The 255024-nt window shown below is 51.1% G+C and overlaps 93 protein-coding genes, 1 non-coding gene and 1 pseudogene across 95 annotated transcripts in view; 45 read left to right on the top strand and 50 right to left on the bottom strand.

Moving 5' to 3' along the window:
• Positions 1 to 347, bottom strand: part of M431DRAFT_194632 (hypothetical protein) — a 659-nt gene extending 312 nt beyond the window's left edge. Inside the window, exon 1 of the mRNA XM_024913247.1 lies at positions 1 to 347. This exon is cut by the window's left edge and continues 312 nt beyond it. Coding sequence (XP_024780401.1) covers positions 1 to 247 — 247 coding nt within the window. The 5' untranslated portion in view covers positions 248 to 347.
• Positions 348 to 5107: 4760 nt separating this feature from the next.
• M431DRAFT_72525 (hypothetical protein) lies at positions 5108 to 5860 on the bottom strand (the record flags this gene model as incomplete). Its single annotated transcript, XM_024922038.1, has 2 exons — positions 5108 to 5221; positions 5303 to 5860. The coding sequence occupies 2 exons, from the start codon at positions 5858 to 5860 to the stop codon at positions 5108 to 5110; spliced, it is 672 nt and encodes a 223-aa protein (XP_024780400.1).
• Positions 5861 to 8935: 3075 nt separating this feature from the next.
• On the top strand, positions 8936 to 10459 carry M431DRAFT_72248 (hypothetical protein; the record flags this gene model as incomplete). Its single annotated transcript, XM_024922003.1, has 2 exons — positions 8936 to 9213; positions 9274 to 10459. 2 exons carry the CDS (start codon positions 8936 to 8938, stop codon positions 10457 to 10459), a joined length of 1464 nt encoding a protein of 487 aa, XP_024780399.1.
• Positions 10460 to 11044: 585 nt separating this feature from the next.
• On the bottom strand, positions 11045 to 12972 carry M431DRAFT_71547 (hypothetical protein; the record flags this gene model as incomplete). The annotated part of the gene is made up of 3 exons (XM_024921914.1): positions 11045 to 11398; positions 11809 to 12448; positions 12836 to 12972. Coding segments are annotated over 3 exons (1131 nt in total), but the record flags the coding sequence as incomplete, so codon positions are not given.
• Positions 12973 to 14806: 1834 nt separating this feature from the next.
• Positions 14807 to 15300, bottom strand: M431DRAFT_502872 (hypothetical protein). Its single transcript, XM_024918227.1, has one exon. It carries the CDS (start codon positions 15075 to 15077, stop codon positions 14832 to 14834), a length of 246 nt encoding a protein of 81 aa, XP_024780397.1. The 5' UTR covers positions 15078 to 15300; the 3' UTR covers positions 14807 to 14831.
• A 658-nt stretch (positions 15301 to 15958) lies between these two features.
• On the top strand, positions 15959 to 17024 carry M431DRAFT_194495 (hypothetical protein). Its single transcript, XM_024913242.1, has 2 exons — positions 15959 to 16529; positions 16585 to 17024. Exons 1-2 carry the CDS (start codon positions 16237 to 16239, stop codon positions 16919 to 16921), a joined length of 630 nt encoding a protein of 209 aa, XP_024780396.1. The 5' UTR covers positions 15959 to 16236; the 3' UTR covers positions 16922 to 17024.
• A 121-nt stretch (positions 17025 to 17145) lies between these two features.
• Positions 17146 to 18252, top strand: M431DRAFT_71826 (hypothetical protein; the record flags this gene model as incomplete). Its single annotated transcript, XM_024921955.1, has 3 exons — positions 17146 to 17472; positions 17569 to 18078; positions 18181 to 18252. 3 exons carry the CDS (start codon positions 17146 to 17148, stop codon positions 18250 to 18252), a joined length of 909 nt encoding a protein of 302 aa, XP_024780395.1.
• Positions 18253 to 18887: 635 nt separating this feature from the next.
• Positions 18888 to 20037, bottom strand: M431DRAFT_502869 (hypothetical protein). The gene has a single exon (XM_024918226.1). It carries the CDS (start codon positions 19832 to 19834, stop codon positions 19121 to 19123), a length of 714 nt encoding a protein of 237 aa, XP_024780394.1. The 5' UTR covers positions 19835 to 20037; the 3' UTR covers positions 18888 to 19120.
• A 1088-nt stretch (positions 20038 to 21125) lies between these two features.
• M431DRAFT_72180 (hypothetical protein) lies at positions 21126 to 23260 on the top strand (the record flags this gene model as incomplete). The annotated part of the gene is made up of 3 exons (XM_024921992.1): positions 21126 to 21255; positions 21347 to 23148; positions 23219 to 23260. The coding sequence occupies 3 exons, from the start codon at positions 21126 to 21128 to the stop codon at positions 23258 to 23260; spliced, it is 1974 nt and encodes a 657-aa protein (XP_024780393.1).
• A 786-nt stretch (positions 23261 to 24046) lies between these two features.
• M431DRAFT_489487 (hypothetical protein) lies at positions 24047 to 26134 on the bottom strand (the record flags this gene model as incomplete). The annotated part of the gene is made up of 8 exons (XM_024916686.1): positions 24047 to 24238; positions 24347 to 24501; positions 24568 to 25107; positions 25202 to 25547; positions 25626 to 25653; positions 25746 to 25805; positions 25883 to 25907; positions 26089 to 26134. 8 exons carry the CDS (start codon positions 26132 to 26134, stop codon positions 24047 to 24049), a joined length of 1392 nt encoding a protein of 463 aa, XP_024780392.1.
• A 1329-nt stretch (positions 26135 to 27463) lies between these two features.
• M431DRAFT_526774 (hypothetical protein) lies at positions 27464 to 28704 on the bottom strand. The gene is made up of 2 exons (XM_024920693.1): positions 28077 to 28704; positions 27464 to 28009 (listed from the first exon to the last, which is right to left on the bottom strand). The coding sequence occupies exons 1-2, from the start codon at positions 28590 to 28592 to the stop codon at positions 27800 to 27802; spliced, it is 726 nt and encodes a 241-aa protein (XP_024780391.1). The 5' UTR covers positions 28593 to 28704; the 3' UTR covers positions 27464 to 27799.
• Positions 28705 to 30792: 2088 nt separating this feature from the next.
• M431DRAFT_194238 (hypothetical protein) lies at positions 30793 to 31236 on the bottom strand. Its single transcript, XM_024913237.1, has one exon. The coding sequence runs from the start codon at positions 31149 to 31151 to the stop codon at positions 30816 to 30818; it is 336 nt and encodes a 111-aa protein (XP_024780390.1). The 5' UTR covers positions 31152 to 31236; the 3' UTR covers positions 30793 to 30815.
• Positions 31237 to 32665: 1429 nt separating this feature from the next.
• On the bottom strand, positions 32666 to 33336 carry M431DRAFT_194251 (hypothetical protein). Its single transcript, XM_024913238.1, has one exon. The coding sequence runs from the start codon at positions 33175 to 33177 to the stop codon at positions 32830 to 32832; it is 348 nt and encodes a 115-aa protein (XP_024780389.1). The 5' UTR covers positions 33178 to 33336; the 3' UTR covers positions 32666 to 32829.
• Positions 33337 to 33808: 472 nt separating this feature from the next.
• On the bottom strand, positions 33809 to 34516 carry M431DRAFT_194267 (hypothetical protein). Its single transcript, XM_024913239.1, has one exon. It carries the CDS (start codon positions 34396 to 34398, stop codon positions 33919 to 33921), a length of 480 nt encoding a protein of 159 aa, XP_024780388.1. The 5' UTR covers positions 34399 to 34516; the 3' UTR covers positions 33809 to 33918.
• A 398-nt stretch (positions 34517 to 34914) lies between these two features.
• M431DRAFT_477151 (hypothetical protein) lies at positions 34915 to 35815 on the bottom strand (the record flags this gene model as incomplete). The annotated part of the gene is made up of 4 exons (XM_024915541.1): positions 34915 to 35099; positions 35157 to 35398; positions 35534 to 35606; positions 35641 to 35815. The coding sequence occupies 4 exons, from the start codon at positions 35813 to 35815 to the stop codon at positions 34915 to 34917; spliced, it is 675 nt and encodes a 224-aa protein (XP_024780387.1).
• Positions 35816 to 36553: 738 nt separating this feature from the next.
• On the bottom strand, positions 36554 to 37147 carry M431DRAFT_717 (hypothetical protein; the record flags this gene model as incomplete). The annotated part of the gene is made up of 2 exons (XM_024921942.1): positions 36554 to 36815; positions 36891 to 37147. 2 exons carry the CDS (start codon positions 37145 to 37147, stop codon positions 36554 to 36556), a joined length of 519 nt encoding a protein of 172 aa, XP_024780386.1.
• Positions 37148 to 38875: 1728 nt separating this feature from the next.
• Positions 38876 to 39676, top strand: M431DRAFT_515146 (hypothetical protein). Its single transcript, XM_024920266.1, has 4 exons — positions 38876 to 38987; positions 39222 to 39297; positions 39369 to 39449; positions 39491 to 39676. The coding sequence occupies exons 1-4, from the start codon at positions 38942 to 38944 to the stop codon at positions 39594 to 39596; spliced, it is 309 nt and encodes a 102-aa protein (XP_024780385.1). The 5' UTR covers positions 38876 to 38941; the 3' UTR covers positions 39597 to 39676.
• Positions 39677 to 42040: 2364 nt separating this feature from the next.
• On the top strand, positions 42041 to 43456 carry M431DRAFT_71280 (hypothetical protein; the record flags this gene model as incomplete). The annotated part of the gene is made up of 3 exons (XM_024921880.1): positions 42041 to 42749; positions 42832 to 43371; positions 43428 to 43456. 3 exons carry the CDS (start codon positions 42041 to 42043, stop codon positions 43454 to 43456), a joined length of 1278 nt encoding a protein of 425 aa, XP_024780384.1.
• A 1041-nt stretch (positions 43457 to 44497) lies between these two features.
• On the bottom strand, positions 44498 to 45146 carry M431DRAFT_502858 (hypothetical protein). The gene is made up of 2 exons (XM_024918225.1): positions 44918 to 45146; positions 44498 to 44838 (listed from the first exon to the last, which is right to left on the bottom strand). Exons 1-2 carry the CDS (start codon positions 44923 to 44925, stop codon positions 44649 to 44651), a joined length of 198 nt encoding a protein of 65 aa, XP_024780383.1. The 5' UTR covers positions 44926 to 45146; the 3' UTR covers positions 44498 to 44648.
• A 4044-nt stretch (positions 45147 to 49190) lies between these two features.
• Positions 49191 to 51714, top strand: M431DRAFT_715 (hypothetical protein; the record flags this gene model as incomplete). Its single annotated transcript, XM_024921906.1, has 2 exons — positions 49191 to 49431; positions 49541 to 51714. The coding sequence occupies 2 exons, from the start codon at positions 49191 to 49193 to the stop codon at positions 51712 to 51714; spliced, it is 2415 nt and encodes an 804-aa protein (XP_024780382.1).
• A 1061-nt stretch (positions 51715 to 52775) lies between these two features.
• M431DRAFT_489476 (hypothetical protein) lies at positions 52776 to 53207 on the top strand (the record flags this gene model as incomplete). Its single annotated transcript, XM_024916685.1, has 1 exon — positions 52776 to 53207. One exon carries the CDS (start codon positions 52776 to 52778, stop codon positions 53205 to 53207), a length of 432 nt encoding a protein of 143 aa, XP_024780381.1.
• A 138-nt stretch (positions 53208 to 53345) lies between these two features.
• M431DRAFT_489475 (hypothetical protein) lies at positions 53346 to 55715 on the top strand (the record flags this gene model as incomplete). Its single annotated transcript, XM_024916684.1, has 3 exons — positions 53346 to 53607; positions 53692 to 55594; positions 55670 to 55715. 3 exons carry the CDS (start codon positions 53346 to 53348, stop codon positions 55713 to 55715), a joined length of 2211 nt encoding a protein of 736 aa, XP_024780380.1.
• Positions 55716 to 56454: 739 nt separating this feature from the next.
• M431DRAFT_489474 (hypothetical protein) lies at positions 56455 to 62895 on the bottom strand (the record flags this gene model as incomplete). Its single annotated transcript, XM_024916683.1, has 7 exons — positions 56455 to 56542; positions 56623 to 56951; positions 57021 to 57808; positions 57877 to 58603; positions 61179 to 61420; positions 61581 to 62349; positions 62542 to 62895. The coding sequence occupies 7 exons, from the start codon at positions 62893 to 62895 to the stop codon at positions 56455 to 56457; spliced, it is 3297 nt and encodes a 1098-aa protein (XP_024780379.1).
• A 678-nt stretch (positions 62896 to 63573) lies between these two features.
• M431DRAFT_193985 (hypothetical protein) lies at positions 63574 to 65928 on the top strand. The gene is made up of 3 exons (XM_024913233.1): positions 63574 to 63872; positions 63941 to 65477; positions 65559 to 65928. The coding sequence occupies exons 1-3, from the start codon at positions 63667 to 63669 to the stop codon at positions 65901 to 65903; spliced, it is 2088 nt and encodes a 695-aa protein (XP_024780378.1). The 5' UTR covers positions 63574 to 63666; the 3' UTR covers positions 65904 to 65928.
• A 462-nt stretch (positions 65929 to 66390) lies between these two features.
• M431DRAFT_489472 (hypothetical protein) lies at positions 66391 to 69658 on the bottom strand (the record flags this gene model as incomplete). Its single annotated transcript, XM_024916682.1, has 9 exons — positions 66391 to 67842; positions 67910 to 68012; positions 68069 to 68392; positions 68448 to 68547; positions 68604 to 68723; positions 68778 to 68801; positions 68868 to 69129; positions 69190 to 69374; positions 69445 to 69658. The coding sequence occupies 9 exons, from the start codon at positions 69656 to 69658 to the stop codon at positions 66391 to 66393; spliced, it is 2784 nt and encodes a 927-aa protein (XP_024780377.1).
• Positions 69659 to 69709: 51 nt separating this feature from the next.
• On the top strand, positions 69710 to 70157 carry M431DRAFT_193978 (hypothetical protein). Its single transcript, XM_024913232.1, has one exon. The coding sequence runs from the start codon at positions 69849 to 69851 to the stop codon at positions 70074 to 70076; it is 228 nt and encodes a 75-aa protein (XP_024780376.1). The 5' UTR covers positions 69710 to 69848; the 3' UTR covers positions 70077 to 70157.
• Positions 70158 to 71873: 1716 nt separating this feature from the next.
• M431DRAFT_193972 (hypothetical protein) lies at positions 71874 to 72326 on the bottom strand. Its single transcript, XM_024913231.1, has one exon. It carries the CDS (start codon positions 72276 to 72278, stop codon positions 72012 to 72014), a length of 267 nt encoding a protein of 88 aa, XP_024780375.1. The 5' UTR covers positions 72279 to 72326; the 3' UTR covers positions 71874 to 72011.
• A 574-nt stretch (positions 72327 to 72900) lies between these two features.
• Positions 72901 to 73538, bottom strand: M431DRAFT_537700 (annotated as a pseudogene; the record flags this gene model as incomplete). The annotated part of the gene is made up of 1 exon: positions 72901 to 73538. A coding segment is annotated over one exon (517 nt), but the record flags the coding sequence as incomplete, so codon positions are not given.
• Positions 73539 to 77007: 3469 nt separating this feature from the next.
• On the top strand, positions 77008 to 77641 carry M431DRAFT_72179 (hypothetical protein; the record flags this gene model as incomplete). The annotated part of the gene is made up of 2 exons (XM_024921991.1): positions 77008 to 77421; positions 77495 to 77641. 2 exons carry the CDS (start codon positions 77008 to 77010, stop codon positions 77639 to 77641), a joined length of 561 nt encoding a protein of 186 aa, XP_024780374.1.
• A 791-nt stretch (positions 77642 to 78432) lies between these two features.
• M431DRAFT_104414 (hypothetical protein) lies at positions 78433 to 80140 on the top strand (the record flags this gene model as incomplete). The annotated part of the gene is made up of 5 exons (XM_024911547.1): positions 78433 to 79012; positions 79070 to 79152; positions 79234 to 79327; positions 79386 to 79425; positions 79486 to 80140. Exons 1-5 carry the CDS (start codon positions 78916 to 78918, stop codon positions 80138 to 80140), a joined length of 969 nt encoding a protein of 322 aa, XP_024780373.1. The 5' UTR covers positions 78433 to 78915.
• A 268-nt stretch (positions 80141 to 80408) lies between these two features.
• Positions 80409 to 81658, bottom strand: M431DRAFT_72725 (hypothetical protein; the record flags this gene model as incomplete). The annotated part of the gene is made up of 3 exons (XM_024922060.1): positions 80409 to 80594; positions 80666 to 81216; positions 81280 to 81658. The coding sequence occupies 3 exons, from the start codon at positions 81656 to 81658 to the stop codon at positions 80409 to 80411; spliced, it is 1116 nt and encodes a 371-aa protein (XP_024780372.1).
• Positions 81659 to 82176: 518 nt separating this feature from the next.
• Positions 82177 to 82958, top strand: M431DRAFT_104410 (hypothetical protein; the record flags this gene model as incomplete). The annotated part of the gene is made up of 3 exons (XM_024911546.1): positions 82177 to 82218; positions 82296 to 82407; positions 82482 to 82958. The coding sequence occupies 3 exons, from the start codon at positions 82177 to 82179 to the stop codon at positions 82739 to 82741; spliced, it is 414 nt and encodes a 137-aa protein (XP_024780371.1). The 3' UTR covers positions 82742 to 82958.
• Positions 82959 to 83078: 120 nt separating this feature from the next.
• On the bottom strand, positions 83079 to 84338 carry M431DRAFT_502847 (hypothetical protein). Its single transcript, XM_024918224.1, has 4 exons — positions 84072 to 84338; positions 83989 to 84017; positions 83477 to 83938; positions 83079 to 83396 (listed from the first exon to the last, which is right to left on the bottom strand). The coding sequence occupies exons 1-4, from the start codon at positions 84116 to 84118 to the stop codon at positions 83233 to 83235; spliced, it is 702 nt and encodes a 233-aa protein (XP_024780370.1). The 5' UTR covers positions 84119 to 84338; the 3' UTR covers positions 83079 to 83232.
• A 647-nt stretch (positions 84339 to 84985) lies between these two features.
• M431DRAFT_502846 (hypothetical protein) lies at positions 84986 to 88286 on the top strand. Its single transcript, XM_024918223.1, has one exon. The coding sequence runs from the start codon at positions 85221 to 85223 to the stop codon at positions 87819 to 87821; it is 2601 nt and encodes an 866-aa protein (XP_024780369.1). The 5' UTR covers positions 84986 to 85220; the 3' UTR covers positions 87822 to 88286.
• Positions 88287 to 88785: 499 nt separating this feature from the next.
• M431DRAFT_193831 (hypothetical protein) lies at positions 88786 to 89433 on the bottom strand. Its single transcript, XM_024913230.1, has 2 exons — positions 89347 to 89433; positions 88786 to 89195 (listed from the first exon to the last, which is right to left on the bottom strand). Exon 2 carries the CDS (start codon positions 89085 to 89087, stop codon positions 88902 to 88904), a length of 186 nt encoding a protein of 61 aa, XP_024780368.1. The 5' UTR covers positions 89088 to 89195; positions 89347 to 89433; the 3' UTR covers positions 88786 to 88901.
• A 578-nt stretch (positions 89434 to 90011) lies between these two features.
• On the top strand, positions 90012 to 90680 carry M431DRAFT_193804 (hypothetical protein). Its single transcript, XM_024913229.1, has one exon. The coding sequence runs from the start codon at positions 90093 to 90095 to the stop codon at positions 90456 to 90458; it is 366 nt and encodes a 121-aa protein (XP_024780367.1). The 5' UTR covers positions 90012 to 90092; the 3' UTR covers positions 90459 to 90680.
• Positions 90681 to 90902: 222 nt separating this feature from the next.
• M431DRAFT_489463 (hypothetical protein) lies at positions 90903 to 91160 on the bottom strand (the record flags this gene model as incomplete). Its single annotated transcript, XM_024916681.1, has 1 exon — positions 90903 to 91160. The coding sequence occupies one exon, from the start codon at positions 91158 to 91160 to the stop codon at positions 90903 to 90905; it is 258 nt and encodes an 85-aa protein (XP_024780366.1).
• Positions 91161 to 92983: 1823 nt separating this feature from the next.
• On the top strand, positions 92984 to 96223 carry M431DRAFT_73493 (hypothetical protein; the record flags this gene model as incomplete). Its single annotated transcript, XM_024922132.1, has 6 exons — positions 92984 to 93475; positions 93546 to 93815; positions 93877 to 94651; positions 94713 to 94955; positions 95018 to 95139; positions 95201 to 96223. 6 exons carry the CDS (start codon positions 92984 to 92986, stop codon positions 96221 to 96223), a joined length of 2925 nt encoding a protein of 974 aa, XP_024780365.1.
• A 1107-nt stretch (positions 96224 to 97330) lies between these two features.
• M431DRAFT_515129 (hypothetical protein) lies at positions 97331 to 99374 on the bottom strand (the record flags this gene model as incomplete). Its single annotated transcript, XM_024920265.1, has 2 exons — positions 99119 to 99374; positions 97331 to 99052 (listed from the first exon to the last, which is right to left on the bottom strand). The coding sequence occupies exons 1-2, from the start codon at positions 99341 to 99343 to the stop codon at positions 97331 to 97333; spliced, it is 1947 nt and encodes a 648-aa protein (XP_024780364.1). The 5' UTR covers positions 99344 to 99374.
• Positions 99375 to 99688: 314 nt separating this feature from the next.
• M431DRAFT_131619 (hypothetical protein) lies at positions 99689 to 101369 on the top strand (the record flags this gene model as incomplete). The annotated part of the gene is made up of 1 exon (XM_024912470.1): positions 99689 to 101369. A coding segment is annotated over exon 1 (1677 nt), but the record flags the coding sequence as incomplete, so codon positions are not given.
• Positions 101370 to 101721: 352 nt separating this feature from the next.
• M431DRAFT_489459 (hypothetical protein) lies at positions 101722 to 102658 on the bottom strand (the record flags this gene model as incomplete). Its single annotated transcript, XM_024916680.1, has 2 exons — positions 101722 to 102371; positions 102439 to 102658. The coding sequence occupies 2 exons, from the start codon at positions 102656 to 102658 to the stop codon at positions 101722 to 101724; spliced, it is 870 nt and encodes a 289-aa protein (XP_024780362.1).
• Positions 102659 to 103154: 496 nt separating this feature from the next.
• M431DRAFT_698 (hypothetical protein) lies at positions 103155 to 106159 on the top strand (the record flags this gene model as incomplete). Its single annotated transcript, XM_024921796.1, has 2 exons — positions 103155 to 103275; positions 103359 to 106159. 2 exons carry the CDS (start codon positions 103155 to 103157, stop codon positions 106157 to 106159), a joined length of 2922 nt encoding a protein of 973 aa, XP_024780361.1.
• Positions 106160 to 106412: 253 nt separating this feature from the next.
• Positions 106413 to 108327, top strand: M431DRAFT_502837 (hypothetical protein). Its single transcript, XM_024918222.1, has 4 exons — positions 106413 to 106578; positions 106647 to 106753; positions 106815 to 107742; positions 107829 to 108327. The coding sequence occupies exons 1-4, from the start codon at positions 106488 to 106490 to the stop codon at positions 107951 to 107953; spliced, it is 1251 nt and encodes a 416-aa protein (XP_024780360.1). The 5' UTR covers positions 106413 to 106487; the 3' UTR covers positions 107954 to 108327.
• A 463-nt stretch (positions 108328 to 108790) lies between these two features.
• Positions 108791 to 109781, top strand: M431DRAFT_71600 (hypothetical protein; the record flags this gene model as incomplete). Its single annotated transcript, XM_024921926.1, has 2 exons — positions 108791 to 109063; positions 109122 to 109781. 2 exons carry the CDS (start codon positions 108791 to 108793, stop codon positions 109779 to 109781), a joined length of 933 nt encoding a protein of 310 aa, XP_024780359.1.
• Positions 109782 to 112239: 2458 nt separating this feature from the next.
• On the bottom strand, positions 112240 to 112695 carry M431DRAFT_489455 (hypothetical protein; the record flags this gene model as incomplete). The annotated part of the gene is made up of 1 exon (XM_024916679.1): positions 112240 to 112695. The coding sequence occupies one exon, from the start codon at positions 112693 to 112695 to the stop codon at positions 112240 to 112242; it is 456 nt and encodes a 151-aa protein (XP_024780358.1).
• Positions 112696 to 113437: 742 nt separating this feature from the next.
• On the bottom strand, positions 113438 to 114047 carry M431DRAFT_502834 (hypothetical protein). The gene is made up of 2 exons (XM_024918221.1): positions 114005 to 114047; positions 113438 to 113934 (listed from the first exon to the last, which is right to left on the bottom strand). Exon 2 carries the CDS (start codon positions 113910 to 113912, stop codon positions 113595 to 113597), a length of 318 nt encoding a protein of 105 aa, XP_024780357.1. The 5' UTR covers positions 113913 to 113934; positions 114005 to 114047; the 3' UTR covers positions 113438 to 113594.
• A 2389-nt stretch (positions 114048 to 116436) lies between these two features.
• Positions 116437 to 120076, top strand: M431DRAFT_73676 (hypothetical protein; the record flags this gene model as incomplete). Its single annotated transcript, XM_024922146.1, has 3 exons — positions 116437 to 116506; positions 116581 to 116651; positions 116753 to 120076. 3 exons carry the CDS (start codon positions 116437 to 116439, stop codon positions 120074 to 120076), a joined length of 3465 nt encoding a protein of 1154 aa, XP_024780356.1.
• Positions 120077 to 120481: 405 nt separating this feature from the next.
• M431DRAFT_193473 (hypothetical protein) lies at positions 120482 to 122288 on the bottom strand. The gene is made up of 4 exons (XM_024913226.1): positions 122093 to 122288; positions 121800 to 121880; positions 121334 to 121635; positions 120482 to 121273 (listed from the first exon to the last, which is right to left on the bottom strand). Exons 1-4 carry the CDS (start codon positions 122127 to 122129, stop codon positions 120887 to 120889), a joined length of 807 nt encoding a protein of 268 aa, XP_024780355.1. The 5' UTR covers positions 122130 to 122288; the 3' UTR covers positions 120482 to 120886.
• On the top strand, positions 122178 to 122747 carry M431DRAFT_502828 (hypothetical protein). The gene has a single exon (XM_024918220.1). It carries the CDS (start codon positions 122499 to 122501, stop codon positions 122736 to 122738), a length of 240 nt encoding a protein of 79 aa, XP_024780354.1. The 5' UTR covers positions 122178 to 122498; the 3' UTR covers positions 122739 to 122747.
• A 2397-nt stretch (positions 122748 to 125144) lies between these two features.
• M431DRAFT_489448 (hypothetical protein) lies at positions 125145 to 127209 on the bottom strand (the record flags this gene model as incomplete). The annotated part of the gene is made up of 8 exons (XM_024916678.1): positions 125145 to 125317; positions 125390 to 125581; positions 125640 to 125759; positions 125819 to 125945; positions 126002 to 126385; positions 126445 to 126503; positions 126805 to 126898; positions 126961 to 127209. The coding sequence occupies 8 exons, from the start codon at positions 127207 to 127209 to the stop codon at positions 125145 to 125147; spliced, it is 1398 nt and encodes a 465-aa protein (XP_024780353.1).
• Positions 127210 to 127548: 339 nt separating this feature from the next.
• M431DRAFT_193135 (hypothetical protein) lies at positions 127549 to 129045 on the bottom strand. The gene is made up of 3 exons (XM_024913225.1): positions 128859 to 129045; positions 128345 to 128666; positions 127549 to 128268 (listed from the first exon to the last, which is right to left on the bottom strand). The coding sequence occupies exons 1-3, from the start codon at positions 128911 to 128913 to the stop codon at positions 127671 to 127673; spliced, it is 975 nt and encodes a 324-aa protein (XP_024780352.1). The 5' UTR covers positions 128914 to 129045; the 3' UTR covers positions 127549 to 127670.
• Positions 129046 to 130247: 1202 nt separating this feature from the next.
• Positions 130248 to 133372, bottom strand: M431DRAFT_489446 (hypothetical protein; the record flags this gene model as incomplete). The annotated part of the gene is made up of 4 exons (XM_024916677.1): positions 130248 to 130310; positions 130345 to 132190; positions 132333 to 132940; positions 133028 to 133372. The coding sequence occupies 4 exons, from the start codon at positions 133370 to 133372 to the stop codon at positions 130248 to 130250; spliced, it is 2862 nt and encodes a 953-aa protein (XP_024780351.1).
• A 2803-nt stretch (positions 133373 to 136175) lies between these two features.
• Positions 136176 to 137579, bottom strand: M431DRAFT_502816 (hypothetical protein). The gene has a single exon (XM_024918219.1). The coding sequence runs from the start codon at positions 137525 to 137527 to the stop codon at positions 136316 to 136318; it is 1212 nt and encodes a 403-aa protein (XP_024780350.1). The 5' UTR covers positions 137528 to 137579; the 3' UTR covers positions 136176 to 136315.
• An 835-nt stretch (positions 137580 to 138414) lies between these two features.
• Positions 138415 to 139934, top strand: M431DRAFT_70864 (hypothetical protein; the record flags this gene model as incomplete). Its single annotated transcript, XM_024921829.1, has 3 exons — positions 138415 to 138903; positions 138971 to 139165; positions 139227 to 139934. The coding sequence occupies 3 exons, from the start codon at positions 138415 to 138417 to the stop codon at positions 139932 to 139934; spliced, it is 1392 nt and encodes a 463-aa protein (XP_024780349.1).
• A 230-nt stretch (positions 139935 to 140164) lies between these two features.
• Positions 140165 to 140701, top strand: M431DRAFT_193068 (hypothetical protein). Its single transcript, XM_024913224.1, has one exon. It carries the CDS (start codon positions 140231 to 140233, stop codon positions 140594 to 140596), a length of 366 nt encoding a protein of 121 aa, XP_024780348.1. The 5' UTR covers positions 140165 to 140230; the 3' UTR covers positions 140597 to 140701.
• Positions 140702 to 142788: 2087 nt separating this feature from the next.
• On the top strand, positions 142789 to 146743 carry M431DRAFT_70788 (hypothetical protein; the record flags this gene model as incomplete). Its single annotated transcript, XM_024921821.1, has 5 exons — positions 142789 to 143203; positions 143311 to 144604; positions 144673 to 144744; positions 144812 to 144880; positions 144940 to 146743. 5 exons carry the CDS (start codon positions 142789 to 142791, stop codon positions 146741 to 146743), a joined length of 3654 nt encoding a protein of 1217 aa, XP_024780347.1.
• Positions 146744 to 147357: 614 nt separating this feature from the next.
• Positions 147358 to 148627, bottom strand: M431DRAFT_502812 (hypothetical protein). The gene has a single exon (XM_024918218.1). It carries the CDS (start codon positions 148509 to 148511, stop codon positions 147789 to 147791), a length of 723 nt encoding a protein of 240 aa, XP_024780346.1. The 5' UTR covers positions 148512 to 148627; the 3' UTR covers positions 147358 to 147788.
• Positions 148628 to 149340: 713 nt separating this feature from the next.
• Positions 149341 to 150456, top strand: M431DRAFT_502811 (hypothetical protein). The gene is made up of 3 exons (XM_024918217.1): positions 149341 to 149503; positions 149724 to 149882; positions 150042 to 150456. Exons 1-3 carry the CDS (start codon positions 149483 to 149485, stop codon positions 150327 to 150329), a joined length of 468 nt encoding a protein of 155 aa, XP_024780345.1. The 5' UTR covers positions 149341 to 149482; the 3' UTR covers positions 150330 to 150456.
• On the top strand, positions 150457 to 151222 carry M431DRAFT_192940 (hypothetical protein). Its single transcript, XM_024913222.1, has one exon. It carries the CDS (start codon positions 150584 to 150586, stop codon positions 150968 to 150970), a length of 387 nt encoding a protein of 128 aa, XP_024780344.1. The 5' UTR covers positions 150457 to 150583; the 3' UTR covers positions 150971 to 151222.
• Positions 151223 to 151408: 186 nt separating this feature from the next.
• On the bottom strand, positions 151409 to 153711 carry M431DRAFT_73419 (hypothetical protein; the record flags this gene model as incomplete). The annotated part of the gene is made up of 5 exons (XM_024922124.1): positions 151409 to 151437; positions 151511 to 151705; positions 152262 to 152317; positions 152713 to 153353; positions 153502 to 153711. 5 exons carry the CDS (start codon positions 153709 to 153711, stop codon positions 151409 to 151411), a joined length of 1131 nt encoding a protein of 376 aa, XP_024780343.1.
• A 1007-nt stretch (positions 153712 to 154718) lies between these two features.
• On the bottom strand, positions 154719 to 155440 carry M431DRAFT_502809 (hypothetical protein). The gene is made up of 2 exons (XM_024918216.1): positions 155044 to 155440; positions 154719 to 154982 (listed from the first exon to the last, which is right to left on the bottom strand). Exons 1-2 carry the CDS (start codon positions 155338 to 155340, stop codon positions 154818 to 154820), a joined length of 462 nt encoding a protein of 153 aa, XP_024780342.1. The 5' UTR covers positions 155341 to 155440; the 3' UTR covers positions 154719 to 154817.
• Positions 155441 to 155735: 295 nt separating this feature from the next.
• On the top strand, positions 155736 to 158923 carry M431DRAFT_515108 (hypothetical protein). The gene is made up of 2 exons (XM_024920264.1): positions 155736 to 155841; positions 155899 to 158923. Exons 1-2 carry the CDS (start codon positions 155794 to 155796, stop codon positions 158707 to 158709), a joined length of 2859 nt encoding a protein of 952 aa, XP_024780341.1. The 5' UTR covers positions 155736 to 155793; the 3' UTR covers positions 158710 to 158923.
• Positions 158924 to 160532: 1609 nt separating this feature from the next.
• Positions 160533 to 161555, bottom strand: M431DRAFT_502806 (hypothetical protein). Its single transcript, XM_024918215.1, has 2 exons — positions 161321 to 161555; positions 160533 to 161240 (listed from the first exon to the last, which is right to left on the bottom strand). The coding sequence occupies exons 1-2, from the start codon at positions 161339 to 161341 to the stop codon at positions 161025 to 161027; spliced, it is 237 nt and encodes a 78-aa protein (XP_024780340.1). The 5' UTR covers positions 161342 to 161555; the 3' UTR covers positions 160533 to 161024.
• A 1968-nt stretch (positions 161556 to 163523) lies between these two features.
• On the bottom strand, positions 163524 to 165287 carry M431DRAFT_489436 (hypothetical protein; the record flags this gene model as incomplete). The annotated part of the gene is made up of 3 exons (XM_024916676.1): positions 163524 to 163923; positions 163995 to 164623; positions 164706 to 165287. 3 exons carry the CDS (start codon positions 165285 to 165287, stop codon positions 163524 to 163526), a joined length of 1611 nt encoding a protein of 536 aa, XP_024780339.1.
• A 1031-nt stretch (positions 165288 to 166318) lies between these two features.
• On the top strand, positions 166319 to 167474 carry M431DRAFT_679 (hypothetical protein; the record flags this gene model as incomplete). Its single annotated transcript, XM_024921747.1, has 2 exons — positions 166319 to 166723; positions 166824 to 167474. The coding sequence occupies 2 exons, from the start codon at positions 166319 to 166321 to the stop codon at positions 167472 to 167474; spliced, it is 1056 nt and encodes a 351-aa protein (XP_024780338.1).
• Positions 167475 to 170107: 2633 nt separating this feature from the next.
• M431DRAFT_678 (hypothetical protein) lies at positions 170108 to 172282 on the bottom strand (the record flags this gene model as incomplete). The annotated part of the gene is made up of 2 exons (XM_024921746.1): positions 170108 to 171828; positions 171895 to 172282. The coding sequence occupies 2 exons, from the start codon at positions 172280 to 172282 to the stop codon at positions 170108 to 170110; spliced, it is 2109 nt and encodes a 702-aa protein (XP_024780337.1).
• A 3442-nt stretch (positions 172283 to 175724) lies between these two features.
• M431DRAFT_192628 (hypothetical protein) lies at positions 175725 to 176285 on the top strand. The gene has a single exon (XM_024913219.1). It carries the CDS (start codon positions 175772 to 175774, stop codon positions 176123 to 176125), a length of 354 nt encoding a protein of 117 aa, XP_024780336.1. The 5' UTR covers positions 175725 to 175771; the 3' UTR covers positions 176126 to 176285.
• A 4780-nt stretch (positions 176286 to 181065) lies between these two features.
• Positions 181066 to 183243, bottom strand: M431DRAFT_677 (hypothetical protein; the record flags this gene model as incomplete). The annotated part of the gene is made up of 5 exons (XM_024921740.1): positions 181066 to 181114; positions 181177 to 181434; positions 181504 to 181864; positions 181932 to 182342; positions 183021 to 183243. 5 exons carry the CDS (start codon positions 183241 to 183243, stop codon positions 181066 to 181068), a joined length of 1302 nt encoding a protein of 433 aa, XP_024780335.1.
• Positions 183244 to 183846: 603 nt separating this feature from the next.
• Positions 183847 to 184443, top strand: M431DRAFT_73160 (hypothetical protein; the record flags this gene model as incomplete). Its single annotated transcript, XM_024922104.1, has 1 exon — positions 183847 to 184443. One exon carries the CDS (start codon positions 183847 to 183849, stop codon positions 184441 to 184443), a length of 597 nt encoding a protein of 198 aa, XP_024780334.1.
• Positions 184444 to 186941: 2498 nt separating this feature from the next.
• M431DRAFT_502798 (hypothetical protein) lies at positions 186942 to 187722 on the bottom strand. Its single transcript, XM_024918213.1, has 3 exons — positions 187518 to 187722; positions 187272 to 187393; positions 186942 to 187178 (listed from the first exon to the last, which is right to left on the bottom strand). The coding sequence occupies exons 1-3, from the start codon at positions 187605 to 187607 to the stop codon at positions 187121 to 187123; spliced, it is 270 nt and encodes an 89-aa protein (XP_024780333.1). The 5' UTR covers positions 187608 to 187722; the 3' UTR covers positions 186942 to 187120.
• A 188-nt stretch (positions 187723 to 187910) lies between these two features.
• M431DRAFT_192499 (hypothetical protein) lies at positions 187911 to 188174 on the top strand. The gene has a single exon (XM_024913218.1). It carries the CDS (start codon positions 187938 to 187940, stop codon positions 188145 to 188147), a length of 210 nt encoding a protein of 69 aa, XP_024780332.1. The 5' UTR covers positions 187911 to 187937; the 3' UTR covers positions 188148 to 188174.
• A 951-nt stretch (positions 188175 to 189125) lies between these two features.
• On the bottom strand, positions 189126 to 191620 carry M431DRAFT_71601 (hypothetical protein; the record flags this gene model as incomplete). Its single annotated transcript, XM_024921927.1, has 4 exons — positions 189126 to 190785; positions 190851 to 191283; positions 191360 to 191400; positions 191469 to 191620. The coding sequence occupies 4 exons, from the start codon at positions 191618 to 191620 to the stop codon at positions 189126 to 189128; spliced, it is 2286 nt and encodes a 761-aa protein (XP_024780331.1).
• Positions 191621 to 200370: 8750 nt separating this feature from the next.
• M431DRAFT_192435 (hypothetical protein) lies at positions 200371 to 200846 on the bottom strand. The gene has a single exon (XM_024913217.1). It carries the CDS (start codon positions 200750 to 200752, stop codon positions 200450 to 200452), a length of 303 nt encoding a protein of 100 aa, XP_024780330.1. The 5' UTR covers positions 200753 to 200846; the 3' UTR covers positions 200371 to 200449.
• Positions 200847 to 200939: 93 nt separating this feature from the next.
• On the top strand, positions 200940 to 201895 carry M431DRAFT_674 (hypothetical protein; the record flags this gene model as incomplete). Its single annotated transcript, XM_024921731.1, has 3 exons — positions 200940 to 201137; positions 201223 to 201497; positions 201559 to 201895. 3 exons carry the CDS (start codon positions 200940 to 200942, stop codon positions 201893 to 201895), a joined length of 810 nt encoding a protein of 269 aa, XP_024780329.1.
• Positions 201896 to 204786: 2891 nt separating this feature from the next.
• On the top strand, positions 204787 to 207438 carry M431DRAFT_477106 (hypothetical protein; the record flags this gene model as incomplete). The annotated part of the gene is made up of 4 exons (XM_024915540.1): positions 204787 to 205038; positions 205151 to 205444; positions 205506 to 206403; positions 206486 to 207438. 4 exons carry the CDS (start codon positions 204787 to 204789, stop codon positions 207436 to 207438), a joined length of 2397 nt encoding a protein of 798 aa, XP_024780328.1.
• Positions 207439 to 208347: 909 nt separating this feature from the next.
• Positions 208348 to 209160, top strand: M431DRAFT_489421 (hypothetical protein; the record flags this gene model as incomplete). The annotated part of the gene is made up of 4 exons (XM_024916675.1): positions 208348 to 208351; positions 208515 to 208577; positions 208815 to 208886; positions 209006 to 209160. The coding sequence occupies 4 exons, from the start codon at positions 208348 to 208350 to the stop codon at positions 209158 to 209160; spliced, it is 294 nt and encodes a 97-aa protein (XP_024780327.1).
• A 683-nt stretch (positions 209161 to 209843) lies between these two features.
• Positions 209844 to 210777, bottom strand: M431DRAFT_489420 (hypothetical protein; the record flags this gene model as incomplete). The annotated part of the gene is made up of 3 exons (XM_024916674.1): positions 209844 to 210116; positions 210196 to 210483; positions 210541 to 210777. 3 exons carry the CDS (start codon positions 210775 to 210777, stop codon positions 209844 to 209846), a joined length of 798 nt encoding a protein of 265 aa, XP_024780326.1.
• Positions 210778 to 210986: 209 nt separating this feature from the next.
• M431DRAFT_502786 (hypothetical protein) lies at positions 210987 to 214101 on the bottom strand. Its single transcript, XM_024918212.1, has 3 exons — positions 213878 to 214101; positions 213646 to 213822; positions 210987 to 213545 (listed from the first exon to the last, which is right to left on the bottom strand). Exons 1-3 carry the CDS (start codon positions 214052 to 214054, stop codon positions 211356 to 211358), a joined length of 2544 nt encoding a protein of 847 aa, XP_024780325.1. The 5' UTR covers positions 214055 to 214101; the 3' UTR covers positions 210987 to 211355.
• Positions 214102 to 214519: 418 nt separating this feature from the next.
• On the bottom strand, positions 214520 to 217750 carry M431DRAFT_502784 (hypothetical protein). Its single transcript, XM_024918211.1, has 3 exons — positions 217183 to 217750; positions 216336 to 217101; positions 214520 to 216249 (listed from the first exon to the last, which is right to left on the bottom strand). The coding sequence occupies exons 1-3, from the start codon at positions 217331 to 217333 to the stop codon at positions 214845 to 214847; spliced, it is 2322 nt and encodes a 773-aa protein (XP_024780324.1). The 5' UTR covers positions 217334 to 217750; the 3' UTR covers positions 214520 to 214844.
• A 1194-nt stretch (positions 217751 to 218944) lies between these two features.
• M431DRAFT_192237 (hypothetical protein) lies at positions 218945 to 220021 on the top strand. Its single transcript, XM_024913214.1, has 2 exons — positions 218945 to 219202; positions 219361 to 220021. Exons 1-2 carry the CDS (start codon positions 219084 to 219086, stop codon positions 219794 to 219796), a joined length of 555 nt encoding a protein of 184 aa, XP_024780323.1. The 5' UTR covers positions 218945 to 219083; the 3' UTR covers positions 219797 to 220021.
• Positions 220022 to 220200: 179 nt separating this feature from the next.
• M431DRAFT_72928 (hypothetical protein) lies at positions 220201 to 222568 on the bottom strand (the record flags this gene model as incomplete). The annotated part of the gene is made up of 2 exons (XM_024922085.1): positions 220201 to 220328; positions 220393 to 222568. The coding sequence occupies 2 exons, from the start codon at positions 222566 to 222568 to the stop codon at positions 220201 to 220203; spliced, it is 2304 nt and encodes a 767-aa protein (XP_024780322.1).
• Positions 222569 to 225617: 3049 nt separating this feature from the next.
• Positions 225618 to 225714, top strand: M431DRAFT_t14. The gene has a single exon. It is a non-coding gene; the product is annotated as a tRNA-Phe (tRNA).
• A 1001-nt stretch (positions 225715 to 226715) lies between these two features.
• Positions 226716 to 227256, top strand: M431DRAFT_71517 (hypothetical protein; the record flags this gene model as incomplete). Its single annotated transcript, XM_024921911.1, has 3 exons — positions 226716 to 226768; positions 226874 to 227058; positions 227129 to 227256. The coding sequence occupies 3 exons, from the start codon at positions 226716 to 226718 to the stop codon at positions 227254 to 227256; spliced, it is 366 nt and encodes a 121-aa protein (XP_024780321.1).
• Positions 227257 to 231200: 3944 nt separating this feature from the next.
• M431DRAFT_192079 (hypothetical protein) lies at positions 231201 to 232441 on the bottom strand. The gene has a single exon (XM_024913212.1). The coding sequence runs from the start codon at positions 232094 to 232096 to the stop codon at positions 231401 to 231403; it is 696 nt and encodes a 231-aa protein (XP_024780320.1). The 5' UTR covers positions 232097 to 232441; the 3' UTR covers positions 231201 to 231400.
• On the bottom strand, positions 232192 to 233094 carry M431DRAFT_192148 (hypothetical protein). The gene has a single exon (XM_024913213.1). The coding sequence runs from the start codon at positions 232778 to 232780 to the stop codon at positions 232286 to 232288; it is 495 nt and encodes a 164-aa protein (XP_024780319.1). The 5' UTR covers positions 232781 to 233094; the 3' UTR covers positions 232192 to 232285.
• M431DRAFT_489411 (hypothetical protein) lies at positions 232786 to 235369 on the top strand (the record flags this gene model as incomplete). The annotated part of the gene is made up of 4 exons (XM_024916673.1): positions 232786 to 233046; positions 233115 to 233272; positions 233334 to 235090; positions 235161 to 235369. The coding sequence occupies 4 exons, from the start codon at positions 232786 to 232788 to the stop codon at positions 235367 to 235369; spliced, it is 2385 nt and encodes a 794-aa protein (XP_024780318.1).
• Positions 235370 to 236201: 832 nt separating this feature from the next.
• Positions 236202 to 237333, top strand: M431DRAFT_502777 (hypothetical protein). The gene is made up of 3 exons (XM_024918210.1): positions 236202 to 236471; positions 236698 to 236871; positions 236974 to 237333. Exons 1-3 carry the CDS (start codon positions 236420 to 236422, stop codon positions 237201 to 237203), a joined length of 456 nt encoding a protein of 151 aa, XP_024780317.1. The 5' UTR covers positions 236202 to 236419; the 3' UTR covers positions 237204 to 237333.
• Positions 237334 to 237731: 398 nt separating this feature from the next.
• M431DRAFT_477098 (hypothetical protein) lies at positions 237732 to 239151 on the bottom strand (the record flags this gene model as incomplete). The annotated part of the gene is made up of 3 exons (XM_024915539.1): positions 237732 to 238561; positions 238633 to 238907; positions 238988 to 239151. The coding sequence occupies 3 exons, from the start codon at positions 239149 to 239151 to the stop codon at positions 237732 to 237734; spliced, it is 1269 nt and encodes a 422-aa protein (XP_024780316.1).
• Positions 239152 to 239445: 294 nt separating this feature from the next.
• Positions 239446 to 240858, top strand: M431DRAFT_191987 (hypothetical protein). The gene is made up of 4 exons (XM_024913211.1): positions 239446 to 239628; positions 239900 to 240043; positions 240255 to 240407; positions 240432 to 240858. The coding sequence occupies exons 1-4, from the start codon at positions 239578 to 239580 to the stop codon at positions 240540 to 240542; spliced, it is 459 nt and encodes a 152-aa protein (XP_024780315.1). The 5' UTR covers positions 239446 to 239577; the 3' UTR covers positions 240543 to 240858.
• A 267-nt stretch (positions 240859 to 241125) lies between these two features.
• Positions 241126 to 241867, bottom strand: M431DRAFT_477096 (hypothetical protein; the record flags this gene model as incomplete). The annotated part of the gene is made up of 3 exons (XM_024915538.1): positions 241126 to 241299; positions 241450 to 241652; positions 241744 to 241867. The coding sequence occupies 3 exons, from the start codon at positions 241865 to 241867 to the stop codon at positions 241126 to 241128; spliced, it is 501 nt and encodes a 166-aa protein (XP_024780314.1).
• A 2375-nt stretch (positions 241868 to 244242) lies between these two features.
• On the top strand, positions 244243 to 246429 carry M431DRAFT_661 (hypothetical protein; the record flags this gene model as incomplete). The annotated part of the gene is made up of 5 exons (XM_024921700.1): positions 244243 to 244722; positions 244804 to 245206; positions 245287 to 245505; positions 245565 to 245963; positions 246026 to 246429. The coding sequence occupies 5 exons, from the start codon at positions 244243 to 244245 to the stop codon at positions 246427 to 246429; spliced, it is 1905 nt and encodes a 634-aa protein (XP_024780313.1).
• An 857-nt stretch (positions 246430 to 247286) lies between these two features.
• Positions 247287 to 250823, top strand: M431DRAFT_489404 (hypothetical protein; the record flags this gene model as incomplete). Its single annotated transcript, XM_024916672.1, has 2 exons — positions 247287 to 249834; positions 249904 to 250823. The coding sequence occupies 2 exons, from the start codon at positions 247287 to 247289 to the stop codon at positions 250821 to 250823; spliced, it is 3468 nt and encodes a 1155-aa protein (XP_024780312.1).
• Positions 250714 to 252271, bottom strand: M431DRAFT_526721 (hypothetical protein). The gene is made up of 4 exons (XM_024920692.1): positions 251668 to 252271; positions 251525 to 251601; positions 251244 to 251452; positions 250714 to 251155 (listed from the first exon to the last, which is right to left on the bottom strand). The coding sequence occupies exons 1-4, from the start codon at positions 252024 to 252026 to the stop codon at positions 251084 to 251086; spliced, it is 717 nt and encodes a 238-aa protein (XP_024780311.1). The 5' UTR covers positions 252027 to 252271; the 3' UTR covers positions 250714 to 251083.
• A 167-nt stretch (positions 252272 to 252438) lies between these two features.
• Positions 252439 to 253505, top strand: M431DRAFT_502770 (hypothetical protein). The gene has a single exon (XM_024918209.1). The coding sequence runs from the start codon at positions 252568 to 252570 to the stop codon at positions 253117 to 253119; it is 552 nt and encodes a 183-aa protein (XP_024780310.1). The 5' UTR covers positions 252439 to 252567; the 3' UTR covers positions 253120 to 253505.
• Positions 253506 to 253976: 471 nt separating this feature from the next.
• Positions 253977 to 255024, bottom strand: part of M431DRAFT_71596 (hypothetical protein) — a gene marked incomplete at both ends in the record, with an annotated part of 1527 nt that continues 479 nt past the window's right edge. Inside the window, 2 exons of the mRNA XM_024921924.1 lie at positions 253977 to 254821; positions 254886 to 255024. The exon at positions 254886 to 255024 is cut by the window's right edge and continues 144 nt beyond it. Of these exons, the coding sequence (XP_024780309.1) occupies positions 253977 to 254821; positions 254886 to 255024 (984 nt within the window). The remainder of the gene's footprint in view (positions 254822 to 254885) is intronic.

Here is a 255024-nt window from a genome sequence, read left to right as displayed (position 1 = left end):
AAACTCCGGGATACCGAGAGAAGTGAAGAAGAAGAAGAAAAAAAAACTTGTAAAAAAATAGCACATATAAGGGAAAATTGAAGAGGTGGAAGGCAGAAAGGAAGAGATAAGAGAAGCAAGGAAGGAGATCAGAAACGGAAAGAAAGAGAAGGAGAGCAAGCGCACATGCAAGTGGTAATAGGTGGCGTTTTTTTTTTTCTTTCTTCTCCTTTGCGAGTTGCTTCGAAACAAATACCTGGAAGAGCATGAGTAGCACTAAGGCATCTCGAGATCTGTGACAAGGTGTTGAGGGTGTGGCGGAGAAGGGGGGAGGGGTGGAGCAAAAAAGACGAGAAAATGGAATGCTGGCGGTCGCTCAAGCCAGGGCAGGCACTCCCCGCCAACTTACCCGGATTTCCTTTCCTGGAGCCAACTACCACCTGTGACCTGACCTTGGGGTAGCTCTTGATGCCTCGAGTTAGGGTTGAAGGTATCGGACACGCAGGGGACACAGCTGAGGATACCAACTCTGCACTACAAGGTATATCCTTCAGCATCAACAGCAAAACATACCAGATGTATCCAGCAGTAGGATTTGGAGGGGGTAAGACCAGAAGTGCTATTGGTAGGTAGAAACTCAGGCAGAAATACTGAACCTGACAAGTACAGGCGAGTCAGTCAGTCACTTTACCCCAACGTTGGCCCTACCTCTTGTACACACACTCAAGGTGGTGAGCTGCTGCTAGCAGAGAGTTAGCTGGCAAGCAACAATCTCGAGATTCATCCAGCAGAGCGTATGTATTGATACATTATACTTGACTTACCGCTGAGTCGGCAGGTAGTGGCACCAGTAGACACAAACACTGACTTGTTCTGTATTAGAGCAGCCGGAGCCAGACGGATAACATGATGCGCAGACACAAGAGGAGCCAGGTTGTACCTAGTGTAGTACTTGGGTGCTTCACACTGTCGGCAGATTTCAAAGGAAGTACCTTTCCTTCCGATCGAGACCTCGCCGGGAGAGACCAATCAATACCTCGTGTCGGGGTCGGACCGGCGACCAGGTGCAGCCCTCTGTCTCTGTCTCGCCGCGGGAGTTTGCAGAAAGGCAGCAGCGCAGAGAGGGAGGGGGGATAGGTGTTGATCGCAAGGAGAACACGAATGTGCTGGGGTACCGGGATGTCAAAGACGCCAAGCTGAGCGGATGGAACCGTGCTGTTGGTTGATACAGATTCCAGGGAGGCGGACGGGTTTATGGACCGAAATCAGCTATTCAACGACGCGCCTGGCTTGGAAATTGGTTTCAAGGGCAGATGCTCGGTCGAAGCAGACAAGGAAAACGAGGTACCGAATAAGTAGAGGTATAAGTTCTCAAGAGGCTGGGGTGGTTGCTCTTTTCCTTTCCCCCCTCCTTTATCTCCTTGCTTTATCTGCTCAGGTGGGTGGTATCACCAACAGTATTGGTCATCCAGACCTGCAGGAGAGAAAAAAAAGGGAATGCAATAACTTTTTCAGGTTTCTCAGCCCAGGAACGAGTGAGAAGGACTGTTCTATATAACGCAAGGGATAGCGTACCTTTTTGCTTCTCATGGCAGATGAAAGAAGGGCTCTCCTGCTGGTCTTTCAACTCCCGCCGGTGATCAGCCCGGCATTAGCCCAGATGGCTAAGTATGCATGTTAGACACCCCAACTTCTTTTTATGCGATGTCAACTTTACCCATGCGCAGTCGACTCCAGCTGCTCCTCATGGTGTTGAATCCATCGCGGGCACAGGCCAGCGTGTGAACAAGCACGAGACACTGCTTCAGGGCTGACGGCGCCGTCGTGGATAGGCACCCATTGTCCAGTACCAAGCCGTTTATTCTAAACGCAGCCCTAGGAGGACCAGTTTGCATTTCTCTATTGTCATGGCAGCAGTTTGCCTCAAGTGTAAGTAGGCGACTGGATCGATTGTCCCGCCCATATCAAAAACGTGCGCACATGAACCATCATGGAAGTTCTTTTGAGTCACGAGAGAAAAGTCACAACCAAAATTGGTTGAGCAAGTAAGAAGGGGTGACGGTTAAAGTAAGGGTGGAAGTAAAGGTGAGTGAGATACAAGGTAGAGCAAAAGAAAATAACCGTCGCTGATCCCCTTTGGTAAGCAGACTAGGATACAGCAGACGATAGGATGTGATTGATACCATTCCGGAGCATTCAGCAATGGGCTTCTTTCTAAAGCATTCTGACATGTCGATATCACAGCATCACAGCATCAAGCAATGTTTAGAGACGTGAATTGGACCATTTGGTGTATTCGACCACAGGGCTGCGCCATCCGAAAGGCCGCACTACCAAGTCAATAACGCTGATCCCGATGCTGGTGGTAGCTGAGCCAAGTTTCCGGTGGCTTGCTCAGGGAACGAGGAGATCTGCCTGGCCGTTCCGCAATACCCTGTTCCTGGCCGGGTCTCGCCAGGCTCGCCATGCTATGGCTTGCATTTGCCAAACCTCCAAAATCGCCCTAATGCGGCAGGCTTCCCCTAGTACTCAGCTAAGCTTCTCACCGGTCCAACAAGCGCTGCCAAGCCTTTTTCGATGCCGGCCGTGATGCAGCGAAAGGCGCCATAGCAGCAAGTTGCGTCGCACAGCCAGGCTCAGTAACCTCGGGTGTCGTTTGATGGTGCAAATGTTTGTCCGCGCCAGCCCGACGACAATTACCGCTCAGACATTTTGACTGTGTTGTCGGTGGATCTTGAATATTACCTAATAAAGCTACTGACTGTGACCTCGCGGGTTGCGGGAGCGGCTGGTCCGTAACGTGTTGAAGCTGAGTGGAGACTCGGGAACCCGGGAGCGAGACGGGCAGGACAAGACAAGACGGATAGGCAGAGACAAGGCACATACCAGGCGTCTCGGTCTCTTTTTACGCAGCATGTCTGGGTACAGCTCTGTCCATTGTTCGGAGTGCCAACACCCCTATACCATGCTTTATAGAGGGTGCTCGACCAGCATCTTGGACAAACCTCACTTCGCCATCACCGGCGTCACTTTTGGCGTTGTCTTTGGCAATTTCAGGAACATGATCCACTCGCCGCCATCCACCGGGCTGCAAACCTAACTAGTATTATTATCTGGCTTACGAAACAACATGACTCTAGATCATGCACTTTATGGTTGATCCGCCGCCGCTTATGTTGGTCGAATTATGTCTCTGTGGTACACAAACTTGTCGCCACGTGCTACCTAGAGTCTCTTGACTCATAATCACCATGGCATGACCCGTTACCGCTTTTCCCTCGTAAATGAGACCAGCGGTAGCGGCAGCACTACAAGTACGACTGATTTGCAGCTCATTATCGTCGTGATGGATGGACAGGATACGCCATGTCTCGTCACGGCTTCCTGCGTCATCTCCAGCGCCACAAACCTCATGCGAAAAGTATCTGTACCCAACAGGCGTGGAGCATAATGAGCTATAAGCCAACAGACATAGACGCATTTCCTCCACACGCAAGGTCGTTACCATATCTGCGGAGCCATTGTTGGGTAGACACTTGTCCGCAGCAGCGGTTCAAGATCAGAGCCACAAAACAGTCTGGGCGATACTAGCTTCGTGGAGAGAATGAGGCCAGACTCTTACTCCCCCTTTCTCCAACATATCCATCTAGACCGACCCAGAACATGTCTGAGACGGCTGCTTCCGCAAAGCCGTTGTTCCCTGCCATGACCATAAGCTCCCTCGCTCCATCCTTTGTGCGCGGCAACACATGCAACGGCAGGGGACCGGGGCCCGACCAGATCTGCTGTCGTGGTCTAAATCTCTGTAGAACCTCGCCGCTGTGTCGGGAGCGGGTGAGAGATATTTCATGTCACCACGCGTCAGAAATGGACCATTGTTGCTCTGTGGATCTGGCCCAAAAAGCGCGACACATGTTACGCCGTGTCCTGGCTCGCCAGTGAGGGCCGCCGCTGGCTATGCAAACACCCTCGCTCGCTGTCCGTCTTGTCCTCTACCGCCTCGACTTGTTGTGTCTTACCAAGGATGCGGGTGTGATGGATCCTCCATCCCCGGCGGGAATGTGGGTGAATCGATCGTCCCATGCTTTGTGGATATAAGCTCTGGCCTTGCTTTCGGGCCATCAACTCATGTCTTTTGAAAATCTGGCCTATACGCCATAGCTGCACTATCGCCGTCTTTATTGCAGTTGAGTTGCCCGTAGATCCAGAATCCCGGGTGTTCACTCAACCATAGCCCCTTACAACTGAATGACAACGAGGATGCATACCTATTTGCAGGTGAGTCAGGACCATGGTTCTTATTGCCTCACTACCTTGACCATGCCATGGCCCCCAAAATACGGTTGGAAACCTAGGTCGAGCTCGCGCCGGGCAGTGTAATATTAAACAAAATCCGTCCCTCCCGTCGGCGGCTAGCCATGGCGATTTGCTCCTGTAAGGACTCACATCTCGCATCGTTTTCCCACAATAGCTCTGATTCTAGGTGCAAGTTACGGTGAGCAGAGAGGTGAGACAGATGGGCAGGCAAAATGTCTGGACCCAAGGTCACTTTGAACTACCTAATCCCCTTTCTTTCCCCGCCTCCTGGAAGTCTTTCAGCATACACCAATTGCTATCTGCCCATCTACATCGTCAGATTCTCGACCTAGTATAGTGTTCTACGCTTATTGTTTATGGTATATTGACCTCGGAGGAAGATGTTTGTGGGCAATAAAGGAGAATCTCCGGCCTTTACAGATGACTTTGGATGGCTCCACATTACATATCCAGCGACGTCTTCTAGAAGCTGGCTTCGGGAGGCTGATGACAAGCTTAATGTTTGATCAATGAACTATGCCGCTTTCTGTCTAGAATTGCATCGTAAGTCAAGATGCTTTCCACTTCCAGTTTGCCCTAGCATGTATAGAGTATAACTCGATCTGCGATTATGTAACTAGAGTCAATCTTGTCGAACGATATGCAATTTCCCGTTGTTTTCCGAATAACCACCATTCCCTCCTGAGGTTTTAAGTCATAAGTCATATGCCAAAGGGCATTGTAGCCAATTTAAGTCAGAACAGAGATAGCCACCAACAAAATGAAATCCTTCTTCGTGTATTTATCCCAATCCCTTTTTACCGAAAATCCACTACTGCTCTATTTGCAGTAGTTTGCATTCCCTATGCGGTGGCAGATTGTAGTCTGTCGTGCCGGTGGAGGTGTTCTCGATGTTATCAGACGCCTCAGTAAATGTCCAAGTAATCTATACAGGGTTAATTTAGTTCGTCAGCACAGTATTCGCCAATAACCGCTCTTCATATATGGTGTTGCAATGCGCACTCACTTTTTTCGAATACGAAATTTTGCAGTACTGCAAATAGTCGCAATTTGCAACATTCTTCCATTCCTCCTCGTCTGGATCCACCTGGTCGCTTCCATGCGGTACTACTCTGGTTGTAATATCAACAATGTAACGGACTATTTCACTCGGAATTAACGGATGCCTTCCCTCTCTTGAGCGGAAAATCACCCGAGTCAATTGGCCATCAGACTCTTTATAGATGGTCTTGGCGTATTTGGTCAGAGACTCGTCCCAACAACCGATTGTCTCGATAGAGCCGTCGCCGTGGAGGATCCACAGGCCGCCGAAGCGCCACATGTGGTTATTATCATAGTCTCGAGCATCCCTCAGTAGAACGCGTAGATGCTTGATGTCGTACAGTTGAGCACTACTCACGACTGCAAAGTTCCTAAACCCGAATCGTCGCAAGATCTTTGGGGCTTCTGGTAGGACGAGGTGCTGCCCCGACGAGGAAGTCGGTGACTTATGGGATCCGACGACGCCCTCTTTGGGCGTACAATGAGCTCCAATGGTTCTGAAGCAGTTATACGATATTGCCATCTGGTCCACAATGAGGCCCGCAACTGTGCATTTCCCATTCAAGTGATCGGGTATCAAGGACACCCATTGAATAGTTGGATCTGTGAGCGACCCAGCAGGGCCGAAATATGCGATCCGATTGAGATTCGTTTTAAACTAATGTATCAAGTCAATGTCATGGGTCAACGCTACTCTATCGTTGAGAGTGTGAGAAAAGGATCTTACCAGCAGAAACGGGCCACATCGGTAATCTCTTTCCCCGGTTGTTATCAAGCCTAGCGTTATTATTTCTTCTCCTGGCTTGAAATAGAAAGACCGTGATACGCCTTTCCTTAGTGGGACTGACACCCAGCGAGGGGTGGTTTTCCCATGAACCACGATGCAGCTGGTGCCGAGGTCGAACAAATACACAGTGATTGCTACGACAGGTTGGCCATCAAGATGTAACGGCAAATATCTACACATCGGTAGTCCTGGGAAAACGCTGGGTCGCACGCTGGGTAGATCTGTGTAAAAATGAGAAATAAAGGACACGCCACCCTGAAGCAGTCTCGAGGAAGCATCCCACAAGACATTGAGCGGCGCGTCTTTCCTCGACGCGTGAAGCAGAAGTTCAGCAAAGCGACCAACAAGATCTTGTTGGCCCTGATATACGTATATGGATGGATCAGAAAACGGCAATCAAAAGTAAATACACCCCACACGATTGAGAGAATCACTTACACTTCTCGGAAACCCGACGTTTTCGCGAGTGAAATCAATTGGCTTACAACGCCATCCTTTTCTAGCATCCCCAAGCCAAGGAGTAACTAGATTGGTGTCCATGTGAAATCTGACGGCCGTTATGCCGTACATTCCAAGAATAAACTCCATCTTGCGAATGGAATTCAAGCTGAGCTCGATGCACTGCTTGTTCGGTGTAGGTTGATGGTTTTGGCTATAGGAGGTCTCGATACCCCACAGGTAGGAACGTCCAAACACGCTGGTGATCGAGGCACAAATGTGAATCTTGTCAACATGATCAACACGGACGAAATCCTGCAGCGGAGGTTGATTGAGAAGCACTGGTACAAGAAGAGAACGGCCAACGGTAAATGTATGGAGAGCCGTCATTAATGAGAACACAACATTGTTTCCATTCTCATGGAGATATTTCAAAATATGGCTTTGCAATTCGAGGGGCAGGTTGCAGCATCTCGAGAGACAAGATCCCAAGTCTGTATTCTCAGTGTCGACAATGCCGCTCTGGATGGTGCTCAGAAACGAGGCGAGATGGGTCGGAGGCTCTTCTCCCCAGCAATCTCTGGGTAAAATTTCCTGCGTTTGAATGGCCAGATCATAGAGTTCCTCGTGGATGGGGCCCCTTCGTAGCGATTCGATGGCTTTAACACAGAGCTGATGGGCAAAGAAGAAGGGCCGGTGCTTGATGTTCGGGCGCTCACGAACAATGGTAATCGATGCCTCGCCACCTTTATGCCGTACCAAAACATTCGTCCCGATGATTGGGTATTTTTCTTTCAGGGTCGTCTTGATGGCAACGACCAAGGGCCCATTAGTCGAGTCAGCGGCTAGGTCAAATACTATGACATCTTGTAAGCAATGGCAGCTGTTTATATATCCCAATACGACTCACAGCCGACTATATCCTTCTCCCAATCCTTGGCGTTTATCCTAAAGACGTTGATGCCGGGGTAATACGGCAATGCAACTCGACAGAGGACACAATGCGCCTCGGCGAGATAGATGAACACGTTGTGTGCCATGGCTCAGTGTATGAGATGCCCCCAAGTTGAGGGCCTGAATCCCCTCTGTTTGGGTGCCCGAGATGAAGCAGGACGAGACAAGGCTCGCTTGGAGAGGTGAAACAGCACGTCTTATATAAGGTACGACTAATACCTGTACTCGAGAGGGGTACATGTACATGCAGTGCCCTAGATGAATCCATTGGATGTCCAGGCACCCTACTATGCCTGTACCCTGCCACCTCAGAGGGCGGTGGGCAGACGGAGACACCTGATCTGATTTGCCCACGGCGATGTTTGCTTTTTGTTTATCAGCTACTAGAGCCGGTGGGCGTTTACGCGGCTGCATGTGCATAAAGTAATTGACCGTCCAAGTGAGAACGGAGAGGCAATATACGTGCCTTGCATGCTTTAGTTAGTCCTGGTGATACGTGGCTCTGCATGTCTCCCTCTCTTTGCCTCAGGCTCCGCGTTTCTTTCGGTGATGGCTGCCGGCCACTTTTACGAGTACGATACAATACTAAGACAGGGCTGCACTGTGTCGGCTTCCCATCACCATGCCAAGACTAATACGCCTAGGTGCATGAGACCGGGTTGGAACTGCGGCTAGGTACTCATACAAGTGTTCTAACAATATCCTTCTCTCTCAATGAAGTGTTTGCTCTGGCAGCCACCCAAGACATTGAGGCTGAGACAATCCCAGCCCCCCAATGCAAGGCGACCCGGGTCAATCCCCGCGCAGTCCGCGACCTAGTATGCCGTAGCGAAGCGCGCTGAAAAGATTGCCCATGTCTTCCTTGCCAGTGTTCCCAAAAAAAGAAAAGAAAGGGAAAAAATCCATCTTATAGCACGAAAACAAAGACAGTAAGATGCTGTCACTTGGCTCCATAGTAGGTCTAGGTGCTGTTCCAAAGCTGGGGGTGAGCGAGTGGGGAACACTATTGCCGGGGATTTTAGTTCCAAGTTGTCTCCCGGATCCTCAGAACCAAAGCCGACATTGACTCGGACAGGCAAGCAGAGAATTGCCTCCCAACGATGCCTATGACGCTACCATCCAAAGGGTTCGTAATCGTGGGTCTATCAGACGCGTGATTTGACAATAGTTTGGCAAATAGTATAGAACATAACACAAATGTATTTCGCAGTAGGATCACGGATCTGTTATAGCACTGACCCACCCGCTGAGGCCATTGTCTGGGCGAACCCCATACTTGAGAGCTTATCCTTATCGATAAACGATCAAGAGCAGAAAAAAAAAAAAGTTCAGAGCTACTCCAGTGTGCTGAAGCGCATTTCCATCGGCGCCCATCTCATCCACAGAACAAGAGAAAAGTGTTCCTATTGAGACGACAAAATGTTCGCCGTCCCCGGTTGGTCAGTCTCTTCCGATGCGCTCAAGGCCGAAAAGCCCGCAGTCGCAGCCAGCAGCGGCTCTGCCAAGAAGCGCAAGAGGACCACCAGAGACGAGCCAGTGACGGCTGCCAACGTCGCCGATCTGTATGAGACAGTCGTCGAGGGGAAGAAGCCCAGTGGCGACAAGCCCGCGCAGGATTCAAAACGCCAAAAGAAGTCTTCCGACGACAAGACCAAGGCCGGCGGCGAGAAGTCGGCGGCCGAGGCTAATGATGCAAAGTCACAACAGCAGGCAAAAGATAAGAAGGGCAAGAAGAGCAAGAAGGAGAAGAAGGAGAGTGCAAACCCAAACCACGTAAAACTGCCAAAGAACAAAGAAAGGGGAAACCGGTCGGAATCCCAAGACGAAACCACAGCAGCAGCAGCAGCAGTCGAATCCCCCAAACCCGAACCCAAAGCCAAAGCCGAGCCCGCAGCAGTTCTACCTCCAGCACCACCCAAGTTGACGCCTCTACAAGCCTCAATGAGGGAGAAGCTGGTTTCTGCACGATTCCGCCACCTCAACGAGACGCTCTACACGCGGCCCTCGGAAGAAGCCTTCAAGCTGTTCCAAGAGTCCCCCGAGATGTTTGACGAGTACCACGAAGGCTTCCGCCGCCAAGTCAAGGTGTGGCCCGAAAACCCAGTCGACAGCTTCCTGCAGGACATTCGCACAAGGGCCAAGATAAGGAAGGCCGGCAAGGGCAGGCCCAATGCCCCGCAACTTCAGCTCATCGCCAGCCCTCTGCCCAGGACCGGCGACACATGCACCATTGCCGACCTGGGATGTGGCGATGCCCGGCTGGCCGAGTCGCTCCAGAAGGACAAGAACAAGCTGCACATCGACGTCAAGAGCTTCGACCTCCAGAGCCCCAGCCCTCTGGTCACAAAGGCCGACATCGCCAACATTCCCCTGGAGGACGGCTCCGTCAACGTCGCAATCTTCTGCCTCGCCCTCATGGGCACCAACTGGCTCGACTTTGTTGAAGAGGCCTACCGCCTGCTCCACTGGAAGGGCGAGCTCTGGGTCGCCGAAATCAAGAGCCGCTTCGGCCCTGTGCGCAACAAGCACGCCCCCGTCACCCACAGCGTCGGCAACAGGCGCAAGCAGCCCTCCAAGAAGGAGGTGCAGGCCAAGGAGGCCGAGGCCGCTGGCCGCTTCGAAAAGGACCTCGCCGTCGAGGTGGATGGCCAGGACGACCAGCGCCGTGAGACGGATGTGTCGGCCTTTGTCGAGGCCCTAAGAAAGCGTGGCTTCGTCCTGCAGGGAGATGGCCGCGAGGCTGTCGACTTGTCCAATAGGATGTTTGTTACCATGCGCTTCATCAAGGGTGCAGCTCCTACCAAGGGCAAGGGTGTCAAACCGGACGACGCTGGCCCAAAGAAAAAGAAAATGTTTGGTCGCATGCAGGACGAGGATGCAGAGGATCAGGGTGGCGAAACTGAGGGAGCTATCCTCAAACCTTGCGTGTACAAGATTCGATGATTGTTTATATGAGAAGTATATACAGGTTGGCCAGTCAAGGGAAATTTGTCCTTTTTTCTTTTTCTTTTTTCCCTTTTCCCTTTTTTCGTTCTAGTTTGTCATTTTGATGTGACATTTCTACAAGTTGTAAAATGACGTGAAGGATTAGACAGGAGTGCGGATATATCATAGTGAATCAGGGCAAATACAGGTAATGCGTTTCGGCTTGTTGAGCAGCTTCTACTCCGCATCTCTTCGTATTCTGTATTTTTTTTTTTCTTCTTTACTCTCTCTATTACATCCATCGCAACGGGCTCTCCAAACGCCTCTAGCTGTTGCATAATCTCCTAGTAATCATCTTCATCCAATGGTCCTGAGGAGTTCTCCACTTGTCGCCTTGTTGAAAGAAATAACAACAAGGATGATTTTGTTTTCTTTTTGGTAAAATTAAAAGCAAAAGCAAAGGAATGAAGAAAAGAAAAAAGAAAACCTCCCCATAGTTAAAATCCCAGATGTTATGTAACTCTCGCCTGAAAGACACCCTACCCTGGCCGTGGGGTTAATGCTGGTTGATTTAGTTTTCATGCTCTCATTAGGTATAGTAGTTTAAAAGAAGATCAAGCTAGCCGCCATATCCACGTTATCCTCGGCAGCTTGGAGAGCCTGGATTGCCTGTTCCCTGGTAGCCCCCATGGCCATAAGACTGTCAACGTGGGCTGGTGTTACACCGGCAGATGGTGCTGCTGGCTGCTGTGGCGCCGCTTGTGCCTGGGTCTGTGGTGGCGGCGCGCCGGGTGTAGCCTGTGAAGGGGTTTGCGAAGGGGCCTCTTGAGCAGGCATGACAGCTCCGGATCTCTGGCCAATGGCAGTCCCTGCCGGTCCGGGAATCGTAGGCTCCTGGACAATGGCCTCTTCCTCCTTCGGAATCTCGGCTTCTCCCAGAAACGAGATTTCCTGGCCCTGGATGATAAGCTTGTCACTAGCAAGATCAATATGGGCCTGATATCTCTTGAGCATATCCAGGCCGAGCAGCAACTCGACGGACTTTCCCTCCATGACAGTAAAGCTGCAGGGCAGAAATAGGTTTCCAATCTTAATCTGGGCAGAGTGAACTCGGCCAATGATGGTAGCCGTTCCGACGCCTCGAGCAACGCCGGCGAATCTTTTGTCGACCAAGCGCATGATGCCGCAGGCCTCGGCGCACGACGGCGACATGATGGTTGCCTGCGCTCCCGAGTCTACGAGAGCCTTTACCTTGTGGCCGTTGACCTCCACATTTGCGTACAGCAAGTGAACGCGGCCAAACACTGGTACAGGCAGTTAGTAAACGTGGCAGAGTCAGCCCCCGCATCTCACAGGGGTCATGGGACGTCATCGTACATACCTTCGGGGTTGTGCTCCATGGCGTTTTGCAGATTCTCCATGACTCTCTCCTGGCGGATCATCTCCTCAATCCTCCTCTGGTTCTCAACGTTGAAGGGGTCTTCGTTGAGTCTTTCAATCTCGCGCTGCCGCATCTCTCGCTCTCTCCGCTCCCTGTCCTGGCTGTCTAGGAATATTCTTCGAAATCGCGCGGGGTCCTCGATGGCCGCGGCGAGCTCTGGGTGTTGCCTGGATAGCTGCTGTCTGACGGCGGGGTCGCCGAGAATCTGCAGGCGAAGCATCTCCGTGTCGTTTTCAGCTCCGGCGGCGGCAGTGGCGGCGCTTTGTTGTTGGCGAGCCGCTGCTGGAGGTCGCCCTGCTGCCTCCGGAGGCACCGTGCTGCCTCGCATATCTCGGACATGGACAGCCAGCATGTCGCCATCGCCGATTTGTAGCTGCTCCATGGTTTTGGCATCGTCTGAGATGAGTCGACCGTTGTGGTAGATGTGTTGCGAAGTAGGGGGGATGCCGGCCTCGGACTGGACAGACTCGCGCAGGGTAGAAACGGTCATATCGGGAAAGACTTCGAGAGTCACCAGGCTGTCCTGGTCTCCTCCATGAGGATTGAAGACGTTGAGCGTGATGCGCCTGGCAAGTAAATCCACGTTAGCCTCCTCCCCGTCAGCTCCATTTAGGACAAGACGAGACATACATGTTGGGATATTGATGTGGGCGTTTAGCACACGGTGAATGGGAATGTGGAAGAGAATGCGGACGAGAGTGATATCGAGAGGAAATGGCCGGATCTGGAGTGAGATGGAATGGAATCTCAAGGAAGACCGGGGAATTATGGGAATGGACAAGTTTAGTCAGAGTAAGAGTAAGAGATGGCCGTCAGTACCAGCAGAAGAAGAAGAAGCTGCTGGGATAGATGGCAAAGCGATTGCTGGCCCTTGGCGTAAAGAGGCAGAGGCAGTGGCAGTAAGTGTCAGCGTCAGTGGAAGAATGATGATGGACGCCCGTCCACAGACAAACACGCGAGCACGGCTTCGGCTTGTAATGCGACCAACGCTCGGATAGCTGGGGCTCTTCGTTTGTTGGCAGCGGATAGATTCAATGGAGATGACGGGAGGACTAGGGAGGGGCTGTGAGATGACTGCTAGCCTGAGCTGGAGGGGCAAAAAAGCTAGGTTGCATGTTGGCAAGCTCCTGTTTTGGGCGTCATGACTCCTCAAACCAGGCAAGCCTGGCGGTGACGACAGCGAATAGCAGCTTCTGGGCGGATTACAGCGGGCAGGTGTGCTGTTTGGAGGGGCCGTGGCGGGATATTGATGTGTACGTACTTGTTCCTGCCTATTGCTTATTGCCCGCCTACCGAGGAGGATTCCACTAATACAGAAGACAGAATACGGTTGAGGGCATTTTAGGTGATCTTTTAGGGTTCTAGCGCCTGCCCATTTCGGGCCTAGGATCAATTAGGATCAATTAGGATTCGGGCAGATCCAGTTGCTGTTTTGAGCACTCTAAGCGCAGTGAGCACATGGAACCCGGTGATTTCATCTCCATCAGCTGCACTTTCTGGGACTCATCAATTAAGCTCCTACTGCATTCATTTCTCCATGTAGCAGGTAGATGATGCAAGGGTCCATCTATATGATTTTTTTCGATTGCACTGACGGGCCACAGTTACATGCTTGCCCTGGTATTCAAAGGATCAGGGAGTGGAGCTGGGGGAATCATACAGGAATCCGTCCAGTTTGACGATTGTATCACTGCTGCCTCTACCTTCCTGGTAGAGCAAAATCATTAGCTATTGTACCTGCTATATCTATCGTCTCACTCGATATCATCAAATTCGACCTATAATGGCCTAGTAGTTTGGGTACCTACCTAAGTTGGTCTGATCTGTGTTTTCACGCACGTCTGTGAGACCTAACAGGTAGGTAGGCTATATCAAGCTACGTTCATCAAGAGGAAATCTCAGTATTTGACATCTGCCATATTATGCGTATATCTCTTCATGAGCTTAATTTATGATGCTTCTATGGCAGGTATATTTTATTCCTGTAATCACCAAACTTTCTGAGCGCGCTCCATCCGTTGATGCTTTTGCTCCAGAATGTCAATCAGAAGGAGCTTATTCCTGCTGCCTGGTACCCTCCCTTGCTACAACTGTGTCTGGTTGACATCTTACAGCATTCAATTTCTTTTTACAACATACATATTACAATAGTAATCTATTACTCTGTCTGAATAAGCCAACTGTACTCAAAAATAAGGATGAAAAAGGAGTTGCGATTAGGCACCTCATGAATATAGGGTAGGACATCAGAGACACCACTTTCCCACACAGATTTGGAGACAGCATCATGAACCCACCATCTAGCAGTGTACGTATTCTGTGCTTCCTTTCGCTTTTGCTGTAAACGAATACGTTATGAACAATTCCCTTTTAGCCGCCATGCCAGGAAATTAAAAGTCTCTCGACTGGGCGCGTACGAGCCTGGTAAAGATTATATGTAGGTACCTGTACCTTAGTGGTGCCGTCCATGTATGTGTATCTGTACAAATCTTGTACCAGGGCCGCCTTCCACCTCCCACTTCCCACCTGACTTCGCAAGCATCACGTCTAGTACTCAAACCTGCCACCAACAATATCCTGACAAGTTCCGTTTCTCCCTGCGTCTGTCTCGTCTCTGCCCGGATTCTCAGCTTCCCGGCCCCTCTCACGCCAAGAAGCCGCATTTTCCATCTGCCTTCGCCAATAACGACCGGCAGAGCTTCACCGGTGCGGGGACATGCATCATGTCTCGCGGTCTGTCTCTGCCGTCATGAACCGCCCTTCAAGAACTGCACCTGACGGCCCCATCACCCGCAAGAGCACCGTTGGGAATCCCATCGAAGCCCAGTGAATCTCTTGGACACGTCTCTGGCCCACCTCTTTGCCGGTACGAGTGCTGCTGTTTCCGGGGATGGCAGAACTTGCATGCCGCATCACTAGTTCACTATCTGTGCGCAGAGCTGCATCAGGTCAGCCAGTCGCACTGCGAGCGCGAGCCTCGGCGTTCATCTTTGCCAGCGAGGATGGGACAGGCCAAGTACGGGCGAAGCAGGTCTTTACCCCGTCCTCGTGCGGCACTTGCAAAAACTGATCCTGAAGCCCCCTTGCCGCCAGAACCATCTCCCCATGTCTAGTGTTCATCCTTCGAAGCATACTAAACGAGCATAATCCAACCAAGATTCCACCCAAATCATAACCTAGATAGATGCTAATCATTAGTTTTCTCCTCGCCAACTACGGGACCTCTCTTTCCACCCTCGCCAACGCACATGTATCTGTCTGGGCTGGCCAGATTCATGGCGTGACTCTCCGCACTTCTCTCTAACAAGCGCCATTGCTAACACGCGTGTGACTTGGAATGGGCCCTTTTCTGCAAACCTCATACGCAGCCTGCCTCTTATGCTTTTTTCTTTTCTTTTTTTGTCAGCGCTATTCAGACCCCTGGCTAGTCGACTAATACCTACCAGGTCCGTTATATTAACATCCAACCCTTTCCTGATTGCTGAGTGGCATATCACATGCGGGGAGAATTGTACTTGAAATGTAAGACACACAGCCGCTCAATGTGCCATCAGGTCTGTCCCGCTGCTCTAGAATACGACGTGGACAGTTGCATTTCATCACAACCTGGCCGGCGGCTTGCGCGGGACGCTGCAAGGAATCAAGTACGATTCCATATCCTGTCTCCTCAGCCTCATACATCACGGCCGGTGAGTACAATGTGCCAAAACCAGCCTCTCTTTTTTTTCTATCTTCTTTCCCGCAAATTGTGTCCTCAAATTGGGGGCGTATACGCATACCCGTGCTCTGTGCTCTCATGAGTTAAGAGACATTTTCACGAGCAGTATCCTGAGGCACAATTTCCATATGGATATATCACCGGTAGGCCACCATGGCGCTGTGTGTGATGACATGGAAAGCCTCCCTACTTATGAGCTGATGGCTTGGGAGCTACAAGTGGTTACCGCTTGTTTTCGCATTCAGAATACTCACCCCCCGTGTGTCTTCCGAAACTGCTCGTTCCGAGTAGGATGCGATATGATTGGCAACGTGATATGTTTCCCCGCCCGGCAATGCCCCCCTACTCAAACTTTGACTCGAATGGGCGGTCTTGAAAAGCCTCCCTCACCTCATACGGTGGTATTCGTCTCATGAACAGGCGGATGCGGGAGCAAAGTTGCACACCCAACTCATATTGGTGAACACGTGTGTTAGTTGGTATCCACCATGTGAAGCCGGCTTCTAATCCATCACTCGGGGGGGCTTGCATCTTTCTCCGGAGGGCTGCGGGTAGGGCTGCCACTCTACTCTGTACCCTTGAATGGACTGAGTCTGGTAGGGCCATTTTGTGACCAGAGATATTGAATGACAATGAATGAACCAACTGGTCACATTTGCCCTCGCCAGCTCGGCCTGGCTCGTCGCAGCCAGACCAGGGGCTCTCATTGTCCATTATCCGAACAAATGCTTGCCAACCCACTCAGCTGAACGAGAAATGTTCCTTGGATCCATACTCCGGACACTTGCTTCTGATAGTGCGGACACTAGATCGACCGGAACCTCAGGGGTGAAGAGGCGAATGTGGCAGTGGATTGGCGATTCTTCTACCATTTGCCCAATCTGCCTACTTGTTTCAACTCCCCTGTCCAGGTCCAAGAACGCCCACAGGTAGAATACTGTACTACGAAGTACTACCTTATGCATCTTATTGACTAGCACAAAGCACCTTACAACATCGCAGCAGACGACCTCATCGACTCTGGTTTTATTTCTGTTTTAGTCAAACTCAAGGGCGGAATTTCCACGATGGTGAGTATGGACTGCGAGTATTTTTATCGTTTGCAAATCCTGTCTCAAATGACAGGCATCCGTGGAGTATTGGCCTGGCCAGCTGTGTCAAGCCACCTGCAGCCGCGGCTTATCAAGAACAAATTATTGTTTTGCATCTGAGACTTTGGTTGCTTTTCCCTCTGATTTTCGGAGGGGCACTTTGCTATGGTGACCTTCTATTCGTCTTTGCGTCATGTATGTCTTCAGCCGTAACTAGTCGCCAAGGATAAAAATAATCACACCCTCGCATGGCCACCAAGACTCTTTGCCGTTTCTATTCGGTCTCCCCATTTCTTATTAAACATCTATTTCCCCATCAATCGTCACCAACCTAGCCAGCCAACCCCCTCAGTTTCAACTCAAGGCAATTTGTTGCAGTGAAAGAGGAAGGAGAGGACGCGGGAGAAGAAGACGAAGAAGAAGATATAAGAAGAAAATGAAGATGCAGAAGGACATGGCAGTTACTAACTCTAGTGAGGCGGTTCCAACAACTTGCATCGCCTCCCCAGCGGGTTGTCTGATCCCCATCCCATTTCTGCCAGTTATCGCCAACGATACGGTTGATATAGACGATGAGGAGATGGAAGTCGACACAATAGGGTTTGACAGGATCGCTCAATTCTACTTTTATGGCGTTTGTCGATCAGAGGAGTTCTTGAGCGCATTCCCCTTTTGTTTTAACCCCAAGCTTGCCTTTTTGAAACCTCAGCATGTTGTCACGGCCATCGAACTGGAACAGGTTGCTTTTCAACATTCTGTAAGAGGATTCTGTAGCCCACTGGTTAGTTCCCTTCTCACCGTTCCTTTCTCTAAGCGTTTCTTGGAGATAGGTAGAGACAAGTTTTCTCTTAAAGCAGAGTACTGAAACAGTGAACAGGTCGAATATCGCGTCAGGTTTTCTTACAACCTTAGTTTCGGTCTATTCAACATCTGTGACATGACCGAGCGGAAAGACTGGTGGATGGTGACCAAAGTACGAGGGTGGAACATTGATGGCTGCCCTGAAGACGTCAGGAGGCTCATGTTCGTCCATATCATCGCAACCTTAGGGTGCAGCCCTGTGGTGACCGACGAGGACATGGACTATCCCAAGAACTGGTTGAAAATGCTCCATGGCGACGAAAGCTCTCCGAGCGAGCTTGTTGGCCACCGGCCCGATGGCCGGACAGTATGTATTCATTCGATAGCCGTCTGCCCTCGCCTCCAAGGCCTGGGCCTTGGCACTGCTACTTTGAAGTCATACGTTCAGCGTCTGAACAGCGCAGGTCTTGCGGACCGTGTCGCTCTTATTTGTCGCAAATCCGAGACCAGGTTCTTCCAGAAATGCGGCTTCAGGAATATTGGTAGAAGCGATACCAAGACTCTCCCTGGCGAATTCTATAACATGGTACGTTGCTCCTCTACCTCTATGCAGTCTATACTTGCTCTGTATTCATTTCAAGAACTTATTGGTAGTTTATGCGTACCCCGTACTAACTCGAAGCTGCAGGTTTTCGACCTACCCGGCCGCAAAGATTTCATTGATTGGAATCAAATCGAGAAGGATGCCCAACAGTACTGAGCTTTCCTAGTGTAACTGCATCCTTTCGTGGCGCAATACGGCATTTCTTTTCTTAAGCGTCTCTTTTGTCTTGGGTGGCAATCTGCGGCATCTTTTTGGGATATGATAAAAGCATACTACATTCTATGCTTATGACATGGTAATGGGTAATGACATGGCTTGGACTAGAGGGAAAATACGGTCAACAATGACAAAGATATAGACCAAGGAAAAGGGAAGCATCGGGAAATCGAGAGCATAAATAAAGCTCATCAAAATTCAAGAGAAGCGAAGAAAAATGAAGACGAGGTAGTGAAAAGAGAAGATGAGGGGAGAGGGGGAAACTGAATACAGAAGCAAGATGAGTGCAAAACGACTCGAAAAGTGCCAACGATTCAGCAACAGCCGCCATTGCGCAGAAGGTGGATGCTGTCTCTTGACAGATGCGCTGTTGTAAGTGCCATTAAGCAATCAATCACTCCTTTATATGTATGATATGGTGTTGACTTTGGCTTATAGAAGAGAGGTGATGATAGAACATTTACGGAGCAGTATTCTGCAAATCTAAGGAGAAAACTCATGAGCATTTAAAAGGAGGAATAACTAAAATGAATCTATAAAAGTATTAATATTAAAAATTAAAATAAAATAACTACCCCTAATATGGATACTGAGTCCTACAAATTCTACGTAGACTAGCTAGCTGCTACTATGGTTTACGATGAAATGTAGATGTAAGAGGAATATTGTAATGAAGCGTTTCCTTTTTCGCTCTTTTTGCTCCTTTTTTCCTTTCTCAACATCTACCTGGGCAGCGAAGAATCAGATTTACTACTACGTAAGTGATGTTTGCCCGCCTACTTGCTCAACACCAATGAGCTTGGTAACTTTAGTCAGTTGCCTTGTACTTGGCCCGGTACTCCTCCGTGTTCTTGATATCCTCGGGGGTAGCGAAACCCTTCATTCCATCGATAATGTCATCCAGGGTGAGGATGGCAAAGATGGGGATGCCATACTCCTTCCTCAGCTCGCCAATGGCACTGGGGCCAGGCTTGGAGTCGTCGCCGTCGGCAGAAGGAAGCTTCTCCATGCGGTCCAGAGCAACGACAATGCCGGCGACGATGCCGCCCTCCTTGGTGATCTTCTCAATGGCGTCCCGCTTGGCAGTGCCAGCGGTGATGACATCGTCGACGATAAGAACTTTCTTGCCCTTGAGAGGGGCGCCGACAATGTTGCCGCCCTCGCCGTGGTCCTTGGCCTCCTTGCGGTCAAACGAGTACGAGATGCGGTCCAGGTTCTGGGGGGCCAGCTCGCCGAGCTTGATGCTGATGGCGGAGCACAGAGGGATGCCCTTGTAGGCGGGGCCAAAGACGATGTCAAAGTCGAGGCCGGATTCCTCCTGCGCCTGGATAATGGTCTTTGCAAAGGCAGAGGAGATTGCGCCGGCGAGGCGCGCAGTGTGGAACTCGCCCGCGTTGAAGAAGTAGGGCGATATTCTCTTGGACTTGAGCTCGAAGCTGCCAAACTTGAGGACGCCGCCGTCAATGGCGGATTTCAAGAAGTCCTGCTTGTACGCAGGGAGCTGGGAGGTAGAAGAGGCCATGTTGTCGAAGCGCACGTGAGGTGGATATTTACAAGGTGAAAAGAGCAACAAAGACGCAAGAAGTAATGGTTGGTGACCTGGAGCTGTATAAGCTTTTGTCACTGACCAGCGGAGAGAAATGACACTCGTCAGGAAATTATTGATTTATTTACCTTGATTAGGATTTGTGACACCACAGAAAACAGCAGGCAAATACAGAACTCAGTAATTTGCTCCTCTTGTTGAAAGAGGAGGAGGAGAAGGAAAAGAGGAAGAAGATCTCAAAAAGTTGGCGGGGCACGAGATAAGAGGGAAAAAAAGTTTACCTGCTAGGGCGATCTGTCTCAATTCGCACTGTACAACTCATCCTATATCTCAAGGTAGAAATAAAATCGAGACTGCCTTGTGCTGGCTAGAATTTGAATACCAATGCGAGTACACCTTTATATAGACTAAAGATAGCTTAACAGTACTTTTGGATAGTCTCTTTGTGTATCAAGCGCTTGAATCTGGTATGTTAAAGTTTCATTGCGAGGATTTGGTCACTTAAGTCTACTGCATTATAATCTACTCAGGTAGAGTAGTAGCCAAGGGGCCCACGTTTATCCTCTGTCCTAGTCGATATATAATAAATAATACGAGGATCTTTAAGGCAATATAAATTTTGCCATGGCAAGAGAAGACTGACACCAAGTTGAGTATAAAGAGATCTGGCGAAGTAGATGAAGCAACGTAGAACTTGGTCACTTTTCTGGCTCGTTCTACTACTTGGCAGTTCACTGTCTCCGTCAATAATATGCGTGGGCAATTGGAGTAAACCGCAGTGAATATAGTGCATTCGAATTATATGGTAAGTTTTAGCCTAGTAATCTATATATACATTAATTTATATATATATCCTTACTTGTCTTATGAGGGCTATGTGAAGGAACTTACGCCCTTCATTCAATGGACATTTCGCAAGATCCTACACTGTGCTTCCCTCAGCTCTTCTCCCCACAGCACAGTGGGGTCCCCAAAGCCATGTACCCTCGCCTATAAATTTGTATGCAGCGATACCTTAGATCCATGTTGCACATGTTTGCCCCTCCAAAAGTACCTGCGCGGCTTATCGATAAGACTTTTTCCGCAGAGGCTCCGCCCACAGCGAAGAAAAAAAAATTCACCGCCTAGCCTAGACCCGGCATTTCGCTAACCTCGAAAGTCCTCCCAATCTTTGGGGTATCCAGAAAAAAAAAAAAAAAGCGACGAGGACATCTCAAAGCTGTAGTCTTCACCACAAACAGCGTTCCTCGATCAAAAATTGCCCACCATGAAGACCACGTGGAAGGACATTCCCCCGGTTCCTACTCAGCAGGAGTTCCTGGACATTGTGCTGAGCAGGACCCAGCGCAAGTTGCCTACCCAGATCCGCGCCGGCTTCAAAATCAGCAGAATCCGAGGTATGTCGCATAACAACAATCATTAAGCATCTGTCCAATACCATTTGCGATGCATGCCAGTATGGTGAATGGCTCGCTTACACATAATTAGCCTTCTACACACGAAAGGTCAAGTTCACACAGGAGACCTTTTCCGACAAGTTCGCCTCCATCCTCGACAGCTTTCCTCGCCTTCAGGACATCCACCCGTTCCACAAGGATCTGCTCAACACCCTCTACGATGCGGACCACTTCAAGATCGCCCTTGGTCAAATGTCCACTGCCAAGCACTTGGTCGAGACCATCTCTCGAGACTACGTTCGTCTCTTGAAATACGCACAGTCGCTCTACCAGTGCAAGCAGCTCAAGAGGGCCGCCCTTGGTCGCATGGCCACTCTGGTCAAGCGATTGAAAGACCCTCTTCTGTACCTGGACCAAGTTCGCCAGCATCTTGGCCGTCTGCCCGCCATCGACCCCAACACCAGGACCCTGCTCATCTGCGGTTACCCCAATGTTGGCAAGTCCAGCTTCCTCCGAAGCATCACCCGCGCCGATGTGGATGTCCAGCCCTATGCTTTCACCACCAAGAGTCTGTTTGTCGGTCACTTTGATTACAAGTATCTGCGATTCCAGGCCATTGATACTCCTGGTATCCTCGACCACCCTCTGGAGGAGATGAACACTATCGAAATGCAGAGTATTACGGCTATTGCTCACTTGAGATCCGCCATCATGTACTTCATGGATCTGTCCGAGCAGTGTGGTTACTCAGTTCAGGCTCAGATTCAGCTCTTCCGAAGCATCAAGCCCCTCTTCTCCAACAAGCTCGTTTTCCTTGTCGTCAACAAGATTGACATCACTCGACCCGAAGATTTGTCGCCAGAGCTCCAGGCTGAATTGCAGACCATCCTCAAAGCTGGTGAGGTTGAGATGCTTCAACTCTCCTGCAATACCCTAGAGGGCGTGCAGGAAGTCAAGAACGCTGCCTGCGAGCGTCTGCTTGCCGAGCGTGTCAACCAGAAGCTCAAGGCCGGTACCACGAGCAGCGGAGCCATCGGAGGCCGTCTGGCCGAGGTCATGGCCCGTATCCACGTTGCCCAGCCTATGGGTGGCGTGGCTCCCGAGACTTTCATTCCCGAGGCCGCCAAGAACAAGAAGAAGTTTGAAAAGGACGACCCTGACCGACCCAGGCTGGCCAAGGACGTCGAGGTGGAGAACGGCGGCGCTGGTGTCTACAACGTTGACATGCGCGCCGACTGGATGCTCAAGAATCCCGAGTGGAAGTACGACAAGATGCCCGAAATCTTTGAAGGAAAGAACGTCTACGACTACGTTGATCCTGATATCGAGGCCAAGTTGGCCGCCTTGGAAGAGGAGGAGGAGAGGCTCGAGCAGGAAGGATTCTACGAGTCAGACGAAGACATTGAGGACGATGAGGAGGCCGAGATTATGCGCAAGGCTGAGCTCATCCGAGAGAAGCAGCAGCTCATCCGAAACGAGGCCCGCATGAAGAAGAGACTCAAGAACCAGGCCATCATCCCCCGCAAGTTCGTCAAGAAGCCCCTCTCGGAGATGGAAGACGCCCTGGACACTCTGGGTGTGGACACCACAGAGATCGCAGAGCGAGCCCGCTCCACTGCCATCCGCACCCGTGGCCGCTCATTATCACGCCTTGGCACCGCGGACGCCGACTCCATGGACGTCGACACTCCCAAGACGGATCGCCAGCGTCTGCGCTCTCTGAGCAGACCCGCCAGCAGACACCCCGCCAACCGCAGAGAAGAGGGTGTTGCGGACGTGGCCACGAGATCAAAGGCCGAGCGGATTGCCAAGCTCAACCAGAAGAGGATGAACAGAATGGCCCGACAGGGAGAGGCCGACAGACACACTTCTGCATCTCTGACAAAACACTTGGTAAGTGATGAGCGCCACCAAATTCAACCTGTATCTATTCATTTTACTAATCGTTCTTTTTCTACAACAGGTTGCCGGAAAGCGTGGTATTGGCAAGACCAACAGACGTTAAGCCATTTGAAAAACTTTGGGAGGAGAGGCTATTTTCACACCCAATTTTCTTTCACATTATTGCTGGCATCTTTTTGTGTGTTTTTTATTTCGGCTTCTTGTGTTTAATTTCCAGTGTTTCAACCTTTTCGATACGAGGGAAAACACTATTTGCTCAGGAGTTGGGCGTTCTGGAAGGGTGTTTACAATCCAGAAAGAAAGTTGAGTGAGCGAGAGAAGGGCAGAGTGTGAAAGTTGGGAGAGGAGCATATACAGACTTTTCTTTTCATTGTTTGGCTTTTCATATAAAGGAAAGATATTCAGAAATGATGTACCTTTCGAGGAAGAGGATCCTCAGGCAGTCAGTTGGAGTAGTAGCTAGCAAACGGTATTAGTCGCCTACGACAACGATTCATCATGATGAGAGAGAGAAAGTGGAAAAAATCAGATTATAATGGCTTTCGAATTTGAATTAAAAGTACAAATATACTGCTTTGATAAAGGTCCCTATATGATGTGATGAGAAGCATCTTATATATGATAAGATTTCCCCCGTTCTTTGGTTTTTTTTTTTTCTCTTCTGTTTCTCGATACTTGTCCTTTGCCACCAATGTTGATTGATGTACTAAAAAATGATAAAAAAGTAGGTTTGTTTTTCATCATTAATTATTGACATTTACCGAACCAAGAAAACAGAAGAAAACATGGTCGCTCTTCGCAAGTTTTAGAAGGGGAGAAGTATCAACTCCAAAGATCTCGATAGCATGATTTAACAGACAAAAAGATTTGCAACCACTAATTTCGCTTCTTACTCTTCCGCAACGGTGATGCCCTCCCTCAGACCTTCAACCTTGAGCTCCTCGCCGGTGGCGCGGCGGTAAATGTCTTTGACGTCATCTGTCGTTGTCTCAAAGTGGCTGGTGGCGTCGTAGCTCTTGGAGATGAAGATGTTGTCCTTGGTGCCGTCCTCAAGAGGCTCATAGATGGGGATAGGAGGACCCTGTTTTTGAAAGCAAGTCAGCATTCCGGAAACTTGGCCGAGGTATGGGTTGGAATTGGTGGAATAGTTGGGTCTTTGCCGCTGGGCAGAGGTGAAATAGCAACTTACCATGAACTGCTCCTCAATAGCTCCGAGGCGCTCAAGACCGGGCTGGAGCTCGAGGTGGTGGTTCGCAGCAGTCTCGGAGATGGTAGAGACAATGGCGATCCAGTAGCCCTTGGGGCAGACGTTGTGGGCAGATGAAACACAGGCGATGTAGATATCTGTACAGAAAATCGTCAGCATTGGTTTCCATTCAAGGGGGGCTGCTTTCAAAAGTCAATCCTTACCGTTCTTTCGGCCGACCTGGGACTGGGGAATGATGAGCTGGGCAGAGTCGCTGTCGTTGGTTCCAGCAAGAGGGTGCTTGAGAATGCAGATGGCTCTCAGGACATGGCCGACAACCTTGGCCTTGCTGGGGAAGTATGAGGGGTCACCAAGGATCAGCTTGGCCTTGGTCTCAAACTTCATCTCCTCGACTCCGGTCATGGTGGCCTTGATGCCAACAGCCTTGTCGCCATCGTACAGGACCTCATCAATGTTGGTGTTGAGCATGTAAGTACCGCCGTAGATGGCAGACAGACGAGCGAAACCCTGGGGGAGCTCGCCAAGGCCGTACAGGGGGTAGATGTATGGGGACTTTCCATATCGAGCTACGGAGTTTCCGTACAGGCGGATACGCTCAATGGCCTCAGGAGCCTGGCCAACGGCAGTGATGTAGTCATCAGTGAGGTACAGGGCCATGGCGTGGCCAATGAAGTCCTTGGTGGCGTCCTCAAGGCCGAACTTGTCATAGACATCCTTCATGGTGCAGGTGTTGAAGTCGAGGCCTATCAAGGTGGAAGAAATACAAGATTAGTCACCAATCGATCAATGACATCCCCAAACGGGAGATCTCGCATCAAGAAAAGGGGGGCGGCTAACCTTTGTGAGTGGCAGGGTCCTGGAGATCGAAAGTGCCAATCCACTCAATGAAGGACTTCATGCGGCGCTTCTCAAAGATGCCCATGAGGGGCGACTTGAGGGCCTCACCAGCATCTGAGGGGACCTTGGCAACGGTGGCCTTGGCGGAAGAACCCTGCTGGACGTAGCTGCCAGCAACCTGCTTGAACTCCAGGTATCGGGTAACATCGGTGGAGACGAGAATGTTGGTCAGCTCGCCGGATGACATGAGGAACTTGGGGACAAGGTCGATGTTCCAGTCATTGAGGCGGCCATACTTCTTCCAGGGCTCCTCGCCGTCCTTGAAGTTGCCGTACTTCTTGAAGAGCTATGGGCGGGGGCGTTAGATGCGCTGTACAGATGCAAGGCAAGCAAGGTATTGCGAATCGGGGGAATGGCAATTTACCGTCTCGATGTTTACGGAGGCAGCCTCTCTATTGTAGCAAATCGTAGTCAGTGATCCGTGCTCTCAATGGCGGTGATGCCACGTCGACGTAGCAGAGGCCAGGGGACAGAAAAAACATACCCTCCGTAGTGGTCATTGCGGTCAATGTGGAGGACCTTGCGGCCCTTAACACTCAGGACACTTCAAGACAGATATGATGTCAGTACAAGTGGCCTTGGATGCTGGGGTTTTTGGTTCCATTATCGTCGTCCGCTTACCCAGAAAGGATACACTCGGTCAGGCCTGATCAAAAAAAGGGGTCAAGTCAGCAAGGAACCAAGCTCATGGACAACGTAGCTAGCCAGCAGGCAACGAGAAGAGCTTGCTGGCGATGCCAGAGCTCATTCCGTGACGATGCGGATGCCCAGAGCTGAAGCTGGAAGCTCCAGGCCAGCAAAAGCAAGCCAAGGCAGCAAACACGTACCGGTGCCCAAGACGATGACATCGTACTCCTTTGCAATCTCCTCCATGGTTGTGGGTATAATAGACGAGCTTGGTGATTAGCGTGTAAAGAGGAAGATTCGGTCCGACGAGATAGCCAGCAGGCAAGAAAGAGCAGGAAGAGAAGAAGAGAAAAAAAGGTTGTCGGGGAGAGGAGAAAGCTTTTGAAGAGTTGCAAAGCTTTTGGTTCTAATACGGAGAGTCCAGCCTAGAGGGGTTGAAAGTGGCGGGGTTTTGGTTTGGCTTTGGTTTGGGAGCAAATCAATCGGTGAGGTGCGGAGACGAAGCGTCGAGCTGTTCTGGGCAAGGCGGCTCCACCGTTCAAATCATCAGCACGCTGGATTCCGACTAGGGGGGAGGCAGAATTACAGTAGAATTAGCATTACTGTAATTTCTATTCTTATTTCTCTGCCGTCCTGTCTCTTCATTTTCCTTTTTTTCATGCTAATCACAATGACTGAGCAGCTGCTTCATTCGTTACTCGAAATGACGCACCGCTCGCCAAGTTGGTCATTCATTATATTACAAGCTGCCCGTTGAAATCACAATCACAGTACAGTCATCTGTTCCTCTCTGGAAATTGCCCCGCCGTCGTAATACCTACCGTCTCCAAATCTCCAGCTCCCCTGATCTGATCCAAATGCTACTACCGGATGATTACCCCGTACGAGTACGACTAGCAGCATGTCTCACAAGAGCAGCAGCAGTGCCGGATCTTGCATCCAACAGGCACGGCGAGATGCAATTGGTCAAGTGACAATGGAAAAGAGGATGAGAAGAAAATAGTATATATTATCAAAAGAAAAGAGAGAGAAAAGAGAAAGAGAAAGAGAAATAAAGCTCCCTCATCAACCCACCATCCCGTCTCCGTTTCATAAGGCGGTGTCTCCCTCTCACTCTCTCACTCACTCATTCGCTCTTCTCTCATATCCATCCATCCCCTGGGGCCCATCCAAAGAGTAGACCAGCTCTCCACAATTCGTACCAAGCTAACAGCTGGCCATCTCCGAGTACATCCATTCACCGCTGCTCCGGGCTATGCGGCATAGGTAGCATCTCCAGATACTCAGTTAGCGCAGGATCGTGCTCGTATGTACCACTACATTACTCCAAGTCTAACCAGCTCATCAATAAAACGGTCACGGAACCCCCAAAAACCCCTGGTCAACGGCTGAATGAAACGGTCACGCACAGAGTAGCATCAGTACCAGCGCTGCAAAAAGCCAAAATGAAGAACGGGGTTAGCGAAAGTATTGAAAAAAAAAAAAGAAGAAAGGGGAGAAAATAGGGGGGGGGCCTTTCTAATGAGGCGAGCCTCGTCTCATTTCGTCTCTTTTCCGCCGCAACGCCCGAAGGACCTGGCCGGGCTGAAAATGAAAAATGAAATTGATTCGACTCTAGCCTCGTTGCGTTCATCAAAGTCATCCCGATAATCGGTATACGAGTATTATATCGTACCAGTAGTAATATACATGCCAATTGCTTCATCGTCGGATATAGGTACACAGATTCCCCATACTTAATACTACACGCGGCCGGGCCAGAATACCTCCCCGTGATATCATGCTGGCCGTCGTCGAACCGTCCCCCTTAACCTCGCTGACCTTTTTCTTTCCTTTTTTTCTTCTTCTAAGATTGACCTCGGTATTCTCTTCGTTAGTTTTGATCGTCCATCTCCTAGCCTCGCCTGGCTTCTACCTTGTAGGCTCCTTCAACTCCTTGTCTGCTTCTTCCACAGCAGGAACATCATCGTATCCCTCTTCATATGCAGACGGTGTGTACACCTGACCCTCTCCTCCCTCCAAGTTGATCTCGGGGTCCGACCTGGCAACCTCGACGGCATCCTGCCAAGTATAGAATCGCTCTGTAAGAGCATGCTTGATCGCCCTCATCGTCTTCGTAACCTGTCACACGACACCCATTAGTATAAACAGAATCATAAATCCCAAGCTCACAAGGCTAGCGGCTCACCTCTTCATCCCGTGAATCAATCTCCCGCTCTCCAAACCCAAGCTTCCCCCTCAACAGCTCCGCCCTCGCCGTAGCAAGCATGTTCCTCTCCTTACAGCACTTCCACCACAGAGCATGTAAATCTTCCCACGACTTCCGCCGCAGCTCCTCCACCTCCCACGCTCGCCCATGCTCCTCCGTCTCTTTGGGCGTCAGCAGGAGCTTCCCCGGCGCGGGGAAGAACCCCCACAGTCCGTGGCTCTCGTCGACCTCGATCTTGGGCTTGAACTCGACGGGCTTCGGCAGCGGCATGTTGGACATGGACAGCGGCTCTCGCGGGCCCGATCCGTAGAGGCTGCTGACGCCTCGTCGCTTGTTGCTATCCTTTGTCTTGCGCTTGCATTGCGGCGCCGTCGTAGAGAAACTTGCTACCTGCAGGAAAAGGCTTGATGACGGGCTTTTCTGCAGAGACAGCCACAGCCTTGAGGCGCAGCCTGATGAGGCTCGAAGCGCATTGGGCGCTGCTGCAATTGACATTGTGGCGACGGGATAGAGAGAAAAAGACTGAACGTCAAATCATCAATCCATCAGCATCATTCGCTTAGATCTTCAGACGAGGCACAAAATTTGGGAAATCGGCTGGTGTATCTCGCTATCCCATTGGCCAGCCTGGTGCACTTTGTGCCCCGCCTTGTGGTTGAATTTGACTGCTTAGTCATCAGTGTGGAGCCACAATAATCTGCGTAGAGAGCAACTTGGGCAACAACCCACGACTATTTAGATATGAGACGAATGAACTAGTACCCTGCGGTTCTTGGTATATGCCGGTTTATGGTTATCAATTCTCATTTATAAATACTCGTATCTCTTATAGGTTATTCATGGGTCCTTGAAGCCCATCCAAAGATCTGGAGCGCAGGTGCTAATGGTGCTGTAAACGGCAGAAACCGACATATCAACCAATATTGCCGTCTCATGCAACCCAGGTAGCCGTATGCAAATAATGAGCACACGACATAAACCTCAATTCCTTCTTCTCAAACTCGCCCAACAGCTCCTCATACTATTTGCTACTGCATAGTCCATCTCAACGACATATGAGTTCAGTGCCTAAAAATAACACCCTGCTCCAGGTTACCCCGTACATTAACTAATGCTCACTTCATATCCTGCCGCCCGAGGTGCTTTAGGACAGCCACAAGATTGAAACATGCATATTCAGCTGCATGAGGGGGTGGAGGCATCAATTTTTTTTTTTTTCAATGATAGGAATCATATCTCAGAAGTTAATGCTATTTAGGATTTAACTGTTTCCTAGCGGAAAGCAAGCAAACAAGCAAGGTTCTGGTATTTTTCGATAGTTTCTCCTTCATTCGGCCCAGATGACCCCAATGTACTGTACTTGCACAGGATAAACGACGCCACAACAAAAAGGCCAGCGAAGCAACACGGCACGAAAGCATTCAGGGCAATCAACTTGCCACTATGCATTTGTCTCATGACGGCAATACTCCAGGGGCAGGCCAGGCAAACAAGTGTTTGAGCCAAGATATTCTCCGGAAGCCGCTCCCCGTCTCTGCGCTAGCAAGGCAAGGAGGCCAGCAGCAACACTACAAGCAATTGCAAACCAGTAGCACGAGTACCAGCATACCAAGTATGATCCTACCTGCACAAGCATGTGTCCATATCATCCCTTGTCCGGGTGGCCATCGTACGTGTCTGCGATTGGTGATGCCTGCAGGGACATGCAGCAATACCCCTCCAATATTCAGACACGCACGGAGTACAGTGTCGACCGTCTCCTCGAATCACATCCCATGCGCTCACCGACAGTGCCTTGTGCAGGAACAATTTCACAAAGACACGGCTGAGACTTCTCATCATCCACGTTCCGTGACATCACGGGCAGAAGGCTTGCAAAGTCACAAGGCAATTTTCTGACCAACATGCAATGAAACCCTACCGAGAGGTATGGTTGATAACGCCCCTCTCACGCCACCAGACGAGTCCTCCCGGGCCAATAATGCCGACCGAGCTTGTCTCATCTTGCGACCCAACGTAGGTACAAGCAGTCCATGTCTTTGTTTACAGACAAACTCATAGTCGAACATGTCTCGAGTCGACCGGACACTATACCCCGGCCCTGGTCACCGGTCGTATGGGATGTCCCTGCAGGAAAACGCAACAAAAAGGCAAAGATCCAATAACCAAGGCTCAGCCATCATGCGTCGTGCAAGCATCCAGTCCGTGTTACTGCATACTGGAAGCAAGGAGGCCGAGAGAGAGAACCCGAGACCTTAAAGAGAGCCCGAAGCAATGCACCTTGCCGGCCTCCATTGAGACACCTTATTTGCTTAGGTCCAAGGACACGGATGCGTGCACTGACATGACATGATGTGAAAAGAGACATGGCGACGCCTCCGAGCTGCCCAGGCACTGGCCGGCCGGCTTCCCGCGATGCATGGCGTACGGCAGCCGCATTCACCGGGATCCTCCTTTAACCAAACAACTGATCCACGCACATACTCGGGCCCGGTTGTCTTGAATCCGACTGGTGCACGTATCACTGAGGCGTTCGTATATCAAGACAGAAGGAGCAGGGGGAGACTGAACGAGGAAACAGAGAGAGGAGAGAGAAAACAAGACACCCGGAAAGCGTTGGAACCCTTCCGGGGCCAGGAGGAGCACAGCAAACACAGCCCGCCGTACCCTTGAAATGTGCGCCAACACATGTTGAATCCGTCATTGTTTGCTCATCACTCAAAAGCAGCGCCATGTCAGCCAAGCCAGGGCAATGATGCAGTTGTACGAGTACGAAGCACCGGCAGGACGCAATGTAAAGACGTGGAGTGCGGTGGCATAGCATTGGCCTCGGCGCGTGGATCGATGCCGGCTATCGGTTTCACGTAGCATTGGGGTCCGTGTCGGGGCAGCTCTGGCCCGGGGAGAGACTGTATACGGAATGCGGAGTGCTGGCAACACTACAAGCAGTAATGTGGACATGCCCGCTACCTGCCTGGGTCTCCCCATTTTTGTTGTCTTCCGGCTCTGGAAGAGTGCCGTATATTGGCACTTGTGTGCCGGATAAGCTTGCATACTGGGCGTCTCCCCTTCCTTTTTCCTTCTGTCTTGTTTCCCCTTTCACACAAGTCCCCATTCAGCCCATATGGAGTACATGGCGCAAGGTCAGCGGACTGTCCCGCAACGAGGGAAGCTGAGACTCGTACTAGCATCGGGAAGTATACCAAGTGCCGGGGTGGAGTAGTTCTATATAAAGGCAATTCGTACGGGCTTCTTGTAGTATATCCGTGCAACGGCTTTGAGACTTTCGGCCCCATGTTCCCTAGGTAAATAACGCCTATCTGTGCCACAGGTATAAATGGCACACCCAACAAACACCAAAAAAAGAAAGAAAGAGAGCAATATTGCAGGGGCTCTGAAGCACCGGGAGACAGTTAAGCTGGTATTCCAACACATCTCCGTAAGGATGACGTGTCTCACATCAATTTTGCCATGAATTTGACGCCAACGTGACAGAATAGTAGAGGTCACGCAAAATCCAGATAGCTGACTCAAGGCGTCCCTATTTGAGGTAGCGCAGAACGGCGTGGCAGAGGAGTTTTCATTCCGCCCTGGGTGGCTACCAGTAGTGCTTTGATTCACAAATATTCTTTTTTTTCTTTTCCCTGCATGTGGCTGGCGGTGTCCAGAAGGGTTCCGCTTTTCATTGAGAAGACGAGGTTGCAAGTAAATTACCCGTACAAGCAGTTGTTATAAAGCCATTGTAGCACCTTGTTGGTAGAGCGGAATAAAAAGAAGGAACTTCCCGCCGTGCAGTCAAAGCATTGGGGATCAAAGCTGAAGCGCGTATGAGTAGTATTCCGAGTCGAGACAAGTTACTCTTTCGGACAAATGAATGACGCCCCTTTGGCGACGTGTCTCAGCCATGTATTGCCAATGCATCGGTACCTAGCGACTACAAGCATGTCTCCATTTCGCCGCAGCTGCCGCTCCATGAGGTATCTGATCCAGCGTGGGGGTCTTTTTCATAGAAAGGCCACTTGGCGGTACTAAGTGATTCCTGCAAACCCGACTGGCCAGAATAGGTGCTGTGAGGGGTCGGACAAGCTGCCCCCCTTTCTCCTTCGTACCACAAGTCCTTCGCACGTACGGAGAACCTGGCAGTACCTTGGGCATGAAGCGGTCCGCTTCTCGGTGGCATGGCAAGTAAGGTACCCATGTACTGGTTGGTGCAAAGCCCTCTTCATCCATGGGGGTGCCAGCTTGGGGGCGTTGAGTGGTCCGAATGCCCAGCCATCCATCTCGGTCCAAGAACAGCAACGCACCAAATACGAATGCAAGCCCTATCCTCTTCTTGGTGCCTGATTTGCATAACTGAATGCCAAGGGTTTGACGTGACGTTTGGGCCATATTCGCACCAGTCATCTGGTGGTCATCCTGGCCCTAGAGAAGCTGCTCTTGTGACCCCACGGAAGTAGTGCAATACATAAGAATAGCACACGGTGAGATGACACGAGAGGTAGCCGCTCGGTGCCATCTCCTAGGCAGCAGGATTAAGGAAGAAGATACCCCCTCTCCCCCTTCTGGTTTCCTTCGTTGAGAATACTAGGGCAACAAGTGTTCTGTACCAGTATCGCTAGTACCGCCACTACACGCCTGTATGTATATTCCCGCTTTCGCCGGCGCTAGTAGGTTCATTGTTGGTAAACGCACAAAGTCTTGTTCCATACAAGGGGACCGCGGCTTGCGCTTTTCACTGCGTGTTAGGTAATCTGAATGGCCTAGCAATAGCCTGATATGTCGGTTCCATTCGGCAAACTTCTGAGAAATCCTGGTTCCACTCGGCGCTTGTGCTAGCAAACCAAAGCATGGATGCCGGAGCTAGATGGACATGGGACCCAGGCGAAGAACTTCGAGTGCTGAATCGGAGTTTAGGCCCGTCGGCAAAAATGGGGAAGGTGTAGTCGTAATATGCCATTGTATCGTGTACTCGTACATGGTCCTGGCAACTTGGACGAGCATGCAGTACAGGACAACCAACTGATCCTAACAACCACACCATGACACTCTGCGTGCGATGCAACATGCTCGAATGGCTCATGGAGAGGTCGTAAATCCATCGTCAGGTGACATGTTCGATTCTTAAACAATACGTTTCTTGTTTCCCGTTCCTTTTCTCCCAAAAGCTCTTGCTGGTTCACTGTCATCAGTGCTTGTACTAGTGACGCGTGGCTCGTCGTCTCTGCTGTACTCTACTTCGCACGCAAGAATGCGGGCGCAGAGTTTCAACTGTGGCCAGCCACTCTCCTTCTTTGAGTGCTTTATTCGTGGTCAGCATCATGGTATGGCGTGAGGTTGTGAGAATAATCTGCCATGTTTGCCTCGCGCGTCTTAGGTAGTGTGTATACCTACAGTAAGACTAGACTCCGCGAGGAGCCTTTTTCCCGTTCAGCACTCCAAATGGTTGCATGGCGGAAGTCTCCTCATTCATTGCAATGTTCGCGAGGCCACTCCCACGTGGAAGCCCGCCAATAGTGGCCCATTTGGGGCTTCTGCAGACACCACCTGGGCTTGAGAACTTTGGCTTGTTCTGCCCGCTAGTGGCAGCACTTATTAGAGGCATCGTGAGCTGGTGAGCGTCTTGTTGTTGCTAGCCTCGACTAGCCTCTTGTCACCGCCCTTCGTTTGCACGCCTAGCCGCTGGCTGGATTTATTTTGTCGGGCAATGTAGGGAGTACAAGAGCATGATTCTCGTCACAGTGGCTGGGCTAGCAATATATTCCGTACGGAGCACATTTCGCATTAGGATGGGCCAAGCATCCAAGCTCTGGAAAAGTTCGCGCTAACACGCCAGATACCCCTGCAATTTCGGGGTTATTTGGCGGGCCTGGATGCTAGGAGTGACGTCGAAGCGACCAAGATGGTCTCCTGCACGCCAAAAACTGCGAGGATCGAATGGCAGTGACTTGGTTGGGGCTAGTTCCATTCCGGACTCCGTCGCAGCCGGCGGGAAATTGGGGAGTGGACTTGTATATCTTGATGTGCGGTAAAGAAACTCGGCAACAATGGAGACGCCCTCCCGCCAGCCAGGGGTATGAGGTAGATGGTACTTTATATCAAGAGGGAAATCCGTCACCAACCCAACCAGACGTTGCTCTGAGAGGCAGTGATGGTAGCACTCGGAGGCCTGTCGTCGTGCAAATGACCACACTGGGAAATGAAGTGAAATGAGAGATGAGCTGAATCCAGCGCGGCGCATGTGCGAATGCTGTACTGTGCCGCGTCCGTTGCGTTTCCTCCGCTGGTCCGTTGCGGTCGTCATCGCAGCGATTCATGCTTGGCAGCACGCCTAGGCCACTGCGTATTCATGTAGTTGGGATTCTCATATTGACAGAATTGAGCTATCAAGGTGCCAAGAGGCGCACAAATACGAAGCCCTGGATGGACAGTCTATGCGCAAGGCCTCGAACCATGTTGAGAGGCGCACATGAGTGGTACTGGCAAACGCGTTGGCAATACCATGCCTAAAATAAACAGCCGCCGGTGTCCGCCTGTTGCATGGGAAGCACGAAGGTCTACTCGGTCGCACGCGCGTGGTATATCGGCCCAATCTTACTATGGAGTCCAACATGGTGCATGTTCAGGGCGCATGTGCTGGTAGCATATCGTCAACGGACGGGGAGAAAAGTACGGAGGACGTCCGCTGTGGTTCTCCTCGGATGCGGGCGTTGGTAGGCCACCAGCGTCCTAAATCTTGATCCCAACGGATCTGGCAACGCAGTGGAAATGGGGCCGATGGAGAAGTTCGGAACGGGCAGCCAACATGTCAACTATCCACTCATGCCACCAGTCCCGCTGCATCGCCAGGAACGTTGGCCCCAATGCCGAAGTAAGTGTGCGGACAGAATGGATACCAGCGGCCACCGTGGTCCTTTCCAGCGTTACACAAAGGCCCTATTCGTGCGTTCAATTCTGCCACGATCGATCGGGTGGTCCCAGAAGGTTGGAATCCAGGTTGGCGTGCTAGGGCGCAAGAAGAAAAAAAGGCGAGCAAAATGAATAAAAGAGCATCCCACCCACCAACTTTAGCAAACAGCGCAACAGCGCATTGTCGATTTGCTGATTTGTCGACAATGCGATTGTCACAGACAATATGTCTCGGATTCTCAAAAGAACCAACCACACACATGGCGGTAAATAGTATGTCATTCGGGTTCCCAATTTGAGCAGTTCCGGTTTGGAACAAAACACAAACGACAGGGATTTCCAGTGATTGATGCGCGTTTGAATCGTGATCCTGCTCCGGAGGGAGCATCTGTACCCTAAGTAGAGTACAAGTGCAGCTGAGTGCGGCCGTCTCAGGATACTCAAATGTGCGCGCGCATTGCAAATCTTCAGCACGAACAGGAGTAAGCAGTTGTCGTGTCCAGCTCCGTGTCGCCAGACACTGTCCCTACCGGTTACCGAGCCACAGCTTTTGGACCCAGGCCATGACCATGACATCGCTGTTTCTCACACCCGTCTTAATGCCTACATGTAGCAGCTACCTCGGCCTCAGACTTACTCGTATCCGGCGACTCATGCGTCTTCGTGAGGGGACCACCTGGAACTTGGCCAGCCACCTGTCGCGGTGATGGGAGGAAGTGCGCTTGGTCGGCGGCCTTGCTGCCTCTTTGGGCCATGGCGCGAGCAAGTGGTATGGCAATTCCCCATTTGTCAGCCGTCTGGGATGCTTCCATTGTCTAGATTCGAGCTGCGCTAGTGGTGAGAATTGACTCGCTGGGCTTTGCTGGACCGATAAGATGCCACAGAGATGAGGCCAAAAAATCTGCACGTCAGGCGGTGAGGCGCAGTGGTGCCGTACCGGTTTGGGGCTAATCTGCTTGGGGAAAACTCGGGAGTCTGCGGGAAGAAGGGGGTGACGTAACGATGCGGCGACCCCCAATTAGCCGCGAGCTAGGCTGAACAGAAACGGCCTGAGCGATTCCGACGGTGCTTGTAGCGCCTGGCTCGTTCACGAACCACAGACGCCACAGAATGATGAATTTTCCCATTCATGTTTCGTTGAGACGAAACGGTTTCAGATCAGGCAAAAGAGGTGAGCCAAACTAGACTTTAATACCCACTCGCCGAAAACAACCCGCGATCAAATCTACAACGCTTGCCGAATCTCTCTCTTCGGTGAGTGTGCAGGCATGGAAGGGAGATCATACACCCTAAGTCGTATTAGTGCCAGGTCCAAGTGTTCGTACTTCTGGTTGCCTCAGCATGTCTTTGAGCAAGTGGCTGTAACGCGGCGTGAGGGGTTTGAGGATAGCCTGCTGAGGGAAAGAGAAGGAAGCTGAAAGAAAAGAATGTGAGAGCTTGATCCCCCCTTGTTGTTGCACTGGCACGAGCGTCAAGGTCAAAAAAAGAGGGAGAGGGAAACGAATAAGGCAATAAAAACATAAATACAAAAATGACATACTGTACTTGTACTAGCAAGTTAAGTTGTTGTACCAGGGTTGCTCCGGCGGACAATTTTCGCAAGATGGCGAAGGTCGGCTCTCCTGAGCTCGCTCCCCTTCGGCCGTTGTCCGACGAAAGCGTTGGTCATATTCAAGTCTGGGAGGGGAGCTAGGGGCGTATCGGTCATGGGCATCGTCTTTAAGGGAAACCTGAGACTCGATGATGCGGTCCGGTCGGCATTCAACAAGCGCCACAGAAACAGCTGCATCACGCTTCAACGACGTTGAAACCCTTGATCGTAGTTTCAATCGACGGAGCCGCAAAAAGCTAAAGCGAGGCGCTGACTCCCGGGCCAACGAAATCTACCTGGGGGCGAGGAAACGGGGTCCTCCAAATCTGCGTCCCTCAGCGGGAAGACTCCACCGCTCATGGGCTCCAGAGCTTCTGGATTCCACGTCGAAGCTTTTTGAATCACTGCCGCTCAGGAGGGGACGCAAGCAATCGAGCGAGCATGGGGCCCTGAGGTCTTCGCGAGAAGGAGGGTGGCCTGGGTCCACCACCAGATCTGTCCAGAGTGGGTTCGATGCCATTTGAGGCCATTGCCAAACACCATTGGCCGCCATGGTTTTTCCCATGGAGCAGGGATGTTTTAGAAGGCGTCTACACTTGTAGACGCGTAATGGCAGCGATTGGCGGGCGTTTCAAAGCCGACGAGCTCGGCTTTTGACCTCGTTCTCTAACAAACTGCGTTTTGTAATGAAAGAATGCTAAGAAGATGCAAATAGAAACGGAGAAACGGCCTTACACAGTATGAGATTGAACAGCACCAGGATGACGTGATCTCAAAAGGGTGCAAGCCTATTAATGAGATGTAATTCGGCCGACGTGCTTCGGCTAGTGTGTTGATCTTTTTTTGCCCTTTTTTTTTTCCTACAACTGTACCAAGTAGTACTAAACCGAGTTGCGATTGCGATTGCGGAACTTTTCCCCCAATGAGTAACGGGGTGTAGAACACTCCGTCCTCTTTCCAATACTCCGAAGCCGACATCCCAGTAGTAGTATCGGACCGGAATCGAAAATGCTAGTACTTGGATTAGCATGCTCCTACTTGACTCGTGCGCATAACCAACCGCTTGTAGGACCTACTGTACGCTGAGCTCCGTGCGGTGTACAAGCCGTCATGGAAGAATTTTAGCAAGGTCGGCAACTAATTGGTTAAGCCTGAGAGTTGAGGCGAGAGACAAGAGGCAGAAAGGGTAAAATACAACAACTGAAGATTGAAAGACGAAAGAAAAAAAACAGCCGAAGACCTGAAACCGAGCTTGCGCTAATACATGGCTCTTTCCCGCCCAGATACGTTTACAGTTGCAGGTATTGCCTACTTGCCTGGGTAGGCACGGCTGTCATGGGGGCGCATCTGGTCCGGTCCGTTTTGTACTTTCCTTTTTTTCTGAGTGCTCAACAACTGCCAATCAAACCCATGATATGTATCAATGCATCTCATGTCGGGATAATTCTGATCCAAACTAGGCATTTTGATGATCATGTGATGCAGAAGAGGCTGATGGCCCGTACGGGCAGTACATTAGCGGTGATACCCTGCGCACCTGTATTTTGACATCCCGCGTGATGCGGGATTCCAGAGCCGTTTCCAACGGCCTTTTGGGCATTGACGGTTTTCGATGTGAGAGCTAGTACTTGCAGATGAAGAGCCATAAAGCGCTATTGCGGCACTAGCAACAGGATTGCATTGACACTCAATATGTAGGTAGGGTCTAGGTGCTCTGTTAATGCCATGCACGGTTAAGGCAGTTAATATTGAATTAGCATTGACGCCTGTTGCACCCGTTGGCATGTGCTAGCAGTTGACTGTGTTGAGTGCCAAGTCCAGTACAGTTACAGTAGGAGCTGGCACCTGTGGTATCAGACCGATGTTGACCAGGCTGGGCTTACGAAGTATTACGAGCATTCAGCAACAAAAGGCAGGCAAGGCAAGGGAGGAATTGGACTAGTGTCGTTGCTCAGCCATCCTTATTGCTGCATTGTCACCGTATGAGCCCTTGATTCCGCTACTGGGTGGTAAATCCTCGTACGAGGGAACAGGTGCTTTTGTGGTGGCAGTCGGAGATGAGCAAGACGCTTCGGGCTGAGAAAGTACCTATTACTGTACAGAAAAAGTAGTGTTGCTGAGAAATAAAAGATAATCAATAAAAGATAATCTACACTACAGCAAGTAGCAAACGCCGAGCTTATACGACGTACAGCGACCTCGGCGACTATGATTGACCGCCGGACCGTCTATGAGGTAATTAGGGAGCAGATGCGTCGCGGCCAAAGTGCTTCCTGAAGACGAAACGAGGAGAGGATGCATAGCATAGGATGGCTCAAACCAGGTTGCAACACAACTTGTCGTCGAAATGGATGCAGCCAGCACGGCTGTTTCTACTACGAATACTCCTACCTGTTCGGAGAGAGGGAGTCTCCTCGATGAGAATGCCACTTTACCATGCCACACCACAATGCCACATGTGTTGCTTGTTATGTATGATGATGAGGATAACGATGGTTGATGCCTATTCGGCTTTAGTAGCAAAGGCGCCTTTTGGGGCTTTGGGTTCCCATGCCGCCGTGATCAAAAGCGAGGCATCGTGGCCAGATAGACGGACGGGATAGACGAGGCCGTCAGGCGCCGGACAGGTAGCATTGGCATCAATGCCACTTGGCAGCACTCGTTGCTGGCAGCCCAGGAGCTAGACAAGATAGCGTCTGTACTGTAGGGAGGCTAGGGAGCGACATGGGCATTATTACCAGCGCAATCCGCGTTTACTGGGAGTATTTGCGCAGACAAGTCACCAATGACGAGGGGCTTGGCCGCGAGCAGGGCCAGCGACCATCGCTTGTCGCTGAGACGGTTGGAGACGAGCCGTCACAAAGACCTGCAAAGGGCCATGACACACCCCCCCGAGCATCGGCACCGTCTGCCGCCAGAGCCTTTTGGAATCCCTGCCACTACGCGAAAGAGTAAAAGGTGCCGCCCCCTGGTCGCGGCGCTGGCATCATTTCGAACCCTGAGGTGTCTTGGTTTGGCGTGTCGTCAATTTGCCAATGGCCGAGACATTCGTACGAGTTACTCGTACAGATACATATCTCGGACCGGATTTTCTAGGGTGCTAACGGTAGCATGTGCTTTTGCTGCGAGCACTCCATGCTCGTAAAATACGTAAATAGAATCACGCTCCCATTGAGGCTCAGCACAAGTATATACGTAAATGTGTTAATATTCCCAATTTGTTGGCAGATGGCCTGTTTCGCCCTGCCTTGACGCGGTTGGCGTGAAACTTTCTCAAGGCGGGTGTCAATACGGATACAAAAGGGACGGCCGAGGGATTGTTCCTTTACACATAAGGTACATCCAACAACGCACAACGGGGGCTGGATGCGGCAGGTGATGGCCGCGGTGCAGCAAGTACCAGGCATGTTGCTTAATTGATCATCCGGTGGCGGGAGGTACCTTGCCCGACTAATCACAAAAAAAGACAACACAACAAAAAAGGGTGCGTGTGAGCGAGCGACTAGCCCCGTGCGCGGGTTTAGCAGGAGCATGTGCTGAGAAGTGCTCGGAGCAAGCGAGGGAAACGAGGAATGGAAAGTTTGGGCAAAAAGAAGGTGAGAGAAGCCGCTCTGCCAGTTTTATGTATGTATTTTGTTCGGGACGTTGAGAGACTGGTAATGTGGCTTGTCAGAAGTCAACATGCAACACCACTAGTGCCGCTGAGGCCATTGAATGGTGGGTGCCAAACAATGTGGTGTGGCAAGTGATGTGCGCAATAAAAGGCAGAAAAAGAAAACAAAATTCTCCTTAGCGGGAAACTTTATACGCCGCACTGCTTTTGTTGCTCCCTTGTTTGGCCATGTATTGCTGCAAGCAGGCAAGCTACTCTGTTATAAGGTGCTGGCTGAAACAAATACGTTATGTGATCTGGACTCGGTGCTCCGCGCGTACATGCTAATTGCTAGTTTTTATAGAAAAAAAAAAAAGCCCTCTCTTCTTTTTTTAGTATGTAGGCATCATACTGTACTGTAGTACTCCGTAATGTACATCACAGAAAGGCATTGGATTCTCTCGGTTTCTTCTCCTCACTCGAGTCCCCTCGTCCGACGCGTCTGGCCTCTCTCCAACTTCGCCGGAATCAAAGTACCTTGTATCTTGTACCGAGTACCGTTGCTTCTAGCGCCCTTGCGCTCGGTCGCCGCATTATTTTTTCCGGCTGTCTTCTGTTGAAATCACAGATAGCACACACTGTTTTCTTGCCCTCGAATTGACTTTGCTATCTGTTTCCTTCTTCCTTCAACTCTCCAACCCGGCAACTACTACCTTTACCTCGTCTTTATCTTCAAAGATTTCGTGCCTCGCGCACTCTCTCTTATACTATTTCGTGGCTCTACGCAGCGCCAAAAACCTTTGTGGTCTCTGAGCCATCGGATATCAGCCGCGGCATTTGCCAAGGTATGTGGACAAAAGAGGGCCCTCTCGGTCGCCGTTCCGTCTTTTTCTGCTTCTCCAAAAAAGACCACAAAAAAAAAAGAAGGACGAAAGAAAACCTCCAGTCTTGGTGCTGGATCCTCCTCCCATCCCACTCCCATGCCCCAGCCTGCCCGCCAGAACCCTTACCTGCACCAGAGCTGCCCGTACCCATTCTGCTAGGCAGGATTCCCAACCCAATTCCCTTTTGCTGCGTTTTTGCATTTGCATCACGTTGCCTCGATTCCGATGTTCGGTTTTCTGTTTGCGGCCCTCGCGATACCGCTTGATGGCGCTGCTGTGGCCCCACTCGCCACCGGCCTGCTCTCGCGTTCTCGCCGTTGCTGCATCTCCCAACGGGCACTACGAGCGCCTTGTACTCGGTACATGCTCTTGTACATGTACAGGTACTCGCACTGCAGCTCACTGCACTTGGCTGCACTGCAACGGCCCACTTTTGTGTTTTCGGCACCCTGGCAAAGGCGCTTGTTGCCACTCCACCACCCCCCCCCCTGTTAGCGTCTTTCTCACACCCACGCTTTTTGGCACTTATTTTTTTTTTCTCTCGTCGCTCTTCCACGGAAGTTACTTTTGCCTTTGTGACCCTACCTGACAGATTCTCTCTCCAGGATAAAATAGGAACGAGACCCAGTTTCTCCACCCCACTCCAACTGTTCCCTACCTAACCAACTTTCTCTGAGGGACCTGTTATACTCTGAGCCTCACCTCCACCTTCCCCAGAGCGCCGCAGCCTTTTCGCAACATCGCGCGTGGGCCTCGTTGAACGATTGTAAATCTGTTTTTACATTTCACATCTTCATTCACGAGCTACTGTATCCTCTTCGGTGTCGTCGGTTCCTCTCCCGCCAATTGCTCAGTTTCGACGTCGCAAGCCTTCTTCCCGGCCTGTTGAATCTGCTGTCTCTGTCTCCCTCGCGATAGCAAAAACACAACACACACGTCTTGCTCTCGACGCGTCTTTGCGCAAAGCATCATGGACAACCCTCAATACCCCAGCAATGGCGTCCCGACGTCCGCGGCCCAGACATACCCGTCGCCTACCGCCATCTCGCCTCACCAGCTTCAGACGGGCTCTCCTCTGCCGCAGACGCTCCCACCTCTGCAACCCCATACCGTTGCGATGCAGCCGCTGTACGGAAGCCACCCGCATACACCGCGAACTCCCGGCACTCCCAACACGCCAACCCAAAACAACCTTCCTAGCTACCAGCAGACTTCGCAGCCTGGTCCTCGACCTGGAGTCTACTCCATGGCTCAGAACCCGTACCCTCACCAGGGCTATGCCACCTCTGCTGCCATGATGCCCCAAGCCACCGCAGCGGTCTCTCACCCTCAGCCAATTGCTCCTGCGCCGGTTGGCGGACGTGGTCCTCCCGTCCTCCGCCCCATGCCTCCGGGTGGCCTCATGGCCCAGCCTGGTGTGGCTTCGCCTTACGGCCCCGGTTCGCTGATGCAGCCTAACTCGCTCCTCCAGGACGGCGAGCAGCCGACCCACGTTGTTGGATCTCAGGGACGTCGTGGAATCTTGCCCAGCGCTCCCGGACGGCCTACTGCTCAGGCCGCGGGAACTGGCGCAAAGAACACCGTCATCCCTGTCAAAGATGCAGACGGAAAATTCCCCTGCCCTCACTGCACCAAGACCTATCTCCATGCCAAGCACTTGAAGCGCCACCTGCTCCGCCGTTAGTACCTCCCGAACCCTCCATGCAACTTGCTGAAAAGAAAAGAAAGAAGAAAAGCTAACTAGACCTTGTTTTCCTTTAGACACCGGTGATCGCCCCTACATGTGTGTTCTCTGCCGGGACACCTTCTCCCGAAGCGACATTCTCAAGCGTCACTTCCAGAAGTGCTCCATCCGCCGTGGTAACCCCACCGGCGCTAGCCACCTGTCTCACCCCCAGGCTCATGTGAAGAAGAATGCTCAGGCTCAGCAGAAGGCTGCTCTTGAAAACGGAGGAGATCTGAACCACTTGAATGGACTCGGTAACATGGCAGGAAACAACATCGTCCACCCCTTTGGCATTGTCTCCGTTCAGGATGGAATGAACAGCATGGGAGGTGATCAGAGTCAGCTCTCCAGGTCGAGCAGCATGGGTAGAATTGACGGTGATGCAGACCGAAGAAACATGGCTGGACCTGTAATGGGTGGCTCGCAGCAGTATGGCGGCGACGTCTCTAGCTCCATGACCAATCAACAGATGCCCAACTACAGTATGCCTCCTGGTCAGAATGGTATCCCCATGTACGGCGGTTCCAACCCAAACCAACAACCGGGCCTTGACTGGTCTCAGGTCTTCCAGGCTGGTGCGCATCCAACCCCAATCCATCCATCTCTACTTCCAGCCCCTAATCACGGACAGACACAGACCGGAACCAAGGCCGAGCCTAATCACGAGGGGTAGCTGTTGCGCTTCCAGATGGATCCCACGCCAACCAATTGGAGTATATGAACTCTTTTGACGCTCCCGGCGCCACTCAATTCGCCATTTAGCCATTCCATGGTTCTGGCAGCTGTATGACAGGAATGAGGGGACGAAGCTATTATGCTTTTTCTCTCTTGCTCTGGTACTTGTACCCGGAGAATTAAACATCCTTGTCCAGGTTCCCCACCCGGATTCTGGCTCTGTACTACTACTGGCCAATACTAGCGCTGATGCTATACAACCTAACTGGCTATAAAAACGGTGTTCCAGAGTACGCAGTTTGATGTCAAAAGATGTGGTATAGTCCTGCTGATGAGGCAGAGATTGTTGGAACCACTCGAGCTGCGTATCCAAATGATACAGTTCATTTCTTTTTGTCGACAGGGGAAAAAAAAATCGAGAAATGGGGTCAAGAAAATCCAAAGAAAAAAAAAACCGCAGGGTGGTTTGCATCCAAGGGCGTTTAGAGTTTGATTTCGATCGTATGGTTTTTTTCTCTCTTTTTCTATTGTCTTTTTTCTTATTTAACGTCTTGCATTTTTTCGAAACACAAACGACGGGCATCGCGGATATAGGGCAACTTTATCCGCGACAATCCATTCGGCTTACCATGCATGCATGAGGGCTCGGCATAGGTGGCGTCTTTGTGGTCTTTGTGGTCTTTGTGCTGTATTTGCATTTCAGTACGGATAGAGGGGTGGAGTTGAGTTCTTTTAGACTTCGATCCGACATAGAGAGGGGGTTTCCGGCCGGCTTTGGCAGTTTCCTGGTACGCCGTCATGATTTCGTGGCTTGGGCTACATAATGAGTATCGCTTTGTGCTGCGTGCCTGGGTGGTATGAAGGATGGCAGAGAAAAAAAACAAAATGGGATGGGATGGTAGGAGGGAGAGGAGGATGAAAGGGGGCAATTTGCGAAAATGTGTAGAGTAGGTAGTAGGTAGTAAAAGAATAGCTCAATGATACAGTCAGGTAGCTGAGAGAACAGAACGCGAAGGATAGGCAATAGACTGGGCTTTTCACAACTTTGGTTGTCATCATATGTGCTGTGTTTTGTAGTTGATGCTTGATGTTGCAGACTTAGGTATACACGAGATCTTGAATATGTGTGATCTCTAGAGTTTGCTCTCGAAAATTGCAGTTTGCCACCTCTCCCGTATCACCTCTGACTCTTGTCCACGGTAGTGATTTTGGGCGCCAAGTTGCGCAGCTCAGCCTTGTCCTCCTCGGTTGGCGTAAATCCAAGTTTCTCCTCGGCTTTGTCAGATAGATACAACCCTAAGCCGCCCCATGCGATGATTGCGACGCCGACGCCCAGCCGAGTTTTGGGTGTGAGGTTATTGTAGGCCCTGTTCTCGTGAGAAAGATGCGAAGGAGTGAGTAAGTCTCTTAGGTTGGATTATCACATTGGAGGGTGGACAAGCTGACTTGAACATTTTGAGATATGGCAAATGGTGATGATGAGTGGTGAGCCTTGCGAGCCTTGTGCTGGTTTCGTATTCGCGGTTCGAATTCAAGTTGAGGGGTGTCGTTGGAGTGGATGAAGGCGGTGCTAGTTGTACATTGAATGAAGTACCACTGGTATATCGATGTTATCGTGATGGCGGCTCTTTGTGACGTGAGATGCGGTTGTCTTTTGTAGTTGAGATTGAGATGGAGATATTGATGACATGAGTTTTTTCTCCCCACTGTCGACGAGTGTTTAGTCGAGTATGCGGATGGGTTGATGTAGTGTCCTAACGCCTAGAGTGGCAAAATAAGCTTATTTGTGTTAAGAATGTACTTGGTACTTTCCTTCGTTGTAGCGGAGGTTTGGATGATGTCTCTGGTACTTGGTGAACGCCGTTTAAAGTTTGATATGGCAAAGATAGACTCATCTATATTGCTCTTGGGCAAATTTTGAAGTGCACCTTTCGTTATCCAATCCATGTTTCTGAACTGTTGGATTCGTGAAGAGTTGAAAATCCGGTCGTCTAAGTTCAGACAAGATGGTGACCCCTTTCGATATCGCCATTCATACATCAACTGCGCTGGTGTCTAATCCTCTGTACGACATTTCTGATGAACTATGCAAAATCTTCTTCATGTATATTGACTAAACGAATATGCTGTTTAATTAAACTACGATCCTCAGAATCGCCGATGCGTTCTAGAATCTCCCCATCTCTGTTCACATGGGCTCGAGCCTCAATCGTGATAGGCCACAAGACGCGACCTAGACTACCTATGATATCTTCCAAGTTACAGATTCCTCTGGGGGGCGACTATCTAACGCCCTGGTGACATGTTGGAGCAGGATGCGGAGGATAACTGTTCATTCACTACTCTTACTACTACCTGGGCAGTAGACACTCGATTCCCTGAGTGTGTACTTTCAGCTGCTATTCTTATATCATTCTGTATCTGGTGTCATTAATAAGGTAGCCTGAAATTCGAAGCATGGGATTATCCAGCTCGTCGTTTCATCGGCATTGGGTGTGTATAGACCGCCATTGGCAGCAACACTCTACCATCTGATTGCCAGAACACGCTACTATGTTGAGGAAGCATCTCTGGGTAAGCATGCGTGGTTATCAATCCTCGTAGAAAAGGAGGATATGGATAGCTAATTGGACGTGTATACGGAAGTCTTAATGATCTCGACATATAAAGCTAGGCTCGTGGCCTTGCTATCTGATGTTCCTGCGTCAGCTAGCGTAAAATCCTCGTATTTCTTGTCGGTTCCGACATCATCACATACACTAACTGCAATAGTCACCAACTAAGGGAAGCAAGGGAGAGCAAAACTCAAGAAATAGTGTAGCTTTGCTGCGAGAACTAATGAAAGGCAAGGGAAGAATAACACCGCTGTAAGGAGAGTCAACAGAGACAAGTGGATAAGAGTAAAAGCTCAGCTAGCCTAGCCTCGGCTGAGGATGAATCATATCGTGGGATAAACCCCTTTTCAATCTTTCTCTTGAATTAAATTTTTTTCCTAGCTAGAAAGCTCAAATACGGAGCCACGACTAAGCTGACGGGAGAGAGCAACAGCCTCCCTGGCCAAGATGCTGGTGGTGTTTCAACTAGGACACATTTGGTTCACGCGGTGAAATTGACCTATATAATATGTGATCACATGTACGGAGTACTCATATTACAAATTTAGAAAAGAAGAAGTGAGAGAGTGAGAGAATCGCCTGGGGTGAGCGGCTTCCAGCTGAAAATTTTGTTATGCTGACTTGTACGAAAGCAAATTACCGACCCCTTGGCGTCACCACACTTGCGCTTGCAGCCGGATAGGCAGGGATGAACAAAAATAAAGAGGGAATATGAGCAGATACAGTACTCCGTAGACTAGACTTTAATAACGGGATTGAATCCGATCTGTTGGGATTATCCATATGTGATACCTTGCATGAGGACAAGGGGGAGATTTGGTTCTTCATTATGATGCAGGTGGGCGCCTCATCACCCCTTTTTTGCATAAGCCACGAAAAGGAAATGCAGTGAAAGAAAACACTGCTGCCGTCACACAAATGTGAAGATGGACGTCTTCGGCTGGTTGCTTGGGGCAATTGGCGCAGTGTAGCGTCATATATGCGCGTCCTTCAAAGCAGTAACAGATCAATCTATCTGTTCGAACATATGAGGCCATACATGCATGCAGCGCAGGTTGTCACGGCCAACACAACTAACCCCGTGAATTGAATTGAGTTCAGCCTTTTGAGGCTGCCATGCTCGGCTTATTGTCCTCGCCAATCGTAAACAATGGCAATAGATAAAAGCCTGGGTCCTGTTTTATTGACTTTGATGGGTCCCACAAAGGCCAAAAGTTAGCAGCATCTCAGGAACATGGATCCAGGGCCATGCTTTTCCCGCCCTCTAGCAGCCCTATTTGCCCATGCTACACTCTGATTCAATTGCCCGTCCCATAATTAATTCCAATTAGCACGCCTCCGTAGCAATCTTGGTGGGCGATCGGTTTTAAAATGGACGGCTCTCCCTGCAGTGCGACGTCAGTATCACCCGAATAGATGCGCTAAATCGTTTGATGCCAAGCAGGGGGAGGGGGGCCGAGAAACGGGAGACGAGGAGAGGCTGGTGCTGGCTGTCCATGGCCTGGGGGGGATCGGAAACGAAAGCGGGAATGCTGAGAGCTTGCGGCCGTTAGATCACGAATGAATGAGGCAAGGTACGTCGCTGGTAGGAGCAGTGCTTTGAGCTGTGATGAACGGCTATTTAGTCTCTAAAGGGGTGCGACAGGTCTCACTTGAGTGGACATGACCGTTTGTTTGTGAATCATCGTGTAAGAGGTAGACCCGACTGTAACTCCGTATGTGTCTTTGTAGGTCGGCATGGTGAGTGGAGATTGACGCCGGCCAAGTATGTACGAGTACGAGTATACATACGTTCGATTTCCTTCTTTCTGTATCTCTCTCAGTGATCAAATCTTATTGCTATCCATGACAACATGAATACGAAGCGTGTGGCAGCCCAGTCCGATTTGAGCACAGTTCTCGTAGAAGAGGGGAAACTTCAATCCCCCCGCTCCCGGTGAATTTGCTGATCTGATCAGACAGAGGCAATCCGGCCTTGTTCATGTGGACGACGCTGGAGGCCGTGATTGGCAACCAAAGGTACAGACAGCATGGAGGGGAGGGCATGCCAGGGGAGGCTGGCAATCACCGTTGCACGACATCAAAATGGTACGAGAATGTACTGTAATAGGTAGCGGCTGGCGACAAGGTACATTAGGTAGAATTAGAAAAGTCAATGAGTGCGGAGACGAGACGAGGCTGAGTACGAGTACCATGACGGTGCACGACGGGTGCACGCACTCTTTGTCTCAGCAGGGCCGCCAAGTATGTATGTGCCGCTCGTGCACGAAACAACAACAAATAACACGTCGATGAAATACGGAGGCGAAATTAAGTTGATGCTCCCGAATTGATGAGACCTGCTCATCCGACAGCGACAGCGACCGGGAATGTAGCGGCGTTAGATAGCTGAGATACAGATGAACGAACAATGACGGCTGGGAGCCACCACACGCTTGAGCTGTACCTGGCCTGGGCTGGCAATGGCGTCGACGCCGGGTGGTCTTAGGCGGACCAGGCGATCCAATCGCTGCACTCAAATGCTCGAGCAGGATTTTCACTCCATGTCTCCAGTCGTCTCTTGATGCTGGAAGCGTAATGGCTAGAGGGAACTAGCAGCCCCGTTGACAACCCTCTGGCCAGATCCGGAGCCGCGAAGTTGCAGGGGCCGAGCCCGGGTTTGGAGGTTCAAGGTGGTGCTGGTGCTGGTGCTGTGCTGGTGCTGCGCTGTGCTGGATTTTTAGCGGGTTTCCCCCCAGTCCTGGCCTGGTCAGAGCTCCACTGCAGTCTTTTATCACTAATGGACCACGGCGTAAGCACCTGAAGGAAGGGCAGTGCTCCAGGCCTTGCTCGCCGACGAATTTGTACTCGGCTCTTACAAACTCTTAACCTTTGTAAACCTCCAACCACAGTCGGCTTCATCAGTTCCTGGTGGCAGCGTCGACATCCGGGCTGGCTGATGCTCTCCTCACCTTTTTCTCCTCTCCTCTTGGTGCTTTCTTTTCCCCTTCCTCTTCTCTCACCCCCAGGCGCGGTGACGGTGACGGTGACGGTGACGGTGCTGCCCTGAACGGCCGAGAGAGGCCCCTCCAACCCTTTTCGACCGACCCCTTTCGACCGCAGCCATGCAGCGCGTTTCTGCTTTCCTGCCCTCGTGGGAAAAGAGAAACTCTGGCGGCTCCAGGAGCGGCAGCGTGTTTGGCTGGCCCAACAGGTCGTCGCAGCCTCCGCCCCCCAATGGCCTGTCCAAGATCAACACCGACGCCGCCAATATGCAGGTCAAGCGGGTTCAGCGGGAAGCTTTTTGGCCCGCGACGCTCGACCTCGAGAGTGACAAAGCAGCTCGCATCCTCAAATCCTTTTGCGGTATGTTGGTGCCTCTTCATTTGCAAGACTCTTGATGCTCAAGTGATCCATCAAAAGCTTCGGAATGGAGCAAAATGCGGATTCAATGCTAATCCTGGGACTCATATAGTGGACGGCTACTTCGCCCCTATCGACGACGTGCCGGCGTCTCCGTCTTCCACCTCGACGGGCGTCAGGACCCTGGATCAAGTTCCCAAGAAGATTCCAAAGCGAATAATACAGAATGCAGCCGCCATTGCTGTCTTTACGTGTATGCGCAGTGGCTTGTGGATGACCGGTTCGGGCGGCTCAGGTATCCTGATTGCCAGAAAGTCGGACGGCACTTGGTCTCCGCCTTCAGGCATCATGCTTCACACTCCAACCCTCAGCTTCATCATCGGAGTCGACGTCTACGACTGTGTCCTGGTCATTACCAGTCTTGCTGCGCTTGAATCCGTCTCTAGACCGCGAGTGACGCTTGGCGAAGATGTCGAGCTTCGGACAGGAGAGACCGTCTCAATTGGCTCTGATGAAGCCGATGTCAATTGGAGAGACCTGGGCAACACCGTGTTGACGTACATGAAAGCGCGAGGCCAGCAGCAATCAGTCAACCTATACGGATGCATGCTGTCCGAGCGCAGCAACGAAAACGACCGCTTCTACGGCTCCACTGACATCACTCATATGGACATCCTTGCTGGAAATGTCGCTCATGGTGTCGAAGAGACTACTTCTTTGAACGAAGTTCTCAAAATGGCCGAGGGAAGAACTGACTACGACAATGCTGTCATCACCAGGGTTGCTGCGGAGCCTGCGCCGAGTGACGCTTTGATCACTACAAGCCCTCCCAAATCGGTATCGATGCCCGCATCTCCTCACACTTCGTTTGGTATCCCCCAGGCGGATGATCCGGACCCTTTTGGAGTCCTGGCGCTGGAAATGGCGGGCCTTGAGATCCGTGAGGCTGGCTCTCGCATTCGACCGACAAGTAGCTTGTTCGACATGAACCAGGCTCCCATGAGCCCAACTGTTGCGTCCAAATTTAGCCGGCAGAGCATGGATACCTTTGTGTCGAGAAGCAACCGGAACAGCTACGTGTCAATGCGCACCATCCGGAGCCAGGTGACTGATGCTGGCACCCAGACTGACGTGGGCAACACACCGGCGACGTCTCCCAGCCCAGGCCCTAGCGACAGCAACGGGCGGGCATCCCCAGCCTATATCGAGTCTGTAAAGGAAGAAGAGGAGGAAGATGATGAAGCAGAGAGGGTAAGAAAGGAAGAAGATGAAGAAGAAGATGAGGAAGACGAGGAGGAGGATGAAGATGAGGAGGAGCCGGTTGTGGCAAAGGCTGTCGCCCATAGGCTCTCCAAAGACGTATCCGTCGGTGTTGACTCTGCGGACGAAGCAGAGCTAAGCGACGACGACGACGCCATTTCCCTCTCTGAAAGCCTTCGCCGTGAAGAAGATGAGATGAGCCACGACGAATCAAGCGAAGAAGAAGGGCTCTATGAGCACGAGGAAGATGATAGCGATGACGACATGCATGATGCCGATGAGGACGATGACATTGAAGAAGAAGAACCTGTGGTCTTTGAGGTCGCCGCGGTGCAGCGAACTAGCACGCAGGCCCTCTCCTCTCGCATGATCCAAGCTCGGGGCAACGTTGTGACAATCGCCAAGAGAGTGCCACCACCTCTGCCAACCCGCAGCCCTGCCAGGATGTCCCGCATTGCCAACAAGGACGCTACTGGCGAGGAGCTCAACTTGCAGAGCCCCCTTAGCCAGACATTCAGCAGCGATGGCGATATGGACGGCCAAGAAGCCAATGACGACAAGATCGACGCCGTGGCAGCGACGGAGCAGAAAGAGCAGGAGGCTGAGCACTCCGAAAGCGATGAGAGCGACGCCGCAGAAGAGCCCCAGCACAAAATCCTGGCTTCAGAGGAGAACGTCTCCAGCTCCGACGAGTCTAGTGCCGATGAGGCCGACTTGGAGGAACGCAAGCAAGACGATATTCTGTTGAACGAACCCCACCACGAGCAGATCGACAACTCGGATGCGGGATCAAGCAAGAAGAAGCACACCTCATCCATCTACACTGGCGTGACCGAGGACCGTTGGAGCGACAACGGATCCTCAGTCACCACACCCACCTCTGAGCAGAGATTCTCTCTAATGGTAGAGGAGAAGATTGTTGATGAGACCCCCAAGAAAACGATTCAAGAAGCAAAGGAAGTTGATGATTCTCCCTCTGCGCCCACCGACATTGCCCACAGCCCGGCGGTGACGGTAGCCAACTAAACAACGAGACAACTCGAACACGCGACACGACGACAAACAGACAGCATTCATTACCCAGCAGCCAAGAGGACGGTTTACACGAAATTATTATATTCCCTTCGCGCTCTCATTTGACTATTTCTTTACTCGTTTTGTTCTTTCTCATTTATGGATATCGACTAATAATTGGCGTGCGGATCTTTACTGGGATAAAGCTCTTTATATCGCATCGAGATATATGGGCGGCGCTGTCGGCTTCGAGAATGAAGCGCTTGCTTGGAACTACTTTTGGTGAAGAAAAATTTAGTGGCGTTTGGAGACTTGGGTATTGTGCTTTTTTCATATAGATATAGGGCGCCCTTTTTGCGATAGCATGGAGCGATGACGGGGGTTACCGCAGATGCAGAGGTTGATGACGGGGAAACATTTTCGGTGTATGATATTACGCTGGGGGAAGAGGGAACCATCAATAACGAGGCAAATGGTGTCGCAAACAGGATACTGCGTACGCGACAACGGATATTTCTTCTTTTCTCTTTAGCTTTGGGATCCGTATTTCTGCTCTTTTAGTAATTCTAATCGAGGGAAAGGAGAAGCTGTCATGCTTTGTCCTTTCAGAATAAAACTCCATGACATGGACTCTATTCGCGCGTTCCCGTGATCAACCTGAACTTGTTTGACCTTGAAAAAAACTCCATGTATGGCTATGAGTTAGTCGAGGTATAAGAGGTATCTGAAGATCTGAAGCAGTGTAAATCAGTACAGAGAGCGGGAGGGTTATGCAGCTGTCGTTGGCCTGGCTGAGTGCAAAAGAGTCAGAGAGGCGGCTGGCCATGGGTCTGGCAGCTGGCAGCTGGCAGCTGGCAGCAACAACCACAAGAGCAAGAATGAATTCGAGTTCGAGTTTTTTTTTCTTCTTCTTTTCTTTTACAAACGAGCATTCTGATCTCTTCTTCCTTCTCTTCAAATATTCTCCTTTATTCTACCTCGTTGATCTTTCTCATTTCTTGGGTATTTGCGCCAGCTATTGTCATCTGCGAGGGACCATAGCATATTAAAGAGAACGAAAGACGGCATAGACGATGAACACTTCACAGAGCATACCGGAAAACACTGCGAGAGTAAGCAGTGCAGGCAATTCTCGCCTTGGAACCTATAACCAAATCGCCTCTAGAACTCCTAGAAAGCAGCAGCAGATGCACGCCAAAGTTGTGCCTGAATCTCAGAGTGAGATTCATCGAGACGACGGCATCCAGAGCGTGTCTCGCACTGGCAAGACTGGGTACACCGCCACAGAACTTCCCACCAGCAGCGCCACACCCACGCCTACGCCACACCGCTACGGTTTGCGCGCGCGAAGAGCATCTCGAGGCTCGTTTTCGACTCCCTCGCGTTGTCGTCGCACGGCTTCTCAGCAACACACCCAGCATCTCTCGACGCCCACCAAGACGAGCGGCAGCGGCGCAGCGGCAATTCGCACGGGCTCTCCGCTCAGCTACCACATCGACCACTAGAAGCGCGATTCTTTGCGGCAGCGGCGGCAGAATTACCCCAGCAGGGCGAACAATAAAAGTTGCACCAACTCTGCGAATACTACCGGCAGCAACATCGACCACGGTCACACCCGCAACCACAACAGCAGTCTGCTCGCAATGGCCAGCGGGGGGAAATGGCGCGAGGAGCAGATCCTCATCATCTGCCCCGGCAGCAGAACTACCATGGCCCAGCTGGGCTGCGGCGAGCTGTCGCCTCCAGCTCATCGCATCCCCACGAGGATGTTCAGAGACGACGAGGACCCCCAGCAATGGCGGCCGTATTACACGTACAAACGCACCAGGGTCATTGATGGCGTGGAGAATGAGGAGTGGGTGGAGGATGTAGACGAAGACAAGGATGCCGTATGGCCAATTGAAGGTATGTCAGATGGAGTAACAAAGTTTGAAAGGAAGAGTGAAGAGAGATAGAGAGAGAGAGATCATGGGCTAATGTTTTTTGTAGGTGGCCGCATCGTTCAGATGGACGCCTTCCTCGCCTTCCTCGACCACGTCCACGGACTGCTCACCACGACATACCACAACACCCCCATCATGCTCATGGCATCCCCTCAGTGGACGCGGCCCGACTGCGAGACCATTGCGCGCTACATCTTCGAGAAGACAAAGACGCCCGCGCTCTGCCTGATCCACAGCGGCATCGCAACCCAGTACGGGCTCAAGTGGCCCAACATGACCGTCATTGACATTGGCTACGAAAAGGTCGACGTCACAGCCATCCACGACGGGCGCGTCATCAACCACATGGACCTGGGCAGCCCGCAACCCGACCGACACATCAGCGGAGGAGAGGTCTTTACGCAGAAACTACAGGAGCTGCTGAAGAGCAAAAACTTTAACCACGACATGGCGGAGCAGCTGAAGAAGAGCGGCATCTGCGAGGTGCTGCCTTACGCCCCCACTCAGAAAGCTCTCGTGGAGCTTCCTGTCGAGTCTTCTTCCAATGCATCACAGTCCCAGTCACGCCCAGCAGGAGGCGCAGCGACAGAACAAAGTGCTCCGGCAGCAGATTCAGCGGCACCAGCTTCCACAGACGTACCACGGATTAACGAGCCGTCCGACGTCGTCATGGAGGAGAACGAAGGCGGCGACACCAACATTGATGATGATGGCGTCCTAGATGTCGCTAGCATCGTCACCAGCGGCCAGACTAAGGAGTTCCTTGCCAAGAAGGAGAAGGAAAAGGAAAAGGGCAAGCCTGGACGAAAGTCCAACAAGGAGAAGGAAGCCGAGGCGGCAGCCCAAGCAAGGCCCGTTCGACAGCCCAATTCGAAGAAGATGCGCAACACGTTCTCATACGAGGAAATTGTCATGGAGGAAGTCCGCAAAGAGGTGCCTGCGCCGGCTCCCGTATCTGTGCCTATCCAAATGCAGGGCGTGGAGAGCAGCAACGGCGGAGAGGCTCCCGCCTCAGAGTCAGTACCGGAGCCCGCACCAGAGCCCGCACCACAAGGAACAGAGGCAGATGCAGATGCCAAGCCCCCAGCTCCTGTAGGGACCGACGACGTACCTCCTTCAGAACCCCTTGTCAAGACTGAGGAAACAAAAGTCAATGGTGATGGCAATGGCAATGAAACTACCGCGGACTCTAAGCCGGAGGTTGTCAACGGGAACCAGACCAACGTCGACACTGACAACGCCGAGCCCCCTGAGCTCCGGCCCAAGCGAATCCGCCGCGACATCGAAGTCGGCCTGGAGCGCTTCCTCTTCGCGGACCGCAACGAAATCGACCGCATCGTCGAAACCATCTATCGCACTATTCAGGGTGTCGAGGACATGTACATGCGCCCGGCCTGCTGGGACAACCTCGTCTTCGTCGGCAACGGCTCGCGGCTGCGCGGCCTCAAGGACAACATTCTGCAGACGCTCAACGCACGCCACCTCATCTCGCCGTCCACGGCCACCATGTTCACGTCGGAGCTGCCGTCCAATGTCGCCACGCCCGCCGGCACCGGCTCGCAGACGCCCATCGGCTCCTTCAACGGAGCGCCGCACCAGCTGTCCAGCGGCGGCGGCGTCAACCCGCTCCTCCAGGCTGCCACGACGGCCGCTACCTTTGGCATCCCCGGCAGAGACACGATCCAGGTCGCCACGGGGTCGACGCCCATGGTTGGGTCTGAAGCGGCCGGTCCCGCCAGCGGCCACCACTTCCACAGCCAGACGCCCACTAGCATCAAGACCATCGCTCTGCCGACATATCTGAGCGAGTGGAGCAAGAACGGCTTCGAGGAGGCCATGTTCTTGGGCGCCCAGGTGGCTGCGAGAATAGCCTTTTGTCTGCACTCCAACATGGATGCTCAGGCCATCGAGGCGCAGAAATCAATGAGCCTGAGTAGAGTCGACTACAAGTGAGTTTTTTTTATCCAACTTAAACCATCTTTCCGATGTATACATGTATACTAACCCTCTCTCTCTTTCAACAGCGAACACGGCCCCAAGGGTATCCGAACACATTCCATGCTCAGCTAAACCAGTTCGCATATAATTTCAGGATGCTAAACGGGTTTTCCTCTTTTAATGTGCAATTTAATCCCTCGCGCTTTCGTTGTTTTCGAATAGGACATTGCTCGAGTTTCTTTATCTCTCTATCTCTCAGAATCTTCCATCTTATCTGGAGTTTTAACGGACGGGCACGGAGGGCGTGTCAGATGAAATGTGACTGTCGAAAAAAGAAGAACCTACACACTGGTGGAGGAATGGACTGCTTTCCGCGGCTTTTAGGGGTTAGATAAATGTCCAGAAAATATTTTATTTCCCCAAAACATATAGGAGAACGAGAGATACCATGAAATGCTCAAATTGTAAAAAAAAAATTCAAGTCTCTTTTTGATGCCGTAACTACCTTGTACCTATAACATGCCGATGAAAATGAAATACATGGAGGAATGCTGCCCTCCTCCTTGAAATATTCGGAACTATCCAGATACTCTTCTTCGTGGCTCTCCCGCAGCTGCTCGTGTCTTTTAGTCACCTGCGGATAGCCCTCGACTCATTCACACGCTTCTTTTCCGCTGCTTCTCAACCTTATAGATAATGAAGCAAAACTTCTCCTCTCGCTATAAATTGCGGCGTTGCTGCTTTCTGAGTCGCCAACGCGACCGGATGCACCGTCATTTCTCCTCCAATCTGGATATGACGCTATACACTGCCCGTAGTTCCGTAAAGAGGAGGACCTGGGATGAGTAAACGCACGCCTTTTGCGCGACTTCTAGCCTGCAGCATTTCTGGCGGCAGCCTCTCGAGCTGCTTGGTGCCAGTCCGTCTTCAGTAGGTAAGTGTACTCGATCGAGGAGACCCTAATCATCAGAGTTAGTCAAAAAGGGCTTGCCACTTCATCATCACTGCTTTAACAGGGAGTGATTCGATTTGAACATACAGTATTAAGCCCACGCTGACGCCGGCCCATAGACCCTGCAGTTTCCAGCCGAGTCCAAAGGCCAATGAGAGCGAAATGGGCAGCGAGACGACGTAGTATGAGATGAGGTTGACTGGTCCGCCTATGCTCTGTTTGCCGATACCACGGAGCAATCCATGCGCACCGGCGCTCATGCAGTCGAATACCTGCATGACAGCGACAACAGGCAGAATGCTGGCCACGATGGAGATGACTCCCTCATCATCCGTGAAGAGCAGCGGTAAGTGGAATCGAAGACTGCTATAGATGGCAAAGTTGAGGAGTCCGAGTATGCAGTGCGTCACAAAAGTCTAGGATGCATGTTAGTAAAGGCTCGCTTTTGCTTTTTTCCCTGCTTGTTCGTTATAGGAGCGACGTACCACTTTGCCAGTAACTCTGGCCGCGTCGACGAGCCCAGCGCCTATCAGGTTGGCAACGCGAGTAGACGCGGCAATCGACATGGGGAAGGGAATCTGGTATGAGATGGACGCAATCGTCGAAACGACACTCTGGGCGGCAAGATAGTCGGATCCGAAGCGGCTGGCCAATAGCGTCAGGATCTCGAAAGCGAGCCACTCGGCTTCGACCATGATCATGCCGGGAAGCGCCAGCCGGATCATGACCCACCAGTTGGTGAGTGCTCGCTTGCTGAATCCGCCCCAGCACTCGCGGCCGTTGACGAACCGGACATAGCAGAATAGAAGAACAGGAAGTATGTTCTCCGTAATGGCCACGGCAATGGGCGCGCCGACGAAGCCGTACTCGAGCTTCCAGACGAGCAACCAGGTTAGGAAGACGTTGAAGGGAGCGGCGAAGAGGAGAACATATGTGGTTGCCTGGAAGAGGCCCTGCGATTGGGTGAAGCGCTTACCGCACTCAAACAGAATGACGCCGGGGATCGCAAAGATCATGACGCGAAGGTAGAGAGCGGCAAGTCGAGCAGACTCTGGGTCAGGCACCATGCGCTGCAAGATTGGCTCCGCGCCGAAGAGCCACAGGAAGATGACGGGCACGGAGAGGGTCAGCAGGAAGCATGCCATGCGCTGACACTGCAAGCCAACGAGATGCTTGTGGCCAGATCCATAGGCCTGAGCGCAGAGGGTATCCAGACTTGTAGCCAAACCTTGGAAAGGGGCCAAGCAGGAGATGGCTTGCGACATGTTGGCCACTATCAGGTTCAAGCGTTAGTTTCAATCTCTCATGAAATCGCTAGAGATCACTGGTGCGACGACTTACATGATATAGCTCCCAGCTCTATGGTACCAATGCGACCAACAGCAAAGATACCGGCCACGTTGATCGAATATTGGAGAAAAAAGGTCACAATCAGCGGCCCGCAGTATGACAGCACCGTCTTGGCCTCGCGCTGCCATGTCGTGCGAATCCGTCCCGTTGTTATAGCCTCCTCCCACTGCTCATCCACGTCCTCGTCGCCCGCAGAGACGGGCAGCTGTCGATGTGTCCGCGTGCCATAGTCGTGGTCGCTGTCCCGGGAGAGTAGCGGCGCATCCTCTTCGGATTCTTCCTCATACTCCTCGACGGGGACTTTGGTGCTAAAGATCTTTCGGTACATTCGAGCAGGCAACGATTGGCTCTTGTTGGCATGTTTTGGGGGCAGGACGTGGTTGTCCCGCAGAAGGCTGCGCTCGGCATCGCGAGATTGCTTCCGCTCTAGTGGTGTCAAGATGGGCTCGTCCAAGGCGCTTGAGTTGAAAGCAGGCCGAGCTGCTCCGTATGCTACGCCGCTCGGCCGGCGATACATGAAGTGATGGCTATGCTCAACATCAAGCTGGTCGTCGGCAGGGTCGAAATCGTCATCAGTGCACTCTGCAATGTCTTGAGCCAGAACTTGCTCCGCTAGAGGAGATCCGGAACGGAACGAAGACGAAAAGGCTGGGTGGTCATGGCCAGAAGGCCCAGAGTTACCAGCGGCCGCGGGACTCATGGTGATGTAGTGGTCTCTCTCGCGGGGAGAGAGTGAGCTCGAGATATATTTGATCTACTCGCTCAAGTGTTGTGGCTCGAGAGTTGAGAGGGCGCCACCATTAAAACACTTGATATATCGGCTCGGTCTCTGGCTTATAACAGCTTTCTCTTATTTTCTTTCCGACTTCCTTCCTCGATCCGACCAGTGTCGTTGGGTGGCGTATCTGCAGGGAGATCGATCGACAAGGCGTAGATGCGGCGCTCTTTTCAAGAAAAGGGGAGAAATCTTGCTCAGCCTTGTTCAAGGCCTCGTGTTGAACCAAAGAACAAGCCAATTGCTCCCAGGAGTCACACAGAGAAAAGCTCTTCGGCTAACTCTGCCTTCTCAAATCGGCGTGCGCCAGACGGCAGCACGAGACACCGATGGAGAGAAGAGTGACAAGATCGAGGCCTCTGCAAATGGCTTTGGGCGAAGTAGACGGCTGGAGAGTCGGTCGAACAGCAGGAGGGGAGTCGAAGAGGAAGTGGGAAGAGAAAAAGATGAAGATCCAAGATGCGCAAGGAAGTTGCTGCAGCACCAAGTATCAGGTGCTAAGACAATATTAGTCGGACGCAATCCATGAACTAAGCATATTCGGATAGTGTGGTCCTCCGGGACGGCTTCAAATGGCAAGGTATAAAAAACTAGCAGATTTGGAGGTGGCACAAAGAGGATACACAAACACAGTACCTTACGTGGACTCCATCGAACTAAGCTACTCCATACGACCTATCAGGTAGCATCGCCATGATGCTAAAAATTACGAGTTACATGCTCCATCTTCTGCCATTACAGTCTTGACAGTATTCAGGCATCTCATGCTCATCTCCAAATTCCCCCAGTTCAGACTGTTCGGAGTATAAGGTCCCGTGCTAGCTCCGATAGCCCGCCGTGTTTCTGTCCGGGACGTTTGTCCAGCAAGGGAGGCGAATGTCTCTCTTCAATGCTATACTAGGTACTAATACTGGTTGGCAACTGACGGTACCTTCAAGCAAAGATCAACTCATCAATCGTGCAATCTGCGTGCGCAATTCACGCCATATTCCGCAATCCAGCGTGGGCTAGTCAAGTCATGGAAAATCCAAATAAAGACCAGCCCGCACGGCTGAACCGAGGGACAGGCAAGGGAAAATTGAAAATTTGTACAGCGCCAAGGAGGTACCACCGCCGATGGCGCGGCCACCCCCATCATGGCTCTGCATTAGCAGTTCTGGTAATGGATCCCTGTCTCGGCCCGGTTTAGCGGACGTGGTGGCGTGGAAGGCCACCGTTCATCCACTGGAACTAGTTTTTACAGGCGCTGTATCTCACTGCACTTCACTGCTCTCGCTGCTTCTCACTACTCCGTACCGAGTAAAGATTCGAACCAGTCTCTTTTGGCCCCCTCCACCATCTTCATCGCCGTCTTGTCTTGTCTCTCCCACGCTGATGATGCCGTTTTAGGTACGCCGAAGAATGAGGGGAATTCCCGCTGACTGACTGCTAAGAGTCCAAGGCCCGCGCTTCCGCCCTCTCTTTCTCCAACTGGCGCGCCGTGTTAGTCAGTCCTGCTAGACTTGGACCCATATCCATGTGCTCTTCAGCGGTGACCAGATGCCATCGGAGTGCGATCTACGGAGTCCCAAAACAGATAAAGGATGGAGAGCCGGAGAGAGGCGAATCAAGAAACGAGCCAGCTGTTGGGCAGGCCTGCGCCAGAATCCACACGTCACGCTGTCTTGTCTTACAAGGATTGCGTCCGTATATGCAGACATCTACGAGTACTGTAGCAAAAGGCGCGCCTAGCTTGACCTTCTGATATCATAATGGTTGCTCTGTATAATGAATAGCCGTCAGCCCATGTCCACGATGGATTTAGCCAGACGCCCTGCCGGTAGCATCTCCCCGACTATGTATGTACAAACAATAGCCAGCCTCGTGGGAAGCAGGAATCCCTGTCTGCACATCACATCCTTCGCTCAAGCGTCCACACCACCTTGGCGTCTGTGCGGCATCGCCCAACTAAAAATACAACCCCCATCCCAGCGGTTGACAGCAAGTCCTAACCCGACAGCAACGAGGTGTGGCCATTCCGTGCAACAATATTGGCCCCTTTGCCGCCTCACCGGCAAGCCACTGTATTATCGCCGGTGACGCCCATGCTTGTACTTTGATACGCGAGGTAACATCGGAATCCAGCACCCGTCGAGTAACAGAGTGAGTGGTACGGAGTAGAGTGGCCCAGATCGTTCACTGCAAGCAAACAGCCTCTCCGTAGTCGCTGCGCTCACACCGCATCCGCACCTGCGTCGGCCTCCGAATGCCGCTCTGTATATCTGCGACGAGATTTGGTCCCCAGCGGCCAAATGTCAAATCTCTCCCGTCTTGTCAACTAAGCAGTGTCGCTGGGAGTGTACGTCCACATGAAGCCTTTCCAATCAGGCTCGGAGTGGGCCGCAGTTGCAGCCCAAGGGACCTCGCCCTTCCCGTAGGCCTGCAGCGGCATGCTATATGGCATCCGAAGGCCAATGAGAGGCCTTTGTCCTTCTGTGAATGGCGATGCATCCGGGGTATCTGACTGGAACGAGCTCACCATGACCCCGTTTTCACTGAGCAGCCCCGGCCACACCAACACGCCAACCTCCCAGGAAGCGATTCGAACATCCCCGGTGGAATTGGGTGCCTCGCCCCACGCCTGTTTCGACATGTTTGCCGATGTTAGCAGGGCCCAGTCAATCGAATTGTTCTGGTTGAAGCGGGTATAAGTCTTGATGTGCGGGGCCGCACGGTTTCGCCCGCTATCGCCGCTAATAGTAGGCGGCTGTTCAAGAGGCCCTATTATCCAACGCTGTTAGTCCAAAACAGGCTCTCTCTCTTTCTTTTCTCCTGTAAGTCTAGCCCAATACTCCATCATCTCATCATATTAAAAAAACTACAAGGTAATTTATTCGCTAGAAGCGACATCAAGAGGACAAAGATAGAGACGAGTACTTGCCTGCTCCATTTGCACTGTCGTTGGCCCAGTGACGCAGCATTGGATGGAGATAGTGCAGCTGCCTGATATGCTGCGCCGATTTGATCTTGGTGTGAATGGATTGCCCCGAGGCGTATCCATCCAACGAGTTCCGGATCTCGTCTGCCGTGGGGAAGACGACCTTGAAGCTTGGCCTCTTCGTATTCTGGCTCCGGGTTGTGGCTAGCGTGTCAAACAACGTCTTTTGCAGCCAATCATCCTTGGCACCAAGAGTCGCAATAGAAGATATTTGAACCACGATTTGGGACTCTCCGGGCTCAACAGGCACGCCTTGTAAACATTTCTTCAACGCAGTCCAACCCCAGGTCGGGCTACTTGGATCATACAAGCTGTGTCTGCCCGGAACACTGGCTATCAGGGTTGCCCGTATGCTGGAGAAGTCGAAATTGAGGAGACGATCTACGAGCTGTTTGCAAGTAACCCTATGGGAGTCATATTGCATTAAGTAGGTCAATAGATCCGCCTTGAACTTCGCCCCACTGCCGATGGAAAATTGCTCTGCTTGCTGGAGCCCGGTATCCAGCTCCGGCATCCATGGGAGCTTTGGAGATCTCCAGACAGCGTTGGTCATGTTGGTCCAGTCTTTTGGAATCATGTTTGCTGTGTGGATGACGATTTGTGCGGTGTTGTCAGAGCGAAATAGTATCATCATCTTGGAGTGATGCGTCCCAAACATTTCAGGCATGGGCGCGCAATGCAGATGCACGTTGGGGTGTTGCAATGCGTGCTCCTAAATCAAAGTGAAGATGCGAGGCGACATCAGTCTCAGTTCAACTATGCATTCAGAATGGTAGAGTTCATTGAATTGTAAACAGGCAATGGGAAATAATAAGAATAAGTATCGAAAGAAAAGACAAGATGTAAAACTGCCAAGTGTATCTCTACATCCAGGGGAGCGTATCGTCAAGCAACGGCCACATACCGAAAGAACAACACGATTCAAATCATTTCTCTTCCAGAATCCGTGGACCACGTGTAATTGAACCGAGTCTCTGATGCGCTGATCAAAAGCATCCATCACGAAGGGGATGTCGTGAAGAAAGTTGAACTGCCAGCACTCGGTGATGGAGGGGTCACCCAGGATATCCTCCAGAGTCACGGTATCCTTATTCGATTCTTCCGGGACATCTCGAATTCTGATGAGCTGCCATGGCGACTTTTGTACAACCTGACGAAACCTTTTTCGAGGAGGACTAATGGGCCGTGAGAGAGATGCCAAAGCTCCGAATTCACTGCCCTCGTCAAAACTGCGCTGACGCTTGCGCGAGGAGTCCATGATCCTAGGGTAAGGCTGCCAAAACCGACATTGACTTGTTAGAGCTTTGTTTCCTTGGTGGCAGAGTGAAACGATGGAATTAATTGGGCTAGGGCGAAGATGCTGATGATGCATGAAAATGAGAGGGAAGAGAGCCCTGCAGAGGAAAAGAGGGAGAAAAAGGGCCGTTCTATGCTACTGCTGTGGTTGCAGTTTCAAATGCATCTCTCCTTCACTTTTGCCGTACCTTGATAGGTGAACATGTCGCATGTACCAGGCAACAACCGTGCACCTGCAACCGGCCAAAGGCCAATCAGCAGACGCCGTCAAGCCACAGCGCCTCAGTGTGGCGCTAATTTCTTGCAAACGCAACCACTTCGTTTCATGCTCCGTATTTCCAATCTCCCTTTATCTGCTCCTCCAGTATTGCTACTGGTCAGTAGTACCTAGTATATCGAACAACTATCTGGTACTATATCGTCTACGTCGAGGCCCTGCACTTGAGCCTTCACCTGGTCCTCGTCGCTGAACCACGAGCTCTCCAGGCACCGCTTGGGCTGCTCTGTCGCCACCAGCTCTGACAGACAGCATCCAGTCCCGCGCATGGATCAGCTCTGAACCCCGTCTCAGCACCCATTGCGATACTCTTCGCAATCTGGCTTTTTTGCTCGTGGAGCTGTCCAACATTACGTCGCAGTTTTGATTCATTGATTCTCAGCCTGTCCCTGCTCTCTTCCCGCCTACATTCACCCTCCCCCAGCACCTTCAAGGTCGCTCAGAAGTCAGCCTACCATGCGGCTGACAACCTTTTCTCTACTTTCTGGCCTTGCTGCCTTTGGGCTATTTGGCTCTTCGGCAGCTGCAGATGATAAAGACTCGACCGGCCCCGCGAACACATACTTCGACTCTGTTGCGGTGCCTCCGTTAATAGATCTGACGCCAGACAACTGGGAGAAGGAGGTAGGCAAAAGCAAATGGCTTCTTGTCAAGCATTACAGGTACAGTGGCCCTTCACCTACTCATATCATTATCGCTGAGTTGAAGCTGACATATTACCTGTAATTAGTCCGTACTGCCACCACTGCATTCATTACGCCCCGACCTTTCAGACAACATACGAATTCTACTATACGTCCAAGACTGAGGGAGCTGGCGATGCGACCTTTACCGATTTGTACGATTTCAGATTTGGTGTAGTCAATTGCATCGCCTACAGCGATCTTTGCGTTGAGAATGGCGTCAAGTTGTACCCTACCACGACTCTATTTGAAGATGGCAAAGAGGTTAGAAGCGTGACGGGTGGTCAAAACATGACCTTCCTCTCTGGCCTGATTGAGGAAGCCTTGGAGAAGACAAAGCCCGGATCTCGGCCCAAGACTCTCGCATTGCCTGAGCCAGGCGATAAAGAACGTCCAAAGTCTGAGCCAAAACGAGAGGAAGATGAAGAGGCAGCACCCAAAAGCGAAGCCAACGGGAAGCTCGAGGCAGCGCCCAAGAACGAGGCTGATGAGAAGAAGCTGGAGAAGAAGCCCAAGAAGCCTGTTGCTACACCAAACGAAGATGGAAAGTCAGTGGCACTGACAGCCGAAAATTTCCAGCGCCTAGTGACATTCACTTCGGATCCCTGGTTTATCAAGTTCTACGCACCTTGGTGTCCCCACTGCCAAGACATGGCCCCTACCTGGGAGCAGGTAGCCAAGACCATGAAGGGCAAGCTCAACATTGGAGAAGTCAATTGTGACAAGGAGTCGCGATTGTGTAAAGATGTCGGTGCTCGGGCATTCCCCACCATTCTCTTCTTCAAGGGTGGCGAGCGCTCCGAGTATGAAGGCCTCCGAGGACTGGGCGACTTCATCCAGTATGCCGAAAAGGCTGTCGATCTCGCCAGCGGCGTTCCCGACGTGGACCTGGCATCATTCAAAGTCATCGAGCAGAAGGAGGATGTCATTTTTGTCTACTTTTATGATCACGCCACAACCTCAGAAGACTTCAAGGCTCTTGAGAGACTTCCCCTCAGCCTCATCGGACATGCTAAGCTCGTCAAGACCAAGGATCCCGCCATGTACGATCGCTTCAAGATTACTACTTGGCCGAGGTTTATGGTCTCGAGAGAGGGCCGTCCCACTTACTTCCCTCCTCTCACCCCTAACGCAATGAGAGATACTAATCAAGTTTTGGACTGGATGAGATCGGTCTGGCTCCCCCTGGTCCCTGAATTGTTGGTAACAAACGCGCGCCAGATCATGGACAACAAGGTTGTTGTGCTGGGTGTCTTGAACCGAGACGACCAGGAATCTTTCCAGGGTGCGCTCCGAGAGATGAAGAGCGCAGCAAACGAGTGGATGGACAGACAGATTCAAGAATTTCAGTTGGAGAGGAAGAAGCTGCGAGATGCGAAGCAGATGAGGATTGAAGAAGCCGAGGACCGGGACGACCAGCGGGCTTTGCGTGCCGCCAAGGCTATTCATGTCGATATGACCAATTCTGGACGGAGGGAAGTGGCATTTGCATGGGTCGACGGTGTCTCTTGGCAGCGCTGGATCCGGACCACCTATGGTATTGACGTCAAGGATGGAGAAAGAGTCATTATCAACGACCAAGATGTAAGCCCCAAACCCTCCTTTTGATTGCAAAGGCTCTCCTTATGTTGAGAAAACCGATAACTAACCAATACACGCGAGCAGAACCGAAAGTACTGGGACACTACCGTGACCGGCAACTACATTCTCGTCAGCCGCACGTCCATCTTGGAGACTCTCGACAAGGTCGTCTATACCCCCCAGGCCCTCAAGCCCAAGCTCACCATCTCCTCCTTTGAGAAGATCTTCTTCGACATCCGCCAGTCCTTCACTGAGCACCCTTACCTGTCCTTTGGCTGCATCGTTAGCATTGCATTTGGAGTCTTCTCCTGGCTGCGTGGCCGAAACCGCCGTGGCCGCGGTCACTTCCGTCTCGAGGATTCCATCAGCATCAGGGACTTTAAGGACGGATTCCTTGGTGGTTCTAACGGCAACACCAAGGCCGATTAAGCGTACATCTATATATGGCAAAGCACGGCGATATCCGAATCTATCTTTTTCTATTTGGAGTTAATGGGAGGTGGGGGTAATATGGGTTTGGCAAAAGGGTCAAATGGAGAGGGCACACGAGGGCTTTTGATGAACCTTGACGAGGGGGGTTGGTGGTCAACTTGGCATTCAAAAGGAAGCTTGCAATCAAGCCTCTTCATCATGCATTGACTCATGGCTCTGGCGGGTTGAAGACTGCGGTGATGAGAGTTATATACCAACACCCGTCATAGCTCTAGTGGACGTGGGCAGGCAGGCTTCCTATCCCTTTCCCTCTGTGTGTATGTCTGGTGGTTATGGCAGTGTGCTTACAATCTCTTGTCTGCTATACGTATCAATTTTTAACTAGTGGCTTTTGTTTAAATTTTGTCGTTACTACCTTACGTTAATAATGTAAATGGCCCGTCAAATATTCATGCAGCTATCAGATCCTCTCATATAACCAAGCCTATGTGTACAATTCATCTGTGAGGCCATTCAGCGTCAGACCCTCCTCGGCAATATCCTCAACGTCGATGAGGAACTGAAGAGGCATGTTGACGAGGTTGCCACGAATGCGGCCCAGCCAGTCCTTCAACTCCTCCACGCCACCGGGGAACTCCTCGGGAACGACGTGGCCGTAAGGAACTTTGCCCTCCTCACCGTCCTTGGGCTTCTTGTCGTCTCCCTTGGCGGTAGGGATGATGAAGTGCTTTGAGAAGAACTCGTCGTAGTCGTCCCAGGTGCGCACGCGGTCGTCAGGAACGGGGTGGAACGCCCGGCTGAATACCTTCGTGTTTGTGTGTGCAACGTCTTCCCATAGATTCAAAAAGTCAGGGCTCAGGGGGTCTTCTACGAGCCTGTCGGCAGACGAGCCCCAGTCGTAGTCGTTGGGTGCGTCGGTCACCGGCAGCCAGTTTTGGGTTGGCTGGTCCCATCGCTGATCGGGGAGCAAGCCAAGGTGCTTGCGGAAGATTTGCCTTCGCAGAGAGGCGGCGAATTCACTGGCCGAGTACTGCTCGCCATTCATGTAAGAGTCAAGAGTAGTTGGGCCCTCGATCACCACTGCAATCTCAGAGTCGTGAGTTCCCAGCTGGGAGCGATCGTTCAAATTGGCGGAGCCGCAGATGACGAGGCGGTCGTCGGCAATGAGGAGCTTTGTATGGATATATAGCTGCTCGCTCACGAAGGCGTTGAACTCGTCTCCGGGGGCACCGTTCCATGGGATCTCGGAAATCTTGGGGCCGTTCTTCATATAGGCGGCACTCACTGTATCCCGAGTGTCATCTGGGACGGATTGGGCTTGGCGTTGATATCTATCGTAGTTGGAAGAATCCTCATCGCGTCGACTGTAGCGGTCTTCATCGCCTCGGTCGTAGCGATCCTGATCATAGCGGTCCTCATCACCTCGGCTGTAGCGGTCCCGGTCATAGCGGTCTTCATCACCCCGGCCGTAGCGGTCATCTCGGCCGTAGCGGTCTCGCTCATAACGCTCCTCATCGTCTCGGCTGTATCGTTCTTCATTGACGTAGTCATCGTGATATCTTCGCGCATCCTCATACGAGACGCCAGAGCGAGATTCTGCCTGCCGCAGAGTGCTGGATGTGTTGATGCGATCGTAGTTTCGAAGGTTGTAGAAGCCAATGTACTCCCTAGGGTTCTCGATACCGGCGGCGACAAGCTTCTGAATAATGCTGTGTCCACCCCTGCTGATGGAGTTATACTGGAATTCCATGATGGCTCGTGTTCCGAGGGCGTCCTTGGACTTCAAGTCTCCGGCGAAAGCCGGGACGGCGGGCATCACTACCCACACCTTGAACTGCTGACCTTCTTCATATGCTCGAACGATACGGTCAACTATGGCGGCTCCAATCTTGTTGGATACGGGGCGCTGTTCGTCGCTGGTGGCCGTGATGAAAAACTTGATGGAACCGTCAGCACGTGTTTTACGCTTAGCTGTCCTTCTGAATGCCTGGAGTTTAACGTACTTGGTTTTCTATGTAGACAAAGTGCCTGGCATTCGTTATAGCACTGACATAAGCATTTGCGATCGAGTGCTCTGTGGCATGGCCAGACGACCACTTGGTGCAGCTAGAATGAAGTTTAGTGAGGTTGGACTTTGCAGTTCTCAGATTATTTCGCCATACCTTCGTGTAAGCTGAATGCGAGCACCTCCCCTGCCACTGCGTCGGTCGTAGCTGCGTTCGTCATCGTATTCTTCAGAACGATGGGAACGATGAGAATGATGAGATCGATGACCTTCTGACAAACCAAGATTTCCCATTTCATCAGCAAGAGATTCGGTGAAGCGACTAAGCATGCCGCCGCCACCCCTTCGCTCTTCGTATTCTTGCTCTTCGGATCCCTCTTGTACATATCCCCGCTGCGATGGACCATAATTTCCAGGCATGCTGAGTCTTACGTACTTTCCGGGATCTTTTTCGTTATACTTGGCGTCATACATGAAGTTCCTTGTCTATGTTAGCTGGGCGAGGCTTAATGAAATTTGAGAACTGTCTCTCGTACCATCTATCAACAAAGTGAGAAACAAGATCAGACACGATGGGGCCGTTCATAGACAAAGCAACATCGGACCAGCCCATTCTTGAGCTCTTGGTTCGATCCACTATGCATTCTATCAGTATTCTAAGACTTTGGCTCTAGAAGTGAGGTGAATCTTACGCTGATTCTGATCCCAGTTTCCAACATCAGCAAAGTCGAAAATTCGGGCGTTATTGTAGTCTTGGCCGGGGAAGATGATGTTGTCGACATTTCCAGGGTGAGCATCTGCAATTGGATGGGCTGCACATCTGTGTTAGTCGGACTCTTTGACCAAGTTACAGTATAAATACTCACAATTAGTATCCCATCGTCCGAAACCTAGTTAAATCAGTTAGCCACTAAATAATCTTCAAAGCGAGGACCCGAGTCGGACGGAAGTCATACACAGATCAAGGCCACCCATGAAAACCAGATTACGGTCGACAACAAGGAGCTTTTCATGATGAGCCCAGTAGAGAACAACATCGTCTGCTGCACCGTAGATTGCCTTGAGAGTGTCCTTAGACATGGTTGCCAAATTAAAGTTTGTCAAATTCTTGAATGAGTTGCCAATTTCTGAAGCAATGTCGTATCCTGCGGGAGCGTGATCAGGATGACGGAAGACGCTAATGTTGGGGTGTAGCTTCTCAAGGGCATGCTTTGTGTGCTGTACGTATCGTCAATGAGCTATCATAGTCCTTTTCACATGATGCTGTGAAGGACATACCGCAGAGTCAAGAGTGAGAGCTGCCTCGACTTCTTTGTACACAATGACATGGACCTTGACTCCACGCTCGGCGGCAGCCTTAAGCATAGCGTCAAGGCGATACTGCTCGTTGCGAGAAGGAGGGCGACGTAGGTAGAGCTCAGGGCTCAACCACCAGTCGAGGATATATATGCTCTCCTGCGCCCCTGTGTAGAGAGGTGTTAATAAGGATTGCATTCGAATGAGACACCTCTACAGAAGCAGCAAGAAACTTACTTTGAAGGGCCTCGGACACGGCCCAAAAGTAGGAGCAGCCATCGACGAACCACTTGATGTTGCCGGATGAAGGAGCTGCAAAGGACTGGAATCTGTTGGCAGTGTGTTCCTCAGGGTGAAGCTCATCGCACTGATAGCCCGAGTGCGAATGAGAGTGCCTTTCCTCCTCTTGTCCACCTCCAAAGAAGGCTTCGACCTTGCCAAAGAGACCCATGATGCGGCTTTATGGACGGCCAGCCGTATAATGTGTTGCGGGCAGCACTAGAGTAAAGAAAGAATGGCTAGAGGATGTAAAAAGAGCTACAGGGCAGGCTGAAATCACGAGTGGCAGCTGAGAGAGTTGAGAGTTGAGAGTTTATGCTGGACAAAGGGGTCGATGAGGGGTGGCTTTGGAGCTGTCAGAAATGCCATGTCGCGTGTTTGCCGGAGGACTGCATGGCACGGCATCCATCGTATCACAGCCGCCGACAGCCATAGCTTGGCCCCGTTCTTTGTGGCCTCAGTGGATCGAAGCCATTATGCACGCAAGCACAGCCACTGGCCGTCAGTTTGTGCTTTGTCCGAATGGAGACGGGACGCCAGTTGATCAGTTCTGCTGCCAGCACAGTGAAGAGTGTCTCTTGGTGAGCTGATTGGCCGGCAGCTTGGAGGGGAGCATCCAAGTCTTCTCGATAGAGCCATAAATTTCGAGTTGGAGGGGTCCCTGTCCTTTCAAGATGCTGGGATTGCGGAGTGAGTGTGAATATGAAAACCCCCACTAACGATTGAAGCTGAGCTGGAGCTCCGAGTCAGATATGCGGGGTCCGGACAATGGAGCGAACCCCCTGGTCGATTGTCGTCACCGGCTTCAATGTTTCAACGACAGCAGCCGGGGTCACCCTGGAGCGACATTAATCACAGCGACCAGTATGAATATGAGCACGGATATGACGGACCTTTTGCTGCGCACCACTCTTTCAAACAGAAGAGTAAGTAATACAGAGTGGCCTAACAGCTCCGAACGCTGGCGGCACAAGGGACAAACTGTCCAACCCAAAGAATCTCTGCTAGACGTTGCTTAGCTTTTGTGATGCAGCAAAGCTTGTTGGATTTCAATTTACCTGAAATAGCATTGACATCGACGTCGATTGCTTCGTATTTGTGATTTGGTTAACTGCATTTTGAAGTGTTAGAAGGAAATGTAGCTGCAGAAACTAAAGTTGGGCCATCTACCATCTACTATCTTATCTCTGGGTGCTTTCCTCGACCTTCCTCTACTATCGCTACTTTCTTCCACCATCTCAACTTCCAACTACCAGGTAGTAGGTACTTAGCTGATTAGTCGTCATCACATGAACAATCTTCAGCCATCTACATACTTCACCGCCTACATAAATCCATGATGCCGGCACAAGTGAATAAGTGAATAAAGGCCAAAGATTCTAGTTCCTTGGAGTAATAAATAACGACTCCGCTGCAGACAGCTCTATTCCTCTATCTCAGGTACTCAATCAAGGCCAAGTACGGCTATCCGGTATGGTCCTTGATATTTTGATCACATGAAAACGCCTGCGAAATGCAGTAGCCAGAGACTACAGCGTTGGCCACATGATAACTCACACAGCAAGGATTGCAACTCACATCAAGGCAAACTCAATCAAATGCAACGAACTTGGACACCGCGTGGGAATCCATGTCCTACATCGTTAATGGGGTACGGTGCCTAACGGATAAACGGTGTACAATGGGGTGGACATAAAGGCACCCCTAAACTTTGTAGACCGTGTGGTGAGTCGTTGTTTTCTGGGGCCCTAGAATCTTCTGTCTCTTGACGGGTATCTGTAGTGATAACGCAGACACCCGGCTAACTTCAGTGAATGAATTGTAGAAGCAGGCACCCGCTGGAGTGAACTGATAGAGCTGGAACTATATAGCCACAGCTCAGAAGCTAGATGGCTTCAAAACAATACTGCACGTTTCTCCTACTTCAAGTTAAGTACTCATAGAATGTCTTCTCAAGTCTCACTTATACTAACAAGCTAACAGTTGGAAGTGTACAATATTGTACCTAAAGGGATCTTGTGTCTAGCCTCGACGCTCAACAATGTCACAACCAAGGAGCGAAATTTCCCCAGCCAGCCGATTGAGTGTGAATGACTTGTCTGGCTCATCAGCCGGGATGAATTGATTACCGAAGACATAGTCATCCACGAGAGTAGCGGCGACAAGTAGCCACAATAACTCTCATTCACCGTCGATGAACCCGAGTCCATCGAAGCAACATCCGAGGCCACAACAGATCCGTCTCAAATCGAAGCCGCGGGCACAATTTTGGCGCAAGCTGTCCAATTTCTCATGTTTGCCCCAACAAAGTGGTACAAAGATATCGGCTACTCAAAACCCAACAGAAACAATTACACAAGAGAGTATTCGACACCAAATCTGGCGGCAAAAAAGGGAGCTGCGAATACAGACTGTCTGTGTCACAGAAGAAGTTGACAACATGGCCGCGTAATTATCCTTCGTCCAGCCAACGAGACTAATCAGCCCCATATGGTGCGTCAATCTCATCGTCAATTTCGCGTTCGTCAAGAAGCTATTCGCCATTGGCTTCTCTTCTTACGAGTCACCCAGGATATCGAAATGTCCTCATTGACCAAGATCGTCTCAGCCAACTGCCCGTAAACGGCATTATCTCTGAGTCCAGCAGAGGCCACCAGAATCTTGAGACAAGACGACACCACGTGGGTACCAACACCGACGATGGAGGTGCTAGAGGAGACAGATGAGAACCAAAGCGCAAAAGCAAGGAAAAGGACAATCAGAGGGCCAGAAAACCCAAGATCGTCAAGCATAACAAACACACCCACCAAAACGCCACCATCAAGTTTCCGGACCACAACTCCACTGCCAACCATTACGGGAACCGGAGAAAGCCAGACAGAACGCGGGCGAAACAGGATGGAGAAACTGGAACTAGACCTCCAACTTGAAAAGCAGCTGCGCCAAAGGCAAGAACAAAAAGGTTGAAGAACAACGACTCAAAATCGAGCAACAACAACGCTAGATTGCATTCTTCAACTACCGTCAGCCAGGGGTTATTATCGAGGATACGGCTACTAATGCAAAACTTCCCCAGGATGACAATTACGATGGTACTGCGATGCCTAATCTTATCGCTACTCGAACTGAACTTGATCAACTTCGTGATCTCCTTGAGAACAAAGAGGTTCTTTCTGCCGAGCAATCTTCTTTTTAACAATTGCTCCATAAGAGTCCCCCGAGTCCAGCCCTCAGAGATATATTCGCATGCCTAACATTTGGTCGACGCCTATCAGCGAGTTTAATCGCTCACAATCATTGCTCTCTCTTGCATTTCCCACCCTTTATCCTAGGAATGAAGCAGACTTTGTGTATCCGCGTCTCCGACCAATTACAAACGGATATGGCAGCAACTGTCACAGCGTTGCTGAAAAATACGGCCTAGGAGATTGCATCCAATTATCATTCTGGAGTATCTGGCGTTATACCGACGAACTGCTACCAGAATCAACATCCGTACGAATCGAGTGCCTGGTACTCGCGATAATTTTCTCGGCTACTTCGATGTCGAATGACAAAAGCCGATTCCGGATGTCGCGGTAGAAGCAGGCCCAGTACACAGTGCCACCATAGACAGCATGAAAATTCCATTGCCTCTATTGGAGTCACCAGACGAAGGGCAAACACGGAAGCCTGCTGTTCCGTAGTGGTTGGAAGGGTTGCAACCCAAACCCGTGAACGACTCCAATACGGGTTTGATGACGCCGCAGAAGAACAAGTCAGAGGCAACAGCCACGGATGACGTTATTAGCAAGAGAGTAGCCATACATACTCTGTGTGCCGTATCTATTTGCGCCAAAGAAGAGCGTTTAAAGAACAACGGCTCAGACTTGCGGCACTCGGCCATTGTGGACAGGTCTGAAAGAGATAACTCAAGAAGCTTAGGATGAACTCTGAGCTTTTGCGCATACCCATAACCATTATTTTTGGGGGACCTAGATGATGCGCATGCCAAAATCTCCAAACAAGTTACCAAGTACACTTCATTACCTAGATAATTAATAATAACGAGATGTCCGGATTCTGCGACACAGGTGCCTCGCCATAGTCAGTGTAACAATTTCTAACTAAGAATCCTGTCGCAGAAAAGGGACTTGGCGAAGTGATAAGGCCAACTCATACGCTCGAATTAGTCTTCAATAGACAACCGACACCCGAGGATTCTGATATCGATTCAAGCTGCCGTCGTTTTAATATTAAAAATGGCACTTACTGAAGTTGTACCCTGATGATAACATTGAGCCGCTCAAGCCGCATCAAGTTGCAAATATTTCAAACCCATGGCACCTTGCAAGATATCGACTCCCATTGAGCAGACTCAAACTACAGTTTACGCTACCCAACACCAGCTGATACTACCTATCTATTATCTGTACCTGTCTCTAGGATTACCTGGATAGGCACATCCGCCTCCTTATCAACTTGGTCTTATTGCTAAACCTTCGACATATCTATGTCTAAAATTTCACATACGCGAAGGAGGACGCAAATTTCATAACAAAATATGCGAAAAGGTATCTCCAACGAGTGTACGAACGCGATGTGACGAAATACGGGTATGAAGGAAAGATTCGCTCCCCTCTCCCCCCAGATGAAATTCGCTATTTCGGGAACAACCAACCCCATAGCAAGTAACCGCATACACAAAAAATGAGGTAAAGGATGATATGATGTGGGTGCACTTCTGCTTTCTCCGGAAACTATTCGGACAACACGCGTGCTCGAAACAATCATGACTCAAAGATGTCGTGAGACTACAATCGTGGATGAAGGACGATGCACCGGGGGACAGTATCCTAGCAGATATGACGGTAATCTTTCAAGTAATGGCCAGAATTGGGTATCCGAATCACCGCGAATGGAAAAGGCAGAGATCCGGATATTCTCATACCATTAATATAGCTGGACATGTTGCAGTGGTGGGAGTGGGAGCTCGGACGGTACTTGCGTGGACCCTGATTGTACCAACGTTCTCTGCCCTCGATGTGATACAACTGATCATTAGACAACGCTACCTGCTACTATCGCTGCTTTATTCTAATATCTGTTGCTATAAACACTGCGACAACTGGAGGCACCTTGTGTGGGTTAACGGAACCCCTTTGATGCCAAATCTGCAAGACATTCTTTCCCCACTGCGACTTATTTGGCCTAAATTTCGTCTTAAAATGCCATTTCTGTCGTCTACCAAAGTCGACTGTATGGAGGGACTATGGAGGGATGACTACGATGCTCTGGAGGAATGGACAATCTTTGCTGATGGTCATAAAACCCGGGGAATCCTTTCAGATATTTTTCTCCAATAGCAAAAGAACTCCCTGGATTTACAGAGGCTCAAAAAGATTTACATGGATGCGAATGTCAAATCATGGTAACTGAACCCCTTTCTTGTGGAATCAGTTAACAAGTAGACAGAATGGTCCTCTAGCTTTGGGAAAAGTATAATATCAGTGATCACGCGCATTGTTTCACTTAGACGACGCTGAGATTGCGTTTTGTGTTGCCTGATGGTAGCGTCTGTTTCCCAGCCGCTGATCTGTTGCTCATGATACTCTCAACAGAAGAACTCAACTTCGACAACAGCCGCAGGGCTGTTGTTTTGAAACTTGGTCGTGACGCGGCAAACAACTCATTTTTGGCAGCGGCGGACGTGCCTCAACCCTGATGTTATTGCACCACCAGAACGACTCGGAAAGTTGGTCTGGTTAACTGCCACCAGCCGTGTCGGGACAAGTAAACCCGAAGCCATCGACAAACCCGAATAGAACTACCTAAATCACGAACTACAAAAGTAGAGTCTATAAAGTTTCGCTGAAACTTTCCCATGGTTTGGATTGGGACAACCAGATCCATAGCCGATAGTAGCAATTAGTAGAGAAAATAGTGATAGTAGCAGATACTTGAAGAACCAGGTAGCCTTTCCAAACGCCATCGATGCCTTTGCCGCAAATATTCCTCATGTTTGAATATAAAACCTTGGGAATTTTGCCAGTCAAATGTGAACTTAGAATCTGTTGACTTTTCTTCAGCTGTAAGATTAGCCCAATTTTCCGACTCCAGTCGGGTCTGCACGACAAATCTTGAAAATAGGGCCTCTTATTCGACCCTAACTGAAGCAAGATTTGCCGCCGTATTCCACACGAGGTCAGAGTATATGGCCTCTTTTAAATATGAGCCCATAAGAAACCTGCTCGTATGGTTTGAATAAAAAACAATTTGCGAAATCTCATCTTTATCATAGATAATTAAGAAATATGGTTTACTAAAACCCTTAGTATTTCTTAAGGTAAAATAAACTTTCTTTATTTTATTGAGGGATCGTCTCGGAGGCGTTTTTCGAATGTATGGAGGGCGGATTGGCCAACGAGAATGACTATTATAGTATCCATCTGCACATGTTCGACGCCTACTGTAAGCAGATCGTCTTTACCAGCCCGCCGGAGCAGTCGTCGCCGCTGCTGTTCAGTCATTGTCTGTGAAGCTCGATAATTCGCCAGTGCCTTTGACATCTTGTCCATGTTTTTGCCAAAGACGTTGTCCACAGTAGAGTAAAGAATCTTGATGTTGCGACAGTCATAGACAACAAGGATTCCTTCCTGGTAGGTGATGAAATTTATTGTCCCTTCAAGTTCACGCTCAGATCCTTTGCATCTGGCCGTCAATGGATCCCATACTTTTTAAGAGAGCTGCACGGAGACGCCACAGGCAATCCCGGGCTCTCTACCCGCCGAGTCGTCACAAACGGCAAGGGGGTTGCGTTCTAGCGCTTTACGCTTTACAGGTAGCCTCCCAGGGCGCCCTGCAAGCCGCACCGTTGCTAAGGCCGCAGACAACATTAGCTCTCAACTGACGTACTGTCTCATGCAAGGTACTGAAATTTCGTCGAGGCGCCGATTATTCAATTATTGCCTCCATCAAAGCCGATAACGGGCACCGCGTCAAATCGCTCATAGACCAATTCGATTTCGAGGGATACGAGTGTACCATCTATAGCGACTCGATACATCGCCCAGCCCATCGATCTGTCTTTTAGCTGTTGCCAAGCTTGTCAATTCCGGTGTTTACACAGCCCGGCGAAACGACAACAGTGACATCAGACGCTGGGTGAGTGAAGTCTTTCGAGGCCTCCGTTGAGATGAGCTGCTGCGGCTCACAAAGTTGTTCCCATCTCGTCACATCTCAATTTCTTGGAGATTGTCTTTTGTTTTGTGTTCAGGAGAAGCAAAGATTTAGCTTTTCCACTGCATGAATTTTAACGCTGACAATATAGCCTGTATAGTTTTTGCATTTTCAACGCCCATAATTTACAGGGCGTCGATTCTCTGTCAGCCTGGGCGGAAACACAGACGTCTGGTATTTGTATCACATTATCTGCCAGCACATCCCCCTTGCAGAGATCACAAACGTCCGTCGTTGTTTGCATTCTTCTTTACATTCTTTTGATCGTCAACTTCTCTCCTTCATACCTGCTATTTCAACAAGATGCCTGCTCCCGGTATCGTCGTCCCCTTCGACATCTCACTACACTCGCATCTCACTCCTTACCTGGCCGCGATTCACGCATCCTGCATCACTCACGACCACACAATAGCCACATTTCTTCTACCACTATCACATGAGAAGCTGTTATCCTGGTGGAAGGAGCGGATTGCAGAAACAAACGATGGGAGACGATTGATGCTGCTCCTGGTGAGCGAGCTGGATCCAAGCGGCCGTATCAAAGGGCCGGAGCTCATAGGTGTCGTCATGCTATGGATGCCATACTCAGAGACGGGGTCATTTCGAGGCTATGTCGAGAAGCTGCTCATCCACAAGCATCACAGGGGGAAAGGCGGCGCGAGGGCACTGATGAGTGCGTTGGAAGCAGAGGCCCTGAATCGAGGCCGGACATTGCTGGTAAGTCGCATTGATGAGTTTTGAGTCTACTGATGCGAAGAAACCAGCCTTGTGCTAACGCTTCCCGTTGCAGCTGTTGGATACGGAGAGTGGCAACCAGGCAGAAGCAGTCTTCAGCAGGCTGGGATATACAGAGCTGGGCAAGGTTCCGGGATATGGCATGAGCCCCGCGGGAGGATTAAAGGACGGCACGTTTTTCTACAAGACTCTTGAGCTGTGACCTGAAGATGTTTAGCGGATCAAGGCGTGCTGCTACTGAGTAATGGTAATACAGCTTCAATGCCTGGAGGCTGGACTGGGCGGTGATGCCCGCGCCGCAGTTGGAGGAGCAAAGGCAAACCAGCAAATGGCGAGTGTCCAAGGTCGCATCCTGATGCCACGTGCGTGCTGCCATCTATGCAACTGCATACAGGCTAATGCGAGATGATTGCGTAGCTGGTGAGATATTGACTTGGCAGCGGCTGAGATTTTTGCCCTCTCTGGGGGGCCTCGGTGAGAGAAACAAGAAAGAATGGGATTGTATGAGAAAATAGAATTTGAGAACGGAGTAGCATGGGGATTTTCTTTTTAAGCTTGGAATATTATTTTTGACGCCATTTGTATGCTTAAAAAGAGACATTGTTTGCATAGATAGTAGGCTCACGGGCAAAAACATCATCTTCCTTACCGTGAAAACAAGGACTAGAATCCATGTAATACCCTTAAACTTTTACCAACAATTCCAAGTGACATATCCTTCATTCTCCGCTGAGAATCACAAATCCTCGCAAGAGGCGGAGAAAAACAAGCTTACTCGCTGGCACAACATGCTTCTTTCTATGGCGGCGGCGAGCTATCAAAAGTTCCGAAAACGCCCACCTTCGGAGGACGCCGCGGTTCAGTTGATCCCTGTCCACGCAAAAAGGCACTTGCACCGAAACAATGAATCAAATCGCAAATCCAACGTCGTATTATCACTTATTGGGTAGTGCTTCTCAGCAGAATTACAAACAATTCGCTGCCCTCCTCCCAAGAAACCAACCAAAAGCGCCAGTCCCAATCTGGCGCCGAAGAACAAGCTGAAGCTCATGATATCGCTGCCCCGGCCGCCCTTTGCTAGACTGGGGGGCCCCTCGGACCTTTGCTCGATATGGCATGTCCAAAGGGCTATTTTGACAATCTTTTTTTTTCTCTCCCTCCTTCTGTCTTGCTTGACAAGGGCCCGTGCAGGTCCGTCAATGGCGGACTGTCGGTATAGCATACCGCTTTCTGCAAGTCCCAGGTCCCGTTCAAAGTGCTCCGGTAGGCAGTGGAGGATCGTTTGCATGTACATGTAGCCAAGACAGACCGGGATGAGAAGCGGTTTGACGTCTATAAAGCCATGGGTGCGACTTAGATGTGGACGATCTTTTTCTTCTTTTCCTTTCCCTTTCCTCAGCTTGCTTGCTCGTCTGTCTTTCGAGATTGAAGTTCTAGGAATCAATCAGTGTTTAGTCAATTCCGACGTCTGAAGCCATGTATCGCAACACTTTGGCTGTGATTGCAAGCGCCCAGCTTGCCGCTGCTGGGCTGTACCCCAACATGACACCCGACAACCACACCTGCATCTTGAGTATGTTGTTTCTATGATTTAGTATCAATTGAATGGTATGGCTGACTTTTATGATAGCTGACCCCGTCTTGTCCTGCTCCGAAGGCGCAGTCGCTGACAAGGTTGATTCTTGCTGCACCGAGACTTTTGGAGGACTGGTGGTATGTCTAACAACTATCTTGCACAATTGTGCAACGGCAAAGGATTTCGAGTTCAGTTACTGATTCGATCGATTTCTCCAGCTCCAAACTCAGTTCTGGGACACCAACACGGGTCTCGAAGGCATCGGGCAGCTGCTACCTCCCTATACCTGGACCATTCACGGTCTCTGGCCTGGTAAGTATAAGCTCAATGTTTCTAGTTGTGCCATCCTGATTCTGACCGTGTCAATTAGATTTCTGCAACGGCAGCTACACTCAGTACTGCGATCTCAGGTGTGTCCATGCTGCTATCAACTGCATTCTACCAAGCAGCATCTGACCGTCGTGTAATAGCCGCCAATATGATCCCAGCCCTGCTCCCAACACCACCAATGGCAAGCCTGACGGCACCCCTGTCCCAAAATATACGGGAGAGTCGATCGAGGCATGGTTCGAGCCGTACGGAAAGATGGATCTCCTTGCCTACATGAAAAAGTACTGGATCAACCAGTACGCCCCCAACTGGGAGCTCTGGGCCCACGAGTTCTCCAAGCACGCCACCTGCTTCTCGACCTTTGACAAGGAGTGCTACGGACCCAAGGCCAACGAGCACGACGACCTCTTCCAGTTCTTCGAGACCGTCATCTCCTACTACAAGGTCCTCCCCACCTGGGGCTGGCTCTCCGCCGCCAACATCCGCCCTTCCAACACCACCTCCTACTCCCTCTCCGACGTCCAGGATGCTCTGACCCTTGGATACGGCGCCGTCCCCTTCATCGGCTGCGGTGGCCCCAAGTACAACCAGACCGAGGCCGGCAAGGGATCTCTCGACAACGGCGGCACTCAGCTCAACGAGGTCTGGTACTACTACCACGTCTATGGCTCTCCTCAGCGCAACCAGGGCCTGCGAGTCCCTGCTGACATTGCTGGCGGCTCGGTATCGTCTTGCGCAAAGACTCCTGGTGCTATCTGGTACTATGAGCGTGCCGCCGGTAGCGAGACTGCTTAAATCAATGCATGGATGAAAATGTAATGTGTCAAACGTGGAATGAAAACGGCCCTGTCCATAGATCATACATAACGCCCGCTCCGCAATGGAGCATTGTGAAATAATTCTAATTTACCAATGAAATCCTCTTCGCCTTTTCCCTCGTCCACTTTCCATCAAACATCACAAGCAGCTGTGCCTTCGTAAATAAGCAGCAAAGGCTCTGATAATGCTCGGATAGGAGTGGCCCACGCAGTTATTTTCGTACAAGTACATTTTCGCTCCCCCTTCACTCGTCCGCCAGCTCCTCCACTTTGGGTGCCTCGTAAACCTTTGGCTCTTGAGGTGCCACATCCACCTGTGTATCCGTGCCCGTGGTCGTGGCAGTAGTCGGTGCCACCTGTCCAGTAGCCGCAGCCATGACGGAGTTTGCCGCAACAGCCTTGGACTTCTTCTTCTTCTTCGGCTTCTCGGTCTAGAAGGCTTGTTAGCGCTTTGTCCAGAGATGATAGAGGTGAAGGGGGCACCAAAAGAGAAAAGTCTTACCTCATGCCAAGCCCAAACTGGTCGGAAACTGTCCATGAAAGAGACGTCTTCCCAGAGGTTGGGGTAGAGCCAAAGTCCAGGGGGCACGGCAAAGTACGTAATGCAGAACAGAATAACACGGAATATGGCCATGGCGAAGAAGAGACCAAGAAGACCCAGCATGCCCCAACTCAAGTAGTACACTCCTTGTCGAAGGACCAACGGCCACAGAGGGTACAGGACAACGGCGAAGATGATGACAAGGGCAAGGGCGGCATACAGCTGACGCTTGACCTGGCTTCCCTCCCAGAGCCACACGTAGTACATGTCGTCTCTGGCCTCTTGCTGCTGCTCTATCCTAACATTCCACTGGCCCTTGACACGCTTGGGCTTCTTGCCGTTGGGGCCGGGTTGGGGCTCGAGCTTGGTGACTCTAAGCGCAAGCATGCTGAGGGGCAGCAGCTTAAAGGTGTTCTCCAGAGAGGCTCGGTCGGTGATTTCTGGCAACAGAGGGTTCTTCTTTCGAGCCTTTTCATATGCCGGAGACTGCAGCGCTCGCAGAGCACGCTTGACTATTGATTCGGTAAGCATCTATCAATGAATTGAGATTTGGCAGGGCACAATGCGGCACTCACCCTTGAACATGTCTTTGCGCTCGCCATTCAGAATCGAGGTACGTGGCTTCAAGTCCTGGCTACGCAGAAACTTGGCGACGGCAAGTCCCTTAGGGTTGGGCGGGCCGGGAGTAATGGGCTGTGGCTGGCCCTGCTGCTGATGAGGATGCGGGTGAGGGTGCGGATGAGGGTGAGGATGGTTGTGGCCTTCGTGTCCTCCTCCCTGCTGTTGCTGCTGCTGCGCTGCGGCCTGTTGCATCTGCATCTGGCGCATTCGCGCAAACTGCTGCTGCTTGATGTGCTCGATAAATTCGGGCACAGTCATGCCAGCCTTTTGGGCATCTTCAGCGATCTTGCGCTGGATCTGCTGGATCTGCTCGGGCGTGGGCTGCTGGCCCATGAAGCCAGGACCGGGCATGGGCATACCCATCGGCATTGCGCCTGGAGGCGGCTGCGGCGGCGGCGTGGCCATGGCGATGTAATGGGTTGGCGAGGATTAGAATTAATAATTGACAAGTCCGGGTCGAAGCTCAAAGGCGCAAAGAGTGTCGAGGAAAAGGAACAAGCTTGAGAGAAGCACGACTGCGAATGTGTCGGCCTTGGAAGAGTATTATAAAGCGAATGGGAGAAACTTGCTGTGGGCGACTGCCATCTCGAGGTCACTGCACTCAAATGGACAGATAGCAATGTGTTCACTTTCACCTGACTGGTGGACCGGATCGTTTATTCCCCGATTTCCGCGCTATCCTCCAGTTTGGCAGCTGCTTGTGGCTCCGTATTCTTAGCACTGTAATCCGCACCGTACCGGTAGCTCTCACGCATCCCACTTGCGCGATAGCCTTATTGGCACCTCTTTGCATCGTGTATCAGCCTCGCAGCTATTAGGTGCTACAGTATTTACGGTCGAAGCATTGCAATATGGGGGACCGACTCACGCAGCTGCAAGATGCAGTTGATCAGGTATGTTGTTCTATATGACAGCGCCCCGACTTTCCATTGAAGAGGAGCTCCGTTGGCTAATGGAAATTCATCTCCAGTTCGCTCAGCAGCTCGTGGCTTCTCTGCATTTCGTCCATATGAGGCACGATCTCGAGCCATTGGGCCCGAAGGACAAGATCCGCGAGCCTAAGGAGCAGGTACCAAAAGAAGGTACGAATAACTGCGGATAGCTGCGTAGTGGTTGGCGGTTGGCTCATGTGAGCATGCACTGATGGTTTCTATAGTGGACGCACTCCCTCCCCAAGATTTCCGAGCCGGCCTAGTCGAGCTGGCGCGAGACCTGATCGTGAAAGAACAACAAATCGAGGTGCTCATCTCCACATTACCCGGCCTCGACAACAGTGAACAAGATCAGGAACGACACATTAAAGATCTTGAGGAAGATCTAAAAACGGCCGAGGCACAGCGGGTGGAGGCCCTGAAAGAGAGAGATCACATTTTGAAACAGCTGGACTCCACTATACGTATCATACGGCGACCATGAACCATGAATGTTTCTTTTAATCGACATGCTTTCTTTTACTTGGTAGCGAGGCGTTAAGGATACCTAGATATTGGGTTATGGCTGGCTGATGGCCAGGATCACAGTGGCCAAAGCTTGGGAGACGGTTATTGTGTAACATCGCGAAAAGGAATAACATTTGATTGTATTTCATGTCCAATCTGTACCTGGTCATCCCCTCATAAATTTCATCCTCGAAATCAGCCGTGACTTCTTAGCACATTTTGAGATCTAAGAGATTTCAATATCTACGAACTCATGGTTGATTTCGAAGAGATATTTGGGAGGGTGTTGCCAGTTTCAGATGAGATATGAAATAAAGATATTCGCATGGTATCTACATATAAATCTTGAATTCATCTATGTAAGCTATAACGACATCTCCCTCCTCTTCTAGTAAATTGTAACTCTCAGCGCCGCTTCTATCTATACCATCCAGGGTACAACCCTCTAAGCAAATGGCTTTACACTCTTTAGGAGCTCTTGAAAAATTGGGGATAGACTTGTCGCAGCTCTCGCAAGTGGCGGATCTGATACTGTGATGCTTGGACTTCTGGTTGTGGGACATCTTCTTCCACCAAGTGCGCTGCCGTCCAGCCCAACTTCTTTGCAGCGGCACAGTTTGCAAAACTGTCATCTGGATTCGGATGTTAGAGATTGTGGATTCTTCATTCACAGAGATTGGCCACAGCCGTGAAGCAAAAAGGACAGCCGTACCAACAAAATAACAGTCTTCCACTCTTTCCACGCCAGCGTGTTTCATAGCTTTTCGGTACATGTCTGGGTGAGGCTTGCAGACCAGGGGCATCTCGGCGTAGTCGCAGAATGTAAGACCCTCAAAGAGGTCGTCAATGCCGAGCAACTTGACGACTCGCTTGCCGTGGGTGACATACGCATTCGTGAGAAGCCATACCTTCACCTTGCTTCTGTCGATATCCTCGAGCAGCTGACGCAGCTCTGGGTTGGGCTTGATGATTCCCTCCAGGGGCAGAGCGTCGTCGACCTTGGTGTTGTACTCCAGAGGGTCAATCTGGTGGTGACGGACCAGTCCTTCGATGGCCAGACCATAGTTTTTGTAGTACTCCTGGTGTAGTTTGACAGCATCGTCCCAGGGGAGGTTGAGATGCTCTTCAAAGTACTTGTCAATCAACTCCGCCATGAGATCCTGTACTTTGCTACCTGCCACCTAGTTAGACTACGATTGAGTCATGAGTGATATTGATCCTTACTCCTTGGGTAGAGACAGTTGTCAATGTCGCTTGAACACCGTTAGAACTACTGCTCTCATTATCTGTGACGACGATTCACTAACAAGAATAGGACCGGTTTCCCGGGGTTGGTGCCATTGGGAACAGTCATCTTAGTGAGAAAAGAGGAGGCCGGAGATTGGTGAAATGCTCGCGTGGCGGTACCAGAAAGTGCTTGCGAAAGAAAGCCGATGTTCTTGTTGCTAAATGAGGGGCGGGGTTTAATGGCTGACCGAACTGTAAGAGAGATGGGAAGCCTGTATAAACGCATCCGGTTCAGAATGTGATGAAGAGAAATAGATCGGATCTGTCCTAAAATAAATCGAGGCTTGATGACTCTTCACCGGTACTAATGCCCGGCTAGCATGCTGCTAAATTCAGCAGCCAGCCATCTTGCGCCAAGGCAGTGGCTACATTAGGCTTGAGGTCGCTGAATAATTTGCCGCTTAAAGACAGCAACCGAATTCGAATTCTTACTGTGATGAAATATTTAGTATCAATTTGTATAGTTGTATAATTTTGGCTTGTCTTTTGGAGTAGCATTCGACACACTCTAGCTCTGGTTTCACCGTACTGCTAGGTAATCATTCATCTCTTTCAGCTGCTAATCTACGGGGAACATTCATAGCAAAAGTCCCTAATACACAACCTCAACCCTGTCCAGATTACTGGGAAATTGAGAGTGAACTGTACTGCATTGCTGATATTCCGAGTCTCAGTTATTAAACGCCAAGTGAGGAAACTCAACAATATACCCGGTGATATATGATGGAATTACTTGGTATAAAAGCTTCTAAGCACGATAATGCCTTTGGGAGAGGGATGAAGCGTTTGACACTAAAGTGCATCAAGGCGGTAGCGGGGAGCTCCAAAGACTAGCAGGTACCCTTGTACCTGGACTGCCCCACTCTAGTAGAATTCTGCCCAAAACGAACCCTGTCACCACCTCCAAATTATTTGGCCAAACCAGCCCCAAATATCCTCCCTATTCCAACTTCCATTCTATTGTCGTCACTCTAGGCATCAGCACATCTCGATCACCCACTATGATCGAAGCATCAAAGAATCGCACGGCTGATTGTGTATTCTGAAGAGCGCCCTTGTAGCTTCTGCCAGGAGCCGCCCTTGAACGCTAAGCGCAACGTCTTCGCGTTTCCCACTGCGCTTTGTTGACGCGGCAATCCTTTGCTAACTTTAGGGAGCAACTGTTTGCTATGGGTCCGGGAGACAGCGGCCTGGCCGCCCCTACCCGCGCAAACGCATCTGCATCAGCCAGGTTGACAGAGAAAGAAGCGAAAGAGATTGAAGAATACGAGAAGATTGTGCGATTTCGCGATGCCATTCTCGCGGGAACCCACCCAACCATCAAGCTCCCTCCCGGCCTCAAGGCCTCGTCCCACTCCATCATCAACTATGCGAGACCGCCATCAGAGCCTGGCGAAGTAGACACAAGGCCTGGTTCTCTACAGCAATCTGCTGAGAAAACTCAGAGCCAGAACCCCAGCTTGCTACGGCCTGTAGCTGATGCTGGCGCCACCGCTGCTGATTCTCGGCATCCAAAGCCATTTGCAACTAGGACGACCGAGATCAATCCCATTCTTCTTGAAAAATCTGACGAGCTCGTTAGGGCTGAAATTCAGCTACAGAGGCAAAGAATAGAGCGGTCTCTGAGAGACGACATCGAACAGCGTCGAGTCTCAAAGCAAGTGCAAGCAGAACCAGTCAATGAGTTTGACCTATCCGATGTACTCGCAAAGGCTCTGACTCTTGTTCAAGCCACTACTATACCCTTTGCCGCCAATGGAGGCTTGATTGCTAATCATGAAGCTGCAAGTGATTCTTTTGACGATAACACCTTTTACTCCTCAAAGCATGACACGCCCGAGTCCAATCTGACTTCGCGCGTGCGCCGATCAACTGATGATGCCATGTTGATAGATGGCCGCAGGCCATCTCAGCCAAGCCTTCACGAACCCACAGACTATGGTAATAACACGGCAGCTTCTACGAATAGTTACCATGCCGCCGCCCCTCCCTCTCAGCCTCCATCCCAAACCCATGCTCCGATGGCGAATGTTGTCGCGAGTAGACCCGAGAAGGTGCGGGTTCCCGGGCTTCATATACTCGCCAACAGTGGAAATCCTCCAGTTACCCAAGGCCCTGCCCCTACAGAACCGGATCGGGTATTGCAAACACGGTCTCGAGGATCTGAAAACGACGAGTCCCAGTATAATCCAAATCAACCTCTGCTGCCACGTCCCCCCGTTATTCGGAATCATGACTTGATACCCGTTGCCCCTCAGCCAGCAAAGATAACACCTTTGACTGTAGTCAATGTGCAAACCCCCATCGTCGATTCGGGCTTGGCTGAATCTCGTGGTACGTCAGTACATGAGGCGGCACTCCGAAACGCGCCCTTGCCTGCAGGTGCTAGCTCCGACAGCTCTTCGCAGGGCGCGAGGGATACAGAGAGGAGAAGAGGAAAGAAGAAGAGAAAGGCCGATCGGCAAGCGCCAGAGCTCGAGGCCGGGCCACGTATTAAAGTTGAGCCTCGTTCACAGTCACCACCCTTGACAGCCCCAGCCTACACCAGACCCAGCAAACGCCAGAGACAGTCTCAAGGACATGCTAATGAATCTGGACAATCTGAGTTGAGATATGCCCAGCCTCCACCAAATGCTTCTTACGAGCAGCCGTTACAGGTGTTTCGAGGTGACCAAGCTCCCGTGGCGTACCAAGAACCCGGCCCCGCGCCATACCTTGCTCAATCCGCCTCGAGCTCTAATATTCGTGGTGAGCCAGTTGGAGAATTGAGTCGCAATGGGAATTTCTCCGGTAATGGTCGTTTGTCTGGTGAGAGCTATGTCCGCCCTCTTCCCTCAGGCGAGAGCTACGTACGTCAGCCTCAGCCTCAACCTCAACCACGGGATGTGGTATCATATCACCATCCACCGCCTAGAGAGATTCACGGCCCTGCCGCAGTGCCGCAAGTCGTTGCATATGACTCATCTCGGGAGCCCATACGCATCTATCGGGAGCCCATTGATGGACCCCGCGCGAGCGTACGCCCAGAGGGTGAGTCTTTCATAATCCCCCCACGGCCACCAACACGGGTCACGTATGATTCGTATGGGCGGGAGTATGTCGAGCCTGTGATACCCTCCGGCCGGCAATCTGTTACTCCTCTACCCCGACCCGGAGAGCCGGAAGTGATTTATGAGCGGCTGCCATCTCGACTTTCATCAAGCAACCTCGGGGCTGGGCCCTACAACGAAGGCAGTGTGGTATATGCCAGACCACTGTCGGTCTACGATCCAGCAAGAAGAGTATATGTATCGGAGCCAGAGTATCCTTACGACCATAGGGATGGTCAGTATCGTGAACATCAATTACAGCAACGAGGATACATTCAGATTGTGAGGTCTCATGATGGCAGAATCATCGAGGAGCGGCCGGCAGAATACGTCCCACGGCCGACAAGCTACCGATCATCGCGGTTCGAGCCTGTTCCACCATACATTCGCATGCATAGCACACATCCCGATGCTGCCGGCAGAGAGTATAGCGGGAGTATCCACATGGATGGTCGTCAGCCAGAAGGCCCACAGCCCTATGCCAGAGAGTATGCTGGTAGCCCCATGCAGCGAGCTGCAACTGTTCATCGGGAGTACAGCATGCGACCCCCTGAACGGTACCATGAGCCGCACAGAGGAGCTACGAGGGGATCGGATGAAATCGCCTTCATTGAGCGGCCTCGTGGAGCATCGCGGGAAATTGTGTACGTGGATGACGTCAGGCGAGAGGTTTATCGTTGAGCAGTGGCTATGGAGAAGAAGTTGATCGGAAAGGAGTGGTTACTATATTCGACCGCTCTGTTTGCAATTGTATAAGTTCTTGTATGAGTACATTTCATAACGGCACAAGGGACCAGGGACACGGAACATCGGATTAGGGATTCGGAATCAGGCGATTGGCACAACAGGAAGCCGGTATACCATGGACGAGTTGATATTTGCTTCATTTCAGGCAGACGGGAAGTCTACGGCCTAACCGAGGTCGTGAGTACGGGGTATTTACTCTGGCATTGTACAATGAGCTATTAAGTCATATGGAAGTCAATCTGTCAACCATACCTACCTAGGAGGTAGATGTTGCAGTTTTAGAAAATGTACAAGTGGTTTCACAACTGTGTTCCCCCTAAGAAGTAAGCTAAGAGAGTACGAATGTGGATGTAAAAGATAAAGCAGCCAATGACTCAGGTTATAATCAGGCGAATGGGCATATGCGTTTTCCTACTGATATCTCAATATTATTGACTCTGGAGGTCGCCTCATTAGGAAGAGCTATGCTTAGTAGCTCCAGATGACATGGGTCGATCATCAAGCAACGACTATGTGGCTGGCTCCTAGGAGAAGATCGATTACAGATGACACATGTCACAATTGACAGGCATTTACGGCTGTATGTACCGTAAAGCAGGGGCTTGAGCTAAGATGATCTCGCCTCATGCTCGCGGAATACATCTATACAATGGTATTGGTACTACGAGTCGCACATCACCACGCTGGCTCCAACTGAGGATCCGTTCACCCTCGAGGAAACCAGGAGATGCTAAGAGAAAAACCTGCGAACTGAGTGATTTTATAGCTACAAACGGGTCTTGAAAAGGCCAGACTCCTTGATCATGACATCAAAGGAGGTGAAAAAAAGCGCCTTTCCCCCCTCGGCCCGCATCGGCATCGAATAGTCCGTGGCTGCGTACTTTGGACAGGCCCAAACTCAGTCCCTCTCTCCACCTCCGCCGTCCGTGGCTGCGGCGTTCTGTGGGGATACGAAAGCTCCCATGGCTCCCTACTGTTTCGGCAGATGCGCGCTAGATGTAATGCTCTCTCTAGCTAGAAGTCTCCGGGCACCGGATAAGACGGGAAACGCATTCTCGCAGACGGCACGGGCGGAGGCCTTATGAACAGCGGGCTTTTCTTTCGCTGGGTCGCGGACGGCGGCCTCATCCATGGAATAGCACTCACTGGCTTGATGTTCGTAGAGTAGGTGCTAGTATTAGTAGCTGCGAGTAGTTTCATGTCATTCCTCTTTGTTTGGTCTACGACGATCCCGTCCACTTTAAACAACACCACATGTACCGGAGTCGCGGAATGGAATGGAGGCCCCAAAATCGGGCTTTCGGCGCCCTGTTGGCGTAGAGCTTAGTGAGCTGAACTGAGGGCGGAGTTGGGCGACAGAATGAGGAAACGCCGACGGATCTCGTGTTTCATGAGGCCTGGAAGAGTATGTAGGGTGTGCCCAGCGGCATTAGGACCAGATGAAACCTACAAAACGCACCCGGTAAGCACGCAGCCTTTCAAAACGCAACCACCCTTATCTCGAGCCCATCATAGCCCAAGGACATAGAGACGTTGACGTAGCATACAACCATCATCAATTTGGCCGGCCCGTGTATGGTCGATTAGACAAGCAACAAGGCAAGGTGGTAGCCGCCCAAATCAACCAAGAGCTTTCGATTGGGCCACGGCAGTGCCCCAGAGCGAAATGCGGGTTGCATCGTCGTGGAACAATCAATCAAGCTTGAGGCAGATACGCCCGCATTTCCAGGCGGCCTTTTTCTCACAGTGGCGGCGGTAATTTTGAGACACGGCACACATTCCGGTGGTGCTCGGCCAGATACAGCGAGGGTGAAAAACAACGGCAAGGAGCAGAAGACGGGCCAACCTCTGTTTGCAATTCGTGGTGTAGCAAGATATGTATGTACTCGCACAAATCACAGCGTACAAAGGGAATGCTTGTATCCGTACAGTACTGTAGCAAACCGCCTTGGACAACTAGTACGGTGATTGGCAGTCGTATGGAAGACGGGGCCAAGGATCCTGTCCTCTGCATGCCGACGAGCCTCATGGGTGTGATATGATTCCTAGGCTGCATGCCACCCTCGAGTACATGATACATACTTTGGTTCCAGGGGCTCATTCATCTAATCGAAGACCGAACCGAACGGAACATGTCAAATCCCGGGGTGCCGAGATGGTTGATGCTTGTACGTGTCGTATGATGGAAATAGATACAATACGAGAATGGAAACCACGTCTCCAGGAAGACTGAGGCGATATCGTGAACAGGAGGATTCGGAGCCTCTTCTCGCCCGGCGACTCGCATGGCAGAACGAGCCCTCGTATCGTTTGCGCAAAAAAGCTTGGTTGGTGCAGCGCCCCTCTCGCACATACTTGTACTGTACTCGTCATGATTTGCTGTATCTTATAGCGGGGCCCACTTCATTGTCGCTGAACCTGAAGATCTTGCCGTCGATCCCACAGCTTGTATGGCAGAGACAAATACCAACCACCCCAACAGCGCTTGGATGTCTCGGCGAGAGACGACGAAGAAGGGGCTGCGATGGCCAAAACTTTGCACAAGTAGACTATTGTATACTCCAGCATTAATGCATACCAACACTCTTAACAAAGAGTGCTGATGACCCCTGCCGGTGATGGATGATCTGGGTGATCCAAAGTGGCTACCAGTGGGCGAGGGCTGCGTGTGCCAGTGAGAGCAAGGAACCAACCAGGCCAGGCTAGGGAGTGGACACAGTAGTGGAGTCGGGGATCGAGAGCCTTCGTTCCTTGTTGCGTGCAAGCACAAGGCAGTGGAAAGCGAAGCATGTCGTGGGTGGGTTTGTGGGCTTTCGCCTAGCCGAGCATCTGATCTTTCCACAGCTCCGGCAAACGCTAGAAGAAAAAGAAGCAGAAAGAAGGGAGAAGGAGAAGCAAACGGAGACGGAGACGGAGGAGAGAAGGCTCATAGTCAGCATTTTCCCCAATACCGTGTCATCAAGGGCATCGTCTGGCCACTTGAGGCAGAGCCGAGGCTCCATCTTGAACCAAAGACTATCGGATGATGGTTAGCAGCAAACAGGTGCCAAACGGGTTAGGGGTGCATCCAGCCAGCCAGGTAAGGTTTCGCAGCGAAGCCATCCTGCTGACCACGGCATCTCGTTGGCTATCTCGAGATTGGCGGTGCTCGGGGCCTTTTTGGACCAGCCAGTGATGGCCACGAATGTGGGCAAGGTTGCCGCGAGCCTGCAGCAAAGCTGGTGCTACGACTTGTGCTGCTAGTAGCAAGACGAGTTTAGTGCTGGCGGCCATGCTGTGAACCGTTTGGACTGCAGAAAAGCTTGTTGCAGGAGAGATTTGGGCGTGTTTGGCCACCAGATGCCGCCGAGATGAAGAGCATGTTGTTGTTGGGAATCTACTGCAGTACGTACTGAGGTACATGCAAGTTATTTGCCGTCTCTCGTCCAAGCTTCCATCCATCGATCCCGACCACAAGGGGCAGGAAGCGTTCTTCCGTGGCCTCGCCCGGCTATGTGCTGTGCTGTGCTGTACAGGTACCGGCACCGCATTAGACAACCTGAGCTAAGGTCTCACCCGACTGTCAGTTCAGTGTGGGCGGAGTCGGAGTACCTCCAAAATGCGCTGTCCGCAGTCGCGGTACTTGTGCCCGAGGGTGCGAGTACTCGTACCTGGCCCACTCCATGGTTTAGTGGCCACCACCTGTAAGAACGCAGTCTTGCGCAGTGCAGGGCCGCTGAGACTCGCATCATGGGTACGCTAAGCCAGCCTAAGGCTTTGCTTGCTCGTACTGGTACCTACGACCAGACAGGTGTATAGCGGCCTGTCATTGTCCAAAACGCCTGTGCGTCCGGCTCTCTCAGTCCGAATACATGTACCTACGCTAATGTTACATCCATGTTCCTTGCCTGAGTCTATAAACGAAGAGGACGAGAGTGAGTACACTGCTCCCAAGTCACGGCACGCTGCATTTGTGCTCCCGTCTGTGGTGCCCTTGTGTTTGCCAAACAAACGGTTTCCTGTATTATTGCTTCTCAAATGTATCAAGGCAGGTATTATGCGCTTACCCAGTACATGTATGTGCCAAGTGCAACACTGCTGCCGTATCACTGCGTCAAACCGTCCGTGTGGTGCCAATGCATTTGAGGTACCTACCTTAGTATCTTGTACATTAGCGTTGCGGACGTACAGCACAGGTCATGATATCCCGGCGTTGCTTCTGTGTGTGTTGCACGCATTTGAACCTGTATCATAGATATTGATGGGGACGGTTCTGTTGGATTCCTCGTTTTGTACTCACATTGCGCCGTACGGATCGGTTCCTTGCCTTACCGCAGACATGGGACTCTGTTTGGACAAGGTGGAAGGGGGCTTGGGCTTGTGAGCCCTCCCGAGTTGAAAAAAAGACCTCTACTTTGTCTAGCGGTACTGGCAGACCCGGGATCCCTACGACGGACTCGGCCTGGCTGTGCTGGGTCCCTGTCAGTGATGTACTTTTTGGCGTCAGTACTACTTGATGTAATCCATGAATCATCCTTTTTCTTAAACAATCTGCGGCGTACATTGAATTAACTTGGCTCAGCATCGTGACTATCGTCGATTATTTTTTGCAACTCCATTCAAGGGCATCAACCCACCGAGGCCTCTGTTGTATCGTACGCTGGACATCTCAGAAAGTGCTAGGTAGAGGTACCACACACTGACGCCGGTACTTGTCCTGCTGCGGTCCAGGCCCCCGAAATCCCACACTACTTAAGCTCGACTTACTAAAAACACCAAATACCCGGCCTCTCTTAACGGCCCAGCGCTCCGTACCCTCTTTTCTCTTCTCTGCTAGACCTTTCTCCTCCACCCTTCTCTAAACTCGCCCATCCCTCTTCTTCTGCCTCTGTCAACCTCTCTCGAGATACCAGGAAAAGGGCCTCTACCACCAGCTCTTGTTCCCTTTCCTTTCTTCTTCTTCATTTCGCCTTTTTTTCTTTTCTTTTTCTTCTTCTCTCGTCCAGATCGATACCCCTTGCTTTTCTGATTCCTCATCTGGCCGCCATTTCCTCTCCTCGTCCCGAAATCGCGATCCGCCTCAACTCGACTCTTCCGGCTTCTCTTCCTCAACCATCATGAATAAGCTGGCCAATATGCGCCACTGGTCCGAGAGGATGAGCCCAAACTTCGGCATGGGTCGACCCAGTGTGCCCATGAACAGCTTGAGCAAAAACGTGTCACAGCCTGGCCTTCCTCTTACTTCTCCCGCCCCCGATGCCACGATACACTACTCGTTCAACGTTCCGTTCGCCTCCGATCTGGTTGGTCCCAACACTGAGGATATTCTGCATGCTACCAACGACGCTGTTTTGAGATGGACGCACCCCGAGGACGCACCGGATGATGTCCACATCTACGAGCTCCGTGCTCATGCCCAAAACCTTGCCAATCTGCACAAACTCTGCAAGGATCTGTCCACCGGACCTCTGCCTATTGAAGCTCAAGTCGTTACCACGACTCCCAATAACGGCAAAGACCAGCAGATTACCACCATCTGTCTTACGGGATCCCCGGAGCTCGTCAACAAGAGCCGAGAGACCATTCTCAACGAGATCCCCATATCTATGGTATGCCTCAAACGCCAGCCCCGGGATATTTCGATGTTGCCGCAGTGTGCTAACTTATTGTCAAACGTAGCGATGCACCACAATTGACATTGAGGGAAGCTTGGTCTGTGACCTGAGCGCTGGTGTGCTCAAAAAGCCTGTCCTCGAGACTTTGGACTCTATTTCCGCCTACTGTGGTGTTGACATCTTTCTATTGGGCCCCAAACTTACTCCCATGGTGGACGGAATGCTGGGCGATTCCGAGATGCGAATGGATCAACGATGGAGAGTTGCCATCTATGGTGATATCTTGTCGTCCGAGCATGCCAAAGCCCGAGTGCTCATTCAAATCGATTCTTGGGTTCGTATTCCCTGCCATTACTACATCAATTCTATGTGTTGCATCTTCTAACATGGCTTAGCTTGGTCGAATGGTGGATGTGGCGAGGATCGAGCTGTCTCTTCACCAGCTAGTCTGTGGACGACATCGCAAAAACATTAAGCTGATTGAATCGTCGACTGGGACAGCCATCTATTTCCCTCCCATGTTCTCGCAGATGTATCGGTACTGCCCACAGGGTGCGAATCGGCGCGACCCTGCAGAAATCTACATCACCGGAGAGTCTCCCCAAGCCATTGAGATGGCCAAGCAGAAGCTGCACGAGACGGTCTCTCGCATTCGCCTGTTCGTCAAAGATGTCACCATCCCAGCTGCAAAACTGGACAACATTCTATTGGGCCGCCTGGATAAAGTTCGTAAGATCCTTGAGGCCAACGGAACGTACATCATGCTTCCTCCTTTGGCATGCCAGCGTACGACGGTCCGAGTCCACGGAAGCGAAGGCCTGCCTGTTGAGCGAACTGTTCGGGAGCTCATGTCACTGGCTGGCCAGTTTTATGGCGCCGGGTGGTACGTTCAGCAGCCGGATGCCAGAAATATTCCTGCCCCCGCAGAAATTAACGATATGCTCGCCGATATCTGCGCCCACTCTGACGCCGAGGTGTCCTTTGATAAGGCCTCTTTTACCGTGACTGGTGCCGATGATTCCGTAAAGTCTGCCTTGGCAGTCATCTCCGAGCTGAAACTTGCAACTCAGTCTCAGTATCAAATTCGTGTCAAGATTGAGCTCGCGAATGAGCACAAGGAGTTTGTCTCTGGTAAAAAGAACGGCAAAATTAACAAAATCATGGGACAGAGTACGCTGGCCCCCTGTCCTTGCGGATTTGTTTGGTCAACTTGAAGCTAACAGTTAGGCAGGCAATGTTCAGATCATTTTTGACGGCTTCAACGAATACAACTTCAATATCGACGTCATGGCTGCCACCTACGAATCCATGAAGCAAGGCCTGACCTTGGTTGAACAGGAGATGCCGGCTTCCATCTCTTTCCATGTTCCCGATCAGTATCACAAGCGTATTATTGGCATTGGCGGACAACACATCCAGCGTATCATGAAGAAGCATTCCGTCTTTGTCAAATTTTCCAACGCTATGGATAGAGGTGAGCAAAAACAACCGAATGATCATTCTTTACACCAGGAGAGTGCTGACAATAAAATTTAGGGGGCATGGGGCGTGAAGATGACGACATCAAAGTCGACAATGTTATTTGCCGTACGCCGGCACGTAATGCCCAAAATCTCGATGCTGTCAAGAATGAGATTCTTGAAATGGTCGACCGAGCTGTAGGTGATCCTAGAAGATATGTGGAGAGTCAACCTTTGACTAACACAAAACCTACAATAGGATTCCGAGTACACTTCTCAGATCGTTAGTGTTGATCGGTTGTACCATCGTGAACTCATCGCCCGTCTTTCGGAGATCGACGAGCTTGAACAAAAATACAACTGCAAGATCAACTTTCCTAGCACTGAGCAAGCGAGCGACGAAGTCACTGTCACTGGTCCACAGTGGCAGGTGCCTCACTGCGTTGACGAGTTTCTTGGCATGGTCCCAGATAGACACGAGCTGGTGCTTGCTCGTAGCCCGAAGTTGGTCAAGTTTTTGGAGTCTCCTGAGTTCGCGCATGATCTTGTCCCCAAGCTGAAGAGCCAGTATGAGGTGGAGGTCACCGTTCACCAGAACCCTGATGAGACTACTGAAGAGGGTGCTCCAACTGCTACTCTCGTCTGGGGCTTCACGCGCAACAATGCTGGAGGTCTCCGAGACGCGATTGACTTCTTGCTTGCGCAGTTTGCTACCGCGAATGTCGAAGCCAACATCGTCAAGGGCTCCATTCCCCGCCCCAAATCTGACTCGTTTGAAGATACGCTCCAGTACTTTGACTCGAAACTGCTCCAGCACGCACCCGCCTCGGCAGCCAGCGACTCCCCCATCAAGAATGCCTTCAATGCGGACATTGCCCGAGAACGTAGCAGCATTCTTGATCGACTCAGGAAGCCCGGAAGCATGACGTCCATCTCTTCATTCCTGGACCGCAGAAAGAACAGCTCGCACTCGGCCGCCGGCAGCTTCTTCAAGGGCTCTGCCAATGTTTCCAAATCGTCGCTCATCTCGATCGAGTCCACTCGCAGCTTCAACGCTGACCGAAACCCTTGGAACGACAGTGGCGTGAACCTGGCTGATGACGAGAACCCCTGGGCCCGCCCCATCAGCAACCACCACTTCGAAAGCAAGTTAACCATCCCCCTTCCAAAAGACATCATCGCTACACGACACACTACCCGCGCGTCTGGTGATAGCGGGAGACCTTCTACTTCACACTCTATGAATTCAGGATACCCCGCCCCCATTGGGCCTTTCCGTTAGACTTTGCCGAATTAGACCCATTACATGCGAATACCCCCCCGGCTGGATATACCCCGGAGCGTCCAAAATTGCATCATATCCAGGCTTTGATTCGCCGGAGATGTTGGCGCGTTCCTCATTTTTTGCTTGTTGCGCTGTTTCCTTTTCTCGTTTTCGTTTCGTGCCTTTGATTTCCCATCTTTGTGTGTGTTTTTGCTTTTCCCTCCTTCTTTTTGCCGTTGATCGCCGTCTGTTTATGAGTCATTGCTCGCTTATTGAAATTTCGACAATGTCAGTCTTGATGACCGGCATCCACTTTTTTATACCCATTTGAACGTCCATGACGTCGAAGATAAAAATTGCGAAGAAAATACCCCTACGCGCTGGAGCTGAAAGAATTTAGTTTGCAAGATTGATGATTTTGATGCATGGTGGAGTCATGCCAAGGGGCAGCATTGATGAGAGAAAAAGAGTAGATGTCATTGGAGAGGCTGGTGTGTATCAACACACGCGGCAAAGCGAAGAGTGGTGTGTGTGTACGTGTGTGCATTTACTTTCACATGGAGGGGATCACCAGATCCCTCTTGTCCAAGATGGGAATCCTGGTGGCCCCCTATTTTAAACATTGATTTTTTGGTGTGGAAACGGGGGGGCACAAAAAGTGTCTTGTTCTACACAATGTACGGTTATGATCTGTCGAATGGAAAGACGCATGATACCCATGGCACAAAAAGCGGTTATGCCCAATCACACATATGGTCATCTTGACGCAGTATCTGACTGAAGAAAGTTTGGTGTCTATTGATCTCATGATAAAAACAAATTGGTTCCATTGCTGTGATGTGTCTCGCTTCGGCAACTGCTGTACCGTGCTCCGTGATAATTGATATGTAATCCTAGATGACACCATTGAGCCTGGCCTGTAGATCGAAAACTATCCAGCACTACCTTTTATACATACTGAGAGTATCTTGCTTTCCATTCCGTAAAACATCCCCTCTTACAGCCCTTCCCGTATCATATCGTGTGTTAATCATACATGTTCCATAGTTTCTCTTCCCAAACAACCCATATAACTCCAGAGTATGCAATATTTGGATAACAAAATTCGACCGCAGAAATGGGGCTTTAAGCTGATAGCGGCCCGACTCTGACGTACTCCCTGTCCTGCCTCGCATCAAGGGTATATCTCGTCTTCTCCCGCCTCCGCTGCTCCGCCTCCATCCGCGCAAACTGCCCGCGCGCCCCGTGTTTCAGCTTCGTGATCATGTCGGCCGCCTTGCCCTTTGTCAGCTCCTTCGAGGTCAGGGGCTTGCTCTTCCCGCGGAGCTTGTTGATGAAGTCCACCTGGCCCTGCGTCGGGGGCAGCCTTCGCCAGGACTGGTGTCGGTGGATGAAAGTGTGGGGGAATGCGCTGGCGGCGTAGCTGTCGGCACCGTGGACCGCGTCGTTGAATGTGGCGGCCTTGAGGATCTCGCGCGGAGCAGCGTAGGGGGACTTTGCTATGCCGGCGGGGAGGGCGCGGATTTCGAGCGCGTGGTATGTGGGTTCCGAGGCGCCCTTTTGCTCGGGGAGCCTCTCGATCCGGATGTAGGAGCCGCTGGGCGCGGAAAGGACGAAGCGCTCTGGGCCGACTTGGACCCATGCGTACTGGCTGATGGCGCGGATGTGTCTCTCGCCAGAGGTGTCGGCGATGAGATCCAAGACGGAGGAGTAATCGGTAAAGGTCACTGCTGGAGAGGAGATCGGGCTGGCGCCTGAGGAGTTTTCTTGCTGTTCTGCCTCTGCTGCCTTTTGATCCTTGATTTTCCTCATGTCGTCGACTGAGGCCTTTTCGACCAACTCGTTCGGATCAAGGCCGAATAACGTTGGCGTTGTGACTATGCCGGTCTCAAGACTAGAGACCATGTCGATGATGTGGCAATTCTTCTTGTCTGGATGCAGCCTCATGCCCCTGCCAATCATCTGCACCAGCAAGTTGCGTGATCTTGTTGGTCTGGCCAGCACGATGCAGTCGATATTAGGAATATCGGTGCCCTCAGTAAAGACGCCGCAGTTGACAAGCACGGGGAACTCGCGCTTCTTGAAAGACTCAAGAATGGCGCTTCTCTCAACCTTGGGCGTGTCACCAGTGACGTATCTAGCGTCAAAGCCGTGCTCGCGGAATTTCCGTGTCAGACCCGAGACGTGTGCTAGATCGACGCAGAAAACCAGGGTCGATTTGCGGTCCGGGGCTTTGGCCATCCAGCTGCGGACCGTGATGTCGTTGATGATGTCGGTGTTGACGACCTTGGAGAGCTCTCCTGTTTGAAAGTCGCCAAATGCGCCGCTCTTGACTTTGGACAAGTTGGCGGACGACTCGACTGTCGTGAAGACAACATCTGAGAGCCACTTGTCTGAGATCATGTCCACGTAGTCCTTGTGGTAGACAATCTCGTCAATCGCGGCTCCGAGTTTGACACCGTCAAAGCGAGAAAAGGTAGCCGACACTCCTATCAGGGTGGGTGAGTTGTATCTCTTCTCGTCGAGACCAAAGTGTTTCAGCGTTCTCAGATAGCCTGGCGCAACAATGTGATGGGCCTCATCAACAAGGACAAGCTTGAACTTTGAAGGGTCATACTTGTCCAGCCGGCCCTTTGAGGTTATGCTCTGGACGCTTGCAATGGTAATATCGGCCATGCCAGAGGCATGCAGAGAGCCCATTTCAATCTCAATCCTCTTATCCGGATACGCAAGCTGACAATGCTTAGCAGCTTGTTCAACCAACTCACGGCGATGGGCCAGGATGAGAGTCTGATTAGCATCTTTGACGCGGTCGTGGACCCTGTCTATGAGCTGAGTAAAGATGACCTTTGACCAGTGAATTAGCTTCACCGTTTTATAAGAAGAATAGGACATAAGAGGAGTATAATTTACTGTCTTGCCACTACCGGTGGCTAATGATATGCCAACTCGCTTATGCCCTCGCTTCAGGGCCAAGACTACGGATTTGATGCATTCTTCTTGATAGTCTCGGAGCTTCAACTTATTGCTGAGAGCAGCGGCGGCATATTTCCTGAACTGGTTGGCCTTGCTCCAACCTGAGGGGACGCCAGTCCCAGCATCAGGCCGGAAGAGACGTCTCACGACGGTTTGTAGCATTGCACATGGCAATGCCGTCCAAGATGGATTGCACTCGTCTATATGTCTTTGAATGAAAATCCTAGTCTAGCAAAAAAGATGCAAAGATTTGGTGTAAGTTGCCTTATGTAACCTTTCAGCCACTGTGGCGTCGATGGTGTGGCTGAGTTAGCTGCGGAAAGATACCTGTGAATGATTTTATAGCTGCAGCTTTGCAACCTTCAACTTTTTTCATATCTTCAAGGTATATGAGAAATGATACCAGATTCGAAATTGATATCCCCTTAAACTCAATCTGTGGTCCCGATTCGGTCACTGCTACAATGTTCTCTCCTCTCATTGCAATTTTTAACGCCCCAGTGACCGAACCATGGACCAAGATTCCGACTACTCATATGAAGAACAAGGTGCTGCAGTCATCTCACCACCGCAGATTAAGGCAGAGAGCCCTTCCAAAGAGATCGCGGAAGCTGACTTGAGTGCTGGATATGAAGGGCATGGAGAGCCATACAGTGAAGAGAGTGATTATCTTGAAGAAGACGAGAACAGCGCTTCATCAGCAGCAGAAAGTCAGGAGCTGCGGTCGCCTTTGAAGAGGCCGTTAGATGATACGACAGCGATATATAGGCCGTTCAAACGACAGAGATCCGAGCTCAACTTTGGCTATCTGGAGCTTCTCAACAAGGAGATTCAGGATGCTGCACAGCGGAGCTCTTTCGGCGACCAAGAGCTGCCCACCGCCGGTGCAATTGGTCTCACATCCTGGTCAGGGCCAGAGAAGCTGAATTTTTTCGATGCCGTAGCACGCCTCGGGAAACATGACTTGCCTGGTATCGCCGCCAAGATTGGGAGCAAAAGCGTCGCCGAAGTCAGCCACTACCTGCACCATCTTCAAGAAGCCAGCGAGTTGAGGCAGCAGCAAGGGATTCGTTCCATTTTGGAGTTTGCAGAGTATCCTGCTGCTCTGGAGATCAGTCAGCAGTGCTGCCATGCCCAAGAAGAAGCTGCGGACGAGATTTCGCTCAAGCAAGAAGCGCGTGAGGAGTTGCGGGAACAGAATCGGTGGGGAGATGCATGGAACATCACCCCAAAGGTTGCTAAGAAACTCAGCAGGGACGTTCATGGACAGGATGCAAACCTCTCCAATGCGCCCCAATTTGCTCAGCTTTTTCATGTGTCCAAATGGCTGGAGCTTTCAGCGCGCATGTTTATGAACTCTTCGGTTCCTGCCAACAACTGGAATTCGGTTGATGAAGAACCTCCATCAATGTGGGCTACAACGTTTGATGATTTTCACTCATTAGCCGTATCAGTCACTCGGAGACTTGTTCAGACGACGCTCTTTATGGCCATGTCCAGGATTAGAGCGAAGAATTCCATGGGAAGTAACGTCAGGGCCATGGTACAACTACAGGATGCCGAAGCAGCCATCTCATCTTTGAAGATGGCTAGCAAGTTGAATGAAACATGGATCAATAGTGCCCGAAGATTACGACTTGATGTTTACGAAGATCCTCCCGAAATAGATGAGGAATTCGAAGAGGAGCGCATGTCTTATGAAGAAGTCGAACAGGCTCTGTCTGGTGAGTGTGCGGCTGGGCCACGACAGCGAGCGCACCCAGACACCCCCTTTTCGACTCAACACAGCGTTGAATATGAGGAAGATGCTTCTTCAGATGATCTTCTTTCCAATTCAAGCAGATCACCCTCTCCCACCAACGAGGAAGAGCAACAAATCAACATGGAGGCAATGGAAGTGCTGGAGCATTCGGTTTTGGACATCCGGACCGATAAAGCTACAAAGAAGGCTCTCAAGGCGTTCATAGTCATAGACCGACAAAAAGAGAGGCAAGCTGAGGAAATTGACCAGTATGCAAGTTACAAGGCGGAAGTCAAAATGTGGAACTTGCTGCAGAAGAAGCCACCTATGGACCTACCTAAGAAGCATGATCCTGGCCCTCCTCGACGGTCAAACCAGACCATGGACACCTTTTATCCAAGTGGGCGAGAGTGGGCACGCAAGCTGTTGTACTATAGCGAGTGGGAAACATTGCCACAGCCGGAGCCGAAGCCGGAACCGGAACCAGGGCTGAAGGAGGAAATGGTGCTTGAGGAAGAAGCTGGGGATGAAGGAGGTGATGAAGCAGAGGATGAAGCAGAGAAGGGAAGCGAAGGGGAAGAAGAGCAGGATGAAGATGAGGAGGAGGAGGAAAGTGATGCATAATGGGAACAGCTCAAACAATAAACACATAGTCAAGAAGATAGGGGCCGGTATAATATCCTTAAAAACTCCATAAGAATATGTTGAAAACTCGGGGTATCTTGACTGTTGATCCAAGCCGCTATGCCAAGTCCACGGAAACCATGTACGCCATCCCACAGCTTATCCAACACTTCAATTAGCCTCCTCTGCCTCTGCCTCTCCTGCCCCGTCCGCGTCCTCTTCCACGGCCTCTACCCGGCCCTCCCCTCGCTGGTTTCGGAGCAGGAGATCCGCTCTCTGCGCTTTCGCTATCGCTTTCCTCCGAACCAGACTCTTCCTCTTCCTCCTCCGATTCGTCTTCGTCATCTTCAGAATTTTCCACCACCTTTTCCTTTTCAGATTTGGATTGACTAGCAGCTCTCTTGCGGCCCCTTGCTCCCTTTGTCGGCTTCAGTGCTGGCGACGCAACAGAAGCAGCAGTACTGCTCTCGGCGCCTTCAACAGAGGTCCCCCTCGTCTTGGGCGCGGTGCTGGCTCGCGAACGCTTCTGGGGCGGAGGGGAGAGCTCCAGCTGGGGAGGAGACGAGGGTGCTTCGCTGGGATCCGCAATGGCGCGCTGCAGCATCATCTCGCCGAATTCGTGGAAAGGGAGAGAAAATTCGACATATTTATCCTCTGATTCGTCGTCGTCAAAGTATTCTCGCTCATCGATCAGCTCGAGGTCGTAGTATGTCCGTAGCTTCTCCCAGATGTGGGGGATGCGCGTGTGGCGATGGATATCGGGGTCGATGCCGTGGTTGCGCAGGTGTTCCGATATTGCTATCATTCGAAAGTGTTTGTGCATCCCTAAGGCATGAGCATCTTGAATCAGCACAAGAGCACTTGAAGCGTCAGCGCGATGGGCGCAACGAACCAGCAGGCTTCCAGCGAATGACGCCTTTGAATAGTGAAGAGATCTGGTCATCCGTCCAGAGATTATCGTACGGAGTGACTGGTATGATGGGCTTGAACGCCGATGAGAGGAAGCCCGGCGTGCCACTTATCCGAGGAGAATCAACGTCCATGGCACTGTCTTCTCGGATGGTGGTGGGCGTCGAGGACATCTGGAGGCGCGATCGCTTCTTTGGAGGCATTGTGGCGTAGATTCGATATTATTAAGAGGTGAAGAGTAAGGTAGTGAAAAGGAATGGTAAATGGAAAAAGGAATTGATTCAATTCTAATACAGCATTGGGTGACAATGTTGAGGACAGATATAAAAAAGAGTTAATGATGGAAGAAGAGTTGGAGCTCGAGTGCTCCAGCGTGGTGTGCGAAAAGCAAAAAGCATCCATAAAGGTTGATCCATTGAAGCATGAGATCATTAGCTGTTTGAGCCGCTAAGCTGCAGGGTGGGGCACACGCTGACAGGCCGCCTTAGCAGCCCTGGAGCTCAGTATTGCTGGTGCCTTACAGGTGTTGGTTGCATGCTCTAGCGCGTGCTCCAAACCCATAACCACATGAAACTCTGGATATCAACAAACTTTATTGTTCGTTTGGAGTCTTCATCGACAACGAACGCGGATGGCCTCTGCTGGCGCGTCTGCCGTACCTTGTCCTCTATGCATTCATCGCTGAACCTGCTGTGAGCCATGGCCAGCGATGGCTCTGAGGAATATGTCTTTGCCATTCCCAACTTCTGGCGGCCGTCAAAGCTGCTACTAGACCAGGAGGCAGAAACACCGGCCAGCTTCTTTTCTAATGATCTCACAAGTAAGCAATTGGTTCGCGATCTGCTCTTCCCTTTGGTGATATAGTATATCAGAGGCTTACTATCTTCTTCTCTTTATGACCAGATACTCTATCCAGCCCAGACTCGGATCCCTTCGCGCTCGACCCCATAACACCAACCCACGATGGCTTCTTCAAGCTCGTATCAGTCCACGACATCACGGGTACTGCCGAGTCAATCGACAGGGAGGCGCCGGATGCATCACCAAAGCCTATAGATAATCCAGAAAAGCCACCCGACGGCCTCTCTGTGGCCCTCGATAGCGACGACGATGAAGACATGCCCGATATGTGGCTAGAGCCAGGAGTGCCCGCCAAACCGAAACCTCCATATAGATCGTGGGATGTCTTCTTCTCCGGCGATACAGCCACGAAACATCAACCTATGATGGTTAGCGAGGCTGGCCCGGCTGCGTACGACGCCATGCTATTCTCTTCAAGCGACCCTCTCAAGCTCAGGAATGTTGGTGTGCCCGTGGTTGATACGAAGACGTACTTGTCTTCACTGTTGGCTTTGGCACTTGGTGGAGAATCTGTTCTCTTTACTAAAAAGGACGGCAATCAGGGCCTCAAGCCTTCGCTTCCTAAAATGAGGGCCTCGGGGTACTCTAGCAATGTCCTACAGGCGCTCGAAAACAAGTGCCTGAGATGCGGGAGCACTTTGATAGGCCTACGCACCTTTGTGCATTCCGCATACTCAGAACATCCAAGCCGATGCGGTGTGGCTCTTGCCAGCACTGTTAGCCAGGTTTTACAGGTTGTTCAAGAATGGGTGGCCTTTAACGGGCGGAATCCTCGCTCGCTTCTGCAGCTTCAATCCACCGTCAACTCGATGGTAGCCATTCTGCGACCCTTCAAGGCGCTCACATCACAGCTCCGCCATGGTCTTACGGATGAGGATATTCTGAACCTCGTGTTTCATCAAGCATATTCGGTGGATAGCAACGAGGAGTACCTCCGTCAGATCATGCGAGAAGTACTGCGGAGAGTCTCTGGCCCGTGGATCGAGTTTCTCGAAGAGTGGATCGGAACAAGACGTGAGCAAGGGCTGCCCTTTACCAAGGCCAATCTTGGAGAAAGAAAAGGGTTTGTCAAGGTCGAGGCACGAGTCTTCCGAGATGATTTCGGCCGGGAGCTCGCAGAGGTCGACTACGTCCTAGACGCGGGCAAGATGCCGCGCTTTATGCCAGACGATGTGACGGAGACGATATTTGAGACTGGGCGCAACTTGCGATTTATCCGCACTTTCCATGAAGACCACCCACTTGCTCAGCAGGACGTCATTGCGTCTAGTGATCCTCCTCAGGCCAAGTGGCTTTATGACTGGGAGGCTATACTGCGCCTTGAGAGTCACGCTGTTACGTACCGCGACTATCTGGTCGATGCCATCCAATCAAGCCGTCCCGACTATTCTTATGACCCCATGGAAATTTCCATGTATTCATTGGGAGAAAAGCCCGGCTCCATCCTTACTTACTTCGGACTGGATCAGGTTGGCATGGAAGAGCATATTACCGCGTCCATGGAGCAATTTGCTCAGCCAGTTGCCACACATGACGCAGAGGACCCCCTGAGCAGGATTGTTCGCGATAGACTCTGTGGAACACATGCATCAGCTATTGAGCTCTCGAACTCCACGCCGCACTGGACGTTGCTTCCGGTTCTTTCGTTTGGCGTCATTGCCTCGGCACAGGCCCAAGTGGTCAACAAAGAGACTCTCAAGCTCCTATTTACTGCACACAATCTGCGAGACCATCTAAAGCTACAACGAGAGTTTCAGCTTCTCGGAAATGGCAATCTCTGCAGCCGTCTCTCTCATGCTCTATTTGACCCCGATATGGAGTCGGCACAAAGGAGGCCAGGGGTCGCAAGGAGGAGCAATGTCATGGGCTTGCGGCTGGGAGGCCGCGACAACTGGCCCCCAGCGACTTCAGAGCTGCGATTAGCATTGATGGGCATACTTTCTGAATGCTACGGCGCTGATGAAGACGGCAAGAAAGTTGTCAGGCATGAACGCATTTTTGACAAGGAGGTTTCTGGCTTGCCCGGCAACATGAGCTTTGCCGTGAGAGACTTGTCTGACGAGGAAATCAACCAATGCATGAACCCCGACTCCCTCGAAGCCTTGGACTTTCTTCGCCTTTCCTATACGGCGCCGCCGCAGCTAAGCCCCATCATCACGCCAATGAACTTGATGCAATACGACTACATCTTCAAGCTTCTGTTGCGAGTCCTGCGCATGATATTTGTTGTCAACCAGCTCTTCCGCGATGCCAACTCGTTGGCTCGTGAATGGGAAGATCCCGGTGATGCAACACTCCGCTTTGTAAGAGAAGCGCAGCATTTTGTGTCCAGTGTGTCAGCGTATTTTCTGGACACGGGCATTGGTGTTCCTTGGCGAGTGTTTGAAAAGAAACTGGACAAGATTGAGGCGGATCTCCACCGACCAAATACGAATAGCTCGTCCGAAGAGGTCCAGAGCCCTGACAAATTGCAGGAACTTCATTCTCTCGTCCTAGATCGAATCATGCTGGCTTTATTCCTGCGAAAGAAGCAGCAGCCAGTACTGAAGCTACTAGAGGACATCTTTAATAATATTTTGCGATTTGCCAAACACATAAGGCTACAGCGGTTGGGTGTGGAAGATGACCTCGACCCGTCGACTCTGTACGCAGAATTCAAGAAGAAGGTGCAAATTTTCATCACAGTCTGCCGCAGCCTATCAGAGAAGGCTCGCCGCACGGACGGTAAGAGAGGGAGGGAAGACAGGATATTCAAGGAGCAGTACGGGACTGGCGATGATAGCATGGTGGCCCAGCTTCTGGTCAAGCTGGACATGTTTGACTATTATCTCAAGCGGCAGTAGGAGGAATTAGTGGTTTAAGGAGCCATGTTACCAAAGTATTGAAATGATATAATAAAAACATTGTAAACGCACAATTCGAATTAAATGACTGTCCGATTTCTATAATCGTGCTCTTGTTATTGCTTGTATAAACATCAGCGTTGAGCTGCCCCTCCATCCATTGACCGCTCCGCCAAAAAGTGACATTTTGCCCCTCATCGCGTGGAGACGCGATCAAGACAAACCTAAACAATAACAAATGCGCCAAGCATATCGACGCAGGAATTGTTGTCTTTTCTACCTTTTCTGCTCTTGAAATTATTTGCCTCCTATCCTCAGCCATTGCGCAATGTCTGGACAAAGCGTCGCGCCGCAGCGCAGTCTGAGCTTGACGGAAGAGCTGGAGAAGCTGGAGCAATCCATCACTTTAACGCTACAAGGTGGGTTCAACAGTTCTCCGACAGAACACCTCTGCTGTCCGTGTTCCAGAGAGCTGATTATATTCTAGAGATTGATCATAATTTCAGCAAAGCACATAGAATCGTCACAACGGGCATCTTGCCGCTGGTGGAGCAGTATGGAGAGCACTCGCGAGCTGTTTGGGAAGCATCCAAGGTATGGCAATAGCTTCAGCGGCCGTCCCGACAATGGTATACTAATTGCTGCCTTTTGCCAGTTCTGGAAGCAATTCTTCGAATCGTCCGCAAACGTGTCTCTTTCCGGCTACGAAGACCACACCAACGAGAACCAAGATGAGACGAGCGCCGCTGAAGATAGCAGCGCCGTGCGAGACGAGATGACAATTGACGTAACGGCCGACCTAGACGAAGAAGCAACAATGGTCAGCGGCGCGGGACAGCATTCAGCACTGCATGGCGACGAGTCGATGCTGGATGATGCCGAGCTGGCTGGGAGCACGCCTCGTCCTCCACTGAGTCAGACCAATAAAGCCAATGTCTCCCAACTTGAATCTCCTTACGAGGCCATGCGGCGGGAAATGAATGATGAGGAGGGCGTTACAATGAAAACGGAGGAGTCAGATCAGGAGGATTCTTCCGTCCTGTTTGCGCAGCATACGGCACGGCTACCTGATATATCAACGACACCAAAAGGTCAACCCAACCCGCAAAACAGAGACGGGTCGGTGCAGCGCCACAAGGATCCTCTACTACATCGCGTCCTCGACAAGACTTATCGCCTGCAGGCTACGCCTCACAAGTCAGGTATTCGGATATCCCCCCTCAAAGGCAAGCAGCCGGAGCTGCCACCGCCACAACAGAGAGACGTGGCGATGTGGCAGGACGATCCCATGTCGTCTCCCGAAATTGCCATTCCAACACTACGAAGCGAAGCTTTCATGTCTCCGTACAAACGACAGCGCCTGGCAGCGGCAAGTCAAGCTCCTAGGACCCCTGGTGTCAGCGTGCAGACTCCCGCCACCGCAAAAAAGACCAAGGACGTGTTTGCCACGGAGAGGGGTGCAGCCTCCGCGGGGAAACCGCATGAGATCGACTGGGAAAGCGATGACGATGACAATCTCGGCATGAGCCCGCCCAAGACAATCCAGTTTGCACTACCGCCCTCGAAATTGCTCCAGACACCGGGTAAGTTGCCTCTGGAATTGCATTACTTACAGATTGTGACTATCCGAAAGTGGCTAACCTATTGTCTCTCTTTTTTTCAAATATAGCACGAGAAGCTAGCAGGAGGATCGTAGACGATATCCTCATCGATGCTGGGGCGGGAGCAGACTCTTCTGAGTTCAGTCCGTCAATGGTGAAGATGAATGATGATATTCTCAATGAGAGCTTCTAGATGGATAGAATGGACAAGGAATGTCACTGAAATAATCGATATACCCTTTTCTTTTTTCTTTTCTTATTTTTTCCTGTGAGAAGTAGAGCAATTCTCATGAAAAGAGATGTATCTTTGCAGCTATAACAGGCCGCCAATCATCATCGCGGTCGCTGGGCCTAACCATGTCAGTCACATTCTCGGCCTCCCTTGAGGTTCAGACTAGAGTGAGATCTATGTTCTCAAAAGCCATCCATAGGTGTCCGTAATACACCTTTCAGGCCCTTTCAAGGAGCCTTTCGATCGCTGTGGCATTGCCATCTCATCACCATCGCGGGGCCCCAACTGTGCGTCAGAACTTCACGTGAGTCTCTTCCCGCGGCTCCCCGACCCCCAAACAAAGCCCCCAGCACTGGATTGACAAACCCCAGGTCCCTCTGCCTAAAGGCAAACAAAACTCGACCACGCCAACCGACAACAAACTGCGATTCCGATGCCAACAATCCCCGCTAGAGGAGGGGGCTGGCCTGAAGTATGCAAGGGGTGAAACCTGACAACTCGTTTTTTTGCTTTTCCCTCATTCAGCTGGGCAGTGTTTAATTAGCTGCCAGATATCGGCGAATGATGTAAGAGTGAATCTCGAGGGCCGTCCAGAGTGTAGGTGTGATGGCTATTGGCGAGCCGCTGTCCGCTCTTCACGCCACTGTCTCATCCATCCCACCCTCCCGCAGCATATCATTTACTATCATCCTGCTGCTGCCGCTCTTCTCTTCCTCTTACTTTTCCTCTTTCTATTCATCTGCCTTTTATCCTTTGTTCTTCATTCTTCCACCACTCGTACCCATGACTTGCGTTAGCATGACTGCTCCGACGGATCCTCAGATCGATCCTCAGATCGATCGTTACGCGGCGGAACGCCGTCGCTTAAAAGCAATGTCCAAACCCTTCCTCAATGATGAGTTCTTGGAGGGGCCGCCTCGATTCCGGGGCAGTGACTACAGACAACCGCGGCTCCGCCGCAGCACTTTTGATCTGAAGACGCTTGTTTTCGAGTCTCGGCTTGGAGGCGGCGACGATGGCTTCGTCTGGAAGGTCAGATTCGGCAACGAGGGACCATTCGCCATGAAAGTTGTAAGTGACTACCCATCTCACTATTAATCGGCTCACACTAACGATGCGAGTTCAACAGTTTTGGGACCAGGTGCCTCCTCAGGAGGTTGGATCCTACTACCCGATGCAGCGAGAGTGCCAAAATGCTGCTGTCCTCCAGATGATGGAGGCGGCCGTGGCCAACGAACCAGTTTTGGTTTACACACATCCGTATGGAAAAGGGGACGCCCATGAGAACTATTTCTCATTCTGCGAAGAAAACGCCATCAGTAAGCTTGGCATTAAAGCTGACCCGAAGACGCTGCCTTCAGGCACCAAATTGATCACAGAGATTCCACGATTGGCCCAATGCTACGGCTGGGTGAAGTTCCCTAGCGACACGTTAGAAGGACTCCCCATCAGCTTACAGGCCACGCACGACGAGCCGCACAAGGTCAAGAAGCTTGTGGGAAGCCACATGGACTGCATAGCGATTGTCTACGAGTTCATTGAAGAGGGTAAAAACTCATTGGGGCCCGTGGAGAAGGTGGACAACTTCCTCTGGTTTGCCGGCTTTGCCTATGCGAACGAGCCCGAAGAGAAGAGCTGGAGGAGCAACGTCTTGGTTGACCACTCTGAGATCATTCACACTCGTGGATATGGGTGGAATGAGGAGGATTACATGGACAGAAGTGCCGAGCAGATCATTAGCGACGAAGACTTAGAGCATGAGATGGATCCTGATTACAATCTTTCATGATCTTTCGAAGCCTTCGATGAATATCATCGTATCATCGAACAGCATGTATTTATGAGTGCGATTGGGCTAGCTATTATGCATACTTCTGTATGGGCCACTAGGATATAATGGATCATGAAAGGGCAATGGGCGGGATTACTTGGGAAAGCGACATGATTGTGCAACCAGATTGTCATAGTAACAGCACTAGTCAGCGCAAATTGAAAACCGGTTTTGCTATTTGAATTTGATGCTATATCTAATGATCATCGACAAGACTTTTTGTTGAGCCATCTGCCAAGTAGGCTTTACTCTGTACATCTCTCTGCTACATTAGAATACAGAGGCGTCCAAGGCGGCATCATGAGCAGGGTGCTTGACGCCTATGGATTTCGTTCGAGACCATGTCTATCCAAAAAATTGTCTCCGGAGTTTGCTCCACGGCTTGGGGATAGGCTGATAGGCAACTGGACAGCAAATGTCTCACATCGAGTGGGAAAATCTTGAGTCGGTATGACTTCTAGGCTCTTGTCCTGCATCGGCTTTGAGCAGTTCCGTGTCTTAGTTGACATTTCTTTTCTTTTTTTGCAAAGTCAGCTGCTCCTCCAGCATGTATCAAGGCTTTCGAGTGATATCATCACAACCCCTATTCTTGTTTGCTATTGGGCACGCAAAAGATCGGTGAGATGGATATCCAATGAGGTCGAGTCCTTGTCAAGGGAGATGAAGGCGTCCAGGCTACTCCGCACGATTGGTCAAGACGGTTCCCGCGTTGTGCTCATGTGGTGTAAAAGCTGACTGCTCCCTTGCATGATTTGATAGGGGCTTGCGTGTACAAGCGTGTTCCATCTTTAGGTTCGGGGTCTTGGCTTTGAGGATGGGAATGTCCAATAATGCAAGCCAACTTATCAGATCCTGATGTGCATAATAATAATACCGAGTATTACCAATTGATTAGGTAGAAGAGACTCGGCTTATCATTACTGATAGGAGTGGGAGTAGAGGATGGTAACGATAGTAGAAGATGGAAGTGGTGGTAGATGATAGTAGCGGTAGTAGATGATGGTAACGATAGTAGATGATAGTAGTCTACTATCATGTCTTTCTACCAGGGGTCTCATCTGATTCAAGCCTCTCTCGCTCCCTCGGAAGCACTCCCCTCATGCGACTGTAGAGGCCTTCATCTTCTCAGTTCCAGAGAACTGACTGCTCAGAAAAGTCAGCTTTAGATCATCCAGCAGCGGAATCAATCGTTGGTGATAAGACGTGAAGTTACTTCTGACGATCCTCATGAATAATTCCTCCGAGCATACGGTTCCCAGGCCATGAAAGCTCTTGTCCCAGTCTTTGTCTTCGCTCCAGAGGCGCCCAAGCATTGCTCTTTAATAGCAAGGCCGCAATCGATGAGAAACGCCGGCCACGAAGGGTCGGTTCTATCCTCGTTGATCATGAGATTGTTGACGGATATGTCTCTGTGTAGAATTCCAGCTTGATGTAGAGATTCATGCCCTTGGATGCAGTCTTCAGGCGCATTTAGCAGAACTGGAGTGGTGCTCACCTTGTATATAGCCTTTCCACAATCTCGAGCAAAGACACGCATGTATACCTGATTTGCCAATGCCTATTCGCTGTCCTGCTAACTGGCATTGTTCGCCGTGCTCGTTTACGGAGAGAGCTACCGGATTGACTGTGAAGAGACCGCTTAGCATCAGCAGTTCCGTCACTATCACCTTCGCCATCAGCCGACTGGGATAACGGCTCCAGCTGATAGACTTTTGCGTCTCTAGGGATCAGGCCACGACGAATGTTGCCGTGAATCTCATCGAGTTGTGATCGGACGTGGACGGCCCCATGATGGTAATGCCGTTGGATCATGACGATTCGTCTATCGCCTTTGGAGCTGATAGTTGGGTCGAATCCTAGTGGTTCTTCATCCATCCATAGATCCAAGAATTGTAGAAACAAATCGCAGCCCGGTTTCACTGTCTTTGTTAATACCGAACTCCTCAGACGCAATCACTCCCAAGACGGTCGAATTCCCAAATCCTCATCAACAAGCCGCAAAATGTAAAGTCCAGCACAGAACGACAAATATATTAAACGGCAAAAGCCTCTTGCGTATCTTTCCAAGTCAACCCAGGCCTTGGACGGCTTGTCGTCCAACGGATCACTCTTTAGCTCCCCAGGCACAAGGATCCGGGATCAAGGGTGTCGAGCTTTTTCTCCAACACAACATCAACGGTATATGCTATTCAATGGTTAACAAGAGACCCAGCAAGTATATTTAGTCCTCCACAAACCCAACTACTGGCTTGCGCTGTGCTGTGGAACTGTCGATTGGTGTTTTGGGCTGCACCAGCGGTCTGTGTTGGGGAGAAGCATTTAGATTGTGATCCTCCGCCAACGCTGCTAACTCGTTGCAAGTTTCGGTAAACGAGTCTAATACATGATCCTGAGTTGCGTTCTTGGGCTACCCGCGTCATCTATCGCCAGGGCCAACAAGGGGGCTATCACTCTCCTGACACTTGTCGAAGATGGCCTCCGACGCGGCCTCAAGGCCGGCCACATCACCAAAGAAAAACTCGTGGAATCGGGGGAGATCAACGTACATGGCATCTAGTTCTTCTCGGGGGACTCCATCCACATTTATCCGATACTCGGAAGAATTTGCGAAGCTGCTTGTGTTGCGGTTTGTTGTAAAACGAGTAAGATCGGGACCAGGAGAGGCGGTGGAGGTGTCTCTTCGGCAACGGCGCGAAAGACATGATTTCGAGATGCGAGCATCGTCACAATCCCCCCTGAAGGCAATTTTTAATAGTGGCGTAATACGGTCGACGACATCAAGGGCATCATCGTTAACGTATGGAACCAAACGCGATATATCATCGAGGAGGTTCTTCCTCTGCCCGCTAAAACTGAGCAGGCTGGAGGGCATGAAGAGCCGTCAGCGTTATAATAAGTTTGATAGCAACAGTTTGGAGACCGAGTTGGACCCAGTAGGAGAGGCGTCTGCTCTACATCTGGTCAACGCGATATGAGAGATGCGAATAATACCTTCCTAGTATGCGATATCTCTTTCTTTACAAAGAGGGACAAAGGAGGAACAAATCTATCAAGGTCATTTCCTATGGGATTGGCACAGATAATATTCGTACCGTCAGCCATGGTGCTTGTGGTTAGTCTCAATATAAAGAGAAAAAGTCAGCTGTTGATCTTGGCTATGTAACCGCTATTTCCTTCTACCATCTGCTACTATTATTTTCTTCTACTATCGCTACCCTCCCCCCGTACCTGCATGCGCTTTTGTGACCCGGGATGTTCTATGGCCAACTTGGAATGCTGGCTACTAAGCAAATCCCTATAGATAGACACTACCCATAATCAGTGAGAATTTTGGTGAACTCTTACAATGTGTCCAGTAAAAGTAAAGCAAAGAAATAGAATGTTTGTAATTGTCTCGGTCCGTATACTAGATGTGCAGTCGTACTCATGTTGCGTATCATATCTATTTACATTTTTGTAAACAAATAGTCACGATTGATAACGATGATTGCAGTTTGCAGCAAAGTGATGATAAGACTTTTATAGTGAATATCTAGAAATATATAGAGAAAAAATAGTCATAGCAAAGAATAAAGGGTTGAATAAGCAGAAGCTTTCATCTGCTCGATACAAATCATGCCGCGTAAAATCATCGTCCAGTCCCAACTCCATGTCGCTTCCCGTGAGCGCTTCTATATTAATAAAACCGGTGGCATCTCGCCTTATGTTGAAAGAAGATGAAAAAGAAACTAAAGTCGAATGCAGCGGGACAGTGCCCGCATACTCCTGGCGCTAATTCCAAAATCTCACAGGAGGCATCAGAGTCTCGTTTGGTTTGGCAAGCTTTGATGTTTGCCTGGAAGAGCTGCTGCTATTCCTGTCTCCCAGTAGGGCTCTCTTTTCTGTAGCAACGGAGGAGATGGAAGCAGTTTCGCTCCGGTCATCCCCTCGTCGCTGGCTGTGGAGAATGCCGCCAATTCTCTGGCTGAGGGAAGATGAAGACTTTTCGGACTTGGATTCGAGATCCTTGTTGATCTTCTTGCCCAATGAGGGGCCAGGTCGTTCAGCCTTGCCGATTTGAAGGCCGCCGTGGTGTCCGATGAGAGACATTATGATAGAAGATTGGTTTGAGCTGTTGCTTATTGTTAGTCGGTTTATGCTTATAGCTTGTATTGGTTGTGAGATTGAGTGGGTGTGCATACAGATTGGAGTGGATTGGTTGAATTGTGGAGGGTGGTTGATAACCAAGCTTTGTTGTTTTGGTTTCCAGAGCTGGAATGTTGCTTTTGTTTGTTGCTGTTGTTCTGATTGATGTCTGCCTGAGATGGCCACAACAACCAGGCATCAGCCAGGTCTATATATACACAACCAGGCTTCCATGAAACTTTGTCCTTGTCCCGCCCGGCAACATCTCAAGCCATTGAAAAAGCTTAGTTGCGTGTGCTTGGCCCACATTCCACATCATGGCCACGATGCTAGCGTCAGCAGATTGCCGGCACCAGAAAAGTTTTCCAGCAATACGCACCCACCCAAGCATCCCATGCGTATTGTCCCTGTTTGAGAGATGGTGTGCGTGCCGGACTCCGTAATGCAGTCACCACTAACTAGCCTGGTCGCGCGCACAGCCTGCCCAATTGACTCATTGCGCGGGTCAGCCGTTGCGCGTAATGGATCCCAGGGCCAAGCACCAAGAGAAGCTTGTTCGTCCCCCCTGAGCCAGCCTTGTGGGGGAGGGGCCGGGGTGGAGACGAGCCAACGAAGGATGATGACGAGTTCTGCCTGAGGAGGAGGATTTGGATTGCTCAGGCAGACAACGTTGATGGCCAAGGATCGAGTATGGATGCGCCAATGACCACGCGGCACTTGCTGCAGGTGTGGTATTGCTCTGTGAGCCTTGGCTACTCGACATGTCCAGAAGCTTCTTCTGATTCTTCTTCTTCAGCTCCGTAGTATTAGACGATGGCTTCTAGATGCATTGCTGTCAGTCGCGATGGAAGCTTCGCCTCATCCCCTGATCCCACAGTTGCCAGATTCACACCAGGACAATCAACATCCACAATTAAAGTAACATAAGCTCATTCATTTCCCATCGTGACTCCAAGACCTGCTCTGTTAATTAAAATCCATGTAAGTCACGCCTATTTGGGAGAAGGACCAGGTTTGATGTTGGCAGTGCCCGGCTGAGTCACCGTTCACAAAGAAACAGCCACGTTTTCCCCTTTGAGAGAGACGCCAGAGAACCTTGAAGGGATTGATCTGAAATTGGATGCGCTAGTGGTGATGCTACAGTACTGTGCTGCACGAGTAAGAGATCAACATTTTGGAAGCCCGTGAATCTTTGCATCAGAAATGGAATCTCGGGTAAAACCGACGGTGACGACACTGTGCGCACGCTGATACGTGTGCGTTACGCGGACTCTCGTCAGCACCGCGTATCTCTGCAGCCAATTTGATATGAGGAGATACTTAGTGCGTGCAAGCTCAATATCCCTCTAGAGTCTAGCCTTAACATTTTCCCCCAGCAACTGCCATCAATACCTACTTGACACTGGACATGCAATTGCACTTTCCCTCTGCTCAGTATCTATCTACATGTGATCTATTTCGGTGCCCGGATATATCCGTCACAAGCCGTTAAGAAAAGTTTTTTTCTTCTCTTGCAACTATTTTGTGCTATAGACACAGCCATGTAAAACGAACGAACTAGGTGCAGCACATCGTGACTCTTTTCATGCAGCCTGCAATTTCGTTATGACTCCCATTTTCTAGTCCTAATCCAAACCCGGTACAGCACGACTCCATCCGCCCAGCGGCATTCGATGCGATTTGCTGAAGCAAACACAAGCGCTCCACGACCCTTGCTTGGGCTATCAAGAGCCAGAGTCATCACGGGTCAATTTGCAGCCAAGCGAGAAACCTTATGTTCGAAAAGCTAAGGAGCTTACGAAGGGCGGAGGATGCCGTTACGTCGTGAATGAGAAATGGAAATCTACGAGGGTGGATCGAATATCAGCGCCGAAAAGAGTAACAGCGAAAACATTGATTGGTGCCTTGTGCCCATCAACCTGGTAGCCGTTGTCAGTTGCTGGGACTGAGATCTCGCACAGGATTATGTACTCGAGCACAATACAGTTGCCTCGACTATCTCCTACTCCGTACTGACAATGATTATCAGCAAGTGTCTGTTCCATGATTGGGGCGTCGAGCAATGAGCACTTGGACAGAATGCATGTCTCTTGATCAATCTTGATCAATCTTGATCATTTTCCTCCAGGCCAAAATGGACGTTAGCATCTATATAAAAAGATAGTCATTGGTAAAAGACAAAAACGCCTTGGAACTTGCCAAGTCTCCGGATATTCTCTATCCAGGCATCTGTCCAATCTCGCAATGCACAGCTTCATCAAAGAGCTCTTGAACATCACCAATTCTGTCTTGTTCATCGACTCCGCAGCTTCTAGTGTCATGTGGAGCTGCTCCAAACATTTCATTCTGCGCTAGCCTTAGCGGGGCGACTTATCGCATCTTATCGATATGAATCCAACATCTTATCGCTATCAGCTAGAAAAATTTCCCAGTTTACTCTCAAATTCTGCCACTGAGCGGCGAGCGCAGACTGCCACGACAAGCCATCATGGAGGACCAAGCGCATAAGCCGCATCGCAAGAGCAAGGAGAAGAAGGAGAAGAAGCAACACACTGGGGGTAAGTGGTTCTTAGAATTGGAGTCTGGGATCGCCCAGAAATTGCTATACAGACCGGATGTTGACCTTTGGCAGAGCGCAATCCCAAGGCGTTTGCCTTCTCCAAGCCCGGCAAGCTTCAGAAACAGGCTGCCAGATCATCTGATGTATGTTCCTGTCCCAACATCCTTTTCAAATGCTTAACGATTGATAAATCTCTTTATTCGAACATTTTCAATATCTAACCATTTGCTAACTGCCTCCGAAGATCAAAGAAAAGCGTCTCCATGTTCCCCTTGTCGACAGACTCCCAGATGAGGCGCCGCCGCGTCTCGTCGCCATTGTCGGCCCCCCGGGCGTCGGCAAGACGACTCTGATGAAATCGCTCATCCGGCGATATGCCAAGGAGACAATTTCAGATCCCCAAGGTCCCGTTACCGTCGTCACCTCGAAGAAACAGCGGTTAACCTTTGTGGAATGCCCCAACGAATTGGAAGCCATGGTGGACATCGCCAAGGTTGCCGACATCATCCTTCTCATGATTGACGGTAACTATGGCTTCGAAATGGAGACTATGGAGTTCCTTAATATTCTGGCCGCTACGGGTATGCCAGGTAACGTGTTCGGCGTCTTGACCCATCTCGATCTGTTTCGCAAACCTGCCGCTTTGAAAGATGCCAAGAAGCACCTGAAGCGAAGGCTGTGGACTGAGCTATACCAGGGTGCCCACCTTTTCTATCTCTCTGGTGTTATGAATGGCAGATATCCTGATCGCGAAATTCATAACCTATCTCGGTTCCTATCTGTCATGAAGAGCCCTCGACCCCTCGTCTGGAGAAACTCCCACCCTTACGCCATCATTGACAGCTTCCGCGACATTACTCACCCAACCAAGATTGAAGAAGATCCCAAATGCGACCGATCCATCGTTCTATCGGGATATCTGCGAGGAACAAACTTTTCAACCCAGGGCCAGCGAGTGCATGTTGCCGGCCTAGGAGACTTTACGGTATCGGCTATGGAAGTGCTGCCAGACCCTTGTCCTACCCCAGCAATGGAGCAGGCCTTGGCTAAGATCACAGGAAAGACAGGGCGGAGGAGACTGGACGAAAAAGAAAAGAAGCTGTATGCGCCCATGTCTGATCGGAGCGGCCTTAAAATTGATGGTGATGCCATCTGGATCACTAGAGAAAAGGGTTTCACCTTTGACAAGGATGCTGATAATACTGAGCGTGGCGAGGGTGAAGAGATGATCATTGGACTCCAGGCTGAGCGAAGATTACTTGGCCAAACAGAGGATGGTGTACAGCTATTCAGGGGAGGCCAAGAAGTCAAGGCACTGGATGAGGTAGAAGATACCGGCAGGAAAGAGCCACGAAAGGCCAGAATTGCTGAACGGGAAGAAGAGGACGACGGCGAGAACGAGGATGATGAAGGCTTCGTCAGTGGGAGCGACGAGGGGGAACCAGATGAGGAGGAAGAGTTCAATGAACGAAAGTTGGGTAAAATGTTCCGCAACAAAGATGCCGACAAGGAGATCAACGGGGATGACGATGTTGCATTTGCAGACAGCGACTCGGACCTTGGCTCTATCACAGACCTGGACGAGGATGCGGAAGATGATGAAGAGTACGACTCTGATGAGGAGACTGCCGCCCTCAGATGGAAAGAAGGCATGGCCGACAGAGCCATGAAACTTCACTCCCGGAAGCGTACATACCACACCGCAGATTTGGCTCGCTATCTGTACGATGGCTCCATGACTGCCAGTGAGGTTATCAAGAGATGGAAGGGTGAAGAAGACGAATCAGAAGAGGAGGACATTGAGCAAGACTCAGAAGACGAAGAGTTTTTCAAAAAGACATCACATGAGAGCGAAGATCTGGTAGAAGACCGGTCAATACCAGAGTACGACTACGAGGACTTGGCAGCCAAGTGGGCTTCTCAAGAGAACATTGAAGCCCTGAAGAAGAAGTTCACATCAGGAAAGAGAAACGGAGGCGGAGACGACGATGACGAGGATGGTGAGTTTGGTGGCTTCGATGACGACGAGGATGGAGATGGAGATGAGGGTGACGAGGACAGCGAAGGTGATGGTGAATTCGAGGACCTGGAAGCCGACCCCCAAAGTGCACCCCAGCAGCAGACAGCGGAAGAGATCCAGTCAGAGCGTGAAAAGAACGCCAAGAGGAAAGAGGAGCTCAAGGCGAGATTCGAGGAGGAAGACCGAGATGGCTTCATGAACGACAAGGCAAAGGCTCGGAGAGAAGGAGGCGAAGACGAGCAAGAGTTTGGCGAGGATGACTGGTACGACGCGCAAAAGGCCATGATCAAGAAGCAGCTGGACATCAACAAAGAAGAGTTTGAAAACCTGGATGAACGCCAGAGGGTCGCCGTCGAGGGTTACCGTGCCGGCAAATACGCCAAGCTGGTCCTCGAAGGTGTCCCGTCTGAGTTTGTCTCACGCTTCGATGCCCGGCTGCCCATCATTGTCGGCGGCTTGTCGGCTACAGAGGACCGCTGGGGCTTCGTCCAGGTGCGTATCAAGCGTCATCGCTGGCACAAGAAGATCCTCAAGACCAACGACCCCCTGATCTTCTCGCTCGGCTGGCGCCGCTTCCAAACGCTGCCCATCTACAGCATCTCCGACTCGCGGACGCGCAACCGCATGCTGAAGTACACGCCCGAGCACATGCACTGCTTCGGCACCGTCTACGCACCGCTGATAGCACCCAACACGGGCTTCGTCTGCTTCAACTCCTTCTCAAATGCAACCCCAGGCTTCCGCATCGCCGCCACCGGCACCGTTCTCTCCGTCGACGAGTCCACCGAGATTGTCAAGAAGCTCAAGCTCACGGGAGCCCCCTACAAGATCTTCAAGAACACCGCCTTTATCAAGGGCATGTTCAACTCGGCCCTCGAAATCGCAAAGTTCGAAGGCGCCTCCATCAAGACCGTCTCCGGCGTCCGCGGTCAGATCAAGCGCGCTCTGTCCAAGCCCGAGGGCCACTTCCGTGCCACCTTTGAGGACAAGATCCTCGCCAGCGACATCGTCTTCCTGCGCGCATGGTACCCCATCAAGCCGCACCGCTTCTACAACCCCGTCCTCAACCTCGTCGGCTGGCAGCCCATGCGCCTCACCGGCGAGGTCCGCCGCTCCGAGAACGTCGCCACCCCTCAGCTCAAGAACTCGCAGTACCGCAAGATTGAGCGCCAGACCCGCCACTTCAACGGCCTGCAGGTGCCCCGTGCCCTCGCCGCCAGCCTGCCCTTCCGCTCCCAGATCGTCGCCATGAAGCCTCAGAAGAACAAGACGTACATGCAGAAGCGCGCCGTCGTCCTCGGTGCAGAGGAGAAGAAGACGCGTGCCTTTATGCAAAAGGTGCTCACCGTCCACAACGACCAGGTCGCCAAGCGCCGCGCCAAAAAGGACGAAAACCGTGCTGCCTTCAAGAAGAAATTGGCCGAGGGCGACGAGAAGAGGGAGGCCAGGGAGAAGAGAGAGAGCAAAGAGTACTGGCGCAAGAATGGTCGCAAGAGGAGTGCTGGAGACGACGAGGGCGGCGGTGGTGGTGGCAAGAGGAGAAAGTGAGGGAGCTGATGGAAATAATGGCGCGAGTTGCGTGTTTAGCAATCAAAGTTTCAGCATCAGAAATAGATTTATACTGGCTACTGTACTCACTTACATATTCATATTATACTTATTGCCAATGCATATATAACACTAAGCACGTCTCCTACCTTCTTCATACACCATGTGATTATCTTATGGCCGTCACTCAATGATTACATACAATCATCATGGACATAATCATAACAAATCATTCAATTTAGGCACTCTCAAACAGAGGCAGATAGGGCGGAGGGAAATAATATGCAAACCCAACCTGCAAGAAACATTTGCATGCTACTTAAACTAGAGAGGATTCCACAACTAGCTCTCTGCATAGAGCCACCAAAATCCATATGGAAAAAAAAAAGGGAGGAGAATCTCAACACAGTGCAAGGGAAAGAATAAAGGGAAAATAAACAACCATCCCAAACTGATAAGGGAAAAAAAGAGTTTGCAAAACAAACCTACCGGCCTTGTAGCAAACGCCGTTATCCTCCACACTCCTCCCCGGTGAATGTGCCTCTATTAGCGTAAAGGGTCACTTTTCTTCAACAAACGTTTCCCCATTACGCCGATAGGGCGGATATCATGATGCTCCGATCGGTGGTACACCGTCGGTCCCCAAAGTCATGTGTCCTTCCTGTTCTGATTTCAATCTTGAAAATATCCATCACCCCAGGGGGAGTTATGATCTGCCGTATAAAGAATGTGAAAAGCACTATTGGATAGCCCAGCGTTGCGTTTATCGCTTCTTTAACCGTAAATAATCGTGCGCGTCGACAAATCCATTTAGGCATGGATGGGTTCTTGAGGAACAACTGGTTCGGTGGCCTTAGGCTCCTCAGTAGGAGGGGAAGGGAATTCAGGGGACTTCTTGGCGGCTCCGGGAGCAACGCCGTGGCCGCGCAGAATCTCCTGGACCTTTTCAGTATAGTCTCCAGCATACTGCTTGCCGACGGCGGCGAGATGGTCGGCCTGCTTCTGAGCAGCATCTCGAACCTGGGCAGTCTGGGCATTGATGGCATCGGCAGCAGTCTTGAGCTGCTCGTCAATAAACTCCTGGTTGGTGGAGTAGATCAGGGGGGCGAAGAAGGCGAGGGAGGTTCCGATGATGGCAAGAACCCAGTAGGGCAGCACCTTGATCAGGAGGCCTGAGATGAAGGCAGCGACGCAGGCCTAGGGTGGGAATAATTTAGCTCCTAGTCAATCAAACCACAAAGCTCGCGTGCGACTTACGGCAGCCGAAACGCCGACATTCTCAACAAAGATGATGCGCTGGCTTTCAATCAAGAAGAAGTTGATGAGTCCGTGAGCGTCGCTAACCAGCCTCTCAAAGGTATCGCGGGAAAGTGTGTAGTACTGGCGGGGGCGGAACTGAGAGGCCAGGCCGTTACTAAGGACCAGTTTGCCAGCAACCTCGGCAGCAACAGTGGTAGCCAAAATCATCCAAGACAATGAAAGAGTCCAGCTAAAGAGGTTGAGGTACCGAACGGCGATGATGGTAGCAACGACGGAAACATAGGCGATGGCCGAGTTGCCTACAGGGAACAGTCAAAAGTTAGCATGAAAAGCCGTGCCATGTCTGCCACGATTCGTTGTATCAAGAGGTGAAAGTGATCCCACACACACGAAAGAAAAGAGGCGGGTGCATCGCAGCTAGAGAGTGGGCATATGTTTGCAGCAGGCAGCGGGCATTACTCACGAGGGTTCTTCCAGGACAAAAGCTGGGAGAAGAGCGAATGGTAGGGCGTCAAGGGCTGTTCAGTGCTGCCGTTGGCGGCTTCTAGAGCTCATCGTCAGCTATACAGGAGGGGCAAGGGGCGGCTTGAGGCCTTGTTCTGTCACATGCAAAACTGCCCAACCCAAGCGTCAGCATCCGTCATCCAAGATATTACTGGGCAGACCCCGTTTCCCTGTATGTAGGTACGGGATCGATCGAGCGGTAGGCAAGTGGGAAAGGGAGCAGAAGCGTAGCAGTGAGCCCACATACCTTACTGGAGTGGCCATTTACTGTGCCAGCTGTATCGGCCATGATGATTGCTTTGTTTTGCTTTGTCGTCGGGAATTTGGTTGGAGAGACTTTTTTTCTTGGAGGGGTCTGTCGGTCGCACTACCCTGGCGAGAGCTCCTTTGATGCGGGCGGCGGCGAAGAGAGGTCGGAAGCTCTGGATTTCTAGGGCTGGGCAGCTGTCGGCTCAGTATCAGACCAGAGATAGGAAGAAGACGAAGGAGAACAGAAAAAAACAACTGCGCAGAGCCAGAGGCGGCCAAAGCAACGGAGCGTCTCCTTTTGGCCTGTAGGGAAGCAGGAGGTGGTGATTCGGACAACGTACCTTTTTGCGATGTGCTGATGGAGGAGAGAAGAGTCGCAGTTCGGAGGAGGGGGAAAAGCGCTGAAAGTATGGCGGCAGGTGGGATGCTTTTTTTTGCTTGCCCTGGACTGGAGTGTGCAAGAGGGAAGTTTATGGAAGGACCTAGGCCTGGTCTTTCAGGTGATGGTCTGGTGGAAGCTGCGGGCAAGCTTGCTCTTGCTAGCGGCAGGTGTCGACGTGGTTGTGACGCTGCGATTTTGTGTGCCCCTCCACTTGCTGCCTGCCAGTTTTTCTGCGGCACTGGTTATGCAATTTTATCGATTTTTTAATTTATTTGCTTCTTTAGGATACGATTCTGGGGCTCTTTCCTCTTTCGTATCTTGTGGCTTCTATCAAATATAAACTTTAGGGTCTTTTCTTTCTCCCTTTTTTTCCTCTCCCGCCTCCTCGCTACCAAGGTACTTGCTGTATGTTACGGAGTACCTCCACCAGAAACAACACCTTCCCACTCTGAGAAATGAGGAAAAAACTAGGGGAAAACACAAAATCACATCAAAATCAAAATTAACATGTGCTGGTGGGGAACTGGTCTCCTGCTCTGCGGCGAAGAGGGTACCTGTTCGGTATGCACAAAGTACCTTAGCTCCGCCGGTGGAGTCTCTTTGCGGAGGGCCAGCGCGGAACAGGTACAAGCTCGGGCTCGTAAAGCTACAAGCTCGCAGGCATGATGCAACACGATGGCGCTAAGAGCAAAGAGCTGCGACAAGGTGCTACAAGGCAAGCATCGTCACCTGCCCACCAATGACGCAGCGCCCTGGAAGCTCCATGAATCGCTACAATCTTGCTGTTCTGCCCACATCCGCTCGCCCACGTTGCCTCTTTAATTATCACGAGAACTCCCTTGCCTTTGCTGTATGTAGGAGTACCTATACTCAAGGAGGTACTTATATGCACCAGACCCGACCCGAGCATTGGCATCAGCATCTTTACACTAGACGCCCAGTATCCGACGCCTGCTGATGCGCTCAAACCAAGACCGTGATGCCGGCCGTCGCAGATAAGCAAAATGAGACCTCTGCAGCCAACCAGGCGCAAAGCCGCCCCCGGGGAGCCAAGCGGCATCATGTATCATGTACTGTACCAGCACTGCTGCACGCATGCATGAGACTGTAAAAACCAACAGGCCTGTCTGACGAACCAATAGTGCTCCGTTAGAGAGATTAGAATAGTACCAAGGCTGGTTTAGATGCTCCGTAAATGCGAAACCCTTTTCCCCCCATTAGCTCCATGCAATCGGCAAGCATCGACCTACCACAGCGCGCCCAGTAAGTTGATATTACAGGTTGAAGGCAACATGCTCGGCACCTCCACAGCTTCCAAATCTACAAAGGTCGGGAATGGTGGCATCATGCCGCCCAACCCTTTTAGTCCCACCAGGGCGCTCTTCCGCTCTCCCGCCATCTTCGCACATGGGGTTTGCTTTTGCTTTTGCCTTTTCCATCATGCTCTCGACCTGATGTAAATCATCCGTAGCACGAGAAACGGTCATTCGCCTTAGTTGCCTCCGGTTTCCGGTCCAGGCACGACGAGGCTTTGAACAAAGAGAGCATCAGCTGCCTTTAGCCAGGGCACGTGCTCCATTGCCGCCATTGGTCATTCATTCATTGGTCAGGTTCTGTCGCGATGTGATGCCGAGGCCAATAGGTATAGTAGATATGATTGATAAAATATGAAGCTCCTGCAGCTGTGATGCAAGGGAGATGCAAAGGTCATATTGATGATCAGAACTTTGGTGGTTGATTCCGATATGCTTGGTCTCCTGGGGGCTCTAGGTTAGTACTACCTGGTACTTACTGGCTCGATATATGTGCGCGAGGATCATCCCTAAGACGGTGTGGTCCATCTGCCTTCAGTTTTGTTTTTTGTATTAGACAAAAAAATAACACACTCTCAAGTTGAATAGCCAGTTCATTATAGGAGATCATAGGTTGAAAACTGCTCATTGTTCTAATAATGCTACACTATTCGACCAATGTGAACCCGAAGTGTGAGGTTCAGGCCACGCCCAGACTTGCTATTGCATGACATCGTGAAGTTACCAGTTCGCACCGCGACAGGCAGGACTACAAGCCAGCAACCACAGTCTTCCTATGTTTTGGCACTGGATAGCGAAGCTCAATAGGTATTTCGATGAGTCCGATGAGTACCTGTGACATTGAAAACTGGGCAGATACATGGTGGGCTGGGGGCAGGCACTAGCTGACGACAGTGCAGGAAACAGCGATGGGAGGATGCTCTCAAGCATTGTGAGGACGGAAGCTGACTAAAGAATATTACAACTTCGTTGTCCACTTGAAATCGCTTGAGGCATTGGTCAGAGCAGTAGATGAGATGATTCAAGGCGAAGCACTCGGACTGTTGAAGTTTGCCGTCGCAACCATCAAGACACTCGAGTTTGTGAGGGCAGGGCAATTTCACGAGCATAGCAAGTGCCTGATCTTTCCTACCGTCGCAACCCCTTTCAAATCCCAGGCTTAGACCCGTCCTACAGGATAAAAGCAAGCACATCGCAAACTGCAAGGCGACTTTCGACAAGACTTCAAAGTACATTTTGCATCGTATCCAAACGATCAAGGAGAAGGTACAAGCGCAGGTCTTGACCCAGGATAAGCAATCATCACCACGGACTGAGACGCTGACCTCCCACAAGCCGCTTTTGACAGCGAGAGAAGGGCTCAACTCTCTTCAATAAGCGCTTGCGGAGGCTTTCGAGCTGGAAACGTAGCCTCCCAGGCACTCATGAGCTGAACGAGGAGAGCCTCTTGGTGCCTTCCGGCCAGGGCGGCAAGCCCAAAGGGACGGCCGTTGAAGTCGAGGTACGACAGTGGCATCGCGGCAACAGGATAGCCTAAACGACATCATGATGGTGAATTTAGTCAACTGCGCATCCTTTGTCCAGGATTAGTTGTGTAACACTCACCACCGCTCGTGGCCATGGTTGAAATGAAACCATCGGCCGGGCCAATGATGACGTTGACTCCATGGGTTTGAAAGACACGCTCCACCCCCGAATCCCTCGCCACCTTGCGCATGTGGGCAAACAGGCGGTCATACTCCGTCGCAGAAATGTTCTGGTTCTCACATTTGATAAAGGTGTCCTGTCTCGGATGATCTGGATATTTTCGTCAGCGGCAGTAGTGCGACTCCCCAAGTGTTAACCATTTACATACGCGGGGGCAACTCCTTATCTGCGTGTTCTTTGTTGAACTCGATAATGTCAGTAATGGTGCGCATCTCGCTTTCTCCAAGGTCCTGAAGGTAAGCTGTGAGATCTCTTTTCATATCGGACACTATGGAGAATCATGTCAGGCGAGCTGCAGGAGCTAACAAGTGCTGGCTAGTAACATACTGGTGATGATATCCAGAGTATTCTTGCCTTCCAACTCAAATGAATCGACTGTAACAAGGTCGACGTCGTCGACGAATTTGTCTATTTTTGGCTTAATCAAATCGTACGCCTCACGAGTTTCCTTCAACTATCTCCAAGTCAGCCGTGTTGACGAGGAATTTGGGTGTTGGGGATGTTATATACTATCTGGGCTTCGGCGCCATCTGCCGGCTTTATGAAGCTGTCCGGGTATCTCCACTTCGAATAGTTGAGAGTTGCGACCGATATACCGGACCATGAGCCGGTTAAGCTTTTTGTATACGACTCAGACGGAGACCTAGAGGCGAGAACATCAAGCAGCACCGCAAGGTCATGGGAAGTCTTGGTCATTGGTCCAGCTGAATCAAAGTTGGTTGACATGGGCACTATGCCGTGCTGGGGGATGAGGCTAATGGTGGGCTTGATGGTGTACAGGGCAGCTCTTCCTGCTGGGCAGAGGAGCGATCCATCAGTCTCAGTGCCGACGGAGATGGGGGCGTAGCCAGCTGACACGCCAACAGCGGAACCGGATGACGAGCCCGAAGGATTCTTCAGGCGGGTTAGGAACATTCCCTTCCCTGTGTCGGGAACAGGAGTTTAAGGCTCACCGAGTGTCCGTCTTTGGAATCGTCGTGATCCAGGCCGCCACGGACATAGGCAGACTGCACTGGCCACCGATGGCAGACCAGCCGCTCGGCATCATGGAACCACTATTACAAGCCGTTAGATGTAGACAGGTGAAAGAAACCCCAGGGGACCCGACCGAGAATTGGAACACTCCTGCAACACAATATATAAGGTTAGTTAGTCCATCAGATCGATGCGGGACGGGGGAATATGAGTACATACGCTGAGATTAGCCTTGCCCAGGATAATAGCGCCCGATGCAATAAGCTATGTTGATCGCCAGTCAGCCAGTAATCTGGCAAGGAACGCGAAAGATATAGGGGCCACTGTACCAGATCAACGAGCTTGGCGTTTTTCCTTGGGCTTGGAACTCCAGAGAGAGAGACTGCCCGCCGTTGTTCGAAGACCGGTGTTTGGGTGTGTCGCGATGTTATCCTATTAGGCGGCCTCGTTAAGAAACCACGATAACTCAATGCCACAATCCACGCGGCACGTACCTTGACGAGGACGGGGATTCCGTGCAGTGGACCGCGGACTTTGCCGGCAGCTCTCTCCTCGTCCAGGGAGGGCCCTGGTGACCTCTCGGAGGAATCCAGGGGCGTAGTCTGGATCATGGCGTGGAGGTAGCCGTCATGCTTCCGGATCTGGGCGAGACAGGCATCAACGAGGCCAACGCTGGTGATGGAACCAGCAGTCAACATCTGCTGGAGATTTTTGACGTCGGCCGTGGGTAGGTTTGGCACCATCTTGATCTTTTGCGAGCGCAAGGCGAAGCTAACAGGAATAGGGGGCGTGGCGGCGCACGAAGTCGCGGAGAGGACTGAACAATGTCATGAATGCCAGGCTTGCCAACAAACCGCAGACTGCGAGCTTGAGCAAACCGGAAGGGGGCCAGGGACGAAGAGAAGGGGACAAATGCTGGCGTCCAAGAACTAACGTCAAGCACGGGTTTGCCATTAAACATTGAGCGCCCGCAGGTCAAAGCGGGGGACCAGAACGCAGTTATGATAAGCTTCCAAGATATCAACAAGCTGCTGAAACTGGCGGATGTACAGTACAAGGCTTTCGTCCAATGCTTGAGTTTATACGGCAGCGAGGAAATTGGTGACACATGGCTGAATTACAACAAGGCATTACTTCTTGATCAAGGTTAACAATCTATCTCAGCCCGATTCAATTCCGTTGGCTACTCTCAAAATCTCAGCGTCTACATCAGAACATTCTCCTTGAACCATGGTAAATAGGTATCCCTTGCCCAGGCAGTCAGCCGACGGACACCAGCAATGACCGAGTAAATATCCATCAAGCTCTTGGTGGTGCCAAACACCCACTCCGCCCAGAGCGTGGTTTTCCCTTCATGATACGTGGAGATGACGAGGTGCCATCGATTACCTTGTACAATGATGCCTGGGATAAAGCCAAGTTTCGACAACACCGCACGCTCTTCTGCCTGGAACTCTACTTCCCCTTCATCGGCGCCTTGAGCTACGCGTCGTTTTAGAAGCTTCTGACGAACGGCCCATCGAAGAAAAGCCCACTGGGAAGCATGCCAGATGCCGATTTGCACCTGAGCCCTGTCCCATTCCACCCCGGGCTTCCTGGTTCCGATGCCAAGTACAAGTGGGCGAAGTTGGAGAGGTTCAAAGTCGGTATGGTTGACAGTTGCAGTTGGCGCAGTCATGCAGAACTCAGCCATGGCCGCCCTGAGTTCCTGATTCTGGTCGAGCGAGGCGTATATGCAGACGTCAATCATCCTGCCTGTGGATGGCATCGGTTCGAATTCTCGATCCGGTCGGGCTGTGGTGCTGTAACGAGCAACAGATGATGAAACTTAGCATGGTTTCTTATATCTATACGCTGATAAGAAGTATGGAAGCTTACCAGAGTATGGCATTAAAGTCATCGCACTGTCCACCAAGACGGTCTTCGAATATGCCCCGAAGCAAGCGTAGAAGAACCCCACCATTCCACATAAGTTCTTCACCCTGAAACTTTTCACACTCTACGGCCCTTGCTAAAATGATTTTGACCTCTTCAAAAGACGGGATCTGGCCAGGCAAATCATCGTCGTGGCCTTCGGGCATGAAGGAAGAGTCCCATCTTCTTAGTGACATTGGTTGGTCCTTGAGCTTTTCCTCAATGGTCGACTTCAAAGCATGTGGTACAATATCACGGCCACGTCCGATGTCATCCATGAGAAAGAACAGCTCCTTGGCGGCATCAGGCACCGTGTTCTCATTGAGGACTTGATATTCTACACTCGCCTCACATAGGCGCAGGCTCATCATCTGTCTTTGTGGCGGTGACACTCCTGAGATAGAGCTCGCCTCAGAAGCCGATGAGGAAACTGAAGCCGAATCGCTTGCAACGCTATGAAAACCTGGACGAGATGTTCCATTGAACTCGGCCAGCGATGGAAATCGGCGTGTTTCCGGGGTGGTTAATGTCATGTTTGCTTGTTATTGTCGTCGGTGTCTCAGCAAAACTTAGCAGGAGGACTTGGCGAGACGATTGTCGGGCACGGATTTTGCGTGTTCTGGGAGGGAGTACGTGCTCGGCGTGCTCAGGAAGACCTTTGAACCTAAGTAGGAATATTCCCCGTTATCTATGATCTCGATGACTCGCTATCAACGTATCACGACGAGATGCATTGTTGTCATAAACAGCCGAGCGGGCGAGAGACGCGATATCTTGCATAGGTAAGTAACGCTTCTATGCACTGCTTTACACATGTACGGAGCTCATTGGCCCAAATAGATGAAGTACCAACTCGGGGTAAAAGCCACGAAGTGTCACCCTCCAACAACGGAAGACGAGGCTTTGGTTTGAAAAGCGGAGACTTGCGTTCATCGAACCAAAGAGCTTCCGAGAGCCCTGTCGCAAAATGAAACCGGCGAGCATTGGCCTACCACAGCGCGCTCAGTTATTCCATATCACGGACACGTCGAGGCACAGCTTCCAAACTTTCTCGCCACGAAGCATGTGATTCATTGCCGCCATTCGCTGGTCAGGTTCTGTTGCGATGTGATGCCGAGGCCTCGCCTGCAGCTGTGATGCAAGTGAGATAAATGTAAAGGTCATACTCACCGCTGGTAATAGCAACAAGTCAGTCATTTCCGCAGTCCATCGTATTCGTAGAAGCAGGCAGAAGAAGAGACCGGAAGCCAAGAGGGAGAGACAAATGAAAGACAAAGTATAAGCTACGACGACTTCACATGTGCTGCAATGCAATGACACCCCGTTTCTCACGATGCATCTCAACCCCTGTGCTAGGTATTTGCGTCCGCTATGTCTGCTCAAAACTGCCTCGCAAGCTTCGGCTCGCAGGAATATCCTCTGACCCATCCCATGCCATCAAAAAACTCCGTGCTAAGTTGGAAGAAAAAAAAGAACGAAAAAGAAGAGAAGAGCAAAACACGCCTCGCTCCAATAGTATGAGCTGACCCTAATGCATAGATGAAAAAGACAGAATGAAAGAAACAAAAAAGCCGGGCTTGTCCGTCTCAGAGACAACACCCTCCGTTCTACCATGGCCATTCCTCCCAAGAGTGAAACCCTTCCCGTACGAGTACGTACTGCGCGCCCTCCCAAGCAAATGCAACCTTGATGAGCAGCAGCAGACCAAGGGCTCATTTTCACAAGTCGTGCATTGTAATCAAAGGCCCCAGGTAGGTGGCGACAACCATGCGTATGGGTATTTCCCAATCCAACTTGCTCGGTGGCATGCTATTCTCCCATCTCTTTATCCGGACCTATCCTCTCTCTTCCTCTCCCACTCCGCTTCTCATGTCTCACCTGCGCCAACCCCAGAAGCCACCGGTGCCGGGAGATGTTGTCGTAGCTGGGGCTGGCGCCACTTTGACGGTGACCGATCCCGGGACAATAGGAGCGTTGGGAGAATCGTTTGGTAGCCCGTAAGCCTTTTTCAACGCCTCCAGCTTCTGTTTCGCTTCTTCAGCCTCCTGCTTCGCAATGGCCTGCGCCGTCTTGGCCTGCACAAGATCCAGGAGCAGCGTGTCGAGGTCGTTCGTCGATGACCTACTGTCATCATTTGACACCATTGGGGTCGCTGGCATCGACGCTGGCGGCGGCGGGACAAGATCGTTACTCTGCAGCAATGACGACTTTCGTCTATTATTCGTAGCGCCCTGAGCAGCCATCGACTTGCTACGCCCAAGCTTAAACTCCCTCAAGCCGGCGGGTGGCTTCGGGGTCCACTCCGCTCCCGAATCGCGGCCACCAAGGGGATCCCCGGATATCGGCCTCGATCTCATAGCTTGTATTTGCTTTTCCAGCCGCTGTTTGTCCTGGTGGAGAGCTCTGACATGGCTATGACTTTCCCGAACCTGTTCTTTGAGAGACGACATTTCCTGGTCCAAATCATGGATCCGTCGGCTAAAGTCCTGATTCTGCGACATGGCACTGGCTAGCTGGTCCTTGGCTTGATCTAATTCGACTTGCAGTTCCGACTTCTGACCAGATGAGGGCGACTGAGGTTTGTCCTTCTTTTTGGTGTCGTCGTTTTCATCTGCATTTCCGAAGCGGCTCTCCACGCGATCGAGCAGCTCTGAAAGGTCCTCGGTGGATGGCGCATCCTTTGCCTTGGTCGAGCTGTCATCAGACTCCTTCTCTGCTCCTCCTTCTTCCTCCCCTTCTTTGGCATCTTCAGTTGCATCTTCAGTCGCATCTTCAGCGGTCGAGCTGTCAGCTCCATCCTCGCCTTCGCTTGCTGCTGCTTCATCCCCGCCGCTGGCTCTCTTCCTGAGTCCATCCAAAAGGGATCGCACAGCCTTGCGATCCTCCTCTCTCTCCTCTCGCTCACGCTTCAGCTCGCTCGACAGCAGCGCATGATTCCGCTGCAACTCGCTCAGTGCTGTGAGGAGGTCTTCGATCTGGCTATGCAGATACCTATCTTCTGTGTTCTTATTGGTGCTAGGAGCGGCCTTGGGTCCTACTGGGGTCGATTCACGGCTTCCGGAATCGTCCTCATTTGTGTTTGAAGAATCTCGCGACACGGTGGTGGCATCCGTCGAGGATGAACTCGTGACGCTCATGGAGCTTGCCTCAACTGAGTTTAGAGTCGAGGCAAGGCTCTGTTTGGAGGTGCTCCGACGCAACATGCTCAGCGGCCGTGACGGCGCACTCAATCCCGGAACCAATCCTGAGCCTCTGGGAAACGCACCAGACGATGCCCAGATGCGACCGAGGAATCGGGCTGCGGCTGTTGCGATGTCAGATGTGCGAGCGGTATTGGCGGTCGCGACTAGAGATTCGCGGTATCCCTGCTCGAGCTGGGCGAGCTTCTCTCGGGTGACTGTGCTTGTGAGGCTTCCGAAATCTTGCACAAACTCGTCGGCGTTGTAATGATAGCAGTCCCACAGACCCCTGGATAAAAGGAGCTGCATCACGTCTTCTAGCTCGGTGCAGGACAGCAACCTGGTCTCATTCCTCCGCATCAGTGATAGCGCGACGCGCATTAGTGTCTCAGAAGCGCCCTCGGCGAAAATAACGTCGTATATCCGGAACAGCATCGGCAAGGGGCATGTGGTCGCGAAGAAACTCAAGAACCACTGCGAAACATATGCCGTTTCCACCTGCAGATCTTCCAGGTGGCTCCACAGCATAGGGAGATTAGCCCGCAGGAGTTCTCGGAACTGGTATATTCGCACATGGAGTCCCGAAAGATCTGGCAGAAAGCAACTCCTCAAATCATAGCGATCCATGAGACTAAAAACAGAAGATGCCCCAGTTAGTACAATCACTTGTGTCACATCGGTCCAAGGGTAGCTGTGCCACCTTTGACTCTGGATGGAGAGACAAAAAGGTAGGGAGACGGAGAAAAAAAACAAGGGCAAGGGAAGCCGCTTACCGAACCAGAACGCAAAATGCCTGCTTGTCGGGCATGTGCATCAACAGAGGCCCGACGAGAAAGGCGAGGCCCTGGCAGTAGCCAATCTTGGTGTCATACAGACTAAACGTCTTGAGTACCCGACCAAGCATGCGCTGTCCATCACCATCAGGGTCGCGAAACATTTCAACACCAGGGAAACTCCGGCCGAGATCCTTGCCTATGAGACCCTCATAAGGGCTAGATTCGCCATTGAGTCGCTCGTACTGTTCCTCCAAGCTGGCGTCGCGAGCACCAGACATGCTCTGCCACACAACGCCTCGCAACGGTGGAGGGATTCCCTTGCGGATCTTGTTGGACAGCAGCGTGGGGAGCCTTGCCGCGGTCTGCTGGTAGTCCTTGACGAGAGCTGCGTAGAATTCAAGATCTGTCATCGGTGGTGGGGGCAACATCGAATATCGTAACGCGGCGGGTGTAGGGTCGCGAACCATCTTACGGAGCTTAGCCATCGATGGCGGGCGCGGTCTACTAGGCTGAAGCTTCTCAACAAGCTGGACCTTGACGGTCTTTGGATTTGTCGCCAGCTTGGCATTTTCCTGTTCTAAACGGGCCAGAAGCAAAGCGGTGGACTGCAATCACGGGTCAGCGGGGATGGGAGTTCGAAGGGGGAGGAGACGACATGGCCTGCATGTCATGACAAAGTATGCGCAACGTACATTATCAGTCTCTTCGTCTTTGGTCTGTTCATCTTCCGTCTTTTCCAGTTCCGCCCAGTTAACCTCCTCTGGATCCGAGCAATCGCTATCGACATCGTCAAACTCTCCAAGCTCGTCCTGAAGGCTGCGGTTAGGTTCTGCCGGGGCAGCCAAAGTAGCGGTCGAGTTTCGAGAGGCGGTTGTCGCATCGAGGCCGCCCTCGTCGGCTGGCTTACTGTCACTGTTCGTGTCACTGTTCGTGTTACTGTCCGTTGGCAGCGTGGGTGAGTCGGGCTGTTTGCTTTCGAGACAGTTGTTGGTGTCCAGCGACAGCGCCGGCGGCTCAGAGAGCCTCACGGTAACCATGGAATCACGGGTCGTCTTTGGTGTCACAGTTTCGGCATCGTCGACGGGCTTCGGGACTGTTTCGGCAGCCAAGGTGGGAGTGGACGGCTCGTGGCCGTGCTTTTCGCCGGCGTCCATTGCCATCAGGGCCCGCCTGGCTGGTCGTCGAGAAGAGGTTTGGTGTTGAGCCTGCTCTAGGTGGATTAAGGTAGTGAGGGCTTGTGGTGAAGCGGATTGCTTTGCTCCAAAGCCTTGTCCCTATTGTCCCGGGGGGAAACTTCAGATACCGCCTTCCTCCTTTCCGCCGTGAAGACGGCAGAGATACGGGTAGCGCAAAGTGGTTCGACTCGATTCCTGGAGCAGTCTGTGCTCAGCACCTCGTACCCAGTACCCAGTCTCTACCAGGTACATACGATACTCAGGGAACAGGTAGATCGGATAGTACTGTACGAGTAAGTACAGCACCAACGTAAAAGCGGCCCTGGATACCCCGAGCCTGCGCCGGTGTGAGAAAGAACAGCCTTGGTTAGCGGGTGTTCGGTGAGCGGAGTATTCGTACGGCAAAGGCTCGTTTCATCGAGGGGTTAAAGGAGTTGCTTGTCTGAAGGCCGGGGGTCGCCTTGCCGGGTCCGTAAAATCAAGATTGGAGAGGGAGAGAGAGAGAGAAAAGAAACGACGAAAAATCCCCAAGGCCAAGGGCAGAAAGATCCTCCGGGGACAGGCCTAGGCTGTGGGGAAGAAGCGGCGTGCTGTATGTAGGTGAGCGAGCAGATGGTACAGTCCACAGTCCGGGCAGCGTGGATGGATGGAGTCGTGCCCAGATTGCTAAAGTATAGTAGACTGCTAGATACCGTGCTAGTCCTGAGCCCCGGAAGCGTCGTCGATGAAGTTGGCAGCTCAATTGGCGTGGGCGAGAAATTGCACCGGCTCGATGCAGCGACGGGCTCATCATCGAGTTTCGATTTCTGGTGTGTGCAATGCATATGGGGTAGCATCAGGTCAACCCATTCGTATCATTGGATGCTAATTGTCCGCTTGAGTACACGGCACCTCCAAGCACAAAGGTAACAGGGTACTCGACCTTGTGCCGCCTTCCGTGTGCAGCTCCAGGTATCTCTCAAACCTGAGGTGGTGCCACGGTACGGTACCTAGGCTGTAGCGTCAGGGGTCGTTCGACCCGCCCTGACCACCTTTGCGACTTTGTGTGCGAGTGGGCTCGTCAATGCATCACATCGAGCGGTCACTTTCAACTGGCCGTGTGTAACATTTGGCGTCATGCAGCAAACTAACGTGAGGTTACTGTGCAGACGTCAGTCATGTTTCTTTCGGGAAATTTTGTATGTGTTTTTCCTTTTTGTTGTTTTTCATGTTCTTTTTTTCTTTTTGTGGCGTTCTGCCAGTGCCCGTCATTTCACTAAGTCTAGCCGCTATCCGCAATCCCCTGATTTCCGTCTCTCTGCCCTATGTACTCCGTACAGCCGTAAAGCATCTCCTGCTTCATCTCATCTATCAAAAATACAAACATCTCCACAATTTTAAAGCGCAAAATGAAGCATGCAAGCGGCTTTGCCCTCACTTTGAGATCAGCGCCATTGTCCCTCGTTTGAATGGCCAGCAATCGCTGTTGCTGGGTAAAAATAACCGCCGACACTCGCCACAAAGGGGATGCCAACGCCAAGCAAGATCCACCCCACGCGCGGGAGGACATGGGTGGATCCTTGCCACCTCCTGTGGCGCGAGCTGGTGGGAGAAGAAGCTCCAGCCACCTCTTAAAGCCCCCATCTTGACGTCTTCTAGGGTATTGGGTACAATAGGTACTCCGTACTGTAGAGATTTTAGACGCCAGCCACCAAATTACAAACAGATGCCATGCAGCAAATCAGAAGATTCTCTGCCTTCTTTTCTGGTCGGTGGTGTGTCTGAAGACTATTCTATTTTTTGCGTTGAATGTAGAGTGAAGCGCTGGTTGCTCATTCGCTAGACGATATGGAGTCTATAGGTATTCCTGTTAGGTATGAGTTGTACAAGATGCCGTTCCACTTCGAGATGTCCTCATCAGGTTTGGGAAAACTTGGGCGACGCTACTCATACATGGGTCAGGCGAAGATCCCATTGGAGCAACACTGGTTATGATCCGACAACTTGGTGCTTTTTCAACGTAGAGACATCAAGGCTTTACAGTGCAAGGTTGCTCGCTTGTCAGGCAGATGACCTCGGCCCAGCATGATTCATTCGTCGTCCTCGCCATTAGGCAACTCAATGCCTAGAACCGATGCATTGGCATGATGTTACAACTCATAAATCGACAGTGACCAAGAAAATCAATCTTGCCACCAGCATACCTAGAACAAATCCGAGTGAGGAGATTTTTTTTCTCTCTCATACTGCATCACACCGCTGTTCTTCTTCAGCGAAGCTACCAACGTTAGTCTCACTAGCATAGCGCAGCAGCAGACAGGGATCCAATTCTCCAACTCAGCATCATAGAGAACTAAACTGCTTGCAGTACAAGTAAGCCAATGCTGCATCGAGCTAAGAACAAGCGATTTCTGCATCGCTCTGCTTTGGGGAATACTGACAAGGAAATGAACTGCTTGTTCCCCAGTGCGGCTCTCTCATAGGACCGATGCATGTCTCTGGTCTCCATCCGGCATCCATCCGGCAACTGACGTAGAGAGATCTATCGGCCAGGCATCGAGTCTACTTGTACGACAAGACATGAGCTTTAATTCATGGATGCCTTACGGCAAGCAAGTATGGAGTGTACGTACGAGTACTCGGCGGGATGAGCTGAAGAGGTTTGCACAGGTAGTTGGAATAGCATTGCACATGTATGTCTATTGATGCCCTCTCTACCTCATGCTGTGGAATGATACAAGTGTTCAATAATACCCTGCCCCCATCATCATCTTGACTGGTCTTTTTTAACAAGGCTTCTTTGACTGGCACCCCCCCTTCTTCTATCTAAATGGGCCTCTTGAAAAGTGTCAAATGCGGATCAACAATATTTCGAGACGCATCTCCACCATCGAAGAAACGTTCGCATATGACCTCGTGCCAATTGGGTCCATATTTACTCTCGCATATAATCGCAATCTCATTTGCCACTTCCTCGCTCACATCTCTCCACTCTATCTCTGTGGTTTCAGCTCTGTGTTGTGCCAAAGTTATAATCTCGAACGCGTGTCCTGCCCACACTCCCCTGTGAATAGGTATGGGACAGTCAATGCTGTCGCAGGGATCTGTTGACCAGCAGATGCGCGATATGATAACTTGGCCAAATCCAAATCCATCAATGAAAGGACCGTGGATGAATTCTGGTTTCAGAGCAATGGCTTCCGAGCGGACAAATTCCCTCGCTGTCAAGTTCCGAAGAATCCATGGCTGGTCTTGTGGAAAGTAGGTTGCCTCTTCGGCAATGATGTCCCGATATGTCGACTTGAATGCAGGATCATACCTGAATTTGTTCCGATCTCTGCATGCTGCATATATATCTATCGACAATTCTGACAGAGTGTGAAATCTTTCCTTTCTGGCAAGGAGGGGAAGAGTGAAGTGATACAGCGTCATAGGGACGTCCGACGTCCACGTGACATCGGGGACGTCGTAGTTGTAAGGTATGTCAATTGTTGTTGGTAGTTGATCCAACTCTTCTGCAGAGAACAATCCTGGAGGATAGTCCCCTGTTTCAACGTCATCTCCCACAAAGACTATCCTCAGAGCAGCCCAACGCCCCAAAAATGAAGCGTAATGTGTGCGGAGATGATCCCTTGCAATGGCCCAGAGATATTTGCTTGCCAGACCGAGGCAAACAAGGTCTTCGATGAAGTTGATTTGATCAAAAATCAGTCGATGCAATTCCAAGGGGAGGTTGGAAAATGTGGCAGGATTGGTATTGACCCCGTCCTTTGCGTCGCTGGGCTTTGTTTTTGCCCGCTGCTGGTGCGGAGAGGAGTCGGTATGCTCTTCGCTGTTAGCTTTGCGCTTTGGATGCTTTCTTTCCTGCATTTCCTGAGGCGAGCCTCCAGCGGCTGCTTCGACAATCTGGTATTTGTTCTGGAGCTGTGACTCTGAGCCCGTAGATGTGGCCATGTCAGGTCTCGGCGGGACGTCTTGCAGTTGAATGGGTACAGCAACGAGGCGCTCGATTTCGCTTCCCATCCAGTTGAAAAGCATGTGTCCAGGCGGACCTCTTAACTTGGTGTATCTCCCGACTTTTGGAGCTATGAGTTGGAAACATTCATGATACGCCATGCTAACGATATCAGATATTGGACTGTGCTTTGACACGATATGAATTTGATAAAGATGAGACTCCCTGAGAATCCGCATCTGCAGCTGGACTTTAACATACCTGCCAATGGAAGAAAGTGAGGGCAAGAGCAAGAGCGGTAACACGGAAGGTTCAAGTTATTGGAAGCCATCTGCACTTACTTTGCCTATCTGTTGACCTCTTCGTGAAGCCAAGCCTCTTTTTCCGGACACTGGTGGCAGGTGGTTGGCAAAACCTCCAGATCTTTGCAGTGAGTCACATCCAGGCATTTGACCTCCATGACACTCAGTCTGTGCTCCTGCTCCACGAAGCTGGGCAACTGGCATCACCTGCTGTAAGCCGACACTTGACTCTGATACAGCGAATGCGAGACTAAAAACCACAGAGTGACAGCATTCCAGACACTACCGAGGTGCTATATTAGCGTCAAAATGTCGGACCAGTCTTGGTCGCCGCCAGGCTACAAAAGAAAGCCCATAAAGACTTGGTGAGCAATCCGAGAAGCTATAAAGGGACTCAAATGCGTATCCATGGATGAAAAGAAGTCAATGTCATTACCATAGAGCAAACTTCTGGTGGCCCTAAACCCTCCTCTATGCTGGGTGAGATCAAAACTCCTCCATGGAGCTAGAGTTCTCCGAGGTTGTTGGACGGAAGCTTTGTGGCGTTCATGGCACAGACCGTCGATTCCATGTCCCACTACGAAAATTCCATGGACGGCTCGATATGTCGACTCATGACAGTTACGGCTCGACTCTTCTCTCTCTATTCTTCTTTATGATCTGATCTCATGGAGGGCTGGCTGAAAGCATCCGGGGCGACAGGCCTGGATGACCTGGAGCTGGTCGATTTTCCGGTCACCGGGCGCGGTGCTAGAGCACTGCGGCCTTTCAAGCAAGGAGAAAGGATTCTCACCATTCCTAGTGACTGCCTCTGGACAGTCGAGCATGTATACGCAGATCCTCTTCTTGGGCCAGTCCTTCGCTCTACAGAGCCGCCTTTGTCCGTCGAAGATACCTTAGCTATCTATCTCCTTTTCGTACGATCGCGCGAGTCTGGATATGATGGCCCACGAAGTCATGTGGCGGCGTTACCCGCGAGCTACTCTTCAAGCATCTTCTTTGAGGAGGACGAATTGGAAGTTTGCGCCGGGACTTCACTATATACCGTCACGAACCAACTGAAGCAGATAATCGAGGATGATTACAGGGGATTGGTTATGCGATTGCTTGGATTGCATCCAGATCTTTTCCCACTCGACAAATTCACTATCGCAGATGTAGGTATTATATGCGCGTGATGGATATTGCGAACCATTGACCAACGTCTCCTGCTCTTCTCTTTAGTACAAATGGGCTCTCTGCAGCATCTGGAGTCGTGCGATGGATTTCGTACTGCCTGATGGAAAATCGCTTCGGGTTTTGGCGCCCTTTGCAGATATGTTCAACCACTCACCTGAGGTTATGCAGTGCCATGCCTACGATCCCTTGTCTGGAAGCCTCTCTGTCCTTGCGGGGAAGAACTATGAAATTGCAGACCAGGTAAATCTACCTTATACCCTGATTGTACTACATGTACGCTTACTTGAAACTATTTCTTTAGGTTTCTATCTTCTACGGATCTATACCAAATAATCGTCTTTTGCGTCTCTATGGCTTTGTCATGCCCGATAACCCTAACGACAGCTATGATCTTGTTCTTTCAACACATCCTATGGCCCCCTTTTACGGAAAAAAGCAGAAGCTCTGGGCATTGGCCGGGCTCGATTCGATTTGTACCATCTCCCTTACTCTCACAGATCCTCTACCGAAGAACGTCCTTCAATATCTCCGTATTCAGCGGCTGGATGAATCAGATCTTGCTGCCATAGCGCTTCAGAAACTCGATATACGTGAGAAAATCGGCGATGCCAAGGAAGCGGAAGTTCTGCAGTTTGTGGGAGAATCGATTGGAAGTCTTCTGGATAGCTTCGGCACTCGATTAGAAAAGCTACAGGAAAACCTCGCAGAGGGCGTCTATTTTCCAGGAGGGAACGCATGGGCGGCGGCGCACGTCAGCCTGGGCGAACAGCGGGTGCTGAGACTGGCGAGAAAGAGAGCCGAGGAGCTGTTGGCGGTTGTGAGGAGTGGAAATGGGATGGAAAGAGCTTTATCATTGCCGCTGCATTGGTGTGCAAATTGTGGAAAGGATTCTGTGCCGTTGAGGTTGTGCGGGAGGTGTAAGGGGGTCATGTATTGCGGACGGGCTTGTCAGGTTGCCCATTTCAAACAGCACAAGGCGATATGTCGGGCAACAATCAGTAAGAACTGATATACAATGAAATGAATATGGAAACATTCCCGCGTTCCATATGATTGCGCAAGACGACTTCGCTTATTAGATATCTGGGCTCTTGAACATACTCGTATGTGACAGGTAAAAGAGCGATTGCAGCAGAAAGTTGCGGTCACAGAGATACATCCGGCACCATAGGTAATAATCTTTGAGACAATGAGGTATTCTCGTGCAAGTATTACAAGATCTTGCTTGATTTACATTGGGCTGGACAGCATAACCATGCATTCTTCAGACTCCATACAAGTCTGAGACTTGAGGGTGCACCGGGCATGGCCTCATCAATGCTTACCTACGTTTTCGTCTACCCAGAACGTATACGCCGGCTCTCATTTACTGCTCTACCTCAACACTCGCCATTTGGTCTTCCTGCCATTGCTCTTACCTTTGAACTTAGTAGACGACCTGCTCTTGTTCTTCCTAAAACGTACACCTCTCTAGGACAAGGGGCAGAAGAGGCAGGGTGTTCTCTTCGTAGCCTCATCCAACAATTAGATTTTGCTGTTTATGCATCGCTCCCCAGTAGAAGCCTCTCTTCTACCTGGCTGCAGCAATTTTGCAATGATATCACGGAGCAAAAGTACACAACTATTTCATCACTTGTTAACTTGAATATTCTGTATCAAGGCCAGGGTTGATGCCCAAACAGCTGCTTGTAAAAGTGATGTTGACCAGAACATAAAGTCTACCGAAGAGTGACTGAAAAGTAATGCGATGAATGAAAGAATGCGCGAAGAATTGGATGAAGTGCAAGAGGGTGTGATGGAGCAGATTGCATCAATGCCGCTGCAGGCACATTTAACTTTTCCTAAACACCCATACGTTTGAAATGGAATGGAACATGTCATATATGATTCTTTTGTTGATCTGACCGATTTCTCCATCGTTGACCTTGATCTCATGACCCTTGCCTTTAACAGACATGAGATGGTCCCGGCCCGGACAAATAGTAACACATCCCGAATTCCATGGCTAGAGCTGGTACTCATGCTATCAATACCCTACCTGGATCTACTAAATATATCGAATCAAGCCACACCGGATTTGATTCTTTATATATCTTGAACTAGGTATCTCTATACCGCTGCTATTAGCTCGTAGGAACGGTGAATGCCCGCCACCCGTCGGCGCTATTTGCAATAAGCATTGGAGCTAGCTCTGGCGCGAATGGCCTCATGGTCGCCTCAGCCCGCACCGGCTTATCGCATCAGTGATCCTAACTGCAAGCTACCTAGCCAGTCTGGCGCAGAGACCGTCAGGCAGCCCGAGCCGGCGATCTCTTTCGGCACAGCGCACGCCTCGGAGGTCACGACACCTCTAAAATGGCGTTTTGCAGTCCGTCATCTCGAGCCGCCCGACGGATTCTCAGCTAAGTAGCAACGGAGCAACACGCTCATCTTCTGCCGTCTACGAGTCACTCTCTAGCGTTTCCCCAGCCTATTTGATTTGATTCGCCTGGAGACCAAAGAGCCCGAGCAGGAGGGAGAAACAAAATGCCCCAATCGGCGGCACTTGTCTGGCATGTGGGAAGCCCACCCTCTTTTTTTTTCTGGAGATCGACGCCCACGGGAGTCATGCGTCCCATGAGCTGCATCTCCGGTTGGCTCTGGACAGGATGCATGTGGCATGGAGCACATAAAAAGTCGCTGCGTACACATCATCATGTACATCCTCTACTGTACGGAGTACTTACATACATGCGGGCATCAGTCAATCAATCAAGCAATCAATCAATCAGTCCGCCAAAATGCAGGGACTTTTTTGTACCACCCCAGAAAATGGGCAATCTGCTGCTGATCTCATGATGTCCTTGCATCAAAGTAACGCTCTGGTGTTTGATGCGCGAAGCAAGGGTACAAGCCCGCTAAAACTGAGAAGAGATCAGAAATGATGCATCGGCGACTCCATTCATCCCACGACCCAGAAGACAGAATGCGTTATGCCGTTGCGGGTCAGCTAAACTAACGGTCTGGATGGGAAACCAGGGAATGGAAGCCCCGAAAATCATCACCGTGACCGATAAATACGGAGTCCGTCCAGACTACTAAGGTAGCATTGCAACACTATGGAAGGGGGTCCTAAGCCAAACTCGACCCAGAAACACATGGCGGAGGAACCACGAGGACAAGCACGTTTGATGTTGTGAGAAGTTTGGGTTTGTTTTCCAGGCTCCGCACAGACCAGACCCTCCCTCTGCCATGGATTTATTCGTTCCTCGCTTCTGGCTTCTAGTTTCTAGATTCTAGTTTCCGTATTCAGCATCTTGGGAGGTATTTGTTTTTGTTCATTGGCATCGTGACAGGGAGGCAGCTGAAGCCCAGCTGATGCAGATCAGATCCAAAGCAGCAGCTCAGCTGGAACGGACACTCGCCCGACAATCTACGGGATAGCTTCGAGAGAGCTCCTGTTTAGCGCGGCTCCCTCTAATAAACCACTAAACCACTAAACCACAACTGTACCGTAGGCTGGGGAAGACTGACACCCCTGCCAAACAGCCCGCTTGTGGGCTTTTGCGCTCCCAACCCAGATTAGAAGGACCGCTGCACTCGTCCAAGCCCGTCGTGCTTCTCGCCATCCGCGATTCTTCTGCTCGTCTTCCTTTTTCTGTTCCTTTTCCTTTTCTCTCCCCTTTCCCTTTCCTCTTCCTCTTCCTCTCCACTCCAGCTCGCGAAAGCGGGAGCTTGTCGCCTCTTTTGCCTTATTTCGACCTCCCCTGCAAATCCCCCCCATGGCGCTCCCGGCTGAGTGCTGAGAGACAGACGGGTCTCGCTCCAAGCTGCTGCTGCCGCTGCACTGATCTACACAGGCGCTCCGGCTTCAAGCACCAACCATGTCGTCCATAGCGCTCCGTCGCCCTCGACCAGCTCCCCGTCGCGTATCTGCTCGACACGAGAGCGTCTCGCCATCAACCGTCACGCCGCTTCGCCAATTTGCCGTCCATCGAGCTCATGCCACGGCGGACTTTACAGAGGCAGACGAGGACGAGGATGAGGACGAAGATGAAGATGACGGATTCGAGAATAACAACAGCAACAACAACAGCAATAACAACAAAACGGACCCGGGCCCCATTGATGATACCAACAGCAGCAACAACGCCCGTCGCCGCCATCCCTATAGCTATGCAACCGACAATGCTGCAGGACGAGATCAGGGGGGTCAAGGAGACGATGGAGACGAAGAACGCCACCGCAGGAGACGCAATACGCTGCCCGTCCTTCCACTCTTCTCCTCAACGCATCTTGGTATGATATTCACAATCTTCAGGCTGGCCCTCTGCTTCACGAGCCTTCAAGTATCCCCCAAGCCTCCTAGCTGACTTAAACGCCACTCTTGTTTCCCTCTTTTTTAGACGTCCTCCCGGTTTACAGCTTGACTCACGCAATCCGAATCATCGTTAGCTCTCGTACTGAGACGACGCTTACATGGGACCAGCTACGCTCTCCCCAAGTTTCTCAATTCCTGATCAAGCCCATGCAGCAACAGATTCGCAATCAACACTTCTCGCGAGCCACTCTCTATGCCCTCATGGCAAACTGTCTGCAGTTCACTAAGGAAGGCCAGATGTATGCCGCCAATGCTGGCACCAGCAACACGAGGGCCAAGGTCTGTGAGCTGCTGTCTCTGAAGCTGCTCAAGGAATACTCTACCCGCGAACTGATTGATGCATTGGCCTACGACTTCTACCCCCTGCAAGGTATGCCCGGAGCACGACCACCCCCCACGGCTGGCAGCTCTGCCAGCAGGTCCAAAAACACCCCCCTTGTAGCGTCGCGGACGTCAACTCTAGAGGTTGCAATCCGAGCCTCGGCTAAACATTTCCTCGCCCACCCGGTTGTGGTCCAGCAGTTGGAGGCCATCTGGAATGGTGCCATTTCCTTCTATTCTTCTGCCGATAGCCTTCACCGGGAGTCGCCCTCGAGCCCCTTTTCGCGCTTCAATAGCCAGCCCAAAGTTGATGATAGGACTCCTCTCCTGGGCTCTCTGCCTCCCAAACCGGGGCAGTTTGCCGTTCCTCCTGGCAGGAGAACTGTGATGTTGTACGACCCCAGGCAGGCATCACTGCTTAAGCTGTCTCGCCTCAGGGTGCCGCGATATAGATCCTTCTTATCTACGCTGTCCCTTGCTGTTCTCATCGGGCTCTTCTTGGCTGTCCTATCTAGACGATCTTCACAAATCACCGGCCTGGAACTGGTCTTTTGGTTCTGGAGCGCTGGCTTTATGCTTGACGAACTGGTGGGCTTCAATGAGCAGGGATTTGCACTGTACATCATGAGCTTTTGGAACATTTTTGACCTGGGTATCCTGGTGCTGCTCATTGCCTATTACTGTATGCGTGTCTATGGCGTCTTCCTCGCCGACCCTCACCATTGGAATGCCATGGCCTACGATGTACTGGCCGCAAATGCCATCCTGCTGCTGCCTCGCATCTTCAGCATCCTGGACCACTATCAGTACTTTTCTCAGCTGCTTATTGCTTTTCGGCTCATGGCGGCAGACTTGGCGGCTATCTGTGTGTTGATTCTCATTGTCTGTAGCGGATTCTTTGTCTTCTTCACTTCCTCCACCGCCTCTAGTGATGGTGGCGAGGTTGCCTACAAGATATTCCAGATCCTCATGGGTTTCACACCCGCCGCGTGGGATGTGTATGACCCCCTTCTCCCTTTTTTTCACGCCTCATGCCTCACAATTTTTGAAACTAACATGACCACAGATGGCCATCGTACAACTGGCTTGCGCGTGCATTGTTATGCTTGTTCCTTATCATCTGTCATTTCTTGATTGTGTATGTGCTCCAACGAACCATCATCCTGTTGAGTCTCCTTTTCGAGTTTGCTAACTGTTTAACCCAGGACAATTCTCATTACCGTCCTGACCAACTCTTTCATGGCAATCGCCTCCAATGCCACCGAAGAGCACCAGTATGTGCCATTCCCATATTTACTGTTGCAACGTCATTCATCACTAACCCATTATGTAGATTTCTCTTCGCCATCAACACCATCTCAATGGTGAAGAATGACGCTCTATTCTCTTACATCGCACCTACCAACATCTTCGCATGGCTACTCATGCCTCTACGTTACTGCATGCCACTTCGCCACTTTGTCTTGCTCAATCGCATCATCATCAAGGTGACTCACTGTCCCATCTTGTTCTGTATATTCTTGTACGAAAGATTCTGGTTGGCGCCGTCCATTTTTGAGCCTACAGATCTGGTGGAGAATCCCGGAAGGAGTCGGGGTCGGGCCATTTCCTTTGGAGACATGGCCAACAGAACCAGTATTTTCAGCCCAAGCATGCGCGTACGCGAAGAGTCTGTGGCAGGTTATCAAAAGGATAGAGCCCTCGATGAGCTGTTCCTGCGTATGCCCGACGCCACGAGGACACAAAGGAGGCATGAGAGACGAAAGACACAGACGGCAATTCGAAATTGGATGGATCGTAACGACCAGGACGGAGCCGGCGGCACCAATTGGCCTCCAACGGATAATAGAGCTGTGCCGGACTGGCAGAGGAGGATGAGCATGGGCTGGGATCTGCGCTCCAACTCTAGGCAGCTATCCGATCTCAGGTCCATTGTCAGCGATCCGGCAGACTTTGCGTCCAATGTTGGGGGAACTTCATATCGAGCCTTTCCCATGATGGATCCCCGGTTCATGGACCCTCGATTTGCCCATCTGATGCCCGAGTATAAAGACCACACCGATGCCGATGGAGATGATGAACTGGTAACAAACGATGAAGATGAAGACGACCTCGGCACCAGCGCCGATCCCAATGGTCCGAGGGGAGGAAATCCTGCCCCGAGCGAAACTGATGACTACTTTACAACAACTCCCACGGGAGCGCGGTCAGCCGTTATAGCTTCCTCGCATAGCTCGGACGAAAAAGAAAAGCCTCCCAGCAAGCCCAGGCGAACCGGAATACACAATCGCACACTGTCTACAAACACCATACTATACAATCCTGGGGAGATGGACATGCCTCCCGAGAGCTCCGCTTCAGCCTCGCCGCCTAAAGGGCCCGTGCCTGGAAGCCGGGGCGGCCAAGTTGCAGACATGATAGCAGGCGAATCATTTACGCCTACCGGCATGCGCAGCCCCCCTCGACGATCGCTCTTCTCTCCGCCGAGCCTCAATACTCGCTCCACCATGCCTCCTCATGGCCTGGCGGGTATGAGCAACTTGAACAAATCCGCCATGTTGGGCATGGATCAGAGAACTCGAGAACGTGCTGCTCGAAGGCTATCCTCTGCTGATCTCAGCATTCTATCTGATAACACCAATCTCCCCTTTGTTGGAGATATCAATGCTGGCTTGGCGGGTAGTTTCCAGACGCAGATGGCCATGGCTATGATGAAGGACAGTCGACTGCGAAGTAAGGGGGAAGCCGAGTCAGCGGATCGCGATAGGATGGGAAGGCTGGTTCTCGCTCGCATGAAGACCCTGGAAGAAAGTTTTGCAGATGTTATCAAAGAAATGCGAGATTTGAAAAGCTCCACAGCTCCGACGACGAGACGAAACTCATCCGGTGAGGACCTAAAGATGGGATCTCCTCTCGAAGTGGGAAGATCGGATCGACCAAAGAGCCGCAAGGGGACGGCAACACCGAAAAAGGCGACTAACAAGAGGCCCGGTAGCCGGCGGAGCATGAAGGAGAGCAAGCTTGGTTTGACAATGACGGCGGATGTTAAAGGCAAGGGGAAGTATGTTGCCTACTCGACAGAGGAAGAGGGCGAAGGAGCAGGCGATGTCTTTTCAGACAAGAGAAGCTCCCTGTAAAACTCCGCCGGCCAATTTTCTTTGTCCTTTTTCTTTTCTTTCTCATGGCCCTCTTTTTCTCCAACTCCTTGTCTATAGGAGGATTTCAGGGACTACTAAGAGCATGTACCGGCGTTGGAGGGAAGCGTTTGATGGCATTTTGTGCCCAGTTACGTGTATGAGATTTGAGATATCTATTTGTTTCGGCGGATGAGGTCTAGGGGCCGGCTGAAAAGGGGAGAGGTTGGCTTCGTCTCTGTCAAGATGGGGCTGCGATTGGCTGAGAGATGTGTTGGCAAGGTCCATGTCGGCTCTTTTTTTATATCACTTTTGCATGAGATGATTTGTAACATGCGGCTGTAGCTCGATTATATCATTTTATAGGACGACTGATGTCGGAGATGATTTCATCTATACGAATATCAAACGAAACAGTACACAGCTGGCTGATCTATTTTTGAAAATGGTTGCAGCATTGTCGAATGTGTGAATAAGTGATTCGACACTGTTAATGAAAACATTGTCGCTGATTTTTAAAGCGCCTATGGTACGTGTGATGATTTCTTCAAGGACGATTGCACCAAGGGCCCCAAGGGCTGGTTGGTTCGTTATACACAGACCAAGAATCCCCCGAAACTAACGTCTGAAAATGCTATGAAGGCGAATGTGAATCGCTATTGATGATACGAAATGATGGACGAAGTACCTGATGGTAGTTGGTGGTAGTCCTGAGAAGTTTAAAGATGAGTAAGGTATTGTACAAGTGCTGGGTACGTCGTAGATCTAGCATGGGCTTTTCCAGCTTCAAATTGGAGCACAGAGATGAGCTGATTAATTCCATAAGCATGTGTTTAGACGACATGTTAAGGAGGATTCGGATTCCAAGTTCGACGGGTCGGGCAGATGGCTGGTCAAACATATATGACAAGCCTGTAAATATCCTTGATCTGATACGGTCGAGACTGGGATCTACCAGGCCGTATACTCAAAATATACAGCATTAGCCTTTGAGATCTGGAGACCAACCGCAGATAAAGAGGGAGAGAAAGAAGAGGCCTCATCTCCGTCATCTCAAGGGCTGGCTACATCTGCTCTTCAGTGCCCGAGCAACAGCCTCCCCAAACGGCTCAGGGGCCAGCTTCGACGCCGCGACTGGGTTGTGAATCGTGATCCATAGAGTACCCCTAATCTCTTTCCCGCCTCCCACGCCGTTCTGAAAGCCGAGGTCCTCCAGACTCCGGTAAATTGCGCTCTTCAGCCGTCTCTGCGTCAGGGTACGCACCACCGAGGCAGCTCCAGCACCTGTGATCATGATCCAAAGGGGCTCCTGCTGAGATTTCCGGAGATACTTTGCTCGTCTCGGAGCAGCAAGCGGATGGCCCCGAGGATCAAAGAAGCGCAGGTCGTGCGGATGGATAATGTGCCGCGGACTGAAAGCGATGGTTGCGTGATAGGCCTTGGACACGTTCTGCAGGCCAGGACCCGTGGTGAGTCTGCGGGCGGCGCCGTTGTCAGGCTCGAGATTGTGCTCGAGGAAGAAGGCCATAGTTTCGGGGGTCGTCAGGAGCTTGCCGTCGGGCTTGACGAACTTTTTGGCCTCTTCGGGGATGTAGCGCCTGATGGTGTCTCGGAGGATGGGTTTTCGCTGGGAGGGGGCGGGTGGTTGGCGAGGGGCTTTGGTGGAGGAGAATCGGGACTGCGTTGGGATAAGAGATGGAGATGAGATTTGAGTGAGTTTCTTGGTGATGAGATGCCTCAGAGGCAGGGGAAGCTGAGCTGCCACTTTCATGATGGTGTTGGTGCTGTGATTTGGGTTGTCATAGAGAAGGTCCCCTTTTCCCTCTCACTTTTGGTTATGCTATTTTATGAGTTGATCCAAGTGATTTAAATGTTTTGCTTGTAAGTTCTTTTCATTGATGTCTTGTAGTTTTGAGCTGTAATGTCAAAGTGTTTACATAGATCTATGAGCTTCGATAAAACTCACGATGAGCTTCAGCTTCACCTGGGACGTTGCAGAGCTTGAGTGTGATTATGTAATCCAGGTGTGGCGCAAGAACTTGAAAGTGTTGGAAGAAGAGAAAAGAGCCAAGGAAAAAAATACACATCGCCACCAGTTTTAGTTCCTGAGTGCCTGAATGGTACCACAGGAAAATGTAAGTACACGTACCTCAACGCCACTGTGGATTGTACAGTTGATCAGAGATTTTTCAGAGAGCAAATGCTATGTGAAAGAGAGAGGCAGCCAAATTGGATTTATGGAATCATGCCATATAAATATTAAATGTTTTTTTTACCGAAGTTGTTCTTATACTTCCTCATTGGATTCAAGTTTTGGCGGAATCTTTTACGCTTGGTGATATTCAATTTTCAGCCACACTTGCCTGAGGTAGATGCGTAATCTGGGTACCTCGTGCATATGAACTTTTGCCCCGGGAATGAGTCAAAATCCTTTGCTATTACTCAAGGAATGTTATCATTTCAACTATTCAGCGTCATGGGTAATACAAGGCATTTCAAGTCCTACTGAGGTACCTCAGCTCTCTAGGGTACTTCTGTTGCGTGAATCATAAACAGCAAAGGGCGCTGACGGGTGACTCCCATCACGTGACTATTGAGTCACCAAAGCCGCATGCGTTTTCGTCGACTGCGCCCAAATGCTAATATTTCGCCCCTACATAAGAAATCTGAGAGTCGCCGACTTTTTGACCTCCTGCATCCCCCGGTCACCGACACTCCAGATTTCTCGAGCCAACAGTCAAGATGCCCAAGAACAAGGGAAAAGTACGTTTTTTGCACCTCTTTTTCGCAGGGGAAACAACCACAGGGAACCGGGCGAGAGAAATTAATAAATAAATTAATTCCAAAACAACCCCTCCCCCGCCAAGTTTTTGTGTGGTTTTTTTCCCCTGACGCGGCGATCGGAGAAAAAAAAAATTCTCCAAATCCTACCTGATGACTTGGAACCAACGGCTAACAGCTTCTTCTTTTTTGCGCATAACAGGGCGGCAAGAACCGCAGAAGAGGAACCAAGGAGAACGATGACCAGCGCCGAGAGCTGACCTTCAAGGAGGACGGCCAGGAGTATGCCCAGGTCGTGAAGATGCTGGGTAACGGCCGACTCGAGGCTATGTGCTTTGACGGCAGCAAGCGTCTCGCCAACGTACGTTTGAAACTCCCCCCTGAAAAGCAACAACACAGAGAGAAAAATCAACACATCACATGCATGACGCTGCTTACGTCGCTCCACCACCCTGCATCGAGAAACAGCGAGAGAAAAAACGGAAGAAAATCGGGCTAACCAATACTTCTCCTCGTCTAGATCCGTGGTAAGATGCGCAAGAAGGTCTGGATCAACCAGGGCGACATCATCCTCCTCTCCCTCCGAGACTTCCAGGACGGCAAGGGCGACGTCATCCTCAAGTACACCTCCGACGAGGCCCGTAATCTCAAGAACCTCGGCGAGCTGCCCGAGAACGCAAAGATCAACGAGACCGACACCTACGGCCAGGACGGCGACGACAACGCCGGCTTCGAGTTCGGCGCTGACGAGTCCGAGTCTGAGGAGGACAACGACGATAAGAAGGAGCTCGACATTGACGACATTTGATCGCGCAGCTCCGAGCCGCCTCCCGGGGAAACAACTTGCGAGGGAAAAGGATCCATCATTATTTTTTCGCCTTTCCTCCTACTCTCTTCACATCAATACTCGACAACGCCCCCTTGCCCGTTTTTTTCGCCTCCCACTTCTGTGCGCTCTAGGGAAGAAGCGGGGGGGCGAACCCGACGAAAACAAAGGGGCCAGCCTACGCCCTTGGGGATTTGGCACTGCTGTCTTCTCTCTCAAACCTTTCTAGACGTGGCATGATGGAGGGGGCAAGGAAAACTTCAGATCTGCAGAATTCAAAAGTTAACCTTGCTCCCTCCCGGCTGCTGCTCGTTGGGTCCCACGACAGTTATACGGAGTGGAGGTTTTTCGATGGCCGCGGTGGGAGAGACGGCGCGGCTCGTCACAATGGTGTCTTTTTGTCTTTTCACACGTTCATGTTTTCCATCTATACTAGTACTAGGACTGTTGATACTACATATTTTTCTTATGGTTACGACTACATAATATTTTTGCCACAACTCAAGTCACCTGTGATGAGAAACGATCTTGCTCATATTGTGTGGATATTGCTATGCATGCTGCAAATTCTCTCTTGTGCAATCTTTGTTGATATTTCCCACTCTCCCTCCTCTTCTCCCTAAATCCTTATAACCTGTCCCACCACAAACAGAAAGCGGGAAACTCAAAAACGTACTTTATGCTACCAAAAACAAACTTGAAGCCAATCAATCTATCGAGCAATGACATCAAAAGGCCCTCCCCTCCAAACAACTCCAGACTCCCATACGGGCTTGCCACTCCAAAACACAAGCCATATTCTTCTCTCTCTCTCTGTAGCTTGCGACTTTTGACTGTCCCTTCTTTTTGCGGCAGCAACCGATGATCAAGAAATCCTCACGCTGGCACTGCCGTGAGTTGCGGGCAGCTTAGTATATAGCCATCGTGATCCCCTCATAAGGCTTAGGGATAATAGTAGGGAATGCGGGTTTCCCTCTGCGTCGTTTGCTTTCCCGGCCATCATAGGCATCATGCCGCCTGACGCGTAAATCTCTCTTCTCTTAATACTCCAGGTTTCTTCTTTACCAGTCATCATCTTCCTCTTCATCGTCTATGTATACAAATGGATTAGTATTCTAGTATCTTTCTCACTGAAATAAGGAATAGAAAAGGCGAAAACTTACCACTCTTGCTGACTTTATCCTTTCTCTTTTGTAAAGCTGCTGCCAGGGCATTCGCCATGCCACCACCAGCTGCAGGGCTAGGCGCAGCTCCACCGCCCGAACCAGAAGCTCCTCCAACAGTGGCCGCACTGCGGTCGTTGATCTTGCTTCTGTCGACCTTCTTAAGTGATCCGATGCCTCCTGCCTTTTGAATATCTCCAAGAAGAGACACACGCCCACCATCCGCTTTGGGAAGAGGTGCCGTAGGTCCTGATGAATATCCAGAATCTCGATCTGGCATTGCCGGAGGCGGAGGGGGGGGGGCGCCTGCTGCCGAAGGGAATGGCGGAGGTGGTGGGGGAGGAGGAGCGCTTCCGGCTCCTGGGATTGGCGGGGGACCGGGTGGTGGAGGCGGCGGTGGTGCTGGAGGTGCACTGCCAGCTCCCGGGATCGGGGGAGGGCCAGGCGGAGGTGGAGGTGGATGCGCAGCGCTGGCGACAGGCATAGGAGGAGGAGGTGGAGGTGGAGGAGGAGCGCTTCCAGCCCCTGGTGAAGGCAACGGCGGCGGCGGCGGCACCGAAGGAGGAGCGCTGACTGAGGGTAACGGAGGAGGCAATCTTGGTGATGGCATCGGCGGAGGCAGAGGAGGAGCTGGAATGCTGCTGGCTACCGGCATGGGAGGAGGGGGCGGCGGTACGTGAATGGCTGCCGGCGGAGGAGGGACTGGCCGGGCACTCGGAGGTGGCAGTGGAGGAGCGCTCGAGGTTGGCACCTTTGGAGGCAGCGGTGGAGGGAGGGCCACGGGAGCCGGTGCGTTGGCATCGCTGCCTCGAGGGGGAGGCGGAGGAGGGACGGGCCCGCGGCTTGGTGGCGCAGGGGCGCGTTGGCCGGCGAATGGAGGCGGGACATTGAACCTGTGATGCTGGTCTTCGGGCTCGAGAGGCGTTTTGGCGGGTACTCGAGGAGGAGGCGGGGGTCCGGGGACGGACGGAGCAGCAGCAGGCACGGGCTTCTTCCTCTCGACGACTGGATGCGCAAACTTGCCTGCGTCGGGCAGGGGTGGCGGAGCGTTGAATCGCGGCCGAGGAGGAGATGGTGCTCTCGGTGGACTGGGATCACCGTCAACCTTGCCGCCCGACCGCCGAGGAGCCGGAGGAGGAGGCGGCCCGGCCCTCTTGGCATTGGGCGAACCGGGGATGGGAGAAGCGGCCGCAGGAGCAGACGCAGGCGGAGGAGGAGGAGGCGCCCTCACGGCATGGCCGTTGGTCGAAGGTGAAGGCAGCGCGGGAGGAGCAGGAGGAGCGGGTGGTGCGGGCGGCGGCGCTGCTGCTGCTGCCTCTCTGTTCAGCCTGGCCTGTTCTTCTCTGAGGAAGTCGACAATAAACTCCTGGTTGTCCTTAATAAAGTCGTCCGTCAACCCCTTCTCGCTGAGATCATGGCCGTAATGCTCTCGCCACATGGGATCAAAGGCGTCCAAGAGGGCAAACTCGGAACCGCCTCGGCCGTCGTTCAAGCTAACCGAAGAGCCGGAGTTGTGAGAAAAGCCCGACAAGTTGGAGGTTGTAGTATCCGGCATCATGGAGACCGTTGAATGTCGGTGGAAGATGTTTCCCAGCAGGCTGTGTTTTTGACCTCCTCCCGCTGCATGGTTGGATCCGCCAAAAGGCGTTGCTTTCGTGGCTCGGCTAGCATTCTTTTCTCGCTCGTCCATTTTCTTTTTGAACTGCTTAGCCTCTTTTTCGTCGACGAAGCTGAGCGCGGCGAGGCATTCCTCCAATTCAAAGGTATGGAAGAAGGTTCGGTCTTGGTTGTAGCTCCATGAATCGAAGATTTCCTGGTCCCAGATGACCCCGCGGTTGGAGGGCTGTTTCAATTTACCAAAGCTGTTAACATGATGATCCTTTCTCTCTGTTTCTTCAATCGCTTGCGTTCACTTCCCGTCCTTCTTTTGTGTGGGAAAGACTAATGGCGAACGGGTTTTGGGGGAAAGGCAATTCGAGGGTTATTCATACCGAAATATCCACCATCTTGAGCCAGTAGGTGTTTCCGACCAAGTCGTTGGCCAGCACAACAGCGCCCTGCAGTCCCGAGTAGGTCCATTTCGAGCGATTGGGGTATGCAACGTAGAGCTTGGCGACGGCGACGGCCTGGATCTTGTTGGACTGCTTGGGCACGAAGCGCTTGACGGTGTCTTTGTCGTCGTCGTTGAGGATGGAGGGCATGTTGGCGGTGGAGCCGCTGGAGAGCGGTCGCTGGGACGAAGAGAAGCGGCAAGATCAAGGGGCGAGGAGGACGAGGCGACGCTGGGAGATGGCGGGAGAGCAGAGGCAAAAAGAGTCGTCGAGGAGCGACTATCGTAGTGTCGTTTTGGCGGCGTGGAAAGAGGGGGAGGGCCTAGATGAGATGGTAGCTTGACCGTCTCCTCTTTTCGTCTGGCCAGCCAAGGTTGGCGCCCGCTGTCAAAAAGGCAGCAGCTGAGTTCTTAATTAATGACCGGTGCAAGGCCCAGGCAGGCGTGGGCGATGCCCTCGGGCCGAAAACGCTAAGAAATGATGGCTGCTTCTCACGGGGATCGAGTCGGGCGTGCGTCTCCAACGGTGGAGGCATCAAGGGAGGTTTTGTGGAGGTTTTGCAGGACAAGAGAGAAAGGGAAGAGGGAGAGGTGAGGTTGAGTGAGTGAGCAAATGCGTTTCGGACAAAGGAACCGGAATCCGCAAGGCAAGGCGGTGGCAGCGGTTCTGGGGGCTCCGCTTCGGGGGGGTCTGTGGAATCCGCAGCGGCTGTACAGGGCACTAATTGCGAGGATACGCACGCACTGGCTCCCTGTAATTTAGAGCCGGAGGCCCGCGGGGGGAGGGGAGAGGCGCTAGAATCAGCCAGAATAAGGCTCCAGCGTTCAATCCATCCGATTTCAGTGACTGTTCAAAGCCGCGCAGTCCCTTGTCGTCATCACGCAGAACAGCACGAGACCAGTTCCTCAGCGCTGACGAACGGATTGAATGATTCCAGAACGGGTCAGAAGCTATGGATCGCACTTGGGCTGCATGGGCTGTTTTAATAGGAGACGCAATATGGAGGATACAAGCGCCAAGGCAGACAATATGGGCAAGGCGCTTGATTTGATGGGAGTTTGTAGGTGTTGCATCATGACTGCTGTTGCACGGGTACATGTGCCCGAAGGGACAGCTACAAGTCGCATAGAAAGCAGGTTCACGTCATCAAAGAGTGGATGTCAAGTCAAAAATAAGAAGAGAATTAAAATTTATTTATTTAGGGTGTTCATCGTAATTGCTGGTATTGGTGTTTATTTGTTTATTTGTTTATTTGTTTATTTGTTCAGTTCCTCCTTTCTCGCCTGGCGCTCCTCCTTGGTGCCCTGTTGAGGCGGCATCTGCTGGGAGATGGCCGGGCCGGGGTGAGCCTGGTGTGCAGCAAACTTAGGGTCGACATTGGAGGACTCGTTGATCGGCTGGATGGAGAATTGCTTCTCACCCTTTGATTTCGTGTCAGCAATGGGGTGCAAAATCACAAGATGAATGTTGATGAATACATACCTCCTTCTTCTGCTGGTTGTTGCTGGAGTCCATGTTGGAGATCTTGGTAGTTGTAGGGAGTATCTTTGTATGTGTGTAGCGTCGTAAATGTGAAATAGCCTTGTCACGAAGAAGAACCATGCAATTGTTCAAAGTTAAAGAATGAGATTGAAAGTTCCAAGTTGGCATCAAACCAGGCTCTGGTATATATATATGCCCAAAGCGCCTAGCTGAAGCCGGCAAAGCTGCAAGCTTGATCAAGGCGATTGCATCTGGGCGCTGGTGGCGTCGATTGGATGACGTCTCAGTCAACGTCATGGGTATTCGTCAAAGTTAGGTCAAAAAAACGGGCTTTGCAAAGGTCCTACGTGCCACAATGTAAGAACAATCTTTTGGGTATCAAGAATTTTATGGGCTGACACTTGCTGCCATCAATACGGATTACATTAGATATTATTCTCTGCATTATTCTCGTTGCATGGAAATGGTCATTATTGCATCAGGCATCTTCGTCTCATTCCGAGTTGGAAACGGATTAGGTACCAACGATTACAGGCACGTGATTTAAACGGAAAGCGGAGATGCTACAGCACAATAGCTTAGTAGTGCTAAAAACGGTGGTCCACAGAGCTAAACGGCAGCACTAAAACAGCTCCGTCTTGTTGTGGAGAGGCACCTTGTTAGTACTTGATGATAACGGATTGAACTTCCATTGTTAGTCGCCCATGAAGATTCACGCTTCGGCCATGAAGCATCATCACGGTGCCCTGCATGTCGACCAACAATGCGCCGCAGCCTGTCAAACTCTCGCTGCCTCTGGTTGGTTTGCCCTATTGTCTCTCTAACTGGCCTCGTAACTAATCGAGCCACCATTAGGAATACCAGCAGCAGCTGTTCCAAGAGCTCCGGTCTGAGGATGAGCTCGTGATTCTCGCCCGCGGCCTGGGCCAGATGCGCCTGGTCACAAACCTCCTCCACTCCTACGATGCTGCCGGCAGCAACCTCATTGTTCTCGTTGGCTCAAGTGACCGCGAAAACAACTGGATCGGCGAGGCACTGGCCGAACATGCCGCTATCAGTGCGTCTCCCAAAGCACGGGGCTTAACCGTCGTCAACACCGACTCCCAGACCGTCGGTGCTAGGGAAAAGATGTATGCCATTGGAGGCATCTTCAGCATCACATCTCGAATCCTTGTGGTCGATCTCCTGACGGGACTGCTAAATCCCGAGCTCATCACTGGTCTTATTGTCCTTCATGCAGATCGAATCATCGCTACATCTCTAGAGGCATTCATCCTCCGAGTGTACAGGCAGAAGAACAAGGTTGGCTTTCTCAAAGCCTTTTCAGACAACCCGGATCCGTTCACTACAGGATTCTCACCGTTGACCACCATGATGAGGAATCTGTTTCTCAAAAAGGCGTCCCTTTGGCCGAGATTTCACGTCACAGTAGCTCAGTCCCTCGAAGGTAAGAAAAAGGCCGAGGTCATTGAGCTTGAGGTCCCTATGTCAGATTCGATGAGAGACATTCAGAACGCCATCATGGAGTGCGTCGAGGTCAGCATCCACGAGCTCAAAAAGGGTAACTCGGGCTTGGAAATGGAAGACTGGAACCTAGACAGTGCCTTGCTCAAGAACTTTGACGTCATGGTTCGTCGCCAGTTAGATCCAAACTGGCACCGCGTCAGTTGGAAGACACGCCAGATTGTCAGCGATTTGACTATCCTTCGTGGACTTCTCAGCAACATTCTCACTTATGATGCGGTGTCCTTTCTTCAGCACCTTGACACAATACACGCCGCGCACTCCCCTCCGCCAGGATCGACCCGGCAATCTCAGTCCCCATGGCTCTTCTTGGATGCCGCCCAGACCATATTCGACGTCGCACGAAGGCGAGTCTACTCTGCCAATCCCAAAAGCGTATCACAGAGTGGCGAAAACATTGATTCTCTGCGTCCCGTTCTGGAGGAACAGCCGAAATGGGGCATCCTAGCAGAGGTTTTGGAAGAAATCGATCGAGACCTTTTCTTTGAGCCCAAAGTTCGAGATGACTCTAGCGGAAGCATTTTAATCATGTGCTCAAATACGGATACGTGTCGACAGCTCCGCGACTTCCTTCAGACCATGCATGTCAAGCCAAGGGTGGACAAAGATAAGCTTCCCGTGGTGGACGACCCTGAGTTTGAGCGCGAACGCGCCGAGGAAGCTCACAAGCCGTCGGCAAACTTCATGCTGAGGCGGAGGCTTCGAAACTACTTGAAATGGAAGAGGCAATTTGCGCAGGTCAGCGCCAGCCTGTTCGCTGAGAATCAGAAGGCCCTCAACAGCGCCACGGATTCGCGTCCGGGACTTCCAGGTAGTGGCAGGGGGGGCAAGGCACCTGCAAACAAAAGGCGGAGAATGCGAGGCGGCGGAAATTCCATGATCATGTCCGGGCGTGCCGACAATGGGAGCATTGCCCAATATTTCGAGAAGCCAGGGGAGGTGGCAGATCTAATGGCAGAAGTCCAGATTACGGAAGAGGAAGCACTCCAGCAGAAGGAGGACATTGCTGCCGATCCGCTAGAGAACATGGAGGACTACTACCAGCTGTACGAGATGCAGGACTTGGTTGTTGTCCACTCCTACGACGGAGACCAGGATGAGCACGTGCTGGAGGAGGTCAAGCCACGGTACATCATCATGTACGAGCCTGATGCCGCCTTCATCCGCCGTGTGGAAGTGTACCGGTCCTCTCACAATGATCGCAACGTCAGAGTATACTTTTTGTACTATGGGGGCTCGGTGGAGGAGCAGCGGTATCTGTCCTCGGTCAGGAGAGAAAAGGACGCCTTCACTAAGCTCATCAAGGAGCGAGCGAGCATGTCGCTGGTCATGACGGTCGACCCGCACGGAGTTGAGGACCCTCAGGAAGCCTTTCTGCGCACCGTCAACACCCGCATTGCCGGAGGCGGTAAGCTGGCGGCCACGGCGGAGCCGCCTAGGGTCGTCGTTGACGTACGAGAATTCAGGTCCTCGCTGCCATCTCTACTGCATGGGCGCTCCATGGTAGTGGTGCCGTGCATGCTTACCGTAGGCGACTACATCTTGTCGCCGAACATTTGTGTGGAGCGAAAGTCCATCAGCGATCTAATTTCGTCCTTCAAGGACGGCAGGCTATACAGCCAGGCGGAGACCATGTTTCAGCATTACAAGACTCCCATGCTACTCATCGAATTCGACCAGAACAAGTCCTTCACCCTGGAGCCCTTTGCTGACCTTTCTGGCAGCCTCAGCAGCGTTGCTCCTACCAACGTCTCGTCGGACCTCCAATCCAAGCTCGTGCTGTTGACGCTTGCGTTTCCCAAGCTGCGCATCATTTGGTCGTCCTCACCATATGAGACTGCCGAGATATTCGCCTCGCTCAAGACGCTGGAGCACGAGCCTGATCCGATTGCAGCAGTGCAGGCGGGCCTGGACAAGGATTCCAGGGTTGAGGACCAGGTCTTTAATCAGGAGCCTCAGGAGATGCTGTCCATCGCACCGGGCGTGACGCCGCAAAACATCAAGAGCCTCATTCTAGACACGGAGAATATTCGGGAGGTGGCTAACATGACGGAGAAGGAGCTGGAGCCGATAGTGGGCAGGACATCGGCCAGGCAAATCTATGGGTTTTTTAACAGGAACGTGATGGAAGAGGACGACTAGGGGCTCCCTTCATAATGAGCCGGTTAACCCCTCGGTGTTGTCCTCACCTCGAGTGACATTAGAAGACATACTAGGCGTAGGTAGCATTTGATTTAGGGATATACTAGCAAGCACCCAAAGTCTGCTATCCAGCGTCTCGTGTCTCAAATGTAGAGCTCCAGTAGTTGGGAGTATGTGATGATACCAGACACTAGAGGAACATATCTATAGTAGCAGATACTAACGATAGTAGCAGACGATAGTAGCAGATATCTGCTTCCTCTACTCCATGGCTGTAAAAGAAGTCAGACTGATGGCGCAATCTCCCTGCAACGTCTGGATGCTCTGCTGCAAATCTGAGCCAATTGCGCGGTAACTCAAACTCCTCCGGTCTCTCAGCTTTCAACTGTGCTGCAATCAGTTGCGCCGCTGTTGGTCCCTTAGATGGATCGTCAATGCCAGCCTTGCAAGCTCGATCGAAAGCTAGGCACTCTTCGCTGTAGCGACCAGTGCGGTACCTGTATCCAGCAGGTAGTACATATCTGACTTTTCAAATATCTACTCGTATCGCCTAGGTACGTTCAGCTACTATTAATACTTTATTCTAGTATCTGCTACTATCGTTAGTACCTCTCGCTTTCCATCGTTCGCCTTTTCTCGGAGCTGTGTGATCATTCAAAGCATTGCGAATCTTCACTTGCCTCTCAACAAACTACTCAGGAGTTAGTAAACTTCACCAAGATCTGTCCAAAGCCACGAGTTCATCTACCTAGTCACATACTAATGCATACTTTACATATAGATGGCAAACCGAAGCAGCAGACGCCACCTACCAAGGCGTTTTAGGTAAACCTCAAGGAGACGTACGGGAAGCAACTGACAGCGGAGGCCACACAGCGCGGCGAGGCTCGACTCCAGAACCCGTATCAATAGCATCGTTGCATTTTCGTTTCGCTGTCTGTACCTAGGTACATATGCTATGATACCATTTAGATACTAGGTAGAGGGATAGCGCTCCTACCATCACAACGTTAACTGCCTTCTATGCTACCATTTAGACGAGATATCTAATTGATACACGATACATAAGTACCTGTATCTACATGATAGAAATCTCCAAGTATTACTGTCCATTGTGCCACGAGACATCTTTGAGAACATCACGAAGCATTATCCGCCCACATACCGCAACGATCCAATCCCTCATCGTCCAAGCCCCCCAACCTACGCCAATTTCATATCTCGATTCCCCTGATTACACAATGGCACCCAAGCGATCTGCACCCGACGCCCCATTGACCAAATCCCGAAACAAGAGACAGGCCAAGGAACCCAACCAAGGGCCAGGAGCCAATTCAATTCTAAATTACTTCTCGAAGTTACCTACCGGAACAGACGAGCCTGCTTTTGCCTTTTTGGGGCGACCCTTATTCTTATTCTCGATCTTCTTCTGCGCACGAGCAGCGGCAGGCGTCAACTTGGCTCGCTTGCGAGGCGTGATGATTGGGAGCGAGGCTGCCTCCTAGAGAAACCTCGGCGTTGGTTGGCATTATGACTGGCTGCTCTGGAACAGGGTGTGCAGAGGCATCTTCGTTGGTGTCCGATGCAGATATATCATAGTAGCAGATGCTAGAATAAAATATTGATGTGGCGGATACTAACAAAAGGCTGCGATAGTAGCAGATACTAGAATAAAATATTGATAGTAGCAGATACTAGAATAAAATATTGATAGTAGCAGATGCTAGAATAAAATATTGATAGTAGCTGAAAATATTAATAGTAGCTGAAAGTCCCCAAGTGATAAGAGCATATTGTGGAAGAGCCAGATACTCATGGCTTGCCGGATAACTACAAAGGTCTTCTAACACTAGAATCTCACGCAGTCGCTGAGGTTCTGGATAGTCAACTTGAGGTGCTGGATAGTATTTCTCTTTGATTTAGTCCATAGTAAGCAACATTGTGAAAGAAACAGCGAAAAGATATCGGTTATAGTGTCAATTATTCAGACTATCTGATAATGTAGTAATACAGCAGACAAAGGAAAAGAAACAAAGATGTACCGCTCGAGGGCGACTAAAAGGTCCAGGTATCTCAAAGAGTCCAACAATAATCGTACATAGAAGCAAGGAAAAGTGTGATTCGTCGTTCCACGCTGCAAAGAAGCCGTCCTGCTTTGCTCGTTGGGGGTAGTGTGTGTTGTGTCATGTCGTGATTCATAACCGGTTCGTGAAGCAGAGCACCAGGAGTTTTCGCCATGATTTTAAGACAATGTTTTAAGGCACTGTCCTTCTGTTTTTATGCTCCTTCTCCCTCTCTGAGGCTCCAATCATCCCTTATACGGTGCTCCGCATTCTGGAACCTCGCATCCCGGAACCTCTCATTCCACGATGCCTGTAACGCCTGTTGCCTCCAGAGTGACCGCAGGTTATACAAGAAATGATAATACCAAAAAATGATACGATTCCCTGGATCACTGCGGTGAGCATATTGCCGATACCGGAGATAATTGCCATAATGACACTGCCGATGGTTCGGAAGATGGCCTCGAACTGTTTGGTGATGCTGTTAGAGGTGGGTCCCTTTTTTGGCTTGCCATGTCTGGGTACATGGATGGATGGAAGGTACTTACACAAGATACGACGGCACCCATTGTGAAAAGTGTTTATGAGTTGATATAGACGGTGGTTGTGTGTTGATGTGGTTGTGGATGTAGTAGGAGAGCGTTGTGTAGGACGCGATGTCGCAGAGCAGTAGTGTTTTGGTAAGGTTCAAAGTCAAGAGATGACAAATATTTATTGGTGAAGTTGCCTTGTAGAGAATATTCGACTAATAGTCAAGTGTTTGTTTGCTGAGTAGGAATGAATAATAGAGAGCAGACGAAAGAGAGGTGGCGATGGTGCTTCTCTTATACACGAAGCCTGGGGGGCCGCAAACAATCCCTGCACCCAAAGCTTCCCGCAAGAACCACACACACCCAAAAACTTACACTCCATCTAAAAAAGATACATTACGAAAGGCACCACATAGATACGCGCATTAGCAAGGCATCCACTGCCAAGTACTCGTACCTCTTTCACACCTACATTACCGTACCAACAACATGTTTGCAGCCATAAACAAGGCACATTGGACCGCCATCCCTGGCTCCTCCTGCATCTCCTGCCGCTCACCGGTTCTACTGTAAACTTCATTTTGGTACCCACTTGCTGTCCGCTCTTTGCCCCCCTTCCGCATTTGTTGTCTGGCTGGTGGATGGGCGCATCATTTTCTTGTCCTTTCGTCATATCAGCCCGGGCCGTTTCTAGGTTGACAATCCATGCCTGTTGTGTCGATGTTACGCCAAAAAAAAAAAAAAAAAACACCCAAGAAAACGCTAAAATGGAATGCCGTTAGCTCAACGTTGCTTCATGTCCCGAGAAGAGCAATCTGGGAGAAGAAAACAAAGGGCTTCCATGACGTCAAGATGATTTTGCTCTGTCACGGCATCATCATGACCACCATCCATCGCGATGCAACGGTTTCGTATTTCCCCTTTTGGCGCACTACTAGATTCAGTAGGTAGGTACCAAAGTACAGCATTACTCAACGCTGAAATCATCACCACAATTTCCAGTTCTTCTCTTCAATTCTTTCTTATCCTCACCCCCGGCCATTCTCCTCCGGGGAGCTGCACCGACATTCACACTTCACTGCAAGTATCCGTCCAATAGCGCACTCGCCCTCTTGTTGCGGTAAGGCGTCCCGTCCGCCTCACCATTCTGACAAGGCACGGAGTATGTACAGTACAGTTACAGCTGCTAGTTCCCCGGTGGACCCTTGACGTATGCACCAACCCTGGTCCTAGGGAATCTTGATTTTCCCTCCCTCGTGTGCCGCCTTGTGGGAGCGAAGCATGTTCGTGTTAGAGACGATCGCGGCCATTTCATGATGCTTCTGTGCGGTATCTAGATTTACATTTCCGGTGCTTTGGGTCACGCCGTAATCACTCCAGAGGTACCTGACTCTGGGTCCCTAAAAAGGGTCCTTTCCATGACGTCAGTCAGCTCCCCATCTCTAGAGTACCTAGGTACATACTCTCTCAGCCCATCCATCCAGCGCTTCATTCACATGTCCAGCTTCTAGACTCCAGATGCTTCACATTCTCTGCAGGTAATCCTCCCTGACGCTCCCCTTTTCCCCTTCTCTCTCACATGCTCCAAGCCCATCTCTCCGCCAATTCCAGTCGTCTGTTCGATACCGCCCGCAGCTTCACCCACCGTCTTCTCAGGCACACGCTGCTCACCGTCTTCTGTGCCCGCGCCCGCATACCGCCGCGATTGGCCCACGGCTGGCAGGTTGCCTGATGCCTGCAGAGGCGGTGTCGTATTTTAATCGAGTGCATTTGCCGGCAATTCGTCCATTCGAGCAGAGCACACGAATCTCTGGGCGGTGAATACTGCATGCCTGCTGCATGCTTGCTGTACCTGTACAGTATGCTGTATGCGTTGCTTGCTGCATGCGTCTATCGTACATGGGGTGGCATCCTCTTGTAATACCACCATCAGCCCGCCGTTTCCAAGACCCAAATCAAGAGATGAGATAGCCAAAGACCAGTCCGCCCAAATAGAAAAAGAAAATATCGTGAATCATATTCTAGAATAATTAAAGAAATGGAGCGAGCGAGTTGAGCCAAAAGTTTACATGTGAAATTCATAAATCCGCCCACAACGCCATCTATATGCCATACTAGGGGGGAATAAAGGGAGGAGGGGGGATATATGTTAGTAAGCTGCCTGCCGCCGGAACATCCCTTGTTTTTCTTCTCTTTCTTGTGTATCATACATGTTCATGCTTCATCGTGAGAACCACCATCGCTTTTTGTTGTTGAGTGCCCGTTGCATGTGTGCTCGCAGCAACAGCTCCCTGTTCCTCGCATCCAGAATGCCGAGGGCAGCGCCGTCGTCGTAGTATGAGTGCCCGCGAGATAGTCGAGGCCGTTCATCACCTGCCATCTTGATACGCTGGATCCTGCGCAGCCTGACCAGTCCATACCAGCAGACAAGCAGGGAAAAGACTATCGATGTAGCCGTGACGGCGCCGAAGCCCCAGTTTGTTTCTTCGATAAAGTTTTCCAAATTGGCACCGTAAAGCCCAGCAATGAAGGTGCCCATTGCCAGCCCCAGCGTCCCTATGCTAAATTTGAGTTCCAGGAGCATAATGGCGTTGCGGTTGGCATCGAGAATAGCTCGTACGCTGTTGCAGGTGTTAGAGTACATTAAAAGAATTGAAGGGAGACATATAAAAAGAAAAAAGGGAAAACTCACAGGTCCTCTGTATTGCGGATACCAGACACCAAGTTGCTAGCCTCCTGCACAATTTCATCCGCCAGCTTATGATACGACTCAAGCAGCATCTCAACTTCCGTATGATCGTCGGTGCTTCTATACAAGTCGTGCACTTTTTCCGTCAGGTACATGGCCGCCAGGTCATCGTCCGCCTCCAGAAGCTCCTCAATGGCGTCCCGCACCAACTTGGCCTTTTGTTCAAATGTGCTGACTCGCTTCGACAGGATCAGCAGTTGGCGCAGCTTCTGCCGGTCAATGTCGTCCTCAAGCTCGCTGAGGACGTGCATGACCGGCTCGCGGACCGACTCGAAGTCTGCTTCGAGCTCGGACGTGACCGAAGTTAACACAGCCTCGAGAGCTCGAAATTCGTAGGGTAGTCCCGGTACACCGGGAGGGGGCTTCTGTTGTAGCTTGCCCTGGAGATCGTACATGAAAGCAGACTGCGGATAAGACGTCTTGGAGCCGTAGACGTCAAATAGAAGCACGCGGTCACGCTTGATCAAGACTCTGAGATGTAGTAGGTTGAGCAGAATAGCCGAAGGACGAACGAGTATATGTGGAAGATTGGACGAGTCGATTTTACGAAGATCGCGGGGCAGTAAGCCGTACTGTAAATGCACATCCTCATGGTCAGTATGGTCGTTGTTACCACGGGTGCTTCTCTGCTTGGCAGGGCGCAAGTCATCATACCTTTGCAATGAGCTCCGATTTCTTGAACTCGCCGTCCATGAGAATCACCCTGCCATTCTCATCGACCTCTGTGCATCGCAGCCGCGGCTCCAGCGCCGCCTTGGCGGACAGGATTCGGCGGTTGGTGAACATGGACGAGCCATGCTCCATATCGTCGCGAGAAGGCAGGTCGTCCGGTTTGAGGGCTTTGGCACCTCCCCGTACCCCAATACCCCATAATCTCTCTTGCCAAGTGGGAGTCGAGTCGCCGTTCGCATTAGACGCTTTCTGGTATGCAGTCGCCGATGTGCAGAAGGTCTTCCTCTTCAAAGTCCGCGCGCAAGCCCTCTTGAATATTTTTCCAACTTGTAGCGATTCCGAGCTGAAGATTGAGGCTTCGAGATCAGTAAAAACAGCGGGCGCACTGGAACCAGTCTTGGTCGAATGCGCTCTGGCAACTCGCTGCCCAGAGGCCGCGGTTGTCACTCGACTCGGGCATCCATGAGCACAGCTGTAGCCAAAGAACGGGATGTCGGTCTGCGAGCGCAAGAATCGCAAGAGGCTCCGCGACGGTACTGGCGACCGCAATGCCGCTGATTGCATCGCTATGGAATGGCGCGGGGGCAAATGAGCATCAACATGGACACTTTCGATTTCGATTTCGGATTTGGTGTTGATTGACGGCGTGTATCAACAGAACTGCCACCCCTTGCGGATGAGAAAGCAGAGAAAAATATCAATAGATTTTAAGAACAAGCCATAAATTCAACGGTATGGCAAAGACAAATGAACTCGATGACGCTTATGCGTCTTGTTAAGTTCGTTATTACAGTATCTCAGTATCAAGCCGTCAATGAGGGTCTGTCCAAAATTTACCTCGCTATCGCAATCAATGCGCACGGACCACCACCGTCCCTACCCGCCTGGTTGGTTCCTGCCCGCCAGCGCACGTCCAGTCCATGCGGAAGGAAGCACGCAGGAACGCCTCAAGTGACAAGCTACAGGAATAATGGGGTACTTCCAATTTCTACAGTGTTGGTCACAACTTCAATTCCATCTCCAACATCAACCTCATCTTCCCGTCTTGTCTTCAGTCTGTCTCAATATGTATTCACCTTTGTCATTTCACAGACAATGCCTAGCCGCCTCTTTGCAGCTTTTATCCAATTGCAACCCTCGACGACGTCATCTTCTGAGACCAGCCTTCACATGCTCTGCTGCATAAGGTAGGGAGACGGAAAGGCTCCTCAGGCTGGCCATGGAGCTAATCCCCCCCCAGCCGAGCGCCCTTGGGCTCTCGTCCATCAACTATTTATTATCCCAGCAGATGCACTCGTTTTCCGGTGCAGCGCCACCAGCATTTGCACAAAATCCTCAGCCTGACGTTGGGAGAATCCTTCGGCTGAAGTTTATTCACCGCCGTCTTGGCCTCGACTTACCGCAACAAGACAAGAGCTCTCGGTAGTCGAGCCGCGAGGGACTCTGGCTCCACCTTAAATTGCCTGGCATTTCTCCCCCAGACACCGGCCGATCCCCAGACCGTGCCTCTCATCGATTGCAAACGATTGCTGGAGCTGGCCGGGCATTTCCAACGTCAAATGGTCGACTGTTTCAAGTACAAGTAGTCTCTCATCATGGAGCTCACCAAGGTTCACACCAGAGGCAAGCGCAAAACGCCTGCCACGAACCGACCTCGAGCATTACAAGGGCAGCCGCCCGCAAAGGCCCTACGGACTAGGAAGTCATTGTCCTCCGTCATGGCCGCCCGAGCGACGCGCCCCCGGAGCACGCTCGACTCCCTCCCGGGGGAAATCCTCGAGAAAATCCTCCTTTACAGCGCCAATCTCAGTCTGCCCCAGGTGAGCAACTTCATTGGCATGAAGCTTTCGGGACGGGCTACTCTGGTGCGCCTCTTCATCTGGGCGTTTCATGAGACGTGGGACCAATGGTTCGGTATTCCGACCAATCCTGTGATTGTCCATGGACCTTGGTTAGAAGATGCCCAACATGTCCCTTGCTGTGGAGATCCCATATTTCAGGTTCGTCAATGTCTCTCTTTCCCGTGGCAGATTTCGGGTACACTACAAAGCGTCTTGGTCATGAGAGCGCAATGCTAACTCAGCCCACGTACGCATACAGTCTCAAGTGCTTAATCAACCTTGGATCACCATAGATCTAATATTGCAAGCGCAACAGACTTGGTTTGAGAATCATGGGCGAGGGCGCTACTACCAACACGGCGCTTTTTGGATTGATAAAGCTGATCAGGTTGGCCATGACTATGCCGGGGGTTTCTGCCACTTTAACGCTCGAGAATGCTTCGAAGCAGATTACCAGCAAGCCGTCAAATGGCCAGCCTTTGCCGCTAGAGGCGTTCATTGGTTTTCGCAAGATATACACCCCCTGACACGTATTCCTGATAGACTCATTGTCGGCCCATGGGACGACGAGATGCAGCGGCAGCTCTTTTGGCTTTGTCGCGGTGGTTACATGACTTGCGGAAAGCTCTTCACCCAGCCTCCTTGGGAGATCAAGATTGAGCTGATCCGCAACTCCATGCTTAATGCCGAGGTGCCCAATCTGCTGGCCATCAACTGCCTCTATCGCACCTGGGTGTTTGACGGCCTACCCTCGGACGTTGTGAGGAAGGAGATTGTCAACCTGGAACGTCGAATTCAATGGGGAGGCGATCCACACCAGACTAGAGATCTGTTACGACGAGTCCGAAGCGCCTTTTTCCTCTCAGTGCACATGCCCGAGAATCTTCTAGTTAGACGGTCCGACATCTAGGCTCTCTCTCTCTCTCTTCACCCCTTCCTCATCTTATTAGTGCCACTGCCGATAAGCATCCAAGCTTTCAAGGCATGCGCTGGCAAGGCATCACTGCAGGTTTCAAATGTATGACAACCAACCATAGTAGAGCAGGATGATGATGGGGGAGCGAGGCATATCAACAATTTTGCCGGCTATGCTCTTCCTCCCCCATGCAGCCTAGGCCTTCGTGAAGGGGTCCTTATTTCTCGGCCACAAATGAAGGCTAAGGAAGAAGTTTGGAGACATGGGAGTCTCCTACTGCAGCTGTGCTGCAGCATCAACGCATCAACGCATCAATATCAACTCATGATCAGGTGAGCCTTAAGGGTGGTTACACAACAGCATTAGTTGAGGAAGAGTCCATCTCCAACTGCATTCCCCGTCAAACGGGTACACGACTGCAACGACCATTGGAGTTGCGCAACGCGAGCAAGCAAGCCGGCTGAAGGGGACGGCCCCCTCAGTATCCGGTCAATCATACGCCTGGTCAAGCCCACGCATTACCAAGTAATTATGCTGGCCAGCATCCTTCTCTTTTTTTTTTACCGGCTCACGTTTGTCGGGATGAGAACAGCGCGTTCTCCTTGGCTTTGGACAAGCCTGGCATAAACAGGCGAACCAACCACACGGGAAGTTCGAGCCTTATTTATGCCGCCATGGTTGGTCCACATCCACAACTGTCATTCTCGGAAAGGCTGAATCATGCAGCGGCCCCCATCGGCAGTACCACTTCAGCTACATGCTGTCTTTCTTTTTCGTTCTATTTAGGGCTCTGTGTGCGAGTGTGTGTGCAAATGGGTAAGGGAGGAAAGATGGTTTCTCATTTGTCCCAAATAATGTTACCACAGAGTGGCTATCAAGCACTCGAGTTTATGTACCAGATTGATGATATATGGCTTTTAATCCAAACTACATTAACAGATTCTCCTCTCTCGAGGCACGAGTCAAAAGGCGGCGATCAATGACGATTCGATAGCAACAAAGCCATTTACATAGCAACACGTATGGCTCTTCAAAGCAGCTGCAGCCATGAGGGGATATGTACGTGAGCAGCTCATTTATACCCTCATATCGGCCACGAGGGGGACATCGGAGAGGCAAGCCAACTCCACCCGCACACGAGTCGCGACAGGTACATGCCCTGATGCACGGCAGCTTGTCGTGTTTCCTTCACGCCCTTTGCACCATATGGCTGCGTGTCGGCGTGAATAAACAGGCGATATCATTATCCGCTGCCAGCCTCTCTCTCTCGTTGTAGGATCTTGATCAGCCAACCAACCTGGCTGGTGAGGGCTCCACCGTGTGTGTATCAATAAAATCTCCTCTTCGGCGAGTTGGATTAGGACAGCCACCCAGCTCGCTTCCGTAGAACCGCGATTTACAGCTACTTGTAACCATATCCTACGCTCAAGCCTTGGACAAGCCACAGTGCACATGTAAATTGGAGCACAGACAACCCTCCCTCAAGTCGCCACCGCTTACCCAATCAGGCAAGCTCCCGGCCTCAGAAAAGCTGGGAGGAGCAAATTTTAGGTGCCCCATGTCGGGACGACAGCCCATGACTCACTCGGTGGGCGGTTTCACGCACGCAAGCCAGACGATTTTCGCGCACTGGGAATCTTCGACATGGCTGGGCCTACAGTAAACCTTGTGTGGTCCCTCTTGATCCCCCCTCTCTTAGGCTGCTGGAGAGTACTCGTAAGCAGACAGAGAGTCCATCAAGGCTGCACTGTACAATGGTTAGGGCCGGAATCTCGCACTCCGGCTATGCATACATACATCTGTGTACTTGGACGACGGACCGCTTACTTGGTAGCTACTAGTACCTAGGTAGCTGAGGTGCAATTATTGGCAGTTCAGTTCAAAGGTGGTGATATTAAATTTGGGTCACTCAAATATCACATGGATCACATTTGGAGAAAAGGAAGCCGAAAAGCTGCTCGTAATCATGTTTTAATTCTTTCCCATTCGCTCTCCTCCATCCTCTCTTCGAACAGAAGGATGGGATCCAAGCAAATGGGGCTTTGGCTGTCGCCAAGATATAGAGCAAGAAAAAAAAAAGGTCGAAGATCGCAAAGGAAATCAAAAGCTTCTAGTTGTACAAGTAAAACACACACAAACAGCCTCCGGGCCCCTCAACTGCTGGGCAAAAACCTTTAAATTGCTTTCTTCCACACTTTACAGGATATCTTTCATCACCGTCGTTGTTGTAGCCATCCGTATGTAATTTCCCTTGTTTCTGGATGAAGAAACAGTAAAAAGATTAAACGCACTTTTTTTTTCCAAGGCGAAACCGCTGCCTTTGGACAATACCATGTCCGGTGGTTTATGTTAACTTGCAGAAACGTGCCCTCTGCCCAAGGTGTGCGATATCAAAAGCTCTGTTGTCAACGAGACGCCCCTGGCCTCCCCTTCGAGCGCCATCCATATAAAAACCGTTAAAAGTCTTCTGACAAAGGGAAAAAGTAAATTGCAGCAAATAGAGAAACGAAGGGCGGAATCGGTAAATTACAGCCAGACCGATCCATGGTAGAACAGCATTAGATTGATGGCGATGATAATTCGCGTATAAAAAGTTTGACAGTGTAAAAAAACGCCCCGGGTAAATTTCAGTTAAGGATGCCCCAAAAGCTTGGCTCTCGTGGGCGAAATGCGCTTGTTGCTGCCTGGTAGCCACTGGCCGCTTGAGCGGAGCAACAAAGCCTCTTTCTCGTTTCTCCTGGGCTGGGGCGAACAGGTACCTGCAAGTAGGGCTCCGTTCCGTCAAGTCCTCGCGGGCGAGTAATGGGCCAAGGAGCGCTCCCAGCGCCGTGGGGGTAAAGCATCTCCCGTACGTGATCCTGCAGGGGCTGGTCCACTGATGCGGTCCTGCTACGCTTGATGCCAGCCTTGGCCGCGATGGGCGCCGTGGGCTTGAAGTCAACACCGCGGATGCTCTGGCTGTGCAGATGCTGGAGAGTGCGTGCGGCATCCGAGTCGGGATCCCGAGACATTCCTTCCAGTTCGCGTTGCTGTCTTGCCAAGGGGGTTTCCAGAGCGAGGCTCCCGATCTTCGCAACCGGGCCGGTGTACGATTCAGGAGACGACGTGAAACCATACTCTTCGTAGCTCTCTGAAACGGTGGGGACTGTCGACCTCAAGTACGATCTCTCATTCATCGCCTTCATCGATCGGAATCGCGACTGAGCCGTCAACGAGTTGTTGAGGGTCGCGCTAGCGAAAGATGAGGCAGACGAAACGGAAGACGAGCGAGAGGTGTGCGAAAGATCCGAAACCATCGATTCGGGAGAAGACATGGTCGAGATTGAATTGGCAAGAGAAGAACGACGAGCGGGGCAGTAGTTCTGGGGGGATGTCGACAGGGCGGCGGGAAAGCGATCCAGGTGCTGGGCGGTGCTGACGCTGCCAGCTTGAGCCATGGCCAGGCACATTGCGTTGCTTTTTCCGAGGAGGTGTGATGCAGCACTCACTGCAGGAGTACAGATACCACTGGATTGCGGCGTCAGACGCGGGGTCGGAAGAAGACCCAATGCAGGGGCCAGTCGGCCGGGAGTGGCCGAATAGGCCATCGTGGGGGTTGGCTCCAACGGAGCAGGCAGGTACTTGCTGAGAAACTTGGGATCGCAAGTCTCTTCCTCGGCCGTAGTGGAAGCCAGGGTAGGCACACGTCGCTGCTCCGTAGGGAGGTTAAGAATACTACGAGGTGATAAAGCGCAGAGATCGCTGGATCTCGCAGGCATGCGGAGGGCGGGAATGAGGCCCTCGATGTTGGTCAGGTCCGGGTTCAGTCTCAAAATAACCTGTTTCCACTCCAATGTTTGCTGAGCCAAAGTCTGTGAGACGGCACCAGGAGACGGCGGGGGTGGGGGAGGAGTATGCTTGAGAACAATTTCGGTCCATCGTCGGAAAACCTCATCAGTGATGTGGAGCTTCCAGTTGACAGCAAGGAGAAAGGCGACCTCGTTCTGGTTGATCTCCTGGACGTTGAGACCAGAGATCTTGCTCCAGGCACGTGCAGAGTAGTTGCGGTCCTGAAGATACTTGGAAGCAAGGATCAGGGCCGCGAGGAACATGCGCCGGCCGCACTGAAGCGCTCGGTCAGCGAACCGATCCTCGTACTGCTCCACAGTAAAGCTACGCTTGGGAACGTGAGGCTTGATGAGGATGAGATAGTACAGCGCGACTTGCAGGGTCGAGTAGCTAGTGCGCGAGCGCCGGAGCGTCTCTTGGATAAAGGTGCGCAGCGGTAGCACGGTCCTGTTGCCAGGCTCCGGGCGGCACGGAGCGGAAGAGAGAGGCCAGATGGCCTCAACAATCTGGGTCGACGAGTCTGCAGAGGTAAAGGCTAAGCAAGGGGGTCTTGGGTTTAAGAGTTGTGTCAGTGAGAGGCACGTACCAACAAGGCTATCGACGAAGTTTACTTTGCGGTCCGACTGCCGGACAAGTGATGGTGGGGGGCATCCCGCGCCACCAGCAGCCGCAGCGGTACGTCTAGGGTTTTGGCGCAACTCAACAGGGACAGCCTGTTGCTGTTGGCGTTGTTTGGTAAGAAGGTCGGGTCGACGAGTCATTGTCGAGGATTCCTGAGAGGAAAAGTATGAGTGGCATGAGTCGCTGTCGGATGAGATTGAGCCAGAAGCATCGTCCGAGGTTTGGGAGGTAGTGTCGGATCCAGACCACACCGAGGAGGCAGAGGCCGAAGCCGAGGAGGATATAGATGAGTTATAGGGGGCATATTGACTCAAAGGGTCATAAGAGGGTGAGGTTGTAGTTTCGAACGTCATCTTGACGAGTTGTGATGGGAGGAGGTAGTGTAAAGGTGTAAGGCTTGAGTGTTCAAGCCAGCGTGAACGTTTCCAGTCGCCGTCAAGGCTAAGTCAACCGGAAGATTGTGACAGTTTCGAGCGTTACCGAGTCGTGTTGCTTTTAGCTCTACAGCAATAGCATCCGATGATGGTTGAATGCAACTGCTGGTAGAACCGTGTTCGAGATGAAGAGAAGAGGGCCTTCTAGATAAGAAGGGGAGTCGACTTTTCACGAACAAGCAGACCGGTGGACGAAGCTGAGACGGCGACTGGAGAAAGTTTGTAGGTTGCAAGAGGCATCGCGAAACCAATGCTCTGGCGGCTAGTTGTGGGTTGGGGGTGATGAGACTCTTAGAGCAAGTCTATCATCGGGTGACGAGGCGGTTGGAGTCGCTTGTTGCTGCTATGACGAAGGCGTTGTGGCTGTGAGGGTGAGGGTGAGTGTGCGTGTGAGTGTAAGAGACTGGCTGGCTTTCGGGTTTGGCGACGCGACGGGCAGCGGTTACAGGGATGAGTCGAGGCCAGGGATCATCGAGATGGATATGCAGGTACGGGCTGAAGGAGGCTGTCAGGGCAGCGTGCAGCGTATTTATCGCGACGAGTGAGATGTGACTCTTCACAGCGTGGCCTGAAGTCTCGGGGGGCTGATGCAAGGCGGCGAGGTGACAGCCTGGTGCTATGTGTAGCGTAATAGCGAGGTTAGGTAGGGAGTGGATACAAAGCGCCGGCTGTGTGACTCTTCGCGCTGAGGTGGCGACTGGACCGGGCAGGTGGCCGCACACTGGCGATTTCGGAGCACAGCGCCCGAGCAGCTAAGACTAGGCAGTGACAGTGAGTGAGACAGCGCCTGGAGAGCCGGGGCCACAGCGCTCGTCAACTGAGCAGACAAGTGGCGAGGCCGAGTGAGTCGATTCGCCCACCAAAAAAAAAACAAAGGAGTCGAGTGATTTAAAAAAAAACAAGGACACAGAAAATGGCTAACAGCTGGGGGAGAGAACGGTCAAAAGAGCACAGGCAGCAATGCACAGCTGTCCTCTTTTGTTTTTTCTTCTTTTTCTTTCTTTTCCCTCTTTTTCCAGGTCAGCAGGGCTGTGACCGGTGGTGACTGTGTTGGCTGGGGGGGAAGAGAAAAAGCCAGACGATGCGATGGAGCCGTGAGTTTGAGTGTGTGAGTATGCGGCGTTGTCCAAGTACAACGGGGGGATGAGATGCGAAAAGTGCACAAAGACAAGGTAAAGGAAACGGCTAAAAGAACAGACGGGACGTGAGGATAGGAAAAGGAAACAAAAAAGAAGAGATTCCCAGTATTAAGAAAACGAATATGCGCCGTAGAGTAGAGAGGCACCAGAGCAGACTTCGAGAGTCGCTGGCGAGCTTACAATGCGGTACCGAACTTCATCGCGACGTTCGATGGGGGAAGAAGAGCAGAATCGATGACGGCCATGGGGGTCGTGGCATAGTTTTGAATGGCAGCAGAATGGCCAGAGTCAGACTGAAGCAGCGCCAGCCAGTCAGGAAATGCGACCGGGGGCGGCGGGACGACGAGACACCAAAGTGCGGGAGTACGAGAGTACACGCGCAAGGGGGATCGAGTTCGTAAGGTACCTCTGGTACATGCATTATTACATGTACCGCAGCGGTAACCTGGAATTTCCATTTTTCTTAGTTTAGCCTGGTTCCGGCACTAAGGTGGGAAAGGTTCAAGTCTAGCACTGTCTGTTACTGGCAGTTTCTAGCGCTCCCAGAGTCCCTCGACGTGTACCTCGACGTGTACCACAACGTGTACCTCTAGTGCGCAGCTGCTGCGTGCTCCTGCGTGCTTGTGCGTGCTGGTGATGCACTGCGCGGGCCCAGCTGTACCGCGACTGGTACCTGTCTGTCTGCTGCTCGGGAACTTTGAGAGGCGCTGCAAAAAAGGGCAACAACCATCGACCGGCTGGCTCGTCCGCTGCTTCTTCAATCTGCGGCCTGGCGCGCTGTGATTGGCCCAGCATTCTCCAGGCCTGCCCCGCCCCTCATTCTCCCCTCCTGTGGCTGGCGAATGGCTGCCAGGCTCGGACGCTCCAGTGGCCCAGCCAGCACACCTGGCGCAGATTCCGCCTCCACAGCATCCGCAAAGAGTCACTGTATTCTTATCATCCAAAGGTCGCGCGGGTGTCTCGCTCGTCCTTGCGTTATAGCAGCAGCCTGAGCGTCTACGGCGTGTAAAAGGCAGCTGTCCCTTTTGCGCTTGCTTCTTCTGTATATCTCTGTGTGCACAGCTACAGTAGCTACACTAAGATGGGGATTTGATCAGATATTCTCAGCTTGGAGGCAAACACAGGTACTCATCCCACTGGCCCAATCACTCCCTGCCCATTGCAAAATGCCTGCGTGTGTGCGTCTTTGGTGGCTTGGTGGCCTCATCGCCTTGGGCCTAGCGTCAGGCCTTGGGCGGCTTATCCCTGGCCGCAGCTTGTTTCTGTTTTCGTGCCAGGCTGCTGTGCTCCTGCCTCTGCCTCTGCCATTTATGCTGCTTCTTCCTGCTTGTTGCGACTGACCTGCGCCTGCTCTTGTTCCTGCCACTTCCAACTGCTGCCAAGGCCAGCGCACGGGCCCCGAAAACTTATCAAGTGGTGAGGCAATGAGGTAATGAGCGACAGGCAGCCACTAGGGGAGGTGCGAGTTACCCGAACCGCTCCCTCCCTTCAGTGCTCCGTATGTATGTACTTCGAACAAGTATCCGAACATGGAAGTGAGACAAAAGACAGAGAGACAGGCGAGAAATGAAAGTCGAGCTCTCCCGTCCCCCGGTCTCAGCTCGCTCCTTGGTGCTGTGCTGCCTCTTCCACGGGCCGTCAACAGCTAGGTATGCACTTCGTAAACCTCAATAGCATCTAAAGCACCTAATGCTGCCACTAATCGTGGTGGCGGGAGGCGAGATTGCTGACTCAGTGCTGCCGCTCTTTCTGCTTATTGCTTTCCCTGTGCCGTCCCTACTAGGCAATTTTCGCACACAGCCAAATACGATTGCAAAAGAGAAGCACGGAGCACGGAGTACAGACGCGGTACTTGGCACTTCTGGAAGGAGGGGAGGAGGGGGGATCGCAGCCACTTGCCGCCATTTGGAGATGCGATACGCACGCCATGTTGCCTCTGATGACGGAGAAGGAGGTGCTCAACAAAGGGCTTTTCTTTTTGCCTCTCTCGTATCCTCTCCCATTCGAAATCGATACCAAGCCATCATGTCGTATTCTTCTCTTTGCTTTACAAAATATTGCCCTTTGATCATGCTTTGTGATCACATGAGGGAAGCACAGCATTTCATGTCCAATCTGGACGAGGGGATGCGGCCCTGCTCGCACACAAGCTAGCGGCGGTACCTGGAAGGTCACTACCAGTACTAATACGATGCTCTCGATGCTGCATTGTACTCGTACAGGCACGAGAACAGACAGGTACGGGCACTGGTACTCGTTGCTCGACCAAATGTGCTCTCATCAGTACAAGGCAAGTATTCCGCGCCGCGCGTTTATTCGGTGGGTGCCTGATCTGACCGTGAGTCCCGGGGCAATACCGCGATTCGTACTGCCCAGGTACTGCTGCGGCTCGTCCTTGTACTCCGTCCGCTCCGGCCGCTCCAGTTTTCGTCGCGCAAAGCCTCCACCGAAATCAGACAACGCAATTTTTGGCTCTTTGCCTCGTGGACAGGGGGTTGCAGTGGGCGAGTCCCTTTCTGGCCGTTGGGGCAAAGGCGGTCTGGCCGCTGTCAAGGGACCTCAAGGCATCCAGCGCTATTACTCCAAACCCTGGTTTGTGTATGGACGGACGATGTGGTGGTAGCAGGAATGCTTGCAAGGCTCTCGTCTCGTCTGCTTCCCAGTCACACCACCCACAGAGGCAGAAAAGGGTCTCAAGCTGGGACAAACATGAGGTTGCTTGTGCCTGTAGTGTTACCTAGGAGGTGCTAGTTGCAAAGCAACACCCGTACTAACAGGAAGCAAGTCTCAGTCTGTCATTTGCGAGCACCTCCGCCACTTTCCAAGGCCCTCTTCGAAGACGAAATCCCGGCCAGCTGGGTAGACGCTATACCAACAGACGCACTGCCGCTGAGCCATCGTTCAACGATCCAAAAGCGCCGAGGCGATGAGCCTCTTTCCGTCTCTATTTTTGAAGACAGTGGATGCGAGGTTGATTGGCAATGCACTTCGGGGAGTGGGTTTGTGCCAGGCTGCTTTTTGCTGCGGAGAGCGTGCTAGTACGACTCTGTACTAGCGAACCAGGATTCAATGACAGATTCCCTCGAATCCTTACGAACTAAGGAGGAATGCACCACACTGCCTTTGGTTGTGTGCTCGTTGCTTTCGGGCGGGCCTGCTCCGGCACTCCAAAAATGTCGTGCATGGTGGTTCGTGATGGAGGAACGATCCTCATCAGCCACTCTGGTCAAAGACGAACATGGCCATGTGTAAAAATGGATACAGCAAACCGTGCGTTTCCCTTCCACAGCATCGGGTTCTCACTTTGGCTGCAGTAGTACCGTCGGAAGCCAGCTCTCTAACTTAGAACCTCTGTTTTATGTCATCTCATCCAACTCCTGAAACAAGCCATCCAAACCACTTGGAACACTTGCCGCCATCAGGCACCTAGCTCCTTTTCCTAGCCGCTGTGGCATGTGACATACCACGCGTTGTCTAGTCATACAATGAAGAGGAGGAGAAAGAGAAAATGGCTGCTTTGTCCATACTCTGCAATGATACTAGATATTCCGTCCCTTGATCTGCCCGGTATTGCGGTCTTACAAAGGAAGAGGCAATGAGAAGATACCAGAGGAACAATTCGCTTGAACCAGGCTGCTGTGCATTCACGCCTATTAGATTACTGCCAGGCTATCACCCAGCCGTCGGCGCCGCGTCGTCTTAGTCGCTGTCGCTGTCGCTGTCGCACTTGGCAAGCTTTCCCACACGCGCGAGTGCAGCTTGACAGGACACAAAAAGAAAAGAAAGACATGGGAAATGACAGCCATTGCTAGCGGGTCAACAATGCAAACTGCTGTTACTCGCCTCCCCCTTTCCCCCTGCACTATCAAGCACCCTATCATTCTGTACAGTGGACGATACACTCTCAGTATCGACCAATTTCACACCTGCAGCTTGGTGTTGCACCACTAGGATGATCACGGCGCTGCTTCGCCCGAGATTGCGTGGCTGATCAGTGAGGAGCTCCCTTGTCACCCATGTTGAATTTTTGGGGGCCTTCTGCGGAGGCCAACCAGATGCAAAGTACAACATACTGTATTTACAGTGCTGTGTGTATCATTTGGTGAGGAACTGAGGATACAGCTACTGTGATCGTCTTGGATGTGGCAAGTCTAGAATGATCTGCATCTTGCACTCCAGCATTCGTGGTCCCAAGCAGCAAGCGAGGCGGCAAATTGAATCTTGCCGCCTTCTTTTCTGCCGCCGTTACTCATATTGAGTACACATGAAGTACTACTGTACTGGCTGTTCCGCGCCTTCGTGGTGTATGCACTACCTCCTCATCTTTGCTTTTCACGCATCAACCCAAGTTGCTAAGGTCACTGCCCCCTTTTGTGCTAACAGCTTGTTGAAGGCTCATATCTCTAGGGATATCAAGCCTGCTATGCAAGAATTATAATTCAACCGACGGCGATTTCAGTTGGAGCTAAGAACCAACCTACGTGCACTCTGTGTTGGATCATCATCTTAGCACTGCAAAGGATCGTTTCCAAAGGTCAAGCTGCCAAAGTCTACTTACCATTGACAGGAGAAATCAGCTGCAAATACTGCAGCTCTATCATGTACAACTCGCATGGCTAGCCCCTCCAGCAGCATGAGGGGTCAACTCGACACGTCTTGCGGATGAAATTGACCATCGACTGGCATTGATCCTATTCGTTGCGAGCTGTGTACCTTGGTGGCCCAAGCAAACAGCGGCTGTAACGGAAAAGGTACGCGGCTTGCATGAGACATGCGCGAGCGTCATAATTTCCACAGGTTTCACGTCATGCGGATCTCCCCCACAATGTCTACTTGTTCGTCCATTTCTACTGCATACGCCTTGCATGAGTGCGTGAGGGGAAGGCGAGGCAATGAGGCGGAGAAGAGGGCGGAGGACTCCGTATCAGTTTCGCAAATGTGATTGCCCGCCTGCTCGAGGCAAAGCAAGGCTTGTGGCTTGCCTACGACGACGACACGGCTTGCTTTCCATGCTGCATTGAATCCACAGGCCTGACCAGTCAACCAAAGAGGCAGATACTACTATCTCGCGGCACCGGAAATGTCGCCCTTGGCTTCCGCGCAAACTACTGTACTCTTGGGATGGCTGCCGCTCTTTCAATCATCCTCAGACACGTCTCTCCAATGCAAGGTTATGCCATGCTCTTTACCGCTCACCTGAGTTTTGGCGGTGATGCCCTTCTCTGGGCACGCGAACGCATTGATTGGGCCCAAATGACTAAGACCACAAGCACTACATCGAACACTCCACGGCATCTAAAGCTGCTCTTGCTAATACTATCTGGCCCAGGGAGATATGCCAACTATGGAGTAGTAAGTCAATTCAGCCAGCCAGTGAGCTATGCCTAGGAGTGGAGTGCTTCGGTTCACGGGTTATCGATTTTGTCAAGCATGAGTCCTTTCTGCAAGATTGCTCACTCGGATGTCTGATGAGAGGATTCACCAAAGAGGGGGCTCTTATCTACAGAGTACGAGTATTGGCGCACAGCGGCGGGTCCTAGCGAGAAGAACATTGCGTTCGTGTATTTCTCCAGGGCTTGTTGGGCCGATTGCCCGACAGATAGTCAGTGTCGTCTGCCGTGTTGGAGACATGTCAACAAGATGTCGCATCGGAAAACTTGGCAACTTGGATTCCCGAAAATTGAGACAATGAATAAGCGGCAGGATCATCCGAGGGTTGAGTCCCGTGGGTGTATCAAGCAAATCCAAGAGCCTGGCCTCTGGAAGTTTCCACTTCTTACCGTCAGTTGCTGGAGCCGTGCTACGCGTTGTCTGTGGCCTTTCGTCTAGCCCTCGGGGCTGCCCATGCGGTCATGCCGTGGACACGGCCCTGAGACACGGCCTGTCATCCTCATCTCGCCGGATGTTCATCAGTACTTGTCTTGGCGGTGAGGAAGCATTGCTGGCAGTACGGAGTACATTGGCCCATTTCCCGAACAGCGAGCGCAATATCTGGAGCTACCTAGCAGGTGCTAGGGCGCCAGGGCTCTTCCGAGCGGGCGGATCTGCCTAAGACTCGGTCGCAGCCCAATTTCGTGAGCTCCGACGATCCTGGAGAGCCCAAATGCATGACTCAGCATATTGTCGCATTGATTTGGGCAACTTCAGCTAATATTGCCTCATGCGCCACAGGGACGATTCTGCCCGAAGTCGGAAGTGAATATGCCTTTTCGTGATCCAGCTCGGTCATTGCTCTGAGTAGTACAGAGCCGCAAGGGCATTCTTATGATACCGTCTAATAAGAAACGGGATGCCGATATCATGAATGCTGAGTCAACCCATCCAGTCAGGCAGTGGAGTCCCGCGGTAAGGCATCAAGGGACGTGTCGGTGACAGTGCGCTTGGGAGCAGCTGGACAAAGGGAGGTTATTACAAATGACTGAGTCCTCTTCTGTCTGTGATTTTCTATTGGTCTGGTGAGACAACTGGCGGCTATTTTTGCATGCCAAAGCAAGGTTAACGTGTGGTTTCCGGCGAAATCATGGTTGGCTATTCGACCAGCCAAACTCCAACAAACTAACTAACTGATGCGTGCTCTGTCCCAGTCACTCAATGGTGGCGGGACACGTAGAAGGCACTTCACCGCATGTTGATACCATCAAAGCTCATGTGACGCGAAATACGAAAACGAAGGCGTGGCAATGGCCGCACCGAATGTCTTGATATCGGGTTCTTGACCTTTGCTTTGTTGTCCATTTCTATCCAGGGTAGGCCAGTAGGAGCTGACTGAGAAGCAGAGCTAGCTAGCAAGCCAGAGGCCGGCTACCTCCGGCATCACCGGGATGCGGTAATCATCGATGACTACGGATGCTATTAATTGCCACAACCTGATGCCACCTTTCAACTTCTCGATTCTGCTACAGCCGTACGTTAACCTGCCTGATTAATTTTACAATTTCAAATCATCATTTGCGACCCGCAAACCATGTCGATATCAAACATGAGCACGCAAAATGAACGACTGCTGCGAGAGCGGCCATGATCGTAGGCTACCAGGGTGGCGAAGCTGTGGCGCCAAATCACCCCTCGCTCCATCTTTGCTTTGCCGCTATTGTAGGCAGCCGCTGCCATGTGACCGGATGACAGCCGAAAAGCTGAAGGCCGACAAGGATCGTGAGAGCTGACCGAGAAGTGACTCCCTGGTAAGAGGAACATTCTAGCATCTGCCTCTCCTGGTCCGCTACGCGCTTTTGCCTCCGAATTCCACTACACTCAACAGACGCATAATTCATCACGCATCAGCATTCATCATGTCATTCCGCTACTGGCACAACTGGCCACGTATTGGTTTGTGCAAATCCATTTCATTGACCTTGTAAACCACGGCGTTTCAGCCTACCATTCCCTTTGGCTCCCGATAAAATAAGCTACGTAATAGTATAAGCAAGTTCTGACTATTCCCCCAAATTTTCTGACATCCGACGACGTAAGCGGATGAATCCTCTCCCACTTGCTCCTGTCAAGTCTCGACGCGCACAAAAAAATAGTACAGGAGGCGTTAAGAGTAAAATCGTGAGCCGTCCTCTAAGACGCCATGTAAGTGCTGGCATCAACACCCTCCTTGGGGAACTCGCTGTAAGGTCAGAGGTTAGCATATCAATCTTCACACTGCCGTGTGTTTAGAGGGCTGCTTACGGAAGGGCGACTTCGAATCGCTTCTCAATCTCCTTGAGAACCTCCTGGTCCTGCTCGGAGCTCACAAAGGAGATGGCAAGACCCTTGGTACCGAAACGACCGGCACGGCCGACACGGTGGAGGTAGGAGCTGGCGTCATTGGACAGATCGTAGTTGATTGCCAAGTTGATTCGCTCAATATCGATACCACGTCCGAAGACATCAGTAGCGACACAGATGCGCTTCTTGAACTCCTTGAACTCCTTGTAGCGGCGGATACTGTAATAATATAATCAGCAACTATATTCTCGCCCAGAGCCCGTGATAAAGATGTTGCAATCAACTTACCGCTCCTCCTGGCTGACTCCAGAGTGCACAGCAATGGAGGGGAAGTTGCACTCTCGAAGGAGCTTGTCCAGCTCAGTAGCACGGACGGTGCTCTTGACGAAAATGATGACCTGGTTGAACTGAAGGTCATCAAGAAGCTCATTCAGCTTTCGGTTCTTCTCGCGCTCCTCCAGCTTGATGTAGTACTGCTGCAGGCCGTGCAGAGTGAGCTTGGTGTCTTCATCGACATAGTGCTCTGTGGGGTTTTGCATGAACTTGCGGCAGATGGGCTTGATGGCCTCGGAGAGAGTGGCCGAGAACATCATGACCTGCTTCTGCTGAGGAGTGGCGCGGAACACATCCTGCACGTCGGTGCGCATATCTTTTTTAATGTTAGAAAAAAGAAAGGCGTCATCTCAAAGATTGGTAGAATAGAACGCCGCACTCACCGGGTTGATCGAGCATCTTGTCGCACTCGTCAAGGACGAAGATACGCACGCTTCCAAGACGGAGCGCCTTGTCACGGACGAGAGCCTTAAGACGACCGGGGGTGCCGACAATGATGTGAGGGCAAGTGTCCTTGCTCTTGAGAGTCTCGACGTCGTTCTTGATGGGAGTACCACCGTAGAAGACACCGGTCTTGATGTCGGGCATGTACTTGCTGAATCGATTGTACTCGTCTCGGATCTGGTAAGCCAGCTCACGAGTGTGGCACATGACGACAACCGAGACCTCGCCGTTGACGGGCTCGACTTGCTGAAGCGTGGCCAGGACAAAGACGGCAGTCTTTCCCAGACCAGACTTGGCCTGGCAGATGATGTCTCCTCCGAGAAGAGCTTGAGGGATACATGTTTGTTGGACTGTCGATCGCGAGGATGTTAGACTTTAAATGTAATCAAGTAGCAACGAACGATGGGTAATGTGCGTCAAAAGGTCCGTCCATCGTCGCAGCATGAACATGATTTTTTCCAAGTGTGTAAAAATTGCAACCAAACTGGGATCGACTTTCTTATCTCTCATGCCAACATGGTGAGAAGGGTTCTTGAAGCCATTGTGATCTCAGCTGGTTATCATCCGCACGTATCCAGGACACGCAATGACAAGAAATCATTTTTTCTTCTCTCCCCCCTCGAACTTGGCTTGACTATCTCCAAAGCCTTTTTTAAGCAGTCACTGTTCCCCGAGTGAATTCGAGGGACAAATGACACTTGTCCATGCAGTTCATACCGGCAGACTCGAGGGTTCTTTGCGAGTTGCAGCATCTGCTTGTAATTGTGGATGGCACAAAACTTGAGCCTTTGGAGAGTCTTTGCCATGCCATTGCAGCCATCACGTATGCAACGATGATGGCCGTGGTAGTCGGCTATAGAGCCAACCATTATTTGGATCGATGTGTGCTTCCTCTTTTCTTTTCTTTCTTCTCAAAACTCTTGTTTGTCTTGCTTGCGAGATGGACGGACGCTTGCTTTCAAGGAAAAAAGGGAAGCAATATATGATTGTGTAGATGACTTAGGACGGTGTTAGAATTCAGGACTGACCCTCCGAAGGATGCTCGAAACCGCAGTCGCCGATAGCGCGCAGAAGCTCGGGCTTCAGCAAGAAGTCACGGAATCCAGTGGAGTGGATGCCAACGTAACTGCCCTTCTTGTCGACATTGTTACCGGAGGCAGCTTCTCCCTTCTTTCCGTTGGAGGCGGCGGCGGTCTCGTTGGCGCCAATCTCCTCATCGGAGTAGTCAATGAGATCTTCCTCGTGGGACATTTTGGAATTGGTTGATGGAAAGCGTTTGTTTGAAAAATTCGGAAAAAGCCTTGCTGAGTTGCGAGAAGCGCTAACGAGTTGGGCGCGTCTGAAGGGAGAAGAAAGAAGAGACAAAGATGAGTAGGATGAAGAAAAATCCCAAACGACCGGGCAGATGAGATGCCGGGACAGAGAACAGATAGAGACGATGGAAATTGGGTTGCAATGCCACGTATCGAAGACGATGTTCCGATGTTGGTGGATGTGAACGAGGGAAGCTGAGGCTGTCCAAGAGGGCGGAGGAAGGGGAGAAGAGAAAGGTGAGGCGCGACTGAGTAAGCCGTGGCCCGTGCACGCAAAACAGGCGTCGTCACGTGCCAGAAGCAAGGCAAAAGTTGGTTTCCATATTAGGTAAGCTGAGCCACGTGCGAGGTGAATCGCGCACGCAGGCAAACACACTGTGTCGTTTCGATCTCTATATTCTCGCTTTTTGCTTGCATTTCTCTGCATTATTTCTCCCAAATTATACCGCCATGGAATGAAACATTGCAATCCACTCTTTACTGGATATTTTAATTTCAAGCACACTGCCTACAGGGGAGATAAAAGACTGATGAAGAAAGAATGGCCAAAGCAAAGGGCAATCCTGGCATTCAAAATAGGCACATTTATACCAGGGCTTCATATCTTTACCAAGCAGCCAGCTATCTTGCAAACTGCGCTCAACAAACCAAGCAGCACGCCACACCACAAAAGGCCCAGCATGACGACGAGCACTCATCTACCTCGACACTGGTCGCACCGTCGGGCACAGGAAATGGCCCCAACCCCGAGTTTGCTCATGGCAACCAAGAGCGCAAGGTCTTGATGAACTTATCTCACCAAGTCGTGTCGGACATGAGATCGGTGTCTCTGAAAGCCCAGATCCGACAGAGCCGCTCCATCAAGCAAACCATCTGCAAGTATTGCGACGCCATCCTGATTGAAGGCAAGACATGCCACTCTGCGGTGGAGAATCTCAGCAAGGGCGGAAGAAAGCCTTGGGCCGATGTTCTCGTCACCCGGTGTGGCACGTGTGGAAACGTGAAGCGGTATCCTGTCAGCGCCCCGAGGCAGAATAGGAAGCCGCTTTGGACTCTCAAGACTCCGAAGATGGAGAAAGAAAGCACTCCGCCCGCGCCAGTGGACGGGCAAGCTGTGTGTGATGAGACTGCAGGGTGATGGGGTACATGCTCGAAATATTGTTACAATTATGGCGCTTCCCCGTGCAAGCCGAAATGAACGTCTCACAAATCTTAAACTGGCGCTTAATCGCTAGGGACGTGGTACTGTAATCGGCGCAACGCAGCTGAGTCAACGAGGGTAGAAACCAAGACGGACGATTCACTGGGTCTTATGACCTAGAGCTTATCCTCGCGATCAAAGGAGTATAACTCTAAAAGCTCAAGAACGTTACTCTCAACGTGCTGAAGATTAATTTGGCGTCTGGCTACGGGATCTTTCTCTTCTCGCATGCCATATCCTGCGAACATGATGGAACCGCGTCCTCAATGACTCACTGGTCGACTCAAGCGAACACACAAACTTACGCAGGCGATTTATACAAGCAAGCAAGCCGAGCAGAGGACACTATTATAGCGAAAGGGAATAAGGGTAGATGGGGTGACCTGGATTTCTGGAACTTTCGGTCCATTATCTCCAGTATATCGTAGACCATTTGGGGCCTTTTCTTTGTCATACCAAACGGCCATACTTTGGAGAGTTGCAATTTGTGCTTCCTTTTTTTTTGTTGTAAAGGATTCATTAGAATCTCTCTAGGTTTGCAACTTCTCATACCACTGGTGTAATTTTTGGCTATATCGTTTTTTCGACAATGTATTGAGAGAATTCCATCTCGTTAGCCAATTATAATAAGCAGCAAACCGATCGTGCATTTCACCTAGATTATTAATAGTGTAGAAAGCAATTGGTTTCTCCAAGAAGTCAGTAACTTCTTTGGTACTCAAAAAAGCACGTAGCTCATTTAGTCGAGTTCGCAGAGTGTTTTGGCGTCGGACTAAGCCGCCCCTTATCAAAGGAGCAATAGCAGCTGGTTCGCGATTGCGTAGAGTTTGAGCTTCGAAACCGGATGTAAAGGGAAAGCCGTTTATTTATTATTACAGGTATTTATTTAAGTAATATGAAGTAGTAGATACCCTGCTCCTTAAACATATCTATCTGCTACTATTATTACTTCTACTACGATAGATATGTTTCTCTAGTATCCTCTATTATCGATATATTTCTCTAGTGTCCTCTACTATCGTTATATTTCTCCAGTGTCCTCTACTATGGGTATATTTCTCCAGTTTTTCAACTACAGATATATTACAAATCTTGCCAATATTCTTGGGGGCGAAAGCAGCTTCAGTATCTCAACTTTAGCAAAGCCCTCTGGGCCATTCGGCGCAATTCTACATACGCTGTGGCATTACCCCGTGAACGGTCGACGTCAGGGGGACCTTGAATTCCGGCATGTACTCGACCCAACTAATAAAAGCCTCGGATACCAAGTGCAAAAAATTGGAACTGTCCCACAGGTCTCTGTCTCAGACACAATTCCGATTCGCCAGGCCTCTAAATCTCCAAACTAGGAATTGGAGTTTGGGAAAGAGAAATGGGTAAAGATCGAAAAATTATCAATTAACTTCAATTACCTCATTTTACGATCAGCACCAATTGTCATCCTCGTAGGCAAAGCTTCTTATCTTAGTTTTACTAAGAAATTACAAGAGGATATATCTATTGAACTCAAAAAGATCCCGCTCAATCTAATAAATACAACAATATATAAGGGCAAGCCGTTCTTCTATGCAGTTTATGAGCAAAACATCCTTCAGAAGATTGTGTTTTTCTCTAACCATTGAAGCCGATTCCTTTACGGCGGATTTCCAAAGGAAGCAGGTTATTCTGATATTATTTGGAATTCTGCTGCAACTCTTGCGAATGTCAAAATCCTTTCTGCGGATTTATTTTCACGACTGGCAATAACCACGAGAACCCGGTCAACTGGCTGGAATAAATTAACTCTGCAGCAAAAAAGAACGAAGATCAAGAAGCACAAGTGAATCTGACTGTCGAGGCTCAGCGTAAAACTGGATTAAAAATCTCGAAGCCAGAAGGGGGAGACCATCTCCGCCTCTGAAAGCAATTCATGAAGCTCGCCGCAATCGCGAACCAGAAGCTATAACTGCTTGAATAAAGGGAAGGCCTATTCGTCGTCCCACTTTTGCAATCCAACGTCCCGTGTCGCAAATGATCTCGAATACTAGGTAGATGTGGTTATAGTAATGAATACTAAATATATATATATATATATATTATAGTAATTATAGTGAAAGATACTAGAGAAATTTAGCGATAGTAGCAGACACTAGAGACATACCGGGAAATACCATTGCAAGGTATGTAGTGCAGCACCAAAAGGCCCGCATGGCTTGGCCAATGTTGAAGTGTCAAAATTGTTGGCTGAGACTCTGGAACCTTCTCTCTCTCCTGTATTCTGCATAGATAAGGCAGATACCAGACCTGAGTGAACAGATCATAGAAGCAAGCACCCGGCTTGAGTGAATCAATGGAGCCGGAACTATATATCCCCAGCTTGATAGCTAGATGGTTTCACACCATCTTGCACCTTTCTTTCACATCAACTAAAATTGCTGGTGTCCTCGAGAATACCGACAAAACTTGTAATAATAAATAGCATTTGTCGCTCAATCTATAGCCCAGCGAAAGCTGAATCTCAAGCAAGAAAACAAAACTCAACACATTCATTCATAAAATCATCCCGTATCCCGTGAATCCCCCATCCATTCCATACCAATTCCAACAGAAAAGCAGCTCCGTAAACGCACAGCCATCACTTTCCAACTTCTTTGACACTCTCCTCCCCAAGCACTTTACTCGCAGCCATGAATCTGTCCCAATCCCATCCCCGTCAGCAACTCATTCACACCACGGCGCATCACCCACCGCCAATGATAAAATCCAGCCCAACTCAAGAAACTTACAGGCCGCCGTGCCAGCTTCCCAACCCTCTCATGGCTTCAGCCTGCACGCTCGTCATTCTCAACAAGTTTTCCGTGTCCGCTAGGTTGGCTGATAATTGCTCCAGCTGGGAGTGAAGATGTGTCTAACACCCCCAATTAGTGCATTTCTTCGTGGGTGAATGCTCGATGCCAATCTTGACACCAGAATAGGGAAAAATAAATGAAACAAGGGTAAAAAAAGAAAAAAGGTAGATGAGCTTCACTCACCAACTGTCTCGACTTCATCGCGCTCCCACTCGTCATTATGATGCTCTGTCTACCAAAACCTTGCGATCCACCCACGTTTCGGGACGCCATTGCTCGTTCGATTTGGCAATCAATGAGAGTCCTGAAGAGAGAAGAACGAGAAATGAAAAAATATGATGGAAAAAGTGAGAAAAAGAAAGAAAAGAGCTTTGTTGCTTAGAAGTTGTGTAACGCGTAGGTGGAACAATGGACTGTTGCGAGTTGTTGATGCCAATTGCGCCCCTCTACGCCAACTCACGTGATAGCCTGAAGCTCTGAAGCTCTACAACTCTCCTGTACCACCACATAGCCCAGATGGCACATATTCATTTTATTGCTGCTATTTGCTTCACGGATCATAATAAAGAGAGGGGAGGAAAAAGGTTCATTGTCAGAATCGACATGCCATATTATATTTGGACTACCTGGAGAACAATGCCGCCCGTATTTTTTCCCCGTCTTCCCGTCATTAACGCTATTTGCCCTGCCATTCTATATCTTTATTGTGTGTTCAACTATCAATTATTCAAGCATTCTGCCGCCACTTCAGCATGCCGTTTCTTTTCCTGCTGCTTCTGCATCGTAATTGGGCCCAGCCATCGTAGCTGCTGAATGGTTATTGCCGTGGCATGACACGGCCATCGCCGCACCAATCCTCTTGCGATGTCTACTCATCACAATCAAGCTCTTTCCAGACAGACGGTGACCAATTGCGGCCCCAACAAAGATTAAGAAAAATAGTGGCGGGTTGCCGAATTAAAAATGGAACAAAGAAAAGGAGAAAAAAAAAGAACATGAAGAACGAGGACATAAAACAGGAAAAAAAAAAAAAAAAAAAAAAATCCACACCCAAAGGATCTAATATGCTGTGTGATTCGCATCGGAAAAACAAAATAAAGAAATAATGCCGTTGTAGCTCAACCCCCTTCTCTGCGAGGCTTTTTCCAAAACTCAGGCAAGGGCTGATTAAAAAGGTATAAATTCCAGGGTCATCAAAGATGCGCCTGGACTCTCCGTGTTTTTTCATCTCTTTTCCTTTTGGGATGGCTCTGTGTCGAAAGCTCAATGTCGAAATGAGAGCCGATCCGCTGAAGACATGATGCCACGTTTATCCGGTATGATGAAGGGTTGTTTCGGGTTTCGTTCCACATGTATATACGAGACTTGACAGTCCACTCCAAGTACAAAAAGCGCCAATATCGAACAATAGTCCAAAATCATCCAAGCCGTTGCGTTGTGGTGGTCCCACTACGATGATGAAATGTCGCTGCATGAGATGACAGAGTCGCCTCTCACAGGGGGAAAATCGTGTGCCGAGCAATCTGCCAATAATTGCTTTTTTCAAACTCTGAGTTGGTTGGTGAATGCTTGCAACAGAACAGATATCGTCCAGAGGGGTAGACTAGCGTTTCTTCATCGACGTCGTGCGTGAGGAGGGTGTTGGAGAGGAAGGGAGAATGATGGAGAAAAAGAAAGGAGTGAAAGGGTGAGTTAACATGACGTGTACGGATTCATGTAACCATTAGGCGAGGATGGCGGAAGGAGCACGGCACGACGATATGTGTTTGCCAAACATCGACTGAGAGGAATTCACTGTCCTTGGTACTGCTGCTGTTGAAGACTGCCTTGGCTGCTGTATGCCGATCGTTCTGAGCCGAATTCACCACTGTCCGCGCTAGCACTCGCACTGCCAGTCAGACTATGACCATTTCTAGACTTGGGGGGATTGAGAGAGCTCACCCCGACCTGTTGTTCAACTTGCTGAGGCGCGACCACGGTGCCTTGACCCGGTGGGTAACGGGGAACGGGCTGTCTCATGCCGTTAGGTGGTGAAGGTTGGCCGTTGGTAGGGCCGAATCCATTTGGTGGCGATGGTCTGCCATTTCCACCTCGCATCGAAGGGCTGTACTGATTTCCCGGCGAATGGCTAGTTCGTCGAGGGTAACCACTGGTCATAGTCATAGTTTGACCGCCGCCCCCTCCAGGGCCAAATTGCATCTCGTCTAACCGAGAGGCAGTCAAAGAGTTGGCACGAGAACCTGCGCTCATTGCGCCGCGGTCCACCGCTCCGTATCGGTTCGATGTGAAGCTTAGCAGCGGGTCATCGAGGATGTTGTCATTCACCGTGGGCATTTGGCTTATTTGGCTCATTTGGCTGGAACGATTGCGACCAAAGGGTCGGAACCTGCTACTCTTGGACGGCGGCGCGTCTCCTTCGGGGTTTCGTCGCATCTGGGTTTGAGACGGCCCAGGCACCTTGCGGTTTTTCCTTGAGGTGACACTCATCATGTCGAAGTTGTCTGGGTCTATCATGGGGACGTTGGCGGTCATGGATGGGTCGAAGTAATCGTCGTCTTCGTCGTCGTCGTCAAATCCTCCCCTGGATGGTGGCGGTCCTCGGCGAGAGGGAGGCGCAGATGCTTGAGGGGGAGGAGGGCCACGCCTCATCCGCATCTCCTGCTCTCTCAAAGCCAGTTCGCGTTGCCGCAGCTGTAGCTCTCGCTCTCTGAGAGCGAGATCCGAGTTGTCGGTACCAAAAGACTGTTCCTGGCCCTCTGGGATATCGTCGTACAGTACGAGGTGGGAAAACTCCTCCAAATCATTGCCTTCCATTGAGCCACGTCGGGACGCGGCTCGAGAGCCCCCGCCGTTCATCTGTGGTGGCCTTCCATAGCCATTGGGGCCGCCATTTGCATTAGGCGGAGGCCTACGCATGCCTCCCGCGTTGCTAAAGTTGGACGATGTTCTAGGTCGTGGCTGGCGAGGTGGCATCCCGTTGCCATTGGGCATCATTGGGCGAAAGCCGGCCTGTGATGGGCCTCGAGGTGGATATGGAGATGGATTGTTTGGTGAGCTAGGTCCGTTGCCGACGGGCGCCGCATCCTGCTTCGGCCGGTTTCGGTTGACAATGTTGAGATTGTGGAGGATGGCATAAAGAGTTTCAATCCGGGGTACAGAGACTTTGGCATCCCGAGCGAGTCTGATGGGTGAGCCGAGGTATGTCTCGACCTCCATTGGTCGCCGGGCGATGAAGTCTTGCCACATGATGCTTTCGGGTTGGTTCGGTTTTGCCATGTCATCCATGATTGACTGCTTAAAATTGGGCGCGAATTTGCAGCCATTGGCCTCGGCAAGGTGCAGTAGTTCGTCAATGACCTCGGAGATCATATCTTTTACTCCTATCTTCTCGAGGAGCGCTACATGACTGGATGTCTCGAATATTACACTGATAGGATGGAAAGCAATCGGTCTGCGCACGAATTCTTTCATTAGCCAACTGTGAAAGAGAGCCGGCTCCTGGAAGCTGACACTTACCCAATAACTCTCTCATATTGCTGTTGTCGGATGTTGTTGGATACTTGACTGTTGACTTGGCCGGAACTAAGCGTCATGGAAATGGCCTGGGCCATGTCCTCTTGGATGGACTGTGGGATATTGGCATTCCGGCTGGCAGGGCCGACCCAGACATCAGTTGATCCCTTGTGCTCAAACTCGCTCTGGCCAAGCTGCGTAAGCTCAGCCCCAGAGACGAGCGATAGGACGACATTGGTTGGGAAGCGTTCCTCAATTGCGGCCTCGATTCCGAGCGTGTGTGTGGTGTTGACAAGAATACAAGTATGCTGAGGAGTAACAACGGATTCGATGACGGCGGCGAGATCGTAGACATCAGGAAGAGCCTTTACGCAAAGGATGACGTAATCGAAGGGGCCGTCTCGGTTGCCCGCAGCATCTTCTGGATTTCGAACAACTGTGAAATGGGGAAAAGAGATGTGAGCGAGATTTCTTCCATGTGATAAGTGACGGGATCCATTGTTTCCTCTTACCATGCCGCGGCTTAAAGCGCTCATTCCCGAATGTGGATGACCTGCGATTCGAACATTAGGATACAACAACCAGACAACGAAGGGATGCCTATTGGCGGCGACGACGTACTTGAACGAGATGCCATACTGGGCAACGTGCTCAAAACCCGATTTCCATACCAGCGTCACGTCGCAGGCGTTGGTGGCCTGGAGCCTCCACGATAAGAAGGCCGAGACGGGATTGCCGCCAACTGAGCATATACGCATTAGCTGATCACTCATAACGACTGGTGGGATACAGAGCGCTGCATCCAACAGCCACTCTGTCTGCTGATGATGACTCGGGTTGAGGCGCTTTGGGCAAACCAAACAACAAGAACCAAGAAAAAAAAAAAGAGGGACAAGAAGTTGGAATCAATGGAAGGAATTGTTTTGGCCAAGCGAGGCTTAGGAAGAAAAAGAATAACTTGGAGAAAGGACACTAGGAATTGGGACGGGCGAAGTGCCAGGGTGGGTATATGGGCATATTGGGTACTGGGCGACGGAGGGGGGCGTGCTGTAAACAACAGGATGGGGTGGGATGACAAACCTGATAGAATCTTGAGACGGGGCGCCTTGGGTGCCATTGTTTCGTCGAAATCCCAATTGGGATTAGCTAGATGGCTAAGATCTGAGAAATAAGAGGGCAGCGGCCTCTGACGATGGCCGTTGTGGCCGAAGTCCCACGGCGCGCGAGCAAGCGGGAAGGGTTGATCCTTGTCGGCAGACCAGAACAGCTATACCCGTAAGTGCGTATGTATGGACGGCAGAGAAGCGCGACGGTCACCAGCGTGGGCCAGTCAGCGCAATCCGCATACAGAAAAGGGCCGGTGCTGCACAAGCACGAGTTATAAGAGGTCGGCTGCGGGTAGCTGGCTGGGTTCGAGGATGAAGTGGATCGGATTGTATCGCGCCAGCCACAGCCTGGGTTCGAGAGCACCGAATGAGGGATAGTGGTAGCCGAATGTTGAAGATCAAGACGATATTTCGAAGTAGCGAACGGAGGCAAAGCGAGGCTTCCAAACCCCAGTGCGATATAGCAGCTAGTTGGACTAACGGTTAGGATATGCCATCTCTGGAGGGCTTTAAACAAGCCCGCGGCTAACTGGTTGGCCGGGGAGAGAAAGGGGTGGGGAGGTTGCTTACAGCAATGGCGGCAGATAACGAAGGATAGGTAGCCAGCAACTCAGAAGCCCGGTTCAAAGAGACTCAACCAAGACCCGGGGATGGTGGGACAAGAGGGCTGAAGGTGATAAGTGGACGGATGGGAAATTATCTGGGGTTTCCGTAGGACAGGACGTGTGGGCGGAGTCGAGACGAATGGGAACAAGCATACACGGAAAGACCACGCGCTGATTTGCTGCTCGAATGATGAACTCCAAAAAAAGGAAAGGAAAAAAAAAATAGCCTTGGGGGGGCGTGTATTCGGATAGGCGATCGGAATTATGTGATGCGTACAGGTAAAAGAGACTGGCGCGAAGGCGTGGATGGCGATTCTGCGTTCTGCACGGCTACGCGAGACGGCCGACAGGGTGTATGAGAGCGAGCGAATAGATATTGCCGGATCGAATGGGGGCGCGCCAAGGGGAAAGCGAATGGCCCAGCAGTCAAGCACGTCCGACCCCAGCCCAGCTGAGAGAAGAGGAGATGGAGTTCTGTCGGTAGGAGGCGGATTGGATTAGTCGCGGTGGTAAGTACAGGTAGCAGCAGCTGGAGCTGAGGTGGCGGAGAAACCGTCTGTCTGGTCTAGTTAGCAAGATGGGAGCGTCAATGACTAGAGAAAAAAAAAACTTGGAAAAAAAAAACGACAAGGTACGAGTACGTGGTCAGGGCGATCAGTGGAAGGGGGGCGGAACATGAGGTCTCAATGCCATCACTCACTGGACTCGCAGTACTCCGTAGGTACTGTAATTCAGCAGCCTGGCCTGCTACAAAGGCCCGCCGTTCCGCACTCCCGGAGCTCCCTGCGGCCTAACAATGGAGCCCTAAAAGTGGCCTGGATTGTGATACCGATAATGCTTGGAAGGATGTGGCGCAGACCAAGAAAATGTTTTTTTTTCTTGTCCCTTCTTGGAAAACACAACGCGGAATAAAAAGGGGGGAGAGGGCAGAGCAAAGCAGAGCAGAGGGAGAGATGAAGAAGGGAAAAATCGATGAGAAGGATTCTTGAAAGATTGCTGACCTTCTTTGGAGGGAGAGAGAAGAAGAACGAATGCAAAGCCAGCCGTGCAGATGGTACGACACTGACAGCACGTACCAAGAACTGCCAACATGTACTCGTACATGTGCTACTTACAGTTGATGTCCTGCAACAATGAGGCCAAGCAAAAGTCGTATGCCGGATTCTCAATTGATGTCTTGCCGGCCACTGCCTAATTCCAAGACCGGGCGTGCATGCAGTGCAAGTACCTGTACTCGGACGTTTGCGTGCTGCGGAGCCCTCGGCCGCGCGGAATTGGATCAATGCTAGCACAAACACAGGATTCCAGCATGCCTCGGGAGCTGCGGCGTCAGGGGGGAGCCTGGACGGGTCCTCCTTGGATCCCCTATTTTACTTCAATGATCCCGCGGTACTCGTACAGGTACCTGTATCTGTATTGCTCAAGCCAGGGCGGCGTGAGGTCGTGTCGTGAATACTCGTAGTACAGGCGACAAGGCGTGAGTGCTGGTCAAGCTCCCATGTACCTCTTATCGCGATGGACTTCGTAGGTGGCAGCAGATGGACGATGGTCCAAGCCCAACAGACTCGGAGGCTTTTGCTGGCCGGTGCGAGGCCGAATTAATGTATCCGCAAAAGTGTGCTCAATCGCTGCTGTCGTTCAACACACTGCCTCTAATAGACTAGATAGCAGTAGGAGTACCTAGCCAACAGCAAATCAGTACTCGATTGCTGCCGCAAAGATCAGCATATGCTGTGCTGTACCGTGCCGTACCTGTGAGAGATCAAAAGCAGATGGATGGCTCAATCTAAAGCGTGGGGCACCGGCAACGCACAGCTGCAGCCGTGTATCGAGGCCTGGAGCCTGTCTGTCAGCTCGCAGTCAAACAGAGCTGCCCTAAGTGGAAGTCTCGCGACATCAGCCGCCCTCGGAAATGCGGACGGCAACAGGGCGCTAGAGGGAGAGGGAGAGGCCCGAGGCGAGTCTGCGGAATGAATGAGAAAGATGGCGGCGGGGGAAATGAGGCAAAGGGAGGACACAGTTTGTACGAGCATGATATAGCCAAAAGCAAATTGAATGGGTTCCTGCGAGGCGCAAGAATACGAGTCCTGCTAATCAGATACGAGGTCATGAGCTTATATTGTCTATGCGCTGGAGACGGGGCACAACCGCACACAGCATCACTCCCAACAACTCAGCTCCGCCAACTGCTGTGTTTTTCGTTATCGTGGCATCATTTTTTGTATGAGGGGTAAATATTGAATTTGAGCATTTATTACCAAGCCTAAAACCATCGTAGAAATATGTATATACTTGCTCCATGTCAAGTCCTTTGGTTATTTGTGGCAATCTGCAAGGCAGCTAGCAGTTGATGCAGATGCATGTGCACGTACCTATCCATGAATCCTTCACAGCTGCCAAAGCGCAACTGTCTCTGCTCCGTATAAAGGATCGACCTAATGCATTGATGGAATGCATCACCAAGGCGGCATTGGGCAATACAACTCAGATACCATCTTGATATTTGCACCGCCATACCTGGCCGTTGACACCCAATTCGAACGTTATATTAGTATGCAGTGCCACATGCAGCAATTTTACGAATTGACTTTTGCCAGCGTCACCAGGAGGCGCGGGCACTAAAAACAACGCCGCAACAATGGCCAGTTACACCGCAGCCACCTCTTGGTGACATTCTAGCGACGGCCCGCTTACCCAAAATCAAGCCCCATTCGGCCACAAAAGTGACACGAGCACCACGTAGACCGGGAGTACTACATTGACCTCTCGCAGTCACCAGGGCACTCGACGCTTTAGGGCTTCAGCATCTTGGGCACAACTGGTTCCGAAAGAGACAGATCAGTTCATGTTTTCTCAGTTTTTGAAAATTGCATTTTCCAGCGGCATCCGCATGTGGTCGACAAGTATAGATACAAGCACCGACAGCGTCGCATTCGCGGGGTTTTCTCTCCGCTGGGCCAATCAGAAATCCGGGAGCCCGCGCAGTTCCTTGTACATCCATTGAACTTGATCCTCCTCGACGGATTCGTCAGCTGCTATGTACAACTTACCTAGTAGTAGTAGATCAATAGTTGGCTCTTGGGGAGTTTAAAACATCCACAGCCATGCTCTTATTGATGCAGGGCTGTCCGTAAGACGGGATAAGCTTTCCAAGATTGCATTTCTTTTCCAGTCAGCTTCTCGACGAATTGGAGCCTTATCCACCCTTGCCCCAATTCTCAAGCCCCCTGCTCTTTGGTTCGGTAGGGAAGAAGGCACAAGACACGGGAGGGGGATAGAGAGAGGGGAGAGGCTGCTGAGAAGCGCCTAGTTGAAGTTTCTACAAGTCAATTAGCCGCTTGGGGCGCTCCGTGGCTTTACTTTCTTCTTCTTTTCCATTTTTACGCCGTACCAAACTCCGCAGCCTTGCTTGTTCCTGTTGCAGTCTGTTTGGTACCTTGAAGGTGGGGACATTTCACGGAGAGGCCGGAAGAAGCCACAACATCTCCATTCACATGCCGCGTTCGGCTCCTGAGCAAAGTGGGAAAGGAAGAGAAAAAAAAAAAGAGAAAAAAAATTCTTGTGCGTATACGCGGAGTCAAAGTTTGTGCCTTGGACCCGAGGAGGTCCCAAAAATAGTATCGATTGATCTTTCTTAGTTGTAGCATCACAAGGCTGAGTGTAGAAGGCTTTGCCCCCTATTAGGTGCATGTATATAAAAGACCAAGGGACAATTACGAAATGCAGCGCAATGCCATCGTCGTCATAGAAAGGTACACGCATCTTGGTGGAAAATCTTATGAGCAGCAAGTACCTTGGTTAGATGGTCGGCAATCCTCAGCACCCCGAACGCTTCAGTCTTGCGCGGCCCCCGCATAAAAACTGGGAAAGAGGAAATTGCCGTTTCAACAGACATGCATTAGCTCGGGAGTCGTCAGCTGTCCATGGCATCATAGGTCTGTAACTTCACTTCACTAGCACCAACTGCTCTCACGACGAAGAGTGTGGTTTCTTTATATTTAGCACACATGAAATTGCAATCGTCGTGCGCCAAGTGCCACTGATAAGGGCGCGAGATGCTCCCAGTGGATGGATGACCTGTAATAATAATCTACCTAGGCATGCATGAGCTTGGCAGGATCTCGTTAGAACCGGTTTGCGCCTGGCCAGCGGGATTCATTCCAATGCTGCCATTGGCAGTTGCCAACCAAGGTAGTTGAATCAATTACATGGGGTGTGCGTTTTGAAGAAGAAGGAGGAGGTGCTGCTGCTGGAAAGTGCAACGTAGCACGTTATCAGGGCGCACAGAAAGGAAAATGAAAATAGGTACAAAGTTACATGGGAAGTTACTAGCAGTACCTCTGTCCAAAGCTACAGCCACCCGATAGAAAACAGCCAACAGCTTGTCGAATTTCTCTTCGCCTAAACCAACGCGAAAGAGTAACGCAACGGAGCCACAGCAAAGAGCCATCAGAACAGCTCAGTCAAGTCAATGCGCTGTCAATTGGCCCGGGACTGCTTAGATCGATTTCGATCCAGCGACTATGTGCAAAACAGGCAAAGCGACGCATCCACCACGAGATGGTAACCCTGAAATCCTCGAGGCCGGCCACCTTTGACAGCCCTTCTTGTCGGACACTTCCCATGGAGCATCCACTCTACATGACACAGGCTACGGGAGCAAAGTGACCGGCTGGCTGCCTCTGCTCCAATTCATGACGACAGTTTCTTCATTTGCCGGCATTGCTGCGGGCTCGCGCTACGGGGCCACGGAGCCTCTGCTGTGCTGGCGCTTTACTCGTCCTTGGATGGCGGCAAGCAGATGCAGGTACGGAATTTGATACGGAGAAAACACTGCCTGCCTGCCTTACCCGTCTCCATTGCCCGGCCCGAGTCTCGACCAGGGTGCATTTCCTTATCATTCATGGTCGGAATACTGCCTATTTGATCCAATTGCTTGTTGTACGGAGTACACGTTATACTGCACTCGTACGAGTACACCCGTCTGGAGCGCGGATACCGGAGCATTACCACCGAACAGCACGTGTGATCGATGGCTTCCGTTGGCTTAGCGACGGAGGCTTACTGTACAGAGGAACAACGCGCTCGCTATCGCACATGCCATGTGGAAATCTGCCACTCCATAACTTGGCTTATGGACGCTGGGAAGACAGATTGAGAAAACTGTTGACAGGTATTCAGTCAACGGGGAATATATCTGATTATGACACATATGTTGACATAATACACAATTCCCGTTACAAAAGAGCACTGCCATGACATAAACGCCACTCAGCCTCGTCTTGTCTCTGCCATTGACTGCTGGCAAGACGCAAACTACAAATGACTGCTTCCACAGAGCACAATGGTGCATATCTGCTTGTATTGACAAGGTCTGCAATATCTTGGCAAGCTTGGCTATACGCAACCCCCTTGAAAAGACCCAGGGGGAAAAGCGGCTCCCCCTGTCGATCACCTAGGATCCTCCTCAGCCGCTTCTCTGATCTACCAAGCTGTACGCTGGCCCGTGTTAGATCTGATTCTGCGTATTGGTCGACAGCCCGGCCAAAAGCTCATCTAGTGGAGGTGCTTTAGCACTGGCGTTGGTACTCGTATTGGCATTTTCAACACCCGGGTTGAAGTACCTTTGAATCAACTCACCGTCAGTCAATACCTCTGCAACATATGCGATACCGCTTTTCTAGTCTCAGATCCGAAATACTCGCGGGATACAATTTCAAGGCTGAACCCTACGAAGATGCCACTTTTGTTTGCAAGAATCAGACGGACCAAAAGTCTTCACGGCTGTGGATAGCTTCATGATGTATAACTGCACTACAGGGTATTATACGCTCATGATGTCTGGGTCTCGTCTTGATGCAACTCACCGGACGCTTTCGCCAGCCATCCAATGGTTGATCGATCACAGCCTCCTCCTATGGCAACAATGACAATATTACTCCGACGTAGGATATGAGTTGTGAGGACAGGCCTCTACATGGGAGATCTTACGAGTGTTTGCCCTCTGTGATATTCATGCGATGGTTATGCCTTGTTAAGACCACTGACTACTACCAAACTTCGGCTATTGTCTCAAAGCCAAGAGTTTCGCTCAATCATAAAAGAGTGGTCATGGTTCAGTCTTATTTAAATGCTTCGTATGCCCGAAACTCATGACCTCTATAACGTGTGTCTCTGCGCAACAAGCTCATCGTGTCGTCTTCTCTTATCCATGCACCAATAGTTATGTTTCCCGGTTGTTTTCTCATCGATGATTCTGTTTCCCAGTTGTTTTCTCATCAGTGATGCTGTTTCACGGTTGATTTCTGGAAAAGTTTCGGTTTCCTTTCTATGGGCGCAACACGGACACAAGCAACTCAGATTCAGCCAAAACTCGATCCTCACGCTGAGTGTCGCTTTGAGAGTGTTTTCGGAGCGATTATTGCGGAACACGATGCCCAGAGGGACCCGGAAGCTCCACGAGAGAGCTGATATAACGTGTAAGGATGCTGCGGGTGAAAAGCTTTAGTGGCACCATGAATGTCGAATGTCGACTGGCTCGAAGCTGTCCAACTCCTGGGATTCGGGACCTGGCTTTTCACCGATCACGACTCAAAAAGACAAGGAATCTCGACAAGAAACCTCGAAGACAAAAAATCTCGAAGACAAGAAATCTCAAAGACCTTCACGTGCATGTTTTGGGACATAAAATCTCGGGCTCAATTCAGATATACCAACCTGAACAGAACTTGCTGGCCCCCTTACTCTAACTCTATTGAGAGTGTACGATGAGACATGCAGTAGACGTTGCATGGCACCAGGGCGAATATAGAAGACTATGAATTATGCTAAGAGTTGTTTCACTCGCCACGATTCAATCAAGCTCGTGACTTGATCATATGTCTTCAATTTCTGACTGTGGTTTATGACTGCTTCAAACTATGCTACGGCGTGATGAAGATGTCTCGAAACGGGATTTAAGTCTTTTTACAGAAATGGGACCTGAAAGATCTTACAATATTGCGTTCGTCGAGGCCATTCACATCTTTTGGCTCGTGAAGAGTAACGCTGGAAGCAGAAAAACATCATCTGCTTAATTGATAAGAGCTTCGCTGAATTTGTATGCGTGGGGCAGCTGTTCTTCGCACTGATGCTGAAGAAAACTGTTGTGGTGCTGTGAAGAGAAACACCAAGTGGACGGAATTGGCGCTTGCATATAGCTGTGACACGACTAAATTCGCAAGAGGCCTCAGTATCTTACTCTCACACTCTGAGAGGTTGTCGATTCTGTCTTAATCCATCTTTTCTGAAACGTCCCTTTGTTCTGAGCGTCGCCAATTGGCCATCTATTCTGGCTTAATCTGTCGCTGGAATGAAGTGAAGCGACAGTTGGACTTGTACGAGCTTCTGCTCTGATAAAACATTGCACAGACAGACGACGGACGAAAAGCAAAAGTAAGATCCATCAGCGATAAAACTTATGTGAGTTGAAAGTTGAGGAAGTGAAAACTATTGGATGCTGATCATGACCCAGCAAAATACGATCGGTGGGACTAATGCCATCATGACCTGCAGATCGTGATCGGCTATTGGGGAACACCCTCCAACAAGTGGATAAATCACCATCGATCTTGGCCATATTTCTCTCAATCGTGGCATGTAAATGAACGTGGAAGACAAGGGGCTGTGAAGGACATTGTCCCAAATGGGGGAGAGCCCCGCGTCGAAATGCTGGGCAATTAATGCTCACCATCGGGAATTTATTGATATACTCCCTGGCAGTCTCTGGATCCTTTCTCCCTCCCTCCAATTGTTTTGCAAGGGCGTACTCCGTACCTGTATCGCCATTGAAGAAATGCGGGACTAAGTTGTGCCATCAAACCCACCGTTGGCCACAATGACTAAACCGATGCTACAAAAGCCAGCCATCAAGAGGCGGAGAGATAAAATCGACAGATCGAGTGGCCCCTAAGGAGAGTATGATGCAATTGCCCCAGATCTCAAAGGGCCGCCGGGTAATCGCGCATTTCGTCATGGGAAACGAGACAATGGCATTGAAAATCTCGGTGAGACTGAGGCGTAGTGAGGCGCAGCTGAGAGAGCAGGGACAAGGAGCGGCACCCGATCGTGAACGCGACGGCGTAGCCGGTCCGGGGGTTTTGGCTCCACACGCGACCGGATCATTCAACTCCATATCAGAGGCATCCGCCGGCATCGACCCTCGTTATTGATTCAATCATTCCAAGATATAAAACCATTGAGCTGCCCCCATTTGTCTGGACTGTTTGTCAACTGCAAACTCTAGCCCGCCTTCAAGATTGCTTGTGTCGGTGCCAGTATCAGTCTTTGTCGGGTTCGTATTCACAGCACAGCCGATTCGTTAGCCTATCAACAAGGACAAGATGGCGGCTGAAAACGACGTCTATGTTCTTCACTATTTTCCGTTTTCTTTGTATTCACTCATGGTACGATTTGGACTCGTATTAGCAAGACGGTTGAATCCAGAGACGGCGCCAAAGGTCGAAATTAGGCTGGTGAATCTTCACAGAGAAGAGAACTATTCAGAGCTTTATCTCACTTCGGTGAACTCAAGAGGCCAGGTTAGTCTCTATGAAATATGGATATCAGATCGTGTCTTTTTAGAGACTTGACGAGAGTGATGTAAGATGCTGACACTGAAAGTAGGTGCCCGCACTGACATCACCTGCGCTTGCATCACCACTCACAGATAGCAACGATATCTCTAAATGGCTGTGTGAGAAACAACCGGAACTTATTCCCGAGGACCATCGCGAAATGATCCAGGAGATGATGGAAAAGCTGTACAGCTTTCATGCTTTGACTCTGACGATTGGGCCTGACGAAAGGAAGCACGGTATTCTCAATCGAGCGGCCGAGCTGCTGGAGAAGAAGGATTTGACCGAGCGCCATCGTAGAGCGCTGGAAATGAAGAGTGTCTTGTAAGTCTGTTTGATGGAAAAGTTGGTCAATCATCCGAGAAGGTGTTAACAGCCTTGCTAGTCATGATCTGTTCCACAACAGCATGTTTACTCCTACTAGCATCGCGGATGTTGAAGACAAGGCTCGCGACTTTGTGCAAAAACTAGACACAATCCTCGACGAGCAGCACCACGGGAAACTTTGGATCTTTGGAGACAGGCCAACCATCCTGGATGCACATGCTACGGCACTGATAGCGCGGCTGATGGACGTGAGCCGACGGGACTTGCTGACGGAGAGAGTGCAAGAGTACGCAAGGGGGATCTTTGCATCGGAAGAGTGGGACGAGGTTACACACGGAAGGACTACGCTTTGGAATGTCTCGTTGGGCCACGTCGCCGACTTGAATCCACTGTAGTGGTGGTGTCTTGCGGACGCTTTCTCTCCTTCTCATTCTTGATCCCCTCCTTACTTTTATATCCAGTTTCCAGCGTGCTAGAAGCAGCTGCTTGTATTCCATATCCATAATACGAACCCCAATACTTAATGCTCGGGTAGAGCTATGAAAAGAAAGAGAACCTCCTCATTAGAAAGTGCTGGACAGGGAGCAATCAAGACAAGACGATGACCCTGATATGTCGTCGTCTACCTACAATTGGCTGCTTCCGTTGAGCATGATGCCTGTGCTCCGTCTCGTAAAAGTACTCAGTCTTTCGGTAGCATTGCAGCTCTCTCCACTCCGCGATCTTACTGTTCTCAGATACAGTTCCGGGCAAGAACTCTTGCTCGGACTTTTGTAGGTGACACCAGCACTTTGCAAAAAGTGAGAAGAAGAGGATCGTTTGTGGCAGCGGGGTGTATGCTTGCTGCGTCTCATATTCCTGGTATGGACAAGGGTTTTGTCCCTTGCTGGCGTTTAGTGGGATGTATGTTCCGGTATCAATGCTACACAATGAGTTTTGACAAAGAAAAAGAAGAAAATAAACAAAAGAATGGCGATGAAGATGCGACAAATGAATCGAAAGTAGGCATCATGCCCAGCGAATCTTTCCCCTATCAACCCATCACGCCAGTTTGTAGCACTTCGGTGAACGCCTAGGTAAGCATCAATGATAAAAGAACAAAAGGATTCGACTTTCGGCTCTGATAGCCTCATTGTGGGGAGATCGGCAGCGAATGGACCCCTCGGGCCAACAAACCACAATTAGCATCCCGCTCCGTGGCAAAAAAAAGAAGAATGAAAGGGCCCCGAAAAATTTAAAGGGGTTAAAACAACCAAAACGGAAAACTCAAAACTGAGACAAAAGTGCCCTGATTCAAGTCCCCCAGAGAGAACGGTTGTGTTCAAAGGGGCCGTAGCCGCCTTTATGTAAAAGGAAAAACGGCGCCGGAAGAGAGGGAACTTCTGTTTGCCTTGGCCGGTCCGCGTCAAAAGTTCCACACTGTCGGGTGGCGGAGCGGAGCACAAAAGGCGAGAGACAACCTGGATGGTCAGCAAATTGGGGGAGCGTTTTCGCTCGTTGGTTGAAGCTGTCACGGTTGAGGAGAGAGCGCAGAAGAGGACTTGACATTGGCGTTGAACCGATGATGGGCTTGACGGCTAGGGACGAGATACGGCATCGTCTGCACAGCGAGGCGGAGATATCAGAAGGGCGGGCTTAGAACTCTAGGTTTGCAGGGGAACCGGGTGCGCAGCTGAGAATTTTCGTTCTTTGTGGCGTCTGCACGCAGTCGGGGAGCGGCTTGGCTGTGTGCCTGGTTAGTGCGTGCTGTACAGTACGAGTAAGGAAGCGCATGGGACGGGACATCGCTCGTTTGGAAAATGGGTGAGACGAGAAAAACGAGGCGGAAAAGGCGATACCGTGCCGCCCTTGAGGGATTCGTACCGTACGCAACTCTGGTTGCCCAAACGGGACGGGCCTGTCGAGAAGAAAGGAAAGGAAAGTCGGCTTCGGCTTCGTCTTTGGTCTTGTTCTGCTTTGTGGAGAATTAAAAATCTCTCAGCATCGAAACAGTCAACTCCGTTTTTTGCAAATCCACGCAATCTGGGGTCCCGAGATCGGATTCAGAGATAAGATGCTTTTTGGGATGGGCTAAACAATGGGCTTGCCCGGCTATTTTCCATTCCAGCTTCTCGCGATTACAAGCCAGAAATAACGCCATGCGAGGGGGAGAGATAAGGGCCTCTCACCCTGGGCAGCCCTGGGGGAAGCGTTGAGGCTAGGCGGCCCCTTGGCTGCATCATTGGCTGGCCAGCAAAACAGACTATTTTGCGCCTCGCAGCTCGGCACGGCAAGGAAGTTGTAAGAAGGCACATGCTTCAGTACTGTGCTGTACTTGTGGCTCGGCTCATTGCAGTAATATGCGTGTTGGTTGTTGATGCACGGCACGGACACGAATAGTACGAGTTGGGTACAGAGCACACAGGCGGTCAAGGCATCTGACATCGATCCCGAGCATCCTCCTGTGAGAACATACTGTATGTATGATCGAGTATATACGGGGCCGAGGAGTTGGACGCCGGCAACCACTCAATTCTCGAACGAATCTGTCGGCTTGCGTGGATTCTGAAGAATGTCGCTCTCCGTGCTCCCGTGCCTTGTTCAGACTGTCTCCAGAGTCCAGCCACGGAGGGCGGCGCTATGGTCCATTAGGAAGGTTCTTGGCTTCGCACGCCGTTGATCCCCAGGAAGAGCAGGTTATCAGGGAATTGGCACCAGCACAGCCAAAGCCGACCAACCAGCAGGCGCCTTTGGCCGCCCAAGCCTTGAGAAAGCCTTCAAGCCTTCTTCTCTCTGGCACATGTTTGGCACATGGTGGATGACAGGAACCGACAGGGGCTGGACGGCTAGCTGCGCACTGTGCTGCGCCGTCTCTATCTCGGTCTGGTCTCGAGCCACACTGCCCATGTTTTGGCGGGGAATTTATCAAGATGGAGCCATGCCTGGTCGGCTGGACTCGTGAGAGCCAGAATGGCGCTCACCAACGGGCCTTTTGATTGGCAGGGCGTAGATGTGCTGTATTGCAGCCCATGGGGTTAGCGTCCCAGCGACTATCTGCTGGTGTTTTGTAAGGTCGTCGCACTCACTCTCTCTTCCCACCCTCTACAAATCCTTCCTCACCGAAGAGAAAGAGAGAAAAGAGAGTGAGCGAGCGAGAGAGTGCGAGTCACACAGACTTGACTTCGCCCGATTCGATTCGACTCGGCTCGTTCGATCTGTCGACGACCAGACGGGCGACGGCGATAAAAGCGACGCCAATTACAGCAGTAGAAAGCAACTGACGATAAACCGGTTTCTTACAGTCGACATGTTGCCGTCCATCTTCCGCCGGCGCCATGAGCCGGAGGAGATCACTCCGATCCCCGGTCCTCTGGAGCAAGATCTGCCCGGCATGCAACATCTTCAACATCTCCAGCAGTTTGAAAAGGCACACAAGCTCGACCCCAACCTGCCCATCGACGATCTCAACGATGTCGACGCTGCTATTGCGACAGGCAATGCCGAGAAGGGCATCGAGATTGAGCATGCGCTCATGGAAGACAACAGCCCTTATCCCGAGGTATGAATGAACTATGAGATGAAGGAGAGACCAACATGAAATGGATGAATGATTGTATGCGTGAGTGAAGAGCCGTGTAAGCTGATCGATAAATCTTTCCTCTCTCTTATAGGTCCGAGCTGTTGTTCGAAACTACGATGTCGACGTCCCTGCAAACACCATCCGCGCCTGGGTCATCGGCTTAATTCTCTGCACTGTCGGTTCTGGAGTCAACATGCTCTTCTCGCTTCGCAACCCGAGCGTCGCCATCACGACGTATGTCATTCAGCTGATTGCCTATCCCATCGGTCGGGGCTGGGATTTGATCATGCCCGACAAGGAATGGAATCTATTTGGCATCAAGTTCAACCTTCGGCCCGGCAAGTTCAACCACAAGGAGCACGTCATCATCGTTGCCATGTCCAACGTGAGTATCATTTGCGCATCAATGTCTCTTCCGTTTAGCGTAACTGATCCCCCCTTCTTAGGCTGCCTACGGCGGTGGTGTGCTCTATGCGACCGACGTCTTGCTTGCCCAGCGCCTCTTTTATAAGCAGGATTTCGGCTGGGCGTTTCAGCTTCTTTTCGGCATCACTACCCTGTGTACTGGATACGGCCTCGCTGGCTTGGCCCGTCGCTTCTTGGTTTGGCCTGCCGCCATGATTTGGCCTGCCGACTTGGTCAACGTCGCCCTCTTCTACAGCCTACACGACCACTCGCCATCGGATCCGTCAAAGACTAACGGTTGGTCCATCGGGCGCTACAAGCTCTTCCTCATCGTAGGGTTTGGCGCATTCATCTGGTTCTGGTTCCCCGGCTGGATCTTCAAGGGCTTGTCCTCCTTTGCATGGGTTTGCTGGATTGCCCCGAACAACGTCGTCGTCCAAAAGATCTTTGGTCCCTCCCACGGATACGGCTTGATGCCCACCTCCTTCGACTGGTCTGTTTACAGCGGCTTCTTGGGCTCGCCCCTGATTCCTCCTTTCCACGCCATCGCCAACGTGCTCGGCGGCATCATCGTCTTCTTCGTCGTCATCTCCATGGGTATTCACTTTAGCGGCACCTGGTATTCTGATTACTTCCCTGTCCAGTCTTCCGAGTCATACGACAACCTTGGCCAGGTTTACAACGTTTCGCGAATCCTTGGAAACGACTTGAATTTCAACGAGACGGCGTATAAGGAGTATTCGCCTTTGTTCTTGCCGACGCAGTTTGCTCTCGCCTATGCTTTGTCGTTTGCTGCCGTTGCCGCCGTGCTCATCCACGTTGCTCTTTACCATGGCAAAGAGATCTGGGGTCAGTTCAAGCTGGCTCGCCACCAGGAGGATGATGTCCACATGCGGTTGATGAAGAAATACCGAGATGCGGAGGATTGGTGGTATGCAGGTATGTCATGTCCCTACTCATCTGAGTACTCATCTTGATATGCAATGTGAAGTCGAGATGCTAACGAAAAGGATTTGTGCAGCACTGTTCGTTGGTATGGTTGCCATTTCCTTTGGCATCGTCGCTGGCTGGGACACGGGCTTCCCTGTGTGGGCCTATATCGTTTGCCTGCTGCTTCCGATTGTATGGCTCATTCCCATTGGCATCATTCAGGCCATCACCAACATCCAGCTCGGTCTCAACGTGCTCACCGAGTTCATCATTGGATACATGGTCCCCGGCCGACCTCTTGCCATGATGATGTTCAAGAATTATGGCTACATCTCCATGGCACAGGCGCTGTACTTTGCCCAGGACCTGAAGCTTGGCCACTACATGAAGGTGCCGCCTCGTGTCATGTTCACTTCTCAGCTTTTGGCCTCTGTGTGGTCTGCCATTGTGCAGATTGCAGTCATGAACTGGGCTCTGGGCCACATCCCTAACGTCTGTGATCTGGACCAAGAGAACAATTATACTTGTCCCGGTGGCCGCGTCTTCTACACAGCCTCAATCATCTGGGGTGCTATTGGTCCCGCTCGTATCTTTAGCCATGGAGCTCTTTATGCCTCCCTGCAATGGTTCTGGCTTGTTGGAGCCATCACGCCCATTGCCACTTGGCTGCTGGCTCGCCGCTGGCCCAAGTCTTTCTGGCGATATGTCAGCTCCCCCGTCATCTTCGGAGGCACTGGCTTGCTCCCTCCCGCGACTGTCAACATCTACCTCTGCTGGGGAATTGCCGGCATCGTTTTCAACTACTTCATCCGGCGACGATACACCGGCTGGTGGCTGCAGTACAACTACATTCTCTCGGCGGCGCTGGACTGTGGTCTCATCATATCCACGTTGCTCATCTTCTTCACGCTGTACTTGACCAACATGAACAGTCCTTCATGGTGGGGCAACGACGGCGCCGTGCAAACCATGGATTTCCAAGGTACTGCAATCTCCAAGCACGTACTTCCCGGTGAGAAAATTGGACCGGCACAGTGGCCTTAGAAGAAGAAAAGAAATTGGATGACGATATGAAGGCAACAAAAGACGGTGTTTAGCTGGACGTACGGCGTTGAGATGGGAAGCAATGTTGGATCTGGAATTTTGGTATGGCATTCATATATCTGCATGATCATATATGTGTGCCTCTCTATCGCGCTGCTGGGGCGATTTGTTTGTCTTGATGACCTGGATTGGATAAGGACGGAGTTTAAAGGAGCTTTGAGTTTTGCTGCTGGTTTTCGATTATTTTCCTATTGGGATTGACTTTTGGCATCAGAGATACCTAATGACGGAATCGTGTCGATCTTTAGATGATATCACTTTCCATAGCCATGAGCGATATTTCACATCGAGTTGCCGAGAAGAGCAGATGAATGATTTATAGCGAGTCTGGTTACATGTATATTAGTCTTTTGTTCTGCTCAGCCAGTCGTTATCAAATGTATAAATACCACGGGTATTGAAATATCAACATGATTAAAGAGCCGAAACTTGTGATTTCTGTAGATGTGGTTGGAGAAATTAGGATGATGTTAAATATGAAGGGAAAAGCAGCAGCATTGTAGACTTACAATAGTAATAGTCAAGTAGTCTACCTAGACAGCCCCAGTTGTCATTGGGAAGCTGCACATTGACGCTCCAGCTAGGTACCTACCTAGTACTGAGCACCAGCAGGGAAGTCGAGTGCTTACTAAGCCAAAGATTGAGATAAGGAAACAAAGTGGCATCACGTGCATAGACGAGAGGGTATCATCACGTGGTTTAGACGGGTGCCGGGCCCACGCCACTCCCACGCAAAAATTAGGGCTGGCAATTCGACACTCCACCGCGAAAAAGGCGTTGCTCTCCCCAAATTAACAATTTGTGAATCGTCATCCCCAACTTCACGCCTAACCACCACCGACCGCCAAGATGAGTACGTTTACTGTTCCTGCTCGCCGTCTCGAGATCCCAAGCTACGACCCAGCTCGCAATTTTTCGAAAGATGCTGCGCGAGATACAAGGGGAAGAAGATGGGATACAACGAGACTTTGTTGGTGATGTTTCGAGATGATGCTGACGGTTGTTCCTGCGTGTAGCGAAGGGTACCTCCAGCTTTGGTAAGCGTCACAACAAGACGCACACTCTCTGCCGACGATGCGGTTAGTTTTCTCTCTTCCACCGGAAACGCACGAAAACCATGAAGCCTCTTTCGCAATCGAGGCCCTTCCCGGAGATTCGATCGAGACCACCGCCAGATACAAGGGGAGGAAAAGCCACCGGGCTCGAAGAGTGGCTCTTGTCTCGACGAATCGACCGGAGGGAAGCGATTGCGACGAGAGGCGAATTGAGTTGAACGGATCAATGATGAATTGGAATGCTGATTGTGGTTGGAATAGGCCGTCGCTCTCTGCACGTCCAGAAGCATGAGTGTGCCTCTTGCGGATACCCTGCCGCCAAGATGCGCAAGTGTATGTACTCCCTAAGTCGAATTCTGGCCTACATGCAACGCAAGAGACCGATTGTCTCTGTTGCCCTTCCTCCCTGGCCAAGTGCAAGAATGACAGTCTAACATTCCTCCTCTTCACAGACAACTGGAGCGAGAAGGCCAAGCGGAGAAGGACCGTCGGCACTGGCCGCACCCGCTACCTCAAGGACGTTTCCCGACGATTCAAGAACGGCTTCCAGACTGGCGCCCCCAAGAACGCCAGGGTTGGCAAGAAGTCCGCTGAGCAGGAATCTTAAAGAGTGACATGGGCGTTTCGAGCTCTCTTTCTGCTGCTGCTGGTTTTTTTTTCTTTCGTCGCTACACCGGATCATGCACAAAAGGGTAGAGGAGGGAGAGAGAGAAACGAGGGGAAAAAATAGAAGAACCAAAACAAATAATCCGTCCATGAGGTTAATGAATCCTGGCGAAAAACCTTTTGCATCTTCTCCTCTTCTCTTATTTTTTACGATACGTGGAAAAGCCAAGTGATGAGAGCGACGTTCCTGCCGGATCATTCTTTTTTTTTCATCTTCTCTGTTTTTTCTTGCTGCATGGATTCGAGTTGGGGTGGCGGTGGATGTAAATTTGGGCGATTGATCAAGGAAGGGGCTGGAGCATGGGACAAATGGTGTTTTTAAAACGGACCCCAATTGCTTTTATTTTCGCGCCGGTGGTTCCGTAGGGATTCGGGCGACGAAAGTCTGAAATGGCATCTTGATTCTTCATATGTCCCTTGCGCCCGTCGCTCTCCATTTTGCAAGCTGTAAAATGCTGCATGTGATGAATATTCATTCTAAGCCTCGAAGGACGATGTTGACTGCTCCAAAAGCATTCACGCTCTCATCTCTTCACTTGTCCATGTATCTGTGACATTTCACCAGATAATTGCTTTATGCTTCATCGCTTGTCATTTCCAAAAACCTCGTAGCACAGCATACTATCAAGTTCCTCTTTCAAACACCTTTACATTCCCATCCGCCCCTATGTGGTACAAGTACTCTGCACTCTCCTCTTCCTCTTTCCGCACAGCAATCCTCACCACGCCACTGACATCTTTAGCTACACCCGTGTCTAGCAACCTGATGCTGAGGACTAGATCTGCAGCATGTGTTTGAGCGAGTACTAACGCCGCGTGCGAGCGCTCCAATGACGTGGTTTGGGCGCGCAGGAGAGCATCGTCTGCGGAGAAGGTAAGGACTGTCGCGTGAACTCGCTGATCGTCTTATGTTAGCGCGCCTGAATTCTTTTTTTCTCTGCTTTGAAAAGTGACAGGGGCGATTATCGAGACTCACCTCTCTCAGAGAAAACAGCATTCCCTCCAGAGCCAGCCCAGTAACGTCTTCCTCTCCGGATATCGCCAACAGCTCGTCTAGTTGATCGACAATCAAGACCTTGGATCCCAATCTCACGTCTCCAATCGCTGCTTCGATGCCTCCCTTCACATCGTCCAGCTTGCCATTCTTTAGAATCCTCCCCTTGTCTCCAGTAGGCTCTGAACCCTGGCCTCCTGAGAGCAGGCCCGTCAAGCCGTCTACGAAACTAAACTTGCCGGCCCTACTTAGACCGTCCAGGTCTAAACCCTGATGAGACACAATGAGTATTCAGTTTAGAAAGGGGGGTATATAAAAGGAGCATACTAATCTGCTTGCGCCCTCTCTCCAAAATGCCAAATCTCTCATAAAGCTCACAAGCACAACTCCAGAATTCGTCTCTGCATCATCTGCGCCAGCGCCTCGCCCTTGCAGTATTGAGTAGATATACCGTAAAACCAGCCAATTTGTCGTCGCTCCCATGACATTTGTTAATACTATCAGCGATGCCTCCTCGGGCAGCCCGAGATACGGCTCTAGGAGAGCAGGAACTTTGCTTGACATCTTTGGTGAGAAAAACTGAGATTGGCTGGTGTGCAGATGTGGGTTCGAGTGTCACGTAATATTGGACGTATATTTCCTTGGACTCCTGATTCCGTACGGTAAACGATATTGATATACGAAGCAAATAAGGAACCGGCAAATGAGATAGAAAATACAAGTACGAATACGATAGTTTCTTTGTCTTCGTTTACATAGAAGTAGAGGTCAATGGCTCTTGAAAGGGAAAGAGTGAGGTTGGGTTAAGCCAGTAGTGGGGGCGGGGACTGTGCGAATACACCTTCGACTTAATCGCACAGTACGGCATCTTTTGCTTCCATATCCTGCTCTCTACTCGCTCATACCTTTCAAGAACCATTGCAGAATGCCAGATCGCAGCTGAAAAAGGTCGATTCAAGATCTTTTGGCTAATTAGTATGCTAAACCTCCAGAAACGTCTTTTCTTGGATAGCGCTGAAATTCTCACACAGTCCGTCAGGCATTGTCCTCTTGCCTTCTTCATCCCATCATTCTCCCCCCCCTTGGTCTGGGATTACCGCATACCATTGTTATATATGAGCCTCCTCCGGGTCGTAAAGACCTCAATGCAACGTTTCCATGTGATCATAGACTTGATCGCCACTTGAAAAAGTCTTCAAACAAACCCAGCAAATGTGACAGTTGCAGACCGTGCACGTCATATGATTGCAGCCCGAGATCTTTTCCAATGGAGTTTTGCAGCTTGGGCAGTCTTTTATTCCTAGATCTTCCTTGAGATTCCTGAACTCCTGATAGTCTTTTGAGATCAGGTAACGGTGTTCTGCGCACGACATGCCGACGTGCGACTCGTGGCAAGCGGAACAACTCGGCCTGAGACAGTTGGAGCAGTTCTGGATCCTCGACTCAGATGTGGCTCTGTATATGTAGCCGCAATCTGGAGTGGGACAGTAGCGGAACTTGTTAGGGTTGCGCTTGATATGGGATGAAAAGGATCGCTCAAGCACTTCTTCGAGCGCGGCTGAGGAGAGATGCTCCTGAAGATCCTCCACTCCTATGATGCTCTTACAATTCCCTTGGTTACCGTGGCAAGAAACAACAAAGGCCGCGGTCGTCACGTCCCCCACCTTGCAGCTTCTTTCGAAACATTCTAGACAGTAGACATGGCCACAGCCTGTCTTGATGGGATTCTCGGCGTCTGTCCAACAAACAGAACAATCTTGTGTGGCATCGTCGGGCTTTGGTTGCTCTTCTGGTTCTGCGACTTGATCTCTGCCTTCCATAATCGCCAAGGCAACGTCATAGTCTTCCAGCGGCCCAGAGATTACAATCTTCTTGGGCGTAGAGATGATATCAAATGATGCCTTTTCTGGACCAAGCCGCGCAGCAATCTTTCTAAAACCACCATGGCAGGCCCAGAAGAACTGGTGAGGTTGAAGCTCAATTGCTCGGGTGGACGTCGAGAGCGACTCGAGGCGTATCAATTCAGCCAACCGAAGCTGTGCTTCTTCGCAACATTCCTGAGCTCCGAAAACACGCAGCTCGGATTTGCCTTTATCCCGAAGAATAACTATGGAACATTCTTTCTCTAGCTTCTTTATTGCTTGATAAAGTTTGCCATTCGCCTTGAGAGAAGGATCCCAAAGGACGGTGTCATTCTCCCTCATGACGACTCCAGCAAGAATGGATTCGAGGTCAGCCTTGGCCGCAACGATGTCAACTGCCGACTCGCCCTCAATCTTCAAAAGCCTGAACCTCTGTAGGGGATCTGTGCTGTTGTATGCTCTAAAGGCAATGTTCTTGCTTCTCCAAATTTTCTGCTGGGGCAGGATTCTGGGACAAACAGCGTCGTAAATATTGGTGCCAGTTTTGAACTTGGCCGAGTACACCATCTGGACCGTCAATCGCGCTTTAGGATGGAAAGGGAGCTCCTTTTTGTCAAGCTCTTCAGCAGCTCTCCGAGCATCGGCCTCGTCCAAGAAGCGCGCAGTTGCTTTGACTCGCCGAGCGTTCGTCTCGAGTGTGACTTCGAAATACTCCAAAGGTCCGACATTCGTCAGAAGCGAGCGTATCAATGTGGTGGCCTGCTCAGAATCCGCTGAGTACGATGGAAGGCCTACTTCTATATGACGCGGCCTGTTCCGTTCTTGTGTAATGGCCTCCAAGATGTCGCTCCTCTCTGCACTCGCTGGGACTTCGGTCAGCATAACGGTCCATGCTACACTGTTTTTAGACGACGACCACGGATGAAAAGCTGGTTTAGCTTCAGTAGCTTCCCCCGCGGTGACTTTCTGATTCAGAATTCGATAGACTCCCTTTGAGAACATGTCGCTCACTCTCCGAGCAACATCTCCGCTGCCAAAGTTTAGCCAGACATTCCTGACTGCCTTGTGCCAGGATATATGGACCTTCTTGCAATCTACACGCCGAGCATTGTGGCTAGAGGGCATGGGCGCAGCGACGGGCGTTGCATATATTTTAACGCCCTGCCATATATAGCCAGGTTGAACAATGGCGCAGAGTTTCTTGGAAAAGAATGCATCGTCCGATCTCACGGATGCGCCACAACTGCCTTCCATCTGCAACATATGGACATCGGCGACGCTGACATGCAACCCCATGTCAGCAAGCATATCCCGAAGTGATATAGCTGGGGTGTTCAGCGGCAATCCACTGATGCGGACAGCAGAGAAGTCGCTGGGCAGACGAATCTTGGATACGCGGGCACCTGCTTCGAACTGGACGAAGGCACCCGCAATCGTTCTCGTGAAGTCGTCGTCCTTCTTTGGTTCGTCCTGCCACATGTCAACTCAATGTTTCATTCTTCATTGCAATCGCCCAATCTACCACCAAAGAGAAGAATATTTTGGTGAATCTGGATGGTAGGCGACTAACCTCGAACGCATCATTGGTCCCGGCTTGAACCGTCAACTCTTCCTCAGCATGACGAAACTGACACTTTTCTCCATATATACAGCTCCCTGTTTTGAAGAATCTGCAAATAGGCTTTGCACTTCTAGGGCTCTCGGCGGGGGGGTTGGTTGCCCTTGCTTTTTCGAGTTGTTCGCCTCGCTGCACAGAGTAAGCAGATGCTCCCACGATCGATTTTCCTCGACGGTTTTGTTACTTCTTGAGATGTCACAACAGACCGACTCAATAAATTATGCGAAAAGGGACATGATGCTCCCTTGGTACACGACCCCCTCTGAAAAAATCGACAGGGCGTGGTTGCTCGCCAATCCTGAGCGGAGGCGTGGTACCCTCCTCCCATCGATGAGGCGAGACGGTTTGTGTTGGCACGCATCATAATCAAGAGCGCTACTTGTCCAGGGACTTGGAAGTAACAAGTAGAGCAAGTCGACCGTGCTGAGGATCAGATTCCAGATCCTCCAAAGCAAGCAGCTTGCAAGATTGGGCAGCACGAAAACAGACGAGGCTGCGGGCAGCATGCAGCTTTGTGTCACTCCATGTTAGTGCGCGTTTGGAATGCTCACACTGTACCGTCGACGAACTTGTTATCATTGGAAGTTGATGCTGGATGTTCTAATTGGGCCTTGCTGCCTTGTTGGGTGCCGCCAGACCATGCAAGGAGCCTACTATTTTATTGTTATGCTGGGCTACAGCCTGCTCCCACCAAAAGATGCTTACAGCGGTTACGGTGCCTGAGCAGTGCGAAGACGCATAACGAATGCCGTATAAGTGATATGAGATCACCTGTCTCTTTGGCACCAAGGTTGTTTTGAGAAACTCGGATCTTACGACAATACTTCAATTCATGGTCCTTAAACAAGATGTATGCATGGGCATATGGTATCTATAAGCATATCCAGGTATGTATGTATATCTACTTATAGGTAAATTCAATATTCCTCCGTGGCCAACTCCTTGCGCTTTGGAGCAATTGCTGGTGCTGAAAACTGACCGAGCCAAAACATGCAAAGAAAAAGAGAGAGAATCCCACACAATCAAGTTAGACAGGGTGATGAAAGGTATACATGATGCCAAACAGACAGCACCGTTGATAATTCGACCCTTTGAAAACAGAAATAAACGCCACGTAATGCTCATCGAAGACGAAAGTGTGAATCGTTCTTCTAAAACTTTTCCATAAGATTCATGCGCGCCGTCCACATGCGCGCTCTCTTGCCAAAGATGTACATGGGAATAGAGCAAAGACAGAAGATGAGCTGAATAACGCCAAGATAAATGTAGACATTCTTTGAGCCATCTGCCGCAAGCCACTGGGAAATAAACAGACTAAACACCAAGCCGTGGAGCACATTCTTTGAAAAGTTGAGCGTCACCAAGGCTTCGCCCGCGTATTGGCGGTAGCTGTCGACGCAAAATGTGATGGAGGTGGTCGAACCGAGGGAGCAGCCAAACGACGTGATGCCAAAGAAGACGGTGGGGACAATCCAGTTGTCCTTTTCTTCCGCCGACCACCCAAAGCCCATGAGCCCAATACATGTGGTAAGCAGGATCGGTATGGCCATTACGAGGCGAAATTCCGGTTCATACATGCCTCCGTTGCGGCGGGCCATGGCTCTGACAATGATGTCGCTAATCTTGCCCGCCACGCCCGTACCAAGGATGCCGCCTACAAAGGGTGAGACGTAGACGAGACCGGCCTGGAGAGCTGTGAAATTATATCCGTCTGGATTTCGGTAAATAACAGCCAAATTTTCGGAAATTACAATCAACCAGCCAATGGAGCACGAATAAATGGCGGCAGACCAAAGGACGGCAGGGTACGCATAGAGGATGAATGGTCTAATCATGACCTTGAACCAGTTGTCATTGTTGAGTCGTCCGTGATAGGGCCTAAGTTGCTGGATAAAGGTCTGGGTGGGTTGATTGCGGAGGTTGTGCGTATAAGCCTTAATCTTGGGAGGCGCTCTGAGTTTCCACGAGGGGAACTTTTCGTTGTCGAGATTGGGCGCTGTCGAGTAATACTCGGTCACCATCATACTCTCGGCTGCGCTCTGAGCATGAGAAGACGCCTGAGGGACCGATCGGCCGCGGTCGGGAGCGATACTGGTTCGCGGAGACGCAATGGAGGCCCGAGCGCTATGGATTGATGGCCCACGCGAAGTGTCCCGGCGAGCTGCATCTCCATGGCCATGTTCCTCCTCTTTGTGGCTTTCCGACGATGGAACAGCGAATCCCACTTGAGGATGTCCAGACGGCGTCGCTGAGCCGCTTTCAATAGTCTTATGGACAGCATTTGAGGAATCTTCTGCCTTTAGACCTGGCGTGAACTCGACATGTACGTCTCTGCGACGTTCAATCCTACCAGGAGAGGGTGAGCGAGCGGGCGATTTACCTCGAGGAGAGAGAGGGCCTGCAGATGCGTGAGCCGGATTGGCATGGCGTGATGAGAGTCGGCGAAGGAAGCTAGGGCGTTTTGAAACTCTTCGTGTTGGCGTTCTGTCCCAAAACGTCTCTGGGACGAAGAGAAACAGGAGTACAAATGCAAGTCCCACAATCATGGCAACAATGCTGTGGAGAAAGAAAAAGTCAGGTCAAAAGTTCATCATGCCAAAGTTTGGAAAGAGGGGGCTCGGGTGAAGAGGGCTCCAGCTTACAAGAAAACCCATCGCCATCCAAAGCGGCCAATGATGGCAGCGCTGACGAGAGGAACGAGATTCTTGCCTCCCAGGAGCAAGAGGGTATAGATTCCAATACGGTATGCGCGCTCGTGGAGGAAGAAGATTTCGGCAATGGTAGCAGACGGCAGACACTCTACCGGAGATACAGCAATGCCTTGGAAGACTCTGGCGGCAATGAGAGAAGGGAAGCTAGGCGAATATCCACACCAGATGCAGGTACCGATGAGAAGAATGGCACCAGCTAGGTATACCGGCCGCTTCCCGAACAAGATGGCTGTGGGAGAGGCAATGACAGAGCCCACACCCAAGCCCATCATGTAAAGGCCAGTGGTCAGCGGCACGCGCTCGACCGAAACATCAAAGTCGTGGGCGACATTTGTGAATCCTGCGGCAATGATGGGCGTCATGCCGCCTCCAATCATGCAGTAGAAGCCCAGAGATAGGAGAGCGCAATCGCGGCGCCAGGTGGGCCAGTTGAGGGGATCGTTGGAGGAATCTTCTGGCTGCGGTTCCAAGATGATCTTACCATCTTCCGTCTTCTTCTTAGCCCCGGTTTCGTCAACCGGCTTCTCGGGAGCTGGTGATGGCGACGATGGCGACCAGGGTAGTGGATGAGTGCCGCCGGGTGTCATGGGAGTCTCGACAGGAAAGCCGGCTGGAATGGAGGAATGGGAAGTGCGAGCATGAACATTGCGGAGGCCGAGAGGCTCGTTACGATGACTAGCAAGCAACAGGACAGAGCCTGCCGGACAGAGAGAATGCGTTAGTGAGATGCTTCACGGAGATGTGAGGCTGCATGAAGCAGAAGAATCGGGTTACTCACCTGGCACCTCGACAGTTTCCGGATCGTTTAATATTCCCATACTCCATTTCTCAGGCCCCGGCTTTTGACCTTCGCCTTCGGCATCAGTGTTGCCACCAAATAGACGGCCGAGGCGCCAGCGGCCTTGCTGGGATGCCCCTTCAGGCGCCATTGCGACAGATGTGGACGAGGGCACTTGCTAGATGATGCTGTTTGAGGTCGAGAGGATAACAACTGAGGGAAGGCAGCGACCTAGGCAAAATTCAAGTTTGGAGGAGGAATATCACAACCAATTTCCAGAACGCCAAGAATTTCAATGATACATAGAGCAGGCGATGTTCTAGCTATATGATCGGAATGGGCTTTTAGGAGTGGGGGGAGTGGTGCTTGTCTCAGATATGGCGTCCGGTCTAAGAATAACTATAAGACACGCAACGAGAACAGGTTCGAGGAATTGGCCGAAAGAGGAAGTCTTGAGAGGGAGCACAATTAGGATCAAGTCTGGACCGATTGCGCGGGAAGGGAGGGCTGACAAGACAGATTGGAGTAAGACAGAAGTCCGACACGTCTGGATTTGTGGAAGGCCGAGATCCTTTTGGTGGTAGCCTCGCCTCGTTCCCGACCGAGTCCGGGGCCGGGATGCCGATGGACGAGATACAGAGATGGCGAGGTGGCGAAGTGGACACAGACGAGGTTACCAAAACTGGAGGGCTGATAGGAGGAATAGATGGATGCTGTGGATATATAGGAGACCAAAGGATAGAAGAGAGGAAGATGAGGATCAAATAGGGAAGAATAAGAGGAGGAGGGAAGAGGAAGAAAAAGAGAAGAGGAGGAGGAGAGATGGCGAGCGGTGGAGGAATGAAGCTTGGTGCCTCGTCCGCGCTTGCTCATGGTCTAGATTGACAACTAACGAAAAGACCCCGAGATCTAGCAAGAGAGTTTAGCGCGAGATCTGGCCTTGAAACTTGGCCCACTCGTCTGATAACATCAAATGATGCTCCATCTGCTCTCTAAGTACAGTAGTAAGTAGTACTCGTACTGCATCTACTAACGACCGTTGTCCGATGTCCGTTGTCCGGTGTCAAACCACACCAGGCTGGACTATCACCAACCCTGCTAACATAACCTTGATGGGCTCACTGCTAGCAGATCAGCAGCACTAACAGCCAGTAGCCCCAACGCGCCGACATGGATTGCATCCAACCATGCGCTGCGACGAGTCAGGTGAAGCGCATGCGATGCTGCACATGCCACTGCCTGCGAACCCCCACTGGCTCAGCGCTTTCCCCGCTATGACGGCAGCGTGCACAGGGCTTTGGGTCGCCTAACTCGAGGCTACCAGTAGCCCTGGAGGTCTGACCGTTGAAATTTGACCTGTGCTGGGCAGTCATGCAGTTCAATGCTCCATCCAATTTGATTTGATGGCTGGCGGCTCACGCGGTCAACAGCCCAGAACCTCTCTCTTCCCCCATCCCATCCCACTTTCTCTCCCCCGCAGATTTCGACCAAGCGGTGGTGCGACGCTGCATTGCATTGCATTTGCGAGCAGGGCTGCAACTCTGGTCCTCTTTGGTCTAATCTCATCTGGAATGTACGAGATGCAATATCAGTATCCCGGATTCTAGGTCGAGGTAACACCATTTTGCCGTCGAGCCGGGCCGCGCAACACACTGCAGTTTCTCACATCGAATCCCGTCCCGAATTTGGCCCGGATTTTTACTCATGTTGTATCCCGTCTGATAGTTGGTCCATCGATTGATTGTTGGATCTAGCTTATCGAGCTCCAGACCCTCCATCTAGCCCAGTCATTTGATCTCCATCTTCTCAACACCAAGAGAAACCATCACCAACCGGGTTATGTTCGCCTAAGCAGGCCCCCCCTTCCCCCAATCACATCATCGCCGACGTCACTCTGCAGCATGTCGTCCGTCATGCGACGCGTCTGGACGGCCGCCGCTCAGCCCTTGGCATCGACTCGACGGCGCATATCGACCTTGCCGGTCAGCCTAGGGCTGGCTAAGAACCAAGTCTTTGATCCGTACGTTCCGCCTAGCACATGCATTACGAGTATTCCATCTATCTGCCATCCTTAAAGTCGCATCTATACGACAATGCCCTAAATCTCCATGTTCCCATCCACCAAAGATGGGATGAAGAAAAAGTGCACCGACTTTAAGCTAACATCAGAATATGTAGTATCCGCTCTCCAGCCTCCTTCAACTCCATCCTCTCCCTCTCCACCTCCCTCCAAGCTCCTCTCCTCACCCTCTGGACAACCTCCTGGTGTCCCTCCTGCCGCTCCATCGAGCCTCTCCTCCGCAGCCTCGTCACCTCCGGCGTCGGCGAGTCCCACGGCGGCGTGCTCTTCGCCCCCGTCCAGTTCGATGCGCCCGAGATGATGTCGGCCTCCGTCCCGGGCCCGCCGCTGGCTTCTCTATACGCAATCACCTCGGTGCCGACGCTGCTGAGCTTCGCAGCCGGCGAGGCTCGTGTCGGCACCAGAGTGATGGATGCGAGGAAGCTGGCGGACAGGCAGTTTCTCGTCGATTGGATATGCAACGAGGCGAGGCGCGAAGGGGACGCGGCTGGAGGGGGATCTGCTTCATTTGGCGGTTTGTTCAACAGCCGATGAAGCGGGAAAAGAGACAGACGAAATGTACGATACGATGCGCATGAATAGACTATTCCGGTCCATGTACGATACGATACAAGATATAGAACATAGATATTTGTCTGGTAAAAGGGCAAACTACCTCTATTAATACATTGAAATCGAAAAAGATGGTTAAGGAAAGGCAAAAAAGAGTATGCATATAAAATCAAAAAGCTTTCCGTAAAAATCCTATCCTGTCTACCCAATATGGTATCTTTTCTGCTCCAAACAAACAGGCTTCAATGAATCATTCTCATTAATCCAACAAAAAGGAGAACAAGACAACTGCGGCATCTCCCACATCTATAACCCCTCGTAGTAATAATAAACAAAAAATCTCCAAGGAATCAAAATGGAAGAAAAGGAAAAAAAGGGAAACGTGTCTACATTAACACGCAATCTCCTTCTTGCTGCTTCGAGCTGCGTGAGATGCGCTCCCTCGGGCGCGCCCTTTCCTTTCCAGACCGCTTCAGGTCCTCGAGTCGTTCTCGCGCCTTGGGGAAATCCTGGGCTGCAGTATCACGTTAGCAATCATTCAGTACAGATATACAGGCTTAGAAGGATATCAAACTCACCAGCTGCTCGCCAATACCACCGCTTGGCATCCTCCAGGTTCGCCGGAACGCCAATGCCAACCTCGGTAAAGTATCCCATAGCATACTCTGCCTTTGCCAGCCCAGCAACAGCGGCCTTTCTCGCCCACAGATACGCCTCCGTGTCACTCTGGCCCAGGACGCCCTCGCTGCCCGTCAGATACCACCCGCTAAGTGCAAGCTCCGACTGATGCTCCTCCTGCTGAGCCGCCCTCGAGTACCACACAATGGACAGCCTCGGGTCAATCGGGCATCCCAGCAGCCCGTACTCGTAGGCACAGCCCAGCCGAAACTGCGAAAACTTGTAGCCGATCTCGGCCGCCTGCTGGAACAGCGTCAGGGCGTACTGCTCGTCGCGGATGATGACGTCGTTGCCCTGCGCGGATTCGTACAGAAGTCCAAGCTCGTGAAGCGCGTGCGGGTTCTCGGAATCTGCGCGCTCTGCCGCCCGCTTCAGCCATCCAACCGCCTCTCGCGGGTTCTTGGGCTGTCCTAGAAGCCCCTTGAGCAGAATCATGCCGACCTTGTACATGGCCGGCGGATCGCCCAGAGTGGCCGCGCGCTTGTACCACTGAATTGCCTTCATCGGGTCCTTGCGAGTGCCGCCACCTTCCTCGTGGCCAATCTCGCAGCAAACAGCCGTACGATACGCAGCTGCAGCATGGCCCAGCTTGGCCGCCGACTGGTAAAGCGAAAAGGCCTCTTTGGGATCCACGTCGGGCCCGAACAAGCCCCTGCCGCCGCCATCCGCCATGACAAACATGGCATCCTGGTTCTGCTGGGCCACCAGCTTCTTGAGGATCTTGTGGGCGTCCATGAGGTATCGCTCGCGAGCCTTGGTCCTGCCTCTGGGGTCGGGGATGTTGGGTATCAGCACATCGGATGCTTCAATGAGTCGCTTTGCCAATTTCAGTGCAGATGCCTGGTCATTGGGGTTGCCTTTGATAATCATCCTCAGGTGCTCCAGCTCGCCGGGAGTGACAGGGGGCTCCCTCTCCTTCTCCCGCACGGGTGGCGGTGGTTGTTGGGGGTATGGTTGCTGTTGTTGCTGCTGCTGCTGCTGCTGCTGTTGTGATTGCTGTGAGTATCGCATCTGTTGCTGCGGTTGTTGCATCGGTGCCTGCTGCTGCTGAGGGCCGCCTCCATAATTTCGAACCGGAGGCGGCTTAGCATTCGGATTCACCGCTGAGCCTTCCATCAAGCCTGGCCGTACCGGCGTTGGATGCGCAGGTAGACCGTCTGGATTCAGGGGCGCAGCGGTACCTGGCCGGACAATGGGCGGACGGCTATTCCCGAACCCGGGATGCTGTCCGGCCGGTCCCGGAGGTGCACTCGGCCCCCGTGGGATCGGCGGCTGCGAGTATCCTCCGGGCCCGTTGTATCCTTGGTCGTGTCCCTGATCGTATCCTTGGTCGTACCCTTGGTCGTACCCATGCTGGTACGCGTGTGATTGAGGAATCGGCGGAACCTGAGGGATGTCGTTGCTCATCTCAAAGGCACCAGACCCTGACCCGCGCATCTCTACCATGGATCGAGCGTGATTCAGCTTGGGCTGGTGGTTTCCTTGCTGCAACTGCTCGGCGGGCCGCATCGATTGCTCAAACGAGTCTCGTTTGCTGTGCACGGGGATGGCGTCAAAGTCCGGCATGCTTGAACGGCTCTCTTGGCGCGCATGTGCATGTGTTTGTGCTTGTGTTTGTGAGTTGTGGCTCGATATGCTTCCTCTCGGCTCGTCGTAGTAAGAGTCGTAAACGTCATCGATTGCGTTATTGTTGTACGCACCCCCATATCCATCGTCACCGTTCATACCGGGGCCAGAACCATAACCACCATTGTTATACTGGTGCTGCGGTGGCCCTTGGTTATCCTGGGGATATGTTCTCTGTGGGGGAGGGCGGTTCCCCGTTGTCGTGGCCGGTCTCTGCGGCATTCCACGCCCACCAGCAGCACCGTTATTAGGCATCGTCATGCTTCGCTGAGCACCGTATTGATTGGGAGGCTGCCGAGCTCCGTATCCGCCGTCTCCGTAGTCACCGTAGCCTCCAGGTCCTTGTCTGGGCTGTCCTTGTCTTGAGTCTCCGTAGTTTTGAGAGCCGTTTCGAGTCGGTGGTGGTCGACCACCAGGCGGACTTCTAGGACCTTGTCCGTTCAAGTCCATCTGTGACATCTGGTCTGCGAGCTGGTAGTTGCCATCGGCATACCCCGAGCCTTGGGAGTTCGCGTGGGCGTTGTTCATCGGTGGGCGGCCGCCTGGAAGAAAACACAAGGAGACACGTTAGAGCTGGGTTCAATGTACTCGTATATACGTCTGTGAAGAAGCCGGGTGTTGCGGAACTCGTTTGCTGGTCAAGCCTGGCTTTGCGGAGCTCGGATTCGATTGTAATGGTAGGATTGGGAAAGGCTTACCTGGACCTGCAGATGGACCCGGTGGTCCACCTCCTCGAGCCATGTTCGGCCTGCCCCTATTCCCAGGACCCATGCCGCCTCTCGGAGGGTAATTTGGCCCTCGCTGCCCCTCTGGTCGCATCCCATGAGGGCCTCCTCGGCCGGCATCATGCGGAGGTCGCCCGCCTCTCGCCGGGCCGGGCCGACCTTGGCCATAGCCGGCATCTTGATGCTGGTTTCCGTATTCTGGCCCGTATCCTCCTCCGCCGCCGCCGTTGCCATAGCCGTCGTCCTGATACTCATTGGGCCCTCCATAACCTCTCGCCATCGGAGCCTGCGCCGCTGAACCAGCATACGGCCGCTGCTGGCCTCCATATCCACCCTCGTATGCCATTATTATTGATTACTTTTTGCTCTTCTCGGTCTTGGGGCTCGTATCGAAAGAATATTGGATTCGTGGTCGGCTTCTGGGACAAAGGAAAGGGACAGGAATACGTCGATGCTATATCCGGTAGACGCAGAATTCTTCCGATATGCACATGCCCGGGCTTAAAGAGGAAGTATAGAAAACTCAAAGAGACCTATAGTTAGGTATTGGTTGGAGCAAGGCAATATCCGTGAGACGCGCTAATCGTCTTTGTCTTCGGCGGCTTCCTTGTACGAATTGCAGTGCCTTTGCAAGATGTATGCTGACACTGATGCTGGAAACGTCCAAATGAAAGGAGATTGGAGTGAAAGAGTGCAGATCAGAGCGGCAAAATGTCTTGGTATTTCAATACAAGCCAGGATCCGATCCAGACGTGTTCACCGGCTGGCAACCTTTGACGCCGCTGGGTGAATCAAAGTTGCACGAGTAACCCGAGTGGTGCCTCTTACGGTTCGATCAGGTTGGAGATGCCGCTGCTTTCTTGCTTTCTTGCTGGCTGGTTGGCCGGCCTGCTATGTGAGAAAGGAGAGACGATTCACGGCAAGCCGCGTGACAAACAAGGCAGAAGACGGTCTCTCCTCGAGGCTTCGGGCGTGTTGTCTCGAACGGGCTCTGTTATGTGTCTCTGCGTGTGCGAGGGGCTGGGTCGCAACAACAAACCAATTGACCAGCCGCCCGCGTGGCCCAGCTGTCCAGGAATGAATGAATGGGCTTGACGGGTCTTTGTCTGAGGCACAGCCAGAATCAAAAACCAAAAGTCAAGAACAAAATTCAAAAAAACCAAACAAAAAAAATCCCTGCTGCCGTCGTCGGTGGTGCTGCCGCTTTGCTTCTGCTGCACCTTCCTGGCAACATGAACCCCTGCCCTGCAGTGCGTGTATCGCTGCACAAGCACAAGCACAAAGCACAAAGCACAAGCACGAGTGGAAAGGGAGCGACTGGTAAAAGGAGCGTCAACACCTTTGTTCTCTGCCTCGGTGTTGGAAGCGGATTCGAAAAAAAGAGAGCGCGGGTGAGAAACAAGAACGTGGTTTGGGAGGGACCCTGAGCGGAGTTGGCTGTCACACCGGCAAAATAATCCCGGCCACAGGCACCAAGACGGAGAGTGTTTGACTACCAGCAGTTAGTGGTGTTAATGCCCGGTCCTTGCAGCAAAGGTCGTAGAGCAATCGTTATTAGTTATTGCAGCAGAACCATTAAATCATCTCTTCCTTGTCCTTGTCCGGGGTCCTCTGCAGGCCAAGAACGCAAAACGTCTGTATTAATACGGCGGCTGTTCAATAATGGCAATTGATATCACGGGCTCTGGACCCTGGCTTATTATTAGGTCTGGAGGCGTCGCCTGACAGGCCGACGCTGACCGGGGTCTGGCAGCAGCCATTGATCTGGTGGCTGAGGTGAGGCCTCTCGTAATTCTTCACAGTTTCCATTTACCATAGCGTCGCCTTGGCTCTATCATGGCTTGTGACTGGCCGCTACTCGTGTCTCGCATTCCAGCCGTCCTAGCCAAAAGATCGAGAGGCTGGCTTCACCTCTGGAGTTCGTTATTTTCACTCTGCGTGGCGTCTTGTCTGTCTGTCTGGCGCCGTGGTGTCTTACAGGGACCCGCTGCAGCTTTAAAACGCCTCAATGCTCTGGCCCTTTGCATTATTAGCTGCTAGCTGCTTTTGCTAAATTCGACACGGGACTCCGCAATCCGAGGACAGTTTGCAAATCCTTCTCCCCTTTGCGATCCCCATCTATTACTCGTATTACATGCTAGACTACAGAGGGCATCAGAGCATGCACTTACTTACACTAGTGCTGTGCCAAAGGGTTCTCCGTAAAAACCGTTTTCCTATCCGTATGCACAATGCCGATCCCCCTCGCTCTCTTTCTTTCAAGCGGCTGAAGCTTGATTTATTTTTACATTTCCCAGCTATTAGTAGTAGTCGTAGCAGCTACCAAGTGAGCACGCAGACGTGCTGTTCGGGCTTAAGAGAGGGGGTAGCACACCTCGAAGCTCTAGCCCCTGCAGTTCCTGGATCACAAGAGTTTGTAACGGTAGCACCCAGCTTCTGCTGTAAGACAGCCATGGGTCAGTCCGTTGATTTCGGTAGTCAGATGGTATCAAGGACAAGATGGGAGCCTAGACTCGTTTACATACAGAGACAGCAGTCTGAATATCACTCCCATCATGGGATCCACAATCATGCTACCTGCTACCTCGTTGAAACACGATGCCTCGTCGGATTGATTTACCCAAGTTTCACCTTGCTTTCTATTATTTCCTGCCGTCGTTTTCATTTATCTCTCGTCCTCGTGACTCTCGCCACACAATTTGAATCGATAACAAACATCTGCCTACTCCACTGCCCCAATATGAGGCGATTAGCTCTCTGACGGTCCACATTCAGCGGTCTTAGCTCAGCTGGGAGAGCGTCAGACTGAAGTCCCCAACTTCAATCATCCAAATTATCTGAAGGTCGTGTGTTCAAGCCACACAGATCGCAGTTTCTTTTTTTGCATCTTCGGGCTCCTCTATTTCTGATGGATCCAGCCGATGTGGAGGAGGGATTGGCCTAATTCGTCGGCGTTGGGAATATGAGTGCGAGTACGTCATTCTATGTCACCCGAGTGAGATACGGCAATGGCTTTGGTGTAGCGGTTCGACTGGCATCTCTCCTCCTTGTGTATCATTGAGACTTCCTTGATTGTCATTGACCGTGGTGCTTCTTCTTTTTTTTTTTTTTTTTTTTTTTTTTTTTTTTTTTTTTTCAATATACTATTATTATTCTAGTTACCGATTTCTCAGATTTTCTTTTTCCTTTCTTCTTTCACTCCTAGGCGTATGCATACAATACAATAATTTGTGAAGGTTTAATGCAGTGGAGCCTTGATAATCTATAAATCCCGACGTAAAACATACAACATACAGATGTCTAGGCATAAAATGCCGACATTTCTTTCAATCACCTGAAATTAATGGATGGAAGGTTGAAAACGGCCTTGCGAGCGAGGGCAAATTCCTGCTGAAATCCAAGCGTTACTGTTTCCCGAATTCTCTTCTCGCACTCAATTGTAGGGTAGCAGATATTCTGCGTGATTTCCAGTCGCCATCAAACTCTTCGCCGTTATCAACTGTTGACGGTTCAAGCGGAATTGCACCATTCTGTTGGCCATTTATGTTTGATTTCCTACCGGCAATTGTGTGAAATAATGACCTGGGCGTTGAGCTCGCTCTACAATCGCTGAGCTGCCTTACCATAAGTCCGCAGTTTGCCAGTGCCTTGCCAATGTAACTCTGATTACATAAGTATTCTAGACTGACCGCCTTCCTATCCGGGGAGCTCTAGTATGGTAATATCAAATCCCATGACGCTTGCCTGGCTGCGTGAGAGCCTCCTTCCTTAGGCATGAGTTTCCATACCAGGAATTGGAAAAGAGTCACATATCGCGATCCTTGCCGATTTATTCATTCTGCCCTGCCTATCCCAATCATATCAAACATACGATGCCTCCCAAGAAATCCTTCAACTGGGGGCTGTGGATCAAGGTCCTGGTGGGGTGAGTAGATTCCCGCGCTTTGGCTTGAGGGTTCCTCTTGTTGTGTAATGGTCACAAGACAAAACAAGACAAGGCAAGACGCTGATAATAATATCTTGACCAAAGTGGAACGGTCATCAGCGTTGGTGGACCGGCGCTCACATTCTGGCTGGTACCAACCGAGGAAGAGCTGAGGTCGAGGTATAACCCCGAGCTCTTAAAGAGAAGCTTGGAGGGTAGAGAGGAAAGACAACAAGAGTTCGACCAGTTTGTCACGCAGCTCAAGGAGTATTCCAAATCCGATAAACCAAGTTGGTCCATCAAACAATCCTTTTGATACTTGTTGATACCGGGCAGACCGAGACTAACGCAGTAAACTAGTTTGGGCCGTCATCAAAGAAGATGAAGAGAGGAAGAAGAAAGCAAGCCTGGAAGCCGCAAGGCTACAAAAACAGGAGGCTGCAGCCCAGAGAGACGAAATGCGGCGAGAAGCTGGGCTCGGGAAATAGGAGAGTCATTTGTGGCAAATCGAAGTTCGGATGCAACACATCTCATCCGTGCTATGAGCAGTTCATTGCCGTTCGCATCACTGCCGTGTAAATTACAAGGAGGAGCCTGTAAGATTTGATTGATTGCCGTCAATTTTGTCGTTGTCCGGAGTGAGCGAGCAACCGACATGCTTAACCTGAGGGGCAAGGCTGCTACATACGATAAGAGGACATGGATTCGCGGGACTCTAATCGTCAATATGAGGAAGAAAAACAAGAAAAGATATGCCGCCACACGGGAAGAGATAGGCATCTCATCGGGTTATTCCGAGCTGGGATTCGCACGTGGCGAACAAATCAATATACCAGGACTCTAGGCCCTGATGAATATGGGGATGGTGGCAAAATAGAACCGGTCCAGAGAACCGGATTTCACCCTCGTTACCGATTAGCATGGGTTGAAGGCGTTGAATGCAACCCTCAGCAATCAATTTCACCACTGTCTGCAGCATTGCCTATCACCTATCTCTGGAGTGGTGTCGAGAGGGTGTCATCGTTCATCACGAGCGCGTGCGATCCTCGAGTGACATGAAGAACTGAAGAGTTGAAACAATCATCCTCTCCAGCTTATCTGATCTCACGGTATCAAGAGATGATTGCGAATGATTTCCCCGCTACTTCTGTGCCATGACATTCCATCATGTTTGTATTGACAATTCATTCCCGAGAGAAATTGCTCAAGGCATGGGCAAGGATCTTGATGCGAGAATCCATGTGGCAATGGACGATGGCTCAAGCGAAACTGAGATGCAATTAAAACAACCACCGCGATAAGGACAACCGCAGATCTGGATTTCGGATGAACCACTTCCCATCCCACACTCACTCACCTGTGGCACACGTTTGATTGTGCCGCGGCAAGGAAGCGGGCAGGCCGAATATCCGTGGCCGAGTTTGCGCCAGCGTTCGTTCTTGGCATCAGCAAAAGTCCATTCGTTTTGGGCCACCGGCTTCTCAGCTATCTCTGGGAGTCTGTCATGGTACCACTTCTTCATTGGCCCTGTCGATTAGCCACATTCTCCGAAAAAGCATGCATGATTGTGGGAAGGATGCATAGCTACTCGTACGAGTACACCAACACTGGTCAATCCAACGAGCTTCTCTGTGATCGGTTTCTCTTGCCTCGGTGTATACGACCACAATTATACGAGGAGATTCTCGGCTGACCGTGCCGGTCGGTTGATTCAAAGCAAAAGAGAACAGCTGTATGCCGTATTGAAGTCTCGCATTGCTTCGTATCAGTACAGCGATGGGGCCTCTCTCCACCTCTGAGTTGCTGGTAGAGGTAATCAGTCAAACTACAGCGCCCTGCGCGCCCTGCGCATGTCCAAAAACGCTGCCATAAGCTCAGGTATGGCCAGTGATGCATACTGCTTGGGACTTTTTTTCAACTCTCCTACACTTTTCGCGTCATTTCAGCCGGAGAGATCATCATGACCACAAGAAGAAAGGTGGACATGGCGGTAACAATAACACACATAGGTACTGCTCATGCTGTATCTCGAAGTCCATCATTTATCTTCTCAGAGGACCACGCATAAGTTCCAATGGTCACCTATAACCTGATGGACCAGGCTGCTTACAAAAAGGGCATGTTTTGGCTACGCCCTAAAGCAAATTAGTCGACATATGCTTCAGCACGCCTCGGATTAACTAGAAGCATTTGGCAGGTATCAGCCGCCACGTCTTGGCTTACCTCTTGAGAGGGATGCCCCAGATCACTTGGCGATTTGCGTACGGAATTTGACATGGGGGCTGGGCCTCTCGTGGACCAAGCTTGACATTCTCTGTATAATACTTCACTCCAGACCAGAACCAAGGCACTGGACGGTTTGAGAGAGAGCATCCAGCCACAGAGGGTTTAAACATTTCACCACCCGAAACAAGAGAATACAGAGAAGCTACAAAATAGGTAATATTGGACTGGAGATAGGCCTCCACAACGATCGACTACAAACTAGAGGCGTCAGCTAGGTCGCACAAAAGGACCTCCTGCTGCTAATAAAGCTGAGATGCTATTGTGCATACTGAGCTGCTAGCTTCACGACTATTAATGGACCTTTGGTCTGGAAAGATCCCTAGTGGGCGGCAATATACCAGCCATTTCAGGTTCCCTTTTCCTCACCTGATGGATTCGGCACCAGTCAAGAAACACAGCTTAAGGTTACTTTTGCAAGCAACAGACGATTTACGGAGAACAAGGGGCTAGCTGAGAAGGCGTCTCGTCTCTCTCTAGCAGTGTGACACAGGCCCGACTGTGTGTTTATGGTTCTCACCGTACTCCGTACTCCGAATACTACTCTCTCACTCACTCATTGGGCATGGGTGGATGGTTGCATCGGACAATGAGGGCGGATAACAGCTTGCGGCAGAAAACAAGATCTTGGTTCTGGTTACAGCTGTGGTCTGACATAACATCACCCAAGCGGTTTCTGTCTTGTCATTCCGCAAGCCGATTTTACGGAACAACCCAAGCGAAGCTGCAGAAGTCTACCACACATACATAATACTATTTTGTCAGCTCTGCTATATTAAGCTGCACGCGATAACCCGGGACGAGGCTCGCTTCTAGCATGGGCTCCAGACATAGTACGAGTAGCGCAATCTGGCCGAGCAAAAGTGCATCTAAAAACAGTTGCCAGAGTTGGGCCCATGCCCTGGTCTAGTTCCAGCCACCCCGGCCCTAGCCCGCCCTTGATGCAGGCCATGCGGGGGCAGCTGGATGCCGGAGGATTTGGACGAAAGCATGTTAACACGAAAGGCCACTGCCGTTGCCCAGACGGAGCCAAGTGAGAAATGGCGGCTCGGTGACGCTGAGGCAAGACACTGGGGCACTTTTTGCGAGACATTGCCCTTGCATCCGAAATACTACTTGGACATGCAACATGATGCGGACAGAAGGACTGTAGCAGCAGGAAGGAGGTAAACGAGTGTCATAGTATGCTTCTTCTGACAGCTGTTAACCTAAAGATCCTGCAGCAAGGATGAAGCAGGAAAGTGTTGTTGGTGTTGGTTCGCGCTCTTGGCCTTTGAGACGGAAAGCGGCCTGTCGGCGGGAGGGGGAGTACGAGAGTATGTCGTCAGTCAAGATAACGGTAAAAATGATTCGACGGCTATACTATGACAACCACCAGAATATGCGGAGGTGAGGACCTTTTGGGCGAGGAGAGAGGGGAGGGAGGGTGAGCATCGCCGCCCGCCCGATGCTATCAGTGACGAAAGAAGAGACTATTTGCTTTTGTATCGCGCGCCTTTTCTCAGGCCCTGGATGATAGGACGATTCCGCCGGCTCTGTGATGCGCGGTTATTGGGCTTACTTATTACCAAGCGCCGTTTGTTACAGGCCAAGCATCGGGTGAGCATGGATCGACTCTTGGCCTTCTGTTGCTATATGGATACGGACTGTCGGTGTTGGCCCTACTCATCTCTGCAGCGGTATCGGCCGAAACAACGGAGTACAGCATACCCTTACGAGATGCGATTTCATGACTGTGCTCCATATCGGTATGGTCTCTACGAGTTAGAAGCACATGGCCTCGAGAAGCAAAGCGACCGGATAGTGTGATGTTTTTTTCCCCTCCCTGTTGTTTCCTCTGCAAAGGGAAAACGCAGATATCATCAAGGCTGGGAGAGAAAAAAAAAAAAAAGCTCTCGGCCCAATTACATTCTTCGTTCATGGATCCCGTTGCCAAATGCGGAGCCATGACTTTCCCAAATACGGAAATGTTTCCAAGCACTTATTGGCCTGCTGATAAGAAATACACGGAATCGTTAATGCGGCCGATTGGGTTCCCATGCCATGTTTCTGTCGCCAGTCAAGTGTCGGGTGTTGGTGTTGGTGCTGCACTTCTGTAGAGGTGGTATGGGGACTCGCCTACAAGAACTACCCAGCTGTGGTTGCACAAACGAAGTCTTGCTGCAGGTGATGGATTCTGTGCTCACTTGGGAGGATTGCCTCATGGATACGATGATAAGGCGCCGTATGCACATACGCATACGAGGACGACTTAGGAACACTCAACCACCCATTCCCAGATCGTTGGGCCCGGTTCTGGGGTAAAATTGCCACTCAGGCCGTTGTTTACGGAAACCACCATTTCAGAGGCTAACATGGGACCCTTTTCTCTTTCGTCTTCTCACTTTTGTCTTTATCATTCTGCTTTACCATGTTTGGTCTTGAGGTCCGCCTCAGACGGGGATTCCCGATCAGCTGGAGTGGTCGTGTAGTACATACAGAACGACTAGCATGGAGTATGGAAAATGAAAACCGCCGCTCGCCACTAGGAAAGATGAGCCTATCCACTAGCCGAGGAACCAAAGGAACCAAAGGTACCAAAGGTGAGGCATACTTGGGCAGGTAGCGCGCAACGGCGCTGCGTCTCTCAATCAAAAGGGCCTCTGGGGGCCTCTGGGGGCCTTTTGGCAAAGCAGCTGGACTTGGATCGGCGAATGGCCACCAACCAAGAGCGACGGACACCCATACCATACCATACCATACGGTGCAATTGGTATGCAAAACCCCCGGTCGCATGGCGCGGCACCAGGAGTGTTTGTGGGCGTTTTTCCGTCCTCGGGAGAGTAGGACCGCATCAGGCAGGTGGGCACACATTGTCCAGGTCGAAGGCCTATCACAGAGCTCGGGAGATTTCTGTTCTAAGGGAGGGGGACAATCGCCACATGGGCTCAAGAGCAGAAGCAAAGGGACCTTTTGGAGAGAGCATGTCTTGGCAAGTGAGTGGCTGTTGGTCTGCTCACCACTTTGTCTGGCTGGGTCAAGGGCTAACCCGGCACTAAAACCCATCCGAGTCAAGCGGGTTGTGTGCTGCCAGTACCTTGTATCCCTTCAGACAAGACGAGAGAAGCCCTGGTTCTGGCCAGGGGGATTCCCAGCAATCTATGTGCCTACCCTTGCTTAGCCAAGACTTGCCGCCCCAATTCTCCAGACTCGATCATGGCATTCTAGGCCAAGGCCAGACTAGCACCCGTGGCCCTAGTCCAAGAGATAGGCCGCCACCATCTTGTCAGGCGCATCTTCGTTGCAAAGGGTCCCTGCAAAGAGCAGAGAGCAGAGACCACCTCTTGATGACGGGCTGCAGATCGGGGAAAATTGGTGAGAGTGCGAGGACAAAGTAGGAAGATGCAACTGCTTTACACCAAGCTGGCAAGGGGACGCAGACAGTATCACAAGCCTGGCCCGTGCTAATGTGAATCGGCTCAACCGACCAACCGCCCCCCCGCAACCAGATAGCACCATCCCAGCACGCACACGGACAGTGGCGTTGCCATGTTGCAGAGCTGCAGGTGCTGTGCAGTCCTGGGAGGCGATCATGGCCAGAGTGCTATAAACATGCCGGGTCTCCCCCTCGTTGTCCAAGGCCTCTCTTCTTTTTCTCTTTTTTCTCCAGATAAGCCCATCTGCTATTCTCTCGCACTCGGTTGCGTAATCTTCACCACTCTTGACTGAAGTGGCAGCACGGATAACCATCCAAGATGGGCTTTCGATTTGGCAAGAGCGACGCCCGCGTCGAGACCGAGGCCGTGTCCTCGGGCGTCGACGTCCTCCCTGGAGCTGAGAATGTCGAGTCTGAGCTCCGAAACTTCAGGAAGCAGCATCGATGGGATCCCTTCCTCGACATTGATAAGCTCGACAACATTGACGAGGCTTTGGCTTCGGGCAATGCCGAGAAGGAGGCGGCCATCGATGAGTCTTTGATTCAGGAGGACTCTCCTTATCCCGAAGTCCGCGCTTCGGTAAGACAGCATCGCCTTCTTTGAATAATCCAGTCTTGTTGTTGTTGTCTAACATTGATTGAATTCAGGTTCCGCCTACGGACATTGAGGTTCCTGTCGACACTATCCGTGCCTGGGTCATTGGTGCTATCATGTGCACTATCGTTGCCGCCTGCAACATCTTGCTCACACTTCGCCGTGCTCCCATCACCATCACTTCCACTGTCGTGCAGTTGGTTTCTTACCCGTAAGTTGCTGTTCCGGACATGGTTGGAAGTGTAAACAACTGAACTAACATTGTACTGCAGCATCGGTTGCTTCTGGGCCCGTGTTATGCCCAACTGGACATTCACTCTCTTCGGACACACCTTCGAGCTCAACCCTGGTCCCTTCAACGTCAAGGAGCACACCATCATCACCATGATGACGGCTGCCGGAACTGCTGCTTCCTACGCTATCGACATTTTGCTGGCTCAGGAGATCTTCTACCAGCAGCACCTGGGCTGGGGCTTCCAGATCCTCCTCATCCTCTCCACTCAAGCCATGGGTTTCGGCGTTGCTGGTGTTGCTCGACGATACCTCGTCTGGCCTTCATCCATGGTCTGGCCTGCTGTGCTCATCACCACCACTGTCATGTACTCGCTGCACGACCACTCGCCCGCCGACCCGGCCATGACCAACGGCTGGAAGATTGGCCGATACAGCTTCTTCCTCATCGTCGCGGCTGGTACCTTCTGCTGGGAGTGGGTTCCTCAAGTTATTGCCCAGTTCCTCCAGCTCTTCATGTTCCCCTGCTGGATCGCCCCCAACAACATTGTTGTTAACCAGATCTTTGGTGGAAACACTGGATTGGGTCTCCTGCCCATCTCTTTCGACTGGTCCATCATCTCTGGTTTCCTGCTCTCTCCTCTCCAGACCCCGGCCTTTGCCATTGCCAACGTTTCCGCCGGTATTTTCGTCATGCTTCTCGGAATCATTGGTCTTGCTTATGCTGGCCCCGAGTTCTACCGCTACCTTCCCCTTAGCGCTAACCAGAACTTCGACCACTACGCCCAGCCTTACAACACGAGCCGTATTCTCAACCCTGACTTTACTGTCAACCTGACCGCCTACAGGGAGTACTCTCCTATCTTGTTGGGACCCGCCTTCTCCCTGTCGTACGGCATGGGATTTGCTGGTCTTATCTCGACAATTACCCACATTGTCCTCTTCTACGGCCCCGACGTCTGGCGTCGATCTATCGACTCTCGTTCCGAGGAACCGGATATTCACATGAAGCTCATGCGGAAGTATAAGGAAGCACCAGAATGGTGGTTCCTAAGTATCTTTCTCGTGTCATTTGGACTCGGGATGGCTGCATCGTTGGCCTGGCCAACGCATCTTCCCGCTTGGGCTTTCATCATCTGTATCCTCATTGGTCTCTTCTTCTTCATTCCCGTCGGCATGGTTCAGGCCATCACTAACCAGCAGACTGGTCTGAACATCATTACCGAGATGATTTTCGGTTACATGCTTCCCGGCCGCCCCGTTGCCATGATGCTGTTCAAGTCTTGGGGTTACATGATGACTTACAACGGTCTCACATATGTGTCTGACATGAAAGTTGGTCACTACATGAAGATTCCTCCCCGCAGCATGTTTGGCGCTCAGGCCTTTGCTGTCATCTGGCTTTCCATTGTGCAGATTGCTGCTTACAACTTCCTTCGTGGTAACATCGAGGGTATTTGCACTCCTGAGCAGGCACAGGGTCTTACTTGCCCCAACGCTCGCACATTCTACAATGCCAGTGTTATCTGGGGTGTTATTGGCCCCAAGCTGGTCTTTGGTGCCGGTCAATTGTACTCTTGGATCAACTGGTTCTGGCTGATTGGCTTCGCTTGCCCCCTTATCCAGTGGATCATTGCCCGCCGCTACCCTCGCTCTATGGCTCGTTACGTTGTCTTCCCTGCTCTCTTCGGAGCCGCTGGAATGATCCCGCCCGCGACTACCTGGTACCTCGCCCAGTGGTGCATTGTTGGTCTCATCTTCAACTGGTACATCCGACGACGCTGGCTCGGCTGGTGGAGTAAGTCTTTTCTATATAAACACCTTTCTCTTGTTTCGAACAGTTCAGCTAACCATGTTTGCTTTTACAGCTCAATACAACTATGTCTTGTCCGGTGCTCTGGATATTGGTACTGCTATCTGCACTGTCATTATCGGTCTTGGCCTGGGTCTTGGTAACGCCAGCTTCCCTGACTGGTGGGGAAACACCGTCATCAACAACAACCTGGATGCCAATGGCGCTGCCATTCTGCGGGTTGCCCCAACCTCGGGCCCTGGTATTGGACCGACGAAGTGGTAGGGGGGAAGGGGGTGTTTGCTGGGTGTATGCAATGAGGGGGATGTTTATTGTTGTATGAAATGGGGAAATTTTATGTTATGAGATGATGAAACGCTCTCCTTAGTAAGATAATTGCTGCGGCATGTCTATATGATGTGTTGTATCTGAATATACCCAATCTTTTGATTAACTTCTTATGTGAGAGTCACCTTGTGAACTGTTCGGAAGGATGTAGAACTGAAAATAGTTTATATCGAGTGGGCCAATGTTACCAAAGAAGAACTAAAGAATATCAATACCTACTTCCTCGAATGCTATTTATTATACTTGCAAGAAGCATACATGTAGTTCAGTCGTCACCTCAGCGAGGTACATGTAAACATGTCGTTCAAGTTGGCCTCGTGCACCTATTGGGAGCCGCCCAAGTTCTGCTTATATATCAGCTCCATAGCAGCCGGCGATAGTACCGGTAGGTTGTTAGACCTCGGCTCCATAAAATGCAGCAAAATAGTGTCTCCCAACCCTCTTGTGTGGACGATGAAACAGTATTGTAAAATTTAAATCCAAAATTCTTATAAATGAATTGTACTCCTCTTTATACAGAGACTAGATGCAACACACTTATACCTATGTGGCTGCAATCCCAACTCTTCACTGTGTACATGTATCAGGGCTGGCGGGGACTGATTACAGTAGCAGCGCTGATGCACGCTGCACGCAGAATGAGGGCATCATGCGACAAGCCGCTCGGCGAAATAGAAAATCCGCCGTGCGAAAAAAGTCTTGGCACGCACAAAACCTACTCTTGCGGTTTGAATCATCGCTCATAATAGACGAAAGCCGACGGCGACGAGAAAAACAGTTCCCTTTGACGCCATAACCCTCGAAATCCTCGGTACGTTGCACACGGCTCCATTTTTCTGTTGGCAAGAGACGAAGCGATTTTTCTTCTCTATGTTTAAACAATGCGTGCGACGAAGCAATCCAGACTGATATCCAGGCGAAATCTAGCTCTCGAACTTCAACCCCCCCGCATTTCCCACCCCTAGTCGCCCTTCGCACACACACATCATGTCCGACGTCCAGGAGCGCCTCAAGAAGCTTGGCCAGGCTGGCCGAATTGGTACGTCTTTTGCTAGCCATGTTATTTTTGCGGTTGATGGCGGACTCATCTGCTGTTGCGATCATGTTGAATTTGTCATCTAACACTCTGTCTCCGTAGGGTACGTTGTGTCGCCATTACAAAAACATCCCACCTTTTTTTGCATGGGAAAATTTCCCACACAATCTGACACTCCCCCGCCCGAAAGCGTTCGAAATCAAGGTCAACTGACGATTTGTGCTGTGCAGTGGAAAGGGAACTCCCCGAAGACCGGTCAAGCGTGCGCCCGCTCGTTCCAACAACGATGACAAGAAGCTCCAGGCCAACCTGAAGAAGCTCAACACCCAGCCCATCCAGGCCATCGAGGAGGTCAACATGTTCAAGTCTGACGGCAACGTCATCCACTTCGCCGCTCCCAAGGGTATGCCTACCTTGCCACGATCCAACAACAGCCTCGGCTGAAGCACAAAATCACAAATGAAACATAAACGCAACGAAATACTGACATGAATCGCTTTCATAGTCCACGCCGCCGTCCAGTCCAACACCTTCGCCATCTACGGCAACGGTGAGGACAAGGAGCTCACCGAGCTTGTCCCCGGTATCCTGAACCAGCTTGGCCCCGACTCCCTGGCCTCTCTCCGCAAGCTCGCCGAGAGCTACCAGAACATGCAGAAGGCTGAGAAGGGCGAGGATGACGACGAGATCCCTGACCTGGTCGAGGGCGAGAACTTCGAGAGCAAGGTCGAGTAAGATTCTTAATTGAATCTGGGAAAAAAATCAAAGGCATGTATTTTGTAAACGGATACCTACAAAAGGAGCTGAAAGGAATTTCTTTGGCGGGGCATGTCTGGGTTTTTTTTTTTAGTTGTCGTTACGCTTTCCGAGCGGCGGGACGACAAAATTGGGTTTTCACGAGCCGAGAGACTGCGTCGGGATGGAGAGGATAATAATGGACACTCTCTTCCCCCTTCGGCAGAAATTCTGCAAGTTGCCAATGATGCTTTTTTTTTTTTCTTTTTTACGATTACGGGTAACGCTTACACCCAGCCGGTATGTGCATATTTGAGGATTTGCCTGGCGTGGGAAAAAGCAATGCGGGAACGTCAATTGTGGTGACGGGACGCAACAAGATGAAGGAGGCGGGTTTGTACAAAGACGCGAATTGCCTGGGAACAGAAGAAAAAAAAATTGACCAAATCTCAAATGATGTAAAACAAACGTTGTCTGCATTGTTGCCCAAGAGATGAAAGCTTTCCGTCCGCAGCCTCCAGAGCCTGCCTATATCCCAAATCCCGAGTCTCCTTCGTTCTGAATCCAGCCCTTGAGAGCAAGTTGCCGAACTTGAGCTTTGGCCTGTCTCCGCTCAGCTAGCAATGGCCCGTCCTTGATGTCCTGGTAGCTACTAGCAGATGAGAAATGCTCCTGAAGCCCCCCATGACGTCCGGCATTAGAAGCAGAGAGTTGATCAGAAAGCTCCTTTGACTTGAGCCACATCTGTCTCCTAGAAGTCTTGCTGGCACCTCTAATGTCAAACTGCTTCCTCCCCTGAAGCACACCCCCGAGAATTGTCTCCTCAAAGCCCGAGGCTGACCACGTAGCAGCAAGGTTGCTTGCCGAGATGACCTTGGAGCGAGCCTGCACCGCTCTTTTCGAAAACTCAAACTCTACAGTCGTGGCCTCGACATTGAATGGTCTAAATGCGTATCCCTCTGCCCACTGCTTCCCAATCACGGGCTTCATCCTGCCCGCGGCGGAAAAGGCTCGCTCACAAGCCGCTGCAGAGTACTGTGACTCTGGCAGAACAAGTGTATCGATGTAAGCGTTGGCAGGATTAACAAATAATGATGCTAAAGACGAGAGCAGCGAAGTACACTGCTTCAGGGCTATCTTGTCTGAGCAGGATTTCGACAGTGTCGGTGGAGCGTCCCCGCGGGCAGGCTTGCGGCGTACGATTCCCAGTTGAGAGAAGTAAGCACGTCCCGGAAGAGCTGGTTCAGACTCTGAAATGGCAGATTGCGCACTGGCTGGAGTGGGAGCGGGAGTAGGGAGTTCCCATGGCGAAGCATCTTCTTGAGCGGCCATGATGAGTTCCATGCTGGCATCTCCACCTAGGTTCAGAGCACTACAATGAGCAACATGGCTTTTTTCAAGCTGCGTATCAGAATGAAACCAGACTTACATGGTGCTTCGGAGCAGTACATATGAAGTTTCACGCCATGTTTTACTCCAAAAGGCCTCGTGTATCGATCACTTTCCGTTTCGATGTCCAAAGCGTCGCTCTGCTGGAGAATAGCTTGAGGGTTATCATGACGACTGTCATCAACGAAGCTCTGACACTCATCCATCAGATACCGATTGAACGTTCGAATGGCCAAAATCTCGGCATGCCAGTCATGAATAGCCACTCCCTTTGCGTCGCCCAGCTTCGATGCCGGAAGACACTTCATGCCAGTCCTGTGCTTTCGCCGGTTTAGAAAACGCATGTGACAAAATCAAGCGTATAGCTTATCAGAGGTTTTGAGTTAAAAGCTTACGCTAATGCTAGGCAAGTCAAGATTCCATCCTTCTCAGCGACAATGCCGCTCAGGGGCACCCATTCGTGGAGGCCATTGTCGCGAACGCAAGGCTTCCTTTTTGATGGGAGCTTCTCGAACTGGCTTATGACGGCGCGGGCGATGAGATTGGCTCGTGATGTCATTTGTCTTGACCTTTTGTGCTAACTTATGATAATTATAGCTATAAATTCATGACTGTAGAATTAATACCAAATACTAGGTTGTAGGTATATTATGAATACAAGTTCCGTCTAAGTTGGAAGCGTTCAACTGAGAGCAAATCCAGCCGCCGAAACAGGCAATTTGCTAAAGCCGAAGAACCCCCACCAAAACCCAATTCGAGCACCATGTGAAAAATCACGTGAACAGCCCACTTAGCCCACTGCCGAGATTTTGGCGCGCACAAACGCCTGCCCTAGGCCCGGCTTAGTCATTTTGAACACACAGCGACCAATTCGTGAAATTGAACCTATCCACGGAACGGGCTGCTCATCTTTTTGTCAACGCCAAACTCACGGGTCCCCCATCCAAATACACCTTGTCGCCAATAAACCACACAACGCGACAAGATGCGTACCTACGAAGACAGCTTCTCCGGCCAGAGGATCTACCCTGGAAAGGTACGCTGCTATTCTCATGCTTTCCCTTGGTTTTGATTTCGGGATTATGCGACGTCATGGGACGGGTTTCGAGGGACGACGACGACAGAAAGAGATGGGAGAGGGCATGGGGATCGGGAAGCACGAAGGGCTATAGGGAGGAATCGACAGGAAGTTGGGCGTGAATTGAGTTGTCAAACACCAGACGAAAAGTCCTGCTCGCATTTGGAGGAATCAGAAGCAAACGTCACTGTCGGCAATATGGATGCTAACTGCACTTTTCTTCTCACAGGGTAAGATTTATGTCCGTGGCGACAGCAAGGTGTTCCGATTCGTCAACGGCAAGTCGGAGTCACTGTTCCTGCAGCGAAAGAACCCCCGTCGCATTGCCTGGACGGTTCTGTACCGACGACAGCACCGCAAGGGTATCTCTGAGGTACGCAACGACGAATGATGGAGGACGAATCCCCCTGCCAGCCGCGATGATGGATAGAAGGGAAGAGAGGAAAAGGAGGGAAAGGTGCTGGCATTGACTTGTCTATGTCTACATCTACATCTACATCTTTTCCCGCCTCCATCTCTATATATCATCACGGTTGGAAAGGAGAACTGGTAAAAAGAAACAGAATCGCTGACACCCTGTGCAGGAGGTTGCCAAGAAGCGCACTCGCCGTGCCGTCAAGGCCCAGCGTGCCATCGTTGGTGCTTCCCTCGATGTCATCAAGGAGCGCCGATCCATGCGCCCCGAGGCCCGATCTGCCGCTCGCGCCGAGGCCATCCGACAGGACAAGGAGAAGAAGGCTGCTGCTCAGGCCGTCAAGAAGGCCGAGAAGGCCAAGAACGCCGCCAACGCCTCCAAGGGCCAGGCCAAGGGAAATGTCAGCAAGCAGGGCGCAAAGGGCGCTCAGGTCAAGGTCGCCGCCCGAACCCGCTAAAAAATGAATAGACGGGATTGAGGGGAGCGAAGGGAGAAAGATGTTGTGTGCAGTGCAGCGCAGCGGATGAGCAAAATGAAACAAAGTATGGAGTCTGTGGTTCTTGTCTCTTTCCGGCCGGTTCTTCTACAATATCGGGTGTGCATGGAATGCCATAGGGTGCATTGGTAGTTGAGCAAATGACATACCGGTGCAATGGTTTACATAAATGGGAACTGTTGCTGCAAAAACAAAAACCGTCAAATCAATGCCGTGCCGAGTCTTGAGCCTTTTGAAGGCTCAACTGTGTGAATTGTATTTCCACATTTTCCAATGTGATGCCGGCTGATTTTTGATGATCTTTCTATGTCATTCTACTCTATGTCATCCTTGCTTTCCCATTCAACACTACATCTTACAAGATTCATCTCATGAATGCCGAAGCGATTCCGAAGCAGTCCGTGTGTGAATTATCATTTATTCTGTGGCGCTATCTAGCATTGATGCCTTAATCCCAAAACAAAACACCGAAGTGCCTTTTTATTTCCCTTTGTGTGAAAGATCTACAGCCAGAAAAGCCGAGAGAAGAAGAAAGTCCCTTTTTTTACAGCTTGGCCAGGACAGCGTCAGCTCCAGAGACGTCGACGCCACGCTCAGTCTCCTTGGCGGCGTAAATCACCTTGCCATGGTCGACGGCGATGGCATACCGAGCAGTTCGGTCGCCCATGGTCCAGCCAATAGCCTTGCTGAACGCAAGCTCGGAATCCGAAGCGAAGATCTTTTGTGTTTTTTTGTCCGATTAGCTAATGTTGTCCCACAGACCCCCCAGCGGCGACGGGTTTATGGGAGGGGAGGAGGGGTAAACGAAGAGGGAAGAAAGTAAAAGAAGAGAGAGAAAGCGGGGGTTAAAAAAAAAAAAAAAACTCACGATGAAGTCGTCCTTGGTGTAGTTGGCCTTGCCCCAGGCGGACATGACAAAGGGGTCGTTGGAGGCAATCACGACGACCTGCTCAACGCCCTTTGCCTTGAGGGCATCGATGTTCTGGATGAAGCCGGGCAGGTGGTTGGCCTGGCATGTAGGTGTGAAGGCGCCGGGGACGGCGACGATGACTACCTTCTTGTTCTTGAATTCTGTATAAGAAAAGGAAAAAAAAATATTAGTACATCGTCGGAATTAAAAAGAAGGGTAGGCAAGTTGGGCGAGAATCGAGGTGTGCCTTACCGGTGCTGGCATCAAACTTGATGGGGATGCCGCAGCTGGTGATGTCTTTGGTCTCGGGGGTGAAGGGGATGTACCCAAAGGACACATTGCCCGGGAAAGAATCGCCGACCTCGAGAACAGACATTGTGATTGTTGATTTGGAGATTTTTGGAGATGTAAGTGGTTTCGGAGTGGTCGAGAGGCTAAGAAAATATGAAAGAAGCCGAGGTTAGTATTGCGTGATGGGAACCGATGGGGGAGGAGGGGCAGATTTGCGAGAGAAATAGAAATCGAGAGCACCGGAGATAAAGAGGCTGGGGGAGAGGGCAACGTACCGGCCTTTCTTTTCTTTTTTTTTTTTNTTTTTTTTTTTTTTTTTTTTTTTTTTTTTTTTTTTTCAATATATTGGTTCCAGCTCAAAACAAGGCTGGGGTATGTACGGTATACGTAGGTGGGTGTACGAGTCTATGGAGAGGAAGAAGAATCGGGTCTAGATGCTTCTCGGCAGGCAATATATATGTATGTGTATAGATGGATGGATATATGGCCGAACGTGCATGTACCTGTGTACCTACCTCTTTGGATACCTGGCCTGGCCCTGCCTTATCCTTATATACCGGCGGACACCGGATTGTCGTAATATGGCATTTTATTTGGAATTTGCCATAATGCAGCATGGCGCGATGCGGAACCACGGCGGGGGAGAGGGGATCCTCGATTTAGTAAGTGCAAGCAAGGAGGCCCGTACCCCTTACATACCTTAGTAGACTAATATTGGGGCTGAATATTGCCATCGTCGTCATGATAATGGGGGCGTGTTTAGATTACTCTATTCTATTATATTCTTTGCTGCTGCGGCTGAGGTTGTGCTGTCTCAGACAGATGAGAGACACGCAGCAGAAAAAGAAAGAAAAAGAACACTACCAAACCTACTAGTGTCTGAGAGTGCTGGGGGTTGGTCTTTTCTTTTTTCTTCTTTTCTTCCATTTTTTAATCCAAGTTGGGATAGCACAGCACCAGTACTAAGGTGCTTACTGCAGTGGCCTCTGCCAGTAACACCAACACCAGTCCAACACGCAAAAGCACTACAACGCAAACAGGTATCAGCGGCCGTATAAATTCATGCGATGGGGTACCTGATGGCGGGGTACTGGATGGAGATGGACGCAAGGCGGGTCTCCGAGTCTCGGCTGGAGGCGTGATGACCTGGCAGTTTTTGCTTCCCTTACATGGACATGGACAGCCTTAGAATCCGAAAGATTGATACTCGTACGAGTACCGAGGACCAATGTTGGCACTTTACGCAGGTATTGCTTGCATTGGTCCTTATCTGGCGCCTGGAAATAGCAGCGCGATGTGGTTCTGCTCGGGTACCTCAGATGTACTGATGCACGAAGTGTCAATAGATTAGAGTAAGAGCGAGGATTAGATTAGCAGCTGACCGCTAGGCCAGATGCCGGTGGCAAGAGCGTCTGAGGCTGGCTGGCTTGGCTGCGTGTGTGCCTGCCTGTTCCTGCCCAAGGCGAACTTGCCAATCCCAGCTCCCTGATATCGAATAATGCACACCGAAAGTTGTACTCGTATAAAAAGCCAATTGCGAGGCTGAGCATCAGTACTTTCCATATTTTTTGTCTTACAAGGCAATTAGTCACCCCAAGGAACTTGGTAGCTGTGCTTTTCCATGACCATGGTTCACCAAGACAAAGGGCCATATCATGCCCGAGTTTGGAAAACGCCACTTCTTAACGGGCTTGACTCCAACATGTTTCTTAACCACCGCCCAAGATCTCGCGGCTTGTCGTAAAGTGCCCGCGTCTCTTCATCTCGACTTGGTGTAACGGCTAGATCTCGGTTATCCTTTGCAGGTCTAGGTTATGCTGTGCTACGCGACCACCGCCGGGCTGCTTGTTCCAACGCAATCGATTTGTCCATTGCTTAGGTCTCCTCTCGAGCCAGCTACATATCTGAGATGGCATTGCATTAGCACCTACATTAGGTATTTTACACGTACATTAGCATCCTCGCTCATCAGTATCTTGTGCCCGGGAGTAACACGGTAAATATTTCATCCACCTCGACGCATTCATTGGTTAGTTGCCTGGGTTGGTAGGTTAATGCATAGAGCCCACGGACAAGGATGCCTCACGACAGCCTTGCTGGATCAACACTCGAGACACGGGACCAAATGTCTTGCAACACCCACCAGACGGAATAATCTCGCTGGAAAGAACAGTAAGATGCCCGGCACTTGGCTCCGATGGCGGGGGATCAACATAACTTCCATTAGCTCTTATGCACTATTCCCCGGTACTCGAGCAATGCAAATTGACAGTACGAGAAGGTACATACTTGGCATGGTGGTAGGACTGACGGCGGGGTTGCGGACAAGTATCCGTAGCCTGAATTCGTACATGCATGGCTGCCGCTGAATTAAAATCTCATTGCCATAATCTGCTGCTACTGCTGCTGCTGCTACATCCCTAGAGGCTGCACAGCTGCATCCAGCTCATTTGATCCAAAATGCCTGCACGACCTCTGATACAGGCACGGGCCCTGTTGCGGTACACCAGGCCCAGTGGCGGCGCCTCCAAAGTCCGTGTACCTGTACTTGCACCACCTACAGCTGCTCTCCATTGCCGAGGTTATCGCGTCTCCTCCAAGCTGCTCGCTTCTTCCTCTTCCTCTTCCTCTTCATCTACTTCAGGGACAAGTGCCAGTTCTGGTTCAGGAGCATCGCAAGGCTGGTCTAGCGGGACTGTCTTGGCCATCGCTGCAGCAGCGGCTGTGAGTGGTTGGGGAATCTCAAGCCTCGTTTCTGGTCAAAGCCACAACGGCCCCCAAAGCAAGGCTAAGAGCAAGAGCAAGAGCAAGAAAGCCAAGAATGATGAAGACGATGACAGTGATGGCAATGGAGCCGAGAAACGAAAGCATGATGGCATTCTGAAAGTGGGCAATGAAGATGAGGAAATTGGCTTTGCCAACCGTTCTGAAATGAAGGAGGTGAGTTGTTGAACATCTATATTCGACTGGATCACTGTTGGTAGACATATATCTCTAATGAATATGAAATCTCTTTTCTAGGCTATATCAGACATTGTTTGGGAGCTTGGGAATGAAAAGGACATCATATCTACAGACCCTGACGACTTGCATGCTCACGGCTACTCCAGCTGGTCTAGTGTCAACCCAGATGAACTGCCTGTAGCCGTGGCATATCCACGAAACACTGAGCAGGTTGCCACCATTGTCCGAGTCTGTCACCGCCACCGTGTTCCTGTCGTTGCTTACTCTGGAGGCACCAGTCTTGAGGGTAACTTCTCGGCCCCTTATGGAGGCGTCAGCATTGACTTCGCCTACATGAACAACATTATCCAAGTCAACAAGGACGATATGGATGTGGTTGTGCAGCCCAGCGTTGGATGGCGAGATCTGAATACTGAGCTCGAAAAGCAGGGCACTGGTCTCTTTTTCCCTGTTGATCCCGGTAAGTCGTAACCCATACTGGCCCTGCTGCTTACGTTGAAGTCAAGCCGCTGACTTTCTGTTGTTGTCATCGTATCTTAGGCCCAACCGCAAAGATTGGCGGCATGATTGGCACCAACTGCTCTGGAACAAATGCAGTGAGATACGGCACCATGAAAGACTGGGTCATCAACTTGACAGTTGTCTTGTCTGATGGCCAGATCATCAAGACGAGACGGCGACCGCGCAAGTCATCTGCGGGATACAACCTCAACAGCCTCTTTGTGGGCTCTGAGGGCACGCTGGGCATTGTTACTGAGGGTAAGCAAATCCTAGACAAAAAACTCACCTCAGTGTATAGCTAACGTCTGTCATTACAGCAACACTGAAACTGGCCGTCGTCCCAGAGCAGACGTCTGTAGCCGTTGTCAACTTCCCCAGCATCCGTCACGCCGCATCAGCAGCTGCGAGTGTCATGCAGGCCGCAATCCCAGTGCAGTGTCTCGAGATTATGGACGAAGTGCAGATGAAAGTCGTCAATCTGAGTGGCTTCACCTCGCCCCGAGTCTGGGTCGAGAAGCCGACGCTCTTCTTCAAGTTTGCAGGTACCAAGGCTGCCGTCCAGGAGCACATCAAGCTGGTGGAGAAGATTACAGAAGCCAACAAGGGTGGCGACTTTGAGTTTGCAAAGGACAAACAGGAGCAAGAGCTGCTCTGGTCCGCTAGAAAAGAGTCTCTGTGGTCGATGTTGGCGCTGAGAAAAGAAGGCGAGGATGTTTGTGAGTATTCTTGAGCTGGATATTCCTCATCACTATTATGGCTGCTCACATTGTTTCTTTAGGGAGTACTGATGTAGCTGTGCCCTTTAGCCGGCTGGCAGACATCATCGAGATCAGCAAGAAGGAGATGGACGAGCTAGGTCTGTTTGCCAGTATCCTTGGCCACATTGGTGATGGCAACTTCCACGAGAGCATCATGTACAATAAAGAAAACGAAAGCGAGAGAGCCAAGGTTGAGGCCTGTGTCAAAAACATGGTCCGCCTTGCCATTGAGATGGAGGGCACCTGCACGGGAGAGCATGGGGTTGGATGGGGGAAGAAGGAGAGTTTGCTGTGGGAGGTTGGCTCAGAGACTGTTGGAGTCATGGCGACTATCAAGAAGTCGCTTGATCCCCGATGGATTCTGAATCCAGGAAAGATCATGGACGTGCCGTGGGAGCGACAGGACAGCCACCACGATGGCTAGCTGAGAATATGGGCTGATGTACTAGATGTAGATACCAGGTAGATATGGATAGCAGACATCAAAGGATCAATACAGTAGACATTGAACGTGGGGGTATATTTAGTCGGTGTGGATTGACATGGCAAATGTGAATTGATATAGTAGTAGATATGAGTAAACTCAGGTAGTAGATCTACTAGAAGTCGTTATAATGACCATCTCAGATATAGACAAATCTAGTAGTGAAAGTACATCTACATCTAGTAGCTAGGTAGAGGTAGATCTAGTAGAGATGAATAAATCTAGTAGAGGTAGATAGATCTAGTAGATGGATATAGATCCAGTAGCCAGAGATAGACCTAGCGTCTTATTCACCGGCCAAAATAAAGAGGTATCCAGACGGCTACATCAAGTGAATTGCCAATCTGCTTCAATAAACAAGCTCTTGCACTTATGCAGCCTGCCATAGAGCACCTGACATGTTTTCCCCTGTGCCAACCGCTCCTGCCTCCTAATTCGCCCCTATCCGCCTTCGCAGCTGCAAGAAGCCTTCCCACCTGCCTGCAACTGCCAACTCTGTAAATCCCCTCCCTAATATAAGGTGACTCTCTCTTCTTCCCTTCTTCCCTTTTCTCCCTCTTTCACCCCAAATCAACATACAACGAGGTGAGCTCTCTTCCTTGGCCCTCTGCCCTCTGCCCTCTGCCCTCTGCCCTCTGCCCTCTGCCCTCTGCCCTCTGCCCTCTGCCTCTGCCTCTTCCCCTCCCCCTTAACACCGCTTTGGAAGAGCATTTTTTGCCCAAAGCGGTGTGGTAGAAACTATATATATCCCTCCTTCATCGCGGCCCTCGCTGACTTCGAACCCTTCAAGCAACAAGATGGCGGGCCCAAGGAAGTGGCTCGCAAGTCGGGCCCATCCCGACGCTGGGTACCCGACCAGAATAAAGACCAACATCTGGTCGTTGGATTTCGGCACACTGACTGGCCCGGAGACCATGAACATCAACAAGACAATCACTTCTCCCTGTGGCACCAACGCCATCAACGCCGAAGTCGACTTGTTGTCGAAGCACCTCACCTTTTTTTTCCCGCTCCGCATCAAAGTAACGGAGACGGATTCCATGACTCGAGAGTTCAAACTCTCGGCAGATTTGAGTCTAATAAAGACTGTTTTCCATGTTTCAAAAGAAAATGACCGAGAATCACTTGTTGTTCGGTTCCCTCTCCCTCCCCAGTATTTCTGGAAGACTCATACCTTACCACCAAATTCTCTTTTCAATCGCAAACCCCCAGATGTCTGGAGAAGAGCGACAGACATTACTGAGGACGCTACAGTCCCCATGAATTACCCAGTATCCTTGAACAACACCAAATCAGACCCAGCGTACTTGGAAGTTGGTCGTTGGACTGCCTTTCGCATAACTTTTGATACCACAGACGCGGCCACGAGGTGGGCTCTCGGACACATGAAACTGGCCTTGGAAGACCTCAACATCAGAATCCAGGTCTGTGAGAATTTCCAAGTTGACACTTCCACCACTACCATGTGGGATTTTCTCGATCACCCGCAGGACAATAATCAAGGAGATGCACTGGCTCTTCTGCAGCCGTCAAAATTTCCATTTGTCCACCTAGACTTTGGCGTCCGGTATCAGCTCGAAGTATGCGTCGGCCGCAGGGTGCTCAATGAGCACACCATCTCATTGGAATTCCTCCAGAAACTTGCTGAACTGGATCCTCTCGACGCCAAGCGCAGACTTGAGTTCCTCCTTGACCAGGGCGAAGTCATGTATGATCCCAAGGAACTCTTCACATGGTCAGCCGCTGCGTCATACGTACCCAATACAAGAATCCCACACTACTGTGTGTTGGCACGCAAAGCTGCCATCACACCAACCACCATCTTGTTGAGCTCTCCCATCGTCGAGACTTCAAACAGAGTTCTTCGCTACTTTAATCACATTCAGGACCGCTTCTTAAGAGTACAGTTTGTTGAAGAGACAGAACTTGGCCGCATAGCCATGAGCTCTCGCAATAAAGAAGACGTATGGAAGAAGATATTCAGGACCTTGTACCAAGGCATTCAAATCGGTGATCGCCGCTACGAATTTCTGGCATTCGGCAGTTCACAACTCAGACAGTGCGGGGCGTACTTTTTCTGTCCGACAGATCATATCTCATGTGATGATATCCGCCGGTGGATGGGAGAAGTCGGCCACATCAGAATCGTGGCCAAGCATGCTGCAAGGCTAGGCCAATGCTTTTCTACTACACGAGAGATGAGAGGCCTTCCTGTCCCAGACGTCCGGCGTATTCCTGATATTGAAAGGAATGGTTATTGTTTCACTGACGGTGTCGGTATGATATCCGAATTCATGGCCCGGATGATCATCGAAGAAATGACCTTGGATGTCTTCACCGAACCATCGGCGTTTCAATTTCGCATGGGTGGGTGCAAAGGCGTATTGGTAGTCTGGCCCCAGGCCAAGAAAGGAGAAGTGTACATTCGTGAATCCCAAGAGAAGTTCAAGGCCGACGTCAAGGGCCTAGAGATTATTAAATGCGCCAAGTATTCTTCCGCTACTCTCAATCGACAGACCATCACCATTTTGGAGTGTCTTGGCGTAACCACACAGGCCTTCTTGGACGTCCTGGAGAAACAGATTGGCCTCTACGAGGAAGCAATCAAGGATAACAACGTAGCAGTGGATATTCTGACAAAATGTGTTGACGAGAACCAATCTACTCTAGTCTTAGCAGAGCTTCTGCAAGCCGGCTTCAAGACGGACACGGTCCAAGAACCGTTTGTAACAAACTTACTAACTCTCTGGAGGTCATGGTCTTTGAAGCTGCTCAAGGAAAAAGCCAGAATTCCTATCGAAAAAAGCGCCTTTGTCTTGGGCTGTGTTGATGAGACAGGTACTTTGAGAGGCCACTCAAACTCGACCGAAGGCACCTCAGATAAAGACGTCAACAAACTCCCCCAAATCTTCTTGCAGGTGTCAGATTCAAAAGTCTACGACAAGACCACTGTAATTAAAGGAGTTTGCATCGTTGGGCGAAATCCATCGCTGCACCCAGGCGATATCCGAATAGTTGAGGCAGTCGACATACCGGAGCTTCGCCATCTCAGAGACATTGTTGTTTTCCCTTCAACTGGAGATCGACCAGTCCCCAACATGCTCTCTGGAGGAGATCTTGATGGGGACGACTTTTTCATCATTTGGGAGCCCACTCTAATTCCTGACGAATGGAATCACCCAGCCATGAACTATTCCAGCCCCTCGCCTGAGAAACTTGAACGCGACGTGAATGCCGACGATCTACGAGACTTCTTTGTCAAATACATGCAGAACGACGTGCTCCCGCTCATTGCAACGGCTCATTTGGGACTCGCAGATTCCGAGGGGCCCAAGTCGGAGATTTGTAAGTAGAGACGGAACCGATTTCAATCTCTCAGCTGTTCACGATATGGACTGACGAGTCTAACATTAGGTCTACGTTTGGCGGAGCTTCATTCACAGGCTGTCGACTATCCAAAGACCGGTGAGCCCGCGGAATGGAATCCAGCTCAGCATAATCCACAGGAGTGGCCACATTTCATGGAGAAAAGGGTCTGCTACAAATCGGAAAAGGCCCTGGGACAGATCTATAACAGGGTAATCAAGCAGTCCATTCAGTTTCGGCCGGACTGGGAAAACACCTTTGATCAGCGAATCATAAACAGATTCCAGCTAGACAACGCTATGCTCAAGGACGCCAGGAAGATCAAGGTCCAGTATGATATTTCAGTGCGACGCATCTTGCTGCAGTACAACTTGGCGACCGAATTCGAGTTATACACCTCTTGGGCTATGTCGAAGCCCTCGATCGGTAGCGATTATAAGCGACAGGAAGAGCTCGGAAAGGAGTTTGACGCAGTAAAGCAGAGATTCCGCGACGCGTGCTATGAAGCAGCCGGCGGCCACAACGAGGCCAAGATTGACAGATTTGTGGCAGCCATGTACAAGGTTACGGAGGAGGAGATAAAAATTGCGCTGTTTGAGCATCACCGTGGACCAACAAATGAGGGCGGTGTAGTCGTTCCAGCCCGGAGGCTCGAGCCCAAGTCGATGCCGTTCATCAGCTTCCCTTGGATTTTCCCCTGGGTTATGATTCGTATTGCATCTGATGGAAAATGCAATCCCAAAAAATCCATTCTCGCCGCGGCTCATCAGCGGGTGCCTGTCTCCTTGCCTCCTATTACCCCGTTGGCTCAAGAGAACCGCTCTGAGGCCAATAACGGTAGCATTGGCCAAGTGCCCCAGAATGGTGCTATGAGCGATATTAAAGAGTATACTCTGGCTCAATTTGAAGAAAATACGGCGGCAGCATCGGCCTCCTTGACTGACTTTGGGGGGTTTGGCCAATTTTAGGGTCGTTGATACGTAGTTACTTTGTTCTTCTCTATTCTCGCTATCGGGATATTCAGTCCTTCTTCTGCCCTGTTGAGGCTTATTTCGGAGTAGGTAGAAGACAGGCATCGTAGTGGATGCATCTCAGGACGTCAATATCGGACGGGATTGCTTTATCGGTCTGTTATTCGTACGCATGCTAATCAATATCAATGCTAGCAATCCCGTGCCCAATGCTCAATTTGGTGAATTAGTATTTTTCCGTGCCCAGACGTATCATTTCAGCCCCGACGCACACATAAATCGGTTCTCAAAACCCATTTTTCTCCATCTTGAACTTCCCGTCCCTCGTGCTACCGTATTTTACTTGATTAGCATCGGGAAATGTTATAGACGAAGAAGAGTGAGCGAAAAGAAGAGGATTGCTCTTGGTGAACTTACTAGCAGACAATCATCACCGTGCTTGTGCAATAGCAGCATGCCCGTCTCAAGCGATACTGCGATTTCTTCAGCAGCAGACTTGCGATCGTGGGGATAAAAGACCGTCTCGCCACCAATACAACCCTCGGCAGAGGAAGTGAGGTACAGGAGGAGCGTCCAAGTAGTTTTGACGGGGACAGAATCAAGAACTAGGTAGTTGGAGTCGTCGTCTAACAAGGCGACAGGTCAGTTGACTTGATTCTTGGTGAAGTCGAGATTTTGCAAACACGGGCAACACATACAATGGCAGTCAAAGTACTGGCCCTTGGAGTAGCGGTAGATGCGAATGTTTGGGTTGAGGCCTACGGGCTCGCCGCCCCTGCAGAGATTGAAGAGAGCGAGTCAGCAATGCACAATCATGTATTTGGTGGATCAATGAACGTGCCATAGGTCCTTGATGGTTTCATTCTCCAAGATAACTTCTTTTAGTCCAGTGGTCTCCCATAATCGGAGTGCGAATGCCGGATCGTCGATCTGGAACCTATCATTGACGCGGACTGCTTCTCCCTTCTTGGGCCGTGAAGGAGTGGTCTGTAGTGGTAGCGTTTTTAAAAATGCGACGTAATCGCGGCAGAGGGAGCGAGGGAAAAAGGACGAGAGAAGAATGAGGTTGGACGTCGCGGGATGAAGCTCTGGATACAGCTCGACCACAGGCAAGGGTGGTTTAAAGACCGGCCATGATGGTGGGGGTGGAGGGGCGGCTTGAGCTGGTGCGGATGATTTGGATGATTTTGATTTGGCCATTTGAATTAGAGTGAGCTTTTAATGAAGGGTTTTGAAGCAGAATGTGCTGTAGTTGTATCTGGCTGCTTAGTGATGAAGCCTGGTATACCTATGCTAAGCACGTGTATGGTTGGGCTCGTGATAATCTGAAACAGCCGATCAGCGCAAAGTTACGATGCTCAAAAGTCTTGGTCTTAAAATATATACTCAAAATCAGATGTGTGGCTAACGAGAAAACTTGCAGATATAACAATAGCTGGTATTTGGTTAAGCACTGAGGATGCTGTCAAGTCGAGCACTCGTTTTGGGCAAGTTCCGCTGAGCTGTTAGTGTGCAGCTATCCGAATCGGTCGGGTGACGCCTACAGTGATATAGGCGACGGATATGCACTAAGATGCGAAAATTGCTTTTATCAAAACTAACATCAACCACCATCATTTCATGGACGTACGACAAACTGCCAGCAACAGGAGAAAAATATCATAGGCAGGACAGAATTGGGTCTCCCGGAAGAAATAACAAAGGAATTTCAGTTATGCTCTACGGGGCCAGAACACCCACCATGCCTCAGGGACCGCCACAAGTCGCTCAAGCCGTGCCCCAAGAAGCATCACAACCTCAGTTAGTTCGTCGCCAGCCAGATATCAATGCATACTCGGCTTCATGGAATCGCCCCCTCAAGCAATTCAGTCTCTTCTTCCTCGGTGCCGCCTTTACCGCGGCTTCAATAGGCGTGTCTCGCCGCTCAGTGGTCCGTCGCCAGCGCGATTCTTTCCCCAAATTCTACTCGTCCAACACCGTGGGTCCCCAAGAGGGCGCCAATTCTGAGGGCGCTGTGCTGGGCGCCCACGCTTTAGGGCTGGCAACGCTCAACGTATCCAGTTTTGCGGTGATGCTTATAGGGGGTCTGTCATGGGCGTTTGATTTGAGCTCTGTGGAAGAGTTGCGAACCAAGACGAGAGCTGCGCTGCAGAGACCAGGTGGGGAGGTTAGTCCGGAGGATGAGAAGGAGTTTGAGCAGATGATGGACAACTTGATGGCCAAGTTGGGAATGGACAAGGCCTCAGTACAGGGTGCAGGCGAAGGAGACAATAAAGGCGAAGACGAGAAGTGAAGATCCGGTCTCTCTTCAACATTCAACCTCTATTTTCCTTCTGCCATGACATTATCGAAGCAGGGTACTGCGCCTCCTTTGTTTCAACGGGGAAAACTTTTTGTTTTTGCTTGATGGCAGCATTTGATACTTGGAAGAGACACGGCACGGCTTGCCGGATTGGCGATTTGAAACTCTGGATATCGACGATGCGGCATTTGATATCCACATGTATAATTACAACCTCACACGACTTTATTTTTGACGATGATATGGGCTGCACTGTAGAGTGCTTTGCATTACTTGTACAATATCGGGGCATTTATGGGGAAATTATATCATCAATGCCATCTTGTTGGCTACTTATCTTGAATTGTTACCAGAACTGAATAGCAATCGCAATTTTTCGTTTTTCTGTGTTAGGCAATGATGGGATGCGAATACGATACGAATACGACATCATTTCCCTTTATGGCAGGAACGAGCAATGGGAATTAAAGCGATGATGAACTTCCAGTTTGTATCTCCGACTGCGACTCCGCACGATCCTATCAACTTCTATCCAATGCACTCCCTGGGTATGAAATTACAACAATTTTATGCAGGCTGTAAGTTAAACCCGATTTTCCCTCTCAGACACCAAGATGCATATTATGCGCGGCATTTGGCCGTAACAATTCTCCCCGAAGAAAAGGGGAGAAAAAAAAGAGAAGAAAGGAAAAGAGAACAGGGAGAGCAAGAACCCCCCTGCCCAAGAAATATGAATAGCCCAAAAAGACTCTATGCCATGAACGCCGGAAAATGTGATAAGCCAATGTCAAAGTTGTGATTCCATCCTCTTCCTCATCGTCTTGTTTGGTTCCCCAATCACTGCTTGATCATGATTTCGTTTCTGACTCTGTCTTCTTTAGGCTCTTTCGCCATTCTTGAAGGTCTTCGATACCCTCGAGACTTGCTCTGCGGCCCCAGTTGGCCGGCTGCCTCTTGAGGAACGCACCGACAGCACCGAGGTAGCCTTCGTGCCGCAAAAAGTAGGCCTGCTTCTCGCCCTTGCTCCAGAACTTGATGGCGTAGCTGAGCGTGTTCATTGTCTGGCGGTGGCCTCTGATAAAGGAGCCGCCAAAGTAAATGTCGTTGAGGTTGTGGATCTGTGACTGCAAGTAGGCGATTTGACCAATGTTATTGGAGACGGCATACAGCAGGGATCTTGATATGTCGGCAGAGGAGAAGGAATGGCTGGGATGCGAATCGTCATGAGCATCACCATGCACATCACTGTTGCTGTCATGATGCTCCGACTTGCCCGCAGCTTCTGCAGCTTCTGCAGCCTCGGCTTGCAGCTTCATGCGGAACACTTTTCCAAACGAGGACGCAATGGCGGTGCTCTTAAGGCCAATCTTGCCATAGTCGGCGCCATATATATCTCCAATCATCATGTCCACTTTGGTGTTGTCGCCGTGTTCGGCCTCGGCTAGCATGTCATCAAACGATCGTGCCCCGGTCAAAAGAGAGAGAAGACCCCAGAGGGTACCGCCGCCGAGGGATGTGCCGCCGACTCGCTGAAACGACCGAGGGCCCGTAACCTTGAGCATGGAAACGCCAGAGCCAATGTTTACAAGAAGATATGGATATATGATCTCTCGGGGACTGACGAAATGCATGGGGTCTGCTTCGGAGTAGGTAAAAACCTCGCGGGGAATTTCCTGGATGAAGAAGTCGAGCCCTGATTGTCAAAGATTAGTTCCCAGTTACCTCTACTTGAATTCTTCGGAGCTGTTTCGGCTTACCAACTATCAAGCACTCCATCTCGTCTTCTCGCAATACCTCGACTTCCAATGCGTCTCGGATGATGTCGTAAAACTTGTATGCGCCGCCACCAGTGGCCATGACGCATAGCTCCTGCGACCGCGACCCATTGAGAGCTTT

Source organism: Trichoderma harzianum, assembly GCF_003025095.1.
Source record: "Trichoderma harzianum CBS 226.95 unplaced genomic scaffold M431scaffold_1, whole genome shotgun sequence".
Classification (NCBI taxonomy): Eukaryota; Fungi; Ascomycota; class Sordariomycetes; order Hypocreales; family Hypocreaceae; genus Trichoderma; species Trichoderma harzianum.
This window is presented reverse-complemented; position numbering and strand designations above follow the sequence as displayed.

Excerpts from the sequence above, each read along its gene's own strand:
- M431DRAFT_526721 (XM_024920692.1), bottom strand. The coding sequence starts at position 252,026 with ATGGCCAAATCAAAATCATCCAAATCATCCGCACCAGCTCAAGCCGCC. Across the intron at positions 251,602-251,667 it reads GAAACCATCAAGGACCTATG|GGGCGGCGAGCCCGTAGGCC; the intron begins GCACGTTCATTG and ends CAATCTCTGCAG. Across the intron at positions 251,156-251,243 it reads ACGGTGATGATTGTCTGCTA|CACGAGGGACGGGAAGTTCA; the intron begins GTAAGTTCACCA and ends AAAATACGGTAG.
- M431DRAFT_502828 (XM_024918220.1), top strand. The coding sequence starts at position 122,499 with ATGGCGGCAGGTGGGATGCTTTTTTTTGCTTGCCCTGGACTGGAGTGT.
- M431DRAFT_192940 (XM_024913222.1), top strand. The coding sequence starts at position 150,584 with ATGATGGAGGGGGCAAGGAAAACTTCAGATCTGCAGAATTCAAAAGTT.
- M431DRAFT_502837 (XM_024918222.1), top strand. The coding sequence starts at position 106,488 with ATGTCTGGACAAAGCGTCGCGCCGCAGCGCAGTCTGAGCTTGACGGAA. Across the intron at positions 106,754-106,814 it reads CTGTTTGGGAAGCATCCAAG|TTCTGGAAGCAATTCTTCGA; the intron begins GTATGGCAATAG and ends GCCTTTTGCCAG. Across the intron at positions 107,743-107,828 it reads GAAATTGCTCCAGACACCGG|CACGAGAAGCTAGCAGGAGG; the intron begins GTAAGTTGCCTC and ends TTTCAAATATAG.
- M431DRAFT_194251 (XM_024913238.1), bottom strand. The coding sequence starts at position 33,177 with ATGAGCCATTCGAGCATGTTGCATCGCACGCAGAGTGTCATGGTGTGG.
- M431DRAFT_192435 (XM_024913217.1), bottom strand. The coding sequence starts at position 200,752 with ATGCCGGCGGATGCCTCTGATATGGAGTTGAATGATCCGGTCGCGTGT.
- M431DRAFT_502809 (XM_024918216.1), bottom strand. The coding sequence starts at position 155,340 with ATGACGTTGACTGAGACGTCATCCAATCGACGCCACCAGCGCCCAGAT. Across the intron at positions 154,983-155,043 it reads ACAACCAGCAGAAGAAGGAG|GGTGAGAAGCAATTCTCCAT; the intron begins GTATGTATTCAT and ends ACGAAATCAAAG.
- M431DRAFT_502834 (XM_024918221.1), bottom strand. The coding sequence starts at position 113,912 with ATGTCTCTCATCGGACACCACGGCGGCCTTCAAATCGGCAAGGCTGAA.
- M431DRAFT_526774 (XM_024920693.1), bottom strand. The coding sequence starts at position 28,592 with ATGTCAATTGCAGCAGCGCCCAATGCGCTTCGAGCCTCATCAGGCTGC. Across the intron at positions 28,010-28,076 it reads TTGATTCACGGGATGAAGAG|GTTACGAAGACGATGAGGGC; the intron begins GTGAGCCGCTAG and ends GTCGTGTGACAG.
- M431DRAFT_191987 (XM_024913211.1), top strand. The coding sequence starts at position 239,578 with ATGCGTACCTACGAAGACAGCTTCTCCGGCCAGAGGATCTACCCTGGA. Across the intron at positions 239,629-239,899 it reads AGAGGATCTACCCTGGAAAG|GGTAAGATTTATGTCCGTGG; the intron begins GTACGCTGCTAT and ends TTCTTCTCACAG. Across the intron at positions 240,408-240,431 it reads GACAGGACAAGGAGAAGAAG|GCCGAGAAGGCCAAGAACGC; the intron begins GCTGCTGCTCAG and ends GCCGTCAAGAAG.
- M431DRAFT_193978 (XM_024913232.1), top strand. The coding sequence starts at position 69,849 with ATGCCATGTCGCGTGTTTGCCGGAGGACTGCATGGCACGGCATCCATC.
- M431DRAFT_194267 (XM_024913239.1), bottom strand. The coding sequence starts at position 34,398 with ATGACGACCGCAACGGACCAGCGGAGGAAACGCAACGGACGCGGCACA.
- M431DRAFT_193972 (XM_024913231.1), bottom strand. The coding sequence starts at position 72,278 with ATGCTTGACGATCTTGGGTTTTCTGGCCCTCTGATTGTCCTTTTCCTT.
- M431DRAFT_192148 (XM_024913213.1), bottom strand. The coding sequence starts at position 232,780 with ATGGTTATCCGTGCTGCCACTTCAGTCAAGAGTGGTGAAGATTACGCA.
- M431DRAFT_502847 (XM_024918224.1), bottom strand. The coding sequence starts at position 84,118 with ATGACTGTTCCCAATGGCACCAACCCCGGGAAACCGGTCCTATTCTT. Across the intron at positions 84,018-84,071 it reads GGGAAACCGGTCCTATTCTT|CGACATTGACAACTGTCTCT; the intron begins GTTAGTGAATCG and ends ACGGTGTTCAAG. Across the intron at positions 83,397-83,476 it reads GGAAGACTGTTATTTTGTTG|ATGACAGTTTTGCAAACTGT; the intron begins GTACGGCTGTCC and ends ATCCGAATCCAG.
- M431DRAFT_194495 (XM_024913242.1), top strand. The coding sequence starts at position 16,237 with ATGAACCAACTGGTCACATTTGCCCTCGCCAGCTCGGCCTGGCTCGTC. Across the intron at positions 16,530-16,584 it reads AGGTCCAAGAACGCCCACAG|CACCTTACAACATCGCAGCA; the intron begins GTAGAATACTGT and ends ACTAGCACAAAG.
- M431DRAFT_193068 (XM_024913224.1), top strand. The coding sequence starts at position 140,231 with ATGGCCTCATCAATGCTTACCTACGTTTTCGTCTACCCAGAACGTATA.
- M431DRAFT_502811 (XM_024918217.1), top strand. The coding sequence starts at position 149,483 with ATGCCCAAGAACAAGGGAAAA. Across the intron at positions 149,504-149,723 it reads TGCCCAAGAACAAGGGAAAA|GGCGGCAAGAACCGCAGAAG; the intron begins GTACGTTTTTTG and ends TGCGCATAACAG. Across the intron at positions 149,883-150,041 it reads GCAGCAAGCGTCTCGCCAAC|ATCCGTGGTAAGATGCGCAA; the intron begins GTACGTTTGAAA and ends CTCCTCGTCTAG.
- M431DRAFT_515108 (XM_024920264.1), top strand. The coding sequence starts at position 155,794 with ATGTCGACCAACAATGCGCCGCAGCCTGTCAAACTCTCGCTGCCTCTG. Across the intron at positions 155,842-155,898 it reads TCAAACTCTCGCTGCCTCTG|GAATACCAGCAGCAGCTGTT; the intron begins GTTGGTTTGCCC and ends AGCCACCATTAG.
- M431DRAFT_194238 (XM_024913237.1), bottom strand. The coding sequence starts at position 31,151 with ATGCAAGCTTATCCGGCACACAAGTGCCAATATACGGCACTCTTCCAG.
- M431DRAFT_193135 (XM_024913225.1), bottom strand. The coding sequence starts at position 128,913 with ATGACATTAACCACCCCGGAAACACGCCGATTTCCATCGCTGGCCGAG. Across the intron at positions 128,667-128,858 it reads ATCGCTGGCCGAGTTCAATG|TCTTTCTCATGGATGACATC; the intron begins GAACATCTCGTC and ends CCAAGGAGCTGT. Across the intron at positions 128,269-128,344 it reads GACTTTAATGCCATACTCTG|CACCACAGCCCGACCGGATC; the intron begins GTAAGCTTCCAT and ends TGCTCGTTACAG.
- M431DRAFT_502806 (XM_024918215.1), bottom strand. The coding sequence starts at position 161,341 with ATGGGTGCCGTCGTATCTTGT. Across the intron at positions 161,241-161,320 it reads TGGGTGCCGTCGTATCTTGT|TTCGAGGCCATCTTCCGAAC; the intron begins GTAAGTACCTTC and ends ATCACCAAACAG.
- M431DRAFT_192079 (XM_024913212.1), bottom strand. The coding sequence starts at position 232,096 with ATGGGTTTTAGTGCCGGGTTAGCCCTTGACCCAGCCAGACAAAGTGGT.
- M431DRAFT_515146 (XM_024920266.1), top strand. The coding sequence starts at position 38,942 with ATGGATGCAGCCAGCACGGCTGTTTCTACTACGAATACTCCTACCT. Across the intron at positions 39,298-39,368 it reads GACAAGATAGCGTCTGTACT|ACAAGTCACCAATGACGAGG; the intron begins GTAGGGAGGCTA and ends GTATTTGCGCAG. Across the intron at positions 39,450-39,490 it reads GAGACGGTTGGAGACGAGCC|CATCGGCACCGTCTGCCGCC; the intron begins GTCACAAAGACC and ends CACCCCCCCGAG.
- M431DRAFT_192628 (XM_024913219.1), top strand. The coding sequence starts at position 175,772 with ATGTGCTCTCATCAGTACAAGGCAAGTATTCCGCGCCGCGCGTTTATT.
- M431DRAFT_193804 (XM_024913229.1), top strand. The coding sequence starts at position 90,093 with ATGGAAACCACGTCTCCAGGAAGACTGAGGCGATATCGTGAACAGGAG.
- M431DRAFT_502869 (XM_024918226.1), bottom strand. The coding sequence starts at position 19,834 with ATGGCCTCTTCTACCTCCCAGCTCCCTGCGTACAAGCAGGACTTCTTG.
- M431DRAFT_192499 (XM_024913218.1), top strand. The coding sequence starts at position 187,938 with ATGCCATATTATATTTGGACTACCTGGAGAACAATGCCGCCCGTATTT.
- M431DRAFT_193473 (XM_024913226.1), bottom strand. The coding sequence starts at position 122,129 with ATGGCCGATACAGCTGGCACAGTAAATGGCCACTCCA. Across the intron at positions 121,881-122,092 it reads CACAGTAAATGGCCACTCCA|AAGCCGCCAACGGCAGCACT; the intron begins GTAAGGTATGTG and ends GATGAGCTCTAG. Across the intron at positions 121,274-121,333 it reads ATGTCGGCGTTTCGGCTGCC|GCCTGCGTCGCTGCCTTCAT; the intron begins GTAAGTCGCACG and ends TTCCCACCCTAG.
- M431DRAFT_502777 (XM_024918210.1), top strand. The coding sequence starts at position 236,420 with ATGTCCGACGTCCAGGAGCGCCTCAAGAAGCTTGGCCAGGCTGGCCGA. Across the intron at positions 236,472-236,697 it reads TGGCCAGGCTGGCCGAATTG|GTGGAAAGGGAACTCCCCGA; the intron begins GTACGTCTTTTG and ends TTGTGCTGTGCA. Across the intron at positions 236,872-236,973 it reads CCACTTCGCCGCTCCCAAGG|TCCACGCCGCCGTCCAGTCC; the intron begins GTATGCCTACCT and ends TCGCTTTCATAG.
- M431DRAFT_502872 (XM_024918227.1), bottom strand. The coding sequence starts at position 15,077 with ATGATTAGCATCTATCTAGGTTATGATTTGGGTGGAATCTTGGTTGGA.
- M431DRAFT_502784 (XM_024918211.1), bottom strand. The coding sequence starts at position 217,333 with ATGGCGCCTGAAGGGGCATCCCAGCAAGGCCGCTGGCGCCTCGGCCGT. Across the intron at positions 217,102-217,182 it reads GGAAACTGTCGAGGTGCCAG|GCTCTGTCCTGTTGCTTGCT; the intron begins GTGAGTAACCCG and ends TCTGTCCGGCAG. Across the intron at positions 216,250-216,335 it reads GGATGGCGATGGGTTTTCTT|CATTGTTGCCATGATTGTGG; the intron begins GTAAGCTGGAGC and ends CTTTCTCCACAG.
- M431DRAFT_502770 (XM_024918209.1), top strand. The coding sequence starts at position 252,568 with ATGCCTCAGGGACCGCCACAAGTCGCTCAAGCCGTGCCCCAAGAAGCA.
- M431DRAFT_502798 (XM_024918213.1), bottom strand. The coding sequence starts at position 187,607 with ATGGCGTCCCGAAACGTGGGTGGATCGCAAGGTTTTGGTAGACAGAGC. Across the intron at positions 187,394-187,517 it reads CGATGAAGTCGAGACAGTTG|ACACATCTTCACTCCCAGCT; the intron begins GTGAGTGAAGCT and ends TGGGGGTGTTAG. Across the intron at positions 187,179-187,271 it reads GGAAGCTGGCACGGCGGCCT|ATTCATGGCTGCGAGTAAAG; the intron begins GTAAGTTTCTTG and ends GGATTGGGACAG.
- M431DRAFT_502846 (XM_024918223.1), top strand. The coding sequence starts at position 85,221 with ATGGGTCCGGGAGACAGCGGCCTGGCCGCCCCTACCCGCGCAAACGCA.
- M431DRAFT_502812 (XM_024918218.1), bottom strand. The coding sequence starts at position 148,511 with ATGAAAGTGGCAGCTCAGCTTCCCCTGCCTCTGAGGCATCTCATCACC.
- M431DRAFT_502786 (XM_024918212.1), bottom strand. The coding sequence starts at position 214,054 with ATGCGTGCCAACACAAACCGTCTCGCCTCATCGATGGGAGGAGGGTAC. Across the intron at positions 213,823-213,877 it reads CTGTTGTGACATCTCAAGAA|CGAGGCGAACAACTCGAAAA; the intron begins GTAACAAAACCG and ends TACTCTGTGCAG. Across the intron at positions 213,546-213,645 it reads GGACCAATGATGCGTTCGAG|GACGAACCAAAGAAGGACGA; the intron begins GTTAGTCGCCTA and ends GACATGTGGCAG.
- M431DRAFT_193985 (XM_024913233.1), top strand. The coding sequence starts at position 63,667 with ATGCGGCTGACAACCTTTTCTCTACTTTCTGGCCTTGCTGCCTTTGGG. Across the intron at positions 63,873-63,940 it reads CTTCTTGTCAAGCATTACAG|TCCGTACTGCCACCACTGCA; the intron begins GTACAGTGGCCC and ends ACCTGTAATTAG. Across the intron at positions 65,478-65,558 it reads TCATTATCAACGACCAAGAT|AACCGAAAGTACTGGGACAC; the intron begins GTAAGCCCCAAA and ends ACACGCGAGCAG.
- M431DRAFT_193831 (XM_024913230.1), bottom strand. The coding sequence starts at position 89,087 with ATGAAACTACTCGCAGCTACTAATACTAGCACCTACTCTACGAACATC.
- M431DRAFT_502816 (XM_024918219.1), bottom strand. The coding sequence starts at position 137,527 with ATGCTTTTCAACTGGATGGGAAGCGAAATCGAGCGCCTCGTTGCTGTA.
- M431DRAFT_192237 (XM_024913214.1), top strand. The coding sequence starts at position 219,084 with ATGTCGTCCGTCATGCGACGCGTCTGGACGGCCGCCGCTCAGCCCTTG. Across the intron at positions 219,203-219,360 it reads AAGAACCAAGTCTTTGATCC|TATCCGCTCTCCAGCCTCCT; the intron begins GTACGTTCCGCC and ends CAGAATATGTAG.